This window comes from Ornithodoros turicata, chromosome 1 (assembly GCF_037126465.1).
Source record: "Ornithodoros turicata isolate Travis chromosome 1, ASM3712646v1, whole genome shotgun sequence".
Taxonomy (NCBI): Eukaryota; Metazoa; Arthropoda; class Arachnida; order Ixodida; family Argasidae; genus Ornithodoros; species Ornithodoros turicata.
This window is the reverse complement of record NC_088201.1, coordinates 64991321-65210339: the sequence shown is the minus strand read 5'-3', so window position 1 is coordinate 65210339 and position 219019 is coordinate 64991321. Positions and strand designations below refer to the sequence as shown.

Genomic DNA, 219019 nt, shown 5'->3' with positions numbered 1-219019 from the left:
TGAATGGGGAGTTTCATCGCCAGAGGCGATGCTACCCCCAATGCTGGTGGTGACTTTCATCAAAATAAACACAGAAAAGTTTAACATATAATATAGCAAATAATGACGAACACCCTAACCCCTAACAAGGAGGGCAACACGCTTTAAAATAGCAATCGCACGAGTAGCAGGACGAGCACAGTACCCTACAGAGAATAGTAGTGCCCTTTGTGGGAATGAAGGTGACCAATCTCATGAAGCCATTGCTTCCCGGAAGTGTCACGTTTTCCTTGCGGAATCGCGACAAGCGGAAATCTGTTTTCGGGCCGGCCACTCCACTGAAATACACAGCAGCCAGGGGAGGATCCAGGATTGTTCTAAGGAGGGGGTCCAGCCATGGACAGCATGCTAGAAGCGATCTAGGGTCAATTAAACACTATGTGAAGACAGAAATTGAGGGGGTCAGGACATACGGACCCCCCCCCCCCTCTAGATCCGCCCCTGACAGCAACACTGCATAGCGCGAGCACTCCAAAGAAAATGGCGCCAACGAAAAACAAAAACACAAACAGCAACATACGCTTCGCAATCGTTACCCGGGCGACGGCGTTTAGAGCCAATGATCGTTCAGAAGACGCGGGTGAATGGAGCCGTCGAGGAGACGAGCGAGGAGGTCGCGCTCTTTCGGCAAATGTCTAAAAGTGTCGCTACTTTCCAATATCTAGGGCTTTAGGTCGGTCGCTAAGGCTACCAACGTCCCTCCAGTTGCTCCCTGATTGGTCTCGTCCGCGCCAAGGGGCGCTCACTGATTGGCCTTGGCACTGACGGCACACTGACTGACAGCATAGCCGGGTGCCGGCTGTGCTGTCTGGGGTTTTACCAGGGTTTTCCTCAGGCGCTGTCAGACTATGCCGGCACAGTTCCCTTAGAAGTTGGCCCAGAACGCACATTCTCCAAAGGGCGTTAGTCGTGACGTTGCCCACCTCTGTGAGGCCGACAACGGAGCGCTCTTTCGCCGCCACCACCTGATTGGCCTTGTCCAGGTGACGTTTCCAGAGAGGGAATCACGCAGCACTCTCAATAAACGTCCTCTGCTCTTGCCATGTGTTACATCAAACTGCGCAGGAACAATCACCGATTTGCGTCGGATGTTCGGCGCTGTTATCAGTGATGAACGCGGAGTAAAACGGCACTATAGTTCCGGAATCGACCGGGACGGATGCCCCAAGAACACTCGTCGTCCTCAGGACGTCCTCAAAGTGTCATTACATCCTCATCCGTGGTGGGATGTCCGGAGGTGGTCCACAAACTGTCATTATAGGAGCTTCCAGTGATGGTCATTTGCGTACGTCCTCCGGTCGTGAACCAGTGGACGACCATAGGAGAAGAAAATTATTTTAATACTGCGTTGTGCATTTTAATACCTGCGTACAGTAATCAAGTGCCCGGTTTGTTCCTCATAACAAAATGATAAACACAGATATAGAGATACAAACACAGATTGAAGGATTTGAAAAAAATAAATTAAAAATCTGCCCGTAGACTCGGTTTGGCGTGCAGTACTATATAGTTTGCTAGACCTCTCATTGCGGTCTTGTTGCATGAACGTCCGCGAAGGGTCCCTGGCGGGACGTTACACAGATTATTTATTTCCAAAGAGACAAGAAGCGATAGTGTTTCACTGCCCATGTTTCACTTTCGATGCTTGCCTCAAACCAAAGCAGTATGAAACACGGACGTCATTTAATACTGCAAGGAAAATTAAACTTAGCCACCTCACCCTTAATTTTGACTGGGGTGCGAACAGGACTCCCGAATTTGCAGAAGCTCGGAAGACATGCGGTAACTTCACCAATAATCCTGGTGGTTACCGTGGTACAGGGAGCATTACAATGAAGGCTACTGAGGGATGCTCGCCCGTTTTCTGTGGTGGGTAGTTCTCGTGCACTCTAAGAAAAAAAAAAAAGAGTACTTTTACTCCTTTTGGGGACTAAATGCATTGCCACAAAAAATAGTCCCTTTCGGGAGTAAATGCACGGGAGTAAATGAATGTCACAGGGTGGAGATTGCATTTCACGCGCTGTTGTAAGAGTCCCAGGTACATAATTGGTGTGCATGCATGAAAATACTTTGAAGCAAACCGTCAACTGTGATATATCGTGTGATATAACATGTTGCGCCATACTAGGGCGCAATTTGCGAAGAAAGATGCGCTAACTGTTTCTTACTCCCTGTGGCTGGAAAATTGCTACGTTGTCTGAGTTATACAGCCTTATGTCGTTCAAATTGACCAAGGGCACATATTTACCTAGACTGTTGCATTCAGGAGACCATTCGCGAAGTTTAGTGACAATTTGCAGTCCTGTGGAGTAAATGTCGGGACTAAATGTCGGGGGACTAAAATGGGGAGTAATTGCAGACTAGGGGAGTAGACGCTGTAATTACTCCCCGCTTTACTCCTCTTTTTCTTAGAGTGTGGGCTACCCAAATCCTAGAGCAAGAAGGTTAGCAAACCCCTTCCTCTCCTGTGCCACCATGATCTCTCCCCTCCCTCCCCTGGGCGCACCGGGCCGCCACTTCAGAGCAGGCTGGCCGCACCTTCCCCCTACATCAACCCCCCCCCCCCCCCCGATCGCCAATAACCCTGGCGGTTACCGTGGTACAGGGAGCATCCCAATGAAGACTGCTGAGGGATATGCTCGTATGCTATCTGTGGGACTACCCACATCCCAGAGCAAGAGGGATAGCACACCCCTCCCTCTTTCCACCTACATTACCCCCCCCCTTCCCAAGCTCGCAAGACAAGCAGTACATAGTACACTCTAAATCTTTTCACGCCTTTAAAGGTGTAATAGCGTGCATGGCGCACGCCTTTTTAGGTGTAATTTTGGTAACATCATAATGGAGCACGGTTTCGCACAAATTTTTTTTACTCGAGTGTTGTCTGTCCTCCAAAAATTCGATCTTGCAACATCTCAATATTGTTCAACAGTATTGTAGACACTTGCGCGTGCTCGATTATTGATAGCGATGCATATATGCATTAGCTCGTACCTACGATTTCGAAGACATAATGAAAGCAAGATTTGCACTGACACTTGATCTTTAGTAATGCTTTCCGAATTTTGTTAAATATCATCCTGGAGATGCAATGTTACGCAACCAGATTGAACGTGCATAGCGCACACCTTTAAAGGTGTGAAAAAGCTTACAGTGCATGTTTTGTCTTAGAAAGGAAATGCCACTGCCGCATATGCCTTTCAGAGTGGGCTCCCTTGATTTAGTGGTACGGGGAGGTTTTATATTTCTTTTTGTTTTTAAACCGCGGCACCCATTCTACAGTTGGCAATAAAAACGGAAGAGGGGAAACAGCAAATGAAAAGCTGGCGGAGGTGAAAAAATGTCAGAAAAGAGAAAGGTGATTGCTACTGAAAATGTCTGCTCACTTCTGAAATAATAATAATAATAATTCACTACATGCAGGAGAAAAAGGCCCTATCCAACGGGAGGAAGAGGGGGGTTGGTGATAGTTCATGTCGCTACACTGCAGCACGAAGGGCTTCACCAGCTTCTCATTCGTTGTTTCTTATCTTTATTCGTTCAGCGTATTTCTCATCACGAACCATGAGTGTCACAGCTTAAAAAGCGAAAATAGAGATACATAAAAGGCCCCTAGGCCAGCGAGCCCACTTAGAAAGGCATATGCTGCAGCAGCATTTCCTTTCCACGACAGAACAGATACAACTTATTGCTTGTCTTCCGAACTTCCGCAAATTCGGGAGCCCTCTTCGCATCTCTGTCAAAATCAAGGGTTAGGTATCTAAAGAAACAAGGGAAAGGGTGCAGGCTAGCTGGTATAGATCCATGAAGAAGACCGAGAGACACGGACACAGAAGACGACACACGTAGGTTCTCAGACACAGCAATAAATTTATTGGTTCATCTCAACTTAAAAGCTTAGGTATCTAAGTTTAGCTTGATTTCGCACATAACCGACAATGAAGTGAGAAATTCCTTGGAGTATTAAATCGCTATCAAGGTAATGTCCGTGTTTCTTACTGCTTTGGTTTGAGGCATGCATCGTAAGTGAAGCTTGGGCAGTGAAACAATATTTTTTTTTTCTCTTCGGAAATAAAATGCTCCGTGCAACGCCCCGCCAGGGACCCTTCGCGGACACTCATGCAACAAGACAGCAGTGAAAGGTCTTGCAAACTATATTTTACTGCTCGTCAAACCCAGTACATGGAAGGATGCCTTTAAAATCCGACAATCTGTATTTGCACCCCTATATCTGTTTTTATTTCATACTTTTCTTCGTAATTGTTTTGCAATTTATGCATGAGCACTCCTTCTTTGGTTGCATTTGGTAATGAGAAATAAACAGGGAAATTGATGGCTGTTAGCAGGTATTAAAATGCACAACGCAGTATTAAAATAATTTTATTCTCCTGTGCTTGTCCTCCGGTTGACGACCACAGGATGTACGCAAATGACAATGTCTGGAAGCTCATATGAGGACAGTCTGTAGACCCCTCTATTCATCCCATCACGGACGAGGACGTGATGATACTTTGAGGACATCCTGAGGACCCCGTGTGTTCTTGGGGATAAGACCCTATAATGCTCCTGAGACTATCCCATTTTTGTCCCCAGCTGTTGTCCCTATAGATCACCTCTGGAGCATGTTAACATTTTCCGAACAAATTGAGGATTCTGTGAGGATATCCCTCATGACTTTGATTTTGACTTTTGTGCCTGTGTTTCCGTTGGTTCTATGTTTTTCTTTTTTGTGATGTTTCTCTCCTTTTTCCTAATTTTTCTTCCTTTTTTCTGATTTTCTCTCTCTTTTTTTTATTCAGTGACTTTGTGAGACTCTTCGTATCTCAGTGTTTGCACTCCAAGTGTCTATGTATGTTCATGCTCAGAGTTGTTTACGTGGTATGGAGTAGCCGGCTTCCACGTTGCAAGGCGCCAATTTCTCCATGTTTTTCTTTTTCACTCATTCACTCACTCCCCCAGGATGTAATTTCTGTCCTTGAGTGACATCCTCAGGATGAGCGCGGGATGTTCGCGTGTCCTTGAGTTTTTTTTTTTTTTTTTTTCAGATATTTACCTAAAGGCGTCCGACACACCGCGGTCGGTCGCCTTGCTCCCTCGCCGTAGGAGACGATTCCCGGCATCCAATAAAAGTGCGCGATGATATGCACCGTCACCATCGGCAAAACTCATTTATGAGCAATGCTCATTCATGCTCACCAGGGCCGGCGTCTACGTTTTGGTCCTAGGGGGCACATTCCGAGATTTGCACCCCCCCCCCCCCCCGCTCGTACCACACGACTTCTTTGGCCGTGCGTTCCGTGGGTGATCTCTAAGCACATGACGCCCCGAAACGAAACACGGCACAACGGAATGAATGAAAAGCGTACCATACGGCATCCATGGAACCTTTGATATATTCTATTCTATTGAAAGGACAGGCTTGTACACAATACGTTAATATATGCCTTGCAAAGACCACACTTGTGACCGCGGATAACAATGCCGCAGAGCTTTACAGACGACTGTCATCGGTTTTTGGGACGCCAAACACCGACTCCCAGACATCCGGCCGTCATTTTTGCGCCCCCTCGGCGGACGTTTGGGGGAGGGGGGATTGCCCCCCTGCCCACCCGTAGACGCCGGCCCTGATGCTCACTCATGCGTGGCGAATGTGAGCATGAGTGAGCTAACGGACAGCTGAGCGGAGAGTGAGTGAGCATGACTGATCATATGAATAGCTGAGCAGTGAGTGAGTGAGTATGAGTGAGCAAACGGAGAGCTGTAGTGAGCGGTAAACGAAAGTCTTCGCGGATTACCGCGGGCGCTGCGTAGATCAGCCGAGCAAGTACCACTAAGTGCATGGTCGCTCCCCACAATCATCATTATAGCCCATTAAGTCATTCTCGATATTCTGAACATTTACAACGGCAGAAGAACATGGGCAAAGGACAGTCTCATGGGGGAAGCACCTGCAGATGCTATACGGCAGAAAGTGGCATACCTGACAAAATTCACACTCATGAGCATGCTCACTCATGCTCAATGTGACTAATGAATTGAGCATGAGTGAGCAAACGGTGAACTGAGCAAGAAGTGAGTGAGCATGAACGAGCAAACAAGGAGCTGAGCTGAAGATGAGTGAGCATGAGTGAGCAAACGAGGAGCTGAGCTGGAGATGAGCGAGTAGGAGTGAGCAGGAGTCATAAGTGCCGACCTCTGGCCGTCACAAGGCGCCAAAAGGAGCTGGGAGAGTTCGCCGCCGCTGAGCGTACTCTTGCAAACCAATTTTCTCAGCAAATGCGCGCCCAAGCAAAATATTTTACGTGCCAGCTAAAGCAATCGATAAAAAATACATGTTTGAGGTACCGTCCCTTCACCTCTATACCCGTCAATTCTGAAACCATGGTGGAATTCTATTCTTTGCTGATCAGTGATCACCGGCGACGATACGGAAAATCACACTCGAATTACTGGCGTAGATTTGTGCAATTTGATTATACATGTATACACCGCAAGCGCAGACGCCTGATATTGAGAGTATAGCAGAAGTCCCTCTCTGGAAATGCAGCTGAACCCGTTTATTACGATCTTCGATACAATGATAACTCTGATATTACAATCTAATTGCTGATTCCCGTCAGCTCACCAAATGAAGTACGTGTAAACAAGACATCGATACAACGACCGCCGCGAAAGCGTTTGCTCGCGTATAGCGATCTGAATTCTTCCGGCGGCCGCTAAAACGCGTGAAAATCGAAAAGCAAGATTGCACTTTTTCATTGAAAACAAATTACGGTTGCATTTTCAAGGGCCTTAGCCTCCATGGGCGTTAAAGTAAGAACGCTGTGCTTTTGTCCGCGCAGATGCGGGCCTTGCAGGGCGCGCAACTTCGAAGGGGCGAAAGGGGCTCGCAAGAAGTAGAGGAGGTTGTTCCCTCCCCACATCCTTCACTAGCCCTCAAGTTTTTTTTCTTTTTTTTTTTTCTGGTTTGCCGCGTGCTACGCTATAGCATCTGCGGTTCCGAGACGCGTTTTGACGAGGAAAGACACGTGGCCCGACCCGAAGTTGCATGTGCTTGACGGATTTTGTACTGGTGCAGAACATCGTTGCGAAGTACCGTGGCTGTGTTGACAGACAGTTGCGTGTCGCCACCCAAACACGCGTCTACGAATTACCCGCGGGGGAGGCGCGTTCTCATGGACAATGCAGTTCCGTTAGTGAGAACGGTGATGACTACGGCACTGGATGACGAGCAATGGACAAAGTCGTCGATCTCAAAAGGCGTGGAGCCTCACGTGGTATCGGCGGTTATGTTGACCTTGGAAAAGCTTTCGACACAAAGCTGTGTCAATTTACAGCTAGATAAAATGCTTTTGCGCCCACAACAAATGAGCGCATGTTCAGCGGCGTTCTACTTCGTTGACGCAATCCCGACCGGCAATTTCACGAAAGCTCGTTTTTAACGATAACTCTGATATAATGATCGGATTACGCGTCGCCGTCATAATCATCGTCTCTTGATAACAACGAGCCGCGTGCTCGAGTGGAGAGAATCTCCAATGTCAGCACTAACCTCTATGACCATATTCAACAGGGCGCCTAAGTAAGGGAAGCAGACAAAGTTGAAAACAGTGATAATCGTCTGCCCTCTCATTCGTCCTTCGAACGTATGCCACCATGGCGCTTCTGCCGCTGCCCCAGCTGCAGTGGCAACGAATTTATAAAACTCGTTTATTTTGATATCTAAGCACTTTTCTGGAGATTCTGGAGAAGATTGGCCAAATAGACCATCGAAAGATGCCAAACGTTGTGGTATACAAACATTTCTGGAGGCGACTGTCCCTTTAATTATGCGTACTGCCACTTTTAATGTAAACGCGTCCCAGCTTAGTTATGCGTGCTCCGCATCCTACAGCCAGTGCAGTTATGTCCCACCTACTTGCGCATTTGATCTTGTCCTTCATAATGAACTCAACCTATCATTAGTGGAAGATTTGAAGAGCATTTTTATTGCACCTGTTGGATTTCAAAGTGTGCTAGTTAGCGCGAGTGCTCCACCGGCCCAAGCACTATTTCTCAATAGCCCTGTGTCTAAGTCATGTGGCTGCAGCAGCCCTACACTATATTCCTTAGTAGCCCAGCCTCAGTCACGTGGCTGCAGCAGTGCAACTCGAAGCACTATTCATTTTTAGTCCTGCCTGCATCATGTCGCTGCAGCAGCCCCAGTCAAATCACTATTCCTTAGCAGCGCTGCCTCACTCATGCGGCTAGCAGCCCCACCCGAAGCACTATTCCTTAGCCCCGCTTCAGTCATGGGGCTTCAGCAGCTCGACTCAAAGCACTATTCCTAGCCCTGCGTCAGTCATGTGGCTACAGCAGCCCCATTCAAAGCACTATTACTTAGTAACCCTGAGTCAGGTGGCTGCAGCAGCACTATTCCTTAGTAGCCCGCCTACTTCAGGGCTAAGCAGCGCCACTCGAAGCACTGTTTTTAATTAGTACCCCTGCTTCAGTCATGTGTAGAGATGCGAAGCCCCGGAAAAATCCGGAAATTTTGAGGAAAAAAACAGTTCTTTTCGTTTTTTTTCCTCGTCTCCGGAAAAATAGCTCAAAATTTCCAGGCGACAAAATTCGAAAATGTAAATTTTCGTGCCTTTGATGCGTTCCAACCCGCCAACAGTGCCTTAGGTGCCTCTAATCCGCCAACAACCACCAACTTAGAGCTCCGTCTGGCTGCTCCAAGCGATCGCCATCGCGTGCGTTCACATAATGTCGGAGTTCTGGTCGGAGTAGAGGTACAGTGGGGTACAGGCCCTACAGGTACAGTAGGGCACCGTCGGAGTGGACGGGTTGTTCAAATTACCTATCGCTGAGTAGACAGCAGTATCATGGGATGCTCTGATCTGCATTTATGCCTAGAGGGTGAACACTACTAAAGTTTCTAGCTCATTGTATGCTGTGGCTTGGCCGGCAATGCTTCGACTCAGCAGTAACCGCGTTTGTTTCCATTTTATCCAATTTTTCGAAAAAAAAACGTTTTTTTTTCGCGCGATTCAAAATTTCCGGAAATTTTGCATCTCTAGTCATGTGGCTGCAGCAGTGCAACTCAAAGCACTGTTCCTTCGTAGCCCTGCCTCAGTCATGTCGCTGCAGCAGCCAATTCAAAGCACTATTCCTTAGTAGCCCTGTCAGCCATGTGGCTGCAGCAGGGCATCTCAAAGCAATATTATAGCCCTGCCTCAGTCACGTGGCCGCAGTAGTGTAACTCAAATCCCTATTCCTTGGTAGCCCTGCCTCAGTCATGTGGCTGCAGCAGCGCTACCCAAAGCACTGTTCCCTAGTAGCCCTGCCTCAGTCATGTCGCTGCAACTGCCCCACTCAAAGCACTATCCCTTAGTAGCCTGCCTCAGTCGTGTGGCGCGCAGCAGGGCAACTCAAAGCATTATTCCTTAGTAGCCCTGCCTCAGTTATGTACCTGCGGCAGCCCACTCAAAGCACTACTATTTAGTAGCCTGCCTCAGTCATGTGGCTGCAGCAGAGCAACTCAAAGTAATATTCCTTAGTAACCCTGCATCAGTCATGTCGCTGCAGCAGCTCACTCAAAGTACTATTCCTTAGTAGCCCTGCCTCAGTCATGTGGCTGCAGCAGCCCCACTCAAACTACTATTCCTTAGTAACCCTAAATCAGTCATGTCGCTGCAGCAGTCCACTCAGCACTATTCCTTAGTAGCCCTGTCTCAGTCATGTGGCTGCAGCAGTGAAACTCAAAGCACTATTCCTTAGCAACCCTGCTCAGTCATGTGGCTGCAGCAGGGCAACTGAAAGTACTATTACTCAGTAACCCTGCATCAGTCATGTCGCGGCAGCAGTCCACTCAAAGCACTATTCCTTAGTAGCCCTGTGTAATGAGACTGCAGCATCCACTCTCAAAGTACTATTCCTTAGCAACCCTCCATCAGTCATGTCGCAGCAGCCCGCTCAAAGCACTATTCCCCAGTAGCCGTCTCAGTCATGTCGCTGCAGCAACCCACTCAAAGCACTATTCCTTAGTAACCCTGCATCCGTCAGGTCGCTGCAGCAACCCACTCAAAGCACTATTCCCTAGTAGCCCTGCATCAGTCATGTCGCTGCAACAGCCCACTCAAAGCACTATTCCTTAGTAGCCCTGTCTCAGTCATGTGGCTGCAGTAGCCCCACTCAAACCACTATTCAGTAGTAGCCCTGCCTCAGTCATGTGGCTGCAGCAGACCCACTCCAAGTACTATTCCTTAGTAACCCTGCAGCAGTCATGTTGAGCAGCAGCCCACTCAAAGCACTACTACTCAGTACCCCTGCCACAGTCATGTGGCTGCAGCAGCGCAACTCAAAGCACTACTACTTAGTACCCCTGCCACAGTCATGTGGCTGCAGCAGCGCAACTCAAAGCACTATTCCTTAGTAGCCCTGCCTCAGTCATGTGTCTTCAGCAGGACAACTCAGAGCACTATTCCTTAGTAGCACTGCCTCAGTCATGTGGCTGCAGCAGGGCAACTCAAAGCCCTGCCACAGTCATGTGGTGGCAGCGGTGCAACTCGAAGCACTACAGAGCATTTTCGTATAGGCTGTACATATCTCTATGTTTTTCCAGACATGTTTCCCATAGTTGTTCCAAGGGATGTGGGAATATTTGCAAAATGTAGTGGCATTAGATTTGATGTTTAGGCCTATGAAAGGAAAGAAAAATTTGTCTGCCCTATACATGTTGTCCAAGTTTCAGAAACGTGTGGACTTGCTGCTAATTGACTGTCATTTTGCGCTTATCACAAATTTAAACTAAGTAAGGTCTATTCTACAAGGTCTATAACAACTTGCAAGACAGCTTGACTAGGCTAACCTCTGCCTTATATCCCCTAATCAACAAACAAACGAAGGCTTCTTCATCAGAAAGGAAGGGGCCATAGGACCTGATGGGAAGGTGCATTGTCATTGAGAATTTTCCACTCACTGCTTCATGCAATACTGACATTTTCCAATGAACTATGGCCTACAAGCACCTCAAAACTTGATAGCGAAATTTCTTGGTTATTGTTTGCATGACGGGGCATATTCATAATGTAAAATCCCATCATGACCCAAAAAAGCAGTCACCGCTGTCTTGACCTTTCTGCGGCTGCTTTTTGGATCTGGGAGGCTGGGTTACAGAGATTGGGCCTTAGTTTTGTGGGTCATGCCTGTAAGCAGACTATTCTTGCTTTTCGCGTGATTACGTCCTTATAAATTAAATCTATACCCTATAGCTTGGAATCTACAAATACCAGTAACACTAAAAAATACTAATACTGCTTGTGCTCAGTAAGAATATCTTGTTGATAAAGATACGTTCTGCCCTATATATAAAAATATATGAATGCAAGTAAAAAAATTCTATACTATTCAATGCTTGCTTGCAAATTTGGATAATACTTCTGAGCTGTTGCTGCATACTGCATCAAGGCGCAAGAAAGGAAGTGTATGTGACATGTTTATAAAAAAATACATAAGCACCCAAAAAATGAATTTTATTGTGTTGGCACCAAAACAGTTCGAATTGGCATGCTCTGACTTAGATATACAATCTGAAATTTTCCAGACAAAACATGAATTGTGCAAAAATATATCTGTCTTTCTCTTCATGTTTTGCACTGACCTCGAACGAGACACAGCAAACTTTGCAAACACAGAATTCAAACAATATTCTGTATTTAGTGTAGTGCTCTCACATGAGAGGGCTATTATGTATTAAATAAATGACTGAAAAGTGACTGCATAACACAACAGGCATTGTACAAAGCAGCTATGACTTCATAAAAACAAACCAGACACACCGACAGTTGTATGTCTCACATTCTAACAGTAATTGCAAAAAAAAAAAAAAAAGAATGAGAAATGTTTATCCATACTGCCATACTGAGAGTGCATTATAGAAGGGGTTCTACATTTTCCAATTTAAAATATATTTATAAAAATCAAATTTATCCAAAACAAGCTAGCAAATGAGATTTTTATGTACACTGCGTTATTTGAAAAATTCAGATTTTGCCACTCTGCTGACTATGCTGTTACCATTTTTCGTACTCAGCATTACTCATACTGATGCGTACAGCACATTTCCCCACAGTCACAGCCCAACGTGTGAATGAGAATGAAGCGTTTAAGAAAAACCCCTAGATTTCCGCGGCGGAAAATTAACATTTCCGCGAAGTGAGACTGACAAATCCGCGGGATTCCGTAGAAAAGAGAAAACATGCAAAAAAAAAATGTTGCAGCATTCTCCTAAGATCGCTTCAAGACTCATCCCACGCAGTTTTCCTGCCTTTCATAACTTTCCAGCACGCAAAGAAAATTAGACTCAACTCTGTCGATTTCTTTCTGGGTTCCTGTTGTTAAATTTTCTTTTGTCGCGGCACCTTCAGCGTCTAACTGCCAGCAGTATCAGTCATGTTAGGCATTGCGGTCACGACCGGTTTAACCCGCGAAACTGTTGAAGATTGATTTCAATCATTACATAATGCTATGATATATCGAATATTCCACAAAAAACAAACGATTCTGAGGGAAACAGCAAGCCCTGCGAGACATGGCCAACTCCGCAAAATTCTGTGGTACCGCGGATTTGCGGAAGGCTAGGGACTCGAAGTATGACTAGAGCATGGACGAGCTATGCCCTTTTGTTACTTTCAGGCATCATGGTTCATGAGAATGCCTTGTCAATGCAGTAGAATCAAGAGGCATATCAGACCAGAAATCTGGAAAAATTCATTGCTTAGTAAGGTGCCTGCTAGAACATCTCTCCAATATGTAATTTTATATTTGCTTCTGTTCAGCATGGTGCTGGTGTCAACATGTATACAGAAATGCAAATGGCTGCTGTCACACATAATATAACTAAGGGACACTCTTGCCAAAGTTGATTTCTCCACAGTCCAGTTCCTCGTGTGAACCTGCCCCTAAAACTAGAGTTTCATATTTATATTTATTCTTTGTTTATGTTCATTCTGACACACTAGATCGTTTTCTATGACCTAGGGAAGCATTTTTAGAATCCAAGGTGCTTGAGGCAATAGCTTTTTTTAATTATTAATGAGCCAACATCCTGGTATATATACCCGCTTTATTATTTTATATGTCACCCAATAAAAGTGAAATTAAAAGTACATCCTTAAATATGCATTTTGTTCTGGAGCTCATCACACCAGATGGTGATATAAATGCAAAGCACTGACATTGTTCTACGCGGCCAAGGAAACAGTCTTTGTCACGTTCCTTAGCATTTGGAGAGATTAATTTCCCTGTGGTATGAATCAATGCATGACCGATCGCCTTCTTGATGAAGCTTTTTAAATTTACTTTGCAAGAAGAAGGGAACTGTCACTGATGTGCTACATCCACAGAACACCGCGATGCTTCACCAACCAGTTAAGCAAGCATCAGGGGACATCAACATCATTAACAAGGTCATTAACACATCCCAGTTTGCCATGGCTATGGTTCTACATTTCTGTGCTCCTCCTGAAAATATGAAAAGCACTTGCCCAATTTTTTTTTAACAATGAGTATTTACCTAAAAAATGCTCGTGCAACGTGTTTGCCTTTTTATATAACATGTTCATAGAGTAGTATTTCTCACAAGTATTAGAGCGATTAATCCTGATATTATTAAATTTGAATATTTTCTATCCAGAATATGAAGCTCACACACCAAATGACACCAAGGTTGTTCAAGATTTCTGTGACAGCATAGCCACATAAATGGAGTATGTCAATTCCATAAAACAAAGGCACTTGCATTTAGGCAATTTGTGTCTGGCCAATGCGTAAATGGTCTCACGTATATCTATAAGGTGTTGTTTTTACCATAACAGGTTTTTTTGTTCTAAAAAAAAGAGGCTATGAGAGCAGCACAGACGTCGTGGTCGTTGGCTTTTGAGTTATATACGAGGGTGGTTCCATAAGTCTCCGGCCCGAGGTAGAAAATGCGTGCGAATTTGAAAATGCGATTAAGGACGCGTGGCGCCATCTGTTGGAGGGCCGGAGCACCACCCTCAACCCTCTCCATGCTTTTGTCGGTTGGAGAGCGGCATTTCAAACGGCCAGGGTGCACTCTTGTGTTAAAATGGAAAAAAATCGAGTACCGCGCTGTGATAAAATTCTTGACAAAAGAGGGAGTTTTGCCTAAAGAAATTAAAGCACGACTGGACAACGTGTACAGGGATGTCTCTCCGTCGTACACAACGGTAAAAGACTGGGCTAAGCAGTTTCGACTGGGGCGAGAGTCGTCCCGTGGAAGTGGTGACACAAGAAAATTTGTCTCTTGTCGAGGAGGAAGTACTGAGTGACAGGCATCTGAAGGTGAAGGAAATCTCAGAAAGGCTGGGGCTTTCCAAAACAATCGTTTTTCGCATCATCGGCGAGGGCCTTCACATGAAAAAGGTCAATGCGAGATGGGTGCAAAGACTTCTCTCGTCAGTTCAAAAGCAACAGCGCGTCGTCTGTGCCAAAGAGTTTTTGGAGCTCTGTCAAGAGAACGAAGAAGAAATATTGAAGTCAATTGTCACAGGGGATGAGACTATGGTGCTCTACTATGATCCCCTTTCGAAAAAGGAGTCGATGGAATGGTGCAAACCAGGAGAAGCACCCCCAAGAAAAGCCAAGGTCACACAATCCACAAAGAAGACCATGGCGATCGTCCTCATCGACTTCAAATAGAGGAACACCACAGTGAATGCGACTTATTATGCTTCACTCCTGCACAGACTGCGAGACGCCATCAAGAAAAAGAGGCGCGGCAGGTTGAGTCGAGGTGTCCGGTTGCTCCAGGACAATGCCCCTGTCCACATGGCTTCTGTATGCACTGAAGGAGTGCAGCTTCGAAGAAATTCACCACCCACCGTACAGTCCAGACTTGGCACCAAGTGACTACTTCCTGTTCTCAAACTTGAAGAGGGATCTCAGAGGACGGAGATTTCAAAACGATAGTGAGGTGCAAGAGGCAGTTTTCCAGCATTTTGCGGACAGAACTTAGGACTATTTTTTCAAGGGTATAAGAATGCTGGTTGAAAGGTGTCGAAAGGTGTCAAAAGTGCATCGAAGTTAAGGGTGACTATGTCGAAAAGTGATACAGTTGTTTCGTCTTTATGACTATTAAAAGTTGGTAGGGCCAGAAACTTATGGAACCACCCTCGTACAGCCCGGCGGACATTCTGTCGGAGGGAGTATGCAACTACTAGGTGACTAATTGCCTAAAATTCATTACTTAACTTCTGAATTAGATGTTATCGAGAAATACATGCGAGATAACAGAATTGGAGCCAGTCACTATTTAAAGTAGCACAGAAGTCATTTTTAACACCTTGTTTTCTTTCTACAAAACGGTTAAGTAGACCAGTAAAATGCACCATGAGAAGTAATTCACTCCAGAGAGCCATAATTATCGCAGAAACTGAATTTAAAGTACACTGCAAAAAGCGACCGTGCGCAATGGTGGTGGAGAGCACTGCCACCCTGTGACCTTTCGCTGACGCTACAGGGTCCGGGCTCACTGATTGGTTCAGAGTATCGTCTGCTAGTCAGCTGTTTAGGGCTCTGAGGAAGCACTGCCCACAGGGAAACGCCTGCTCGACAATGAAATCCTCCATGACCATGTTCACCTTTTCAATTCCAACCCCCCCCGCCTCCAAGGGAGCAGGTTTACAGACTACAAAAGGAAGCCCTCACACACAAAAAGAAAAACACAGGAGCTGACCTCGACTGACTGCGCAAAAGTTATTACGTCATAAGTTGTCCCTCTCCTCCTTGTGGCACACCGGGTTACGAGTCGAGAGTGAATGAGCGCGGCTGTGTTTGTGCAAGTTTTTTTTTTTTCTGGTGAAAAAACTGCATGCATTGAAACCTTTTGTGCTGTTCGGCAAATTGGCGCATATAGTTTCATCAGATGTCTTAAATTGAAAATATTTTGGATGGCCCTCTGTACTCCTTTAAATCCATCCTATTTTTTAAAGAACCTGAATCATGCATGTACTATGTTCACATATCCATTACCAAATTTTGCTATGCAAATGAACTGAAATCGACACTTAATCAAATCTTAATGAAATCTGTGCCTTATCTGTGCCAGAAAGTGGTTTAACTGAACAGCAGAACAGCGGATACTCCAATCGGCTTTATTGCTAGATTTAAATAATGATTGGCTTCAATTCTGCTACATCATATTTCCCTAAAAACATCTAACTGGAAAGTTAATCAACGAATTTTACGTAATTAGTCATCTCGTAGTAGTCACATACTCTTTCCGACACAACGTCCGCCTGGCCGCATAACTCACCCGCAAAAACCCCCTTTTGTGATGCTCTCATAGATTTTTTTATAAAAGATATGTAACGTTTAAAAAAGCTGAATATTTAACCACCAATTTCTTCAAAAAAGTATAACCTCCAAGTCTTGTCAAAAACGAGTTAGAGAACACAGCGCCCTAACCATAACACGTCATGAACAAGTTCACCCATACTGCTTGCAATACCCAGAGATATGTGTTCACAAGATACCAAGCTTGCACATAAAACAGGGACACCTAAAACTCCACTGTACGTATGTGGCCAGCTACGATACTAGCGTTACTGTGTACGTCACCCTTCCTCAATATCCTCCTCAGAGCCCTCGTCAGACTCGTCGAGGGGTGCCCGGATAGCCTGGTACCACTTGTTTGTTAGGTCCGTCATCTGAATTTTGGCATCTTTCACCTCCTGTGAACAGAGCAGGATTAAAAGACTTATACTAAACATTGAATCCCAGTCGTAAAAATTTCACATCACCTTTTGTGTAAACCTTCGTGTGAAGAAGGGGATAAGATACTTTACGTCTAGTAGAATGAAACCTTTCAGGTTACTCTTCATGAAGCTCACTTCGTATTCTTCTTCCGTTAGTTCCGAAAGATGTTCGGCATCAATTGTTTGCCCCTAGTTGAGGAATGTACAAAGTCACACCATGATGCGCGCGACACACAAATAAGCGCAGACAGACAGCATGAGAAGAAAATAAATGTACACTACGAAAGCTCATAGGATCAGTGGCTTCTCATAACGAGCCTTGTTCACCAAAGGAACAGACTTTGTACACACAAAGCTGGCTTCAGTTTGTGTCAGAAGTCATGCAGATTACCGATGTCAGGTCCTACTTAAAGCAGAAAAAAAAAACGTTCACAGCTAACAGCTCCTGCATACATCTTGTAAGTACAATGCAAAAATTTCCTGTTTATAGGCGAGCAGCACTAGTAATTGTGCATTAATGCAGTTGAAACAATCAACAATAGATATCAACTCTGTAGAGGTATGCTGAATCAATGAAAGTTGCTCATAAACATAATATAAGCCCATAATATAATTCTTAACATCTGTTAGGTCGTGGTTAAAAGAATGCTCTAGCCTCAACTAGAATATGCAGCACTACACCTTCGTCAGCTCTAGTCTTCTTTCTTTCAGTCACATAATGATTTCCTGTGAAACTAGGACCATTTTTATTTTCGATCGTTTCTACGGGTGTGAAGGGGGGCTTGGAAAATATTAAATGCAGCCTAGTTCAGTATCACGCAGAGCACAGTTTTGCCTTTGGAAGTGCTTCTGCACATTGTTCACACATGAAATGAAGTGGGAAGGAAACTTGCCACATTAACTGAGCAAACAAGAACTGGCCAAATTGCGGCCAAAATAGGGGATTCCTACTTTTCTCGTGCAATGACATGGCATTACACATCACAAGTCTGCCTCACCCCTTGGTGTACATACATGGAGTCTAAGGCTGCTCAAAGTTCCTAGTTGCTAATCAGCAAAGCTTTGATAGAAAATGCTCTTCTCGTGGCTGTACTTTGATCATGTAACAGAGGAGTAAAAATGCACTGCTGTTCTTCATCTGAAAGCCTACATTCACCACCAAGTATTGTTTTCATTTTTCCATTTCAGTATGCCCTGGTATGGTAAGTATTATGTAATCCTGAGGTGTCTTGGTGATGGATTGCAATTTATTAGCAATTTACTCTTGCAACGTTAAGTGTTTTCAAGAAAATAGATCATGAGTACTTTATGTGTGAAAATACCTTGTAATTTTTAATTTTGTTTCAAGGGTAAGATGCTGGCTCCCTTGCTTTTGTTACTGGTGTTCTTTTTCGTTCTGCATGAGACATTTCAAATACTAGCCATTGTCGATTTGTATGTTTTCCATTGATGACTGCCGATAGTTAGCTTGAGCTGTGTATGAAATACTGGATCAATTTCACGCCTATGGCGTTTGATCCTTTTAGCTCGTGCCATTTTACGTATATTAATTACTCTGTTTAAATCTGTATGGCATTAATTCTGTACAAGCTGAGAAAATAAAAAACACTAACACTTAAAAACACTTGAACTTGAGCAACATTACTAGAAAATATCTCTGGTATGCAGAGAGGCATATACCAGTCTATTGCACTAGTATCAAATTGGGACTTTTCTTGATGACTCAGACGTGACCTCTGGGAGGGAGCTGTAGAGCACTGCACGGGCTCGGGCTTACCCTAAAGCCCGAGCTGGGCCCATGGGCTGGGCTGGGTAATGCATTCTTTTTGCGGGCCTGGGCCGGGCTCGGGTTTCACATTATGGGCCCGGGCTGGACCGGGCCCATACATTGCCTGTCCCAGGTCAGGCTCGAACCTGTGTAACCCCACCTCTCGCTGGCCACAGTCAACTTTTACAGTCCGCATCACTGGGCCGGGCCGGATAGAGTAGAAATTGCTCGAGCCCAGAAATGCAGGAATTATTCGGGCTTGGGCCAGGCCAGGTATGGAGTTGTGGCGTGTACCTCGGGAGACAAGCAAGGACAACTAGACTGACTGTCGTTGCCAGAAAGAATGCGAAAGCGCACTGGCACGCAGAAGCGGCCCCGTGAGCTCGCGTCCCATTTATTGCGCTCGTTGTCGATGGGCGATGGGCGATGCTGATAGGCGGCTGATACAGGGCTCCCCCTCCCCGAAGACGGGTTGAAGGAGAATAAGACACAGAGAGGGGAGTAGCCCAGGTAACGGTGCGGCGAGGCTTGGCGCGAGGTGGGTGAGGGACGAAGACAGGGGACTCTGTGGCAGGTGCAGCAGGGGTGTCGACCTCCAGGTATGCCGGTTTTACCCTGGCGAGGGAGACCACCTGAGGCCGGGCTTGAATGTCCAGCGTCATGGTCTTGTCGGTGCGAGACAGGACACGGAAGGGACCGTCGTAATGGGGTGAAAGGGGCTTGCGGGGGGCGTCATGCCGAAGAAAGACGTGTGTGCATGTGTTGAGATCGGGGTGGACGAAGATGACCAGGGAATTGGGGGTCCTGGTGGCGGTCGGCGAAAGGCGTCGGAAGAAGCGACGAAGTAACTCGACGTATTCAGACTGCCGAGTTTCGGCTTGGGAGTCGAGCCAGAAATCGCCGGGGAGGTGCAGTGTCGTTCCAAAGACGAGCTCTGCAGCGGAGCAGGACAGGTCTTGCTGGAGGGCAGAACGAATGCCCAACAGCACAATCGGCAGATGATCTACCCAGGTGACTTGGGCCTCGCGAGCAATAAGCGATGCCTTGAGCTGGCGATGGAAGCGCTCTACAGCACCGTTAGCGGCGGGATGATAGGCAGTCGTTCTGATGTGGTGAACTCCCAGCAGAGTCATGAGAGCCTTGAAGAGAGTGCTTTGGAATTGCCTGCCCTGGTCGGTCGTAATTCGAGTGGGGCATCCGTAGCGGGCGATCCAGGTAGAGACGATCGCCCGAGCTACGGTGTCGGCGGTCATGTCTGGGATGGGCACAGCTTCGGGCCACCGGGTATACCTGTCGACCATGGTAAGAAGGTACCGATAGTCGCGGGAGGGTGGTAGGGGGCCGACGATGTCGACATGGAGATGACGGAAGCGGCCGTCGGGCAGGGGAAATTGGCCGACGGGCGACTTGGTGTGACGGGTTATTTTGGCCCTCTGGCAGGCCAGGCAGGATCGTGCCCAGCGTCTCACGTCGGCGTTTATGCCCGGCCAGACGAAACGGGAACACAACAGACGCTGGGTGGCCCGGATGCCGGGATGAGCAATGCTGTGGAAGCTCTGGAAGGCTGGGAAACGGAGCGAAGGAGGGAGATACGGGCGCGGCGAATCACCGGAAACGTCGCAGGCGATGTCGCAAGGAGCCATGGGGAGAGGAATGTACTTGAGTTGGAGGGACATCTTGCAGGGGCTAGCGGGCGTATAATCACGGGGATCTCGATCATTTGCCTGTGCTTCCGCGATGTCGTCGAGAGTGACGCCGGAGACACGGACGGCCTCGATGCGGGAAAGGGCATCCGCTGCTTGGTTTTCAGCACCGTGCACAAAGCGAATGTCCGTGGTGTACTCAGAGATGTAGCACAGGTGACGAAGGTCGGCAGAGGAGTACGCAGCACGGTTAGACTTGAACGCAAAGGTCAGAGGCTTGTGGTCTGTGAGCACGTGGAAGGTCTGCCCGTCGAGGAAATGGTGAAAGTGTTTAAGCGCGTAATAGATGGCCAGGAGCTCTCGACTGAACGTGCTGTACTTTTCTTCAGAGGGCTTGAGTCTCTGGGAAAAGAAGGCCAGTGGGCATCCTATCCGCAACTCGCGGATAGGATCATTGAGTACTCTTCGCCTTCCATCGCCGCTGTTTCCCACCGCACCCCGCACGCCCCTCCTCCCACTGACAGCTCTACCCGCGCCCTTCAGGAGCAGATTGCGCGGTTGTCTGAAGCTGTGGAAAGTCTCCGCTCTGATCTCACTCACCGCCCTCGGACTTTACGTTCACCGTCCCGCGGCGGCCGCCGTTCTCCTTCCGCCAAGTCTGATGCACAGAGCCAGCCCAACGGCCTCTGCTGGCATCACAGGAAATACGGCGACAAGGCACTGAAGTGCACACGACCTTGTTCCTGGACGGGAAACGTGGAGGCCGGTCGATAGAGGCGGCCTTCGACCACGGCCCCCCAGGAAGCCGCCTGTTCTACGTCATTGACCGACTCGCAGGCCACCGTTTTTTGGTAGACACCGGCGCTGAGGTGAGCATCGTGCCCCCCACGCGGGCTGATCGCGCCCGCGGGCCCTCCTCCTCGACTCTTCAGGCCGTCAACACGTCGCCCATCGCAACCTTTGGCCTGCGATCCCTCACCATTGACATCGGGCTCAGGCGCCTTTTTCGTTGGCTGTTTGTCACAGCCGACGTGCCTACTGCCATTCTGGGAGCCGACTTCCTTCACCACTTCGGTCTCGACATAAGTATCGCCCGCAAGAAGCTTGCTGACTCCACAACCGGCCTCACAATCTCTGGCGTCCCGTCTTCCCAGCATAGTTTGGGCATCAGGACAGTTTTGCCCTCGTCCCCGTATTCCACCATTCTGCTCGACTTCCCTTCCGTCGCGAAGCCCTGCAACTTGGCTGTCACCCCGAAGCATGCTGTCACCCACACCATTGTGACGACGGGTCCCCCTGTCACGGCTCGGCCACGCCGACTCGCCGGCGACCGCCTCAAGATCGCCCGCCAAGAGTTCGACCATATGTTGCAGCTAGGTTTGATTCGACCATCGTCCAGTCCGTGGTCTTCACCGCTCCATATGGTTCCGAAGTCTTCAGGGGATTGGCGCCCCTGCGGCGATTATAGAGCTTTGAACGCCTCTACTGTCCCAGACCAGTATCCCCTTCCACACCTTCACGACTTCGCCCTAGGCCTCGCTGGCGCGACCACCTTCAGCACGATCGACCTCGTAAAGGCCTACCATCAAATCCCTGTGGCACCGGAAGACATCCCAAAAACGGCAATCATAACACCATTTGGCCTTTTCGAGTTCATCCGCATGCCCTTCGGTCTGCGTAACGCGGCGCAGACCTTCCAGAGGTTTATCAACGAGGTTCTGCGCGGGCTCCCTTTCGCCTTCGCATATCTCGACGATATACTGGTCGCCAGCAAGACTCCCGGTGAACATGAAGAACATCTACGCCAGCTGTTCTGCAGGTTGGACGAGCATGGCCTTGTCCTTAACCCCGCAAAATGCGTTTTCGGCCAGTCGTCCGTGCGGTTCCTGGGACACGAGGTAACCCCGGAGGGTATTCGGCCTCTCCCATCCAAAGTGCACGCGATCCAGCAGTTCCCCGCCCCCACTTCCTTTCGGAAACTGCGCGAATTCCTGGGACTCATCAACTTTCATCGCCGCTTCATCCCGCACTGTGCCGACATTCTTCGTCCTCTCACTGATACGCTGCGCAATTCTGGGAGTGCGGCAAAGCCTTTCCACCTCTCTCCCGAGGCTCTGGACGCATTCATACGGGCCAAGACCGCCTTGGCCGATGCCGCCCTACTGGTACACCCTGATCCTTCGGCCGACCTCCGCCTCATGGTCGACGCATCAACCCATGCCGTCGGAGCCGTGCTCCAACAATATTCCCCATCCGGTTGGTGCCCACTGGCCTTCTTTTCCCAGAGACTCAAGCCCTCTGAAGAAAAGTACAGCACGTTCAGTCGAGAGCTCCTGGCCATCTATTACGCGCTTAAACACTTTCACCATTTCCTCGACGGGCAGACCTTCCACGTGCTCACAGACCACAAGCCTCTGACCTTTGCGTTCAAGTCTAACCGTGCTGCGTACTCCTCTGCCGACCTTCGTCACCTGTGCTACATCTCTGAGTACACCACGGACATTCGCTTTGTGCACGGTGCTGAAAACCAAGCAGCGGATGCCCTTTCCCGCATCGAGGCCGTCCGTGTCTCCGGCGTCACTCTCGACGACATCGCGGAAGCACAGGCAAATGATCGAGATCTCCGTGATTATACGTCCGCTAGCCCCTGCAAGATGTCCCTCCAACTCAAGTACATTCCTCTCCCCATGGCTCCTTGCGACATCGCCTGCGACGTTTCCGGTGATTCGCCGCGCCCGTATCTCCCTCCTTCGCTCCGTTTCCCAGCCTTCCAGAGCTTCCACAGCATTGCTCATCCCGGCATCCGGGCCACTCAGCGTCTGTTGTGTTCCCGTTTCGTCTGGCCGGGCATAAACGCCGACGTGAGACGCTGGGCACGATCCTGCATGGCCTGCCAGAGTGCCAAAATAACCCGTCACACCAAGTCGCCCGTCAGCCAATTTCCCCTGCCCGACGGCCGCTTCCGTCATCTCCATGTCGACATCGTCGGCCCCCTACCACCCTCCCGCGACTATCGGTACCTTCTTACCATGGTCGACAGGCATACCCGGTGGCCCGAAGCTGTGCCCATCCCAGACATGACCGCCGACACCGTAGCTCGGGCGATCGTCTCTACCTGGATCGCCCGCTACGGATGCCCCACTCGAATTACGACCGACCAGGGCAGGCAATTCCAAAGCGCCCTCTTCAAGACTCTCATGACCCTGCTGGGAGTTCACCACATCAGAACGACTGCCTATCATCCCGCCGCTAACGGTGCTGTAGAGCGCTTCCATCGCCAGCTCAAGGCATCGCTTATTGCTCGCGAGGCCCAAGTCACCTGGGTAGATCATCTGCCGATTGTGCTGTTGGGCATTCGTTCTGCCCTCAAGCAAGACCTGTCCTGCTCCGCTGCAGAGCTCGTCTTTGGAACGACACTGCACCTCCCCGGCGATTTCTGGCTCGACTCCCAAGCCGAAACTCGGCAGTCTGAATACGTCGAGTTACTTCGTCGCTTCTTCCGACGCCTTTCGCCGACCGCCACCAGGACCCCCAATTCCCCGGTCATCTTCGTCCACCCCGATCTCAACACATGCACACACGTCTTTCTTCGGCATGACGCCCCCCGCAAGCCCCTTTCACCCCATTACGACGGTCCCTTCCGTGTCCTGTCCCGCACCGACAAGACCATGACGCTGGACATTCAAGCCCGGCCTCAGGTGGTCTCCCTCGCCAGGGTAAAACCGGCATACCTGGAGGTCGACACCCCTGCCGCACCTGCCACAGAGTCCTCTGTCTTCGTCCCTCACCCACCTCGCGTCAAGCCTCGCCGCACCGTTACCTGGGCTACTCCCCTCTCTGTCTTATTCTCCTTCAACCCGTCTTCGGGGAGGGGGAGCCCTGTAGCAGCCGCCTATCAGCATCGCCCATCGCCCATCGACAACGAGCGCAATAAATGGGACGCGAGCTCACGGGGCCGCTTCTGCGTGCCAGTGCCCTTTCGCATTCTTTCTGGCAACGACAGTCAGCCTAGTTGTCCTTGCTTGTCTCCCGAGAGAGGTGGAAAGGCTTTGCCGCACTCCCAGAATTGCGCAGCGTATCAGTGAGAGGACGAAGAATGTCGGCACAGTGCGGGATGAAGCGGCGATGAAAGTTGATGAGTCCCAGGAATTCGCGCAGTTTCCGAAAGGAAGTGGGGGCGGGGAACTGCTGGATCGCGTGCACTTTGGATGGGAGAGGCCGAATACCCTCCGGGGTTACCTCGTGTCCCAGGAACCGCACGGACGACTGGCCGAAAACGCATTTTGCGGGGTTAAGGACAAGGCCGTGCTCGTCCAACCTGCGGAACAGCTGGCGTAGATGTTCTTCATGTTCACCGGGAGTCTTGCTGGCGACCAGTATATCATCGAGATATGCGAAAGCGAAAGGGAGCCCGCGCAGAACCTCGTTGATAAACCTCTGGAAGGTCTGCGCCGCGTTACGCAGACCGAAGGGCATGCGGATGAACTCGAAAAGGCCAAATGGTGTTATGATTGCCGTTTTTGGGATGTCTTCCGGTGCCACAGGGATTTGATGGTAGGCCTTTACGAGGTCGATCGTGCTGAAGGTGGTCGCGCCAGCGAGGCCTAGGGCGAAGTCGTGAAGGTGTGGAAGGGGATACTGGTCTGGGACAGTAGAGGCGTTCAAAGCTCTATAATCGCCGCAGGGGCGCCAATCCCCTGAAGACTTCGGAACCATATGGAGCGGTGAAGACCACGGACTGGACGATGGTCGAATCAAACCTAGCTGCAACATATGGTCGAACTCTTGGCGGGCGATCTTGAGGCGGTCGCCGGCGAGTCGGCGTGGCCGAGCCGTGACAGGGGGACCCGTCGTCACGATGGTGTGGGTGACAGCATGCTTCGGGGTGACAGCCAAGTTGCAGGGCTTCGCGACGGAAGGGAAGTCGAGCAGAATGGTGGAATACGGGGACGAGGGCAAAACTGTCCTGATGCCCGAACTATGCTGGGAAGACGGGACGCCAGAGATTGTGAGGCCGGTTGTGGAGTCAGCAAGCTTCTTGCGGGCGATACTTATGTCGAGACCGAAGTGGTGAAGGAAGTCGGCTCCCAGAATGGCAGTAGGCACGTCGGCTGTGACAAACAGCCAACGAAAAAGGCGCCTGAGCCCGATGTCAATGGTGAGGGATCGCAGGCCAAAGGTTGCGATGGGCGACGTGTTGACGGCCTGAAGAGTCGAGGAGGAGGGCCCGCGGGCGCGATCAGCCCGCGTGGGGGGCACGATGCTCACCTCAGCGCCGGTGTCTACCAAAAAACGGTGGCCTGCGAGTCGGTCAATGACGTAGAACAGGCGGCTTCCTGGGGGGCCGTGGTCGAAGGCCGCCTCTATCGACCGGCCTCCGCGTTTCCCGTCCGGGAACAAGGTCGTGTGCACTTCAGTGCCTTGTCGCCGTATTTCCTGTGATACCAGCAGAGGCCGTTGGGCTGGCTCTGTGCATCAGACTGGGCGGAAGGAGAACGGCGGCGGCCGCGGGACGGTGAACGTAAAGTCCGAGGGCGGTGAGTGAGATCAGAGCGGAGACTTTCCACAGCTTCAGACAACCGCGCAATGTGCTCCTGAAGGGCGCGGGTAGAGCTGTCAGTGGGAGGAGGGGCGTGCGGGGTGCGGTGGGAAACAGCGGCGATGGAAGGCGAAGAGTACTCAATGATCCTATCCGCGAGTTGGGCGAAGGCCTTGAGGGAGAGATCTTCGGAGCCGGCCAAGACCATTCGTACTTGCTGCGGAAGCCTCTGGAGGAATAGCTCACGTAATATGGGGTGCTGATCGTCCGTGGCGCCTCCGAGCAGTTGTTGCATACGATGGAGAAGCTGCGATGGCTTGCGATCGCCCAGTTCCTCGCCAGAGAGGAGCTGACGGATCCGTGACTGCTCTGTGCACTCAGCACACGAAAGAATCGCTTCCTTGAGCTGTTGGTACGGATTTTCGGCAGGTGGGGAGGCCAGAAGGTCGTCTACCTGGTCGGCAACGTCGGGAGGTAAGGCCGAAACGACGTTCAGATACATCGTAAGGGGTGATGTGATTCGGCGAAGGGCGAAGCGAGCTTCGATCTGCAAGAACCATGCACGCGGGTTTTTCGTCCAGAACGGCGGCAGGTGGACTTCTGTGCCAACGGCGCCTACTGTGGCCCCTGTCAAAGCAGGCGGTGCAGAAGGAGGCGGCTCCAAAGGAGCGTCTGGAGAAACGTTCATTGTCGGGTCACCAGTTGTGGCGTGTACCTCGGGAGACAAGCAAGGACAACTAGACTGACTGTCGTTGCCAGAAAGAATGCGAAAGCGCACTGGCACGCAGAAGCGGCCCCGTGAGCTCGCGTCCCATTTATTGCGCTCGTTGTCGATGGGCGATGGGCGATGCTGATAGGCGGCTGCTACAGAGTCATCGGGCTGGGCGGGTAAATCGAAGGAAGGTCGGGCTCGGTCCGGGCCTGGGTCTAAGAATGCAGCCCGTGCAGTGCTCTAGGGAGTTGGTTCATTGAGATCTTCCGTATGCGACATCCATGTCAGTAACAGTTCATATGTAACAAATGCCAATTTTTAAGGAATTTGCCTCTCAGTTCAGCTCAATAAAGGAACTAATTTGACGTTCACAACTGATTTAACAAACTCTAAAGCACTTACCATTTCTTTTGTTTTGCTCAAGGTAACTTTACGAGCTGGCCCTCTCTTTCTGCGCGTTGTCATCTTATTGGCTTTCAAGAACTGTAATGCAGGTCATAACAATCAGTAAGGATGTTACAATGTGTACCAAATTCATGAATACTCACCTTAAGCAGAGGCATTGTAGAACCACCAATCACGAGAATTGTGAAAAGAACTATAATGAGGGTTGTGGTGACAACGACATGACGCTTCTCATCATCGACGTCCAGATGCATTGCCAAGGCATAGGCAATTGCTCCTCTGAGCCCTACGTAAAGATTTTGTAAGCGCAAGCAGTGAGCATGCTTTGTGCCTATGCACACAGGAACTTTCATACATTTCTGCCCGCCATTCATGCTGAAGACATCAACTAATAACAATGAGCAACAGTGTAGGAGGAACTTTGTGTGCAGCTGGCAGCATGAGCACTTGGGACTACAGTCGAACCTCGATATAACGAAACGCCACATTATGAAATTTGTGGTACAGCGAAATAATTTTTATTCCCTGTCCTAACTGGCTGCCATAGTTAATCAGACTCGATACAACGAACTATCTGGTACAACGAAAGAAATCGTGTTCCTGCGAGTTTCGTTATATCAAGGTTCGATATAATGAAGGCAGCACTAAAATACAGATTCTTAGCTTGATACAACTCACAGGTAACTACTACTTCTCAATTTAACCCAATGTACTAGGCCAATATAATTTGGCATGCTATTGCTCCAGGACGCATGATGGTCGAAATGGGAATGAACTCCATAAACAAATTTGGATCAATTTAGAAAGTATGAACAGGGCCTTGTGTTTCCGGGTTTTATGTTTTTTGAAAATCGGGGGGGAGGGGAGAGTCCCCACATAAAACAAGGTAAAAATAGGCGATTTGGGGTGGAAAAGCAGATTTTCTGGTGAAAACACAACAATAAATAAAAAGAAAACAAACACTTCTCGCATTTTAGATCAACACGAGCTGCGGAACAGCCATGCTCAATGTGCAGTATGCATCTGCATATATAAGTATGCATATACAAAAACATAATAATGAACAAACCAAGGTCATTATACCGAATTCAGAGCACCTTGAGTCTTGAATTTAGAGTGCCTTAAGGCAATGCAATCCTTGGAAGCCTACATACTAGTATGTTCACAGCTGAACCACAACCATACAGGTACTATGCAGAGCAACAGCCAATTACAAATGCAGATCAAGTTAGGTTGGATGCAATGCAAACTTTCTTTATTGCCATGTGAAGAGAGTCACTTCGTAGAAAAAACGGAAGTTGTCTGCGGAATGCTGGCATTCATTCCATGTCAAGGATTTTACACCTAAAGGAAGACTCCAATCACTGCAACCCTGTGTGCATGAAATAAGGTGGGACAGCTGCCTTGTACTGTTCAGATGTCATACTATGAAGGGATCAGCAAGAAAAGTAAAGTTTCCAAAAAAAGTGTTTGAGCAGTGGTGGCTTCTGATAACTAATCAGGGGAATAAAGTAGTGTGAGGCTTAATGCCAAAAAACATAAGCACCACGAACTCATACTCTACTTTGCAACTTTGTTCGCCCCTCTTCTTGGTATGAATTCCTAAAGAATGAGCCAAATTCTTAATACAGGTGTGATACTGTTTGCCAAGCTGCATTAATTTTTCATTAATGTTTCTTTGCATTTCACCATTCAGGTAATGGAATGTCCAACAATATTACGTGTGTTTTTATACAACACACTGTTTGAATGTAAACTCCTACAGAGTGTTAAGAACAATATGCCAAGTCATGAATACACGTAGACAGCATGAAGATACACAGTTTTACAGACATCTTGATGCCTCAGAGTGGTGGTTATGTCAGGAGCACAGAACCTATAAACATCAGTGACATAACGTAAAATCAGACTTATGTTGAGCATTCAGCCACTGTGCCAAAAGACAAATCTTCAGACAACAACACAAATGTCACGGTACTATGTGATGACCTTACCGCTGTACCACATGATGAACATCATCTTCCTTGTGATTTTGTGCTCCCTGAAGTAATTTAGTAAGAAGGACAGGGGGTATATATTAGCAGCTCGCCCAAGTAAACATAGTACCTGAAATAAAGGAGAAGTATTGATACATATTTTCCCTATTCAGTACGCACAACTTCTGTATTTAAAAGAGTGGTGGCTACCAGAGCCGTTCCTAAGCTGTGCAAAAGGGGCAGCCACCCCAGGTGCCTTCCCCAGAGGGGACGCTACACAGCAGGGGTCCCAAAGCTCATGAGGTTGGGTAAAGAAGCGAGAGGTCTAGACAATTTTCACTGTAGTATTTAGAATATAACTTTTACAATTAGCTTTTCAGCATTTCATTTTTTTTTTTTTTTTTCAGTTAGAAGTTCTCTGCAAAGCTTTGGAGTGCAGAACATTTATGTAACAGAATGAATTACCAGTCTAACATGTGTATGTGCATAGCTAAAGATGGAAAGCACATATGCAAATTCTGCACCAATGCTTTGTTCTGGCTTGCAATCTTTAGACAGTGCTGATAGTTAGGGCCTGACTTTTTGGGGGTTATATTTTGCTTCAATAATTCGGGTATAATCGGGTTGAACTGAACGTGATTCAACTCAATTCTGGTTGAATTGAACTGTATTGGGTGTAAATATTCAGTTTATTCGGCATAAGACACATGACACACCAGTAGAGTATCCATATTCAGTCCATCATCTAAAAGGCAGCAGGGTCTCTGTTTTGACAGTTTGTATGAGCATATTTATGCATTTACAACATAGTTTCCAAAGTCCTGTGTTAGTTGGAATGACTTTGGATATCCTTGGCCCAGCAGTTTTCGGGGAAATATCGGGTTAAACCCTGTTTTTGTTTATTTGAATCTGGAGGGGGGGGGGGGGGGGTAATATCGGGCGTAATCGGGTATAACCCTAAAACGTCAGGCCCTATTTATAGTGGGAAGAAGGGGCGTTTCACAGTCATCCTGACCCCAGGCAGAAGTTGACCTCAGGATGGCTCTGGTGTCTACTCTATTAACACAAAGAAACTTTGAAAGGGGAAATTTGTCAACTCACTATGCTCCAAATGATGAGAGACGGTTTAATGATGAGACGATAGCTGAAGATCGCCAAGCCAAGATAGGCAAACACAGATGTCTCTGTTGGGAGGGAAACACGTGGCAGCAAGAGGCACATGCTAAGGTTTGACAAAAATTAAAAAGCGCACAACTCACCGCAGATAAGAGACAAAGTACGCAGCGTCTGCTGCATAGTAATCTGAGTCACAGACGACAGATTGAAGTGTGTATAATGGGACATGACAACGCCGTTGAACAGAATGGCCATAATCCCTAAAAGTAAACGTAATGTGCAAGGTAATCAGGCAGCCAGGTACAAGTATTTGAGCACAGTCAAACTACTGGGAAATGAACCCCTGTACCGTGAAGTTAGGCGTGTGACATGGAATGTGATACAGACAAAGACCCCACACATTTCGTAACGTGGACCAGCGGCATTTAGCATAATAAACAGCAAATAAATAAAGGATGTACATATTCAGTGTTTAAATAACTGCAATTCAATGATACCTCTATCAATGAGTAATGGAAAAGTAATCTGAACAGTACTTTCTGGAAGTAACATCTACAACTGTTGATCAGAAAATTACCCTAAGCAATAGGGCATTGCTTATCATGATAAGACAACCAACTTGTTATCTCAATAAAGTGCTGGAGGTCAGAAAATAAACGGGTTCGGTCTTAGAGTGCAATTTTCAGATTTGTATCAATGTATAATGTAACAGAATTGTCAACCTTCTGCCAAAAGCAGTACTCTTGCTATAGACGACCTTCTGTTTCCAAGCATGTGAAATCACGAGAAGACCGGTTCGAGGTTATATTTTGCTGTGGTGGCCAAGAAGCGGGAAGAATGCAGCGGCTGATAGGCCAGAAAGGCTGATGTGTGCCCAGCATGCTTACTTGTGCAAGCATGCTTGTGCAGCGGCAAAACGTAATCAGTGACGTAGGGGGCTCAGGTAGTCTATAGCAAAAAAACTATGTGGCTGAAGTAGTAAAAATTATACCCCATATTTTATTAGGATGCAATTACAGTGTGTATTACACTTGCCAGCACATCACATCACACATGATACCACACAATCACAACCACATCGACAATCACATCACACAATTTTCTTGTTTTGCAGAGCTACATAAAATGCCTTACCTGACAAATGAATTCCTTCAGCGAGGCCATAAGGAGCATAGATAAATACAAGCATCATTCCAAACTCTATGGACGGGTTCTTACGGAGATCAACATATTTCAACAAGTGGAACAAGCGTCAAGGAAGACATCCACTGCTTTTTGGCACTGAGCGCACAAAGACAATACATTTACACAAATGTAGACAGAGCTGGCTAACACCTTGCTGAATATAAGCAAGTTAGAAAAGGATATCAGTGCAGCAACTAGAGCGAAGGCAACCCCAATTCCAGCAGATGCAAAGAAAACGAGGAAAAAACGCTGGACTCCATAGACGACTAGCTGCCCTGTTGTTAGGGACGACATCGCTGGACTCGCAGATTCCAGGACAGTCCTAAAAGTGCGTAGGAGAAGCCCAGATCCATTTTGAAAATGGTATAGCAGATGCCGACACATTTGTACAGACATCAATTTACCGTAATTTCACGCGTATTAGCCGCAGAGCAGCTCCTTTCGGACCTGTAGCAACATTTCTGACGCATAAACAACACCCTCAGATGCATCGCGGCTAGTATGCCGGAGACAAATGACACTTCAAAATAAAGGACACGTCCACAGAATTTCAACGGAATGAGGCCTTTAATTGCGTGAACTCTCTCTTGGTATGCATTCATGCTGCCTGAATAGATTCACAAATTCATGCACCACTTTTCTGTCCTCCCTGGTGGAATGAAAAGGTAGCTACCATCAGAGACACATGAACCACAGTGATAAGAGGCCTTGCTTTGTTCGGCTATGGCAGGGGAAATTTGAGGAAAGGACCATTACAATAGACTACAATGTCAGAAAACTTTTTCGACAAGTAATTCGTGGATTATACAAGGGGCCCTGTGTTCTTGGGTTTTACGTTTTTTTGAAAATCTGGGTTTTTTCGGTGTGTTAAAATCGTGCGTTATTTCAGGGGCCGTAAAACAGGGTAAAATCGGGCAATATCGAGGGTGGCAAAGCAGATTTTGGGGTGGAAAAAAAAAAAAAAGAAGGAGTGCCTCTCACGTTTTACATGAACATGAGATGCGGAACATAGCGTCCTCTAGTGTTGGTATGGGTGGCTGAATTTGCACTTTGCCAAGTTGGTGGTTTGCTGTTTTTTTTTTTCCTGACGGGGGTGGGTGGGGGGTGGGGTACCCAAAGTCACGGTGATGCAAATCTGGGAGCAAAAACGGGTTTTACCCTAAAACACAGGGCCCTAAATATACACGTGAGATTACGGTACATTCCGTCAAACAAATAGTTATGCTATGAAGAAGAAAGTTACGTACGTCGCCAGGACGATAGATACAGCATCATTCAAGATGCTCTCGCCGAAGACAAGCATGTTAAGGATTGGATCCACGTCAAGCGCGTGAAAAATAGCCAATGTGGCTACAGGGTCAACGGCCGAAATAAGAGAGCCAAATGCAAAGCTCTCTGAGAAATCTAGACGGTATGCAACATCAGCCTGTGAAAGAGTTGCCAGGTGTGTCACCACATCATGTCATCAGGATTACAAAGAAAGAGAAATGCTAACCAGCCCAAGCAGGTAGACTCCTCCTCCAATAACGAGAGCAGATATTGTTGTGCCAACTATTGAAAAAATTAAGATTGAGCCAATGTTCTGGAAGAAGTTGCCCTGGAAGACAACACAAATTTAGGCTCTTAAAACAGCAGTATGATATTTGGCATACAACTACAATTCCAATGTATGGCCAAATTGATGTAGCAAATGAAATGAATGAATGAATGCTTCAGCTAATCAGTGGGATGAAATATTCTTTAGTTATGAAGACATTCCACTTACCTTATGAAGGTTATAGCCAGATTCATAAATAATGGGAGGTAGCAAGACAAGAAAAAATGTGGTCGGACTAAAAGCTTCTTCTTTCTGGAGAAGAAAGATGTATACCATGAGTACATAACAGGAAGTGCAGGACACTTACAGTATCATGCTCAAGTGTTACCTGTAGATACTTATTATGTCTAGTCTATAAAACCCTATGAAATCCCTGAATATAATAAAACCCATGTCTGAGCACCCAGCTGCAATTTTTTACACTTTCCCACTTCATGACTTCACCAGAAACCCACCTATTTAAGAGATAAGATCACATCCCCCTCTTTTTGCAAGATCCTGTGCAAATATTTTGATGGTGCTTGCTCATGAATCTACACAGCTTCCATTTTTCATGTAGCAATTTGAATTAATAAGCACGCTGTGCTATTGTCAAGTAAGAACGCCTCAGCCGAAATGAATGTGGATATTCTCTCTTCGTTTACTTACCTGCCAGTTTCCAAGATGCTGACTTGAAATTAGTTTCAAAAGCAGCCCAATGAGTGCACCTGAAATACCCATTCACATGCATTATATGAGAGAACACGAAGTAAAAGAGGAGAAGTCCTGAGTACAGTGAAGGTATGATACTATACTCAAAATGAGTTAGATCTACTCACCAATTAAAACCACAACCACACTCTCTGGTAAGAACTCGAAGTTAGCTTGAATGAGGAAGTGAATCATCAAAATACAGACAGCTGAAAAGAAAACATTACTAATGAAGCTTCCGTGTGTAAAGCTTACACACATAAATAATATTGTGCATGTCCATAATTATTCAATACTCGACACCTTGATGCATGGCCCTCAAGCCATGGGCAAGACCAACAGTGTTGTTCCTGAGCAGTCAAATTCATGCTGCTTAAAGGGGGTGCAGTAAAATGGTTTAACATCCGCAGGAGGGAATCAAAAAATGAAAAACCAAACAGAGGTAACAATGCACTCTAGTATCTTATTCCTTACAAGGCAATTTGTCATCTAACTCTATTCTCAATTACCGCAGCTATACAAATTTGCTACTGTGACGACATTTACTTTGGAGTAGAAATATGCTAGCATGCAAGTTTTCTTTCCCTCATTTAATGGGACTTAATTAAATTGTAATATGCTTGTTTGCTGCAAAAGATTGTACACAAAACATACAGACAAAAAGCTGCAAAGGCCAACTTATTTTTTGTGGCACCACTGCAAACATTCTTACAAAACGCTACCTAAAAAAAGTTACACTTATGACACGACAAAAGTACTTATAAGTTACAAGTACAGCTATTCTGCACAAATAGTAACTACATAGTTATCTTTGATGTAACTTACTTACTTTACATTAACTTTCTGGATTAGCAAAAGCATAAACTCAAGTGTAATGACTCTTATTCCAAATTCTACACTAGTGCAGAGTGAACATGTACACGTTCACGTGAGCAGTGCAGGATGTTTGCACAAGTATTGCACAAAGTTCGTGGTGGCAAGTTTGTCCCACTTTATTGCAAAAACATCCCACAATGAACAATCGCTCAACTGGCGCACCGTGCAGAATGCCAGATGTTTCAAACATACCTGTCAAGCTGCCAAAAAAAGAAAAAAAATCAGCTTTTTCTAGTGTTCTCCCTCACAGCGAGTGGACGAAACATAAAATTCTATCATCTACATATACATCTATACCTGCCAAAATTTTTGCTATTACAGGAAAATTATTTAGAGCAATACTACTAGTTCCCCTGATGATCAATAAATAAACAAAATAAAATTAAAAAAATAAATGCTTCGACTGATTTCCTTCCGAAACCTTACAAATTTTTCAGTGGCTGATGCTGCATTGAGACTTACAAGAACAAAACAGTCATTCTCATATCACACGGTTCTTCCTTTTTCCGATATTTAGCCTTAGGGACACCATTTTAAGTGGCACAAACAAGTTACTTGAAAACTACTTGCCTATTACACTCAGAGCAAAAAATATTGTCATGCTGGAATGATGTTCTTCTTCAGCTAAATTTTTGTGTGTCAACAGTGGTTCCGCACCATCAGGATCAGGTGTAGACGAGGACGTCGAAATAGGGGATAATGTATTGTTGGTTTCGGTGCCATTATGAACTACCTCGGATCTGAAAATGTGAGGATGAAATGTTCACAACTGCAAAATATAGTACAGCAGTACAATAATTACATGCAAATTTTCTCACACAATGTGCAGGTTTCATGAGCTGCAAGCTGTTTGAACCACGATCTACGAGATCAGGGATCTCAAATACCACGGGACCAGCGATGACCTATTCTGTGGCCCAAGGGCCCTTGACCACAAACAGAACGAAGCTACCCTTTCAAACAAAATAATAATGAAGAATTAGGAATAAAACCTGATTTTTCAGCCATTCGTTTCACCCTAGCCTGGCGTGGTGCTACCATGATACATATAAGGATGATCATATGCTTGTGAGCACTTCTGGTGGGTCATCAACCGCAACAAATTATGGACACAGCAACCTAGTCTCCGCATGCACTTTGCCAACTACCACTGTAACTTTTGTGATGATTAAGATGGGCTTATCTTAACTCTTATACTAAGTGTAAATTAGTAATTACAGTGAAACCTCCCTATCTTGGACACCCGCGGTGCAGCCGAAGTGCGTCCTACTTCGTGAGGTCTCCGAGCTACAGAATACGAGGGAAACAAAAAATGGAAAAGATCACAGCTGCGTTGCCAGAAATGTCCCCCTTCTTCAATTCATAGTCCATTAGTGGTACCTGGTAGTGGTACCTCTCTACCCACTCTTCACTGATAATTATTACTGATTTTGGTGGACTCAATTCTGTGCAGATTCCACTCAATGGCATTACCTTTGGAGCTTTTCAAGCAGTGTGCTGCTTGCTTGATAATTTAAACCCACTTGGAATTAAGCTCAAGGACTCGTCTCTGAAGCGTCAGCCCACTTTTCATTGTCTTGGTGCAGTGCGCGTTCAAAGGCTCTTGACAAACCGAAGACAAGTGCTCACACAAAGAATATTTATGATGTAGACACCCGTTTTTGGACTCGAAAAACTAAAACAAAGAAATGCTGAGACCAGTATAGTAGTGTAAAAAAAGGGCGAAAGTCAAGGGCACTGGCTCATTTTGGGTGTTTTTGATGCAAAGATGGGCCGAGATTGTGGTAATTTGGCCAGGGTTTTGTCCAACTTAGCAGGGAAAACTCTGTCCTACTTCTGGGATAGGGAGGTGTCCGACAGAGAATTTCGTCCCCATGTAGTTTCAATGGGAGCCTGCCGGTGTAATGAAATCTTGTCCGACATAGGGAGTTGTCCGACATAGGGAGTTGTCCGACATAGGGAGTTGTCCGAGGCAGGGAGGTGTCCGACTTTGGAGGTTTTACTGTAGTTAAATAGTGACACACTAGAAAAGTAGATACAGAACAGTTATGTACAAGGGCTATCATATTTTAATTTTTTAGGAGTCATATTAAAGTAGCAAACCCGAAGTCATCTATTGTCAATAATGTCAGCTAGCTGTTTGTCTCTGATTTTTCCATTTCTTTTTCCAAATTGAAACTGTGAGCAAAGAACTACGTATTTTTCTCGAATCGTTTTTTATATTTGCAGTACCCGATTCGGAAAGGCAGCTTATTTATTTCCCTTGGTGTGTCAAGGGGAGATTTTCAGTAATGTTTTGCACACACCGTCCGGCCCCACAATAACTACACCGCTCCTGTTTTTTGTGTATATTTTTATTGTATGGTATATTAGGGTATTTTTTGGTAATTACCATCATTTCTTTTCTGTGTGGCTATCCATGACGTGGTCTAAGGTCAATGCAGTCCGTGACTCGATTTGAGTTTGAGGCCCCTGCACTAGATTACACCGACCATCAGTGATGGCCACTAACTACTTCTACAGAAGTTTAACTATAACTACTAACTACTTCATGATGGAGTAGTTTAACTAATAGTTCAACTACTTTTCAGGGGAGGTAGTTAAAACTACTTCTGTAACTACTGCAATGTATTTTATCTACATCTATAACTACTTACTAACGTTGTCCATCAACACCAATCTCATTCTTTAGTGTTCTCAGACACCTACATATGAATCACAAGCAGTTATAAAAGTGAAGATTTAGTACACATGCACAGCACAATTGCTCTGCACCTCCGTTCTCATCAAACAAGGTAAAAGTTGGAAGCACAGTCGTGCCGTAAAGCTTGCGGCAAAATCGGAAGTAGTTGGCGCCTGCAGTAACCTAACTACTATAGTTAACTACTCGAAATAGTAGTTTAACTAGTAGTTGCCACTACATTTCTGCAAGTAGTTGATAACTACTTTTTAACTACAATCAGGTAATTTAACTAGTAGTTACTAGTTACTACTTAGCTAGTTTAACTAGTACTACTAGTTACTAGTAACTACATGAAGTTAACTAGTGGCCATCACTGCCGACCATATCATAATTGGCAACTCCTATGCACTAGCCCGTCCGCACGATCCGCTAGGGGCGCTACACATCGGCCTGCAAGATCTCCATCATGACTGGGTAATGGAAATTTGAATTTATGTGCAGAAGCAGACATACGACTGTAGCAGAAGTCAGCAACGGCTCCAATGAAAATGTGCAGAACGATGATGATAATCAATTTACAACTTTAGCAAGAAGGCATTTCCCGTGGGACATGCACCGCTTGTACAAAAATCCTCAGTTAAGCTGAAGTCCAAGGTATTATAGCAATTGAGGGAGCAACAAATGGGATGATGAGCAGCACCACAGCTAGCCTCTGAAAAGTGGTGCTGTGAAGGGATGCTAATGACCATCGCAAATAAAATCGCTATAATCTCGTAGGTCGTGGTTTAAACATAGCTCTGCCAGACCAGCCTCGGTAGACCAGATAGTAGTGTGTTCCTCAAACAATCCCAAGGTTGCTGGTTCAATCCTGGCCGAAGATGCCAGCAACTTGGTGGCATGGAACAAGTTGCTTAGGCACGTCGTCTTGCGTAAGGAACGTTAAATACAGTGTGCCGTGTGCAGAGGTTCCAGCTCACATTAAAGAACCATAAGGTGGGCAAAATTAATCCACAGAGCGACCACTGTGGCGTCGCTCATGATAATGATTTGTGGCTTTCGCTTTTCATCGCGAGACAGCTATGATCATGAGTGACGCCACAGTGGTCTGTGTGTGGATTAATTTTACCCTCCTGAAAGTTCTTTAACGTGCACCAAAATCTGGGCCCACTGCAAACCGTATTTAACGTCCCTCGCGGAAGGCGGCATGCCTAAGCAACTTGTCATATGCCACCAAAATGCTGGCGTTCTTGACAGAGTTCGTAACCATGTAACCCGTTCGTAACCCGTAACCATGGGATCCATGCAATATGAATTTTATGTCATGTGTATGCCACAGCTGCATAGTCCTCTTTTCTTTCTCAGCAAGTTATTAGCTCGCCCTTTTCACTTTGTACACACAAACATACGTATCGCACAGCCTGCGTGTGGTGACACAGATGTGAAGTAACAGCTGGCTTACACGTTGGTTTCCGGAACATGATGAGACTTGAACTTCGCCGTACGAGCACTCGGGGTCGTTTTTACGGTGACGGAAGAACGGACGTTGCCTCCCGAAGCGTAGTAACCCGTGAATAATAAAAACAGCAAGATGATACAGACAGTTCCACCGACAGCGTTTGCCATTTTCGCTGTCTGTTTACTAAATTTATACATTCTATAGCACACTGGTTAATACCAATTGTGCTGCACATACGTATATGTCTTCTGCCTTGCTGTTTTTATGCCTTTTCAACCCATATTTTACACGTTGGCCAAGCGAAAAAGCACAGGACCTGCATTCATCACATGATATCCGCACCTCCGGCGAACATCTTGTTTTGATGTTGTGCGTTGTGTTGTGCTATGGATTGCGTTTGAGTGGATTGACTTCGATTTTGGCCAACGGAATCGTTGCTAGATTATTTCTTCAAAAGCTCCAAGTGTTACCAAGGACAGTCAAACTTTTGTGTCTGTAATAGGCACTTAAAATACTGTTTCGAAAATCACTTGTTCAGTATTCGTGAATTTATGAGGAATTAAATTGCGTTGTAAGAAAAACAACTCTGTTCATATATTTTTTATGTCAGCACGTTTCTCGGCCAATCGCAGAGCTGGATTGGAATGGCTATTGCTTTTGCATTCAACTTGTCGGTTTTTAGACAGTGGTTTTAGAGGCTCTCGCGCCATTCCGAGCTGAAAGTTACCGCGTATTCCGCCATTTGCTGCTGATTGAAAGCGCAATGGCTAACTTAACAGTAAATAAAGACACGTTTTATCGGCGTATGCGACGGCTATACGCAGCTTGGAGGGTATGATAGCGACGTTTCAGAAATTACATTTCTGTAGTTCCAACATTTGTACGATCTGTTCAGCTAGGGCTCAACATTTGTTTCTCCGTGTTGTGATACAAAGACAGTTGTTGTTCACACATTAGTATTGTTCACACTTGTTTTGTACGCGAACTGACGACTTGTAATAATTGTTACAGTGATTAGCCGCATGCGACAGATATAATAATATGAGGTTTGACAGTGTTTATGCTTGAAAACTAGTGATTCGCAGCACGTGTACTAATACTCAAGGGAAGAGATTCCCAACAACGTCTCTTTAGTTCCAGTTCTAAGTCCTTGTTCTCCTCTGTCTTTCCTTAATACATAAGATTGGTGTTGTACCGCATCTGTGCTCGTTTGAGTAGAGGAACACGTACGAGGATGTCTTGATTTCGGATAGCCGTACAAAGCAATCTACGCATTCTACCCGTCTGAGTAAGAGACCAGTTTGAAGCCATAAATGGGTCCTGTTGAATAGTTGTGGAGTACCTGCATTACTCGTTTGGCTATTGTTCGCGAACGTAAAATATCTATGCATGAATTTCTTGACAAATATCGCACAGTCCGCTTTTGTAATCATTGCACCAGTTCATGCTATCTTCCTTGTATTTAGCTTTGCCTCCTGAGTGTACATCATTGGTGTAGCTAGAGTGACCTATTATAAAACAATGGTTGTGTTTACCATGTCAGATGGAAGAGAAATTCAATGCCAGAACGCAGCGCTGGCATTTTGAGTGCCTCTTTCATAAATCTTTTCCCACTCTTCCTCCTTGAGTGTACTCGTATACTTGTTTCTTATTGATTCCACTATAAAAATTTCATCAGTCACATCCGCTTTGTTCACATCAAATGTTCCTTCATTCTGTTGACGCTTTTTATTTTGCAGAGAATGAATGTATGTATGTGCACCATGCATAAACTATTCCCTCTTGGCCATTGACACAATTATGTGTCATAACTAACAAAAGAAACGCGACATTCTGAGTGTATATTACACCCATTGCACCTCTTGGTGCATCAAAAGTTACACCTTGCAGGATGGTGTTTCTGCTCTTATTCTGACCAAGCAATTTTCAGCTTGCATTGCTGTAAAAAGAAAGACAAAACTAGAGCTTGTATCAGTAACGTTATGGTGGTCCTTGACTGTGGCGAGGAGCTGGTAATATTCCATTACGCTCATTGCTTCTGTTTCTCAGCAGAGATACGCACACCTTGGACGAGAGCCGCCAGATGACAGGCGTTAGGACGGAAGGACAGTTTTGTCCTTCTGTCTTAGTCTGTAGTTTGGCAGCTACCATTTGAAGATGAACATTGGTTTAGATAGATGCGCTTGTATGTAGAGTCCCTCGCATTGAGTAGTCTTTGTAACTCCTACAGAAACCAGAAGGCCAATATGCCCCTCTTGCTAAGATGGACGCCCTCATTTCGGCTGTGGGTGTCGATGAGGAGGTTGTTTACAGCAAGTCTACTGCCATCCAGGTGAGTAGAAAACTGAAACATTGGTTCAACTTCAGCGCCGCTGTATAATAATACGCGTTGTGAATGTAATGTGATACAAGGGGCGGTGCTAGACGTGTTATAATGGTTTTGCTACTTCAAAATTATGATGAAAGAAGCTGTACCTTCCACGTGCTTCCTTAGGTTGACGTTTGATGGTCTTGGTGTCGAAATAAAATTCTTCAACGGAGGCCAGAGAGAATTGCCATCTTCTACATGTATTTAATAGAACACCGTCAAGTATGACGTTTCGGCTATGCAGTGCCCTCAGCCACTAGAAGTACACTACTTACTGCTACAAGGAGCATCACCTGACTCTTGGGATACATAGCCAAAAACTGAATTCGTAGCTTTCATCGCGCAACAACAAGGAATCTGAGTCAGACGAGGAAGTGCTGTGCACATGCAATCAGCGTGCACATGACTGGTGTTTCAATAGAGAGGGAGGTCACTCATGTTATTTGTGCATCAAAATTGAACAAAAGGAACTTGGAACTTACCCCGACTTATGAAGTTACTTCAACAATGGAACGAGTTTCCCAAGTTCCCAAGTTACTTGGTCCCAAAAGTAATGGGTTAAGTTAAAATTTATCAAAAAAGAAATATAGTTACAGTAACAAGTTACCTGTAATGAGTTACCCCCAACACTGGTACAGAGTTAATGTGGCACGTGGAATATTTTGGAGTGCCAAGTCAAGGAGTACTTGCAGTGAGTATTGTAGTTGTAAATTAACTTTTGTGATTGTGAGTATGATTATGAAATATTGTATCCCTGCACATATTACTGTCATATGTACATTTCCGTTGGTTCAACTATGACAGGAGCATGAAAATAAGTCAAATTATCCGAAGATGGAATTGAGGAAATGGCTGGAAAATGGTCCAACCTCAGGTCACTTTTGGTTGCCAACGTAGTCAGCTGTCGCCTACTGCCGTTAGCGCGCAAAGCACGCATCCAAACATATGACCTGAAGGGAAGCGACGTGTTTGAATCCCCTCTAGACATTGTCCTTGTATGAAAACTGTCACTGTCGAGCCTCCATGCGACAGTGATCAAGGCAGCCACATCGGGAGTCTGCTTGGCTCTCCACCCCACCCTTGCATGTGCTCAGGTGCACCTGCTTGACTTGCCATGCAAGCCAGAAAGGAAATGGCCACTTTTCTGCTTTCTAAAGCAATCTCAGTTCGTTTCATGTTTGTAGGAGCACCCGGGGAAATGCTTTTGTGCATGGTGAAACATGCAACTGTGCATGTTCAATCGGGTCAAAATATCTAGAGCCTTGTTGTGTTTTGTTTTAGGGTTAAACCCTGTAACCCCGGAAAATGAGCTTTCCAAAGTACTAATTGAGCAGCTTAGCCTCTCATGTTCATCTTAAATGCAAAAAGCACTAAGTCTTTTTGTTGTTTTTTTTCAATCCGAAAGTGTGCTTTTTTCTCCCGCTGTCGTCCGATTTTACCCTGTTTTACGGCTCCCGAAATAAAACCCGATTTTGGCCCCGCAATTTTCAGAAAACTTAAAACGTGAAAGCTCGGGGATCTAATAATATCCAGTGTAGGCTGTTGCTGGGTTTCGAATGAGGAAACTTTTTCTTCATAGAAATTGATGGGTGCCCAGTGGGGTCCTTGAATGTGGTTGAATTAACGAAAGACTACCGTATCTGCATGAGACGGTGTACAATCGTGTATGTTACTGCAGAGCTGCCATCTCTGTCGTTTCATTATAATTGCAGACGTGGCTATTTGGGTACGAGCTGACAGACACCATTATGGTCCTCTGCGAGAGTGGCATCTATTTTCTAGCAAGCAAAAAGAAGGTGGAATTTCTCAAGCAGGTAGAATCCGGTAAAGAGAATGAAGCCCAAGTACCACCCATTACACTACTCATCAGGGATAAGGTAAGCCTTCAGTGTTTAGTAGGTGTTCAGTATACAGCGTGGCCAACTTATGTCATAGCTGAATGTGCACATTCTAAAAGTGTGCAGACCGTGGCTTGTCTTAAAGGGAGACTCCGGGACAATCCGAAACTATTATAATGGCTGTGTAAATAAGTTTGCTACATTCTACCGAAAAGAGAAATAAAGTTGGTTTGGCAGTCGGGGACTCGTTAGTTGCCAGAAGAGCTGGGAAGCTCAAAACGAAACCGAAATTTCTGAAGGTTCCCTCTCCTACCTGCTGTACCCTGCATGACATCAACAGTAGTCTCGTGTGGGCCACCGGCTGTTTTTCGGGCACACGCTTTGTAACTTCTTCGTGCCATATGGATGACCAGTCATCTGCTTCATCGATTTTGTTCTAAAATATTCGTCAGCTGTAAAAGCAAAACCTACAGAAAGCCGTAAGCGAGGAATACCGGTGAGGTGAAGCTCAGTGTTGCTGGACTTCGCCGTCCAGTGGAGGAGCGCCTAAGCACTCAAAGGAAAATATTCCTTTTCTAATTATCTGCACCACTTAGGGACTCACTGGAATATCATACGGTACAGATTGGCGTCACGCTGTTACCTCAACAAGTTTTTGGTGCGGAGTCTCCCTTTAAGTGAGCATGTCCTTCTATAAACCGGTCTGGCTTTTGCTTTATGCAGAGCAGTCTGTTCTACTAGGTTGAACATCTAAAGTGTTGGAAGTTAGCGCATGTGTTGTGTTCCTTCTTAAGTCCTCGTCTTTATAGCGCTCAGAAGCATTATGTTTTTCAGGCTGATAAAGATCAAGCTAATTTTGAAAAGCTCATTGATGCCATCAAGAAAAGCAAAAATGTGAGGCGCCGATCTTCTTTCCCGTTTTTGGCATAAAAAGCCATTTCTCCTTCGGTTCGTCTGTTTACAATAATTCTCTTTCAGGGAAAGACGATCGGAGAATTTAGCAAGGACAAGTTTCCAGGAGAGTTCCTAGACTCTTGGAGATCTGTTCTAGCTGGAGAAAAATTTGACAGTGTAAGTGCACACGGAGGACGTGCTCCAAGTACACTGCTACTGGTCTTGCTTGTTCTAAAGATCTTGTTAATACGGTACTAACGTGATGCGTATTTAGATCGACGTCAGCTCTGTTGTTGCGTACGTGATGGCTCCCAAGGAGGAGAACGAAGTGATCATCACTAAGAAAGCCTGCCAAGTTACAGTTGACGTCTATTCTAAGTACCTGCGAGATCAGATTATGGAAATCATTGATGCTGACAAGGTTAGTTTAACCTTCTTCTTTTGACTGCTTCAAAAAATGTCCGCTTTCTAGTAGAACGTTGCTCATGACGATACTACAGTGCCCTAGAAGAGTATAGTGGAAAGAGCGGAACCGGTTTCAGCCCGATAGCTGAGGAAGGACGAGCGGACGGCCGCTGCTGGATCTCCTGGCGCTGCTGTCGAATTCCCGAGGAGAAACTGTGAAGCGCCTATGTCCGCTGCAGCGTTTTTGCTGTTTTTGCGTGGTTTCCGTGATGCTTTGGTGACTCCGAAAGAAGGCGATGTGTGACGCATCAAAATAGTGAAGCTTCCTGTAAATTGTGCTGGTATTTGAGTGTGCTAGTCCTCGATGGAGAAGAAGAAAAAGAAGTTAGAGACACATTGTTTCGCGCCCCGTTGCAAGACTGGCTACCCGGGTAGCTTTCTGTCGAGCTTAAGGGTCACCATTGCCAGCACGATATCCCTGATGGACTACTTAACAGGGCACGTCGGGTATAAGTTCATCGTGACATCACGAAGTCAAGATCCGCTTGACAACGTTTTTGGCATCGTGAGGCAATCCTCAGGCTGTCACATCCAACACCACAACAGTTTTTGATAACTGTTTCTTGCCTTAGCTTTTATAGTATGGCAAAATCTGTTGCAAATGGAAATGCGGAGCCTGGTGTGTTAGATGCTCTGCTCAGTACAAACGGCATAGAGGAATACAAATGCGCAAAGCAGACTCTGATAGACAAGTTCATTGGAGATGGTGACCTCAGCAGCGCCGAACTTGTAATTGAAAAGTCAACAGACCATGTCGCATATGTATCCTCAAGAAGCGACCAGAGACTAATTTTTTATATAGCTGGCTATGTTGCCAGAAAATTCCTGTCTAAATCAAAGTGTGACATGTGTAGAAAGTTGTTGCTTCGTGACAAGAATGATGTACAGAACCTGCAGGTTCTGTACATCATTCTTGTCACGAAGCAACAGCTGACTCAGCTGAAAGATAAGGGGGCCTGTTGTATCCATCAGGCTTTATGCTTAGGTTCGTGGAAAATTTGGAAAATGTGTTTACCAGCTGCTTCAGTACGCAGGAACTTCACCATGAAAGCATTATGGACGTCATTGCACTTCTTCATAGAACTCGACAGGATGCCATTGGTTGCACTGAACATAGCAAGCAATTGAATGCTGAAGTTATGGTATTTTATGTCACCACAAGGCTTCATTTTTTTGTTAAGTCGCTGAATCGAGCCAAAGCACAGAAACGCGACTGTGCAAAATATCCGAAGCTGCAGTCGCTGCACAAAACTTGTCATTTTTACCTGCCAGTAATTAATTTTGTTCTTTACATTATGTGCATCCAGTGTTGTATTTAATTGCAGTTTCATTGTTTTTCTATATATTCATACTCTGTGGTCGTTATAATCTTGTGTCTTGTACTTTATCAGCCAACTTTACATCGTCATAGCCTGCGATCATTCCATAACTAAAAGCTTAAACCTGTCTCCCTCATTGCGTGTGCTTCCTGTTTTATGTGGCATATGCCGGTAGAACTGTGTCGTGTAGTAAAAGTTTTTGAAAGAAGTAACAAGGAATAATTCACAGAGAGCCACGCACACACAAATAACAATCATAGGAAGTGCGATAACTCAATACGCCGGCGCCAGTTTCTGCTCGGGGTAACTACGCCAGCGCCCCACAGCGGCATCCGCCTCAAGAGCCTCACAGAGGGAGCGTCGCATTTTCCACTACAATCTTCTAGGGCACTGTAACGATACTCTTTACAGAAAGTGAAGCACTCAAAGCTGGCAGAAGGCGTCGACCAGGCTTTTAGTGACAAGAAATACGTCACTGGTGTCGACCCATCTCAGGTTGACTCTTGCTATCCAGCCATCATACAGTCTGGAGGAAACTACAACCTCAAATTTAGTGTTGTAAGGTATGCATGTAACGGTTTGTGTAACCTTCACACTTTATCTTCAATCAACATTCAGTATTCCAACTTGCCATTTTCAAATCTTCGGAGGTGAAATCGGGTGCTACATTTGGGTTTTATCACCTTCTTCTTATTATTATTTTCTTTCTGTCCAGGCAAGCTGCCTGCAGTTGATGTGCATAATAACCTGCATTCCTTACACGTTATAGATGCAAGCACGACATGTTGTAGCATCAAATGTGCTTCACATAGTTTATTGGTGCACTCAAATACCATTTAAATCAGACAAGCATACAAATTGCTAGTAAATAGTGCACGTGATTCATGACTGGAATTCGACGTGAAATCGGGTTTAGCCCAAGTTGGTCCCAGACTGATTCGGGAGGGAATAATTGGGAGGAATCGGGTTTAATCCGAAAAAGTCGGACCCTACATATGATTGAATGTGATTGCATGAAAACCAATACGAAGAAACAAATCAAGTACCAGCAATTCAACACAGTGCAAACTATCCACAGATATTTGTGGTCATCTGCTATGTTCTCGTTCGAAGTTTTGGTTTATGATCTACTATGAAGACACTCTTCAGAAGTACCACACTTTTTGTCCACTTTTGACCCTCCTCTTCCTGGCAACTGCTCTATATTGCAAACTGGATTTCTTTGGTTGCAGTGATAAGAACACCCTTCACTTCGGTGCAATCACATGTGCTCTGGGGGCGCGGTACAAATCGTACTGCTCCAATGTTGTACGAACGCTCTTGGTGAACCCAACCCAGGCACAGCAAGACCTTTACAACTTCCTCGTAGAGCTGGAAGAAGATGTCATCCTTGATAAGCTACGAGATGGCGTAAAGCTCTGTGACGTTTACAGCACTGCAGTTGCTCATGTCTCAAAAGACCACAAAGATCTTGTGGACAAGATGACGAAAAATGTCGGGCAAGTGTATACTTGACAAAATTTTGTTCGTTAAAAAAGTGCTCCTATGCTTCATGAGTGCTACACTTTCATTTTGTAGATTTGCAACAGGCATTGAGTTTAGAGAGAGCTCTCTCGTTATCCAGTCTAAAACAACTGCCATAGCGAGGAAAGGTAAAATAATATTGCCTCGCTAAAGTACTGTAAGCATACCTGGTTCCTGTTTATTAAACAATGTTCTTCATACAGGGATGGTGTTCAATATCAATATTGGCTTCTCGGGGTTGGAATGCAAAGGTGCGACGGACGAGAATGCCAAAACCTACGCGCTCTTCATTGGTGACACGGTCCTTGTTAATGAAGTACGTGTGATGCTTATTATTCATAATGGGTGGTTTTTTACAACTGAGTTTTTGTGATAATTCACCCCTTCAGGGGCAGCCAGCAACGATTTTAACAAATAGCAAGAAGAAGCTGAAAAACATTGCCATCTTCATCAAGGTAAGTCTGACTACATGCGACTGCCAAGTGACTGCAGTGTACACGTGCTTCAACTTTTGCGATGTTCCGTCATGCATGTTGTGTGAGGTTAAAAGATACAATCCAGAGTTAATATACTCGTGAAGGGTACGTAGAATTGGAGATGGCAAGGAAGGTGCTCCTGATTTGTCAACAGTAGGCCTTGCTCTGTTTTAGGATGACGAGGACGATGACGATGAAGAGGATGACAATGAGGATGTCAAGAAGAAGCAAAGCGATGAGATTCTTGGTCGGGGTGGGCGAAGGACAGCCATTTTGGATTCCAAGCTCAGGGTAATTTCAAAGCGTTCATTCTTGTGCAGCAACCTGTAACAGCAAAATGGTGGTGCAGGTATCTTATGCACAGTTTAATCCTACCCACTGCTGTGTTGTGCATAACATTTCAGTTCATTGTCTCTGGCCCAAAGTTGACAGTTATGCATTTTGTGGGAGAACTGTGAGGTTCTATATGTGTGCTTCTTAGTGCCCTGTGTATCTGCAAGAATATCGGGTTAGTTTTATTAAAATTGTCACCATTGTAAAGTGCAGTAATTATAAAAATTGTTATCAGTAGTTTATTTGAGAGCAACATTGGATGTTGTATTCCATCGTCACAATCTCTGTTCACGATTAATCCTTTTGTGTCAAACTGAAGCCTCGTAACATTTCTTCTTTGGGTCAACAGACAGAACAGTCAGCGGAGGAAAAGCGTCAGCAGAACCAGAAGTTGCTGGCTGAGCGGTTGAACCAGGCGGCAAAAGATCGACTGGCTCAGCAGCGTGGCGTTCAGAAAGATGAGAAGTATGTCCTTTATGCTTACGGTGTCTTCACGGTGGTGTCTACAGCTGTCTAATATTTTCAGCTGTGTATTCACAGCAGCGTCTATGCAAGCCTATCGTATCGATTTTATTAGCACTGGATGAGCATGGCTACCTCGAACTAGAATGTGTCAGATATTGAATATTCCAGCAAATGACAAATGTGTTTGATTTGGAAGTTGAATGACACCGAGGTATGTGAAAATATTCTCGGCAGCTACTTCACGTTCTGCGCAACCAGTGTTATGACAATCGCGTTCGAATGCATGCACACGCTCTTGTCACGTTGCAGTGGTGGTGCAGATTTATCACTGTGGTGTCGTTGGTCTTGTGATGGCTTTCGTGCTCTTTCATTAAACAGCTCGAAACAAAACAATGCATATTGTAACAAGTACAAAACATGTACTGTATTTGACCGCATATAATGCGAGGTTTTCTTGTTACCTCGAAAATGAGCCCCTTAAAAATGGGGTGGTATTATATGCGGATTCGCAATATGTACATAGGGAGTGACTTTTTCGGGTTAAATAGCTTTCTCAGGTTCGGGGGGTAAAAATTGGGCGCTATTTTTGAATCTGTAATTCGGGCAGAAATCGGGCAGAAATCAGAAATAATTGTGCCTTCGGGTGTTATCGGGTGTTTTGTTCCTCCTCTTGTATATTAAGTCCTTTCGTAATCTCTTTTTTCGTTTTTTATTGTTGTTGTTTTCTTCTCTCTTTTTTTGCGCACGATCGTGATCTTCCAGCGGTAATTCCTGAAGGCATAGACAGTGTTGACAAAAATTGGTGTATCGCTGGGAACGTAAGTGACCCATTGTTACATGTATTACATGTGGCGACCTTTGTTCGTCTTCAGTGGAAACGTCACATGAGGATTTCATAGTGACTGGAATTCTGGGAGAAATCGGGATTAACCCGAACTGGTCGGAGGTCAGTTCGGTGGGGAATAACCGGGCGGAATCGGATTTAACCCGAAAAAATCGCCCCCTATATATACAGTACCTAGGCGCCACACTCTCGATCAGAGGCCTCAGCATTCCAATCGGCCCTTCCAGCTCCGCAGTGATTCGTCTACAGCGGCACGTCACGTGGCAAAGCAAGTAGTGAGAGAGGCTGAAAGGAAAGTGTGTCGCTCTTTCACATGTGTTAGTGGGCGCTCAGCTGCTTTGGACACGTGCGTTGGCAAGCCCGAAAGTTACTTGAAAATGCCGCCTACACCTCGAAATGCAGAAGGCATGTCGGCATCCTGCAAGTTCGGTGTGAACGAGTCTATTATTTGTCGTTGGCATCAGCAACGGACATCACTGTTTTTTTGTGTGTGTGTGTACACGGAAAGCCTTTCGCGATCCGAAGTCTGGAGTTTATCCAAAGGTCGATCATCGTCAGATATTCAATGACTCAACTCGTCACACATGACGGTTTTGCTCAATAAATCATCTGGAAAGTGTTCGCATCTGATCCACTTCTGCCCAGCATCTGCAGTTTTACTACTCCCCACGGGAATGCAACAATCCTGCATCGCACCATTCGCGGGTTCGCAGTAGGTTTTCTTCCGTCGGACAGTGAAAATGTTGCTTCGCATTATACGTGGGTTTGCATTATGTGCGGTCAAATAAGGTACCTTCTGGCAATGCACAGATGCATTCTTCATTGTGGCATTCAGTACAAAACAATTTTTGTTTGCTTCATTTAATGAGAGCGCTCGAATAATTGCACTCCCATAATTGCACTGTCCGTGGCAGCATCAGTGACAGCATCGGTGTTGGTAGTTGTGTATTTAATTTATTAGGTTTCTCTTTGTACAAGTTGAAATTTGTGCGGTAGTATTTACAAGCTAACAAATGTTCTGACCTAGTTGCTTTTGCACCAGTCAACACCAAAATCATCAACGAGCTAAGAGATGTTTGTAGCTTGATCCTTTCTACGAGGCAGCTGAGTAAACATCATTGGTCCGTAACGCCTGCCCTTTACAGAGTCCGAAAGTCCAATGTCTCGTACAAATCTGTGAACCAAGTTCCCAGGGAACCTGAAGTGAGAGAATTGAAGATTTTCGTTGGTAAGAACAGAAATTGCGGTGCCAGTGTTCATAGCCTAACACGCTTATTGCTTCACTGTATCTTTTCCACCCCACAGACAAGAAATATGAAACAGTAATACTTCCCATCTTTGGTATCCCAGTCCCCTACCACATCTCCACCATCAAGGTAATTGCTTTGCATTCTTTATAACTAGGACCAGCCGTTAACGGGCATTTGGGATTCAAAAATTAAGTGGTACATTCACGTGGACCAGCTCGCGTGGTGTAGTGGTTAGGATGGTCGCCTTCCACGCAGAGACTGGAAGGTGACCCGTGTTTGAATCCCGGCACTGGCTGTGCCGTCCGAGGTTTTCCGGCAGACTTTCCTGACGAATGTGGGCACAGTTCCCCATGAAGCCTGCCCAGGACGCATACTAACCCCCCCTCCCGCTCTCCCAACCCCCGCACCTTCCTGCTGTCATCTCTCCATCTGTCCACGTCTGTATACACTCATAGCCACGGTAGCGGCACTAACACGGAATAAAAATAAAGACATTCACGTGGGAAGACACCACTGCGGACACAGTGAAGGACTTGATTTGGTGTTCGGAGAGTAGACAGTTCTGCTGTACCATATTCTACATTAAGTGAGATGACCATCACTGAGATTGATCTGGTGGCTGCAAAGGTGAACAACTGCACACTCAGTTTCAGAGGCCCCGTATGTGACAGTTTGTCCTATAATTAGTTTGATGCCTTTGAGGTTTGACGCTAATGACACCCATGTCATGAGGCCATGAAGTGCTATCTACAAATTAAACAAAATATCAGGAGAATATGCAGCAAGTAAAACATACACAGGCAACTGAAATGCAAATGTACACAGTCACTGCAAACTATAACAGCTGAAGTTTATTCAGCAGAGGCACGTTTTAAGTGCACCAAGGCTGAGTCAGCGAGAAGACACTTAAGCTACGAATAAGAAGGTTCACAATAAGGACTGATCAGTTCGTCAGTTTGCAGTGACTGTGTATGTTTGCCTCTTACTCAAATTTAAAGTAGTTTTAGATGCACGCTTTACAGAATTTTACCTAAAAAAAATGCTTTCCAGAATTCTGAAGCTCTACAATTAGCCTTGATTATAGCATGTGCTGTATCCGTTAAACTTTCATGTCCTTTCATCTTTTTCTTTTTTTCTTTTTTTTCATGTGTAGAATATATCTCAATCAGTGGAGGGAGACTACACCTACCTTCGTATCAATTTCTTTCATCCCGGATCTGCATTGGGCCGTAACGAAGGAAACATATTTCCCAACCCTGAGGCTACCTTTCTCAAGGAGATGTGAGTAAGATGCTTGATGCGCCACATTCCCGAAATGTTGTTTCGTCCACTTGAGAAGCTGTGCTTCTAAAAGGTTCTAACATGACAATTAGCGTTCTTTCTATCCTGTGTTCCTCAGTACGTACCGCAGCACAAATGTGAAAGAACCCGGTGAGATCTCGGCCCCGTCATCAAACCTGAACACTGCCTTTCGGCTCATCAAGGAAGTGCAAAAGAAATTCAAAACGAGAGAGGCTGAAGAGAGAGAAAAGGAGGTGAGCTTGGGAGCTGGTGGAATAAGGTACATTCAATGCTAATGTATGTTTATCGTCATAGGGTATTGTGAAACAAGATACCTTGGTGTTGAGCTCGAACAAGGGTAACCCCAAGCTGAAGGACCTGTACATTCGCCCAAACATTTATTCCAAGCGAATATCTGGCATCTTGGAGGCACATTTGAATGGTAACTGTCCGTTCACTTGCCTTGTCTTGTTCTTGCAGGTTTTGTTCTGTGCATAGCGGAAGCATTGTTGTGACTGACCACGTTTTCCGTCAGGTTTCCGATTCACATCGGTGCGGGGTGACAAGGTGGATATCTTGTACAACAACATCAAGCACGCATTTTTCCAGCCATGTGACGGTGAAATGATCATTTTACTCCATTTTACGCTACGAGTGAGTAATTCATTTTGTCCATTTTAAACTTTGTATCGGGGACGGGTAACGGTAATGGTAACGGAAACGGTATATTACCGAAATTGGAGATGGTAACGATAACAGAAACGGAAACTCGTACCACGGTCCTCCATTACCGGAAACAGAAACGTAAACGAAAATTGTCATCCGGTATTGAATTCGGGTAATGGCTGTTCCTGTTGTGCGATGACATTTCACTTTAGGCATGCCTAGCGGTCTCGCACCAAATCTTGTAAACAGAAATAGTGTTAAATAAAGGAACCAGGACTAGTGTCTTTTCATTTTATTTTTGTATTTTGATGACTGCATTCCCTGTAATGCTCTAAATATTACATGAGAGCATCGAAAGAAAGCGAAATGTTGGAACTCAAAGGTACATCCCTTGCTTATCTCGTCCCAGTCCTCATAACTCAATGACATCAACATATCACTGTACTCCACCATTGCACCAGGATGACAGCCTACAATTTTTAGTTATTCGTTTTTTACTTTTTTTTAAATTTCACCGTGGCATGGCATGTATTATTTATTACTGAGAGCGTCCGCTTATCAATGCGACATTGGATGAAGGTCACGCCCATCTTGAGTTGCTGGACTCCGAGTGACCCAAGAACTGAAGACATGTTCGTACATTTTTTTAAAGTCTTGCAAGATGTGCGCATCCCGATGACATAAAATTACTTGTGTAGTGTGTACGCGTGACACCGAAGCAGGACTTGAGCAAAACAGGGTGCTGACAGAGCCGGACGGGTCTGTCCTCCGGCGGCTCTGTAACAGCCGTTGCATTATTACCGAAAACAGCAACAGAAACGTAACGGAAACGAAATTGAAAGGCTGGTATCAGAAACGGATAACGGAAACGAAAATATAGCAGTAATGAAAATGGAAACTGTAATGAAAATACGTCCGTTATCCTTCCCTGCTTTGTATGAGTGTTGTGTGAGTTTTGCTAAATGCAGGGTGTGAAGTCGCCAGTGTTCCTAGCTTTTTTCAGTCAGGCTGACATGGCAGTCTGAACTAGAATGCCTTCACTATCTGCTCTGCACCAAAATAGATTTTGTGCATCGCAGTTTGCGTTGCTACGATGAGAGCATGGTTCCCACTGGTCCTTGAAACCCGTTAATGCCCTGGTATTTAAAAAATGCTATTTTCAAGGTCTGGAAAACCCTTGACTTTGCATGTTTTTCTTGTTCTCATGGAGCTTCTAGTGCAGATTACGCTTATCCGGAGTCACAACTATAGTTTTGAAACCACAGTAGTTAGCACTCTTTGCTATAGGAATCAGCAGCAAGAAGTTAACGGCACACTCGGTTATATTAATCAACTTTCCTTTCTGTCGTGTGAACTTTAACATTCAGGAGTTGTCAGTCACATCTGTGAACTGATCACTATTGTGCAGTCCCCGTGTATTCTCTTATGTGATACCCGTAGCTCTTAAATATTTTTGCAAAATATTGAAGCCGTGGTCATAAACATTTACACACCTGACAACATGACGACTGTATCCTTGAAAAAAACCTCGAATTTTTGTTCAAAAATTCAGTAGGAATTGTGCGATAGCAATCTTGGCAGGAATCGAAATTGCCGTAACTGTATCAGTATATTGTTATACCTGAAAACTGGAACGTATTGAAATGCTGTAGCAAAGTGCAGCGACCTCATTTGTTGCCTCTGGAGAAGAGCTTTTGTGTTCCATAGGCATGTCTGTTTCGTCAAGCTGAATTTCTTTGTGCTCACATAAGCCTTTACATGTGATGGGCTGCACAATTTTATTGAGCACATTGGCCGAGAAGTGTTCTCGTTACTCTAAAGTTAACACTGGAACTGCCCAAAATCAAGTAAAGTTCATGTTCAACACTCCCACATGCAGACTTGCAGTGAAGAAACATGTTCATTTTGTGTCGCAGAGTTAACGACTAGCAATTATTTCGTGCTGTAAATATTTTATGCAGTACCGTTAACAATGGTTGTGGCACTCTTATAATGGTCTGTAATTAATTATGTGTGCCTTCCTGTGTGCATGCCTGTGTAAACGGAAACTTCACTGCTACATCATATACCTAATGATATGCCCTTTTGTACGTGCTGTAACCCAGACTGGTGACATCAGAGTGTGAACGTCTTTTACTCTTTCTGGTTTTCTCTGAAACCGGCAGTGAGGGGGGAGCACTGATATCTCAACAACAGCAGTTGAAGATATGCATAGATGCTATTTTCGACATGTCGAGCATTCCCCTTTGCTGTAGGTTGCAGGTTCATAGTGTTGCAAGTAATTGTCTTGCATGTCTGTTCAATGAACTGTGTACTGCACAACCCTTCATCTAGTTTGGCATAGAGAATCTGCCTGCAAGTAGACAATACTATCATTTCATAGCAAAGTGTTAGTTTGTACTACAGGCTTTGCAAGTTGTCAAACAAAAAGAACGGAACATTAGCTGTCACTCCCTTAGAACGTTACCCTAAGCTGGTCTTGTGCTGAAGCTCCATTACATTGTGAACTAGCTATTTCTGTGCTAGTTCATCGGCGGTACATATGCAGTATCAACATTGCACGGTGTTCGAGTGAATGAGTTAAACACACTCGCTCACGCTTGCAAATGGAAGCAAAGGCATGAACATTCTATGGTCATCGCAACTATTTTTATGACCTTTCAGGCACTGACCGCACTGACTTTTATGACCTCTCTTTTGCTTGCAGAATGCAATCATGTTCGGCAAAAAGAAGCACAACGATGTGCAGTTCTACACAGAAGTGGGTGAGATCACCACTGACTTGGGAAAGCACCAGCACATGCACGATAGAGATGACCTCGCTGCTGAGCAGGTGTGTATTCTCGTCATAAAATGCATTGCTTTCAGTGTGTTGTACATGAAGTGTGCCTCAACAATGAGTTGCAGTTATTGCTATTTAAACCTGCCACCCTCTTGCCGTGTTATTCGCCACACAGGCCGAGCGTGAGCTCAGACAGAAGCTGAAAAACGCTTTCAAAACATTCTGCGAGAAAGTGGAAGGAGTGACCAAGGCTGAAATAGAGTTTGACACGCCATTCCGGGATCTTGGCTACCCTGGTGTGCCTTACCGCAGCACAGTGCTTCTGCAGCCAACCTCTGGCTGTCTTGTGAACCTTACAGATTGGGTAAGTTACGGTGATTGAAGTGCAGCCACTAGGACGTTTGGCGTTGATGTGAATTCCTTTTTTGTGCCACATTGAGGATTTCATTGCTGGATTGTAGAGGGTGGCTGACCAAACATGCAGTTACTTTATCGGACACCGTTTCTTAATACCGCTCTTCTTTGTGTGTGTTTTCAGCCACCATTCATCATTACGTTAGAAGAGGTTGAACTGGTTCACTTTGAAAGAGTACAGTTTCACCTCAAAAACTTCGACATGGTGTTTGTGTTCAAGGACTACCACAAAAAGGTGGCCATGGTCAATGCCATTCCCATGAACATGCTGGACCACGTCAAAGAATGGCTCAAGTATGTTAATCTTGACTACGAAGCAACATAATTTGTGACACTGGCTCTAACTTAGTTGCGTCAGTGAAAATCTTTGTAAAGACAAGTAATTCAATAGGAATTAAATACTCAACTGCACAGGTATGGTCATGAAAATAACTCTAATCGAAATCAAATTGAAATCACAGCATTGCACATGTAAGTGCACAGGCTTCTATGGCTGTGCAACACATAAATCATCCATGAAATCTATGCATTTGTTAACTGGAGGCAAGATGGAGGGGGTGGGAAAGCAGCCTATTCCTTTTGTAATACTTAGAGCGAGACTTCTCTGCGCGTTTGATTTGTACTACATTTTGGAGGTGGATACTTAACATTGTTCCTGAGCAGGGATTTACATAGAACTGAAGAGAAACTACAAATTCTTAACCTCTAAAGCTTCAAAAATCTGGTTACGCGTTAAGAACTGAAGCCAACTAATGTGGTGGACAGGGTTCAATAGAATACAACACTACAAATGCTTGTCTGAGCTGTAACTGAAGCTCCAAACCTTTTCATCACCATCTGCTCATCGTTTTTAAGGTACAAATGGAACAGTCAGCTGCTTGGTATCCGTGTAGAGCCCAAATCCTCATATTTGTATTTTGCGTATGTCTGTTTTTAAATTTAATTTAATCTGCTGTGTGTGCGCGCTGTGAAAAAATAAAAGTCAGCATTAGTGTTGTTTGTTGTGGTGTGTTTTTTCGTTCTGTCCATTTGACTTGCAAATGGTCTGATAGACTTCATACGATACAGCTTTGCCTTTGCTCTGCTTTGCTCCAGTTCATTTGCACAACTGTAAGTCAGAATGTAAAGCATATGTGTGCTATGTGCTCTTTTTCTTCCTCAGTTCATGTGATATCCGTTACACGGAAGGAATCCAGAGCTTGAACTGGACCAAGATTATGAAGACCATCACCGATGACCCAGAGGGCTTTTTCGAGAACGGTGGATGGGCCTTCTTGGACCCCGATGAAGATGGGGATGCAGCCGACGAAGAGGAGGAAGATGAAGAAGATGAGGTGTATAACCCAAGTGGTGAAGATTCAGAAGTAGAGTCTGAGTCAGAAGACTCTGAAGACTACTCTGGCTCTGAGGTCACTGAAGATGAGTCTGGCTCTGCAGGTAGACAGAATAAACGAGCTTGTGTTTGTGGTCCCATTTCAATGACAGTGTAGTTTACAACAGAAATATTCTGATTTGCTGAATTGCCATGTTTTTAGTTGATGATGACCTTGGCAGCAGTGAAGAAAGCGGCAAGGACTGGTCTGAGCTTGAGGAAGAGGCTCGAGAAGGTAGGACCATGAGATGTTGTTGTTCCCTTTGTCTGTTAGGATAATGTAATGTGAAATTAATATGCTTTTACTAGTACTTCAGTGTTCAAATATATTTTCCAAAAGTGTCTGTGTAACGGTATTTATAATCCTGCTTGTATTGTATGTGCTTGACCAGTATCGATGTATGTTGTCTGTGTACCTACTTCTTCCTCTATCCACATTAGCAGTGCTTGTTTCTGGTGATGCATAATGGTGACACCTTTTAGGAATAACAAGTAGTTGAATAGACAAACTTTCAGGCTCACATTGCAAAGATACGTGGATAGAGGTGTGTGCGGATGCATCCACACAGTACCCACGCTTGAAAGATTTGCGACCACAACCGCACTACTACAGCACCCGTGCGAATGTTCAGCACATCCGCGTTCATTTCATTTGTAGGGAAGAAATCTATATGACAAAAATGTTATGGGAAAGACACTTTTACTTCTGTCCATACAATCTGTTTAGGAACATTACATCATTCACAGTTGTCCAGTAATTGTAGTGAACTGCGCAACAACGCAACGAATGACACACTAAGGACACGCCATTTTGAATTCGTTCAGTGCTCTCTCAGTTGTGGCTCCACCACGGGGACGTCTGCAGAGACAGTAATGCATATTTGGGGATAAAATGCAGATATCCATGCGCCCTGCAGAGGCATCCGGTGTTATTTGTGCAGATTTCAGAACGTTCTGTTCTCATTCGCAAGCCAGATGTAACTGCACCTGCACACACCTCTATACGTGGAGGCATTTATCCCTATGACCTTTTTCGGTTTGCGATTTTCTGATGGTGACTGCTGAAGTTTTGGAGCGAGAGCGTGCCACTTAAAGCCATACAATCTCTTACAATCTCCTTACAGCTGATCGTAACCGCAATGAGTTTGAGGATGAGTACACAAAGCGCAAAGGGGCAGGTGGTGGAGCAGGAGGAGTAGGAGGGAGCCGAGACAGAGACAGAGACCGCAAGGGCCGTGATCGCAAAGAGCAGCACAAGCGCAAGGCAAGCACACCGAGTCCTGTCAAGAATGGCACAGCAAAACGTGCCAAACAGGACCGCAAGGATGACCGCCACAGTAGCAAGAAGTCCAAGAAGTGAACAAACCGATCACTTCGTCAGATGTGAGTTGTGTACTTTTCTTGGGGTAAAACTTTTTTTTTTTTTTTTAAGCTGTCACATGACTTCTTTGTTTCACTAGAACCCAAATGTCCAGGAAAATGTCAGTAAAAAAATGTAACACATTTTAATGGGCCTATACTCAACGCAGTTATTTTTATTTGTTTTCACTTTGTATTCTCTTCATTTATTTATCTTTTGCATTTTATGCACTAGCACGCAAATCACATACTTGACCACAATGTATTTTATTTAGCGTGTCTTCATTCTTGCAGTTATGAAGGGAAAAACTTGCACTTCCATTTCGTCATTATCGTCAGCGTCATGATCTGTGATCATTATGTCGATCCCAGCGAGGCAGCTTGATGAGCGAACATGCACACGACTGTCTTTCCTTTCAACAAAGTATCAATCCTAGGAATGGCTTGTTGGCCAACACATCAGAATGTTCCATTGGCTAGATGGTGGAAAGCACCAAGGAGGCCGTGTGGAAGCAGAAAGTGCTTGTTCAGCCGCATCTTTTCTTTTTTGTTCGGGGGTTTGTTGCAGTTAAAGCAGGATAAAACACAATCCCACAAGCAGGGACAGCGGGACCACGACCTTAAGAGCAGGACCTGTCCTGCCTGGTCACATAAGCCTTGGACCACTACACACGTGCTTCAGAGTGTCCTCGGCAGATCCCTTGGTGAAGTAGTCCGAAATATCAGTCTCTGAAGCGCACTGAAGTTTTGGAGTTCTGCAGTGCTGGCTCTTGGGAGACCTAGGTCCTAAAAACTAAGCAAGCTTGTTTTTGGAAGTGTTAACGCATTGGTTCTGTTGGGCGTTCCATAAAGCGGCTAGTTTTGTTAGAAAAATTGGAAAGCCTGATTTTTTGGAGTCTGAAATATCTGTTGGTGATTGTACTGCAGGAATATTTTGGAATGGCATTGATACCACATTGTACTTTGTTCTCTTCAGGTGGCCACACAGCTCTTGGCCACGTTCATGATAGCACCAGAAGACCCCTCATCCAGATATCTCATCATCATCATCAAATGCTTCAGGGTGCTAAGGAATGGGGGCGAGACTTATGCCGTCAAATTCTTCTGCACACTTCACCCTTCATGATCAGCAAAGTAGAAGCGCAGCATCACGATTGGAGTCTCAATAGCACTGCTTTGATGTTCTATCAAAAATGCGATTGTTGTTCTGATGGTTAGTTTTCTGCTCTTGCCATAAGCAGCTCTGTAGTTCCTTCAAAAAGGGAATTTTTACACTATGAGGAAAAAAAATGAGGTTGTGCACCCATTTTAAAAGACAAGATGTCATCTCATTTCGGTGTGGAACTCCCATGCGTTGGAGCTGCAGTTGTTGCTCCGTTGGGAAACACATAAAAGAAGGTATCAATAGAGGCAAGAAATAGTCTACCCTCATTCACTGCGGGCCACTGTACATAGATTTCTCTTTCCTCATATTCATGTTTCAGAAATGTACCAGTACACTTGATGTGTTAACATGTTTTATAACATTTTGTGGCACAATCACCTGTGTTGTATGAAATGTTCAACTTACAACTGTAGCACATGTAAAATTCTTCACCATTGAGACGTGTGATGAACCTGCTGTAAGCCACCAGGAAGTAAAGGTTGAGGTATAGCTGGCTCATTTGAAGCCTTTCCACCTGTTCACGACTGCCATTTGTTGGGTCACGTTTTGTACCCCATTACTTCCCTAAATTGTCCTTGCAAATAAATGCTTTTATAACATATGTACGTCTGTTGTAGCTGCTTTGCTGTTTAGTCAAAACATTATGCACTAAAAGTGGAAATGCAAATAAAAACTTCAAGGTGGTGCAAGATGCATTACGGTAGCTTCGACCAGGTAATTAAAAGCGCCGCCGATGACAAAAACGTTCAGGGAAGTTTCCTGCTTCACTTGTTGTGTTTGCTTCTCTTCAGACTTGTACGTAACTTAAAGGGAGTCTTCGCAATGATTCGAAAAAATGAGGTGAGCATCGTATGGAACACGAACAACCGCCTCGATACCAAATACAACATTTGCATTCATTTTGAGCCAGTAATTAATTCCGAAATGATGACAACAGCAACCTGAAGAGCAGAAAACACAGCTCCATACTACGGCAGTTGGTCTGGAGGAGGATACCGTGACGTCACTCAGCGTCGTCTGCTTCGAAACCTGCATTCTCTCTTGCATTTTGAAGGAAACAAAAAAGGACGCCCCATGTAGTTGCCATTTCCGTCTTGTAGCGAATCTCTTGCCACAACCACTCGTGCAACATATTGAGCCGACCATTATGGCGTCGATTGCGACAGAGTAGAAGCGAGTATGCTTTCGAAAAAGGCTGTATCCTTCCAAAACACTAGCAGGCCAAATGAAGCTGTGCCGGGAAAAGATGTCGGATGATGACAGCAGGTATAGCTTTCACTGCCCTCTAGCTTCGCAGAGGCAAAGTGTTTGCTTCGTAATAAATTTGTTCGAATAAAATCTACGCAGTTTTGGAATGCGGTATTTCGTACACATGTTCCAAACATCCCAAAGGTTACGGATATACCACAACCTTTGTGGCGATTTTGTTGCGGAGTCCCACTTTAAATACTCTAATAATTTGGCATTTTACAAATATATTTTTAAATTCTGTGTTAGTGCAACTACTGCGAAGCAACTGTGGCTATGAGCAGCGTACAGACGTGAACAGATGGAGAGAGGACAGCAGGAAGGAGTCGGCGGGGGGTGGGAGGTCAGTAGTCATTCTTGGGCCGACACAAATACTTCTAGAAGTCAGTTTTAGTATTTTAACTTTAATACTCTTTGGCAGAGACTTTTACTCATTTTCAGAAACTGTTTTGGTTGGGCACTTTGCTGCTTTCATGTGCGTACATTTCATCTTGGATGTTCTGGTGTACCCCAGTGGTTCTGCGGCTTACACCTACGGATCATTTGTAGATCAGGTGCGACAGCTGATTAAATTTTTTTAAGCAGAAATGTAGCAGGTTAAATGAAATCCACTTTCGGAATGCGGCACCAGAACAGCAATACCAAGTTTGAGACAGAAATCGAACAAACATTTGCATGCTGACATGCCATATCTGTGTACATCCACTCACTGGCCTGTAATGGGTGCCTCATCATGCCATACATGCGGAGGAGGATTTCCCCTTTGTTTCCCTCTCCCAAATGCACTACTAAAGGTACAATTTGGGGGGGGGGGGGGGGGGTTGAACCCCCTGAATTTCTTGGACTATTTGCAGGGTTCATCTTGCACCATAGAAACATAAGGATGTACAAAGAAGTAGCAGATAGAATACTGGATTATGAATTTTGTACATACTGGATGCACATTACACAGCAAATACAGATACACACTGTGTGCAATGCAGTGCAAGCCACTCACTGCACAACCACAACTGAGGAAAATGCACATCCGGAACTGTTCTGTATGCCACAAACATACATACTGTAAGCATGCAGTACAGACCATCTTTATTGAATAAAGGAATACCAAACACACAAAAGAAAAAAAGCATGGTAAAAGTGTATTTCAATGTATAATACAAGGCAGTCAAGTGTACGTCTACACGGTATAGCGGCTTCAAAGGGTCTTTGCAACAAAGGTGGTATCTGCATTTTTCTCCACCCACGGGTGCTTTAAGGCTTGATCAAGGGACATCCTCTCTTGAGGAACAAGCTTGAGAAACTGGAAAGATAAGGAATCAATTAGACAGCCAGCATCACAGAAATCAGCACACCATGTACACGCGTTGTTTTTCTCTTCGCTACATCTTTAATAGTAAATATTTTAAATTGTCATTCCAAAATAAATTTTGTCAATTCTAAACTACTCAGTTTATGCTAAGGACACCTGAGAGGAATCCATGAATGACTGCATTATTTTGCCAGCCAATGTTAATGCACTGAAGACTGCTATATTGTGGCACATAGGGTCTGCGCCGAGACTTTGCAAAAACTCACTGATTTGAAATCTTACCCACATGGAACGTTGTTCTGCGTGGTCAGTTTGGAACTTTATGCGAACCAATTCGTACAATGGAGGCGACCATCAACACTGGGATCGTATCGCAACTATTGAAGTTTGTGTGGTAAAAAGACTTCCGCAGAACGTTATGGCAGGCAGACTGGAGGAGAACAGTTTTTGAGTCTGAACTTTGATCGTTAGTGACCAGTCATTTTGTATAGAATGGATTCCGAAACAAGCGCCTACACTCTCTGGTAGCATAGGATCACAAGTTCCAACGTCCACGAAAAGAATCACAAACAATGTCATTCGTGCGACTAACTTTATGACTGTGTCGAATCGCGATTTACACGACACTGCAGAGGAACTAGGAAATACCGTACCGGTCAAGCAAGAAGATTTCGAGCTCACTCGCAAGCGCCAAGTCACAGTCTGCGGATCAATTTAACGACGAATGACAGACACCTCAGCGAAGCAGGATAATTTTTGGAACCTCCCATCACAAGATGACATTACAGCATTCACTGAGGTTCTCGAAAATTCCTCTAGTATCAGCAACAAAAAATTTGGGACACTAAAGGATGTTCTTTGGGCCCACATTGATGTGTTTCAAACGCCAAGTGATTGATGGGGTTTCTACTCTCAAACGGAGCACAGGATTGAACTTGCGGTTGATAACCCTGTCCGAATGCAACCATACACAACTCTGAATGCCAACCAAGAGTTCATCCGAAACGAAATCGCTGACTGGCTCAAACGAGGCATCATCAGGCAGTCTCGTTCACTGTACGCATCGCCAGTAATTGTTGTTGACCAGCCAAATCATGAAACCACCCCTTAAAGTTTATGCATAGATTACAGGCTCCTCAGCTTGCAAACGAAACCTTAAGATGTGTACCTAAAACCTAACCTAACGAAGAGCCTATCCAATGCAGAAGAGGAACAGTATCCTTCTGAAAATTTCGGGATTGACATACTTTACCAAGCTGGACATCAAGAAAGCATACTGGGCATTCCAGTTTGAGAGGAGAACATATCGAAAGCTCCATTTTGTCACCGAAGACTGACATTATGAGCCTGTCTGCATGCTTTTTGTCTACCGCGCCAGCGATTATGCAAGCAATGATGAACCAGGCCTACGAGAACTCATCGACGTGGGTTACGTCGTTGCTTACATCAACAATGTGTGCATTTTCAACGATGACGTCGACGAGCATCTCGCACCCATTTCTTGATCACACCCTTCAAATCATCACTCAAATGGGGCTGCGTGCCAATGTGCATAAATGCGACTTCGTGAGGTCAAGCATATTATTTCGAAGGCACCGCCATGGATCCACAATGAGTATCAGCTGTCACACATTATGACAAGACTACTTTGAAGAAAGACATTTGCTCGTTCCTTGGGTTTGCATTTCACTACCGCAAAGATTTCGCCAAAATTGTCCGACCTTTGATGCAGCTTACAAAAAAAAAGATGCATTACTGAATTGGACGGATGAATGTCAGATGGCTACGGACACCATAAAACAGAGATTGACAACTCTGCCTATACTTGCAACTTTTGGCCCAGCGCTCCCAACTCAGGTCCATGTTGATGCTTCGTACGACGGTTTTCTACCGTGCTGTTCTCACCCAAACACATGGAAAGCACATTCGCGTGGTGGAATACGATAGCCACCAAATGCCGGAAACCGACAGATACAAGCATTCGACAGAGCTGGAAGCCATCGCAGCACACTGGGCAATCACTGAAAGATTTCACAGTTACCTCTACAGCATGGAACGCTCCAAACTATACACTGACAACTGGGCACTAGCTCATATCATGACAAAGAAAAACCCTAACCGATGGCTTGCACGCATTGTACTAGCCTTAATGGCCAACAACTCCGTCATATGCCACACACCTGGGAAGTCGCTGGCTCACTTTCAGAATGACGCATTGGATCAATGCACTGTATATAATCGCTGCAGAAGATTCTCCGCTTTGAGAAATTCAACGCCAGATCCCGAAACTCTCACTCATTGTTTATAACCTAGAAGACGCAGACGTACTACCACAAGCAACAAAAGATGACATCATGCAGACATTTCGCGTGGTAAACGGGACACTTATGTTCGTGAGCCAAAACGGGGACAACGAGACACTTCGTATCGAACTTCCCAAAAATCTCAGAGCAACAATTCCGACATCACACCGCGATAACGTGGGACACGCTGATGTGACAAGAACACTGTCAAAACTCGAACGAAAATACCACTGGACAAATACGGCCAAGGACATTGCTACATATGTAAAGTCCTGTAACGTATGTCAGCGCTTCAATCACCCTACGGGTAACACAACCTGGATTATGAAGCCCACGTTTCTCTAAACAGATGTCCAACGTCCAAAGTGGCAGCCACGATGGCTCAATGACGACAATTACGAGGTCGCAATTGATTGAAGGCCGGTAGTGCCAGGCATCGTTCCATCTCTCAAATGGCAACCGAGGCGCACCGGCAGACGCCTGAGGGAGAGAGGACGACGAGACACGAATGAAAGTGGACACGTGGTCGCACGGCGCATTTCATTTTATCCTGTATCTATGTAACCTGCCAAATAAATTGTTATTCAGTTACGAATTTACCGGTGACTACGGTGCTCACAACTGACATTGGGCATTTAGAATTCAAAAGTAGATAACTTATTGCATTCGTTAGTAAATGGGCAGGTTGGTACATGATCCTTCGATGCAGCGAAACAGGAACGAGGACAAACACGTACCGCGTCTCTCGTGTCTGTCCTTATTCCTGTTTCGCTGCATCGAAGAAAGAAATTATTGGAACACCCATTAAGAAGGCTCATTAGCAAATCATAAAAATGCACAGTCCAAAGTATACCCACACAACATGGAGCGTCTGATATAAAGATTTTTACCAAAGCCCCTTTTAGATACACTGTAATATCAGTACAAATACTGACAAAGAAAAAAATGGCAATCTACTTGGTGGGAAAGCAAGCTCAGAACATACACACCAGCCACTTATGCTTACAAGTGGAATCCTTACCCTTCCAATGAAGTCTATGGCTTCAGGAGATAAATGACGAGGGTAGTGCATCTCAATGTGGCGAATGCGTCTGTAAGTCTCATCCGAGGTGCTGGACTCGAAGGGAGGTCTTCCCACTAGGAACTCGTAAGTGAGAACCCCCATAGACCACAGGTCAACATGCTCGTCGTACACCCTTCCATCTAGCATTTCTGGGGGAATGTAGTCCATGGTGCCACACATGGTGTTCCTCCTAAAAATCAGAAAAAAGCGTCATAGTTGCAAGGCCCACAATATAACTGGCGAGCCCCAGGTGTCAGTCTCTGCACTACGGTTTCTGCTACGAAAGGCAAGAAAACCTACTTCACGAGAGACTGGGTCACCACAAGACAGAAGGGAACAAGCTAGAACAGCTGTGTGTCCCTGCCATCGCGCGTGGGCCTTATTTTTCCATGGGAGTAACCCTGCAGCCTAGGACACGAGGCTTCAGGTGACTAATCACCATGGGAATGGACAAGTAAACACAAGTGCATACCTGGAGGATGGTGCATGAACGGACCAGCCAAAATCTGCTATTTTCAACTCCCCGTGATAGCCCAGCAAGAGATTTTCTGGCTTGATGTCCCTGTGGATAACCTTCCTGCTGTGGCAGTATTTAAGTGCGTTGCACATCTGATAGATGTACTGCATGAAAAATCAAGAGGAAGAAAAATGAATTAGAAAGTTCTACATGGATGTAACAAAACTAAAAGCAGGCGAACAGCAAAATGTCATAGGCAAAAGCAATCAAATCCACATTAAAATGCACTCATGAATGATGACACTGTCACAATACCAATCTCAATCAGCAGAAATAATTATATCCAGGCAGACAGAGAAGCTGAATCTCATGTTGTTATAATTGAATTAATTTTCTTGTGTCTGTACAACAACAACAACAAAAACAAAAGGGTGTGAAAATTGACAAGTGAGGAATGTGAAAGCACTGCAGCAATAATCAGCTTTGCTCTCATACCGTGGCTGTTCTCTTTTCATCAAACACCTTGCACCTCCTGAGCTCTTTGTAGAGCTCCCCCTTCGGAGCATATTCAAGGATCAGGTATACTCTGGTTTCATCGTGAAAGTAGCCATACAGCCGCAAGATGTGAGGATGCCTGTGGGCGGGTGATGGCATAAAATGCAGCATATCTGCACGAGGATGGTACAGTCTACAATGCCGAGAAAATAAGTAAATACCTGAGATGTGACTGGATTTCAATCTCCCGCCTAAGCTGATGTTCAACACCATACTTTTGCAACTGAGACTTGAACATTACCTGCGGGAAGAAATGGACGAAAATAAACAGAAGGTCACAGAAACCACGCTCAGTCCAAGCGCGGGAATAGCATGGCAGAGCTGTGCTTGTTACGTCACGAATACAGACCTGAAATTTAGGCCCTAAAAACGATGAAAGTAGGCAATAAAATACAAAAATTGGCACGTTAGTCTGGTACGCTCTTCGGCATTGTTGGTGTTTCAGAATGCTCCATCAAGGACAACTCGCTCGTTTAAAGGCTACGATACCATACAAGCTGCGACGTCTTGTACACGAGTGCTGAGGCGGCCTGGAACCATGCTATATTGAATAATACCTTTAGTTCTCCTACCTCGAAGATCTTGAAAGCCCCAGAGAAGCCAAATCTTTTAATCAAATGTACATGAACCCCTTCTAGCAAACCAAGGTACTGAAGGAAACCAAACGCAAAAGAGGAACAAAAGGTGCAAACACGCAGAAACGAAGAGCAAAATGCAGCACACAGCATGAGCCCGAAAGTTGCACTCGCACTTACGCCTCTAAAAAAAGGTTGTTATGGCATCTAGAAATGTTAAAGACTACAATTCAATAGAGTCGATAACAAGGCAGGCAACCCCAAAAATGTCGCATTTAGGCGTTTATAGGCGCAGTATGGGGCGGTCTTTTGATGAGTATACAGGGAGTCCCAGAAAATGTGTAATTATATTAAAAAACTACACCATCTAGAATCATGTGGTGAACAGCATTTGTTCTTACTACGTCTTTGACCCCTTCCTGATGTGAAGGTCATCTAACTTAGTTTTTTATTTTCTATTTTATTTTGTCAATTATTACGAACTGAACTCAAAAATTTGCCAAGTAAAGGTCATATTTTTTACCTCAGAGTTTTTACATTTTTTACCCCAGAAGAATTTACTCAAGTTCATGAAAACTGACATGGATATTGAGGAGCTACCCTTCTGGAAAAAATAAACTTTTTGCGCGTCCTCGCCCCCAACCTGGCGAAAGAAGGTTGCTAAACCCAGCCCACACAGGGATAGCAGAAAGGGGTAAGACAGGCATGGCTTATCACATCGGGTTTCGGCTGGGATCATGCCTTCCCTCTCCCAATTTCAATAACTGTCACTTTCTCTACACTCTCTCTGTTGTCTGGGTTTAGCCCTCCTTCTGTCGGACTGACATGATGTTCAACTAATTTTTTCTGATGGGATAGCTCCTCAACATCACTTTCAATTATCACGAACCTGAGTAAATTCACCATGCGCTTCACATTGGTGGAGTAAAAAAAAGGGACCTGTACTTGACAAATTTGAGTTCAGTTCGTAAAAATTGACGTAACGAAACCGACACATTAGACATAGATGACATTTACATCAGGAGGGGCAAAAACCTAGTAAGAACAAATGCCATTCACCGTGTGATTCTAGGTGGCGTAGTTTTTATTATAATTCAATTACCCATTTTCTGGAATACCCCGTATATGGACTGCAGAGACAGTAGTCTTCACAAGGACCAAATTTTCATGAATTTTGTAATAGAATAGGTTACTGAAGTACGTGTAACTGTAACAGAAAAGCACTGGCAGAGTGCGTTTTATAGTTGCACACTCACTATTTTAAACATGCCTTTGCAACATTTTCAATCGCTAAACATCGATTCCAGACTCATTCCAACATCATTTTGTCATCCCACACTCCTTCTCAACTTCTGAACGCAAGCTTAAAAGGGACAGTCGCGTCCGTTCCAGTTGATTTCAAAACTATAGCATCATGTTATTGCTTGTGGACCACTGACAAGAGTATCGAAAATCCCACGCGAAACAGTGGCATAGTTTGACTGTTTGCCAGAATTCCCTGTCTGTAAAAATGAGAGAACGTCACTCCCTAAGAACCAATGGGGGCGCGACCTCGAGAAAAGAAACGGCGTGACTGTGCGGGTGACTGGACTGCGCCTTTATCCTCTGAGCTCCACCCTCTCACTCCTCTAGTTAGGGAGTGACGTCGCGCCACCACAGCCTCTGCAGCTGCGGAAGCAGTGCTGACCTTTAAAATTCGTTTAACATACAAGCACTTTTCGGATGAAAAAATTTGCTAAGTAGGTTATTGGCCGATGAACACAGTGGTATCGGTTTTATAATTGGTTTTCCGGATGCGACCGTTGAACTAGAGTTCACCAAGGAAGGGTTTGGCTTCACGAGGCACAGATGATTCTCTGTCCTAGAAAGCCTCAGACATCCGGCCTTCAGTCTCAAAGTTTTATGATCCATGACATGTTACAAGCACTCTGGAACTCTAGATAAAACGGCCTTTCACTGTCTTATCTAAAGACTCATCTGTGACGAGAGGAAAACGCACATTGTTTCCCATTGTTTTCTTCATTCATTCGGTTCATGCTTCATTCGGTTTCTTTCGGTTTCATCTACACATCTTACATGACACCAGGGGAGTGAAGAATCCCAGTTCAGTAACATCCACCATCTCTCAATCATTCTAGATACGTACTGATCTAAAGTAGTAATAAAGGGAATTAGCTATGAATCAGCTAATATACTTAGCCACGGAATCATCTCTGCTCTGTAAGACAGCCCCTGTGAGGAACATGGAATGGAATTAGACCTTTTTCACAACTGCTTATGCACATGCACTGCGGCGCCAATGACCTTGGGTGCGCCGGACAAGGTTATCTCCATGCTAAATTAGATGGCGCTAGATGAGGACGACAGGAGTGGGGACACTGCACGATCGCGTCGGACACACTCAAAGACTGGTTTTGGTCCTTTATGCTAACCACGTGGGTCTGTTTTGGCGCGCACGCGGAGGGTGGTTCGCTGGAGAGCGGCTAGGATACGACGCGAATGAGAAATAGTTCCATTGTGACGGCAATACATTGCTCCGACAAAGTGATTCTTCAGCGAGGTTCAACAGAGCATGTCCTGCAGTTCCACGAGCTGAAGTGCGTTATATCATTGTGTGGTACTAGGGTAGTGGTAGGGTCCTCGAAGTGGTTTGAATCATGGGTTGGAGCGCGTTGCATTAACATAAAGTAACACACATCCTCTACCTTCAGTGCAATGATGAACTTGCTCTGCTTCTCTCGAGCAAGATACACGTTGCCAAACTTTCCCTTTCCAAGTGGCCTGCCAATGTCAAAATCTTTCAGTGTCCATTCCAAGCATGTCCTGCAAATAAAAAGGAGATAAGCACCTTCGCAGCTTAATATAAAAGCATCAACGCTAACCTCCGCTTTGGGGGCTTCGGAACCACTTGAGAGCTTTGCTCATCATCATTTGTAGGCGTATTAGCGGAGCTTGGCTATTCAAAAGACAAAAGCAGCAAAAAATGTAGAGAGGATTTCGTCAACTACAAATAGCACACCAATAACTTAAGCAATGAACTGCAAACAGGTGACCAAACTAGTGTAGCCGCATTCTAGATACTAACCACGTTCTCTTTGTCTGCCATGTTTATATAACCTGCAAAAAAAGAAAATTGGATTGGCTTTGGTCATTGGTGTTATGGAATCACATAACTTCAAATTATCCTCCCCTGGCATCTCACTGGATAACATGAACCCACCATTCAGACAGACGCAAGTTGATGCAGTGAACCAACCCGCATCATCATTGCACGAGAAACAAAATAACACACAGTCGCTTCAGCGATGCTGCAACACTCAGACTGTTCAGCTTCCCCCCCACACCGAAAAAAAATGAAACCAAGTGCCAAGGGCACTTACCAAGTTACTTGTACAGCTTGAAGCAGAGTTAACGTGAAGGCGCCTCCGACCCGCAGAACGGGAAGAGAGCCACCCTAGCGGCGCTCAAGGGAAATAAAGGGAAAGGGTGTTTCGCGTGTCCCACTTGTGCTGCGCGGGTGTCCTCCTTGCCAGCAGCTGTTGACTCGGCATTACCCTCACCTGTGGTTATTATTATGTGGTGATTATGTAAGGGTGTATGCTGGCGTGCTGCCTTCACAATCATCATTGAGATAACTGCATGCATCCGTGCGATATCGGCCAGCATACACCTTTCCATAATCACCACACACTCAAACAAACGTCGCTGATGATAACCACAGCTGAGGGTAATGCCAAGTCAACAGCTCCTGGCAAGGAGGACACCCCCGCAGCACAAGTGGGACAGTCGAAACACTCTTTCCCTTTATTCCTCCTAAGTGCCGCTAGGATGGCTCTCTGCCCGCTCCGCAGGTCGGAGGCGCGTTCAAGTTAACTCTGCTTCAAGCTGTACACTCTAGCATATTCTGTCAAAAATTTTCCATTCCCAACTAGGAGACTAGGGGTTGATAATAGCAAATTTTGAGCTTTACCAGTTCAGGATTCCTCTGGGAGACTTGGCAAGAGCAAGAACAGACCTGCACACGGATCTGCAAGCATAGTGTTGATCATGTAGGCTGATGAGATACAAAAGGACACTCCAGGCTCAAAATGCCCATCGGCATACTTGGAGTAACGGCAAACCTCCGACCAGAAATTGAAGGATTCAATCCCCCACAATGCCTTTCATCACTGTTGCTCTTTAATTAGGACTGCACACTGCTAGCTCGTCACGGAAAAAGTCAGAGTCTGGGCACCACAGAGGCACAAACACATACACAAGACTAAGTTTCGAGTCTTGTGCACATTTGTGTCTCTGCCTTGCAAAGGGCCGGACTTTGTCAAAGATGGGCTGCATTTATGCCATCTTATCAGTTACTTTTCTAGTGTTTCGCAGCTAAGCAGACCACAAAAAAAAATTGAGATTTGAAAAGATTTCAAACTGCTTCACAAGCCTTCTCATACGAACAGTTCAAAGGAACTCCCCCATTCTGGTAAAAATCTAAAAAGAAAAAGATATGACTGATGAGCATCCAAAATAGGTGTATCCATATTTTGCACAAATCGGGAGGCAGAACGATATTCTGACTTGCGGTTGGATCTCAGAAGCGTTATGCGGTGAAGTTGTCTTTTAACAGTGTACCAACTACGCCATAAAAATGGAACTTCACCGCATAACATGCTCAAGGCAATTCAAACGATATCGGTCAGTCTCCTGATTTACCTGACAAGGGGTGCGGAAGACTGCAATATTTTGAGCTTATGTAAAGCGTTGCAGAGAAGGCGTACGCCTCCCGCTTTCAAAGATTACAAGACAGAGCATTCCGAGTGATGGTCGCACATGATGTGAAAAGCCTGAGTCTGGTCAGCAACTAGAGGGACAGGACAAACATCTCATGTGTTTGTCCTGCCCTACTAGTTGTTGTCCGGACTCAGGCTTTTCACATCGTGGAGTTTGTCCACCAGATGGCCTGCATCTATGCCATACTCTCAGTCGCACGTTATGCAGTGAAGTTCTGTGTTTAGAGCGTAGCAATAGTAACAGAAGGGTAGGACGAGAAACAAGTGCACTCTAGCATTTGAGGAAATACGTTGGCAATGAGTCACACCGTTAGACGTTGTTGCAAACTCTGCCACTGCCTGTGATTTAGTTCATGTACGTAAAAGCATGGATATGGTACTGGCAGAGGTGATGTTTCATCACAAGTTTCATCGCAAGTTTAAAGGCCGTTTCCGACATATAGAGATTTGCTATATAGCGCTAAAAAATAGCGTTAGATTTTCCTCCTCGCAATGCTGCAAACCGCTAAAAAATAACGCTTGACGGAGTTGAGCTTAAGCATGTACTCGCTCCAACAACAATGCAGATGTCAGATGCGAAGTTAGCAGCCCCATTATGAGGATTCCAAGAATGTTCATTTATGCTTCTGCTAGTTTCGCAGTCGTTAAAATCACTGAAAACGTGTCCCATAAAAAACGTCGTTTCTTAGTGTACGAAAAGTGACCTGTGTCTTCTTCCATAGGAGACGTGTCCATGAAGTGTTAAATATCCATGAGATCCATGACAACAGACACAGTGAATGTTCTTAGACTCTTCGAAATGCGGAGTAATTAAGTGAGCTTCCAACATCTCATTCTCAAATCAGGCATAATCTGCAATAAAGTGATTTGAACGACGTCCTATTTGGCGCGCAGGCGGTGAACGAGGGCTACTACGCAACCCAGACTACCGGTATTTTCAAACGTACAACGAATTTGGCGTATCGGACAATGAAGGTACCTGCTAACTGCGTAAGAAATGTTCATCTTTATTGTTCACGGAATGTTCATCTCTATCGCTATAATTCCGTGTTAGTGCCGTGAAGAAACTCCAGGCGATCAGGTCCAGACTGTAGTGGTTACTGTGTACGCCTACACGTATCAGATTCCACTGCAGTTCGCACAACCTTCATATTCGGAACACTTGAGAAATTTAACATAAACACAATTTAACAGGTTCATATGAACACATAATAAACAAAGGACTTGGTTGGTTTCGTTGAACCAGCCACGTCCTTTGTTAAACACGGCTGATGAAAAAAAATCGAGATGCTGTATTAGCGCTTTTGCAAATGCATTCCACACCTTCGATAACATTCCAAAACAAGCACAACTCACCGAAAACTTGACCACGAGCACGGGATACCGGGCACAAATCTACACTGGCTCACAGGACATTCGTCGAAGTACTGAACCGTTGAATTCAAATTTTCGTATGAGCACGATAGCAATAGGCATGGCTGGCATGGCTATGAGCCGCATAGGTTGCGCCCTCTACGCCAAGTAGAAAATGGCATTTATTTGATCGTGATTGATGGCATTGATCTAGACATTTTCTAAATCTTCGCCTGTGGTGTTTCATCACCTGCCTTGATTCAAAAAGGATTAGGCGAGACTGAACCTGTACCTGACAAAATGCGATCAACGTACGATCGCCTCCGTCCTTGCTTCGACAAGGCAAGCAAAGACACAATCAACAAAACGACGCCTACTAACATGGGAAAAGGCCACACAGTTGTACGTCAGGGGTCACAGGAACTAAAAAAGAAGGCACTAATGCTCGTCATGCAGCGAACCTCCCCGCAGAGAAACCGAAACCGCGGCGTAAAGCAGAGGGACAGTGGCAAATCCCACAGCCAAACGCCAAGACAAGCCAAGTGGTGGAACGTGGAACTCGACATGTGCTCATGGAGAATCCGCGAAGCTGGCCGCCTTGTCGTTTCATGTCAAACGGGCTACACCGGGTACACTTTCTCACGATTTCGGCTGTGGTTTCCCCTAGGATACCTACGGCTCAATGCACAGCTTTTCGTTATTCCGCACCGCGCGATAAATGCATGGTTTCGCTGTAATTCGCCTCTCCCGCGCGATGCCCAATCGTGTCGTTCCTTTTAAAATCCCGGCCTACCGAAACGGTTTTCGCGTGCCGTCGCGTGACGTTTGGCATCGGTTCAGTTCAGCATCGGGCCCTGATTCAAAAGGGGATTAGGTGAACCCTGAACCTGCGGCTGAAGGGAGGGATCCTGCTCGGCTGAATGGCTGGCTTTCAGACTTGTACAGCAACTTGAGTACCGTATCTCAGATTAAACATGAATGCGCGGTGAGAGAGCTCGATGATGAGATACTACGGTGCGGGTATACCCGCGGAAATTTGTTCTTCGCGGGTACACATTTCTGTGTCATTCAGGTTGCGGGTAAGGGGTGCGTAGACCCGCACTACCTCTGCGGATTACGCGGGTACAGTGAACCCTCGTTATTATGACCATGGTCGTTCCCGAAAATTTTGGTCATAATAATGTGGAATTGTCATATTAACGAGGGGGATTTGCAGAGGTTTCACTAAATTGTTCCCAAGCAGTATGGTCGTAAAGCGCGTATGTCAGATTATCGGGGGTCATATTAACACTGTATACGCAAAACCAACCCGTCGGCTTTTGGTGTACGACCCGATCCCTTGCGAATATTTGGCCCAAAATACTTTCCAAGACGTTCCATATCCAGATCTTTCGTGGAGCGTACGATGATGACAGCTTTGTCATTTACTGGAACCGCGTTCTACGCGAGAGAGGGAGGGCCAGGTTGTTAATTGTTGTCACTCTTTGAATATGTTTGCCAAATAGGGCTAAATTTGTTATCTTTCGACACCACGACTGATACGCTTCGCGTTAGTAAGCTGGCAACCATGTAAGCAGTCGCCACCGTTGGAAACGTGGCTCGCTAACGGACACACCCCCAGCATGAATAAATCTGTGGTATAACTGAAGCATGCGTATGCATTGGACTGCGGGTACATTGGCGGGTACGCCTCGGTATATGCGGATGCGGGTTGCACCAATGACATATTGCTGCGGGTGCGGAGTCGTGCTCCCGCGGGTGCGGTTGCGGGTAGGAATTTGCATGCCCGCACTCATTGCTTTTACGAGTATAACTTTGTATTGCAGGGGCGTAGCCAGGGGGGGGGGGGGCGTTGACAGTCCTCTCCCCACGAAACCTTACCTTTGGTAGTACATTTGGGAGAGGGAAACGAGGTTGAACTCCTCCCCCGCATGTAAAGTTCCCATACAAGCAAACAGTGGCCAATGGAGGTTGGCAGGGGTCTGGTAGGCCTTTGGCCAACAGGTTATTTTGCCAACAAAGTAAAATTTGAGGTTGGCCAAAGTTTGGCACACCAAAGTTTGGGAAATGATTGGGTGCCATGTATGGTACAAACACGTTGGCCTGATTTCGGCCAATGTATTGAGTAATTCAAGTTGTTTTCGGACAAAGCGCGATGTGAAGTTTTCAAAGGTGCATAACGCATCGTGAGGAATGCACTTGCTGTGGTTTGCAAACAGCGTCGACATTCAATGAAAAATATAAAATTAAATGAAGTTCAGAAATACAGAGCAATGTCCCACACTGGCCTGGCGCATTGTTGGCAAGCATATGGTAAATACAGTAAATATGTGTGGCAGCAGGTTGCTTGGCCAACAAAGCAACTTTTTCGATATGTCAGCCTTCTGTCAGACAATGAAAGGCAATAGCTTGGCAACCATGTATGGCACGCATACCTTGGCTATACCTTGGTCAAACTCGTAACAGTCCCTAAAATATATCAAATATATCTGGTGGAGATAAAGCACCTGGTCAGAAGTTATTAAGATTCAGTTGAGAGCATTAGGTGTTTTCAACGTTCGCGTGCTGCTGTCTGTGCAAAGTATTTACGAGTAACACTTTTCGAGCGACAGAGTAAACAATGAAAAAATGACTAGGAAGCAAACGAGCGGCATCAGAGTAAACCAGCTAGTTTTACAGCTCCGCACAGGTCATCATATTGGAGACGACAGTCTGAATTACAAACACAGTATTTCACATGAAAGCATGCAAGAAAGTTGTTCGCTATACTTGACTCTTTGCAGATGCACGGCTCCACTATACACTTGATGAACGTGCCCCACACAGTGTCTATTTCAGTATATGTTCCATCCAGTTCGCTAATTGTGACCACGTGAGATACTGAGACGCTTACCCCTCACCCCCAGTGCCGATGTGAGGTAGGTGGGGCAAGGTATATCTAAATGGTAGCGAAAACAAGCCAAAATACCAAATCAGACCCATTGACAAAGCTACCAGCATGAGGCGCGAGCGATCCTGGGTGTTGGTAGTAGTAGAAGGTACAATGGTAAACACAAAAACTTCACAACATGGGCGTGGCTTGTTCGCGTACTAATAGGTTATTCATAATTTCATGGCGTGATTCTGCAGTCTTCACTACCTGTTTAGATATACATTTGGTGGGGTATACGGGTATACGGCACTCACGCTGGCCACAGAGCTAAAGACGGGTGCCAGTGGCGCGTATCACTTGTATCAGAGTGCTTGTATCAGCCATTCACATCCCACGTCAAGAAAAGTAAATGGCGCACAAATAACAGCAAAAAACAAAACAAAAAGAAACCCGTATTTTGCATGTGAATCCAAACCTGGGGAACATATTTGGGCAGTTGTTGGCCAATCAAATACATGCAATTACATTACATACAATTACATTACATACATTACATACAATTACATTACATACAATTACATTACATACATTACATACAATTACAATTACATACCAATTTCTTAGGCAAATTGAAGCTTTGTATGTATTTGTCTTTTCTATGTTGTTCCAGCCTCAGAACATCAGTTCTGAGTTCAGTCACATCAGTTCAGTCACATACCAAGTGTTGACCCTTTTGGCACAAGGAACAAATCCCATTACCAAACTCTCTGGCCTATCAGTTACGCCACATAATCCTCACAGCACGAAATGATTTATGGATGCGTCAGACGATTTTGAAATGATGAATGGGGTGTTTCGTTGCCAGGGGCGATACACTACTCCATTCTTCATTGCCCATACTACTAGGGGCGGATCTAGGATTTTCCCGAGGGGGGGGGGGGGGGTCCGCTATATGGACAAGTGCCACGTGCATGCTGGGATTGGTCCACTGAACCCTATGTTCAAGTCTGGAATTGAGGGGGGTCCGGACCCCTGGACCCCCACTCCCACCCCTAGATCCGCGCCTGCATACTACCAACCCTCCCGAACCGCACTCTTATGCCCCCCCCCCCCCCGTCTATGTCAAAGAGTAAAGCGCATAGAACGCGGTACCAGTAAATGACAAAGCTGTCATCATCTCTCGTACCACAGAAGGTCTGGATATGGAACGTCTTGGAAAACTGCTTTGGGCCAAATGTTCGCAATGGATCGGGTCGTGCATCAAAAGCCGACGGGCAGGTGGTCACGGCGGCAACTTCTCATTTCAGTGGAGAAGGATGCCGCGTGAAATTCAATTTGACTTTTTGTTTTCTGGCCTGGCGAGGACTGCTTTTGGCAAGGGTAGCAGCGTGCAACATGCAGTCTGCATTCACTTCTCTTCTCTTTATATGATTGATTTCGAATCCACACCACACACGTGTGTCTTTGAGTGCAATACGCTTTACGTCTGGCAACGTGTTCTAGTCACGCATGCGCAGTGCTACTAAGGTTCTAATTCTAATTTGCCAGTTTGTTGCAGTTTTGGAGTTTTTGCAATGGGAATGTAGCGATGAGTGAATGCAGGCTTTCCTTTTGTTATACGATGGCATTGTCTTTGACACCAGCTCAGGAACAATCGCTTCATGTGCTGTGAAGATAATTTCAAGAAACGATTCCGGCTAGGCATGAAGAAAATGGTTCTCTGCCGTAAAAGCTCCTCTGGAAGCAGAGGACTGGGCCGGGCCAGTGCAAATGGCGACTTGGTAAGGAACGAAACGGACGATGAAAAAGATGACTGCAGCCACCTGTCTTGTTTTGAAACGCCTTCAAAAAGCGAAGCTAAGCCCAGCATTTTTAAAGCCCTTCGATGTCACTTTCGCAGATGCAAGCGCAAAGCGTTGCTAACTGGAGATGACAGAAAAAGTAGTGGTCATGATTGCGCGAACTTGGATGCAAGCCATACAAGTGAAGTAGCACCTGAAACTAGAACGAGCACAGTTCTTACTCCAGACCAAGAACACGATAACATCCAACGCAGAGCATCAGTTGAAACCTCCAGCCCACCATGTGCCACTTCGTCCAGCGATGCAAACGACAATTATGTTTCGGGAAAGGTCGAGTGCCACCGGCCGGCTCCTGCAGTTGGCGCATCCTGTAGTACTCGTAGTCATCGAGCTAATCACAATCAGCCAAACGCTGCTGTTGACCTGGTCAACATGCCACGAAATCTAACTGTAGACTTTCGCATAAACAGCCTTACTCAGGAACTTTTCAAGTTGTCCAAGTTTGGCTGGTACTGGGGCCCCATCACGCGCAGTGAGGCTGAAGAGAAGTTAGCAGACCAACCGGACGGTGCATTCCTCGTCCGAGACAGCTCCGACGATCGTTACCTTCTCAGCCTGAGCTTCAAGTCGTATGGAAAAACCTTACATACTCGCATTGAGCATTGTAGTGGCCTGTTTAGTTTCTACGCGCAATCAGAACCGGGAGGCCGAGCCTCCATTGTGGACTTAATTGAGGAGTCTATGAATTACTCCCAGTCTGGAGTGTTCTGTTACTCCAGGGGTCGTAACCCAGGAGTGCCGTCATTTCCAGTGCGCCTCATAAAGCCAGTGTCTAGGCTAACACACGTAAGGTCACTGCAGTACTTATGCAGGTTTATAATTCGACAATACACAAGGTTTGACCACATTCAGCGATTACCACTTCCATCCAGGATCAAGGGGTACATTGAGGAAGGACACTACTAAGAGTAGGCCGCTAGCAGTTCTCTGATCCATTGTCCACTTACTTTTGCAATGCTGGTGACAGGCTTTGTCACTTTACCCCTCGTATATGTGCCTAAGGAATTCCTTCTGGCATACCTACAAGCTCTCTTATCCAGAGAGCGAGTGACCAGTCCTATACTGTTCAAGTACTCCAGGCATCTTGAGATTGGGGTATGGCAAGCCCAAATGCAGAAGTTCGAAATGGTAAACTGTGTGAACATTCTTGGGATGAGCAGAGAAGGAGCTGGGGTGATGAACTTGATGAGCGAAACATCTCCTGGAGTTTGAGGAGTAAGCACAGCGACAGAGACTAGGGGAACACGAAAAAAACAGGGAAGGAACAGACGAGACTTGCATGTTTTTCCGTGTTACCCTAGTGCGTGTCCCTGCGCTTACTCCTCAAACGCAAGGTGGTGTTTCCCTCATCGCATCCGCACCAGCTAGCTTACCTCCTATTTCTCTGTCCCTCGTAATGAACTTGTAGGTAACATTTCGTTGAGCGTGAGGAGAAGCCACAAAGGGACAAACTCGAACCAGCAAAATGAAACATTTATTCCATAAGGAGCACTCCTGGTATGGGAAAGGAGATCTTTGGTTGACCTCCTTTCCCATACCTGGAGTGCTTCTTGTGGAATAAATGTTTCATTTTGCTGGTTCAAGTTTGTCCCTTTGTGTCTTCTCCTTGTGCTCAAGGAAACGTTACCTACAAATTTTTGGGATGGGTTGTACCGCCTTATTACTATAAAACGGGCCGAATTAATTTTATCTGCAGTATGTGCGTCTAATGAAAACAAAAGCTCTCTTCAATAAGAACGGTGAACGACAAATGTGTAATAACGGATGCCACATGTCGCAATATCCAGTGGAGGATATCTGCCGTAAGTGTTTTCTAACAGTGGGGGGAGAATACAGAGACCAACTAAACCTGTGTACCTCATTGTTTGTTCTTGGGTAAGGAACAGAAGTTTGGGGCAGCATTGTTGAAGGATGTTACTGGTTCTCTGTTGGCTGTGCTTGTGCACCTACTTGTAGAGTTCAAAATAATTTGATCCTGTTTCCTTTTGCCAGTAGTACAAGTAATGACTATACACTGCTGGCGTTTGTTCTTGTCACTCAAGCCATGTCTATGCACCGCATACAGGTGAATTTGTGCGACATGCTTTGTTGTTTACTGTTTCTGATGCTATACTCGTCCATGGAATTGCCAACATGTACAACTTGCCCTAGTTTTTCTGCTTTGGCACAATCACGTGGTGACACATTGTGATGGATATTGCTTCATTACTTGCAGCGTGTGTGAAGGGGACAGAGAGCTGCTCCCAGAGCTCAGAAATATTGGGGCGCATGTTTTCTTTAGTGCTGTTGTAGAAACAAATACTAGATGCATGTGTTATTGTGCATCTACTAATTCCGGTAAATTTCGTTACAAAGCAATCTAGTTGTTACAAAAGTACCCGATTGCTGCACTTTTTTAAAAGCTGCGCACGTTTAGCAGATTTACGCACGTATTGCAGTGGTGAAACCACATGGAGACAAAAAAACAAAAACAAAATAACTTCACTGTGGAAGTCGACATCACCAAAACATGGCATTTAGATGAAGAGCTGCTCTGCTTGTAGCCATGTTAAAGGATGAGTGTTGCTTACTTCCGGTATTGTAGAACTGAGAAGAGTACCAACTATATTGTCTAAAACACAAAAACTGCGCCAACATGTTCGTCACGGTGGGACTTGCAATATTCAAAGAATTTATTATTGCCACGAAGGTGAAATAATATGTTTGTCAAAATGTGACAAAGTAAAACGCCACATTTTTATGTAGGAGCTGGCAATACACTTAAGAGGCGAGTCAGAGGTGCAAAGAGGAAATCTTGCTCCGATAACTGTATTTTAAGTGCAAGTACCTTTGGTTGCAATTAACTAAAGCTGAAGCATATTTTATTGGGTTACGTCATTGTTTGTATTTATTCTTGACGACATTGACAGGTTTTTATTCTTTGCCTGTGTTTCTCAGCAGATTGTGCGTGTTTAGAATGCTATTTTAATGCTTTCAGTGGTGAAACAGTGTGGTGTGATGTTGACAATAACTTTTTTCTTCTTCTTTTAGATGTCATGTTCTGGTATCTAGTTTGGCCCAGTCATGTGCAATGTGTTGAACAATCGTTAAAAATTGGGCTGTTTTGTTCCACATTAAAATCGCTAAGAACCACTGTGCAGGGCAACTCTTAAAAGGATGACACAAGATGCAGCACTGAACTGACAAACCAGGGTCAGTTGCGTCTTGTGTCACCCTTTTAAGTGTTGCCCTGCACACAGGTTTTTAGCGATTTTAGTCCAATATGTGTAGAACGTGTTTGAAACTAGACACAGGTGTAAAGTATTACCACACCTACCTGTTCTAGTTAATAACCGAAAATTTCCTCTGAAGGTTGGGGCCAAGGTTGAGCAATGTATAAACTTCAAATGCAAGATGTGTTGCAAAGCAATCGTGTTACTCCAGCCATTGCACTGCTGAGTGCTTGTGCAGCAATAGGTCCAATATTGGAAGCTGCAAAACGCAACATAGCTGCTCACAAGTTTGTGCCACATTTTTTCTGTTTTGCACACGCTTCCCCACCTCGGAAAGCTGCTATGTGGAACCCCCCCACCATCAACATCCGTATCAAGCTTTCAACTAATGTGATATGTACAGTGCGGTATCAGCACATGAATTCATGTACTGCATCTTAGAACGTAAACTTGTACGGACTTCCTTGTGCTCAGGAAGCTGTCATCCTTCGCACACCACGTGGTGGGGTACACGCTTCTACTAGTACGTCTCTTTCTCCCTTGTGGTGTTACCATGGTTCCCACTGGTCCTCGAAACCCTTGAATACCCTGAAATTTGAAAATGCTGTTTTCAAGGTCAGGGAAAACCCTGGAATTTTCCACAGTCCTTGAAAACCCTTGGTTTTGCATTCCTTTTTTTTCCATTCTCGTGGAGCTGCAGTGCAATTTCCGCCTACCCGGACCAAAACCGGTCCGGAGTGGGACCGACGAGCTCGAGCCGTTTATGCGGCCTCCCCATTGGTCCCCACTTTTGTTGTCCCCATACTGCGCCATCTAATGAAGACTGAGATAATCCTCTCCGGCGCCTCAAGGTCATGCGCATAAGCCGTTGTGAAAAAGGTCCACTAGCCACGGAAACCAGAAGTGCGGGAAACGACCTTCCTTTCTGTTCAGTGGTCTTTAACGTTCAGAAGTCCGTAAGCACATTTGTGAACAGATTACTTTTGCACAGTCCCCATGTATTCAGTTGTGTGGTACCTGCAGCTTAGAAATGTTTTTGCGAAATATTGAAGTCCTGGCCATAGGCTACGTTTTACATCCCGGCGAAATGACGGCTGAACCTTAAAGTGGCTATGAACTCTACCAAGCTAGCCCGCTGACTGTGTCGGCTCCAAACGGCGATTTTAACTTGTTGGCTATGACACCTTTTGTATAGATGAATCCGATAGGTATGTACCACATATAGCACACTCCTAGCCAACCATAATCCCGAATGACAATGTTCTCGCCCGATTTATTGATAATGGGAGGTGGAGCCTGTTATGTAGCCATTATGTACTGCATAATTGATACAAAATAGGCTCCGTCTCCCGTTTTCAACAAATCGGGGACGAGAACGTTTTCATTCAGGATGATGGTTGGCTAGGAGCGTGCTATGTGGTGAAGTTCATTTTTAAGAGAGTAGAGGAGAACGTTGTGTACCTCCGCGTTGGCGTCTGATTGGGTGCTACAATTCTTCAAATGACGTAACAATGGATAGAGGTATCTGGACGGCAGTGCGTCTACTCGCCCATAGCCAAAAAAAAAAAGTGTGTTTTTGTATTAATGCTGCACACGTTACGAAGGAAAAGTATTGGACAATAAATTGCAAATGAATTACGAAGCGCAGAACAATATTACACCTTCTTGCTAACTAAACGTCTTGCTGGTGAGCCTTCGTGTTTGTGTTTGTTTACGTGTCTCATCACTCAGGCTTGCCTATCATGGAATTTATCCACCAGCTAGCCTGCATTTACGCCATTCTGTCAATATTACACCCGTATCTAAATACCTGCAGATAGGAGTTCTTGCCACCTTTAAAGGGTCCTTCAAAGACACTCGAATTTTTGTTGAACAATTTGTTGAAAAATTAGGTGGGAACCATGGTTATGTCTCTGTGCCATATATGCACTCCATACCCAACCATAGCGTGAGCCCTTTTCCCAATTAGTAGTTACGGACCATCCCTTTACGACAAGAGACAGAGTGTTGTTCAGCGTCAACAGACAGAAAGCAATGTACAACTTCTCAATCAACATGTGGCATAGTGAGAATGCTGTCAACTGTCCCTTAAAACATGCAGAGAGTGGGAGCCGCATAGTCGCTCAATTAGTGGGGTTGTGACACTTCGATAGCTATGGCTCAGTACATCATGCATGCATGGAGCCTTGCGCTTTCGGGTTAAGCCCATTTTTTGGCGAAATGAGAGGCAGGATAAGCGGGTAGCATTGGAAGCACAACATACGTTCATGAAAGGTGTCTGGTACTGAAGCCACTTGACTATTTTTATGCCGTGGGCCCTGTCGAAGCGTTTGTGGATGTGGATGTTTGTGTGTTTGTGGATGTTCGAAAGCATGTTAGTGGTATTCATGCTCGAGAGTTGTTAGTGCCAATCTGATCTTATTTTAAGTGCAGTGTGACCACCGTACTGCCACTCGGTGCAATGATTTTTTTCGCATTTATCCTTTCTTTTCCTCCTTTTGTTGTTTTTAGGCTTTTTTTTGTGTGTGTGTATATATAAACACTGCAGTGTCTTCAGCAGTGCGCAGTTATGTTCTGTGAACTAATAGCAACACTTGTGATACCTGTGTAACAACGTTTTGAACTTACCAGTGGAAGATTGCTATTGGATAAAGGAGCGGCAATTAAGGACGCGGCATTCACTGACTGGCTAAATGTGCCACACATTTGGAGAGCCGACCAACTGAAACGTGCGAGGTAGTGATCTTGTACTTCGCATGGGATCACTTTGGGTATCTACCCTTTGAGTTTAGTGATGTCACTGGTCAGGATTTCGCATGATGTCAATGAATGATTCTATGGTTTGAGGTGCTCTTCTATGCTTTATGCTACATAGACATAAGTGGCTTTTCCCTCTTTAGCTGGACTTTGTTTTTGGTTACAAGTGTACAGACTGTATAAGGTTTTTAATGGTCAGAGAAGAATGAGGAGTTGTCCTGATCACACAAAGCAATAATTTGCAGCCAGATGTTTGTAAAAGAATGGCAATTTTAGAAGAGCGAATAAATCGAATGCTTGTTACCAAAATTATTCACCATGTGCCTAAAAGGTTTTCAATAAACCACATTTTGAATAAGTAATGAAGTATTAATTTATAATTGTTATTGAAGAAAGACCGGCTGGTGCAGTAATGGTAAAGAGAAATGCTGGGCATTAAATTTCTTCACTGTGTTTGGCTTTTGGTTCTGGTACCTGTGGGTTCTTCAATTTTCCAGTACAAGTGTTTGTGTCATTAATCTAAGAAAGTGAACTAAGAAATCTTTTGGTACCTTCCGTACGAGAATATTTCCTAGTTGCTGTATTGGCAGTTTTGGAAGTTGAACATAAGAGACTCGTGTTATATTTAATATGAGTTTAGAGGGAGCAATATTAATAATATTAGTCATCATGTGGGGCAAGGTTTTCCTTAATAATATTAAGGAAAACCTTGTCCCACACTGTGAATATCACACATTGCAGGTATCACACAGTTCTACCGTGTGACAACAGTACCACAGTACACAAACTGCAGCTGTAAGCATTCATGTTCCTGAAGATAACTCTGCTTGCGTAAACACTCCAAACATATTTTATCCACTGACCTGAGGAAGCAGTACACAGTGTTATGAAAAGTGCCACTAGAAACCAATTTATTATAGTCCGTCTAGCTACCTGTAATTTGATACAAATATATATAATACATGCTCTAACAGCTTGCAAACTTGACAGGAAACTGAAGCAGACGTGGTTAGCGAGTATTCATCCCCATCATGTTCTTCAGCTACAAATAAGAGAGAGAGAGAAAAAAAGAAAACATTATACTGGAGGTATGGCCAGGTCAACTGGTGTAGGAGGTCTCTCTTGGAAGCTGTGCAAATGATTACAAGGGACAGCAAATCACAGCACTGCTCCAAAGCTCGTCCCCGCTGACACCAGCTGACATGTCCGTAAACACTATACAGTATACAAAAACAAAATAATCGAGCTAACATCACACATGCTCTCTCTTTCAATATTGCATGCATGTGACTTACTGTGGCAAATCCAGACTCTACTACATCCTTTGCAGTGCTGGCAGCCTGGGAGAGCTAAAGAAGGGAGAAACAAGTCTAGTAATATATCAGGGATTCTCAACCTTTGTGGGCTCAGAAAACCCGCATCCATCTGCTGGCATAATGTGGAATAGAGCACTGTACAAGCCACATTCTTAGGTGTGACCCGAGCCTGGCCTAACTTTGATTTACCAGCCCGATGACTCCATACCAGGCCCAAGCCCAAAGAATTTCGAAGTTCCCTGGCTCGAGCTCGAGAATTTTCTAGGCTACCCAGCCCGTCAACTACAGATTAATGGGCCATAAAAGTTGACTGTGGTTAACTAACAGTGTCGTAGTGCAAACCTAAGCTTGATCTAGGCCCGTTGTTGTATTAGCTTGGGGACCCTAGCCCAACCCTGGCCCGCCCAACGAAGACTTTATCCGGCCCGGACTGCATGCCAGGCTTGGGCTTTTGGGTAGGCCCGATCCAGTGCAAAGCTCTAGTATGGAACACTCCACAAGATGCCTGCAACATTCTACAAACAAAAACGTTCTACAAATTATGCGATGAAACAAAAAACAAACTTTGGTCACTGTGCACAACTCAGTCGAATGAGGGGTGCTGCAGAATAGATGGCTTCAGAAAATCCCAGAGAGCTTAGCGCCGCTTTGAACTATGGGAACTTGCTTATCAGAAAGGAGGAGAAGGTCGGTTTCTCCTCTCTCGGCCGATTGTCCACGAGGTGTCAAGGTCAGCAAAAACTAAACGTGAAGGACTGTTCTCCCTTCCTCATGACAGTAATCTCCCAGGATGCAACGCATGCGCAAGGAGCACTGGGATTTCCTGAAATCGGCTATTGTGCATGCGTAGAATACCAGAAGTGTAGTATGTTGTGTTTTTAAAGCCCCAAGATTCTTGGGATCCATATTACCACTTCAGGAGCACACTTAAAGTAGCACAGAAGTCATTTTTAACACCCAGTTTTCTTCCCATAAAACTGTTAAGTAGGCCAGTAAGATGCACCATGCGAAGTAATTTACACCACAGAGTCATAATTATCGCACAAATTGGATTTAACATACACTGCAAAAAGCGACCGTGCGCAACGGTGGTGAAGAGCAGTACCAGCCTGTGATATGCCTGGAACCTCGCGCTGCCGCTATAAGCAGAACGCTCGCTGACTGGCCTAGAGAAATGCTGTCTGCTACTCGGCTGTTCGGGGTTCTGATAAATCCTTTCTCCTTGCTCGGTAATGCTTTGGCCACTCCTTCTATCCCCAATTCTCCGGGAGAACTGGCAAAACTGGTTTACGGCGGCAAAGGGACAAGGCGCTGACCCCCACTGACCGGCGAACCAGAACAAGTTCTCCTTATACCGTCATCGGTGACGTGGCATCATACCTCCTCATCCTCGTTATAGCTGGAGTGGCGAGTTAAGGGTGAACGCGCGGAGCCATGTTTATGTGAGTTTTTTTCTGGGAAACAAATTGCACACATCAAAACCTTTCGCGCTATTCGGTATAATGACACACACACTTTCATCAGATGTCTTAATCTGAATTTTTTTTGGATGGCCCTCTGTACTCCTTTAAAGGCACCATGAAAAGATTTCTTTGCTTCTTGTATTTTTTTGCCCATGCTGTAGAGCAAAAGCAATTGTGCAACACTCAAAATACTGTACGTATGACACAATAACGACAAAAAAATGTGTGCTTGCTTGCTTCTCCCTCCTTCGTGTTACCGACTCTGTGACGTTATTATCCACAGTCAGTCATAACCATGCATTCTCTGAAGAGTGGTCACGCCGAGCGCTTGATAGAACACGATGAGGTGATCAAAGCGTTTCCACCTTATCCTTTCTACTGTTTTCTAACTTCTTGCGTTGCATAAATAATGACGACATAGAAAATATCTTTAGTACGGTAAGTGTATAGACACAGCTTTCATTTAACATGACGTTTTGTGATGTTTCCTGCTCTAGCTGAGCTTTGGCAGACAGTACTAAACGTGGGACAGCGAGTGACCACCATGATATTCTTACTGCAATATATTAACAACAGTGCTCAATAAGGCCGCAACAGCATTGTGAGGGGAAAAAATGCAATCACCTGCGTAGTGCAACTGTCAAATGCTGCAAATTCTTTCATCCTCCTGTCCAAAAACTCCAATGTCTGGCTGTACTCTGGCGTACTATCTTGGACAAAAACCAATTCTGTACTCTTGTAGAGGGCTGCAAGGGCCAACCTCTTCGTGTACCAACTCATCTGCAATGTCATACAACATAATCGTCACTTCTGCGCACTGTACAGGTCCCAACAAAAGTTTACGGAACACCGGAATGGTGTATATCGTCATCGGAGTGATAGCGTTGCAGCAAACGGGAGCAGATAGACTTACACACAGGTGACTGGGTATCCCATGCCCCTCTCAGTAAGTGTGTAAACTCCCGTTCGCTGCTAGGGTGTCGCTGTGATCAAGAAATATGTCGCGCTGGTGCTCCGTAAACTTTTGCCGGGATCTGTACGTGGTGGTATAGAAAAACTTCATAATGGGGGTGAGCACGGCATGCCCCACTCTGTTATCTTGGCATGCGAGCCTATAATATTGAATCACAAAGTACGATCTCATTACTTCAGACGTACAGTCAACCCTAGATTTATACCCCTGTCACACGGGCAGTCTTGAATGATCCTTGAAACGGGAGCATTAGGTCCAATGCTCTTTGCGAAGGTGACACGCTTGGCAGGGCTACATGCATGTTCAATGGCCATTGGTTTTAATGATCATTCAAGACTGCCCGTGTGACGGGAGTAGTAGTACGAATTTCCCTCGCTTTATGAATGGTATTTCGTGGGACAAGACACCTACGCTTGTTTTACCCCTCGGTTTATGAACCCTCGATATCCGAACAGCGAACACACTTTTTTGGGATGTACCTCGAAAAACCCACTCTTTTTTTATCTTGATTTATGAACATGGAAAGTAGTCGCCCAGGTCACCAACACATAAAAGTAGAGCATCATGCGCCCCACTGTCAAAGAGCAAACAAAGAAAAGGTGTGAAAGATGACGGTTGACGGAAAGCCAGCGAGTGCCAGTGGCGGGACTCAAACCCAGATTGCCGTTCAGGTGTGCTACCAATTACACTACGCCGACATTGCACTCTCGTCCGCATACCAAGAGCTCGTTCATGAAGATACGACCAGACGTTCACTCTTGTCCGTTGTCTTCCATGCATGCTCACATTGAAGTACTGATGAACAAACCGAGGCAAGGTCAACAAACAAGGCGAGGTATTTCAGATCACCGCTTGGGTATTGGTGAGGCTTAAATGCTGTGTCTGTCTTAATAGTTCGTTCGGCCTGCACAAGTTACGTTACTAAGAAACGGTTATTCACGTCTTCACCGCATAGGACGATTCATCTTTCCAGGCCCCGACGGGCAAGCAGCTGCCACTTCAGAGTGAACTCTGAAATGAACACGTATTGAGGGTGCAATACAGGCGTTCGAGGACAGGAGTGATGAGCAAAGCGACATGGTGCTGTCTCTCCTGAGCAACATGGGAGATATTTTGGTGCAGAGTGCTACTACGAAGTAATTTCAAAAATAAATGTAACCCAATGTCACGATGAATTTCCTATCGTTTTAGCACTTTCACGCTCTTCCGCTCATTCCAAACCACGATTTATTAGAGATCTTTTTCTTTAGAAACAGTAACCATTCATAAATCGAGGGCTGACTGTACATAAGAGTATTTTGCACAAGAGCCACTTACATCCACAGAATGGTCACCTGCGTAGTGCCAGATGATGTTCAGAACATCTCCAAGATTGGCAAATGCTCTCGGCACATTTGTAGGTAATGCCATTTTACCCATTGCCTAGAGGGGATGAGCAAGGATTACCATTTCTGTCTCTTTGGGTATTGTAATTTTCGTTCACGCTCTAGCCTTCACTCTCTCGCATACTGACTGCAACTTGGACAGCAGTTGCGCTTGTCTTACTTGTGGCCATGTATCTTTGTGCGGTGCTATCATGAGTATCCTCTGCAAGACTGCATCCTTGATGAAAGTAGAATTTGTGCCCTTTCCTCCCCTATGGAAACACAGCATGATTTGTTTGAATTTTTGTGACATCTGCTGGCTACCAGTGCACACCTCTGCTGCTGTCTCTGTGGTACCAAGGCCAGGTAACGTTCGAGTTCTTCGTTGCATGACAGATAGTAGAAAGTGATAAGATCAACTCCACCTGATGGGAATAGTCCATGCGAGACACTGGACAATCCCAAGGAGTCTGCACCTGTACAAATGAAATATCATAGCACCAACAGCACGTCAACAAGCTCAAGGTTGAAAACTGTTTACCAATAACGAGAGGATAGAGAGGTAGCAAGCGAGCTGGTGGTATAGATCCATAACTTAAAAACCCGAGACTAGGGGACAAAGAAACGACAACACAGACAAGGTGTCAAACACAGCTGAAAGTTTACTCAACAGCACCTGAGACTTTGTCTGTGTTGTCGTTTTTTTGTCCCCTAGTGTCGGGTTTTTAAGTTATGGATCTGTTTACCAAGATGTGAACTTTGGTGTGTACAGTCCAACATTACATAGGGCAGACAAACCGCATTGTTTCTCGAGGATCTTATTGGAAATGCAATGCAAGCTGTAGATGAACATCAATTATTACAGTCATGTCCTGCTTAACCGTAGCACAGTTAACCGTGAAACTCGTTATCCACTCCGTGGAACTGGAAATGGACTTGCATTTGTTTTCAGTTATCCAGAATTCCCTGTCTGTATCCGAATATGAAGTAAGCCTACTGGCAACAGTTTTCCAGAGCCAGTGTCATTCTAATGTGCTTATCCGGAAATGTGCCAGAGGACCCCTGCCCTTGGCATTTGGTGGCATTTGCATTGTCCCGAGGTAACGTCACCTATTGTTGAAGCCTTCCGTTTGCCATTTGACTCCTCTTTGCCTTGAGCTCAGTCATTACAAACCTGTGCAGACAGACAGTGTCGATGTTTCCCCAGGAGCAAAAGAGGTCTTCCATATCTTACTCGGCACAAAAACTAGAAATGCGAACGTCGGCTATCCATCAGAAAGCATTTCCAGCCTGCAGGTCTAGGCCAAAGAAGTGCTGATTTGATGGTGATAAGTCCACCATTTATTATGTTCTGTGGGAAAAATGGCTTTCCAGTGACCCTTCGTGATCACAAGTGAAATATGCACGAATATCTATGCCTTTAGGACTCTGAGAAGTGCTTTTTGCTTGGTTTGGCGACATGCTTATCGAAAATGCCAAGGCTTATAGAATCTTGTTAAATTCGCTCATTAAATTCACTTGTCCTGCCAGATGATAGAAGGTGGGAATGGAGGCATCTGAATAAGTGGGACATATCTGTACTTTCTTGTTCAATCAATTGAGATCATTGGTAAATAGCAAAAGCTTGTGTGTGAAGAACTCAATCATGCACAAACCCGCCCCCCCTTCAAATCAGGTAAAACATGAGAATGACAGACAAACCACGTCTCATGCCAGAATGCTACCCCCAGCATCACAGGTGTCTGATATTACATTAGTAATTGCTTCGTATGTTGTACAGCACATGTAGAGAGTTGAGCAAGCATTCAATCCTGCAATGCTAAGAGACGAGAGTAAAAAGGAGAGCCGCTTCTCGAGAGAGGCGGTTCCGCGTCTTGGCACGGCTCGGCACAGGGGAGAGGGCAAAGTTTGGAAAAACCATGTGACGAAGTGTTTGTCCACTCACAAAGCAGCAATACAGCCTTGTGAGCGGAATAAGCCTACGAATAAGGGGATATTCGAAAACCAGCATGGTTCCCTGCATGTGTCCACAGAAGAAACCATGTGCACCTCATAACCTTGAGCTGTTTACTGTTACCCCCTTATTTGAGAGAGGGACCAATGAGGTGGCCCCACTGACAGTAGGGAAGAGTGGGAAACTGGGGAGCTGCACAGACAGCCGACCTACTTGCATAGTGTATTGCATATTTGAATAACAATATACTACAAACATAGAAGGGTAGAAAATGCAGTGAACAGGTAAGGAAATGTTAAGGGAAGTGCGCCAGAACGAGAGCTGTCAGGGACTGTTCTTCTTCTGGGCACTGTCCTCGTCATTGGCATGGTATTTAAGGATTCTTGGGTATTATAGGTACCTACTTGCATTGTACCTACAATACCCATAAGCCCTTAACACGTCATCCTCTAATCCTTCTAGATACCATGCCAATGAAGAGGACGGTGCTCAGAAGAAGAACAGTCTCCGTCTGGAATACCAGCGGCTCTCGTCTTGAGGTCCTCCCATTAATTCTACAAACAGTGCACTGAACGCATGCAGTACAGATGGCTTCTCGACCCCTTTGACTGGATTGTACTAGTATAGACCTATTTTCATTGCACTTGATTTCTTAGTTTTGTAGCAGCTCACACTATACAGCAATTTACAAATTTTGCTTTCTTTAGGTGCATTTTCTCGAAAAATTCGCCGCACTGACTTTTCTCTGTAGGCTATCCAAGTTACGGCATTGTAAGCGTGATCAGCAGAAGTCGTTACCCACCTCACAGGCACAAGAAAAGAGCTGTACCTTGTGTGGATTGTCCCCGGCTGGTAATTAGTGTTACAAGCAGGAGACAGTATCACCCCTTCTTCAACGATTATTGGAGAAGGTATGACATCGCATACATACCCTTACCACGGTGTTATACTTGCTACTATTCATTGTCTAGTCAACACTATACATGAAGAGAACAGTACCGGCTGCAATAGCTTGTCGCGTCCACCCATGCTCTGGTACAAAGTTGAGGGCTGCTCTCAGGACGCTGCTTTTGACGTCCGTAATTTCCTGTTCTTGTGACTGATCATCTTTTGACTGTGTGCTCTGTGCTTCATGGCTCTCGTAATCAACTGCCGGCCTTGAAGAGTAGCTTACAATGCGTGTTACAACACCTTGATGTGGCACACCTGGTAAGAGAGAGGCAGTGTTCTACTTAACGTGTCTTTTCAGAGATCATATGAGCCCGCTTGCACGAAACTGTTTGAGGGAAACACTCAACGAGTTTTTCACTCAATGCACATCGGGTGCACTAATGCTTGAGTGAAAAACTTGTTGAGTATTTCCCTCAAACGGTTTCGTGCAGGCGGGCCATGATCTCAAAACCAGTCAATTTCCAACTCTCAACACATGACTGGGACAAGGATTTGATGTGGACAATGGTCTTTTACCTTTATATCAGATTATCTGAAAGAAATGTTGCCTTGCCCAACGCGCCGACCACATTGTAACTAATACAGCTTAGGTGGCCTTACCCACATAGCATATATTTTGTATGTAATTTAAATTACACAGTCCAAAGCATCCTGATTGTACGTGTTGAGGAAGAACAATGAATAGAACAGTCCCTTTTGTGCGTCACATCATGTTGTGACTGCATGCTTACTGCAATGTTGCTCAGAAAGACAGCCCGTCATCCCTCGTTAGAGTGGCATAGCTAACGCACCTCAAGGGAAATGGACTGATCACTCCAAGCGGACGTTGTTATTTCATGGTATTATAAGGATTCTCTGTACCATCACTTAAAGGTATTTTGTGCAAAGTACAATGCAGAGACCCTTTGAGCAACATATTTTAATCCAGACTTTCGCACAAATTTTAAACCACAGAAGTGAGTAGTTCTAGGTAATTTACAAATTTTTCAGAGCTACAAAGCTCACTCTTTTATATACTACGAAAGCACAAGAACAATGCTAACATGCTATCAAAATTTATTCGCCTTCAGGGCAGACATCTAATTTAATTCGACAGGTACTGATAATAATAACGTAGTATCTGGCAGAAACTTTTTCAATTTAATTAGTAATGCACTTCGGTTAGCACCATAGGGGTTATTACTGATTAACTCCTATGATACTAACCAAAGTTTTGTAATGAGTTGCAAAATCGGTGACGACTTCTTGTGTTCCAGAATAGACTTATCTGGACTGATACAAACAGATATACCATACAGGTATACTCAGCACAACCTTTATTTTTTGCAACATCTTCACGTACATCTGATGATGGCGCGGCTCAATCCGAAACTTTCTGTGTTGTCAATGCATGTCTTGGCACATGTTTGGTATGGTAGCAGACCTACCATACTTTTTTAAAACTAACAAGCCAACCAAATGAAAGGTAGTATTCTTGCAGACACTTCTTGAAGCCCAGTAAATAATACAGTGATGCATAACACAAAACACAGCAATACCTGCAAAAGTATGTGGAGTTACAAGCAAGACTATGAACCAGAAACTAGCTTCAAACTGTCCTGGGCTAGAACAAGCACACTTTCCATGAGGTCAAACCTAGCCAATGCAGACTTCATCACTTCTATTTCCTGTTCTGGAGGCAGGTTAGGGAGTGCACCAAGTCCCATTCCCAACAGCATGCTATCCGAATCATCCTTTAGTTCACCTGCTACCTTGTCTTCAACTTGTTTCAAATTTAATGTGTAATGGGCTCGTGAAAGGTCTAAACCCTTTTTCAGCTGTTCACCGTACACTTCTGCCATCCGCAGGACACTGTTGACTACATCGTGGCTAGATGGTTTCAACGACGTCAACGCAATATAGCGTAGCAAGTTCAAGACAGCAAGGATGCAATCACTGTAATTGAGCAGATCAGTCTCTTCACGCTCGGGTAACACACAAACAATTCGCAAAAAATTGACAATATTGCAACCACCAAATGGGTTCTCAGACTCCTTTGGAGGACGGTTCCATTGATGTAAATCAGATCGGTAACGATCAACAAGGAAGCCGCGTACGCCGGCATGTTCTTCTCTCTTCAACAGGCAACAGTAGACAGAGTATCTTGCATGGGCATCAAATAGTTTCAGATAGCTACAGAACACCCTGACAGATCTCTCACGGACGTCTTTCCAGGGGCACGTGACCATTACTTTGAGAAGCTGGCGGAACAGTGTTGTCAGCGCAGAATTGTCCAAGTCCAAGCTACTATACTGGCCGCGTGACTGTCTCGCAACAATCGCATCACAAAGAGCGATTCCTTTGTAATTAACGACGTACACTGCGTGGGACAAAAGAAAGATCACATTTCCAAGGTTCTTCTCAAAGATGTACCTCTGGGAGTACACACACGGTACGCTTTCCGGTGCCAGGAATTCGGCGTACAGAAGATACGCCAGTGTTGCGGGACATATTTGTGCAATGTGCAAGACCCGCTCGTCCTCACTATCCTCGTCTTCGTCAAAATGATCACCCGAACTTTTATCGCAAGTGGCTGGCACGTTCTTACAGTCTTTATGGGCGTCTGAGAAAGAGAGAGCTGCTAAGTCAGATGACAGGTGGGCAACGGCATGAACTAAACTCTCGGCACAAGCGTGGCTGTTGCTCTCTGGCTTTTCGGGCGGACTGTAAGTGTGTAGTACACCGCAGCGGCCCAGTAGGCTAAGCAAGTGGTTCTGTAACTGTTTTCTCTGTTCCAATATGTCCAGCTGCACATCTCTGGCAGAGCCCCGTGCAAGACTAACCTCCTGGATAAAAGGCTCCAGGAAAGAGTGCACAGCTTTGAGAGAGCCCACGATCATTTGTACAGCTGGGTCTGCATCCAGAAGCACCCTCTGGGTGTCATCTTCCAGGGGTTGGTTTTGAGGGTCTGGAAGTGACGTGAGGTATTTTTCTATGGAAGGCAGAGCCCACTGCAGGAAATGTCGTTTTTTAGTTGGCATGCTTAGAAGTATACTCTGCACTCCTTCCAGAGCAGTGGCGAGTACAGAGATTGATTTAACCTCCGATAAATGCTCAACAAGAGAGAGTAGAACTTCTTTCGGCTTTCCTCTGTTGATGATCTCCTTGAAAAGACACTGACCATCATCCGTGTTCACGCTGCGTTCACAGTCTTTATCCTCTTCTAGTGCTAGCAATGCTGGCAGAACTAGGTCCCAAGCACAGTCGTAGATGAGCGCTCGATGCTGATCGTCGCATATTACTGACCTCGCACTTGCAAAATCCCTTGATGCTAGATGATCTGTGATGCTCCGAACGGCGGAGTCATACTGCGACGTCATTTTCGAATGTCAGTACGCTGTAAAAGAGACATTCACAAGTGCTTCACTCTTCCTACAAGATATTGGCATAGTGTTTGAAAGGAATGAGTTCCCGATTGGCCCTTGATGGCTCATTTCCTTGAACCACGTTCCTGTCACAGCATACAAAATCTGATTTGATTCAGCGAGAATTCATTGCTGGTGTGTACTATATTTTCCCACAAACACATTACTCACCTGTTAGAAGCTTTTTACTATAAACGGTTAAGTTTCTGGAGATCGCCGCCGAGAACATGAAACTGCTGGTAGACGCCATAACAGCACAGCAGAAAGATACGAACACTTGAAACTGAATCAGTGATACTTTTATCAAAGAAAAACAAATAATAAACCATACAATTAATTATGCAACTGTCACAACTAATAGTTTTAATACGTAGCACATATTGCTCCGCTATCCGTTCCCTCTGGTTCCCTCTCCCCCCCATCAGTGAGAATGGCAGCAATGGCAGCTCGGTAGCGATGAGGGGTGGAAGAATTTTACCGATTAGTTGTCGGATTTTAGTGGCATGGTTCTGTTTTTGAGCGTGCATTTCAACAGCATACGGACATACTTTCACGAAGTGCAGCTGTGAGCGGAATTATGTCGACCAAGAACGTGATAACGAAGGAGCTCAGTGGTCAGTACACACCAAATATCAGTGCATGATATCAATTCCTGATCTATCAGCATGCAGCGTTTTAGCTCAACTTTTCCGCTTCATATTTCTGTGCGTGTTATGCTCACATTGATTTTGTTTACAACCACAGCATATAACATTTTCCGTGTCTGTGTGCATATCCGGCATGCGAAGCGGATTGCAAGAACGAAAAAAAAAAAAAAAAAGTAGGGAAAAAAATCCGGGCTCGTAGGATTTTTTTCCCTTTGCTCACTCGTTAACGTCCGAACTTTCTATATAATTTCAGAATGTGTGCATCATAGTTCACGTTCATGGGGTGTGAATGCTCACACTGGTAAAAGTGAAGCGGCTGAAAAGGAGTAGGGCTCGTCTTCGTCTAATTTTTTGTCCGCTTGCAGACTAAACTGCAGTTGTACAGCCAACAGGCTCCTCGATCTTTACTACGCATATCAGATGGACATGTGAGGACACGTAGTACGCTCAGTGGAGTTTTAGCGCAAGCACGGTATGGCAAAACCGTCTCGTATAATGTCCCCGCATTTAGGTTTCTCCAGCGTATTTTTGCTTCACGACGATCGTTCGCCGATCGAGCCGTGTCTCAACACAAAGGTACTGTAAAATTGATCTGCACCTAATCTATGATACCAGTGCATCGAAATATATATGCCGCATTAGGCCCGAGAAGGCGGTTCAAGGGGTGATCGGGCCCTGTGATGAGGTTGTTACCTTTGGAGCGCCGAAATTCTTCCTTGTCGTTTTTATTGTTCAAGGAGTCAGTGTCCTTTCTCCATTCTTCTGTCGCCTCTGTGATGTGTCACGTAATATTTCATTGGACCAGTGGATCTGTAAACACAAGTGGGCGGTGCTCTGAGCACGAGGAACGACCCGGGACGTTTCTCGTGCAACTCGTTTGACCTGTCAGGCCACCGGCCGAATACCGAGGGTGACTCTGCAGAGTTCTCCCAACAAAGCACGTAATTTGCATATTGAAGGTGGGGGCACTGGTACGGGAAGGTGGGATATACATTTTCGGTGTTAAAAACCTTAGAAACTCCTCCGGGTCAACTAGGGAAACCTAATCTTGGAGATTGCGCTGTGTAGAAGACTGCTGCGGTACGCCGTGTGGTGATGTACACTGAAGAGTTTCTTTCGAATATCGATACGAAGGCTACGAATGTGCGTTTAACCTATATTATTATTCTCTAACTGGAGTTTCCTTGAAATGTAACTGTCGGGAGTCGGGGGGGGGGGGGGGGGGGTCGAAGGCTTTACACACCGCACTCGAACTCATACCTTAGGTAATGCATTTGCGATCATGAAATCCGATGTGCAATCCTCCTGCCAAACGTGTGAACTTTGGCAGTACAACATTACAACGGCACGAATTAGTTGTTCCTCGTAAAATATTTTGCCAATATTCATCGCTATGCTGAGAACACGTTTGTTTGTTGGATTATGGGTTTGAGGAGAGGTTAGCCGAGATAGAATGGCATGCTACTGTTCAGAGGATAACACAGTGACGGTCTTTGCTTCATTAACGAGCTTTCATCGGGAAGTAGCTTATCGACGGGCTTCGAAACAAAAGGAGTTTTAGTACATCGGGAGATATTCACGATAACAGTTCTGAAGACATGATAAGCCAATCACCCTCTTTATTTGGAGCGAGTGACAGCGCGTTGCTAAGCTTGCATTTGATAACATCTTTTATCGTATCGTTTTTGTAGAATTCCTCCAACGCACTAAAACTCCAGCGTACGTAGAAATGCAGGTGTGCACTGTAGCCTATTCAAGAAACTTCCGTAGACTGAGCCCTCATATCACCAGCTTACTGATTTAGGAAGCGTTCTTTCGGCTTTCTCGGCGTTTATACATCATGCCTGTAAGAGTAATATACATTCTGAGGTGGTTTCGATTTGTCTTTCGCGTGCCAGTGTTCTGTTGAGGCACGAGAGTGAGGGAGGAGGTTTCTGAACGTATGTCTGACCCGATTGGAAACCCTCCTCATGAAGCCTTGCCGTATCAGTCCACTCCTGTGCCGCATTGTTCTGGACCCTCATTGGCTTCGGAAACCGTTATCGTATCGTATATGCCTTGCTTCCAGCGTGTCATATCCACTGGACGGCTCCACAGTGATTTCATACCTTGTTGCAACCTCAAGCTCGGGGTATGAAACCGTCGGAACTTCCTGCGGTCCACTGTGCTTCGCTCGTTCTAGCAGTTTTTAAAGAAGGTTTTTTTTTTTTTCGCGCCAGACCAGCTTACTTCCCATATGTATGTATCCCGTAATACAGTAGGTACGCTAAAAAGAAAAATAGCAGGGTGAATTTGTGAGCGCTCGGGCACCTGTCCATGTACAGGTACTTGGACAGGTCAATGGACCGCTTTCCTTTGGCATTATAATACACACGCTGATCATCTCAAGATGGAAGTTGGCGTGGAGCCCTCTGAGAATCTCAACTAAGCTACTGTGTAAAGTAAATGGATTCTCCAACATCTTGAGCTGGCGTAATGTGTTACGCCGACTTGGCGAGGGCGGTAACCCTTTCCTAACCACCCGTATCCTCATCAGTCATATGTGAATGACAGCCGTACCTTCCTGGGAGCGACATGCGATAATGACAGTTGGAACTCATATCCGTCGCCATTCATTTTTCACTCGTGCGGTAACGAAAAGAAACGTACAGCCGAGTTCTATACATGGCGACTTGCACTACTGGCAAAACGCCCGGTAAACGTGCGCATGCTTCTATTGCTACTTCTATTTCTATTGCATGCTTCTATTGGGACTTTGTGAAACCCACCGACGACTAGGACGAGTGTACACAGGGCCGGCAAGAGAAATTTTGGGACCCCGGGGGTGGGTCCTGTCCGGGCCGCTCCTCACGTCTCAAGTAACGTAGTCGAGTAGAAGTAACCAGTACTACTTGTTTATATGATTACGTGTGTCTGACTCAGACACACGTCTGAGTGAGTCTGAACTTTGGTCGGTCGGTCGGGCCCCTTTCCCGGCTGACTCCCCTCTCTCGCCGGCGCTGAGGTGCCCTAAGCGACGTACTAGTAGTCTTCAACTGCCATTGTTCAATTCAGTTCAAGTACACATGCGAGTTCCGTTTTCGTACTCCTTTGAGGTTCCGTGCACGTATCTCCTACAGTCACTAAATAAGCTGAAAATTTCACGTGCGTGACTTGTTTTCGTGCTTGCACGGAGTGACGACATCCCATGATTATGATTCATTTCCCCTCGTCGGACCTACCGTGGAAGATCGAATTCCGTTCCAAACGAGAGCCTACACGCTCGTGCCCAAACTAAAAGAACGGTACCTCCGTTGCGACATCCTCTTTATTTCTAGTGTTTGCTTATGCAAGTAACACCTGTGAAGCGTGAGCTTGACGTGAACACGTGTCACGTAACGCATTTGTAAAAACATTTAGATTGAGAGAATAAATATTTGTCTTAGAGAACACAACTATATAGTAAGTGCCCGTGTGTCATGCTGCGCAGCACGCTAACGTGGAAGTTACTGGGTGTCCTCGTCTGTATAGGAACTGTAAATCTGGTGACTGAGCGAAATTTTTGACCTTGTCTCTCTTACTTAGAAACACTGCTGACGTTTAAACGGCCCCTTGTGATCCATGAAGAAGACCGAGAGACACGGACACAGAAGACGACACACGTAGGAGAACCTACGTGTGTCGTCTTCTGTGTCCGTGTCTCTCGGTCTTCTTCATGGATCTATACCAGCTAGCCTGCACCCTTTCCCTTGTTTCTTTAGGGCCCCTTGTGAGCTCGTGTAAAAGTGACAGTCTGTTGACGGATAGTCTGCATGCAGGGCGGCAACATTTCTTTCACTTTGCAGGAACAAAAGTGGTTCATTTACGAATCATACGCCACTTTTCCTTCGCGCACCTCTTATAGTTGCAGTCTTTCATCGCATAACCCGTCTTTCATCGCATAACCCGTCTTTCAGGATGCGGCTCTATCTCGAGATTTGTTTACAACTTAGCCGCGACTATGAACGGCGGCGCGCGCTTCGGTGGGGAGGACGTCATCGGAGAGAGGCGGATGCCCATTTTTGGCCGTCGAAGAGCTTATCAAACGCTTGGTAGTCACCCCACCGGAATCGCACAATGCACCAGTTCTTTTGTGTCTCTGACAATCTCGCACGCCCAGATGCCTATGCTGCACGTACTGCCTCGCATAACGTGGTCTACCTATCACGGGGGTACCTTTTATGCTGCCCACTGCGAGAAATATGCGATTAAAGCAGTTGCGTACGCTCTAAGAAGGATGGGCATCACGTTCACACGATCGACGTTCCCCAGAATACTCCAGCGGAAGATGCACAAAACTTCTTAACTTTCTGCTGCCACGTGAGCGCGAGTGCTCAACGTCATTTCTTCTCGCGCTCTTCTAACAGTGGGGAATATCCTGCGGCGCAGCCACGGGGTATTCCCTAGCAGACGACAGGTCCGATGATGTCGTCTGCTATGTGCATCACTACGGCGGCCCAATGCACGCATAAATCTAATATGTGCTAGCTAAGACAAAACAGGCGTTGAACGCAGCCTCTGGTTTTTTAAAAATATATCTTTATATATTTTAAAGGTGTAATCTGAAATGCGCAGCGTGATGTTTCCTAACCTGCCTCGCTACTTTGTAATGTCTCACTTCCCGTTGACGGCCTTGATATGTGCGGAAAATTAATAAATAAAACGACACAAATCGACTGAGTAATACGGTTGTGATCGCTCTCCCGGTGCATTACCTTGAACGTGGCAATAGGGAGGCAACGCAGTACGAACGTATTGACATCAGCGAGTCATCCAAAGCTTGGAGGGAAAAAACAAAACAAAATAAAACGCAAGAACCCAACGAGCTTCGAAACTCGATACTGTCTACGACCGCGTGAAAGGTACGCGTAAAGGCCGACGGGATGTATTTTCTACAAATAAACAGTGAAGTCGACGAAGCGCGTGCCCCTGGCGTTACCGGGTGATGCGCCCGCTTATGTCCCTCTCTCCTCTGTTGCTTTTGGCGATATCATATGATCACGGGATGCGATTCTGTCCAGTTTATTTTTTTACCGTAAAATAAACGTCTATATATTTCAGCTCCTTTGAGAGCCAAGGGCAACACGAGAAATCACAACGGCTTGTGGGGGGACGTAGGGGGACCTGAAATCGTTCAACGAACGTAAGGTTACAACTTCAATTATTTGAATACATGATACCCAGAGCTTTGGGAGAAACCCCACACAAAACGTTGAGAACGTCGACTTTTCGTGTGTCTGTCTTTCCCTCTGGCTGTATTCCATATGTGTGTTTAATAACCAGTGTCTGAGCTGTCACCCGTGTACGCCTCTTTTTCTGCAGTCGCTTAAAAAAAAAAGCTCCTATAGATATCGGAAGATGCGGCTAATTCCCCGAGGAGGGTGACTAGGCCTCTCAGTCGTGCCGACGAAAGGCCTTCATACGGCTGTTTACAGCAGACACAGGCGCACATTTCATGACATGATTGGTTCAAGTGGTTCGACCCTTTGAATGCACCATGTTTTCGAAGGCTTGGTAGAGGAATAGGACTGGCATCGAGGAATCCCCCATGCGATGCACCAATTGCTTCTGGACGTCTACAGTGGCTTCCGACATCGGAAGCCTTCCCAGATAGCACACCCACGCCTTCAGTACGATCCTGACCACATCGTTCGGAACGCTTGTTGAAATGGCGGACAAGATCGGCCGTATTTTCCTCCCACCGAACATTGCTGTACCCAGAAGGCACCGTCGTCCAAAATAGCATGTTTGCGGGCAAGAGTGGCCGAAGTGCGAACACCCACGTCAGGCGTTTGTTCGTATCGTAGCTGATCTCTACTGCATATCCAGGATCCAAGACAGATCCAGGACATTTGCTCACCTTCCGAAATCTCAAGGCGGACAAATGCTCACAAAGTTTTTTACGTGCCTGTTGTTTTCGCAAAGTTACTATGGGTCCTGTTTCGTGGGACAGTATAATAGAAAAATTGTCGCAGGAGAGCCTTACTTGTTGTGGCTTGGGGAGGGGGGGTGGCTGACTGGTGGGCAACGTCAAATTTCGGCGTCATTGCGCCGGAGAGTGTTCCGTAAACTTTTGTCCAGCACTGTACACGTGCACAAGAATATAATCATTTTATCGGACTCACGTGGTAGTGGGTAATGTCGGTAAAGGCGGATCACGAGTGTAATCATCGGGGGTATTTATTGGTCGTTCATTTACTTTCACAAATATATTTAATAGTTGCGAAGCAGACTGATTTAACTAGTGAAAATTTCGCGTGCCTGACAAGTGCAAAAGCGAATAAAAATAATGCGTATCAATGATGCTTTTACGAAATGCTGTGAGGTTAATATCGGGCTTAGTGCTAAGTAAACCAATCCAGCCACAGATTTCAACCCTGACTTCGCGAAATGCAGTGGGCGCGCATAGGGCTGTTCGGCTGGGCCAGAGGGCGCTCCTGTTTACGGCAGTCAGCGCCACTTGTGGCGGTTGTGCTAACTTTTCCAAAGTAGCGTGTTCTCTCATCACGCACATGGTATGTGCTATGTCAGGATGACCAAGTTGTGTTGCGCTTTTGAATAAGGCGAAAGGGACCGAGGATTGTTTCCCCGTCAAATCGGAAGAAGGGAAACCGTCAACAGCGTCGCGTTTTCGGCGCATGGCAGAATATTCTCGGACAGGCTCGAAATACGGGTAAAGTGTGATTCCCAGATGCCGTAGATGTACTAGCTCTGAGCAAAACCTGACTGAAGAATAAATCCTGAATGCATGCAGTTGGATATCTCTGGTTTCAAATGTTTTACTCAGGTTTACAAACAGGGTGAGAGCCGGTGGAGTAATGATTTATGAAATGAATGGAGCTAGCACTACGAATGTTTGTCAGCAGCCAGTAGTCTATTCTTTTTATGAGCATTACATTCTTTCTTTTCCCTCTTTATTTACTCCAAACCAAGCTACCACTTGTCATATATCCGTGACTGTTTCGGAAGAGAGGAATATGGGAGTCAGATCAAAGCAGTCACCAGAACAAGAATTTAGATGTCTTTGCGGCTGAGATTATTGCCTTTGACACACTGGGGTGTTAATGGGAACTAACTTAATGAGAGGAATGTCCCGAGTACAATACAACTTTCATAATCCAAGGCCCAATTGCAATGACTCCTGGTGGATCCTGCGTGTCTGATCATTTTGGGATTCACATGCACTCGTGACATCTCAAACATCTCCTATGCTTGCCAAACACTCGGTATCTAGGAATTTGTTCCAACTATATATGTAGAATGTGTAACTAAGAATTTCAAAAATAAATGCATAATCCACATTAGTCGTGATTTTCACATAGTACTACGCAGCCCCAGACATAGCTCTACGTCTGTGACAGAATGGCGTAGTCGCAGGCGAGCCGGTGGACGAAATTAATTATGAAGAAAGCGTGGGGCACGAAGCCGATACAACGGCCGAACAGCTCAAGTTTATAAGCTTGCAGAATCGCACAGCTATCAGTTTGAGTTTGAATGTAAAAAAAATAAAAGAAAAAAACGGTATGATACAGGTACGCTCCGATGTCCTTTGTGCACTTCGTGCGTATATAAAAGCATATAACATTATATATGAAAGATGAAAGTCATTGAAAAGGTTAGCCAGCTGTAGGACTCGAACCCACATCTTCTGGATTATCTGGTAATCATCTGGTAATCCAGAAGATGTGGGTTCGAGTCCTACAGCTGGCTAACCTTTTCAGTGACTTTCATCTTTCATCGTTTATTTCTTAGGCAATTTGAGGCTTTGTATGTATTTGTCCTTTCTATGTTGTTCCAGCCTCAGAACATCAGTTCTCTCATGTTCAACATTATATGTATAACAGTAACGTGGTCCAGGCTTTTATTTTTCTCGTTCCCCGGGCTGTACATTCTCTGATATTGCGCGGAAACAGGTGGAAGATAAAAAACGACATAAAAACGACATCACTTGCTGCACTAGTTCGCTAGCGATATCGTTCGCTGGATGCTAGTATTTTTCTACTGTTGGTCAGACACTAGTTTTGTGTTTATAAGTTTCAGCTTGGCTGTCAAAGAAATATAAAAAAAAGGAGACACGAGTTTTACAGTTGTCCCCTGCATCTTTTCAGCGTTGATGTTTATGGACAATAAAAGCTGTCGCCCTCTCATTCATTGTTTCATTGGCTTTTCAACTCCGCTTCTGCTCAAGATACGGTTCATCGACATAGAAAGTATGACAGAACAACTGTAAAACCTGTCTGACCAACAGTAGGAAGACACTAGCTTGATTTGGGAATTGTAACACTAGGTTGAATTGGGAACTACATCGAACGCCCCCCCCCCCCCCCCCCCCAACAACAACACCTCCCCCCCACCCCCGTACAGCGAGCGTGAGGTAGGAGCCATATGCTAGTGAGCTCAGTGCAAAGCGTTTATGGGTGTTTTACGTTATTGGTACGAATACAGAGGGTAATGTGCCCCTTTGCTTACTCTTCTTCTGCTTGCTTCTGTAATCCGTCCTGTTATAAAAGAACGCGGGTATCTTTTTTCCGACATATCTGCAAAAAATCGCGTTATCTGTACTCCACAAGAAAAAAGAGAGAGGAACAGAAAGAACAGTTTTAATGCGCTCAATACAACTGGTGCAGCGAATGTGATGGCTTTTATGTTCCTCATTGAATGTGATGCATCTTTTATTGTTCATTAACATCAATCAGGGCGAACAAACAGATCAAACAAACAAATAAATCAGGAGGGCGAATGATAGCACTTGGTCCGCTAGGATACGTTTCATCGGCTCTCCAGAACGGCGGCTGAATTTTTTTGGCGTACAGAACCCCGCGGGACCATTATTTCCGCCCACGCAACCAGGGACCTTTTTTTTCGCGACCCGAGAATGCCCCAACGGGTACAAGGTTCTGCAGTTTCCCGCCAAATCCACACGAAGTGGACAGGAGAAGATGGGTGTCGGTCGTCAAACGTACGTGTCACAAAATAAGCTACTCAGTGGATTCTTTGTCTTTTTTAGGCCAGTGATCCTAATTGGTTGCCGTAATCAGACCATATATCGTTCGTGATGTGTGTTCTCAATTCAGGCACGAGAAACAATATTTATATTCCCGCTCGGAACTGGGGCTGTGAATGACCGTGGTATTCAAACACATGTCCGAGTTCCACAAAAGTTTGTGTTTTTTCTCCTGTAGGAAGGGATTATACAAATAGGTTAACACAAATTTTAACACTTAAATTAACGGTTAACACAAAAATGAATTTCCAACTATCTTGGACCTTGTGGCTTTGTCCGCTCAGGTAATGAGACTTCTGCATCCCTTTGCTGTAAAAAGTTTAAAAGAAAACACGCAAGTGCGGTGCGCGCGAAGAAAAGCTCAAATAATTGTAATGACGCTGACATGCCTGCTTCTGCATATAGTCTTACGCCTTATTGAACTCTGAGGACAGAAATTAGTCGTTCGCAGTCTAAAACGATTGAAATAGGCAAAGTTACACTACCAATTCACACATTTTTTATTTTCATGACGCCCGCCACATACACTTTTGACTGGTTTCGATATCGGACGACTCACACAAAAAGTTCGCTTTCCCACCGCTACGTGGCCACGCAAAGCGCCACCTTGAGTCTGTGCACGAGGCGTATCACATTCTTCGCTGACGACTCTACTCTGAAACTTTTCCTCCCCGTACCACCAGGGGAGAAAGGCAGCGCTAGTGTCGCGCTGCCAAACTCCAGGCGGTCGTTTCGTGAACATTTGGAGCCGAAAATTAGTTTCTCTTTCCCTTTCTTTCTTTTCCTTTCTTTCTTTCTTTTTCTTTATCTTGTAATAGTACTCTTCAACAGTTAGTATATGGTGAGACGCTGGGAAGGTTATCCTTATATTCAGTGGGATGACTCCATAGCGTAATCCTGCAAGGAATGGAAATTCCCTAGGTAGCTGAACCTCGGAAAAGTCTCTTTGTACTTCATATCACAGGGAGCGGCCCTGCTTTGTGTATGTAAGGTGGTGTTCTTCCTTCTAGTATTCCCTGTACAGCTAACGAGCACAAGCAGGACACAAGCAAGGCTTGTGTCCACCCTTCCCTCTTATTCCCTCGTTTCTTGGAAAATCAGTACCACACAAATGCCGACTAAAAATTTTGGGTCTCAGTGCCTCCAAACAAGCGAGAAAAAACAAGAAAAGCGAGCTGTGGCCACGGCTATAAAGGGCCAAAACGACTGACAGCATCTAAGATTTTCATATACGGCGTTATGGAAGTCATTACCTCCACCAAGGCAAGACCGAAGCTGATTTTTAGCAGCTGTCGGACGATGCAGTTTCTAAAAGGTTCGAAAAATAAAATTGTGATATGAAAAACACAACAACAATATACAAAATACAATATGAAAAATACAACTGTTTCACACAGTGTAAATGACGAAAATAAATTATGAAACTGACAGGGTGGTCTCGGTGAAATAGAATGGAGTGAGCAATTGTCCCGTCTCAGCTCTGCATTGGTGAGCAGTTGTCCGCTCCTCATTCTGAAGAACAGGCAGAACTGACGAAGGTAGCAGAAAATGCGGACCATCTGATGCTTTTTCAATCCGGGGTGCACGAAATGGCTGAGTACTGCATTTCGGGCATATTCTATACGCAACGCAAATGAGGGAACAAGAGACGTTCGCACCGCAGCTTTTCGAGGAAATCACTGTTCCTAGGGGGACAAAAGTCAAGCAGTCAGTCCTTTATTGCTCGAACCACGGAGAATGGTACAAGTTCGCGCTCCACAGTGAACCAGCTACAAGTTCTCGGAAATCGTTGTTTCATATATCGAGGTATTTCAAAAGTTTTCAATGAATGGACAGCCTTATAATGAAAATAGGGCTTTATGTAACTTGGTAAAAAAAAAAAAAAAAAACGTTTAGTTTCGAAAGTACACGAGCCATATCGTATTGCTGGGCGTAAACGCAAAAAGCTAGACCCTTGACTTGCACTCCATTTTTCTATCTCGATCTTCTCTATCTGTCGTCCATCGTACCTTCAGCACAATGCGTTGTAGCCTAGATGCATACTGGGAATTTCGGGTCGCAAAACTCACGATCGCAATCATCTGATAAGGTATGAGCTCAGCCACGTGCTACGAACTGACGTAAAGGTAGGCATGGCGTATCGCTGAGTTCCATCATACCGCGCATATTAGCGCACTCAACGGATAACGTCACACCTGTGACCAGAGATCGGAAAATTAACACATGCTCTGGTCGCAAATGTGATGTTATCCGGGGAGTGCGCTAATATGCGACATGATCGAGCTCAGCGATACGCCATGTCGACCTTCACGTGAGTTCGTAGCCTGCAGCTGAGCTCACGCCTTATCAGATGATTGTGAGTTCCGTGGCCCCAAATGCCGAGCTATGCTTACCCCAGCAGCACAATGTACTGAAAGTCGAGTGCAATAGGGGTGGACGGTATGTGTCTTGTCGATGTTCCTTAGTTTCACGAGTCTGTTCAAGGCCTTCCACCTACCCGTCCACCCCTATTGCACCCGACTTTCAGTACATTTTGCTGCTTGGGTAGGTGTAGTTCTATGCTGAACAATCAGTGACACTCCAGAGCAGCAGATTTAACACGTTTGCTATCACTGTCCTTATCTGCTGTGTACAGGTGTGGTTTCGCAGCGACTATCCCGATCGCTTTCGCATTGCTGCAAACGGGGCGTCCGATGGAATTCCTGAAGGACAATTCTTTATCTGTGTTTCCCCAGTGCCTGGTTCACGCTGCAAATTCTCTCCGTTGTGGGTAAGGTACAGCTCGAAGCAGAGTTAACTGGAACGCCGCTTTGACCGGCAGAGCAGAGCCAACGGCTCTGCGGCGGAGCAAGAGGGAGCCACCCTGGCGGCCTTTAGCAGAAATAAAGGGAGAGGGCTTTTCGACATTTCCATTCCAGTTGGAGGGGAGTTCGCTGTGGTGTGCCGAACAGTGCACAATCAAGCTGGTGTTATCAACGCTGCGCCTGTTTGTGTTTTGGGCGATTGTGTCTGAGATAACGTGGAGAATCGATGTCATGGCACGCGCCTGGAAACAGGTTGGCGCATGGGCACGCGTCATCCGAAACGCTCATTGTGTGATCGAATGAAATCAATAACAACTTCTCTCTTTCGGAAAATTTACTGTGCTCAGAATAGAGGATGCGAAGAGGCTTGTAATAATTAACGATGGTAATCGCGAAACCATCGTAATGAGTTTTTAAATAATAAAACAATGCTTTCATGGTGTAGCATATCACGTTTCTTGGGAGTTTCTCGGAAGAACAGTCAATTAGTACACACACAATTTTTTTGTGTGCATGCTGGCACACAGTGCAGGGAGTCACCGTGAAGGTTTTCTATTATTGGTGTAGTGAATGATGATCAGAGCCAGACAAATTCACCATGACCTTTGTCCTCACTTCAATTTTCGTCAGCAGAGGTTCGCCCCTACCTCGACTGCACGTTCCCCAAATTTGCCTCTTCCACCTTTCGTAAATCGCATTTTGATTTTTTTTTTTTCACCCACATCAATCCTTTTTCTGAAAATTTTCCTCATCTGGATCTCTTCACCTTAATTTTAATTTTGGAAGTTCAGGAGAGGTGAGAGACGACTGGTTCGCACGTGCTAACCTGCCGCGCGCCATCGGGATATCATCGATTCATCGCAATCCCTCAGACACGGTCGCCCAAAACAAACGAGCGAAGCGTTGATAACGCCAACCCGATTGCGCACTCTTCGGCACGCCACAACGAACACCCCTCCGACTAGAATGGAAGTGTCAATACCTCCTCGCCCTTTATTTCTACTAGACGCCGCCAGGGTGGCTCCCCCGTTGCTCCGCTGGTCGACGCGGCGTTCCAGTTAACTCTGCTTCGAGCTGTACATATGGGTTCCGGAAAAAATAGTCCCTGGTTGCATGGACGAAAATTATGGTCCCGCGATGGATCGACCTTTTTTTTTTCCACTGGAGTACAGACGGATCCAGGACAATTGCTCACCACAGAACCACTGAAGCCGGACAATTGCTCACCGCCTCTTTCACCGCACTTATATGTAATGTTATTTCGCGTTCTTATGTGATGTGATTTTATTTCTCGTTTATGGCGCTCATACACTTGACTTTTTTTTTATGTTAACTGAACTTTGGTGTACCTCCGACCGAAATCCCCGTTGCAAAATAAACTACTGTAAATAAATGTTATCTGACTATAAAATGCACAGTCGCGCGCGGGAAACTGCCAACAGCGAACTTAGACTAACCTAATAATAAACTAACCAACATGCTATTCAGTCGTGTCCGCCTTGCTAAGCCTAACAGCGCTAAAATGTGGCGTTCGTTCGCTAAACCGACTTGGACAGACAGAGAAAATTCGTGAATTTTACTGCTTAAATAGTGATGTGTTTTTAAATCTCCCGCGGCTTGTGTCTTGGTGACGCTGGCATGGGTGTACCGAGAGAGGGGCACGGTCTCTTGTGAAAGCTGTGCACTATTACTTTTTTTCTCATATGTCATAATAATGTGAACCTGTAAACACCTGCACAGTCCGCAGCGTCCGTCCCCAAGGAAGGAGGTGAGGTGGTTGCACGCTTTGCCCCACTGGAAGCACTTTGCTGTCCCCCCTTGGAAAAAAATCCTATATGAGCGCCCCATGGATGCAGGTTCTGACAAAGACGCTTCATGCGTGCCTGCAAGTGGACGACTTCTCGCCTCACCCTCTTCACTGGTGGATTTCCTAGATCTATTTGAAGCAACTTAGACAACTAAAAAAGAATTTCAGCTATAGCATAAAAAAGCAAGCGCCATAAACGCGAGATAAAATCACAATATAAGTGTGGTGAAAGAGGCGGTGAGTAATATTGTCCGGCCTCAACGGTTCTGTGGTGAGCAATTGTCCGGCCTCAGCAGTTTTTTGGTGAGCAATTGTCCGGTGAGCAACTGTCCGATGAGCAATTGTCCAGTGAGCAATTGTCTGCGCCCCAGTACAGACAACGTGACAAGATTAGGAAGCGGTGCTCTAAGGTTCTGCTACCTTCTGTGTATTTCTGTGTGTGACTGCTCGCTCGCTGTACGTGGGGGTAGTCGGGTGTAGTTCGCAACTCAACCTGGATGCTAATATTTTCCTATTGTTGTTCAGGCACAGGTTTTACGGTTGTCTTCTCGCAGTTTTATGTAAATGAACCGTATCTTCAGCCGCAGCTGAGTTGTACAGTGTCACGACTCTGTGTCGCTACCGTCGGCCCCGGGTTACTTGCTCATTGGCACCGTCATCGTCGGTCACGGGCGAACGTCATCCGGCTCGTGCACGAAAGCCAACAAAACTGAGGAGCACCAGAGCTTGCGGTTTTTCTTTTCTGTTTTGGACCCTCTTCCTGTCTGCCGGAGTTCAGCCTTTCATTACAATCCAGTTCTGGACCTCACTGACTCGTCAATTTGGGAGAAAGAATGCATCAACAGGCAATAAAACAGTGAATGAGAGGGCGTACAGCTTTTATTGTCCATAAACATCGACACAGAAAAGGTGCGGGGGACAACAACTCGGCCATGTCTGAACAACAGCAGAAAAATACCAGCATCCAGATATGGTGTAGCGAATGATGTCGCTTTTATGTTACTCATTGAATGCCGTGCAGATTTCATTCTCCATTAACACGGGGGAAAAAAAAAAAAAAGAAAGAAAAGACATGTCTCTCAGTTTCGACAAATCATCGGGAGGGCGAATAACAACACTCGGTTGGCTGCAATGTGTTACGTCAGTTATCCGCAACCACGCCCAGGTATTTTTGGCGCGCAGGAGGTTGCGGGACCATTTTTTCCTACATCCGGTACAGATCGAGTGCGGATGCTGTTGTCGTACGATACGCTCTCCGGACACGTGCGTTCTTAGTACGGAAGATGTCTTGTGTTTGATCAATCATGCCTCCACTCTTTCTACGTCAATCTATCTATCTATTTCCAATCTCCTGTGCGCGTTCGCTTATTGGTCAGCTGCGTAGCCGAAGGTCATCCGTACCGCATGGAGTTCGGTCGAGCTCAACTCTTGCGGTATGTGTGCTCTTTGGTTCGGTTTGGTTAATATGTTGCCATGACAACCGTGTCGTTCCGCATCCGTAACGCGGGGAAATGCAACACTGTGAACTAGACATTATACCCATGTCACACGGCCACTCCTCAATGATAATTTGAAACCAATGGCCATTGAACTATACATTGAGCATTCGCGTAGCGCCACCAAGCGTCCGGGAGCATTGGATCCAATGCTCTGAGAAATTGACACGTTACACGCTAGGTGGCGCTACGCGAATGTTCAATGTATAGTTCAATGGCCATTGGTCTCGATCATCATTGAGGACTACCCATCTGAAAAGAGGTAGTATAAGTCACCCTTTCGGGTACATAGTCGGTTTGGCCTCTGTTGTCGCAAACACGGGGCTCTTTGTTGTCCTTCCTGCGACATAGGTGAAAGACAGATAGCCAAACGAGGCGAGCTCCATCTAGGGACAAACACAACACACGGAGCCTCCTGCAATTTATGCTCTCCCTGTCCTCCTCAACAGGGCTGGCAGTGCGTAGCGCCCTCTCATTGGTCACAGCAGATGACTCGTCCAATCATCACGGAAGATCGTTTGAAAAGACCAATCCGAGGCCCTAGAATGCTTTTCTTTTGCTCATTTTTCGCGAACGACGCAACGAACGAATCCCCTTCCTTTTGTGTTGGTGTCGAGGTAACATGGCCTCTCATTCCGCGAGGAGAAATTTTTGTACTTTAGTGCCCTTTCAATCCGTTCAGGAATCGAGGTCCAAAACCTTAGGGGTAGCTCGGGTGCCTCAGTACTAGCTCCCTCTGCATAGGGTGAAGACAACCGCGTTGTCTGCTACGAATTTCCGCCATCTTTACGCCCACGCGCAGCTCGCGATGCGCTCACAAAAGTGTGTCTATACGCTTAGCTACACACTACATTTTGAAGTTGAGTGAATACATAGAGGAGGGACCAGCGGCATGGCCGAGTGGGCTAAGGCGTCCCGCTCGTTGGTGGTAACCAAGGTCGTGCTGAAGACTGGGAGGTGGTGGGTTCGAATCCTACCACCGGCTGTGCTGTCTGAGGTTTTCCCTGGGTTTTCCGAAGACTTTCCAGACGAATGTCGGCACAGTTCCCCTTGAAGTCGGCCCAGGACGCATACTAATCCCCCTGTCCCCCACTCCTTCCTGCTGTCCTCTCTCCGTCTGTCCTCATCTGTACGCTGCTCATAGCCACAGTTGCTTCGCGGCGCTAACACGCAATCAAAAAAAAAAAAGCATAGAGGAGGCTTGAAAAAGTGGGTGAAATCGGTACATAGCATTCGTGCATGGTAAGCGTGGGCGTAAACATGGCGGCTTTGCGGTATTCGCTTCTACAAAGGGTGCCACCACCCTGACCCTACACAGAGGGAGCTAGTACTCTGGCACTCTACTTAGGGGTATTTCAGCTTCGTTTTCCCGGTATGCGCCCGCTGTTCATGAAACGAGAGGGAAATGTGAGGGCGATTGCCCCTTCCACGCGAGGTACCGTTGATAAAACGAGGAAATTCGCGGAGGGTTCATAAGTCGAGGTTCATGTAAGTTTCGTCGTGATGATGTGTGTATCGATAGCGTATGGCTTTCATTTGCCGCTCCTAATTCATTGTGGCGTGGCTCCCTTGACACCTCCTCCATGTGTCGGCAACCTTGACAAGCTGTTATGCAAATTAAGCGGAATACGTGCGCCTATTTTCGCCGTGCGACATCCGGCAGGTCCACACAATGTCTGGCTGAATCATGGTGGGTTACTCCTCCTCCTTCGAGACAAACCGGCTTCGCGGCTGACGAGAGGAAGGATGGAAACGGTTCGACGATTGTAATGAATCATTTTAATCGTTGCACGTTTCTACTTGGCGTTCAGTTTCAACTCGATAGTATTAACACGCCTCACTTGACTGCGAGGTGTGCCAACGCCTCCTAGACTAAAGAAGATTCATCCTCTCCCTCCTCCGTTCCGTAGACGTATCGAGACGCACAGCATTGTCTATGGGTTGTCAGATGGCAAAAGCTACACGTAGCCAAAATGTAGCCAACCCCTGGCTGTAACCGATCACTGTCATCAAAATAAACTTGTTGTGTCACTGCTCGCATGAAAGTACTGTTACTCAATGAACGAATAAATTTTGTTTTACCGTAATACACACCATGATGAATGCGGGAAAATGTTACGCACGCTACGACTGTGAAACAGAGGGACGAGACACTTCGTGGGTCACCGTCTTTATCAGCCTTCGCTCGTCAAGCGCTCCGTACCTTCCTCTGCAGTGTGTCACTGGTGAACAAAGTTGAGAAAAAGATGAAGGAACGGTTGAAAACTAATTGTGCGGCATGTAGGACCCGGAGGGGTAGCTACGAATAGCCAACTGCGATATTAGAGAGTTTCAGGGCATCGTACGCTATCGCCCTTGCGTGCTGGTGGTTCTGCGCACTGCGCAAAGCTCGCTGTTTTGCGCGTGCGCGGAACCACCAACGCTATCCCTTAAGCTGGATTCACACATGCGTTTTTTGAACGCGTTTCGCGTTCGCGGCGCCGCGAAACGCGAGCCGCGGAGCGTTTCCAGCCGCTTTTCGAGAACCGCTCCGTGCTGCAGCTTCGGAGGGCAGAAACGCGAACGCTTTTCATCCAGCCAATCGGAGCGCTCGGAGGAGTCAGGTGGCTTCCTTTTGGCGCCGGCGGGCCTCCCGATACCGCGCTGGGATCTTTTGTCATTTGTGCATGTGTATGTGTTTGGTGCTACCGCGTCAGTAAATTGCTTGCCAGCAATAGCTGTTTGGTGTCTGAGCTGTCAACGATGAGCTCAGAATTTGCGCAAACAACGGAATCGACGAAAATAAATACGACTTGTGTGTGACCGTGTTTTGGTCGTCGGTAGGTAAACATGTGTCTCGCTTTTTCTGCCGTTCTTTCTCTGCTATTGTGTCGCGTTTGTCGTTCCAACGATTGATGATTCCAGCAGAAATGCTTCACGATAATTATAAAATGGAGAACATGCTTCACAATGTAAATTTCGAGGAAGAGAGCTGGAAGTGTCGGTACAATCTTGACGTAGCAACAAGAACGAAGCGCGTTTTCGGGATGGCGGCTCGGCTATGTGCGACAGGCCCCTCTCGGCGGCGCCGCGAACGCTGAGGCGGCGCCGCTTTTTGAAACGCATGTGTGAATGAGGCTTTACTGCGCAAAAGCGATGGCGTACGATGCACTAAACTGATGTTATTGCGCCAAAAAACATCAAACGATGCACTAAAACTCACTAATTATTGGCGATACGAAACCGAAAGTAGCCAAAAGTTGCTACTTGTAGCCAAATCTGGCCACCCTGGGTGTCGTCTGCTTCAACCAATCGCCGCAGACGATTGCGGCTGAGGAGATTGCGGTATAAGAGAGAGGGTTTTAACAAACCGTTGATAACGTGCTCTTCCAATAACCGTATCCACCGCAGCCAATCGGCGGATAAGATTCTGAGTCACACAACGCTGCGCTTGTTTCGCGTGGACACGACACTATGGTGAGCTATAACGACACCGTCACGTTGACGTTATGAACGGTCTGCCTATTGCCGTAGCTGTCTACAACGGCGTATTCCGTCACGTCGTCCGTTTGTTGCTGCACGGGGTACATCCCTCAATCGGGAATTATGAACATCAATTAGAGCGTGTGACTCCTTCTTTCATCGAAACTTAAATTCCACATCAAAGGTCAATAACGACAGCATCCAAAAGGTCGTCGTAGATCAGCTGAAGGCAGTTTCCCTGGAGACAAGCGACTGCTATTCTTCTGCAGATCGCAGCAGAACAGTCTTCAATGGACATATTAGCAATCGTCGATAAAGCGGGACAGAGGCGGGATTTGAACCCACGCTCGGTCGAGTGCATTAACCAATTACGCTACGCTGGCATCAGCTTTCACACGACTTACCAAAGGACTTCATTGAACTAACGGCTCTGCAACGGGCCACTCTCATCACATTCTCTCCATTTCTTCTCATACACACACCCTAGGCCCATGGGCGTACCGAGAGGGGGGCAAAGGGGGCCGTGCCCCCCCCCCTGGACCTCCAAGGTCGCATGTGAATATAGTGCGCTCTTTAGTCATAGGTCGTAATTACTATTCTTAGATGTCATAATAGGAATCTCTGAACACCTGCACAGTCCTCAACGTCCGCCTCCAGAAAAAGAAGTGGGGAGGGGTTGCACGCTCCCCCCCCCCCCCTGGAAAAAATCCTGGGAAGCCCGGCGCTCTTGGTTCGAATTCGAATCCAAATAGTATATGCCTTGTGCGAATGAAGCCCTTTTGGGCAAAGTTTGACCAGACCAAGCCGTGAGCAAGTGAACTGTTTCAGTTTCAATGTGTTATACCCATAGCTAGAGCGCGGATTTTCATGCTAATGCATGTTTTTTTTTCTCTCTCTCTCTCTCGAGATGGGTCCGTATCTGGAGGATGAAAAAAACACTTGGTCTTGGTTTGGGCCATATCGCATGAAAGTACACGAAAAGTGCATATTTTGCCATATTTGCAGGTGCGAGAGCTTACTTCTCCTTTTTTAGGGTTGGTTTTGCTGGTTCCGGGACGGCGTTGGGTCGTCTTTCGCGAAAATTCTGGTAGGAATAGAATATTTTTCATGTTTCGGTGAGGTGCGGTGTTCAGTCCGTACCCTGTCTGCTCCATACTCTACTGCGTGCGTGACCTATGGGCCGTATTTTAATCGGCATGATGCAGTACCGAACATGCCGAAACATGGCGAAACAAGCATGAGCACGGGCAACACGAAAAACACGAACATGCGTGTATGTTCATGTTTTTACATGTTGCCCATGCTCAGGGTTGTTTCATCCACCAGCTATAGACTGCGTTTACGCTGTTTTATCAATCATGAACGCAAAGCCTTCAGCTCCGTGATTTATGTAACTGTGGCGCAACAATTCTTTGTTGTGCTGCAGAACGAAGGCGGCTTTATTTTACCGTGTTATCCCTAATAAAATACTCACTTGAAGAAACAAACAACAAAAAAGGCATTCGGCGCATTGCTTTTGTACCAAGAACAATGAAAAACATTGCATATATTGAAGATTTTTACGGCATCTTTCGAAGATTTTCAGTGCATATAGTTGCATGCATATTTACCCATGCTCTCCTCATAGCTATCACCGGATCCATATTCAGGTTACACAAATTGCGTGTTTTTTTTTCTCGTGATAACGCTAACGTCAGATATCTTGAGCAAACAAGGGGTTTGCAAGGCGGTGAGTCATGGACGTTTACCTTCGCTCAATGTAAACCGTTGCCTTATGCAGGAAGCGGAATGGCAGTATATTTGACCTCTGAATCGGAGGATATGACAGCTACATGACTCATTAACGTGCCTTTCCGTGTTGTTTTGTACCTCAGGCTGTGCAGATTCACGCATGTGGTCGTTGAGATACCGCGGATGGGGCATTTCTGGGAAGTGTGGACCTGCTACGCCTTATGGCATTTAGCATTCCTCGGAACATCACGCATCAACCACCGTGTTAGATACCTTTAATGTCGGGACCTAAATTTCGCGGCCATTAAATTTCGCGAATTCTGGATGCTAAAATTCATGATTCAATTGGTTTCCATCGCGAGAAACCCAAGATTGCACGTAGCACAAATGATAAAAGCGACATTGCGCGTGCTTGTGCTGCAGAGCAGTTTAAATGCTTTCCGGTAACCTGTACAACAAACTGGGAAGAAGTTTGTGATTCCGGCATTGCTTTCGAAATGTGAAATCTTGCGAGGCACTATTGTGTGCCTTCAAAATTAGCGATCAATAAGGGTTTTACAGTATTTTCACTGAACGGTGTCTTGCCACTGAGCAATTTAATTTACAAAAATGTCCCAAAAAATCGGCCATGAGCGGTGCGGCGTCCCTTCGCAGGCCCACCCCGATCTCCTGGTGTGGCGTAGTATCAGCGTAGCAGAGCACCCGTGGCTCCTTATTAGCCACTAAAAAAGTTCGTCGGCGAGGAACAAAGCGTGTGCGGCCAACGCCGCCGATCGCAGAGTGAGGTAATCTAGGGCAGTAGTTCCTTCCTTCCTTGTTATGGGTTTAGAGTGGTCAGCCCAAAGTGTGATCCGCGGACCTCCGGAGGCCCCGGGGGTCCCCGAGAGTGTCCGTGGGGGTCTGCGACAATCGAAGACAGCCTGAAGACCGTCTTGGCGAGCGCTGGTCACGTCACCTCTGAGGGGGACGCGCGAATCTAGATCGAAATATCGACTGTGCTATCGAGTCGAAATATACTACATTCTCTTTTCCAGCATAGCGGTGTCTTGTTTGTTTGTTTGTTTTGCCTTTGCTTTCTTCACGTCCCTTATTTATGCCAACATGAATCGCGGAATTTTAGCGGATGGATTCTAGGTGGTTTTAGGGGTCCGACACAACGAGAAATTTGGGAAACGCTGGTCTAGTGTGCCTGATCCCTCTGGGTAGGGTGAAATATATAATAGTGAAGGCAACCGCGTCGTCTGGTATACGATATCCGCCATCTTGAAGGCCGCTCGCGCGCTGACGAAGCATGGTGACAGAGGGCGTAAAGATGGCGGCTTGGCGCCGTTCGCTTTTGCAAAGGGTGACATCACCCTACACACGCAGAGAGAGAGAGCTAGTATTCAGGCAACCTAACGTAGTCATGAACAGTCCGCCAATCACTTCCGAGCAATCTAGTTCTACAGCTCCTGAAGGAGTTGAGAGGTTCCTAGAGGGTGTGCACTGTGTAGATCAAAGACCTCTTGCGCTCGCTACGGCTGGGTAGTACGTACGATCAGCGTTCTTGTGCAAGGACGCATGTCATTTGTCGCATAATGCGCCGCAGCCAAAAAAAAGAAAAAAAAAAGAAAAAAAGAAAAAGAAAACAACACGAAAAATCTGTGGAGTAGACCAGGATGGATCTGTGGATGTATAACTGAATGTCTGTCCGTTGTAGCACCGACTGTGGTAAATTTCCTAATACGGTAGGAGATTCAATAATTGTCGAACAGAAAGGGGACACGAAGATAGAAAAGTAAATTAGCATAATAGCGACGACCTTGCCTGAGAGGAAGGCGTGAGCCTGTACGAGTGCCCACGGCCTTCGACTTTTCTGGCACAACCGAAAAAAGGCATTTCGTTCATTGTTCTGCGTGGAGCGCACAGACAATGGGGTCGTGTCGTTTACTTTTTTGTATTTCTATTTAATTTAGTTGTTTCAACGCTGTGCGATTTTTAAAAATACGTTTTATTGAGCTCGGTTCTTCGCGCGCTAATGGATTGCCGTGAACAGAGGCAATAAGGGATCGATGGTCCCTCTCAGTTGTTGAACTTTGTTTCATGCTTTTGTATATTGGCACTTCGAAAAACTGCTCGATTGGGAAGGCTACTTTTGTGACGTGGTAGCCAGGATCTTTCTCTCGTCTCCGCGTCGTTTTTTTGTTTCATGAGTGTGTTCGCCGTTTTACCAATCCCAGTTAAGCTGCCGTGGCTGCTATTTTATTAATAAATGAACAACAAAGCAGAAAAATAAAATAACGGGATTGGAATTATCACTTTCCGAGCACTTATTATCTCATTAGCTGAAACTAATTGTTTAGAATGGTACGGAGAGGAACAGTGTCACATCTGTGAAATCGTCGCAATTTTTCTGAACACAATTCAGAGTGACTGTACGGCTACGTGCCACGTCGAATGTTAATTTTGTTTTAACTGCAGCGAAAGCACATTGTTGCCCTTTTGAAACAAGTGAGGGCCGTTGCTGTGCCTCTTCCCGCAGTATCTTGGAAGCCATCATCGAATATTTGGGAGGTTAAACGTAAGTGCACAGACGTGTGTCTGGAATGCAGTGTTGACGACGCGGACGTGGTTGTTTGAGGGCCGTGACGTTCGTTTCCACGCTACGCTGACACTGGCGGGGATGTGGAGGAGGAGAAGGCCGTCACTCGCGTTGGTGGCCGCACTAGAGCCGCCTTTTGTTGATCTGTCTGGAATACCGCCATGCGTTTGCGATGCGTTCCCTGGAAGTGGAGCTCGGACTCCCTCGTATCCGATTCCTCTCTGGGTTCCACGGCGGACTTGAACGGTAACTGTCGTCTGCTACGATATTGCTGCTGCCCGGGTTTGTAGCTGCGAGTGAGCTGGTGTTTTGGACAACTGGAACAAGGGGGGGGGGGGGTCGCAGATAGCTCGGTGCTGGGTTCAGTCTGTGGTTTCTGTTTATTTATCTTTTTCTTCGTGTGAACTCTTCGAAACAACTGTGGGTGCGCTGACGCGGACACACATACTCCTGGGGGAGAGGGCAGAAGGAAAGAGAGATGAGACCGTGCGAATCCTTGCTGACTTTAGAGGCAACTGTGCGGCGACCAGTGCCGGATTTACAGTAGTGGGGGCCCCGGGGCACTGTGCTGTGGGGGCTCCCTCGTGTATTCTATCTCTATCCAATGTGTTATTCGGGGTCGATATGCGTGGACGGAGGACAGATTTTTACAAAGTTTCCGTTTCAGGGATGCGTTTCAGGCATGCAAAACAGATTTCCCTTGGACAAGACATTTACTGGTGGGGGCCCCTTTGTGGTGGGGGCCCCGGGGCAAGTGCCCCGTCTGCCCTCCCCTAAATCCGGCACTGGCGGCGACATCCATTTAGGACGTCTGCCTGGAAACGCAAGACATACCTCTCGACAGCATAGCCCGTGGTGTGATCGATCCCCGTGTTAGCGGTGCGGTCGCAATTCCGGCGGGTGGTTGTTACCAGCTTTTCCAGTCATGTGCTACTGGTGCCTTATAGTTCGAAACGAATAATACCCTTAATAATTTCGAGTAATCGCCGAAGTTGACCATACCTCTGAAGCACTGGCATAGCCAGGACTTTATTATTATTATTGTTATTATTTCATTTTATTTTTAGAACGGCTGAGACCTCCATGGAGAGAGTTGTTGCATGAAAGCTTTTTCTCAAAACACCGACACACAATCTGGAAAGTATCGGTAACATAGCCAAGTGGAAGAGTAGTGTCGTACTCCAGCTGTGTTGTCCGAGGTTCTCCCTGAGTTTCCTGGCTTTCCAGACAGGTGTCAGCACAGTTCCCCCCCGAAGTGGTCTCACCCACCCTACTCACCCACCGGTGCATACTAACCCCTCTGTCTCTCTCTTGATCAGTCTCCGTCTATAACACTGAAAGAAAAAAAGAAACTAAAAAAAACTAACTGCTAAGAAACATTGAAACCGCCTGTCTAGGGTATCTTAACCTTTAATATTTTTCAGTGTTACTCAGAGCTAATATTTACGACTTGCTTCCAATTACACTGTCTGCGATGCAGAGTAGCACAAGTAGCAGGACTTGAATACATGTTGTCTCCGCAAAAAGGCTCACCCATCACTCTAAATGATGTTGTGTTGCTGCGATAGTTTGTAAAGTGCTCGTGCGCATCATTAAAAATGGTCTTATTTTTCATTGATAAGTTTCTTTTTTTGCGGCAATAACAGTACCAGGGATGTTTTGCAGCATTGACTGTGATCATGGCGAGTGTAACAAGAACGAAATGACGTCACAACATCACGGGGTACAGTGGATGTCACCAATCTTATCACATCAATCACACACACACACACAACATTTCCCCACACCAGCGGCATGGCCCAGCTGGTGAAGGTGTCCGGTTCGGTGGTGGTAGTCAAAGTCATGCTAAAGACTGGGAACTGGTGGGTTCGAATCCTACCACTGGCTGTGCTGTCTGAGGTTTTCCCTGGGTTTTCCGAAGACTTTCCAGACGAATGTCGGCACAGTTCCCCCTGAAGTCGGCCCAGGACGCATACTAACCACTCTGTTCCCCACTCGTTCCTGCTGTCCTCTCTCCATCTGTCCACATCTAGACGCCACTCATAGCCACAGTTGCCTCGTGGCGCTAAAACAGAATTAAAAAAAAAAACATTTCCCCACCGTTGCCCGGCGGTAGTCAGTCGTAGCACAGGGAGAGGGAAATAAACCGTGCCTGTGCGTTTGTTGCCATCGTACCAGTGCATTGTGCCAGACTCCTCACACGCAATCTATGTAGGGTTGCCACCTGTCCGAATTTCACCCAAACAGTTAGGGCTTGCGTTCGGTGTTCGGGTGAAGGTGTAATCCGGACGATGTTCGGAAATTGGTGAAGTCTGTGTAAAAACTGTACAACTTGAGTTTTTTGTTTGTGTCATCATCGCCAAAGATTGAGCAGTAGCTACAATGAGCAGTCAAAGCTACGTTGAGCGACATGGAGATACTTTAGACAACCTCTCATCTATTCTTAGAACCCTCCGTACCCAACACTCAGCTTTCAAGTCTCAAGAATTTGATATGGTCCCTCGCAATCCACTTCATCCAATCCAAGACATGTCAAAAAGTGGAGGGAGGCATGGCAGAGCCCAACACTAACAGCTCCCCATAGAACCCATAGTTTGAGATAGTTCATACAGCACTGGGCACAATGCAAATCTAATTTCCTGGACCAATAAAAATGTGGCGTTATGCATTTTATGATGCATATATATCATATATTATATATATAATCATATATTCATTCATATAATCATTATGTGTTATGATTATGCAAAGGCAAACCGCTGCCTCCTGGAGGCAGCAACATCAAATGAAAAATATAAATTTAAGCATTTGGAAAAAGGTTCCAGGTCAGCCGAATAGAATGCTATGTTCTACTGTTGTGCCTTAAAAGAGCTTGCAAAATCCAGTGCAATAAAGCTTCCTCTTTAAAGAAATTGTTGCTTTTTCAATGCTTTCAAATGAGGTACCTACTGTACATAGAGAAAAATACTTTCACTATTTAGTTGGGGATGATCATACGAGTTGTGCGGATCATTTTTCACCAGCAGCGACAATTGCCTCTACCCCCCCCTTGTGTTCGATATTTGCTGACAGAAAAGGTGGCAACCCTATCTCTGTGTGTGTGTGTGTGTGGTGAACACAACCATAAAAACATTGCGCCCCATTGCAGCCGTTGGAAATTCTACAGCACATTGGGGTCGAAAAGGCATGTTTTTTGTTTAAATTTTGTGTATTACATAATCACCTATAATTTGCAAAATCATGAGCAGCTAGCTTTCTTTCTGTTATACATGTTCCTTTATGTTCACCCCCGAAACAATAAACAAACAGTGAAAAGACAAATTAAGTTTGTTGTTTTTGCACAACAACAACAACTTTATTTGACTGATGCTGATTGGAGAGTTCCATCGCCAGGGGCGATACTCTAACCCATTGCTGGTGGTGATGTGGGAAATGGGATAATGAGTCACCTCACAGTGAGGACAGACTGTGAGGACCAGCATGGTGTTTTTGCACATATTGCTATGCCAGATGTTTTTGGATTGTCCACACAATTCCATCATGCATATTTTATGCAATGAAGCTATTTTGAACCTGTTAATCTTTTTACGAACCGGTTTGAACAGATACATATGTTACTCTGGAGCTGAATTTGGAAATGAACCTTTGTGTCTGAACCTGAACTGAAGCAATAAAGTTTCAGATTTGATACTCTGACTGGTGGGAGGTCTCCACCTCTTTATAGGAGAGGCCTCCTCACTATTGTTTCCTGTGGAAGAAAAGTAAAATAAGATGTAAGGTAGAACTTTCTTTTTCATATTCGACATGAAGACTTCTGCAATAAAATCTCGTGAAACACCATTGTCGTGACCAGCGCGTGGTTGCGTTAACTAGTAATTGATGTCACTTATCTCCGACCAGACAACGCCGTTGGCTCGACTGATTTTTGACGTGACATAATATTGTGTTTGCAAATGACACTTAGGGAAATACAGTAATGTGTCCTACTACTGATAACACCTTCGCTGTAGTTTTCTTCACCTTGAAGTACATTTATGCATTTTTATCACTTTCATGCGCATGTATATTCATTATTCAACGTGTGTATTTTCGGTTTTTCATTATCTGAATTTCTTTGTTTACAATTGCAGACGGCATCCGGCATGTTCTGGACCGCAATGTGAAGGTGTCTTTCAAGTGCATGGTGCGTTTGGAAGTGAAGCCTGAAAAGACTGAAAACAGAGTGCTTGTAAGTAACTTTTTTTGTAGACATACCTAGATAGTTGCTTCAAAGGTTGCACACTTTTCAGGCATTTCTTTACAATTAGATTTGGGGAGCATGCCTTCATATGCTGAGTGGTAACAGCTATTTATGTTTATAAGTGAAAAATTTTTATTTTTGGAAATATTGAAGGGGCAGTAGTGTCAGATAAAATTGCATAGATATAGGCAAGCTGGTGCAGGAACTTCATATAGTGAAGGAGCCTGAGCGTCGGCGAAAAACAAGAGAAGGGACACGAACACAACAACAGTATTCGTGTCCCCTCTGTGTTTTTTGCCCACAAACAGGCTTCTTCACTATGTGGAGGGCAGTAGTGTCTAATACTAAACACAATTTAGAAAATTGCTTGAACACATGTAGTAAGCAAATGAGAGCTATTGCTATGAAATAAACACGAAGAAAACTAGCATATCAGACATAGAGATGTGGAAAAATGAAGTCACAAGTTTGTAGTGCTGGGGGTTAGCTAACCTTTTTGGTGCCAAGAAGGTGTCAACCTTCTAGGAGTCAGGCAACCTTACCTTCTGATAATACACTGGCCTTGATTTGAAGACCTCACAAAACTGAATTTTCCTTCCATGAACCTAGTGCCACATTTCAATACTCGGAATGTCTTTGCGCATTGAGAAAAATCCTGTCGTCGTCGTTGGTCCTAAGTTTGTGCTGGGTGGCCAGGCAGTCATCTCGTTCGTTACACTGGTATAGAGTAGACTGGCGGTCGGAGGGTTTTGGGGCAATCTGAGTGTTTGAGCTTGAGCTGCTATAGCTGGAATCGGGAGTTTTCACAAAATAAAAATGTGGGACGATTCACAAGCTCTACGAGACCGAAGGAGACGACTGGTAGGAGTCACGGCATATCATGCTGTTGTGATAAAAACATGCGAGAGCAGTGTAAGGTATGCTCGATGAAGTGACAGAGAAGGAATCGGCAGGATGACGAGGACAGAAGTTGTCCCGACATCTTCAGTCCTTGTCTCTCCATTGCTTTTCCACAAAGGCATACTGCCCAGCAAAACTGCCAGAGATAACAGAATTTGGACTTTCATCATTTATACAGAAGTGGCAACTTGACAGGGCAGAAATGACACCAACATATGCGTGTACGTGACTGTTTACACTTTCCTTTTTGCACTTGTCTGTAGAAGAGATAAATGTGTGATATTGGTACAGTGTTGATTGGGAAGGCATAAACTAGTAAGCCTCATGCGTAGTATAATAAAAATTGACGGTTGTATTGGGAATTTTGCAATGCACTGCAAAAGTAGTAGTTGTGAAAGTGGCTGAATACATACGAATTCCAGTTGGAGATGTCTTATGGAGATGTCAGTACCAGACCGTTGCTGTAACGTTATTGTGGACACACGTATTGCACGTGCCATTTTGGTGTCAGCCCCGATGATGGAGGCGCAAGACACCGGTTCATTCCTATTAAAGAACGCACTCTTTGAAGAGTGTGCTGCGTTCACCCTGAGTGATAACGTTGACTCATGGTATTATTCAAGCATGCACGTACTTGTAAGCAGTTGCTTGCCCTTGAGTTCACTCTATAGATATGGGTTTGACATGAAGAACTGTTTTGAAACACGCCCGTTTGCCAGAGTCTCGTGTACACGTCTGTAGCTTTACTCAGTGTTCTGCATTACTATGCATTGCTATACAAAGTCTGTATGTGACTATTATGCTGGCAATTTTTTGTGCCGAGAAGTAGTTATAAGGCATGATGTTTGCTGCGGCTGATTCAGTGTGTGTCTGTTAAGCAATCACTAAGAACATTTATCGCTTGACGGCATTACACAAGGTCACTGAGGGCTGCTTGTTATCTGCTACACAGACGGAGAATTTTCCTGTAGCTTGCTTCATGATACAAACTGAGTGACACTTTTGCGCACTGAATGACTGGAACAACAAATGTTGTAGGCTTTACCATGTTATACAATGGCCCCATACACAGGGTGTCCCACAGCACACAAAACAAAATTGTAAAAATATGCAAATACACATTACACTCCATACACACCAAAGAGTAATTAGTGCACTTGAAATTGTCATTGTGGGCCACGCATGATGAAAGCCTTGACATTTTAATTATCCGCCTAAATAAAATAGCACTTTACACTAGCTTTCCTGTTTATTCACTATTGACATAGTCCCAATAAACGACTTCAGAAAATCCCAGTGAGTGTAGCACCGCTTTGAACTATGGGAACTTGCTTATCAGAAAGGAGGAGGAGGTCCCCAAACTGTTTCGGTTTCTCCTCTCTGTCGATTGTCCACGAGGTGTCAAGGTCAGCGAAAACGAAATGTGAAGGACTGTTCTCCATTCATCATGACAGTAATCTCCCAGGATGCAATGTGTGCGCAAGGAACACTTGGATTTCCTGAAATCGTCTATTACGGAGTTGTGAAGCTCCACTGTTCAAAATTACCAACTTGACCCATGCCAAAGAGCATGGACGTTTCTGTGACCAGCAAGGTACACTTCTGTTCCAGTGCAACCTTTTAGAAACTAGCTTTTCTTTGCACAGCATTGGCCCACTGTGTTACACACTGCACTATTCAAAATCTGTCAGTTTGATTTCATTACTAGCTAGGAACAATTCAACTACTACATTCACTACTACACTCATTAGTATCTAGCCAAGTCTTTGCCTCTAGAATGCTTGCGGAATATTGTGATGGATTGGAATGATGTCTCAAAGAGGAATGCAAACAAAATTTTTGCAAGTTTGGCATATATGAATGATGGGGGAGGTCAGAGATCGGATACGTCCGGTAACATTACTTTTGCACTTAGTAGCCGAATGAGACACTGTAACACATTTCCCCTTTGGTCCTAAGGGGTAGCTTTCCGCTTACCTTCATATGTGGCGATCATTTATACAGAAATTGTTGATGCCACTCGATGGAGTGATGCTTACACTTACGGTAAAGTATATGCTCTGGAGCACGTACATCCCAGGGTTGGGAAGTGCCTTTCCCGGCACAGGATCAACAAACACAGCGACACAGATTCGTCTAACGTCCTGGCCATTTGCCAGCTGCCAGCCAAGGTTGCAAGGGTGCCAAGCACTAGCCAAGACTGACACTGTCAATAAACAATGTTCTCTGCTGGGGGTGTAACAGTTGAGCAAGCAGCCACATGTCTGGGACTAAGCTTGGCGCATATACAATCAGACGTAGCGTTCTGTAAGTTTGAACAGTGTAGAGGGGGAGGATTTCTCGATAACTGTTCGAAATGCACAATACATGGGACGTGGCTTTGATGTAGAGTGTTGCTTGCTGCTGCACAAAGTGGCCTTTGATTCCATGGTGTTGAAACATTTAGACAATTTATTTGAATTTCTGAAATGATTTACCTAGGAAGACTATGTTCATTCTCGTTTGATTTGATTGACATTGACTCTCACTGAAAATCTGGATAATGCTGGTGCAGTGTATCTACAACACTTGAAGTATGAAAGATGATACATAGTTTCTGCAGAGCTATTAAAATGGCTAAGCATGTAACCTTCTGCAGTTCCATTAGGAAATAAGGAACAATGCTAAATCTGACAAACAAGTTTAAATATCTCCCGTCAGATTGAGGTTTGTAGTGGCGCTACAGAGTGTAGGTGCATGATGCGATGAGAGAAAGAATGCCCTTCCTCATCGTCTTCTCGTCTCAGCTGAAAGAGCTTGTGATTTGATGAACATGTTGGAACAAATTGATGAAATGTGTGCATGTAGGTTGCTTTTTCAATATGAATAGCAATAGAGCTATAGCATTCACGTTAAAGAGGCTTTGACAGCTCACCAAGTGTAATACTGAAAAGGTTTGTAAACGGGCTGGAAGTTCAGGGTTTTAACCACCATGATGTGACAACGCAGAAACTAAGACACAGTGAACAGAAATAGATAGGGACTACTCAGGGTCCCTGTCTATTTCTGTTCACTGTGTCTTAGTTTCTGCGTTGTCACATTATGGTGGTTAGTTACGAACTACCCCGCTTAGCTGTTTCGGTACCAGGTTTTTACACACAGTTGTGAGGAAAATTGGATATGCAACTACCGAAACGTGACGTGACAGCAGAGTGTGGCTTTACGAGAAATCACATTTGTGAGAATGAGAGCAATTAATCACGCATTGGTGAACTACTTTAAGCACTATTGTTATGTCCCTGCTTAGTTAGAGGCATGTTGACAAGAGGCCCTCTGAGGATGATGTAAATGTAACGTCTCTGACCAGCAATTGGATGATGTCGATTTGGGTCCCATTGCTGGTGACTGCAATTATTTAATCCGCAGTATGCAACTGGATGTTGTGAGGCTTAAAAGGACTGTTGCATCCGTCTCGATCGATTCCGAAACTATAGCTCCGCTTTGCTCCTGGTTCATCACCGACAATAACGGCGAAAATGGCATTGCAAAATGCATGGCAGGAGCAGAGCAGGGCAGTGCCTCTGCTGCCGCGCGCCACTGCGCCTGGCAGCCAGTTCTACCGGCACCATCGTAGCGTGAGGCCACACACATTTGCCCACAGGGACATTCCATCATCGCTAGTCAGGACTCATGTAGAGGAACACCACCTCCTCTACATTTGGTGACCTGAACAACGAACACCATGTTCGGTGTAATTTGGCCATTCATCATCCTAAATTTCTCGGCAATCCAGCAGCGAACCACCTTCTGGCAGGCAAGTCTCACTGGGACGCCAGTTCCATCGGGGACCCGCAGGGAGATCACAGCAAGTTCACTCTCCGGCCTCCACCTGCTTCATGATGGTCCTCCCCGGCACTTCTCTGGTGACAACCAACATTCACGCTCTCGTACCGGTCGCGGTACTGTCTCCCACTCTGCAACAATCAACGCTTGGTAGCAATCACTCAACAAGCACTCAGCGCACACATCAAGGGCTCAGCACACTCAACAAGGGCTCAGCACACTCAACAGGGGCTCAGCGCACTCAACAGGGGCTCAGCGCACTCAACAGGGGCTCAGCGCACTCAACAGGGGCTCAGCACACTCAACAGGGGCTCAGCGCACTCAGCAGACACTCAGCAGACACTCAGCAGACACTCAACGCACTCAGCAGACACTCAACGCACTCAGCAGACACTCAACGCACTCAGCAGACACTCAACGCACTCAGCAGACACTCAACGCACTCAGCAGACACTCAACGCACTCAGCAGACACTCAACGCACTCAGCAGACACTCAACGCACTCAGCAGACACTCAACACAATCAGCAACCACTCAACACAATCAGCAACCACTCAACACAATCAGCAACCACTCAACACAATCAGCAACCACTCAACACAATCAGCAACCACTCAACACAATCAGCAACCACTCAAGCATTCAAGCAGTCAAGCACTCAGCATTCCCATCTCATCACTGGAACCCGCCTGCATCGCAGCGCTCTTGTTCCCGCCATCCTGCTGCTGCTGCTGCATCAACAGCCACAAGCACAAGCTGTGTGTCCAGTCGTCCACCATCCACGAGTCGTCCTCATTCTCCTCTTTATGGTATCGACGTGGACCTCAACCGCATGCACCGCTCCACGTCTGAGTGGGGGAGTGATGTGGCGGCCCATGGACGACGACGACGTGTCTCTGCTGCCACGCGCCACTGTGCCTGGCAGCCAGTTCTACTGGCACCGTCCTAGCGTGAGGCCACGCACATCTGCCCACTGGGACATTCCATCATCGCTGGTCAAGACTCATGTAGAGGAACACCACCTCCTCTACAAGAGTATGCCGGAATTCCCTCTCTGAAATCGGAGAAAACGTCACACGGACAAGTGACAAGTTCAATCAAAGGGCGCCCTTTGGCGACAAGGTGGCGGGCAGGCAGGGGTCTGCAAGTCGCGAGAAGTACGTGATCGGTTTATGGGACGTCAGTTCTGTGTTAGCGTGGGACGTGTTTGTACAGCCAGGAACGTAACGTGTTCAACACGACATGTAACACATGTCACACTGGTAAACGAAAGTGGACATATTTGCTGAGGACTTTTGACTTGCAAAGCAAATGCAAAGCAACAAGCTCAGAGACAATCGCCTGTGCTGTGCTCGATTGACCTACGTCATCGTGATGATACGACTGCTGGGGCTTCCTCAGCTGCAGCGGCAGCACAAATCCGTAAAAATGATTTATTTAATATGTGAGCTGTGTTTGGAGGAGAAACTATGCCAAGTAGACTGTGAAGTGGTGACTGACATTACCGTATTGGTCTCATATACATCGGATGCGGTAGTCCCTCTAAGCATTGCATTCACCATTCTGTGTGTTCAGCGACTGCTATGTTACTTCAGAAGGATGCCCCCTGCGTTCACCGTGGAAGTTAATAAGGGAGAACAGTGAATAACCTCAAATTTAGGAAACGTCATCAGGGATCACTGTAGGCAGAATTCACATTCAGTTGTACATCTCATTCGGAATGAGCATAAATTAGTGTAAATGCCTGCTTTGTGACCCTAAATTTATTAATACAGATATTCTACTTAAGCAATTATTGCAGTTAAGAACCTTTTTACGATCATAAACATTTGCTGTGTCTCCATGTCTGCATTTAGCTTCAGAACCAAATGTTTTGCTGAAATGTACAGTATCAAAAATGTTCACTTTTAATATTTTCAGGCATTTTCATCATGTAGGTTCTTCATTCTCACTGCCAAAGTTCCAACTAAGGTAGGTATCTTTCTCTATTTCTAAATCTTTGCAGTAATTGATTGAAGCAGTACTTTGATGTCTTCCTTCGACTGAAAGTGCCAGAGCAGTTTATTATTAGTGTCTCATGTTTCGTAATGTTATAGCAGTTGCAGGCTAAAGGTGAGGTGGACCTTCGAGGCACAACTTCAGAACTCAACTTTAAAAACAAATTTCCCCCCTCTCCTGTGTTTGGAGAGGGAGGGAGGGAGCGTACAGTGTTCGTGGTTGATATTGGGGGGCATATAGAGCATGCCATAACCTTCAAGACCACTGCATCACCATCCGTCAAGGTGTGACAGATGCATTATGTAAAACTGCCTACCAAAAAGTGATTGTTATGAACTACCAAAGCAACGAACACAACAAAGAACAGAGAGCAGACAAGGCAGTGGCGTTATGCGTGTACTGCTTGCGACACACTTGTCTGAGATCTTCATTCAAAAAGGTACAGCAGCCTGTATTGTCTTGGCCGCCCCTGAAGGAGCTGCACCATTATTGTGGTTGAGGGTGGGCAGTATGCTGTACGAGTCTATCAGTCGGAAGAAACAATCTTGCAGTACCTGTCGATTTTAGACAGGATGAACTCCAAGGCTGTCGATTTCAGACAAGTGTGTCGCGATCAGTACATAAGTGTCAGCACGTCCTGAAAGAACCTGTAGCGCTCAAAACCTGGACGGAGATACTACATGCAGAAACATAGTTTTATTTGGACTGCAATTGCCTTAGTCTTGTCAAGGCACAACAGATATTTCATCATAGCGATAAATGACGGGAGAAAGTTTCCTTGGACCGCATCAAGCCTTCCTTTATAGAGGGTGACCCCCCACGTACATCAGTGCCTCGTTCTTCAGACAATCGACCCCAGTAGAGTGCACTGGACAGCATAAACGTTTACCTTCTTGTTGGTTGCCTTAAAATTTTATTATCCTTGTGCTAAATGTGTTTACTTTTACTTTGGTGGGGTGGTAGTGTAGCCACCAGCATAAGAATGTTTGTGGCTATGCACGAACAACTCAGTGCGCTACTTTGTGATGGTGCGAGCTCGGCCATCGTGCTGTGTTCATTCCTGTTGGTGCCATCGCCAAGTGCACTCTAAATAAAACAACTTTTCTGCAAGTAGTATCACTGTCCAGCCTTTGAGCACTACAAACCAAACATTTGACAATAGCTAGGCAGCTGCATATCTTCATGATATATATATTTTTTTTTACCTGTCTATCATGCTTGTGAAACATATCTGTAAGTTGGACATGATTCAGTGTTGCTGAAAGCACCTGACACAGGAATTTTTCACCGTACTTTTATCTGCATTTCGAAGTGCGACAAAATTTGGCGTATAGTAGCAGTGCACTGTATCATCAGAGCAACAAACGATGCTCTAAGATTGTAGGAATGTTAATTCCACTGATGCACCCAGCTGATTGCAAACATAGTACGGATGGGTTCAAATAGCCTAGCTCACATAGCTCCAATGAAACCAAACGTAGGAAAATCAAGTCCTTGTCTGAACCCAATAATGAAAGCAAATGTATGTGGGACTTTAGCTGTTTTGTACTATATAGTGATGTTCCTTGGGTAGCGAATTTCCAGATAAGCGAATCAGGACTAAATTTCCGAATCAGCAATCCGTTCTTGATTACACTGACCAGATAACGAGTCTTTCAGCCAACTTATTCGTCAGACTGGTTTCAGTTAAAGTTCAGTTTTTCAGTTGCAGATAAGTAAGACAAGACTGTATAACACCGGTTACGCAGTTTTGTGGTGATATATTCATGTGTTTGATTCATAAACTTATTTTCTATCTCATTTATAGATGTAGCACTAAGAAGTACGTACACTACTTACGTTTACGGTCTGACATTTTTGGGTTAAATGCCTTTTCGGGATTCGTGGGTGGAAGGGAAATTGGGTTCTATTTTTAATTCCCTAATTCGTGGTGAAATCGAGTGCAATTGACACATTTTGATGTTTTTTTTTTCCTGTCCAGCAACGGCCTGCAATTAAATGTCAAACATGCGTTCCTCACGAATTGTAGTCACAAGCATCACATGTTGTAACATCAGATGTGCTTTGCATAGTTGATTTGTGCACTCAAATAATATTTACATCAGACGTGCGTGCAGATTGCTACTAAACAGTGTACTGTCGTGGCCACTGTTAACCAGTCTCCCGTTTCCATGGCCTCGCTCCGATAGGCGCTTGACTACCGGAGAACAGCGGAAATAGTAATGAACAGGTTGACTACCACTTTGGGGGCGGTCGGTTGCAGGTGTGGTATCGTTTATTGACAACACCTATAAGACCAACGGCCCAAGCGCAATGAAAGAAGCCCCAGGAAATGATTCACGCAAGTCTCAGATAAGCAATCTTCTTTCATTGCGCTTTAGCCACTCTTTTGTTGTTTTTTTTCGACGTGTTCACAACAAGTTATACTGTGTCAGCACCTGGCCATCCTCAAAATAACAATCGACCGGTCTAAGGCTGTTTTCACTTTCCCCCCCGATAGTGGAGCGCTTATCGGAGCGAGGCCACGAAAATGGGAGATTGGTTAACAGTGGCCACGACAGTACATGATACAGCAGGGATACGTGATTGGAATTCAGGGAGAATTGGAGTTTAACCCGAATTTGTTCTAAACTGAGTCGAGGGGGAATAATCGGGATGAATCAGGTTTATCCCGGGACAGTCAGACCCTACTTACACTTCTGCCCACAAACCCTAAAGTGCTTGAAACTCTATTCATTTTTCAGATTGAACATTCCTTTCACTACCTAGAAGTTCAGAGCATAGAAAGTAAAAAGCCGAATCAAGTAAGATGAGTCACTTAAGGTTGCACAAGGAATCGTTATCAAACCTGCAACCTCCTTTTCCCCTCTCTTTCCCAGTTATGTCTGTCCATAGAGAACAAGTTGTACACATTCTACTCTGTGGATCCCGAATCCAGCGATGTGGATCACATCATCATTCAGCTAGGAACTGCCATCAAAACCATTTTTCCCCAAGTGCCTTTAGAGTAAGCACGTGGATATTTGACCATAGTTTCCCCGCAGCATATGCGTACACATGCACAGATTACATATTTTGGATGCTCTACCACTGCAGCCTGATAATCCGCAAAGTGGAAGCTGTACCTGCTTCACGCCTGCAGCCCATGATAGAGTTCAACCAGTCAGCAGAGGCATCCGACCCCGGTCCCTGCGGAAACTTTTCTACGCAGTACGCCTGCATGTGTGATTTCCACGGCCTCCCCTACAGGGACGACGTAGCCTGGGTGAGTGTGTTCTTTATTCCTCTTTCTATCGCTTTGCCATTCTTGTTCTTAACCCCGTTTTTTTTCATGCGTGATCTTACTTTTCATGTACCTTTTTAGGACGTGGACACTATTTATCTCTCGCATGATACAAAGGAACTTTCTTTGTTGGATTTCGACCATTTAGAAGCAAGGTGAGGTTTTTCTCTTTGTTCTCATGTATGTCTCTCATGTGTAAGACCCAGCTGTCGGGCTGGAGGTGTGCTGGGTGCTAAGCTAGCCGACCAAACTACATATGTAGAATCACCCTGCACGAAGCCTTCCTTACATTTTGTTTGAGCAGTCCAGTAGTACATTGTTCTTATGGGTTGGGTAGGGAGAGCATGAGACCATGCTTTTGCCATCGTGATATGTGACAGGGTTGTGAGAGTCTGTCCCACAAGAGGAACAGATTGATCAGGATCACGCATCAACGTTGTGGCATAGCTTGAGTCATGCAGGATGCCGTTTTTCTTGTAAGGCCAATATATGTGTAATACTTGCGTTAATCACATCTTGTGGTTTACAACTTTGCCCATATACTCAAGTATTACTCACTGAATATATTTACTGAATTCTACCACAAATAATTTCTTCCAGGGACCTTGTGCCAATTATTTCAGCACTTTGTTACAATGCATGGTTTACAAAGTTCCGGGCAAGCAATATAAAATTGGTAAGCCTTATGTTTGGGGAATACTGCACTGTAATCGTGGATAATATAAAAAAAGCCACAATGCCCATTTATCGCTCACTTTGTTGTTGTTGTGTAGGCAATTAATACTATGAAATGGAATAACACAGCCTGTCATTTTATATCCAGGCATCAGATGCACTTGAGCAGGTTCTGCAAGTGATGAAACGATCTGTATCCTTAGAAGAACTGTACCTGGACAATACTGGTATAAAATGGTGGGTGTCTGTCGTGACAGCCATAGTGCATGTCTATAAACTCATTGTCATTGTATACATCTAAAACATGACTAAATGTCTATTTTGTCGTTTTGTTCACTGTTTCGTCGCTTCTAGAGGTACACAGATATCCAGAGTTTTCAAATGCATGCACGAATATGGCGATGAATCTGATAATATAATTAGGATTAAAAATGGAAACCTGTAGTCACTTGAAAGTTTGTCTACTGGTGCAAGTATTTCGTGTTAGTAAGGGCGATGTAACTTGGGACCAAATTGATTATATGATCTCATGTCCTTATTGCTATTTATGCCCCTCATCAGGTAATTCTTATCTGTTCTGTCCTGTGCTCATGGTTGTCTATGATGTATTCTCAAGAGAAAGATATATATCTTGAAAGATCTCTAATTTCACGTGACACATGTTCGTGTCTCGCAGAAATGGATATTAATTTTCCAAGAAAGTTATTTACTCTTTGTAAGGTGCCAGAACAGAACTTATATGCATGTGTATTTTACAAAATTGTACCATTTGGGAGTGTTAAATTCCCTTCTGGAATTCACTTCTTGAGTGCCTCTGCAGTTATATGATCTGTTTTTTAACATTTCGGCTACTACTGGCATTTAGTGCTGCGACGTCACCTCAGTTGGCCGATGCATGGTTTGATCGATGTACGCGTGTATCGTCTGTTTTCTAGCATTTTGTCTATTACTGTAATTTAGTTTTGTGACATCACATCAGTTGCTTGACACAGCAGCTACCTCCACGAGAAGGAAAATTGAGATTTTTGCTCTTCATTTTTTTTTAACTGCATAAATGTTGACAGCACACGTAATAGCATAAAGTAAATCAATGAACCTGCTCTGAGAATCTGATTGGTGCTTCCCATTTGTTTCAAATGCATTCATGGCTGCCCCTATTCAAAAGGACTTGTTTATTTTAATTATGAAGATATTTTGAAAGTGACCATATGCATTGCTCCATTACAAAGCATTCAACGAGTCCATAACCGTATCCCTTGCTCCGTTGTAGGGATTTCGCTCACAAGCTGTCTATGACTCTTATCGCCAACCCAAACTCTCCACTCAACTCCCTCGACCTGTCGAACAACCTGATCGAAGACAAAGGTGAGAAGATCTTTGCCATTTGCTTTAGATGTTTGTTGCTTTGCTTTAGTTAGTTTGTTATATGCTTTAGAAAGACTGCATTACTGACTTTGGGGGGCATCAGAAACATTTGTGTTATCGTAGTAGACTGCGTTAAGGGACAAATCTGTCTTTTGTTCATGTACAGTTGTACTTCATGTAATAAAATCTTGTTATTGAAGGAATATGTACCTTAAGTGCAGCGGAAAATGTTCTATACAGTCAAACTCCTTTGCAAAGAGACTCGGGGGGGACAGCAAAAAAAAATTCGGAGTAAAAGTATTTTTCATAGAAAAGGATGTCCATTATTGGACCTATAGGGCTCCAGAGGGACCACAAAAAAATTTGCTGTAGTGGTATTTTCGTTAAAAAGGAGTTTGACTGTATTAAAAACTTGGCAGGGTACCATTGTACAATTACAGAGCATGGTACAGCATGCGCCAAAAGTTCACGGAACACGCGAGCGGCATTCTTCTCCGCGCCGTGCCACCCTAGCAGCGGCCGGAAGTTGGCGGGAGCGGACAGGTCCATTCATTTTGAGACGTCAATATCGTACGCTTTTATTTGCCAGCGCCCGTCATCCCCAGACGAAATAAAAGGAAGATGAGAACGAAAAAGAGAAACTGCAGAGGCCAACTGTTGTCGCTCTGTGCGGTTCCTGTTATCTTCCAGCTGCGAACTGCGATAGGAATTTGCCTGGTGAAACTCTCCACGGGCATGCCCTTGTGGGGTAATCGCTGCAAACGCCACGGTGGCTCGCTGCCTGTGTTATGACCTGCGCCCCCCTCAAAATGAATGGACCTGTCCGCTCCCGCCAACTTCCGGCCGCTGCTAGGGTGGCGCGGCGCGGAGAAAAACGCTGCTCGCGTGTTCCGTGAACTTTTGGCGCAAGCTGTACACGTAGCATACTGACTACCTCAAATATATTTTCGTAATATACTTGGTAAATGCTGTACTACAGACACTATCACGATAGTGAATTCTGTGCATAAGCTTGGCCTGATAAAACCAATCTACATCTGTAAAGTGCCAAATTTAAAGTAACCAAGCATATCCTTACCATACAACCTAATAGTGTGCCTGCTTCCCATTGACCCATATGCAGTGGCGTATCTAGAGCTACCTGCGCCCATGGCAACATGGTTAACATGATGTCCTTGGGGATGCGTTTTCGTGTTGTCCGCACTAGGTTTCACACTATAACCTCTCTAATGGTGGGTGCTTTAGATCATTTATGAATGTGCCAGGTTGAGTACCAGACCTGGCACATTCACATCCGACCACATAATAGCGGCCCTGTTCACCTGGCGCCCATGGCACCTGTCCACACCTGCCACACCCTAGATACGCCACTGCCCATATGTGATACAAGTTGTATACCACAGCTTTTGTAATGCAGATTTGTTTTATGTGAGACAGACTTTGTGAGTGTCAACGTTAACCGAGGGGGCAACCTTGTGTTCCCGACTTGTAATCCCTCAACATGCCTCTTTGGATGCCGGATCCTCAGGCGTGAAGCCAATATTTCGAACATAAGACTGTTCTGGGCCCGCTTGCACGCAACTCTTTGAATGCAACATTCAACGAGTGTTCCACTCAAGTTTCGTGCAAGTGGGCCGTGCTGGACCTAGAAGAACAGTCTCATCTTCGAAATATTGTTGCCATACCCGAGGCTTCCGCATTCATTTAGATGTTCTACCTTTTGACATACTCTGTAAGTGCTTTGTTTCACTGTCAGTTTAATTTGGGAATTTGGATGGAACTGTGTTTGAGGAATATATTTTGCACAACCTTAATTTCGCGATGCCTGTTCACTGCGTTCGCAAGATTGATAGCTGTTCTTCGTTCAGAGCACTTGAGGTCAAATTCTTTGTTAGGACAGCAGAAGACAAACAGGTGCAGATACTATTCAGCATAAGTTGTCAGGCACACATAAGTTGTGAGTCGCACTAAATTGCTGTCAATGAGCACGTTTCACTTTGTGAAATTAACGTTTTGCAAAATTACATGCTTGTGCATTTTTGTTGTCATCACCAATATTTTGCAGTAGTACCTTAATTAGGGAAAAAAATAATAATAATAGAAGTGCGAAATTTGCAAAAATTAAGTCCTTGCAAGATTTGCTGATTTTACTGTATGTGCCTCTCTGGTTTTGCATGTGAATTGCACTTGTATTTATTAATTATGCTTGCGGTATATTAACAGACATGGGGAACTTTTAAGGTCTACCAAATGCTGTACGCTGTAATAATGCAGTTAGGAAACTTTCAGAGTGTTATTACAGATACTTGGAACCATTTATTTGCATTAAAAATTGTGGTACTTGTTCAACTGAGCAATCCTTCAGCACACAACTAAGTTACACAGCTGATGCAAGTGCAATTGTTGCACTTTCTGCACTGGGCATGGAGAAAGACAAATTTAGGACCTTCTTGTGTATTCTCCTGCAGAACATGTGGTCCCATTATATTCGCTTAGGACCTCGCAGGGTGGAACTGGACTCTGTTGATCTGCTGTGGTTCTCCTCTATTGTGCAGAGTGACCCGGACATTGATCATTGTGCAAGTGGGAGTGCTCACATGTCACTAACATGAGGTTTAACTATGACGTTATGTGTACTATATGTGACACTGCCACTTCAACAGTTTTTTAATGTCTTTGTTAACACTGCAAAGCAGCTGTTCCTGTGAGCAGTGTGCAGATATGGTCTGGTGGATACTTTGGATAGCATGAAAGAATGGGGTGTAGAGGGCTGCATGTAAACCCTAGGCCAACTGGGGGCTAGACGCTATGTAAGTGTTTGATTGGTAATTCCACTGGAAATCCCAGCGAAGGAATCGAAGCACAGCTATGCATGGGATTTGATTCCAAGTCTGCTCCTGTCCTATTGTGAAGAGGAATGCTTCTGTTTGCAAGACAGCACTGGTACCCTAAATACACACAGATATAAATGCTTCAGACCGACAATAGATGATATGCGTTGTTGCGGAAAGTTAAGTTCATGGCAGGGAAGGTAAAGGTTTATATGCCACATGGGTTTCACTGCTCAGCCATATAAACTGCTTTTGTTTCCTTAATTTTTTCACATATACTGAGTTTCGCTCACATGGGCCAAAGGGTACACCCTACAGTTCAGCGAGCCTGGTTTTAGACAATAATGTTCTAGAGAATGGGGGCACGTTTTAGAGAACACTGTTCACGCAAATGAAGTTTTGGTTTTGGTTCCAACGTACGGGATGCCTTTTTTTTTATTCGTTATAATTTTTATAAAAAAAGCTATGAGATCAGCAGGGATGCCATTTTTGCAATTGAGGTACACGTCAAGGCAGACATCCTCTTGAAGACGGTATGTAAGTACTAATTCACTACTTACCTAAAGAGTTTGCTAATGAACTCTTTAATTAACGGACTTAAGGTAAAAGCTGTTTGTGTATACCATTTCACTCTGCAAACAAATGCTGCAACTCCTTCGAAACAATACCCAGAATGCCGATTGTGTAAAGACTGCCCCCCTTCCTCACGAAGAAAAGAAAAGAAAAAGATCAGGTGGTAGAACAACAGTTCTGAACGGGGGTAGTTGGTACGTACTGAGATTAAACATCGTAACAACAGCGCATCATCGAAGCGGGAAAACAATATATTGGGCAAATGGGAAGATGCACAAACATCAGGCTACATGAGCACTCAGCAGCCTTAAAACGTACCCCATCTGGATATTTAGCGATTCACTGTAGAACATGTGGGTGTAATCCCATCTTTGAGAATACAACAGTTTTACACAAAGCAAACACACAAACAAGAAGAGAAATTTTAGAAGCCTACTGTATACAAAGAGCTGCAGATAACTGTATCAGCACGCAGTCTATATTGTTGCTGCCAGAAGAGATTGAGTATTTGTCATCGCTTCCTTAGCCTTGTTATATACAGAACGAAGTGGAGAGAAGGAATTTGTATTACCTTTATAAACATGTACCATGTGAAATTAGAACTTCTCAAGTTGCGAGTGCAGCGAATCATATGTCTCCATTTTCCCTTCGTCCTTGTCTCGTGCGCTGTTAGAATGTTTAATCTTGGTGGTAGAACGTAACACATGTCAAACCGAATCGTTCAGGGGACACGGAAAACTGGGGGACAGGTGCGCTCCTAGTTATATTGCGCACAGTCCCCTTTGGAAATCCAAATTCCTTGTACAATCTATGAACGCCAAAGCGAAAACCAACTTTTTCCTTTTACCATACCATATGACTTTTAGGAATCTCGATAAGCAGGTATACGTTCTTGCGTATTACACCAGGGGAAAGAAATGAAAACGAAGCTGAAGCCTTCACGAAGTCTTAGCCGCTTTGCTAAAAGTGTCCTTCTCTAACTACACTTTCGCTAAAACGTGTCGCCAGTTTCCCTAAAACGTTATTCTCTAAAACATGGCTCTCTGGGAAGAAGCCTCTAAAATGAGGTTTGCTAAAATGAGGCTTGTTAAACGGATGGGCTCCGTTCTAATAGCTGGGCTCCGTTCTGATAGCTGGGCTCCGTTCTGATAGCTGGGCCATTCCAGCCGAAACCAGCCAGAGGTGTAGCTCGACCCTCCTAGATGTCACTGAAGAAAATTCCCTTAGGGCTGTGTATGTAGGATATAAACTTCTTTTTTCTCAAGATTTTGTTTTCTGGAGCATTGGAGGTGCCTCGAACTTGGCCCAAACATGAAAAAGTGTTGTCTGTTTCGTGCGTGCGTCCTTCTGACACACACAGACAGCATTTCTGCTCTTTCTTTGTCTGGTGTTAGAGGGTAAGGGTTCATCCTGCTTCCTGAGGAACATATGGAACTAGAACAAATCCGGTGACATCGTTAGAGCTCAAGAACGGAGTGCGTTATGATAAATTTTTGACAAGTTCGCATTCTCTCAGGAGCCCGAGATTATTTATGCTCATAAACTACTGTATGGAGATTCGCTTCACGTAAAAATTAGACGATTACCTGTGTTCATTGCTTAACTAAGCAATCCAGAATACAGACCATTCGTAAAAAATGACACTTTTGAGACAGTATTTTCACATACCTGAGGTCATCTAGGAAGTGAAAGAAATTGTGCCATTTGTAGGACAGATCCTCCCCTATAACATATTAAAAATCTACAGGTGTTTTTTTCCTTAAACAAGAAAATTTTTTTTTTGTCACCATACTTTGCTGTAGGTAATTCGTTAGTTGAGGTCGTCCAGGATGTAAATAAGTGATGCCTTTGTGACCCTCTCCTGTGAAAAGGGAATCTCTCCTTTGCCATTTTGAAAATATACAGGTGTATTTGTTCTTACACGAGAAAAAGGATTCGTCAGCACACTTGCATCCCGTCTGTAAGGTACTATTCTCACCCTTTGGACGAATTTCGCCTTCTGATGTTCTGCCAAGTTCTATCAGCTTGACACTCACAGTCGCTACTTCATAACAGATTTGTCGTCATTCATGATTGTTTTCACATACCTGAAGTCATCTGGCGGGTGAAAAAATTACACAATTTCAAGAACAGACCATCTCCTATAACAATATTAAAAATCTGCTGGCGTATTTATTATTAAACAGGGAAAAAACTTCGTCGGCGCATTTGCATCTGCTCTGTGAGGTACCATTATCATTTTTCTTCCACTGTGAATCTTACTGCACCAGCTCGCCATAGCTATTGGCTCACAGCATGCCAGAACGCGACATAACAGTCTTTGGAAACCATTCCTTATGATCTTGAGCGTACTCTCCCACAACGGAAAGTAAAAAAAAGTGGCTGGTTTCGGCTGGAATGACCCAGCTGTGTGTGGATTGTGTGACGTGCACAATGATGCATAACTGAAGCAACCTTTTGTGTATACTAACTGTGACCCACTGTCAGTCATTTGCATTTTTGTCTTGTTGGTATAAATTAAGTGGCAGTTATGCAGTTATCCTAACCAAACATGACAAATGTTTGTTTAACAATGTCTGTCTGTAATAGAACTAAGAAACAAAGGAGCACTAACATAACATGTTATCTGTTGGGGCATTCTATTTCGTGCTGTCTACGTCTACTGTTCATTTACCTGGTCTTCATGATGTCTTACTTTTATTCCCTACGTAGGGCTGAGTAGCCTCTGTGGGATCATTGCCAAAATTTCTCAAGGTCTGGACTTCGATTAATCCTTTTTGAATGTGCACGTTGATGTGGGACGCATTGAAGCATGCCCGCTGTGGGAAATTGCTGACGCTTTTGTCTGTAAGCTAACAGTGACACATGCTGTTTCATGTGCATGCATATCTAGTGCAGTCAGTTTTTATAAACTGGATTGTTTCGGCGCTTGTTGTGCACTGTTGTGACCTTTTTTTCAAATGTGATGTTATGGGCTTCTCTCTGTAACTGTTCTTTGTTCTTGTTATTTTTCCCCCTTAGATTTTGTTTCTGACATCTCTCGCATTGCCCTTGTGCAGTATTGTTTGCGCTGCACCTCTGTGGTTGTGAAATAGCAGGAATGTTGCCTATTTGTTTTGATTTCAACTTTGCCCTGTTTTAGTATGCTCATAGAACCTACGTGCTTTGGTGCGTCAAAACCCCACGTACCGGTTGAAAGAAACGAGGTTTCAAACCATCTTCTGTGTCCCGTGATTTGTGCTGCCATCAAGGACTGGAGTGAGAACTTCAATGTTAGCCACACTTAACTGCAACACTTCACATGTGTTGCTCCCTGCCAGGTTTTAGTTGACTCAGCGAATATCCACGGTTTTGAGTTATGAGCAGATTACTTTAGTGATGCCCTCATGGATAGGACACAATAGTGTTATTTCAATTGCATTCCTCATCTGTGAGAAGCACCTGGATATCACTTATTGAGGTTTGCCAACCACAACAACCACATCTATTGCCAACCACAGGCACATAGATGTGTTATCACGTATATAAGTGGTACCACAAATTCAAACGAGAAGTGGTTTATAACTAGAGCCTGAAGTCTTCATGAAATATTCTTTTCTGAATTCCGGGGGTAAAAATTGGCTAAATAAACACGGGCACTAAATTCATGCAAATTCGGGTGAAAAAAACTTCCAGTATGCTAAATTCGGGGAGAAATTGGGCTCAGTTACTCAAGCTAACTGTAGTGGTTTGGTACAAACTGTGATTGAACTGCATTTGCTGCCAAACAAGTAAATTAGTGCATTCCTACAGACATCCCAGTTAAGGCAATTTGCCGGGTAAAAATCGGGTTTCACCCTAAAGAGGCAACCTTCAATTCAGCGTGCAAATTCGGGGAAGAATCGGGTAAAACCCTAAAACTTCAGGCTGTATTTATAACTGCTCCAAGCCTTAGGAGGATTAGAGCCCTGTGCTTTGGGGTTAAAACCCAGTAAAACGTGTTATTACCCCCACCCCGTGTTATGTTGCTGAAAGATGAGAATAGGTGCCAGGTTTTACTTTGGAAATTTTGCTCAGAGAAAGAGTGCTGCTTTGCAGATATTATCAAAATTTTCAGGCTCTATGTATATCTTGCGTATTGAGGGTTGACAGTGTATTGCCTCCAAAACATTTTTTGATGATCATGATATTTTTTTCTAATTGCTAGGTTTTGGAAAACCAGATCTTTTTGTCCTTCATTATGACATAAATACAGGAAAAACTGTAATGTGCAGCTAATGTTACATTTTATTTGCATGCAGGTGCATACACTGTAGCCTTTTTTTGTTCTTTCTTCCGTTAACATTCGTCTGGCACCTCTTGTTCTGCCTGGCAATGTGGTCGATGCGCAAAAGCATTCTCTTGCATATAGCACAGAACCATATGTGTGTCTTCAATATCCACTGCAAAAACAAATGAAAACAAGTAGATGTTATTGAACATGTCTCGTTCATCAATACCCCAAGGATGGCAGCACAAACCAACAGCTATTTCACACTTGGTGTTCTCATAATAGTTACCACGTAGTTCTTTTCTTGCTGCTTTGCTAACTGCAAAAACTTGCTTTTCATTAGGAATGGGTCAGCTGTGTGTGCCACTTGGTAAACTTCACAAAGGCCTGACCCACTTGAACTTGGCACGTACAGGGATAACGTCTAAGGGCGTCAGTGCACTTGCCCATGCTCTATCCATTAATCGTGTCATGCCATCCAGCCTTGCCTACCTCAACCTCAGTGATAATGTCTTCAAGGATGACATTAATGTGAGCACTACTTCCTTCACATCATTCATCTTAGTTACCTGTTTAGTGTCATTCTCTCAGCCCAGATACATGGGAACTTTTAGGTTGAGGGTTCACATCCATCTGGTGTCAACTAAGTCTTCTTTTTTTATGCTGTTTGCTTTTACCATCTCTGTGAAACGTGAAATGAAATTTTTGTCATTTGCTCCGCAATACTAACTTTTTCCTGATGGATGCCATAGATTTCAAACTTACCTGTGTTGCCTTTCATGTGTGCCACCCTGCATGTTTTGAAATGAGTCTGGTCTCTCTTGTCCTACAGAACCTGTACAACTACCTTGCTCAGCCGAACTCCCTCGTGCACCTTGATCTTTCGGGGACGGAATGTGCGCTGGAAACCGTAAGTTACTTTTACCAAACGGCTTAACCGGGGTCACTTTTAAAACTGTTTTCATTACCAGTCCAAAATATAGTCATACATACTTCAGAACCTATTATAGACAATTATGGAATTGCTAGGTGTTTGGCGCTTTGTTGCGTGGCTGCACGCAGAAGCTGGAATATCTAAACCTGTCGCGCAATGTGTACAACGCCAAGAAGAGCAAGGATGTCCTGGTTCCACCTTCCTTCAAGACATTCTTTTCGAGCACTGTGGCACTTAAACATCTCAACATGTCGAACGTGCGCATGCCTACGGAAGCTCTCAAGTGAGTTTTATGTTTTTCGCACCCAATGTATAATTAGCAGCGTGTAAATGTAAACTCCTGTTTCATAACGTTCTGCACGGAACCGTGCCTGGAACTGCCCAATCACACATATCTCACCTTTTTCACTTTCAGGGCGATGCTGTTAGGTCTGGCATGCAATGAAATCCTTGCAGAGGTTTCCTTGGACCTTAGTTGCAATGACTTACGAACGCAAGGTTCTCTGGTGCTGGAGTCCTGCCTTCCTGGCATTCGTTGCCTTCACAGCCTTGATATCAGCGAGAACAGTAAGGACGACTCGATTGTTTGCATCTCTCTCGCTTATGCGCCCTCTATTCCAAGTGTCCTTTTTGGATGTTCAAGTTCTCGAATCTCCTGCATTTTTCTGCTTAGATTTTGATCAAGACTTGGCAAACATCATTGCTGCTGTAGGGAGGAATCCATCCATCAGGCACCTTTCAATAGGTCGAAATTTTGCGAACATGAAGCCTAAGTAAGTGTTTGAGACATTTAGTGAGGATGTAGCACTTTTTGTGTGTAGGAATTCTGTCCTTGCAGACCCTTGTAGCGTGTTTGTATTAATTTCAGGCACATCACGAGGGTAATGGATGCAATCGTACAAGTCATCCAAGAGAAAGACTCCACATTAGAATTTCTCTCGGTTGCCGACTCAAAGTTGCGAGGAGAACTGTGTCTTGTGATCAATGCTTTGGGTAGCAATCAGTGCCTCACTGCCATTGATATCACGTGAGTAATATACATTGCTGTTTTTTGTATTGCTTCTCTACTTGCGTAGGGAACACTTGGGGGGGGGGGGGGGGTAAGAGAAGGTAGAAGATGAGGGTAAGAACATCATCTTTTTGTAGCAAGAGCAACTCCTCTGTGAGCAACTCCTCTGTGAGCAACTCCTCTGTGAGCAACTCCTCTGTGAGCAACTCCTCTGTGAGCAACTCCTCTGACAGTGTTTTTGTCAGTACTGTTGAAAGTGGATGGTGTTGTACTTGCAAAGTTTGCGAAAGGGCTCTTTTTGTCCTTTTTCGTCTTCTTTTAGGTGGCATATTTTGATGCACAGTTCTGTTTTCCCCACAGGGGCAATTACATGGGCCTGAACGGAGCAAAAACATTGGCCAAGGCGCTGCAGATAAATTCGAAACTCAGGCGAATCCTGTGGGACAGGAATTCTACACCACCTCAAGGATTTCAGGACATTGCCTATGCATTAGAAAAGTGAGTGAATTTTGCTCTCTTATTATGTTTTAACCTGATCTTTTATTCATCATGCATATTTATTAGCGTAAGTTGTTAGGTTGTCCACTGTAGCCTTACGTCAACTTTTGTGTCTGTCGACCACAATCTGTAATAGCGCATATTTAAGATCTCCTTCTTACACCGCTGGTCTAGTGTCTTAGAAGCAGAGTACCACAGCAGCTGGGAGTCTACTAACTCCTTCTTCATTACCCCTTTAATTTTATTTGGCATTACTATACTAAGCATAACTTCAATGTCGTCGACAGCATCGTCACTCTAAAAAAAAAGCTACATCCAAAAATTGTACTTCAGGCATAAGATTTAGCTTGGACATTTGAGTCGCATTGGAACACTATCACTTCAGTGTCAGAAAGCATGTTTTGGCATTTGTGTTCCTCTGTGTTCCAAAATGTTGATACATTTTGGTGTAGTTCTTTCCTACCATAGCATTCTGCATGGAAATATGTTAAGTAGGATAAAAATAACAAGGTGACAATCTCTTTGCAAAGGAACTTCACACTAAAGTTCATGCCCTGCCCTATCGTGGACATCACAGCAGCCATGAAAATTGCGCCTGAACGTACAGAGGCTGCATGGAAGAAGGTAACAGATGAACACTATTTATCTTAGAAATGCTGATTACAGTATAAAGGGTAGGTTTATTTATTTATTTATTTATTCGAAACTCCCTACAGCTGCACCGAAAAAGTGTCCATTTTCTCTTATTGCCATTTGTTGATTATTTGAGCATTCTTTTTATTGTTTAGTCAGACGGCAGTGTCAGGACTTCTAGTTTGAAGAGTTATTAGTTGCTTTCTCATGCCTTACGTTCATTTTATTTGTCACCCTGAATGTAAGACCTGGTCACTGATGGTTTATGTCCATGTAACTTATTTCAGTTTTCGCTTTGGGTAAGTGGTTATGCTTTGTTTTTAGGGTCAGTTTGACATAGAATTCATTAGTAGATATGCATGTGTAGGCTTTTCAGTTAGTTGACTTTGTGGTCATGGCTAAATGGTGTTTTGTCCTTTGGGTCTATGGATGTCACTGAAATTTATTGCTTTGCATATTTTGCTCAGTTGGGCAGCAAAAATTTGTTTGGTGCTTGGCTTGGCAAAGAGCTAGAGTATCTTTTTCTGGGATCCGTTACAACTCCCCTAATTACACAAAGCAAGAACTGGACTGGTTGGTATATAGTCGCCATCCGATTTTTCTGACTCGGCGGGGATCGCGCAAAAGTCCGAATAATCGAGCAGCCCGAAAAAACGTATTTCGCTTCAAAAGTCAAATTTATTAAGCACTAGTAGGTCGGAAAAAGTTGTCTACGCTTTCTTGGCGGACAGTCTTCCATCTCCGCCTGATAACATCGGCTTTTATTTCCCGAAGCGATATTTCGTCACTGTATACGGACGAAAACACCGAAATTCGTCTTCATTAGTTTCCCCGAGTTCGACGGCTGCGCTGGGAAACAAGTCGTCGATATGCCGAGCACGTGGAGGGAACATATATCTGGACAACTTCTGGCAGCATTAAAGGACGAACAGCCGAGAGACACGGTACACGTAGACAAACACGAAGTTCTCAATCGGTCTTTGTCGATCTCGCAACACGCGTCACCATTCTGCAAGTCGGCTTCACCTAACGCCTGCGTGCTTTAGGTGAAGCTCGCTTTACGGCAATATCGCGTGACTCACGGGTGGACAGCACGTGCTGGGCCTTCGCGAATTTCGGCAGCGTTTACCACAACGAAGACTCAAAAGCGCTACGACAGGCCTCCTTTCAGTAATGGAAAATGAACAGTCACTACCTATTTTCTTGCTTAAATTTTTATAGTTGGCTAATTCTTTTCATACGAATTTCGGAGGATACGAGGGTGATTTCATTCAGATTAAGGCAGCCTTTGTATCTCGATTTCTTTTAAATTTTTTTTTGTGTGATAGGCCTGTCTGTGCCACGAATATTACCATTGGTCCCACATTTCGCAGGTAAGTGGATACCTAGATATAAATTTCTGCAGGTAACAGGGCGAAATCTGTGGGCTCGCTTACTCGCGTTTTTCGTCCACTTTTGAGCGCCGTATCTCCGCACTCGTAACTCATAACCACAAAATATATTTGCTCATGGTCCACCCATATTCTGGACTTTGGCTCTGCGGGGTAATTTCAGTTTCTGCCGAGAGGCAGAAAAAAGAGATTTTCTGTAAAGGCTGGAAAATCGTTCGGACTCCAGTTTTAACTATGTTTATGTTTTTATCGCTCTAAAGTGGACGAAAAACGCGAGTAAGGGAGCCCTCCTATTTTGCCCCGTTACCTGCAGAAATTTATATCTATCCACTTACTCGGAAAATGTGGGACCAATGATAATATTCATGGCACAGACAGGACTATCACATAAAAAATTTCCAAAGAAATCTGAGATACAAAGGTTACGACTCTGCCTGAATCTAAATGAAATCGCCTACGAATATTTTCCGACGTCCCGGGAGATTCATACGATCGAGATTCTACTGACGACTACGATTCGACGTTACGACAGTTCCTGCACCTGAGATGAAGTGAACGGACCACACGAGTTTCCAATAGGAAGCGAAACTTGTGGGGCATGATTCCTATTGGTGCGGTGGTTGCCCGTTTCCCAATGTGGAAAGGGGGACATGGTCCCCTTTTGACCTGTTTTACTCCTTATTCGAGATCCAGTTAAAGTGGGGCACAAGGAACAAATGAGTAATGCGCAGTTCCTTGACCTTCGCATTGTGCCATGCGCATGTTGTGAGCTGGGGACCATTTGGGACGCTCACTGACTGGGCAGGAAATTTTGGGCGTCATTATACATTATAACACTATGGGACCCGTGGCCGTTTCGCGAACGCGTCCGGATAATCGTGCGTGTCCGAAAAATTGGTCGGCGACATATCTTACGGAGCAAGGTGACTACAACAACCGAAAACAAAACACACGCCAGACACGCTGTGGCATGTCTTTTGACATCATTTGTCATCGCCACCTTGCTATGTATGTTAGTGTTAATTGTCTACTGCGTTTGATTTTTTAAGACCTGTGCTTAATTGGTCTATGCTTTTCTTACCCATGTGTTCACAGATATCAGAGCTGCTAAACAGGAACGTTTCTCCAAAGAAGTACAGTAACGGACAAGCATTCAGGTTGCAGCAGGGATTCCTTCTAAGCTCAACACAGCAGGTGACTTCTGGTGCTGTCCTTACAACGGCATATTTTGTAGTTGTCTTTAGTGTGTGTACAACTGACAACATATTTTTCACACTTCACAAGATTGACCCAAATTAAAGTTACTGACCGGCCATTTTTCTGCAAAAAAAAAGTAAAAGAAACAAAAAACAAAAAAACTTGGAAGCTTTAGAGTATTTGGACATCACTATTGGCACCAACCCTGGATCTTCCAGGAAAAATGAGATATATATGAGTCCTATGTGTACAGCTAAGTAAAATGCTCTTTTACTACAGATGGTGGATCGGTGGATGCTTCACCTCCAAGACGTGATCAAATCTGCACGAGCATCTTCTCAGGAGGACATAACGTGCACAGAAGATGTCCAAAAAGCTGAGGGATATCTGAAGGACGCCACCAGTGCAAAACAGGTAAGGTTGCAACCATTAATATGTTTATGTAATGGAATTTCAGTGTGTTGCATCAAGGGGGATGCTAGTCTTGAAATGGCAGAAAAATCGCCAAAAGGTCCATGGTTTTTATTCTGAAGTTTGCCGTACAAACTAGGTGTACACAAAATATCTTGCTTGCATTTGAGTTCCCAGTGTTAAATCACGCAATGTATCCGCACCTGGTAGATGCCTGTGAGGCTTCTGTCTTTGCTTTGAGTCCCGCTCACATCACAACGGAATAATGCATTGCTGTCATCTTGGTTTCACTTGAGATCCCATTTCAACCACTTTCGTTTCCTGTGGCGTTTCTACGTAATACTACCTTCGTGTGTCCTGCATTGTATAGACATCGTGGTAGCCGATGTGTTGCAACCCAAAAGTCATCAGAGTGTTACAATTGGCTAATTGCTATCATGTGATGTCTACATGCGAGTTTCAGTATGGCACTGCACATCCACAGTTGCCTTATTACTAGAGCTGTGCGAATAGCAAAATTTTGCATTACGAATAGTTCACGAATATTTCACTTACACTGCAAATCGAATTCGAATAATCAGAAAAGGCCCAATTCGAATAATTTTGAATACTCATGGTGAAATATTTTGTGGTGTTGTGCTCATTAGGTGATGTTCTGCTCCAAACATGCGAGCCGTTTCAACCAGCATAACATATCGTGAGAGAAGGGTCCCTCTGTGGGGTGAACTATATTGAGAGTTAGTCAACATGTTCCATGCAGCCTTCTTTGTGTGCATCTCCTCATTTTTATGTTTACATTGTGAATTTCCTGTACTTTTTTTTAGAAACTGCACATATTTCCATCTGTTACTGAACATAACTCTGAAGGTTGGGAGTACATTTACTGGAACCTGCAATGCCCAGAGTACAGTGTTGACTTGACTTGTTGAGCTCATAAAATTTGTAGACTGTAGTAACAGAATATTGTAAACAATGTAAAGTGGGCTTCACCTAACGCTCAAGTGCATTGACGTGAAGACGACTTGCAGAATAGAGCCTCACACCAAAAGAACAATGGCGGTAACGTGAAGTGGGCTTCACCTAAATCTTGTATGGTATGAGGCGAAGCCCACTTGCAGAATGGCGATAGCGATACCTCGCTTAAGTACTATTCGAAAATTTCGAACACTGAAAATAGGTTGCGAATATCATTCGAATAGCATCAGCTCTACTTATTACACATAGATAAAAACTTCAATGTGAATGCCAGCATTCCCCCTTAATGTAATGGTTTTGCCTGTCATTGAATCTCTATCACAATTTGGTAGGGATGTTATTTATTATTGTTATTTGTTTTTCTTGGCAGTTTTGTGTTGTGCATTATCCATTGGTGAAATAATTTATGTGTCTGATTACAGCTGCTTACTCGCCTCCATGAGGTTGTATTGCAGCAGGAAGAAGCTGGGAACCCAATTGAGATTAAATTACAGAGCTGTGTCGATGAAATGGAAAGAACTGTGAATGCTTACCTCAAGGTTGGTTTATGATTCTGGTGGCTCATTGCATGTTGCATATCTTTATTTGTGTCTTATCGTTGGTAGGTCATTAATGCTTCGCTTATTTGCTCAATAGGGCACTGCAGCCAACATGCTCAAATGTGTTGAAGACCAGTGTCCTACTATCATGTCAGATGAGGTATGCATTTTGCTTATATGCTGGTTGATTCCAAACATAATTAATGAGCTTGTTTCATTGCATTGTTCTCCAAACAGAAAGTCCGTAAAGATGTTGAAGACATCTGTTGCGAACGGGGTTGCTTCCCACAGGAACTTCTGCAGCGATCGTTACTTGATCAAGCAGGCACGGACATTCTTAACAGGGTTAGGTAGGCAGTGTATATAACTTTATGTGCTTACATTCTCATGAAGTGGATAGCATCTGACCTCCTTCTGTTTTGTGTGTTCTTCCCTTGGCCAGCGAGATCAACTTGACAATTGCTGCTCATGTTTCGGATCGGATTGTTGATGAAGTCATTGAATCTTTGCCCCGTAGCCACAGAGACCTTGTAAGTATTGGTAGTTTTGTGAGCTACTACTGTTTATTTCAGTTATTACAAGTACCATGGTGTAAGTTCTCGACAGCTTGGTGGGAACCGTGAGTCATGCTCTCTGCTATTCAGCTTACGTTACTTCTATCAGCACTCCGGGGAGTACAAAAAAGAAAGACAACAAATTTATTCATAAGGCTAGTGCAAATATTGGGGGTGGCTGAAACATATTTTCTCACAATGGTAAGTGTTCAGGTGTCATGGTTCACTAGAAGAACCAATTTGTAGCGGAGTTGTAAAACTTGCATCATCATCATAATTATAATAATAACTACATGATAGATGAAGTTAGAGACAATAGGAGAGTATTTGGCTCTGGCATGATCTGTGGAGTACAGAGAGCAATTTACTTTTGCAACAGTTCTTGTTCAAAGAAACAAAAACTTTATTTTGACAATGATTACGGTGTTTCATCATTAGAGGCAATCATCTAACGCATTGTTCGCGGTAATTTGTAATTTTGCAGTTTGTAATAGCTCTTTCTAAGCTATTACCATTGTAATAGGAGCGTATTTTGTAGTATAGTTCGGTAAATCCAACATGCACTTTCTGTTTATGGCAGACAAAAAAAAAAAAAGTTACATTGATTATACACATTTCTGAGTTCAGTGCAGGAGATTATGAAATTTTAATTGAAATAAATTTAAAGTAACTTGCAGTACGTGGCAAATACGTTGTTGATCGCCTGTTTTTCCATAGCGTGCTTTTCTATTAAAATTTTCTGACATGGTTACTGAAACACCCTGTAGATGGTCTCTACTGTCCCAATGTGCTATTATAATAGATCACATCTGTCAGGTCAGCGAATGCTATGCTTTGAGGAGTTGTTCTCACCGGAGATTACTGTGATATTTCACTGAGTGCTCGATTGATGTACCTGTTACAGGTTGACAAACTAAACAAACAACGAAGCTCTACACCAGATGTCTTACGCAGTGGTCTGCGACCAGAGAGTCATGGAATGGACTCCCATATGGACAGGGACAGCATTAGTGAGAGTTCGGACTCTCCGTTGGTAAGTTGCCTTCGTGTCATGTTACCTTGATCCACTTCTGATATCTTGTAGAAGCATGACATGTATGCGGTCGTTAGAAAAGTCACTAAGATCTTTTAGTTGAGTTGATTAAAGGAAAGTATTAGACCTGATATTTTACCAGTGGTGGTGAAAGAAGAAAAAGTAGTTTAAGAAACAGAAAAGTAAAAATATCTGGTGTTAAATATTTGTTGTACAATAGACTTGCTTGTAGTATAGGTCTGTATTATGGACTTGCTCCTACGTACGTAGATTATAGCACTGCTAAACCTTGAAGAGTTTACTTGGGTACTCATTCTTCATGTTGAAGCTTTTCTGTTTGCAGCCGTATGCTGATGCAGTGTGATTGACCTCACGAATTTCACGTGCATGTATGCTTGCTTTTTCACTCTGCTTCTTCACTCTTGCATTTAGCTTGTTTGGCTTGTCTTCATTTTCCCATTAATTTGTACCACTGTTTCATAACACTCATCGGATAATAATTCCTTTTCATGTAAGCTCTGTTCCAAATTCATAAAATGGATTGCCATGTAGTATCGACTAAACGCATGAGTGAAAAACAAACAAAAAATGTAAACGAACAAAACAGAAGGTGAAGAAAATGGCAAGTTGGCACCTTACTGTCCTGAGTGCCATGACCTGGTGTCTTTAAAGGTGGACGGAGGGGGCCCTCTGAAGCCCTGTCGGCCTGGTGGTGGAGCCTCTTGACCACAGGTGCCTTCTCTCCCCCTGACTTCCATTATCCCCTGTTAATGCTTAAAGGCAGACTGCATTCAAATGCAGTTTTTGATTTTGCTGTATTAGTTTTGACCTGGACTTTACTCACATTTCAAAAGTATTTGCACAAAACTGTTTGTGCAAATGTGCCATTTTCTCTATGGCACTTAAAATTTGGCGACACCACGTTGTGGTTTCATTCCTTTGTGTTACGGTGCCGAGTTTTGCTGTAGCTATACACATTCTTATTGGAGATCAATATTGGTTTGAAAATAAAATGCAGTGTGGAGTCTGCCTTTAACCATGCCTCCATCATGGTCTGTATATCTCTCCCTGTCATGTCTGTATTGGCCCCCTTTCTTTATCTTTTTGTATTAAAGCGTGAGGCCGGATTAGGAACTGCCACAAACTATGTGCGCTTTTCACATTTTTCAAAAGTTGCATCACTGTGGCTGGGTGAGCTTGCTGCCGCTTCACGCTTTCTGTCTGCGATAAATCTACACAGTGTAGTGGGATCCCTTCACTTCTCATAGGTCAGGAATGTGGTAGTTCTGTGCACTACACTTTGTTAGTGGTGTGAACATCCATTAAATCGAAATGCTTGCCTTGAAAGAAAAAACACCAAAAGCACTACAAGGGATTGTTTTACGACAACTGCTTTTGTTTTTGTACTTGCTTTGTATGTGTTCGTTTTTGTTGTTAATCATCTTAATCACAAAGTTTTGTTTTGATGTTTGATATAGCTTATGTGTTTTGTGTTAATTGCAATTTATGTGGCCTGTTAGTATGCTTAGTTTTTCCTGTGTCGTCTTGTCTCTGCATTACTGTATGTGAGAACACCAACGGGGTGCAAGAAAATGTGGTTTGTTGTGCCTGCAGATTATCTGTAGGGTTCCTGGTTTTCGGAGTTTATCATTTTTGAGACCTCCGGAAATGTGGCAAAAATGAACCCAAAAACGAATTACAGTGACACAACATTGAATGGGCTGGTAACATTATGAAATAACAGGATAACTTCTGTTTGTCAGCTACACCTGCCACATTTCTGGAGGTCTCAAAAAATATAAACTCCGAAAACCAGGAACCCTAATTATCTGACAACGCTTTGATGCGCGCACACACCTCAGAAAGCTATGGTTGGGACACAGTTTACAATGTTGTATGACTTCTTTATATTGAACATGAGTAGCACTCACCATGTTAAAAATATAAATGCTTAGAAGACAGCATGGGATAGGCAATGGTTGCAGGGTTACTAAGGTAGGAATATGTGTCCTTCATAATATAACCCATGATTTTCTACATGCCAAGCATAAAAGCTACCACGTCCCTGCAGTAATGCAAAGTGGCATTCTAAGAAAATTAGTACGCTCGAATTTTTTGTGTCCACTTTCAAGACCTTTACTTTTCTACAGAAATTTTAAACTTTCCCAGGTAATACTTACAGATTATGCCATGCCCTGCATTTTGCTGAGTATCAAGCCCATTATTAGTACACAATCCTAACCAAAAGACTCAGAACAAGAAAAAAGACAAATCATCTAGTATCTGTTGAATTAGTGAGGGAATAAAGAATTATGGATGGTGTGAAGGCAAAGTTTTTTCCCCCCTCATTCCACTGTATTTTCCGATAGCCTCATTTTGACGGGGGGGAAAAAAATCCTGCTAAATCCCCGTGTAATTCAGGACTCACGGTGTTGCTGCCACTCGGTTTCCTGTGAGGTAGCTCACCCACTTGCTGTGTTATAGATGCTGTACTTATTAGTTGTAAAGGTCATGCAACTAGAGAGGCACATCAGTTATCTGCGGAGAAATATGGATGTGTTTGGAAACGTGTGCAGACACTTCATGTAGAGGGCTTCATGTTTTCAGATTTTAGTTTTGGTTTGACTTGGTGGAGCTTTCTTTTCTTTTGGTTTATGCCTTCGTTTAGTTTTTTCTCTCTTTAGGTGTGTATATTGGTACTTTCTGTTTTGCATGCCGGTATCAAGTGTGTTTACTGTTAAGTGTGCTAGTGAGAACAGTAGGTCTGGAGGATCCTAAACCCTGTAGCTTTCTTCACACTGTGTGCACCCATAAATCAGGGACCCTCTCAGAAATATAAGCCAACTGTTAATTGTATAGTTTCCCGATTCCCATTCCCTTATGTACTCCTAATAGTATTTTACTGACTTTGCATTGACACAAGCTGACCTCTGCTTGTTTTCTATTAAAGCACATGACTTTTGTGACCTGAAAAAAGTTTTGGTGCTGCTCTTTTTTTTAAGCACCTCAGCAAGTTAAATCAGTGTAGCTTTTTGTAATCCATTTGAACAAAACTGTCTGAGCCCCTGGTGAAGCGTAGTGTACGAACAAAAGAAAAAAAAAAAGACAGTAACTTGAGAATAGTTGAAACACTGCTGATGTGTTGGCAGTAGTTCTGAGGTAGGAAGATGTGGTGGGAGAGACAAAAGCTATGCGGCAAGCCGTTAGTTCTTGGCCAGCGAATTGCAAGGGGAAATGTGGGAACTGCAGATTATGCAAATTTTCCCCTTGTTGGCATTTTTTTTTTTCTGTCGCAGAATAGAAGTGCGGAAATTGTGCAAGCCGATATGGCACATCCCTTGTCACAGTCGGGCCTCGAGCCTCTAAATTTAATGATCATTAGTTGCCTATGTTCACAAATGGATTTTTAGAAAAATTCTATTTCTCTGATGCTTAGGTCTCATTGCAAGTGATAAAATGGGAGGTACTCAATGTTTTTTTCTTTACAAATTTTTGGTTTACATTACAAAGTTCCTGGTCCTTCCACCCCTAGAACTGAGCAAGCACAAAGTTAATACCTATGGACGTGAAAAATCTAGGAGAGTACTTTGTGAGATTGCGGACTCGAAATTGTCCTTTTCCATTGTAGTCTTGTCTGAGTATTAGTTTAGTGCTATGTATGCTTGTGTATAATACTCTAGAGTGGCTACTAAAGCAATGATCCTCTCTGTTCTTTCTACCAACTGCAGCAGTTGGCGTGGTTGAATTTAGTAAGTATTAGGTGTACATGACTTGTTGTGCATGATGCTGCTGCTCTGTGTTTTATAGTGGACTGTGGCATGACAGTACAAGCTGAAATAGAGCTATGCTGTTTTGCAATATGTTCTGAATTGACCTGTGAGAATTTCATGTACTTGCCGTTGCTAAATTGTACCGAACTTTGATACCGAAATGAAAACTACTGTGAAAATATGAGTACTAGTACTACACGGTGCTTACATTATACATGTTTACATCTTTAGCATATCTCGAGATGTAGGTTCTGTGACTTACGCTGATGCCACTAGCCTCAGCTGTCTCGTGACGTAAAGCCATAAATTATCATTATCAAGGATTACATGCACAGTTAATTATAGATCGAGATAAATATCATGGACAAACTTAAACCATTAGCCATTTGGTTACAAGAGACAGTGATACTTAATGTATTACATGCTATGTCCAGAGCATGCTCCAACACTGTAGAACTGATCATAAACTCACTCTTGCAGACAGATAATCTCAAAACCCATTTATTGGTAACCTCGATCTTCTGAGTTTTATTTCCTTTCTTTCCTTTGTCATGAAAATTTACTCCCAGATGATGCAGTATAAATAACTACAACATGCGCTGAGCATTGCTGCCTGTATAGTATTACATTTTTTAGTGTAATACACAATATTGTAATTTGTGCTGTCAACTAGTATTTTATTTTATGCTCTTTAGCTTAAATACAAGTTGCTGCTTTGATACATTATCTGCTGCATGTGGGCCAGGCTACTGTCATGCTGTTTCCATAGCTTTTTGCCCATACCCCCAGACCACATTGGTAGAGAAATATGCAATTGAAGATGAGTGGTAAAGATGAACAGCATAACTGTCCATGACCAAATTATATTTTTAACTGAGTGTATGTATGTTCGAAAAAGAAAGGAAAGAGTGCTACTGGAATTGAATACAATGTGCAAAACTACAAAGCTGAAATGTTTCCTCAGGCCACCCCAAAGCTGCAAGTGAAAAGAAAGAGTATGCACTCCAGGAAGTTAAGACCTCAGTCTGTCGTAGGTACGTGGTTTTGTAGTTGTCTACTCATAGAGCATGTGCCATCAAAGTGCTTAATCTGTTTAAGCGATGTGTTTACGAACTCCAAATATTTGCACACAGACAGTGTAGAAGGAATTGCGGCTGACTGCATACCAGATCTACTACCTAAAGATTCTGAAGGTTAGTTACACGTGACATTGCCATAAAGAAACCCCCAAACTGCTATGAAGGGGTGTACTACTACTAGAAAGAGGAACTAATATTGTAGAGGGGCTCCTTTTTTTCTTTTTTTAGCGGATAGCCTTCCTAATCTGTCTCCGACGTCGGAAAAGCTTGAGCACCTTGGAAAGGCTCGGCCACGACGACCCAAGACACATGCGCCAACACGACCGTGTCTACCGACAGGCGAAAGCAGAGATGATTTGCACACCCTGGTTGAGGGCCTCGATTCATTCTTCAAGGGTCATCCTTCATCCTCTACCCCTACCCTTTCTCCTGACTCGGAGGAGATGAGGCAAGTGACTGGGCAACCATTTGCATTTATGCATACTTAGAGCCTTATGTTGTATGGTGAAGCTTGGTAAAACCTGTTTTTACCCCCCAATTTGCAACATCATTACTTGGGGTAAAACCCGAAAAACAAACTTGCCAAGGGGCAAATTCAGCCAACGATATGGGTACTTGAGAACGCTAACCTCGTCTTCAGCACAGCTGCTCAGTCTCCTGCGTTCATCTAAAGTGCGAGAAGCACTTTTTCTTATTTTCTGCTCAATATCGCCTTATTTCACCCTATTTTACAGCTCCTGAAATAAAACCTGCTTTTTGCCTCTCCTTTCCCCTCCTCTCCCCTACTCTCCTCCCCTCCCACCCCACGCAATTTTCAAAAAGCATAAAACCCGAAAACACAAGGCTCTGTGTGTACCACTTAATTAATCTAAATAGTTTTCAAGTCCAAAGGTGAAATTGCACATAAAGTATGAAGTCCAAGCTGTGTCAGACTCAGGACGAAAAAAACTGTCAGATTTGGGTGTAGTGAACGCTGCTAAACTAGGAAAGGAAACTAAGGTTGTTTTCTGGGCTGTACTACCAAGACACAGGGCCTAAGACAAATGGTTGTTCCAGGGCCTGTCTGCCAACCAACAATATTCAAGGGTTGTAGCGTTTCAATGGTGCCTTCTGCAAAAAATTGTTTTTATTACTTCATTTACAGAATTTTGGCTCAATATCCTCCAAAATTGTTTATGCTTTGGAAGTTACTCAAATTTTCAATTTGCAGTTATGTGCCATATAAGCTTTCTTACATCTGGCTTCACTGAGTCATATAGTATGGCATGCTGATCGCACCCAAGTTTTAATTAGACAAAACTAACAACTCCCTGCAATTAAAGGGATAGTGGCACTTGTGCGTATCTTGTGACCCACTGTACTGTATTTCTTTGCATCCCTCACCATGCTGTATTGTTTGAGGGAGTCTAGTTTCAGATTTGTAGAGCTTAGACTTTGTTGAGCATACGCAGGAAGCATGCTGTAGAATAAGGAGTTTTGCAGCAGCTCTCCTTCGCTGTGTTCCAGCATGCCTGGTAATGCTGGACAGTATAAGATGGATGGTCTTGCAGCATTTGTAAGCATGTAGTCTCTAACTGCGAGAACTAAGGCTGTTGCCTTGTTATACACATCCCTTGTGCGAGACCTGATGGTCACCATACTACGTACTACATTGCTGAAAATACATTGTTGCCACATTCTCAGTAAAAAAAATAAAAAATAAAAAACGAAAACGTTTCCTTGGAATTCTTGGAACATAGGAATGCCATCACTTAAGGTCCCTGGATTACTCACGTCCCAATAAGGTTCTGGTTAAAGTCTCTGGGGATTCTAACTGGTCCACCCTTCTGAACCAAGTGCACATGCCCGTCTCCATCCGCTGCCTGGGTGCTGCCCTGGAATAAACTCTGATGCTCCTGTGTTAGGGAAACTTTTGTTCACGACTGTATCATATCTTTATGCAACCTATTGAGCTGTACTTTAAAATGTGCACGTTATGTACAACAGCAAACACATTAACAGCAGTTAATAACATGCACTCTGCTTTTGTCTTTCTCTAGGCTAAGAAGCGACAGCAGCACTTCAGCAAGCAGCTCTATTTTGATAACAGATACTAAATCTCCAGATAAGGCGTTGGCTCAGGAAAAATCTAAGGACAAGACTTTGACTGAGAAGTCTGAGAATAAAGAGCCAGAAAAGAAAGGGTGAGAAAACATTTGCAAGCATTTCATGTGAAAAGCAGAATCGATAATGATCTTTGTTTCGTTGCTTCTGTTGTAAGTTGCACTAGCATAGCTAAGATCCTTAAAGGAGTACAGAGGGCCATCCAAAAAAATTTTAGATTAAGACGTCTGATGAAAGTGCGTGCGTCATTTTACTGAATAGCAAGAAAGGTTTTGATGTGTGCAATTTGTTTCCCAGAAAAAAAGTTGCATAAACATGGCTCCGCGCGTTCATCCTTAACTCGCCACTCCATGTATAACGAGGATGAGAATGTATGATGCCATGTCACTGTTCCTGGGAACTGTTCCTAGGAAAATCGTGCGTAAAATGAGGGATTCACAAGTCGGGGTATGCACTGGAACAACATGAAATGTCTTGTGACATGGGATAGCATTGACAGCACATACTACTTAGTTAACGGTTTAAGTTGATCATGCCATCTGCGTCCCATGGCATTCTTCAAGTGCAGCCACAGAGCTTTGGCTACTTTCCCCTTGTATTTAATGTGTAGTTAGTTAGGTAATCATGCATCCTTGACTTTTGTGTGAATCTTGCTTAGAAGTGATAAGTCATCTAACGCTTGTCTCGTCATTCTTACTTCGAAGCACTCTACTGCACTCTGGATATGGTTTGACTCGCGTGCGTCTGTAAGGTGACAACTACTCAGGGATCGGGACAGTTATTTTTTTCGGTGCGGTTCAAATTCAGGCTCAGGCATATTGGTTCGATTTGGCTTTAGCTCTGCAGCTGCGCAAAATATCGATTTGAACTGGTTTGAACCGGTTCAAATCGGTTCAAGAAAGTAGAATTTTGAGCAGATTGCCACGCACATCCTTACGATTCTCAAATAACACAAAAGTACTTTTGTTGTACGAACACAATAGCTGCAAGGAGAAAATACCTTGCGCACTTGGGTTGCAGTTTTGCTTTCTTCGGTTTCATATTTGTTTGGCAACGCGGCTCAATCCGCCGTGTAAATCGTACTTCCGATCTCCTACAACGCACATTATGTCTGAACCGTTTCGCGAACTGGTGACCACTTAAATTTATTTCGGTCCAGTTCCGGCTCAGTTCCGGTTCAGTTCAGCGCGAGAAAAATAGTCTTATAGTTCGGTTTAGTTCCGATTCAGCGGAAAATACGGGTTTTAGCGGATTTCGGTTCGGGTTCAGTTTTGGTTCCGATCCCTGCAACTGCTAGCACAGTTATGCAGCAAAATGATGGATGGTATGCTTTGACTGTGGGACACTGGATGATGTTAGTGACTTGAATGTCTATAGTTATGGTTCTGCGTTTTCGGCATTTATTCCTGGGGTGACTTGACGGTGTGTTTTTCGGCATTTTTGTGTTTTGTGAAATTCGAATATTTTTGGCATTTTAAAACGTTTGTGTCAGAAATAGATACCGAAAAATTGGCAGCTACAATCACTAGGGAAAATGACTATATATAGAGAGCAGCTTAGTAGGAGGACATTGAGAATGCAAAGAATTTCCTTTCCTTTCCTTTGTTGGAGGGTTCCACGTGTAATTGAACCCTCTTGACCCACTGATCAAAGCATTACAGCTGAAGGTTTTTCCCTGAACTAGAGGCTAGTAGCTCTGCAGGGCGGTACTGGCGTGTTCCACCTGGAAATGAGGTGAAGGAAAAATGAAAATGTGATGCCCCGGAGGAAGAAAAGTGCAATCGGGTACCGGCATTTTCACTCATGTAGCACCATATGCAATAATTCTGAGTTTTTCGGAATACATGTATAACGAATTTCGAAAAAAAAATATTAGGCGGGTGTTTTTCTGCATTTTTCGGCCAATGCGCCAACGCGTAACCTTAACTATAATGCACTGTTTCTAATTCAAGGTCAGAGAAGCATGGGGTCTTGTTGATTCGTCGCTGATTCGTCATGGATTCGATGTTGTTGATTTGTCCCTAAATGATGTGTTCACTGTTCCGAAATCAAGGTTCATAAATTGAGGAAGAAATATAAGGGAAGGTTTTTGTTCCAGGACTAACCATTCGCAAAGCGAGGGAATTCGTAGATCGAGGTTTCATAAATAGAGGGTTGACATGTTTAATGTGTTAATATGTTTAGTTACTATTTTATAATGACTACTATGCTATACAAAATGTAAAGTGTCTGCCAAAGTCTATGTGATGGGGGCAAACTTTAGAAGGGGGCAAACTTTAGAAGGGGATCAATAGGCTAAAGCATTACGCAGAACATCAGCTGTGAGAATGGCCAGGTTTAAGTCAACCAACGTCTGATGCTCATTTCACACCCTCTTACTCCCCGCTCTTACGCGCTGCCCCATTTTCATGCCTGGGTAATCGATTCTTGCAGCCTTTTCCAACCAACAAAAATTGCTGGGAGCATGGACTTAGTGTTGGCTTGTGATTGCGAGCCACTAGCTGTCTATTCTGTCGCAACTCATGCCCAATCCTCTTGATAGTTTGACCCAACACTGACCTATGATTTTAACTTAACAGATTTTGCCATTCTTTTTATTGCCTATTTTGGCATTTAGTTAGCCCATATTATACTGCATTTACTATTAGGTTAGCATTTTTTACTTATATCCTAGTTCAGGCTCACTCATACTATGCCGGGAGTCATCTTGTAGGTAATCACGTTCATCTATATCGGCAGCCCCTATAGTGTATGCATGCAATATGTAACGTACAGTATACGGGGTAGCTCCCAAGCCATCCCCATTCTGCTTGCAAAGATAAAAATTCTAGACTTGTTTTACCTCATGTGAGCTTTACATTACAGTTTTGTTTGCAGTTTTTGTTTTGATGCAGGAGCCAAACTAAAAAAAGAATATAGACCGCTATCCCGTGCCTTTGATCATACTATTCAAGTAGCACAATGCTGTTGTTTGCTCATTTTTCTTTGTGTCCATACCATGACTCCTAGATGAGCACTGACCTGATGGCTAACCAGCACCTGGCTGATTATAATTGTAGCATAATCCGTGAGTTTGCTGCAGCTTTGCACCACAGTACCCCACAACACTACCTCACAAACATCAAATTCATGCACACAAGGTTTGAGATACTAATTTGACCAGGGATTTCTATTCACCCACCAGTTTCAGGGTACAAACTGCTGCTTTTTCGAGCATGTGCACTCGCACCTTCAATTTTGACCCATGAGATGCTGTCCTTGCGCCCAGTACAGTGCAGTCTCATTAATGTTAATTTGAACTCTAACGGGACTAAATATCTGTTCGAATACAGCAGAGTTCGAACTAAGTGGAGCTGCTCTGAGTGAGGGCTTGATCCGCAGGCAGCGCATACTAGCTGCATCGGAGATGCGTCATGGCTCGGTAGGCCTTGCCGGAAATATGAGAGGCTCCTTCACTTCAAAATATTTTGTTGAAAGTAGAGAGGAACTCAGTGTTTAGTCGAAGAGACCGTTTATTGCGGTGATAATGAATAGGATAGAAGAACTGAAATATGGATAGAAGTCTGTCGCGTGCAGATGATGTCACGCAGCTGACGTCCGAGCCCTGCTCCCTCTTCATAGTTTTCCAACAAACTGGTGGGGCGCAATGAATGCAAAGCGTTGTTCCAGCTTGTGAAGGTGCCGCACTGGTTGTCGTAGAATGCCTCCATCTGGTAGCTTTATGTTGCAGGCTTGTACTAGGCCCATCTCTGCCAGGAGAAAGTGTCACAACACGAGCAAGGGGCCCTTGATTTATCAAATGGTCCCAAGAGCACCAGACTACTAGTGTCGGATGCAGTGCACCGTAGACGATGACCTGAAGGCTCTTCCACAACGTATTCACGCTGCCTCTTCCTTTCTGTGGTCCTTGTCCACCAATCGTGGCGTTTCTTGCGAACAATCTCTTTGGTCTCGAAGATGCTTTCTCCTGATGATTGGTCTCTGCTGAGAGCACGGTCACTCCTGCCAACGCCGGCACGTCCACCTCCCTTCTGCGTCGATAAAGCCGACCAAGGTTTTAGACGCGGCCTAAATGATGGCCTCCTTGAGGAGCCCGCCGTCCTATCTTGTAGACGTGGTTCGTTATACCTTTAGCTCTCTATGTTGTCATGTTCGTTCCTTGATCGTCTGCAACAATGCCTGAAGTAGTTTCCGGAGTACATTCTTGGTGGTCTCCGTTCCACTCGCTGGTCCTTGATGTCGTCATACTCTTCGTACTCATACGCCGTGCGAAGGTCATCTTGAAGGGTGCTCCCTGGTAGACCTCTAAGGCGACGGCAGAACCCTTAGTGAAAAAATCTCTGTATGGGTCCTTGCTGCTGCGGTAAGAGACGTCTGATGTCGGGAAGGTCTTCCGTCTCCTGTGGTGGTGGCCCTCTGCAGGTATTCGAGCGATGTGGTGTGGGGAACCAGCGTCCATGAAAATGACGCCAGCCTGCAGCATACGGATTTCCTGGAAGTTCTTCTCTATCGGGCACAGTCACGTTGGCCGTTTTGTGGCCTTGCTCTCAAATAACGACGTCGAGCTCTACCACCTCTCTCACTTACGCTGCGCATTACTCTTTGTGGGTTGTTGCCAGTGATGGACGTCTGCTGAATGAAGACGTCCCCATGGGTGTCGTTCCGGTTGGTGAATCCGTAGCCGTTCTTCACGTTGAACCATTTGACAGTTCCGTGCACTCGGTCGGCGAGCACAGGCTTTTTGACCGAGTCGCCCATGTTATGTGTCTTAGGTGCGCCAGGCTTATCCCTTTGCTGCTGGCCCCTCTGTACAGCAGCATGTACTGGGAGGGTCTCAGAAAAAAGCTGATCTAATTTGAGGCCCCCTATCTCCACCGTCTCATTAGATGTCACAAAAGGAAGTTGTCCAGGTCCTTCAGACGCTCCAGGTTCTTCACCTGTCAGTACATTCGTTGACGTAGGAGCCTTGCAGCATAATGTTGTAAGGTGCTTTCCTTCACATGCTTCGCAATTTTGTCTGAACGTGGATCGGCACATTTTGTCTACATGATATTTCTTTCTGCAACAAAAACAGGAACCAGACTTCTTCAATTTTAGAATCTAGTAGCACACTTTAAAGGGCCCCCGCACTCCCTTTCTGTGACTTTGTTATTGCTATTGCGGGTGCTGTGAACCATGTAAAATTTGCTGGCTACCATTTACGACCACATGTTGGTATTGTGCATTTTAAAGGGGTGATGTGCTGTGCTTTAGGGTTGTATATTTCATTCACTACAATCGCAGCGAAGCGCAATTAAATCCGTTAGTTGTCACTCTTTAAAGACCTACAATGAGGGTAGTAGCTGTTGGCAGGGACGAGCCATGGAGCGAAAGTGATAACAGCTTGACTGTCTGGAAGCGAAAGCTCAAGTGACCAGAAGAACTGGTGCGCGAGAGATGTGCGCGCCAAATGGTAGTTGTCATCGTTTTCCAACAGTAGCACATTTTAAAGGGCACCTGCACTCTCTTTCCGTGACTGTTATTGCTATTGCGGGTGCTGTGAACCATGTAGAATTCGCTGCCTAACATTTAGCACTTTGGTACTGATGGCCCACATGTTAGTATTGTGCATTTTAAAGAGGTGATATGCCGTGCTTTAGGTTTTATATTTCACTCACTAATATAAGCAACTAAAGGACCAATCCCTCGCATCACTAGTTCGAAAACCATAATGATAACAAAATAGTGTTCCGAAATTCACTGGGATTGTAGCATGGGTAGCCACGCAGCACCGGGCCCCTTTAATATATATGAATGCCCTCATATTGCTGGTGCCAATGTCAATGATAAGAAAAAACGTTTTAAACTTCACAGGGATTGCAGCAGTGGAGGCCGCAAAATTCGCAAAAAAGTAGCTCCAGACCCCCTTAATATGGACTAGTGCCCTTGTGTCGCTGGTGCCGAAGTCATGATAACAACAACAAAAAAAGTTTGGAAGTTCGCAGGGATTGCAGCAGTGGAGGCTGCAAAATTTGCAGAAAGTAGCACAATCACTTCACCTTCAAAGCCCATCACAGATCTCAGTTTGTTTCGCGATGTAAGCCCCCAATTATTATTATTATTAAAGCCCATCACACTGATTTCAACCTCAAAACGCATCACAGAAATTACAACTTCAAAGCTCATCATATTACATCATAGCCCTTCATTCAACCTCAGCATCACATCACCTCATAACCCTTCATTCAATCTCACGTCATTGCCCATGATGTGATGGTGAATGAGGTCGGTGAAGGCCATCATGAATGAATTCACCAACCTATGCTCATACCACACCCAACTTAGTGTGGTATGAGTTGTCTGGGATGAGTTATCTTGGTATGAGCTGGGTGGTCACCTTAAAACAGAGGCTTTCTTGCTTTGCCAACCGCAAGCGGCCTTGTTCCGCGTGTTTGTGCACGTCATTACGGTGATTTGTTCTTTGTTCCTCTTTTGGTACAAGTATCGCATTTGTCAGCAATGGCTTTATAAATAATAAGTACACTTAATGAGTAAACGTGTCCTTGACACTGCGGCACCGAACCGATTGGTGCACGGACAAGCGCATCCGGCAGGCCGGTGCGTAGTTGGGCGCGGCCAGGCAATCTCGTTCAAATGAACTGTTGCACCCATTCACATGTTCGAATCACTGGGCGTTTTCCCCCATTGAAATACACGACTTTCACGGGACCCAAGCAAAAGTTGTAGACCTCTCCCTGTTTACAAACAAATGACGTCAAACGGTACAACAGCGCCGCCACCTTGGTAGACTAGAACTGCTATATCAAAACATCAATAAGTCACAAGAAAGCCACGTTTAAATGTGGCTTCTCGTATCGTAAGATTTTTATGTAATTCCTTACATATTATTAGTTGTATGGCCTTGTTCTGCTCAATCTTCTGGAGCCTGAAGGGCACGAGTTTCTCTCGGACTGCACGTGGTGTCTCTATATAAAGCAAGCGAGTCGTAATATAAAAAAAAACACATTCCGCACAGGATTATGACATTGACTTTCAGACAAAGCAACTCTTCGGGTGAAGCCTTTTTTCTTTCCGCGGCGGACTGGGAATGGGAATGAAGACACGAAAGCGACTAAAAACGTGACCTCATTTGTGCGTACCACTAATACAAAGAAGCCACCTGTGACCTTCGGGAAGGAATACAGCTTTGTGAGACGGCGGTGTTCTCTATCCGCTCTATCAATTTCGATATATCTGCCAACGTCATCATTACGTCATGGTGACGTTTCTTCGGTAGAGGTCTATTGTCCGGAAGTTCGAATTGAGATATTTTTAATTAATGGGATTTCACTGTACTAGTACCAGTTCATCATTCTATACTAAGGGAATTGTTTACAAACTTCATGCTTGCAAACTTGAATGATTTCAATACATGCACCCAGATCATGATTACATCATGGATGATATTGTTCCTTCAAACCATAATCTTGTGCTCATATGCAGTGTCTCCACACTCGTGCACTCAATTTCGTCATTATATTTCTACTGTGAAGATGTGTGAGCGTAGTCAGTCATTTTCCAGAAGTGTGGTAGTAATAGGTGACTTCATCATTTTTAATACCACATGTCTCGTAAAAAAATAGAGCTGCTCAAAACGATTTTCTTTTTCTTCTCCAGATTTATGAAAGGCATTAGTAGCCTGTTCAGTAGAGTGTCATCTTCAGAGGCAACAGTCACGCAGAAGACTCGCCAGGAATCAAAAGAGACAACCATCACAACATCGGTCACTCGGACAAGGCAGGAGTGTGAAACGTTTTCTGAGAAGAAAGTAAATGGTGGTAGGTCAATATGCTGTAGTCTTGTTCTAGTGTTGTGTGGCATCCTGTACTGTTTCTCTTATGTAAGCCGAACATGAACCCTCATGTCATGTATCTATAACATCCAGAAGAAGTCACCGAAACTAAAGCTGTTGATGCCACTGCTTCAAGACTTTCTGCTGTGGAAAAATTTGGTTTGGGCCATGGCTCTGGACTTTTGGCAGAAATGAAGGCTCTTCAAGGCAAGAGGACCGCTGCAGGTGCAGGTGCACAAACAAAGGCTGTAAGTTCACCTTAGATTTAGTACCATATCACTGGTGCTCAGATGGGTTCCACATGCATTTTCAGACATAATTAGCTGCATGTATTCACTTTGAAGACTGATCTCGAAAACCTTTTTCCCAGGCCTCAGAAGAGAAATCTGGAAACATGGCAGAATCTCCCAAAGATCTGTCCCCTGCCGCCTTTCCGTCTATTCGGTTGAAGTCTACGGGGCTGGCAGATTCACTGCGGTCACCTACAGACTCGTTTCCAAAAGAGAAGGGTCCTGGAAGCCCAACCATTCTAGATGACCAGAGTCCCTCTTCACAGTCAGGCAGCACACCAGGGCACTCTCCTAAAGCGTTTGCAGCCCTCAAAGGGAAACCTCCGCCTCCAGTTGCTCCAAAGCCAAGGCCTAAATCCATGGTAGGAGGTGTGGAGTCCAGGCTATCCGGTAAGTTTGCAAGCACATGTCAGTCACTTAGGCAAACATCCACCACCCAAAAAGAAAAGGTAAGAGAGAGCCTTGGATAAGTTTGTTTCATTCTTAATACTTAATTACTAGAACCTGGGAACTCTGGAACTACATAGTAATGGTAAAGAGTAAGGTTTGTCCTCTTCCTTTTCTTGTTAGTTCCCCCTTGCATCTCTTCATCATCTTTACCTCACCCCCTGACAAGCAAGGAGAGTGTCTCTCGATGCCACTGAAGCCTAATAATACAGCTGAACAATACAGGATAACGGGATTGTTCAGCTTAGGCTTTCGACCCATGTAATAAGCTGCGTCTTAAAACGATGCCTTTACAATTTCCCAGAGAATTTTTGATGACATTGACACTCCACACTCCTAGAAGCCGCAGCACTATGCAGGCAGGGTTGCCAGATTTGGCAGCTTTGCATCAAATTGACTACTTTCTGGCTGATGTGCCCCTGAAATTTGGGCGATGGCGACTTGGCTATTTTCTGGCTATGTTGCGGACACCTCTTGGCACTGCATTTGAGACTTCTGTCTACGTAAATCTAAATGGTTTTCATCGTGGCGCCCTGTCAAATGCTGCAGTATAATCCATTCACTTTTCTCCCTCCCTTGATGTTCGCCGTTCTCTCCGTTCCGTTGATTGATTGATTCTCTTTGTGTGGGTAAAATTGATGCAGCAACACAGCACTGTGGTAATGGAACACGGAATGTAAAAACATGAATTAACATTATGCGAATTACCTTGAGCTTTCTGTTTGGTTGTACAGTGGCCACTACGCTCCATACATTCGACTCCGGACAAGTAATTCTATCTGAAAATGTTGTCTGCCTCAGGAACTTGACCTGAAGGTTTAACTATTAATTCAACACTGTGTATCGCTTATGCTCTGGTCCGAATTACAGCTCAGCGTTCATGGTGCAAGTACCTCAGAAGAGTTTAGCACATTCCGTGTGATGTCTGCATACCAGTGTTTACAGAATTGGCTACTTTTGGCTAGTTTCTTAGTGCATGCTGGCGACTTTTCAGGGTTTTGACCTAGCAGCCCTGTGCGCAAGTTGTCTTTGGTAGTACTAACAGCATGCAAAGATGTTCCTATGATGTACATTATCTCTCGTGGGGAGATGGCAAGAGCTCCTCTCATACAAGTATTCACCTGCATTTCGGTCGTACAAGAATGTCATGAATGCGTGAAACGTACCTCAGTCATGAAATGCGTCAATTATTGACGTGTGTCTCTCATACGGGTTTGTGCTGTCTTCATGTTGACTCTATCTCTAACCTTAGTTCACATAATTGTCATGGTCTCGAAGCAATCTGACGTAATCACACGAATAAGTATTTATTTCTATATGACAGGGGAATTTGGATACTATAAGTTGGTCTTGTCCTTAAAAATGTTCCTGATTGATGTTGCCAGTTGCAACAGTACAGTAAAACTTTTGTCATATGTGTTTTCCAGGTGACTTTTCTCCTGATGAGTTGTCACGAACCAGAGCCAAAACACCCGATGAAATGGATACTGCAGACACCATCAACAGGAATGGTAAGCTTGCATAAACTTGAGGTTTTAGCACTTTTGAAGGATTCAGCATTTTTATCACAGTTGTGATATTTACTCGCACAGTTAGCATGCTCGCATTATTAGAGCACCCCCAACTTGGCACCCAAAATGTTGGTGCCCTTCCACCTCCCACATATTTAATTATGCATGGTTCTGGTAACATCGACTCAGATGCTTAGCACTATGATGTTATGTGAGTGTGCTTTCAGGGTTGAGATCGAATTTTCCCCTCCTGAAATAACATACACACTCTGTGGTGCTGTGTTTTTGTGTAAAAGAAGCACATTAATTATGCAAGTTAGTAAAGTATTGCTTTTATAACGGTAAGGCATGATATCTCAAATAGAGAAATCAGACAATGGGTAATTGCTAATATTACACATTGTCTGATACTGATTATTTCCTTCCCACGTACGGTTTGAAAAGGCTTTGCACACACCTTTTATAGTCCATTCATGAGAGACAACAAGAAGGGGTGGGCAATGTACCTCAGAATTGTATTGAAGTAAAGTACGAAGTACCTGGCATTATTGGTACTTGCAGTGCAGTACAGAGTACCATATTGCAAAGTATTGTAGTGTTGTAATTGCAGTGATGGGAAGCACTTCAAGTACTCAAGTAGTACTTCAAGTACATTTCAAATTGTCTACTGTGTACTTGTACTGTGTATTTGAAAAGCGCCATTGTTTCTAGTACTTTCCCATGGTTCCCACTGATCCTTGAAACCCTTGAATACCCTGGAATTTGAAAATGCCATTTTCAAAGTCTGGAAAATCCTGGAATTTTTTGCAGTCCTTGAAATCTGTTCATTTTGTATCTTTGTCTGGTTCTCATGGAGCTGCTCATGCAAATTCCGCTCATCCGGAGGCAAAACTATAGTTTCGAAACCACAGGAGTTAGCACTCCTCGGAATAGGAATCTGCAGCAAGAAATTAAACGGGGCTTTCTGTTATATTAATCAATGTTCCTTTCCATCCTATAATCTTTAACATTTAGGAGCCATCAGTCACACTTGTGAACAGATCGCTATTGTACAGTCCTCGTGTATTCTCTCATGTGATACCCGTAGCTTATAAATATTTTTGTGAAGTATTGAAGCCCTGGCCATAAACCATGTTTTACATCCTAGACGAAATGATGGCGGAGCCTTAAATGGTCCTTGAAAGACCCTTTAATTTTTGTTCCAAAATTCAGTGGGAGCCATGCTTTCCCATGAACTACTCAAGCACCCGACTGGGACAAAAATAATAAAGTAACAAAAATAATTTTTGTGCCATGAAGAATGCATTTTTTAAGAAGAAATTTCATTGTTGAGAGCCACAAAATGTTGACAAGAAGCTAGTACTTTTACAGGTAAAGGGGCAATAATCAGGTATAAGAGGTGCACATTTTTTAAATGCACTGTGATACGTTGCCGATGGTGAACGTTTTCAAAAAATTGTTGTCTCAAAAAAGTAAATAATGGCTCCAAACTGACTGAATATTCACTGGACTCTTTCGCCCTCATGCCCCGCCCTGCGAGGTCCCGGCTCCAACAGCGACACGTCATTTTGACGTCGCGCATCATCAGCCATTAAGGATGTGGGGCACTTATACGTTAATTGTTTGTAGTATTGAGAAGTGAGGTCGATTATAAACATATTCCCACTTGTCCAATCCAAGATAGCCAATTCAAACTGTACCAAGAGCCCTCAATATTCTATTTCACGTGTGCACTACGTTTTCAGTGCTGTATTGCGCCGCGAGGTCACAGCGATGTTCCTGCAACTGGTTCCCTCGCGAGCTGCAGCTTGCCTCAGTAGTGTCCGTCATTGGCTAGGAGACCAAAATCTCCCCCGCCTCCAGCACCTAGAATTCGGTGTTGCTATACGTTGGAATATCGTGACGTGACCCGGTTCCAAGGATAAGGAGAGACTCACGCGGATTATGCTCTTTGAATGGCATTGTTTCGAATTAAAAACGCTCTATAGCAGAAAAATAATTTCATATTTGGATATCGTGAGCTACATTCTTTCATTGGGCATAATAACTGCAGAATGTTTGCCTACCTGTTTAGTGCCTCTTTAAAGGTTTGGAATGCAAAGACATGCATACATTATGACACTGCGACTGGCGGCACGATGAGTTGGTCTTGTCGTTTCAAGACCATGATTTCAAGCATGATTCTGGTGCTTTTTTTTATATTTCCTCCACTGGCAATTAATAATCATTCCATACCGCAATGTGTGATTGGCTTTCAACTAATATTACATGAAGTAAAGTACTAACAGACTGAAAGGCACACATGCTTTCATTTTTACATTTTACCATTTTTAATTGGTCACACGAATTACTCTGCTGCAGATTACAGTCATATATAAAAAAAACAAGGTTTGCATTGTGCTTCATCCTTTTTATTTTCATAGATTCTTTTTTGAAACGTGATATTTCATAAAGCAGCAAAGAATGCTCAGAAATATATAATCTCTCTTAACTTGTGCCTGCTTTTTTCTGAAATTTCCTTGCACGTTATACCCGAAGATTAACACCCAAACACTGCACTAGGCAGGGGGATTACTGATCTTAGATCAGCCAGGGTATATATTCATTCATTTCATTTATTCAGAACCCAAAGGCCCTAAAAGGGCATATATAATACTATTTTTCATAATCACAGTACAGCTGATTGCCTTCGTGCATGTAACTGCAAATTATGCTATCTGATTCAGTTCGTATTCATGGGTAAGCGCTTAACCAGTAGGGCTTTGTAGCACTTGCCAAAAATGCTTGCTAAAATTTGGCTAAAAAGCAGGACATAACTACCAAACAGTGAAAGGCAAAGTGAGACAAATGAAATTGGCACTGTACTTGATGAGTACTGTAAAGTACTTTGCATAGTACTTTGTACTTTTGCAATGGGGTACTTTGTACTGTACTTAAAGTACTAATGATGCCAGATACTTGGTAAGTACAATTTCGAGGTACTTTGCCCATCACTGTTTGGTCGTGACATGGAGTGCGGAAGAAAGTGCTTTCTTAGTGCCAGTACATTGCTTGCTCATGAATATGAAATGAAACAAGTAAGCAATAATTTGCATTGAAACTTTCACAAGCAATCAGCTGTGCTAGTGCATGTTTCAACACAAGTTATTCCTCTCGTTTAATTTTATATTCATGAGCAAGTAGTGAACTGACCATGCCTCATAACAAATGCTAGAAGAAGAAAATGCAGAGTTGACAGGCTTGAAATGTTGATAAGCCAGAAGTACTACTGCTTAGCACTAGAGAACTAATTCTCTGGGTATAATATGAACCAAGAAGACACGCTTTAAACAAACGAAGAAAGAAACCAGCAGATCGTGATTGTACATTTCCCAGCACTTCACACTGCCTTGTGACATATCACGGGCTTTTTAGAAAAAATACAGAAAGAAATAAAAAAACACGAAGAGGGAGTGCAATGCAAAACTTTCTGTACTTTTGTGTCTTTGTTGTTTGCAACAAAATGCTCTCTGTTAGCAAAAAAGAAGGTAAAACGAAAAAATATGCAACAAATGCATGTGTACCTTGTACTCTCTCCCTTTTTTCATTCATCATACCTCTTAAAAAGTAATCATGCATTCCAAAATAGTACGGTCACTGCACTGATAATTGAAAGGAACAACAGACATAATGTGTATGTATACTTTGATGTTCCTGACTTTGAACTGGTACAGCATATAAAAGCAGTAGTAGTTCTGGATTATCAGAACAACATTTTCTTCGTTATCTTTTCCCTTTATCTTTGCACGTCTTATTGTGCTTCCTCTAACTCGAGGAAATGTTGCCTTTTTGAAGTATACACCAGCTTGCCTTATCCTAATTTATCTACAAATACAGGGTGTCCCAGAAAACGTGTCATCGAATTATAATTTTAAAAAGTACGCCACCTAGGATCATGCGGTCAATGGCATTTGTTCTTACTACGTTTTTGCCACCTCCTGATGTGAATGTTATGTAACGCAAGTTTTATTAGGTATGTAAATTTTTGGGAACCAAAGGCCACTACAGGCCAAGTAAAGGTCGCTTTTTTACCCCACCAATGTGAGGATCATGCTGAATTTATTAATTCATGATAATTGACAGGGATATTGAGGAGCTATCCCGTCGGAAAAAATAACCGAACAGCATGCTTTACGGAGCATCCAGAGCATAGTGCGCAACAAATTTTTTGGCGCAATCGTTGTCTGTCTGATGAGAGGAGGTTGCTATGCTCAGCCCGCACAAAAATAGTAGAAAGAGATTACACAGGCATGGCTTATTGCATCCGGCTTCCGCTGGGACCACGCCTTCCCTCTCCCAGTTTCAAGAACTCTCACTTTTTCAACTACCCTCTGTGGGCTGGGTTTGCAACCTCCTTTCGTGGAACTGGCAACGATTGTGCTAAAAAACGAGCGCTATGCTCTTGCTGCTCTGGACTGAAAAGCATGATGCTCAGGACTTTTTTTCCTTTGGGGTAGCTCCTAAATATATCCCTGTCAAGTATCATGAATTTGAGTAAATTCGGCGCTCTTCACATTGGTGGAGTAAAAAAGTCACCTGTGACAAAAAGTGACAAATTTACATAATAAAACTTACGTTACATGACATTCACATCAGGAGGTGGCAAAAACATAGTATAACAGGTTGGATACAGTGTAACGCCTCGCTCTGTTTTGATTGCACCACATAGAGAGCATATCAAGAAGCACATCCCACACTAGAGAATCTTTTGAATTCTCGTCGGTGTCTATGTCGTCGCTAACGTCTACAGCGAAAGCATCATTCCTGTCTGAATCTCCACTGAGGTCTTCCTGCCGCGTGTCAACAGCATCACTGGGGAAGGAGAAACAGGAGGACGATGATACAAAGGCTGACTCTGGAAATTCAAGTGATGATATTGTGGATGTCTGAAGGCATATGGCAAGTATGATGAAAGTTAGTGTGCACAAAAACACATGTTGCCACACCAAGACTTTCTGTGAGCGTGCTTGTGAGTTGAACTGCACTTGGAATAGGTATTGACTTTTAAATGTACAGTCTAGAGTACATGAGGGTGTACATAAGAGATATTTGTTTATTATGTGTATTCATTGGAATAATGGTGATAGCTCCAGACATTGTCGGAGATCTTGGACGGTGACATTTTCAGTGCTAGCAACGAGTTTTCAGTAGCCACACATGACCCACGTGTCAACTTTGTAGTTTCTAACTGTAGTCTCCACATTGTAATCAACACGGTGAAGGAGCTTCACACAGATGCAGGAAAGTAACGTAATTCTCTCATTGTATAATCGACATAATATGTGTGGGTATGCGTCGCTTATAACATGGAGAAAAGCCACTCCTAACGAACAAATGAGATGTGAGTAGGAATTGCAGTAATCATATCCACGAGCACTTGAGAGTCTACTGAAGGACTAGTAATAAAGTGCGGCTAATCGTTTAATCACTCTGGAAAGTAACTGTTTACACTTAGCACTGTCTGTCAGTCTAAAGTGTGTTACACTTTCCTAAGCCTTTATATGTGCATGTAGCGGCATGTATTACATATTGCAATGGTCACAGTTATATTCTTGTCTCTGGGCAGCAGTCACTCGAATCACCCACAGCACTAGAAAGCGATCTCTGCACTGGAAGGTAACCCATAAGAAATGCCGTGGTTACTGGATCTTGCGCTTTGCAAGTTGTGAACTTCTATGATCATCCAGTACCGTGTAAAATCTCAATAGTAGTATGCAAGCTGATATGAACAAATGAGAGAAACGTAGTCACTCCAGCTTACAAGTGTATGGACACAGACAGTTCTTGATCAAGTTTTTTTTAAATGACTGTGTGCGAACATTGACAACGAAAATCGAGTCGCAGTATTGGTACGTGGTGGCATTCATGATGTTATAACCTGCGGTAAACAGGAGGCGGGAGAATATGTTTATTATTTACAAAAAGGGAGGGAAAGGTTAGCCTGCGCTATAGTGACTTGCTATTCCCAACAAAGAAAGAAAGAACAAAGAAGAAAGAGAAGATAAACAAAAGGGACAAGTAAAGTATGGTGAAGAAAGCACTTGCAACACCTAGTACTGCAAGCAGTACCACAATGCCTTCGAATTTGAATGTTGCATGGAACCTCATGTGTATTGGGGAAACAGCATGGCAGTACAACTGAAGCCCCAGTATATTTAGGTATGGCCATATATATACCAAACTGGGGAAGCTATTTGGAAACTCTTTCTTGCATAATACTATAGCAGTACTATGCATGCGTTTAGATTATCAACAGGGCCCCGTGACTTTAAACACTGAAAACTTGTAAAAAGGCAAACATATGCGGGAGAATATGTGATTATGTATTAAAAATATCTGCTATTAAGAATGCAAACTCTGCTGCTGCACCGTAAGCTCTACTACTATATTTTTGCAGCTGTTATGTTTTACTTGAATGAGTAAGGGGTGAGCAGTTCATGTCCAAAAAAATTGATCAAGTGGTGTTTGAGGCAATTTGTAAGCTGAGCCATGCTTAAAGTAAAACTGGTATTTCCAGCAATCCTTGATCTTCGCAAAATTGATTTTATTGAATACCTTATCTCTATATTGTCAAGTCAATCCACTTAAGAAATGTGAAATAACTCTGAAAAGAAAGGAGACTTTCCCCAGCAGCTCACACGAAACACATTTTGTGAGAAAAACATGCACGTGAGAAACGTTGCATTGTTGGTGTGACACTTAAAAGCTGAACGAATTCCACTGTAATGAAAATCTCACTCTCAAGTCACATGTCAAAGATGAGATGCATTTCTCAGTCTTTTCATTGCCTTTTATGAGTGATTGGCCCTGTATTGTTTGTAGCTGCCGGTCACATTTATATTTTAGAAGGTTACGCAAACTGCCCCATAATAGTGTGTACCACAGCGAAATAGAACCACACTATTTTCTTCCCACACCCTACTTCATCAGTCATTGATTCCTCTGGGACAAAACACCTTCAACCTTGAACAGAAAGTCTGTAATCTACCAAAACTAATCCAAGTTACCGGAACTGTTTTCTTTCTGAGGCACACATCAGTTGACATTCAGCCCGTAGTTTAGGTACCAAATTTCTCCAACACGTTGCATGTTATTGCAACACTAGATAGTGCAACCAAAAATGTTGTTCTGGTCAGCCATAAAAGCTTTCCAACAGAAGTAAAATGCTGTCGCTCTCTGTTTTGCAAGTTAAACATATCTGGCTTAAGTATGCAGTAGTTTATGTCAAATATTTTTACATTGTCCCATGCAGCAGCATCTTACTTACACACATCTTATTCATTTGTTAATCATATATGGTTTTATTACACACAGCCACAAGCTTTATGTGTATTGTGCAGGTTGAGGTGCGTGTGCAGCATTAAAGAATTGTGCATTTGCATTAAGTCCCATGCCCTAGTTAGATGACTAAAACATCCTATAGTGGAGAGCTGGTGAACCTCGGTACGTATCTGCAGACATTTTGGTGGTTAAGTTACTGGACGCTCCAAGTTCTTCACACATATAGTACTTGGAGAAAAAGATGGATTGTGTCATTTGCTATCATTGATGGATTATGAATGACTAATCAACATCATTAGATGGAGTAGGGGAGAGTAAATTCTGTTTCAGCACTGAGAAAGGTGTTAACACATGAACAAATAAAGAAGAGAAAATATTTGACTGCAATAGCTGTTCTGCATGGCATTTTGGCACATAAGCACATGGCTTTTTATGTGTGCTATGAGCCATATGTAAATTGATGCATGCATTTTTGCTGGTACATGCTGTAATTTTGTGGTCTTCAATCATGCTTCATGTAATGTCACTAATAGCTATCGCTTCTGATTCTGGAAGTGAAATCACATACCTTAGAAAGTCATCCTCACTAATACACACAACATTCAGTGTCACAGCTTATTTTAAGTGTTTGAAAATACGCTAAGGCTATGAACTGTTGACGGTCACACGCAAAAGTTTCGCTGTACAGCAAATCTGCAAACAGTTCCTGGCCATGTTACTCGAAAATCATGCTACAAATGCAATACAATTTGCGTGTGTGCTTGAACGTGCAATGTATAATATGCCATTTTGGTGCAATGTCATGATCTCTGGCATAAAAGGTTTGACTGTTGATTGCTTCGCATATGCAGTGGTGTAACACACACCTCTATTTATTATTGCGGCTGCGACATTCTTTTTGTCTCCCTATTTGTTCGTTTCATGTGTTCTTGAGCAGAGCAGAGTACATGCAGACGTGCAAGTAATTATTTAGCACCTTTAAACTAACACTGAAAACCAAATGTAAAAAAAAAAGAAAGCAAAAGTAGTATGGTCGTGATAGCCACTACAGCATGTGTAGCTCTAACATCTCTCTTGTCTTTTCCATATTGTACGCATAAAATTGAAGTAGAATACCACATACACCTTTGCTTTGCTAGCACACACTTAACATTTGTGAGAATAGCTGCTCTTCGGTTATTTATACAAAATGTGCATCTTGCATTATGACCAATTTAGTTGTATACTTGTTAGAGCACTGTACATATGTACTACAGGAACAATGCTGTATGGAAGGAATCGCTGTTGCAAGTTGCTCAAATCTTGCACTGATGCTTGTGATGGGTCTTTAGATGTTTTGTGCTGTGACATATACACGGCACTGAGGCACTGCAGGACCTTTGAGGTAGAGAAATGGACTCCAGTGAAGATGCCGGACAAAACTGCTGCTCAAGTTTTTACACCATGATACCAGGAACTGCCCTTTAGAAAATGTCTCATGCACATGACAAAAACTGTTTTATTTGTTGTACTTTTCGTGCAAAAATTTGTTCTGGCTATCTGTTGCATATAAGAGTCGCGTTTATGGAGTTGTGGGGCTTAGTTGATGAGGCTAGTGTGGTGCACTAATAACTGGCTGTCAGAGAGTGCAGTACCTGTAAGGAAGGGGGACTTGTATTAATTTGAAGCAACAGGCTTATGTGGCACCTTTATAAAAATCTCTCTAAAATGTGTCATTTTTGGTGGTGTTTGTTTCATAGCAGCACAATATACAGAATCGAGTGCATAGGGATGGATTCCACACATTTTTTTTGTCCACCCAGTGCTGTGAATTGAAGCATTGCTCTAATAAGGTGAGTGCCAACCACCCCTATGCACTTTAACTTTTGTTGCATCGAGCTTCCTTGGTCTGTTTCCTGTTGCTTTTCACATTTTAATGACCGAATTTTAGTGAACCATACATTCCCTGTTGTTTTGTGATAATGCTTTGTGCGCTATAATTCAGTTGTAGAATACATATATGTGTAGGACGTTTCTTTTAAACCTGGGAATGCATCGCAAAAAATGTTTCTGTAACATTTTGCATACCTGCAAGTGCATGAGTGCCAAGAGCCCATTACCATTCTTATCTGGTAAAGGCACAAAAAGAAAAAAAAAGGTGCAATTCCATGTTCCCGTTTGTTACGAGCTGTCGGTGTTACGAGTCAGTTTGTTTACAATATTATATACAAATCTTCAGAGGACTTTCTGAGAGTTGTGATTTGTCTCTTGTGTAAAGAAAGTAGGAGCTGTGATACATGAAGTTTTGTAACACGTGTACTTCATGTAGAGGGTAACAATAATGGTGCAAGTCTCCTCCTTGCTGCAATTGAACAAGGCATATTAGTGACTGGCTTTGGTTATGAGAATTTCTACAAATAAACTTTGTATAGTGTGTGACGATTTCTGATGTGCGGGGCTCCTTGCACACGACAGATATTTGCTCTACATACGAGCTAAGCAGGTACATCTGGTACCGTTTCTCAGTGGACCATTTCCATATTCGCGTGCCTCCCCCCGGCGGCGAAATGTCGAATGTCATCCCCCCCGTAATCATGACGACACTCATACGGACTGGCACGTCGCGTGACAAAAGTAGCAAGAGGACTACAAGGAGAATGCGGAAAAAGTGAATGCGCACATCTTGCTCATATTCAGAGTACAAAGCGTCGCTAAGTCTCAGTGTCAAACGCCCACGCAACTTACGATTATTTCCCCCCAGTTAACATGGCGGTCGCCTGGTGGCTGCGCATGTGCATACGCTTTGTCGGAAAGGGCTATTTGAATTTTGTAAGCATACCACATATCCTGGCTGCTAGAGTCACTAAATAGGGAGCAGAGTAGCGACACTGAGCCACGCCGGCGAGCAAGACCGCCATCTTGGGTCCGGCGCGGCTACGTCGCCTAGCAATGGGACTCCAATCTTCCCCTTCTCCGCCGGAGAACTGGATCACAGGGGGGGGGGGGGGGGGGGCTGTGTTCCCTATGTAAAAACCCTATCTCCTGGATGATGCTGTGCCGTAAAGCACGAAATTTCCTTAAGACCGCCCCCCCCCCCCCCCCCACGACAGATCCTTCAATCCGCCCCTGCACAGGGGTGGCACTCAATGTATTGCGCCGTAGACGAAAGCGGTGCTGGGCGAACGCAATGCATCCTGGACAGGTCCTGGTCGCACGTCAGCAAACGTCGAGGCACACGTGACCTTAAAGGGACTATGAAATTTCCCGAACCCCCATACTTTTTTTCGATGGAAACTGTTCTTCCCGCAGAGAAACTAATATGCCACAAATTTTTCCGGACGAAATCGCTCCACTCTGCGAGGAGCGCGCGCTGGAAATGTCTCTACCGCGTTCCTCCTCTCCCGCGCATATTTCCCTGCCGATGGTGTAACTGTACGGACCACCGTGGTACGGACCGCTCTTCGGTTCCCCGTTACGTCACCGGTGTTGCACAATGGCAAGTAATGCCGCGAGCTCGCGCTGTGGCTGCCGCCACTGCCGAAATCTGCCGATCGCGCGAAAGCTGCTGTCATGGAGATTTCCACTCCCGATGAACGCATACGCGGAATCCTACGGCGCATGCTCCTGGCGGGATTCCTCGGCTCGGCAACACGTCACGATTTCGTGTTGCTGAGCCGGCCGTGGTCGCGTCAAGTTGCCCGTTGTGTCTCCGCTCGGCAGCTCGTCACGGCGCGGCGCCAGCTGTCCTCCCTTCGCCGCTCCGTTTAAATTCGCTCCCGAGAAATCCGCTCGCGCGACGAAAGTAAAATTTCGGTTCTAGACTCAGAAAAATGTCTTCTTTCGAACGAAACGAAGAAAAAAATCGTTTCATAGTCCCTTTAAAGATGGCGGCAAAACCGTTTGTAAACAATGCAGTTGCTGTTTCTGCGCGACGTTTTGGATATCTTTCGATGACTGTAATTATTTTTATCCGATAATCTCGCAGTAAAACCCACAATTTTGCACATATGGCCTCGTGCTGTTTACGACTTCAAAGATGTGGTGACGACCGCGCGTTAAAGGAGCATTAAAGTGGTATCTAACATGGCCAAAAACTGCTGTCATCTTGTAAAGCAGTGTATGAAAAGCATTCCCACAAAATATTTCTGTCCAAAGTTGTTTCACCACGGTGCAATTAATTTGGAAAATCGCTGCCGCGGTGACAGGCCGGAGAGCTCCAACTGCAGACCACACACACTCTACTGTGACGTTGGTGGTAGAGAGCCCCTCATTCGTTCGCAGGAAAAACCGTCTGCTACGAACATTGCGAGCTGTTTCTTGTGGACTTCTATTCTTTATATGATTTATATCACGTTTTCTAAAAAAAACAAAGCATATATGCAGCCTGAGAAAGTAAGATTACAATCACAAGAGTAATATATCCGTGGCTTCTGTGCAATCTCAAAATTCACAGTAGCAGAAAGCAAAGGATGGCGGCGGTATTGTGGCGCCACCTGTTAGCCACTGAACCAACTGCGCGGTGAAAACTGTCGGACAGGCTGCACACTGGCGAGAAGCACGGGATTTTCGCTGTACAAGCGCAGTTAATTTCGGGCTGCACCACTCGTTTTCCCGTGGTATCTGCGGTAAAAAAAATCGTGGTTGTGTCGTGGACAGCCTTCAAACTCTCCATTTCGGACATCACGTAGCCGGAGTACGTATGGCGTCTCCGAAGCGTTAGCAGACGCTCCGGCCTGCGCGATGTTGCTCACCTCGATCATGTGATCCCAGGTTCAATGAGGAGCGTCCTCACCACTTGCGTCACATGTGACGCGTGCAGGGATCGGAACCGGTATTTTTTTCGGTCCGGTTCGGGTTCGGGTTCAGGCATATTGGTTCGGTTCGGGTTTAGCTCCGCTGAACCGAAATTATCAGCTTGAACCGGTTCAGGTATATCGGTTCGGTTCGGGTTCGGCTCAGGGAGAACCCCCCACCCCCACCCCACCCCCGCACATACACAGACAAAAAAAAAAAATCTGTCAGCGGTCGGGGCATTTACAGGGATTGGAACAGTTACTTTTTTCGGCCTCGGTTTAACCGGTCCACGGGCAGTAATTTTGCTACATGCAAGCAAGCTTACGCTCACCGTACACGATTGTAAGAGAAAGGCGTGAGATAACCGTACAGGAGAGCAAAAAAAAAAAGGTCGGTCAGTAGTACAATTAATTCACCTCTGAACCGATTCCCGAACCGGTAACCGTATCAATTTTTTTCGGTTCAGTTCCGGTTCGGCTCAGGACAAGCAAAAAAAATCGTTCGGGTTCGGTTCGGTTCGGGTTCGTCAGAAAATAACGGTTTTTTCCGGTTTTCGGTTCGGGTTCAGTTTCGGTTCCGATCCCCACGCGTGTGGTGGGGCTCATCACGTGCCTATCGTGAAGGCGAATGAGGGTGTTTCGCGCACGGGACGTTCGGGGAGCTATTTCAGGCGTCCCAATTTCGCTTACGGTTGTACTAATTGTGGGAAAACTGTTTTCGGCCGCCTAACATTCTATACTGACCAAAACCAGAAACAAAGTTGTGGGCCTCTAGACTGCTCCTGCAACACCCTCCGCGTTTCGTCAATTCCGCTCAATAGATGGAGCACAGGACGATCTAATTCAGTGCTGTGTATGCCAAAGGTAGTCTGGCCAATAGGAGGAGCCTAAAAAGAGGCTCGACCTGTCAGTCAAACTTAGGCGCATTTCATTGGTTACCGTTTTCCATGGGAGCTGCCATGACACCAAATTTTCTCCAAAATGGAGGATGGTGCTTGGAACGGCGAAGCGGAGATTTCGTGACAAAAAATTTTCACAGACTACTTTAATTTCATACTGTGAGTACATATCCTCATGTACGCATGTGCAAAATCAGCTTCAACTTTCGCTCCGCCATCATTATTAGCGAGTTTTAGTATACCGTTGATAAGGTTATCGTGTCCATCGGAACCAATCGTAGTCGCGCGTGACTCAGAATCTTATCCACTGATTGAATCCGGTTGATACGTTGACGCAAGCCACGTTAACAACGGTCTGCTAAAACACTCTATTTACGTGAAAATGGGATGTTTCGTCACTAACCTTAGGCCTAGTTAAGATCGTGATACCAAGGAAATAGCAAGGACGACGACCCTTATACGTAGGATTTTGCATTATATAATTGCATTTTATTTATACATACACCTTTGCTCCTTTTTGATTCGATGTACTTACATTACGTGATATAAAACTTCATACCGGCTGTCGTCTGCTACGAAGTAGCGGTTGTACAGCCATCCTGGTCAATCACTTCTGCCAGCAACCATTTTTATAATTCTGAGCCTTCCCAGCTTGCCTCTCTCCGTGCAGATGGCGTTGATAAAAGTGGGCGCAAAATCCGTCGTTTTGGTCTCTCACCAGTGATATCCGTTTCAATCCAAATCCATCAATTTTCTCCAAAATGGTAGCGCCCAGTAAATAAGGGTGAGGTATAAGTACTGGATGGATGTAACAATAGACAACTGTATTTCGACCTGTGATTATACCTCAAAAAGTGGGTGGAGCCTCAGGTATTGGCAGGTCCCATTAATGGCCAGACTCCCTTTGGCATGCACGGCACTGATCTAATTCAGTGCCGTGTATTCGTTCGTTCGTTCGTTCGTTCGTTTGTTTGTTTGTTTTCGGGACTTCCTTTCGTGTTGAGCCCACTGCGCAGCAAGATGGACGCGAAAGTTTTGGACGACGTGATATTTTTGCGCACGAGCGGATACTTTTGAAACTTAAAGGCATGTATTTCCGCAACCTAGAGAGGCATCTACTTGCGGTGTATAAGATTCGTGACGAACTTTGCATTAAAGTCTTTAGTGTTTGTGTTTGGTGTGGCTGTCCTTTTGCATCCATTATGTAACTAGAATATCTGACATGAAAAAGCCAAAAACCAGACAGTACGAGTTCCGGATGAGAGACAGAAACCAGTACCGAAATTACCTCGGAAACGGAACCCCCCCCCCCCCCCCCATATTATTATGTTCTCCTCGGATTTGCGCGATTTGCGTGGGTCGGTCCGTGGCGGGTAGGGGGGGCTCGAGCCCCCCCTAGCCCCCCCGTGGCTACGCCACTGCGTGTGAACGCTGCGTTATTTCATTGAAACTCACGCATCCCTCATACAGCACGTCGTAATCCACAAGGACAGTTCAGGACAACGTAACGTTTGAGTGTTGTCTATAACAGGATGCGACTGCCGCACACAAATGGGATTGGGCAATAAGCTGACCAACTACAGCGTTGTGCAGGATGCGCATATTTCAGTTAAGCGGCATACCGACTAAGAAGAGCTCAAATATGTGTAGACAAAAAAAACAAAAAAAAAAACGAACAGCTGATTATGAGAATCGGAGTGTGACACCTGTGGCTGAACTGAGTTTGTTCGCACAAGGGTTCTGATGGAAGTCTAAGAGGTGAATACAAGAGATAAGCTTCCGCAATAAACAGTACCCAATGGACACCAGGAGCACCACGGACACACAAACATACACGAATCAAGCTTCCTGTGATAATGATAAGTGAGCTAGGGTACAGTATCCCTCTGTGTGACGCAGTCCACGCTCCACGGGAATGTGCTCATGTAAGTCATGACACCGCGCAGGCGGAGCAGAGGCTTCGGCCACTGGGTCCGATAACTTGGATTAGATGATGAAGGCCACATTGGGGTCAACTGCAAGCACAGCAATGCAGAGCTGTGTGACGAAAAGGGAATTGTAGTGCATATACCATGCACAGCAGTATGAATACACAGTCTGACGAAATGGTTGCTTTACGAAGACCTCTCCTGCGTGTTGTATTTTTCTTGTAGTCAGCGTCCCTGATCGGCATACTGCGTGGTATGCGTGGGTCAAGAAGCTCTGGATGGAGCTAATCATTATAGAACCGCTCAAAGTACACCCAGCCCCAGTGGATAGCACATTGGATACAGCTAGATGAGAGAGGCGGTACCCGAGACGGGGAGGGAGAGAGACGACACAACAAGAATTCTCGAACACAGCAAAAATTTTTATTTACCAGAGCTCTATATATTCAAAAACCTCCGGAGAGGAGGAAGAGGAAGGAGGGAAGGCTTGCTTACGCAGTTGCCACGTGTACTAATCTCACAGGTCTCCCTGAGCAACCTACGCCAAGTGTAGGTTGCTCAGGGAGACCCGTGAGATTAGTACACGTGGCAACTGCGTAAGCAAGCCTTCCCTCCTTCCTCTTCCTCCTCTCCGGAGGTTTTTGAATATATAGAGCTCTGGTAAATAAAAATTTTTGCTGTGTTCGAGAATTCTTGTTGTGTCGTCTCTCTCCCTCCCCGTCTCGGGTACCGCCTCTCTCATCATGCACCAGCTTGTCAGCGCCCTGTCACTTCTTTGGATACAGCTACTCCGTTCACGTCCATACGATCTGACATGCTATCTGGTTGGCCCTCAGTAGTTGTAACGGCCTTCAGCAAGCACATTTTACATTGCAGCGTAATTTTGCTCCGCAATCCATTTCTGTTCTTTGACGTTATCTGCATGGCAGCAAGTGTGCAGTTGAATGGACTGTGGATTCTCAGAGCTTGAAATTAGTTGAACAAGTGCATATTGTCCACAATGCTTCGCCCTTCAACAACACAGGGTCTGTTTCCGGACGTTTCTGCAGACACGTCTTGCGTACTGTCGCTTCTGCTAGCTCTCGATGAAAGATTAAAGGGACGGTCTCGTACAGCCGGGGCGATTCCGAAACTTAGCCAAAACTAGCTTCACGAGTACTGTACACATTCAACCGTCAAAGTTTCATTCGGAATAACCAAGTGGTTTTCGAGGAATTTGTCGAAACGTGCCGTAATAGCAGACGACGAAACGTGCGCTTCTCTCATGCATACGTCACGTATGACGTCGGCCTGCGGGTACGTCGACCTTGGGTTGAGTCATCCCCTTTGCTCTCGAAATGGGGACACTCAGGCATTTACCTCCGCGAGCGGAGAATGTAGTCCGAGCATTGACTGTGGGGTCTCCAATAATGTGGCGCATAATCGGATACGTGGAAGCTAAGTCACGTGTTTTCTTTCCGAGAGTATTTAATGTGTTTTTTAAATAAACACGCACTCCTTCCCCATGTACGTCGTCAGCGACACTTCATTTCGAAGCATGATCAGTGTGCAACGGGGAGTGTAATGGAAGCGCGCGTAATATATTTTTGGTCGGAGCTGTAATGCGACCGCGCGCACCGATGGCCGGCGACTTCAGATTTGTGATTGTGGGTTGGGTTGTCCTGCGACTTGTCTCTGAGGATTAACATAGTTGTTCTAAACCACCATGCTTGCCACTTCTTAGAATGTGCATTTTCACCTGAGAACTGAAAGAAAATGTACGAGAGTTGCTGCGGTTCCCAGTAACTTCTGCAAGTCGTCTGCTCACGCCGATGTACTAGCGCGCGCAAAAGCAGACGATTTCTGTATCCTATCACGGACTTTCCCGCAGGGCTGCGTGGCTGTTCTTATTATTGTCAACACAGATCGCGGCATGCTCTGCAGTCTTTATCAATTTAATTCGGTTATTTAATAACTGTGGCGTGTTTTGTCGGGTAAATTCGCAGTATTCCATTTTCAACAAAGGGCAATCGAATGGTACACTTTATGAGAGGGGCAGGGGGTACGAGACCGTCCGTCCCTTTTTAAAGATTACCCAGATGCCTTCTCTTGTAGAATTTCAGGGCTTGTTCTTTGCGTCTCTTCCGTTTTCCGCAGACAGGTTTCCTGCTATGCGAAAAACCGTGACTGGCAGGCACAGCACAACCACGGAACGAAGTATTCCGAGATAACGAGCGACAGCTGCGCGTCCACACTCCATTTATTATCACATGCGAAAAGACAGATTGTGACAATTCATCCGGTTTTTCCCACTTGTGCAGATTTCTGTGGCATGCAGATAGATGGCACCACCGCGCACAGCCTCTCAGCGTCACTCAGCGCGTCAGCATTCGCTAACCACTGCTCACAAGAATCCGTGTAGCAACTTTATGCTTCGACATAAACAAATTCTTTCGGGACATATTGATTTTAGACATATTTTTCTAGTACTTAATGGGATTAAAATTCTCACCTTAGGTCTATTTATTTTGTGACCAGCCAACAAATTTGAAGGAAGCGCGAAACACAATTTCTGACGTCTGCGAAAAAATTAAAAAAAAATGAATGAATGAATAAAAGATGAATTTCTGGCACCATTAAGTACTAGAACCCATTGAGATCTTCAATTCAAGACTTATTTTATGCAAATTGAGCAATTCCTAGCGGAGTTATGCGGTTTGAAAAATGCATAAGGAATGCCACTGGGCCAGGAGGGTGCTCGCATCGCATGGTTTACGCGGGCAAAATATGTTCATTTCTTGGCTTTATGACGACGGTGATATGTCGGTAAGCGGCAAAACGAGATGTAAACAAAGTCACATGACCTCAAAATGACGTTTTCTATGACGTGCGACCAGGACAAGATGGCAGTTTTGCCAAAGGCACCCGTAGTTACAAAGGGTAGTTACAACAATGGCGGGTTTGTGTCACCCCTGTGTTTTGGATAGAGGGGACTCAACATGGACGACGCGTTCTTTGAAGGAGAAACCAGGTGGCACGATCGGCCCAATCGCGGACACCGGACGGCGCGGAAAAGGAATGCGATACTCTGTATCCCTATTTAGTGACTCTACTGGCCGCTACCCTCCGTTTCTAGCCTCCTTCCTTGTGGAGAACGGTGATTGGTTCCGATGTTGAGGCTTTTCGCAGTTTTCGAATGCGCTCGCAACTTCCACGGTTTTCACAAGTTTCTTTGTGAATGTCCAATTCTGCGGGGTGGGGGATGTTTGGGGGGGTGGAGGTGCGTTCAGTCTGCCCATGTGAATATCCAACACGGCACGTTTCGTCCTCGATCAAATAACACAGGACCTCGTAAAGGGTTTACAGGTAAGAAAGGGAAGAGCACCAAACACGTGGGTGGGGGATCTGGAATTAATCACGGCCGAAAAGTGACTATTAAGCGCCAGCCATGTTTTCAACTAGATGTCTCCGATTTGACTGCACCAGTTCAAGCTGTGCAGCAGCAGTTATTTTTTCTAGTGCCCCGCGCGCGTTCTTTACTTTCGTATTCACACGTAGTCAGCCCCGCCGAGAAACAGCGTGACCGCTTGAGCGCAGTGACGTAACAATTAAGTCCACCAATCACAGCCGTGCGTTCGGCGGTCGTAGCTATGGAGACGAACCACCATAATCCAGACGGACAGCCACTGGTAGCCACAAAAAGCCCGTGTTTGAAATAGTCTGCCCGCTTTTCTTGGGCAACCTTCTGTACCTAGGTGGCGTTAGCCTTACCTTTTTTGTCGTGTTAGAGCCGCGAAGCAGCTGTGGTTATGAGTGGCGTACAGACGTGGGGAGATGGAGAGAGGGTAGTACACGCCGAAAGCTCAGCCAGGCGCCCACAGCTCCCCATAGAGCCCATAGTTTGAGATAATTCAGGCAACACTGGACATACGACCAATGAAAATGCGTCGTGATGCCTAGCAGCCAACCAATCAGCAACCTCTCAGTTTGGCTCGGCTTTCGGCCGGCCCTGGCTGCCACTGACTTCTACTGGTTTTCATACATGGCGCCCGTTATTCCAAAATAACTAAGACATTTTTGATAGGCGAAATACATATTTATTGATGCAACATATAAACCCAAATGCTTGACTCATATATTCACCGTGCGTACAGGACGTTTCGTTCCTTGAATAGACAGCAACCAAACAAAGTTCGAACATGCAAAGCACACATACAGTCTACTTCTGGAGGCGAGCGAAGTCCACGAGTGCGTGTGTTTCACAGATGAGCATCTTCTTCTCATTCTGGCGATGCACCGTAGGTCACACAGTCACGGGAAATACTTTTGTCGTTACGAACACTCTCTTCTTAGTCACTGTATTTGAAAATGCGACAGCGCTCGAAAGTGTTCCTCAGCAGGCGTCAGCTCACCAAGCATTCCAGTTCCGACCCGGCAAGAATGTCCGTAGGTTGACACTTTATCGGAGATCAGTACATGGCCAGAGTCACTATAGCTCACGAACAAACCCGCGCGTACACTTCCTCTTCGGTCGTTGTGGTCAACCGACATCGGCGAGCCGCGGAGACGCAGCGACCTTGCTTGGAGCTGCCCGCCTGGCCGACTGCCCGCGAAAAGTGAGCTGTCAGATATTTCGAAACTTTATCAACCAATCCCGGAGCGCGCATCCTCCTTTGGCCAATGGGCATCCGTCATGATGCCTGACGATGTAATACCACGTGACTGTGACGTGATTTTATTTTTCTACTGCCGCAAATGCGGGGAGCTGTGGAGGCCTGGCTCAGCGCGCCGCATTCAACGTTCCTTGCGAACGTCTGAGCAACTTCAACCAACTTGCTGGCGTCCTCGGCCGGGATTGAACCCGGAACCTCGAGATCAGTAGGTGGGCACGCTCCTAACTGATCCACCGAGGCCGGTATCAACTACGACTAGGATTGCTACCTGTCCGGATTTCACCCGAACAGTTCGGAAATTCTTGGCTTGCGTTCGGTGTCCGGGTTAAGGTGTAACCCGGACATCAAATGTTCGGAAATTGGCGAATTCAGAGTAAAAAACTGGCGACTTTCGTTTTCCGTTTGTGTCATTCTCACCAAAGATTCAGCGATAGCTAAAATGATCAATCAAAGCTACGTTGAGCAGCATGAAGACAACCTCTCATTAGAACACCAGCTCCCGTGGCATAGTGATTAGAATGATCGCTCTCCACGCCGAGACTGGGAGGTGACACGGGTTCGAATCCTGTCACCGGCTGTGCTGTCTGAGGTTTTCCCTGGGGTTTCGGCAGACTCTCCGGACGAATGTCGGCACAGTTCCCCCTGAAATCGGCCCAGGACGCACACACCTTCCTGCTGTCATCTCTCCATCTGTCCACGTCTGTACACCGCTTATAGCCACAGTTGCTTCGCGGCGCTAACACGGAACTTAAAAAAAATATTAGAACACTCCGTGCCCAGCATTCAAGTCTCAGGAATTTGATACAGTCCCCTACAGTCCACTTCGTCCAAGCCAAGATGGTATGCAGACCTTTCGGTACAGGACCTTTTGGTACAGTCGGACGTTTGGACGTCGGTACAAGTCCGTGTACCGAAAGGTCCGTGTGCCGAGATGTCCGTACCGGAATGTCTTGTACCGAGCCATCCAAGACTGGGCAAAAAATGAAGTGAGGCGTGACAGGCCCAATAGTAACAGCTCACCATAGCTTGAGATAGTTCATACAGCACTGGGCACAATGGAAATTAAATTGACAGGACCAACAAAAATGCGATGTTCTGCATTCCAGCCGACCAATCGGGGGCCTTTCTGCTTGTCTCGCCTCTCGGCGTGTCCTGGCTACCATCGATTTCTACTGGTTTTCCGCCTGACGCCCAGTTGTGCCATTTATTTTTCGTGTTTTTTTTTATTTAACTCTAGTGTGAAATAAATAAAGCAACTCTTGGTTAAAACTTTTGTATTGTATAGGTATTTAGATTTGGTCAGCTTTTGGTCACTATTGTGTTGGAGAGCTTCACGCGAGTTGAAGGGATTGTATTTTATCACCAGCAGCGACCGATCACCTCTTCTTCCCCCTCCCCCCGCCCCATCGGCGTTCGGTATTTGACGACGGAAAAGGTGGCAACCCTAACTACTAGGGAAATAATTTTTCCCCCGTCAGTTCTCTGGCCTGTAGGACAATGCATGCATGATGCACAATCACACCTATGGCAAATGCAACGCTTAACTTATCATCATCATCAGAAGAAGACAACAGTGCAAGAAGGACAGGAGCGTGTTGGTTAGCACTGAACATGGTTAAGAACGCACAGAAACAGGGACCTTCATGAAGAGCGCTGTCCGTGTCCGTCCCTGTTTCTGTGCGTTCTTAACCATATTCACCAGAAGAAGAGCGTTTGCGTGGGGGCCATCACGTCACACCACATTCTCATCTAGTCGCGAAGTGTCATTCGCACAATAAACGTTCGTTTGAAAGGGTGTCTCTAATTCTCCACTATATATAGTCCCGACAGAATGGTGCCGTCATTCTACAAGGCTACAGAGATTACAAGGTTCAAGTACTGGGATCCATCGACCAGCTTCATGTCATCATGCCTAGCAATTCGGGACAAAACGTAAAGCAGGCTTCACCTGATAATCCCCCATACAGGCCATGTATTAGGAAAAGAAAAGCGCGTGCAGTACGTTAGATTGGTACCGCTTTGCATTAGTTCGCTAGTGGGACGTTGCCTGTTTCATAGCGGAACATATGATCCACTCTTCGTTGGCGAATATTGTGTCTGCGAGGCTCCATTTCGGTTCCAAATTCCCAACCCGTAAAGGAGGCTTCACGCGATACACTGAAGCAGTGGTTGAAGCCCTCCACCTGGTGAGATACGCAAATGCACCATGTATTTTGCAATAAACACGTGAGTTGACTGCTCCGTACGACTTGTCAAACACTGTTCAAGTAGACAAGTTCGCCGATTTGTTGAGCGTGCAAAAAAATCTTGCTGTCGCGAGACTCTTCCTTCGATGCACGCAGGTTGTGAGAAAATTGGCCAGTGACGCTTAGGCAAGGAATATCGTAATAAACAAGCGGTGGTAAACAGGCACAGATTTCGATATGAGTTCATTTTTTCGCCTCCTAAGAGGTCGGGACGAAATGTAAAGCACATCTCACCAACCTACCGCCGTGGGATGCGTGCATTGAAAATCGAAGAGCGCGCGTAGCACATTTTGCTGACACTATACTCTTCATTGGAAATGTTCTGCCCCTACTGAACTATGTTTTTCTTCCATTTCCATTTTCTCCTCGTAGATGAGCCATCGCAACGGCTCGTTGTCTGGGTTCCACGGGACTCCTTCGGGCGCGACGCGCGTGACCTTTTGCCTATAACACGCGGGTATAACTCTCAGTCCGTGTAATAATAGTTGTAATAGTTGTTGTATTTAGTTGCAAAATTTGTGACATTAAATACAATTTCTCGAGCAACTGATTTCACTAAGCTTTCACCTTATACCCTGGCAACAGTGACATCACAGCATGACTTCCCGACGCCGTCCGCTGGTTTTTCGCCCCATGGAGGTGGTGCCGGCGAACAACTGGCGGCGGAATGCGCGTGGCAGTCTGCCGCGCGAACTTCGTTGCAAAAATTCGCTCCATGGAGGTTGCCCTTAAAGCATCGCTTTTTACCTCTCTCCTTTTAACCATATGTGGAGGTTTAGCTGGCTGATATATCTCTGTATTCGCTACATACGGAGTATTGTGATGATGTCAGTATAGGAAAGCAGTGCTTTGTGTTTCTTATGGTAATGCTTTTAAAAACAGATTTGTAGTTGAATTCTGTGAGGTTCGTTTCAAGAGTTTCAGCTACACTTGGGTGCCTCAATGTGGGGGTTCCTCTGCACACTTCCGCATGAACTTCGCGTGCTCCAAATACCGGGAGGACTTCAGGGGGAACTGTGCCGACATTCGTCTGGAAAGTCTTCGGAAAACCCAGGGAAAACCTCAGACAGGACAGCCGGCGGTAGGATTCGAACCCAGCACCTCCCAGTCTACAGCACGACCTTGGTTACCACCAACGAGCGGACGCCTTAGCCCACTCGGCCATGCCGCTGGTGTTTTACGTTTTGCCCCGAATGGCTGGGCATTATACTCCCAAGGATATATGGATCATGTCGGTCATGGAGAAGTTGGAAGAAAACAGAAGATTTTAACGCTCACAAGCAACCATACTAAGCAATTAAATTGTTGAGAAGTCGGGAGCGGACGCTGTGAGTGACCAAGACTTCTTTGTGCTACAAGAGAAGCTGCAAGATCTCTTTCATGATCTAAAGGCTGTTAATAATGAGCCAAATGACGAGTTTACCGATGAAGACAACGTAGGAGAGCTGACAGGGACAACGGAATACCGCCATCAGACTTCAGAGACTTTCGACTAGCCTCAATGATGCTGTGACCAGGATCCTACAAGGCTACAAGGGCAAAGGATACATGAGCTCAACAGTCTCGACAACACTTATCTAGGCGTCACGGCCTCTTGAAATATACCGTATTTTCCGGTGTATAACGCGCACCCGTAAAAACGGGCCGAATTTGAAAAATGTTCGATGTATACCGCGCACCGGTGCATACGCCTACTGCAATTGTGCTACAAGCTTTTGTACTGCCACCAGTATACACAATAAACCAAAGCGGTGCATCATATATGCATATTCGATATTTGAAACACATTTAGTCATCCGTTAAACTCCGATGCAACAGCGTCGCTGTCATAGTATACTTCAGTGTCCTCTCTGCTTTCCGTTTCGCGTCCCTTCTTAGTTACGCCATTCTTCTGAAATGAATTAAAGATTATTGACCGTTTATGAAGTCCAGTGTCCCTTCGCCGGTTTTGTCAACGGACCCTAAGAGTTATGAGAGAAAGCTACAGCACACCCTGGAAGTGGTTAGAATTTGTACGTCACTGACCTGAAGAGGAACTTCGCAGGAAAATATTTCCGTGTATAACGCGCACCGTTAGATAACGCGCAGGACCTCTTCAGAGCACTTTTTTTCTTTTCATAACGCGCGTGTTATACACCGGAAAATACGGTACCTTGTGACAATGGTAGCCGCAAAAGGCAACGACCGCTGGAGTACGGAAGAGCAGATGAAGTTCCTCAGTACGTTCTGTTTAGTCCCATTGAGTTTTTAGTGAGGCTATATAGCGCGCCGTGGACCTGCTCCGGTCACCTGCTGTGCTGTCTGGGTGTTTTTCCTGGGCTTTCCTCGCACGCTGCAAGGAAAATGTCGGCACAGTACCGTGTGAAGTCGGCCCAAGACGAGAGATACCTCCGAGCAACATGCCTCCACACAGACAGGAAGACCACTCAGCAATAACAACGCGCGGTGGTTCGGTGTCAGCGAAGTATGTCTTTTTCATTTCCGTTTTTCAAGTTCCTAGTATATCAGCTGGCGACGAGGATGTGACTTTGCCCGTTTTCACCACGGAACCAGTGGCTGTGGAAGTGGACATTCGCACACTTTGTTGTCCGGGTGTATTTGATCCTTTCAAGGAAGAATGGGACATGTACCAAGATTTGAAGCGACTCTTCGGGTGCCCAGAATCACCGAACCGGCAGTAGCTTGTTGACATGGGCGCCGCCAGGATTTTTTTCAGGGGGAGGGGGGGGGGGGGCAAAATGTTTGAGGGGGTGCGTCAACTGCGCCCGCAACTACATTGTCTTGGCTCAGAAACCCTATGTTTCTGGAAGCCAGCAGGGGTAACCGCACCTGTGATGTTATCCGGTGAGTGCGCTAAAATGCGGCATGATCGAGCTCACCGATACGCCATGTCGGCCTCCACGTGAGTTCCTATCAGGGCCCGAACTCACGCCTTATCAGATGATTGTGATCGTGAGTTTTGTGATAGTCCGAAACGCTGAGCTATGCCTGCAGGACGTTGCGAATCTCATATCCTCACGCGCGCTCCATACGAGAGGTTCGGAGTACTCTACAGCCGATCTTCCCTTTTTGTCAGTCCTCCCGGTCTTCATCTCTGACTCCTGGATGCATCTGTCCGCCCATACCGCCGGGTGTGTGAGGTTCGGACGTAATGCTTCACGCAGCAGTCCATCCGTATTGGGACCCCTCACCTGCTCTCAGGAGCTGCTCCACGAAGAAGCCATCTGAATTCCATTTGTTCAGCTCGACGCTTTCCCACAGGAAGTTAACGCTTTACTTGACTGTTCCCAGCCTCTTCGGCCATTAAAGCCTTCCAGCCCTTCTTGGATGCTTCCGACATCTACACGTTCGCGGACATTTACAGCAGATCCAGGAGTCGTACCTACTCATTCACCCAACCCTCCTTCTCGCTAAACACCGATTCACAACCCTTTTGATACTCGGTCTGCACACACCTGATGCATGCAGCCATACAAGATAGTTGAGAACCAGCAGAAATATCAGAAATATTTGGAGCTGCGTCATCGACAAGCTACGAAACGCGTCCTATCTGGTCTTGTCTAGCTTGTCGCAATAGACAACATCTACCCCCGGAACAAATCATGTCCACACAACATTTCACCATAGCGGGCTTCGATTTCGCTGGGTCTCTGTTCGTGACAAGGACGCAGTCGCTCCTCAAACCTACATTCTATTTCTCACACTCGCCGTCACCAGGGCCATCCCCTTGGAACTCATCTCTTCTGTGGCTGCCGCCGACTTCCTCTTGGCTTTCAAACGTTTTATTAGTTTTATTACGACGTGGGGTGCAATCATTGATCTACTCCGACTAATGCTTGCGCTTTCCACAAATGCGCCCGTCTGCTGTCCCGCAGTGTCACGCAGTGTTTCTTGCCTACCTTGTTAATCAACTCGCCACCATGTCCTAGCAGTGCCGGCAACGCAAGTGAGCGTTGAAAGGGCATTTTCCAGTCTAAAGTTCGTCCTATCCCCACAAAGAGGGAACCTGTCTGAAGACACTCTTGGGGACATAACGATGGTCCGTTGTAACCTGCCGTATACGGAGAACGATGTATGTGCTTCTCCTTGGCGCGGCCTGTTCTGACGCCTATTATGATATTTCTGTACGTTACAGAAGTATGTTTTCTTGCATAGATATGGTGCGTTGCACTCTTCGATGTCTACGCTTCTCTTCAAACTAAAGGGGAAACAGTTCAAGACGTTTTCGCTAATATATACTTGCAGTGTAGTCCTCCTAGGCTAAAATTTCCTGCAACAGATATAGTATGTGTTCATTTTTAGCCGTTTGCACTTTGTAGCTCATTTTGCGACATCCATGTAGCCTGCAGAGAAAACCGAAAAAATACCGGTTCAACTGTTTGGTTACCGGTAACCGCAAATACAAAACGACGAACCCCGTAACCGAAACCGCTTTCAGAGTTCTGACACTGAACCGTAACCGTAACCGATATTCGTTTCGGTTTCAGTCCCTGGTTGCGAGTACCGTAAATGACGACGACGTACCATTTTTGGTCTCGTTCTTCTTCGTTTCTGGGTTAAAGACGTTTGTACGACGATATTAAATAAAGTAATAATGTAAAGTAGATAATGTAAGCAAAATAATGTAAAGACGAGATACAATTAAACTCTTGAACAAGAGCCTCGGCCAGAGCTCTGCACGGGCCGACTTTTCCGGGCCCGACCCGGTCCGGGGGCATCGAAAAATGGCTCGGTCCGGCCCGGGCTCGGGCCTTCCTGTTTTTATGCGGCCCGGCCCGGTGACTCAGCGAATAGAGCCCCGTCTAGCATCGCCAGCTTAACTTACGCCTTTTAAGCGCTAATCAAACAAATTTCAATTGATCAGAAGAGAACGCAAGGTTAGAGACATACCAGTCCATAGGCTAGAGCGCGAGACATATACAGCGCGAGACCAAAGTCCAGAATGCACGCGGGCAAGCTCATTATCGCTACACTACACGTTTTTGTGGAGGTAGAGGATGTTGCCGATAAACTCCCTCTTCCATTCGCTACCCCTCTCACTAAGCTTCGCGAACGTGATAACGAAAGATGTGAGGAGTCATGAATGTGAAGTGGGAAGGTTTTAGAGGGTCGAGCCATACGCATAATGCAGTATACTTCGTTTGTTTCTGCAAATATATGCACAGGAATGACGCAAGCACGTGATCGTATGAACTAATAGTCCTGCCGGCCGGCTCACGGAAACATGTTTGCCGACCCGTGCCCGGCCCGGCCCGTGGTGCTGACGTACTTTGTCGGCCCGGGCTTAGGCCGGCTCGGAGCACACAGCAAATAAGATGCACGGCCCAGGCCGTGCATGGGCCGTGCAGGGCTCTAGCAACGCCCATTCCGATTTTCTATGCGTCTATTACCTCCTTTGATGTAAGATGCAATTGAAAATTCTGGCATCCGAGGCTCATGCGCACCGTTGGTGTTGGATGTGTTAATAGCTTACAACGTTGTCTACGAAGCAGGCCACAGGCTGGTTCTCCAATGGGTTCCGGCCCATTGCGGTGTCGAAGGGAACGAACAGGCCGACAGAGCCGCAGAAGCAGCTCTCTCGTCTCGGAGACGGACGCGTATTGCGCTGCTGAGAGGAGATCGTCGTTCCGTCCTTCGGCGCCTTGTGACTCCTCTGGCTTCCCGCCAAAGGACCGCTGACATTCTTCCCCCGGCCATGTTGAGCAGAGTTGATCCAGCTCTCGCTTTCCGCATGCCTCGACATACCTGTCGTCAAGATGCCGCATTAGTTCATCGAATGCGCCTCGATGTGGCTTTTACAGCGCAGTGGCGTTACCGTTTGAGGCAAGTTGACCCTCCCCAATGCAGTCACTGCGGTGCTGTAGAAGATCTAGAGCACACTCTTCTCCATTGCCCACACTTCAACCTTCCCGAGCCGTACTCTCCGGATCCCTTAACGAGCTGGACTCTCGCCCCCTCTCCCTCACAAAATTGCTTGGTCCCTGGCCACATCCAGCCCACCAACGCTCTGCCCTCAAAGCTCTCTTCACCTTTCTGGATACCATAGGACTTCGATCCATATTGTGAAGGGGCTCATTATTTCATTCCCCGCATCACCACCAGCAATGGGGTAGAGTATCGCCCCTGGCGATGAAACTCCCCAGTCATCGTCTCGAAATAAAGTTGTTGTTGTTGATGTAAGACTTGAAACGCAAGTGACACCTTGATGCGTGTAACCATTCCTCCGGCATGACTTGGGACGAAGTGTCACAACCCCTTTAATCTCCGTTGAAATTTGATTAGGGAAAACTAAGTTTGGGGGGTGAAACCCATTCGGTTGATAAGATATAGTCGGCACACCCTCAAAGCGCAGCCTTCGTTTTCCGGTGCACGCAGTCCGGCGCTATTCCTCGTGCACTACGCAGGATTTCTGAGCAGATAAGAGTGGGCCGGGCGTATTGCGATAAAATTTTATTGCTTGTCTGGTTCAAGGAGCCATTTGCGTGATCCAAAGCCAGTTGCTGTGGGTGCTTGTAATACGTACACCCCACTTGTTGAAAAGGATGGCGTACCAGTGTAAGTACTATTGTTCCTTGAACCCTAACACCTGGTTTCGAATACAAATCGCTTTCGTCTATAGCTTTCGTCTCTTCTATTTTTGTGTTGGCACTCGTTGCTTCCTCAGTATGCGCGCAATCGAGATTATCGTGAATATTATTTTCGGGTTATTCAAGGAACGTCTACGCCTTGTTGTTCCGTGGCCGTGCTCAGTAGCCTGCTCAAGGGTGTGGTACTGGTACAGGAACTGTTTTCAGCCAGGAGGCGTAGTAAAGGGATTTTCGGAGATAACCGAGCTGTGAAGATGTCGTTATGTATTTCCACCCCTCTTACTTTCTTCGCTGTCGCAAGCAAATAGTGGTGTACAGTTGGAGGTGGGAAGCAGGCTTGTACAAGATGACTCACAAAACTGAGTATTTAAGTTACGTACCGGGCAAATAACGTAACTGAGTAGGGTACTAAATACGGGCCCAGGAAAGAAAAAAAAAGTTCCCGGAAGAAATGTCCTATGGAAAAAATGTCCCCCGAGGAACTCTTTTGGTACGCGTGGACTTGTTGACATCGAACGTCGACTTTTTTACTATAGGACAGTGTGAATATTCAAAATTTTATAATACCGAAGCGAGTAATCGCATATATTTATTCGATTTCCGAATCAAATACGGAATTCAATGTTCGAATTGATGTTTCTTCCAAACCGAACGTATTCGAAAAGTCCTGAAGCTGCACACGTAAAGGCCGGCACAGGGAGGGCATATACAACAAAGTGAGCGCTACTTCATAATCTGATCCCTATGCGTATCTGACGCATACATGCTGTGTATCTGGCAAAATGGCGTATAGATGTAGGCTAGCTAATGAATGAGTTATCCTTGCGCTAGTAAAGTCAAACCAAATCAAAGCTGGTGGATGAACAGCATAATGTAAAATCCTGAGTCTTGGCACACAGAGGGACGATCCTCGTGTCGTCTCTGTGTGCCCAGACTCAGGCTTTTACATTATGATGCTGTGTATGTTTATATCCCAACATATGTTGTATATGTATCCGGTACAGTTATTCGACGAGTCGTTTAATTTATTCGTATTCAATTCGGTTTAAAAATGACTATTACACATAGGCTTTCCTTGCTAGGGGGGTCACTGCGGCTGACCTGGGTCATTTTGGGTACACTTACTTCGTTGTTTCTTGCAATAAAGCGGCCTGTACAGTCAAGGGGCTCCCGAGGCGCAGCCGTGACTCCGATAGACACATTTAAATACATTTTTGTGCTTCATTGCTTTTTTCTTCCGCATTTTATTTTCCTTTTTACCTATCACCCTGCACATCGACCCGAACGCTCTTAAAAAAAGATGGTGGTGGTGATGGCGATGGGACTGCTTGTCGTAGTCGGCCACGCTCAGGCGGGAACCGTCACTGCTATCGCGCGCGCGCGGGGGGGGGGGGGGGTATGGTGCGTCGTGGGGCGACTTTACAGGGAACTGTGCCGACATTTGTCTTCAAAGGTCTGAGGAAAACACCTGGCAGTACAAGCCGGCGCCCGGATTCGAACCCGGCTTCCCTCCCAGCGTCGGCCTTCAAAAAAGAACCACATCACATAGCACGGTCCTAGCTTTACCGAAAGACATCGTTCTCTCCTGATTTGCCGAAGCTGGGCTACGTACGCCTTTTCGTGACACTTTACACTTGTGTTAATTGTCACAGAAAGAGCTTTTTTTCGTATTAGCGCCATGTAGCAACTGTAGCTATAACCGGCGTACAGACGTGGACTGCAGGAAGGCGGGTGACGGGGGGGTTAGTACGCGTCCTGGGCAGTCTTCTGGGGCAACTGTGCCAACATTCGTCTGGAAAGTCTGCCGGAAAACCCAGGGAAAACCTCAGACAGCACAGCCTTTTCTTGGATGCGAACCCGCGTCACCTCCCAGTCTCGGCGTGGAAGGCTATCATCCTAACCGCTACTCCACGCGAGCTGGTACAGAGAAAGGTACGTCCCGCTCTTCCCTGAAACCAGAAAGGGTAGCTGTATCATCAGGCTTAAAATCTACAGTCGCAAAATCCCCGCGTTCTGATTGCACGGCAGTCAGTGTGGTGTCACATAGGACATACTTCTTCAGGAAACAAAATAAGGATATCCCAGCCACGTGTGCATGTGCCCTCTCTCGCTACGGCTTTTGGAACGGGTTTTCTATACTGGCTGATTGGGGTCTCAATGGTTTACCTGCGTACCCTTCTGGACAACACATCGCCTCATGCATGCTTCCAAACCCGAGGCCCTGCACGCTACCCCTATCCAAGAGGGACGTGGGTGTCCCGAATAACTCAGACGCTGAAGCATATGCACAGCACAAAGCTCATTGCTGAGACAAAAGAGAATCTTTCCCTCGACCTCCGTGTCACGCAGAGAGAAGTATCTTCAAAGTAACTCTGAAGATGAGTAGACGTTATTGAAAAAAGTATTTAAGTTGGAGAACTAAATGGGCTGACCTTTGAAAGTATTTGAAAGATACCAAGTTACTCAATACTCAAGTTACTGTACAAAACTCGTTAAGACATGTACAAGATACTCCAAAAATATTTATAATAAGATATTAAATACCAACGGTAGAATGTAATTAAGATGGGGTAAATACATCAAAATCAGAGTATATAGTTGAGATTGAGTAGCAAATACCTTCAAACAGTATTTTAAAATATACAATTAAGACACTGTATCATACCCGTACTCGTGAATGCCATCTCACGGTCTAAACCAGGGAAAGGTAACGGAATCTTTTTCGTTTCCGTTACTGGCCCTTATTTGTTTCTGTTTCAGTTTCGGTTACCACCATTGTTGCTTTCGTTTCCGTTACGTTCCGCTTCGGTTTTCGGTACCGCCCCACCTCCAGCTTTTTATTTTCCTTCTTTCTTTTCTGACCGTGACAAAACTTAATCCCTCGCCGTTCTGAAGTCTATTTTGAGGACTTCAGAGATACATGCATACAAGAGACAACGTTTGTTCAAAATACACATATAGGTACGTGATTTCTGTGAACAGCTAATATGAACATGGTTTCCAGGAATGTTACTCACGCTTGCAACTTCCAGGTCACCATAAGCGTATAAGCTTCTTCTATTTACTGTATACTACTTACTTATATGCTCCAGTTTGATAGTTCATTTTAATTTTAGCACTTCAGTTAATTTTAGTTTGCTTCATTGAGGTTTATTTCACAAATTTATCTACTTGACATGGCGAAGAATTCGGGTCCTGCGGTACCCGAATTATTACCGTAAATTATTGTCGTTTCCGTTTCTGTTTCAGGTATTCTAACTGTGCGATATCAGTTTCCGATTCTGTTACCGTTACCGGCTAGATTTCCGGTATAATAACGTTTCTGTTATCGTTTCTGTTACCTTTCCCTGGTCTAAACATTTGGTCGTAGCAGCAATTTCAAAATGCTCATTCGAAAACTTCCCTCTCTTTCAGATGGCAACTTACAGCACATAGGGACGGAGGATAAAATAGGAGGAATGCACGCGCTTGTCTGCTTGCTTGTCTGCTGCTAACTTGCTCTTCAAACTCGGAGATGTTGCCATCTGATCGTACACACCAGCTTGCTTGCCTCCTGTTCCTATGTTCCCCCCTCTCTTTCTCTCGAAGACGTTGCTCACAATTCTGAACAGCTCTACAGGTGCGCTGGAAGGCACCGCGTTATATTCTAAAAAGGGCAAGACAGTCGGCAGTGGTCACTGGCTAACCCTGCAAGTCCCGGCTGTATGACATGAGTCGCCATACACCGCGCCCCCAATAGACCATAAAGAGGTACAGTGCAGCAGGACAAAAGTTTACGGAACCCGCTCCCCGCGCATGCCTTCCTCAGAGTGACACTTGCTGCGAATAGTACCGTACGGACTTGCAGACACGGGACTGGGTTACCTAGGCACATGTATGTTAGTCCGTACGGTCCCATTCGCTGCTAGCGTGTCACTCTGAGGAAGGAACGCGCCGGAGCGTGTTCCGTAACTTTTGTCCAGCACTGTACCATAATCTGCCAAGTAGAGGTGCCCCAGAGCAAAAGCGAGCTTGAGGGCCAGAACTCGGTGCCAATTAACAGATAGGGCCACTGAATGCCTTCCAAGCTATTCAATGACTGTGACTCAGGCACGGGTAACAAAACCCCGAGTAACCCTGGAATAGTACACCTGCCACAAGTACTGCATAACCAGCGTTACCAAGTCTGGTCCGGAGTCTGGTTGTCCCTCCAAGTGGACCCTGAGTTATCCTGGAATAGTACATGCCACAAGACCACTAAATGGAGGCGTAGGGAAAGGTCAGTGTCGGGGTGAAAACGAAATAACTGTGGAAATTCGCTCCTAGAATGAAAAGACGAGGCAAAGAAAGGTTGGCAGGAGGATCCAAAGAAGTACAGCAACAACAACTTTATGATGAGGAATGGGGAGTTTCATCTCCAGGGGCGATACTCCACTCAAACCTCTACCCGAGAAACGTCATCATGACGTTGGTAGACAGACTGAAACCGAAACAAATCTGAAGGGGAGGGCTGGGTTCCACGAATGGACACTTGTTCGCTGCCTCCTATTGAAAGAAAAGTAGGACCGGAGGTCGCGTCCCTTTCAGGGATTATCGTAATCCCCTCAAGACCGTGGCTTTCAGGCGCGACCTTGTTCGCCTCTAGCTTCGAGCGTAGAGTTCAACTCTACCAAATTGGTGGCGCTGTCGTACACTATGACGTCATTTGTTTACAAACAGGGAGAAGTCTAATAGACTTCTCCTTGTTTGTAGCAAATACCAATTGTAGCAAATACCACAAAATGGCATTTTAAATTGAATACAAATACATCCGAGGAAAAATTACTGAGTAAGACACCAAAACACCGAGAGTGGTATTTATAACACTGTATTTTAAATACATTACTCTAAATACGTGCCAGTCTGACTCTGGTGGGAAGGCCGCTCCTGTTCACGGATCTCTGAGGCTTTTGGGGAAAAGTAGACCAGCTCGCGTGGCATAGTGGTTGGAATTACTCATTTCCACGCCGCGACTGGGAGGTGACACTGGTTCGAATCCCAGCACCGGCTATGCTGTCTCAGGTTTCCCCGGATTTTACGGCAGACTTTCCAGACGGATGTCGGCAAGGTTCTCCCTGAAGTCGGCCCAGGACGCATAGTAACCCCCCTGTCCCCCATTCCTTACTGCTGTCCTCTCTCCATCTGTCAACGTCTGTACGCCGCTCATAGCCACAGTTGCTTCACTGCGCTAACACGAAAATAAATAAAAATTAAATTTAAAAAAGTAGAAGAGGGCCCAGCCCCGAATATATGCAGCTATAAATTGCCATATCAGGGCAGAATTTAGAAAACCTATCTGGTTTGGGTGTGCGAACAAGCGGTGCAGTGCAGTGCGGTGCGGTGCGGTGCGGTGCGGTGCACAAGGGTTCGTCACTGCGCTGGCCCAGAACACTATATCAACTATATACAGTTTTTTTTTGTTAAAAATTGTTTTTTTTTGTGGAAATTTTGTTATCCGTTACATATTTTTCTTAAAGCTGTGAGAGCAGCACTGATGCCATTTTTGCGGGCGGGTTGCGCGGCCAGGCGGCCGTCCTGTGGCTAAGATCATTTAACTACTGGGGGCTTAATCGCTTCATCGTCGTTACGGTCGTTACAAGATAACGAGTGGCGGGAAATTCAAAAAGGTGGGCACGTGACACATTGCGCGTGACGTGTACCACGGCCTTCACGTATCGCGCGAAGAGCGCCGTGCACGTGTTTTATCACGTGCCCACCTTTTTAGATTTCCCGCCCGCCTTTTTGAATTTCCCGCCACTCGTTAGCTTGTAACGACCGTAACAACGATGAAGCGATTAAGCCCCCTGGACGGCTAATTAACTAAAATTCATTTATTAACTTGTTATTTAGATGTTTTCGCGAAGATGCGAGACAGCAGAATAGACCTCTCCCTGTTTGTAAACAAATGACGTCATAGTGTTCGACAGCGCCACCAATTTGGTAGAGTTGAACTACGCTGTAAGCTAGGGGCGAACAAGGTCGTGCCCGAAAGCCGCGGTCTTGAGGGGGTTACGATGGTCCCTGAAAGGGACGCGACCTTCGGTCCTACTTTTCTTTCAATAGGAGGCAGCGAACAAGTGCCCATTTGTGGAACCCAGCCCCTCCCCTTCCGATTTGTTTCGGTTTCAGTCTGTCTACCAACGTCATGATGACGTTTCTGGGGTAGATCTCTATTGGAGGCGAATATTATTTGAATCCACACTGTTTCTCAAAAATCCTAAAACGAGCACGTGCTTTGAGATATCAGTCGCCAAACTTTGGTATGCAAATGAGGCGAAAGCAGAACTACGCACCTCTCGAGCGCTTCGCCTTTTCCCTCGTTTTGCGCTCGAGAAGTGTGTAGTTCTGGATTCGCCTCATTTGCGTACCAAGGTTTGGCGATTTAGAAGGGGCGTTCAAGTGAAACAGGGACTTTTGTGACTTTGAGACTTCGACTTTGAGAACCTGACAGTAATAAACACTGTTGATGGTCACATCACAGGCCTAAAAATCCACATGAATGTGGTCACTTTCGTCTGGAACGATAGCACTGGGCTCCGAGCCACCTAGACCAGGATCGTCTTGCACTGATGTACGACCTTCTTAAAACCCTTTGCAAAATACGTATGCTGGTTAGGATGTTTAATATAACCAAGTAAACTTGTGTAGTACAAGTTCAATACAGTTCAAATATAACGTATGCTTTACTGTGGTTATGTTTTACTTACTAAGTCGCATCGTCGTACCGTGCTTGAAATCGTAGGTGGATTTCGCTTGATTTTACGTCTTCATTCGGAAGAAATTTCAGTGCAACGCGCTGTTCCACGTACCTTGTCGCATGGTTGTCGGCCATCTTGTTTAACACGTGACTGGCGTTGCCCGGCGACATTGACACACCATGTCGTAACTACGCATATCTAGAGCTCAAACCATGTTTTGCGCAGTGGCGACTGCGTACACGGGGACCTGGGACCATGGGACTCTGGGGCCCAAAAAGTTCTTGGGTAACCTATGAACTGCATAACGTCCCAGTTCCGCCTCGTATGACGAATAAAATTTGCGTTCAACCGTAATCCTTTCTTGCAGCTACAGGATATCGGCGCCTATGCGAATGGGTGCATACATCTGGTGGACACGTGCCCGAAACTGCTGTACCAGGCGGGGTGGACTCTGGCGAGCCGATATACATCGGACGAGCAGAGCACGATGGAGCCGTTATCCCGGGCAAAATAGTACCGTCGCATAACGTATGCTACGTTGCGCAGGATGGTCAGGAGCATGCTCACCATACTTACCAGGTAGGTACGGACAGTCCCTCCTGAACGTACACGAGGAAACAGTTTGCGAATTGTTTATTACGCACTTTCAAAGTACCGGCCTCGGTGGATCAGCTGGTAACTAATGGTACTTTCTGATCTCAAAGTTGTGGTTTCGAACCCGGCCGTGGACGCCAGCATCTTGGTGGTATAGTACAAGTTGCTTAGGCACGCCGTCCCGGGGTATGATGTCCTGGGGTCAACGATTTTCGGAAGAGAATCTAACGGTGAATTCCACTAATCGATCTGGGGAGCGGTCTCTTTTCTGTCTTTTGTTGTCGTCTTGTCTTTTGCTGCTGCTGCTGCTTTTTTTTTTTTTTTGTCGATCCGGAGGGGATTCGTTTGTTTCCATGGGTCGTTCCAGATCAACCACTGTCGTCGGTACGCGCTGAGCGCTCTTTCTTTCTTTCTTTCTTTCTTTCTCCATCGAGAAACCTCGGATTCGATGGGAACTCGAACAGAGCAGCATACCATCACTTCCGCATTTTACGGGGCAAATAAGCAACAGTCAGCGTTTTGCAGACCTGAGTTTGTCGGATGCACGCAACGACTTCCGCCAAGCTCTTAGCTAGAGGGCGAATGTTTCTCGCGGGTGGATTCGGATTGGATCCCTCCCTGCCAGATTTTCTTGCTCTGCAGCGGGTACAAGTGCTCTCACCACACGGACGAATGGAATTCGCCATGAGGGTAAACAAGGCCAACTTGATGCCTCCTCCTTCATTCTTCGCTATACGTAATACACCGAATCCACGCGTTACCGAATCCCCGGAGACGATCTATAGCACGGAAAGCGACTATGATTGGCTGCCTGGTTGGCTGATGGCACGTAGTTTCCACGGCTATAGCCGCTAGAAGCATTGTTGTGATTGGAGGGAATATTAGAGAGTTTCATGGCGAATTCCAGTGGTCGATCTGGAGCGAGCATCCGAATCCCGCTACAGAGTAACAAAATGCCGTGTCAAACTGCCGTTACTTGCGTGTTACTTAAATGCGTGTTACTTAAATGCGTGTTACTTGCCGTGTCAAACTAGGGAATCAACGTCTGACTGTTGTGAGTGTGTATGTTGCACCAAGTGTTCATATCCCGGAGCGTCAAATGCAAGCCTTTTTCATGTCCCTGCCTTCACCTTTCATCGTTTGCGGAGACTTCAATTCCCATAATGTGTTGTGGGGAAGTATCCATTCAGATTCAAGAGGTCGGTGCATTGAGAGTTGTCTCGAGGAAGCCGGGGCAATAAGTCTAAACTACGGGTCCCCTACCTTTTTCCGTGGGCCATCATATCAAAGCTGTCTTGATGTCACCTTCTGTTCCGGAAGTCAAGCGCATTACGTGCACTGGATGACGAACGCTGATGCCATGGGCAGCGACCACTTGCCAGTTTTGATATCTCATTCGCTCACAGTTAGACGACACCGTAGGGTGCGAGTAGTGGACTGGAATATGTTCAGTGCGCAAGCAGAGATTACTGTTGGATGTACCACCGACGTGGAAAGCTTTCAGGCACAGATGTCGGCAACTCTTCACCACTCATCGAAACTTATCTCTGCTCCGAAACTTCACTCGTCGGTTGATGCGGAGTATGAGCGTCTTCGTGCTCTCCGTCGACGTGCAGAGAGGCGGTTCCGCAGATCTGGAAACCTTCAAGACTACCGTGAGGCCTGCAGGATGAAAACTGTCATTTGTCGTCACTTAGCCATGTTATCACGCAGAACTTGGAAGTCTTTTTGCGAATCCCTTGATCCGCACGCAACCACGGGGCGTGTCTGGCATCTGGTAAAGTCCTTAGGATCGCCTGTGTCTCAGTCTTTCCCGTTTCGGGCGTTGTCCTTACATCAGGGCATCTCGGAAATCGCTGCCGGCGAAGAATTCTGCCAGATGCTGCTCAAGCCGTCAGCAGCTGCTTCCTCTCGCCAGTACTAGCTCGCAACCGAGGCAGCTCTCCAGGCCGTAGACCTTACGAGAAGTGCAGCTTATCCCATCCTGGACACTGATTTCAACGCTCAGGAGTTACAAACAGCGATCCGGTCGTCTCGCCAGGGGACAGCGCCAGGGCAGGACGGAATAACATACCATGCGGTGGCACGTCTTGACCAAGTAGCCTTTTGTGTCCTTTTGCAGATAATTAACAACCTCTGGAGCTGGCTTTGCGCCTGAGTCTTGGAAGATGTCTCAAGCTGTGCCTGTTCAGAAGCCTGGGAAGCCTCCGCATGCGGTTGACTCTTTTCATCCCATAAGTCCCACCAGCTGCCTGTGCAAAATTATGGAGCGCCTTGTATTTAATCGAATTGAGTGGTTCTTGGAGTTTCGCAACTGCCTTCCCCGGGCTATGGCTGGTTTTAGCAGAGCACGATGGACTGTGTTGACCTCGTCTCATCAGTTGAGGAAGAGCGTGAGCAAGGAAGGATTACTGCGGCCGTGCTTCTTGATATCAAGAGGGCATACGACTCTGCTAGCCACGCTCATGTCTTGCATGGGTTGTTCTCGCTGGGAATAATGGGCAGAGCGCTACGATGGATTGCCAGCTACCTTAGTGAACGAGCGGTCTTCTTGCGTACCAGCGAAGGAGACACACAGAAGTTCAGAGTGGTTTCTGGCGTTCCTCAGGGGGTGTGCTTAGCCCCGCACTTTTCAACGCCTTGTTGGCTGCCCTCCCATCTCTTTTACCGCGGGGAGTACACATTAGCATCTATGCGGATGCTATATGTCTATGGTCATCCGGTAAGCAGTGGCCAGCGCTGTGCTCGCGTCTGCAGAATGCTCTCGACATAGTTGCTGACTTTCTGACTCAGAGGGGAATGGAAAAGACTGTGTGGTTACCTTTCACAAGAAGACGTCTTCAGGACTTTCATCTTCAAGTCAACGGGCAACGCCTGCGAAGAGTCACTCATCATCGCTTTTTAGGGATCGTCGTTGACAGATCGCTGTCCTGGTCTGCAGAAGTACGGCACATCAAGGAGAAGACTGACTCTACTGTTAATGTAATGCGATACATCAGCGGCACCCGGTGGGGAGCGTCGTCCAAAGCTATGCTGACTCTACATCGCTCCCTGATTCGCCGACTATTGGCGTATCATGTCCCGATTTTACATGGCTTGTGTAGCACTACAGAGTCTGTCCTCGAGAGTGTACTGGCCAAAAGCGTCTAGGTATGCTTAGGTGTCCACGCATCCACATCAAACAAGCTGGCGATTGCTGGGGCCAGGGAACCATCGCTGGCAGCCCTTCGGATGCAAGAGTCGCTTCGGAATTTCGCCCGTTGGTCTACGCGGCATAATCGCCACTACCTAGTTCAGGCCATGCATCAGAGGTCGTGCTCCTCCTACTCACAAGCTCTCCAACCGTACCGTGGTACTATACCCCGACATAGGAAGGGAGGCGGCTCAAGTCACCGCTTCCTCTCTGGAGTATGGCGATCCCGAGGGTGAGGCTGACTGTTCCGAATCTCTCTGTGAAGAAATATGTACCTATCTGGGTCCAGCGGCAGCTGACTGCCGACTTAATACATAACATCCAAGACCGAGTGGTAGTATACACAGATGGCTCCACTACAACGACTGGATCGACGAGTGCCTTCGTCATACCTGCCTGTGATGTTGAAAGTGGAGTGCGTTTGTCCCATGCGACATCGTCGACAGCAGCTGAACTGTACGCTCTGCTCATGGCTATGGAATATATAGCGTCGGCTCATTCACGGACCAAGTGGGTTATTATCTCGGATTCCCAGGCTGCTCTGCAGTCCCTTGTTTCTGCAGGAACTACCAGTGCTGGCAACCCTGTAGTTGCTGATGTTGTAAAACTACACGCAGAAGCGGTGGCTGCTGGACACGACATGTTCTTTCAATGGATTCCAGGACACTGCGGCATACCTGGGCATGATGCGGCTGATGCTGCGGCACGCAGAGCACATCAGAAGCGTGCGTCACGACTCATATATTTCACCAAGTCCGACGCTAGGGCCATGTTGACTGCTTTGTGTCGCCAACTGGCTGAGGCACAGTGGCTCTCTGGCGGGGCTCGCGTCTCGCTGCTACACCGCGTTGACCCGGAGCTTGCCTCTACTTTCCCGACATCGTTTCCTAGGCCGTTTGCGTCACTTTACCGCCGGCTCCGCCTCAACGTGCCCTACAGCCGACGTCTTCTTCACAAGCTTGGAAAGGCGGATTCACCCAACTGTGGCACCTGTGGGACTGTTGAGGACACTGAACATATCTTATTATCCTGTCCACGGTATCAGCAGCACAGACAATCTCTACAAGCTTCCTTAGCTCGGCTGGATGGCAGACCATTTGATGTCGTTAAGGTTCTGGGCCCTTGGACACCCGACCATCAGTTTCACGCCATGCAGGCGTTTGTGCGATTTTGCGCAGACTCCAAGTTGGTGGACACAGTGTGTGTGGACAGTCTGTGTGAGTGACTGACTGAGAGTCTTTGTCACTCATTAGTTTTATTGTAGATAGCCATTTGTGTTTTCCTAAGTGATCTGGAGTAGCCGGCTCTCGTAATGAGTGCCTATTTCTCCGTTTTTTTTTTCTTTTCTTATCAACTCAACTCAACTCAGTAACAAAATCCTGCGCGGAGGAGGGACCCAAACTTACCAGGGAAAAACAATCCCGCTCCGGCCAAGAACCGCGTGCGGAGGCGTTGAGCGCATCCGGCAAACTCGACGCGTCCAACGTTCGCTGTTGTTCGAGCTCGGCGCATTGCAAGACACGGCAGTGACGACAGTGCTCTTTTGGAGCTCCGACTGAATCCGAGGTTTCCCGGCAAAGCTAAAAGGAGTGGCGGAGCAAGCTGATCTGAAACGAACCAGCGAAAGACGCGTTCTCGCGTTCTTGCAGTAAAGTACAATTCTTTTTTCCGTCGGGGAGGAAAAAGAAGAAAAAAAAAAAAAGAACGCGCAGGCCGCTCCAAATCGGCCAGTGGAATTTGCCAATCGGAAGATACACCGAATAGCGGTTCCGACAACACTATAAGCCAATATCGCGGAGGCTTTGAAGTGGTGTAGTTGGTATTTCATGATCGGGAACACAGCCCAGCAGCAAGGCGAATACACACATAAGGAACACAACGGTACAACTGCGTACTCTGAACTAACACGTTTTAATATCAACATGTTTAAATAGCGTGAATTTGTCGTGTGACGAATTCAATCTCTCCCTATTATTTTTTTTTTTGTCAACATCAACATCAACGTTTAAATAGACAAAAAAGTAAGTTTTTTTTTTTTTTTTAAGAAAGGCATGTAGACAGGAAAAGGTTGCCTTGCATTGCTGAAGGCTGACGTCAGCTTACTTTTTTGTCTACTTATACGTGTTGTCATTAAAACATGTTAGTTTTGCAAGAGAGAACTGATGTTCTGAGGCTGGAACAACATAGAAGGGACAATCACATACAAGGCCTTCAGTGACTTCCATCTTTCATCATGTTAGTTTTTTTTTTCAACTAACTGTGGCTAAGCGGTCTGGGGTAGCCTGTCTGACTTCGTCGTGACTTACGTCCCCATCCCCCCCGCCTCTATCACATCAACATCACATCACATCACATGTTAGTTGGGTGTACGCAGTTGTGCCGTTGTGTTCCTTGTGTGTATTCGTCTTGCTGCTGCGCTGTGTTCCTGATCGCCAATCGCGCTATTCATTTGACATGGCTGAAATCACGTTGCTGAACCTTTATTTTACAACCATTTATCGTGTGGCTTGGAGTGATTCGAATGTACTAAAGCTCTAAAGAATACCTTACGTCGGCGAACAGACCATCTTTAGTCCACATGGCGTTCGCCAAGCGCTCCCACACCGTGGAAGCCGCTGTTTAGAGGCAGATGGCGATTACAAAGCGCACGAAGGAAGCTATTTTTATATCCGGGTGACGTAAGATATGCGTGCGAACTTTGATGCCTGTACTGGTTATGGCAAGTCAGATCACACAACTAAGCGACCGCTATTTCTATGTTTTGTTGCCGAACATCGAACACATTGCTCCGATTGTAAGGTAGCCTTCAATTGCACACCTACGTTGAGGGTCTCCATCACTCATGCCAGTACTTTCCTGCATTAGGTCCTGGTATCGTTGGACGACAGCCAGTTCGACTGGATCCCAGGGGCCGACGGCAAACTTCCATCAGGCGCAGTTCAGGGCGGTGTCAACGGAGACGGAGAACCGCTCTACATTGGCAGAACTGAGCACAACGAAACGCTCACCATTGGCAAAGTTCAATGTTCGCACGGCGTGCTTTACATTCCTTATGGAGGAGCGGAGATACCATTCAGCGAGTACGAGGTCCTTGTTTGCCGCGCTGTTAACTTTTAAGCGTAAATGTAAAACGCAAGAAACCGAACGAACGTTAGCACTCTTGGTAGTTGATGTAGGCAAGCAGACACAGGGTCGGGGTCTCGTGGAAAGTCATTGGTTCCACTACTGGGCACCATGACATGAAATGACATGCATGATTGTTGTTGTTTGACATGAAACATGGCATAAAATGACGTTATTCCAGCCAGAGTGCAATGAGTTACGTGAATAATTACTTCGGGAAAGTGTAATGGCTTTTTATGTATTACGAACGACATTACAAATCCGTCATAATCTGGATGAACAAAGTAAGAGAAGGCAAGCTAGCTGGTGTGTAGATAAAACGGACAAAATTTCATTGAGCCTGAAGAACAATCCCCGCAATCCCCGAATTGTTCCGAGCCATTCCTTCTCAGCTTCTTTTACGGCAGGAACTTTATACGTAGATGGGCTATAGCGGATGCGAAATACAACATTTCCTTGAGCCTGAGAAACAACAAAGGACACGGACAAAACTGAACTAGACGCAGACTCACAAACCAGCAATGAATACGGTTCAATGCTGGTTTGAGAGTCTGTTTATAGCTTGTTTTGTACATGTCCTTTGTTGTTTCTCAGGCTGAAGGAAATGTTGTATTTTTCATCCGCTATAGCCCATCTACGTATAAAGTTCCTGTTGCCGTAAAAGAAGCTGAGAAGGAATGGCACCTCCCTTGCTTCACCTAATGCAATGTTACTCAAACTTTTCCAGTACGTGACCCCTTTTAGTAATACCACACCTACCATGATCCCCACCTTAATAATCCTTCTGAAAAGTTACTTTTTTCAATGATGCAGATACATTTACATTTTAAAAGACATTAACCACAGCAGAGAGAGCTACCAAAAATGCTTAATGTTTTGTAGCAAGGTTTGATTTAATCCTGTATTTTAATGAGAAGGATGTATTTGCTTTCTTGATACAAGCAAATCAATACGTGGGTCTATGTGGCTAAAGGCACATCACATGTCTGCTTCAGCATCCAACCTGTTTCTGGAGTTTGATTTGATTACCAGGAGAGTCGAGAAACCACTTTCACAGACGTAAGCTGATGAGAAAGGAAGGATAATTTTCAGGGCCAATTTGCTGGTCTTGGGGCAAGTGGAAAGCATTTTGGTTCAGCAGTTTGAGTTGCTGAACTGTTGTTATTCCTGGAACTCCTCTTTGGCTGCGGTCTTGTTGATGAGTTCCAAGAACTCCTCTTGTATATCATCAGGAAGGTCGTAAACAGTGCATCGGCCTCCATGTGCAAGGTGATTCACGAACCATGTCATTTGGGGTTTATAGGAAAACGGTGGAACGGAAAAATATGCAGTCAACGGCTTCCGGGAGGCAATTAAATTTGCCATCTTCAAAAAATACTTTTATCGAACTTCATTTGCAATAAATGGAAATTTCTGAATTGAACTATGAAATGTGCATAGTCAACATAACGTTTTTTTTTATAGAATCAGGAAGTCCGTGGCGAACTTAGTCGAATACACCGGAAGCCGAAATCTGTAATGCTACAGCAAGTGCAAAAAAAAAAAAAGTGAAAATCGGCTTTTTCTGACGCACGTATTTCAACGGCGCACGAAATCGGCCCCCAAAGATGCGATGAGAGGAGGACATGCCCCTGCCCAGATAATAGACAGAACACACACACAAAAAAAAAGAAGAGGAAAGGGAAAGGAAGACACATCGCGATAATAATCTGAGGCTACATGGATTGTCATTGGTACAGGGCAGGGGCATGTCCTCCTCTCATCGCTTCTTTACGGCCGATTTCGTGCGCCGTTAAAATACGCGCGTCAGAAAAAGCCGATTTTAACTTTTTTTTTTTTTTTGCGCTCGTTGTAGATTACAGATTTCGGCTTCCGGCGTATGCGACTAAGTTTGCCACGGGCTTCCTGATTCTGTGAAAAAAAAAAAGCCGTATGTTGACTAGGCAAATTTCAGAGTTCAATTCAGAAATTTCAATTTATTGCAATTGAAATTCGACAAAAGTATTTTTTGAAGATGGCAAACTTAATTGCCGCACGGGAGCCGTTTCTTATAAACCCCAAATGACATGGTTCGTGAATCACCCTGTATACAGGGTGTTTGCTCTAACGAAATTATATTTAAAGCGAGCGATAAAAGAAAAGCAAGTGGTACTTTTCTGCTACTTGAGTAAGAAACAGGTACTGCTTCACTAGTAGCACCTGTTTCTTAGTCAAGTAGCTGAAAAGTAGCGCTGGTTTCTGTTTTATCGCTCGCTTTAAATTAAATTTCAGGACACGTTAGAGGAAACACCCTCTATACAGGGTGTCCCAGAAAACGTGTCATTGAATTATAATAAAAAAACTACACCACCTAGAGTCATGCGGTCAATGGCATTTGTTCTTACTGGGTTTTTGCCACCTCCTCGTGTGAATGTCGTGTAACGTAAATTTAATTATGTAAATTTTTGCGAGCTTAAGTCGTAAATTTGCCTAGTAAAGGTAACTTTTTTACCCCACCAATGTGAAGAGCGTGTCTAATTTAGTCAAATAAATGATAATTGACTGGGATATCCAGAAGCTATCCCATCGGAAAAAATAGCCGAACATCATGCTCTACGGAGGTCGCACAGAATAGCGCACGATGAATTTTTCAGCGCAATCTTTGTCAGTCCGACGAAAGGAGGTTGGAAACTTAGCCCTCCCCGACATCGCAGAAAGAGATAAAACAGGCACGGCTTATCACGTCCGACTTTCGCTGGGATAATGCTTTCCCTCTCCCAATTTTAGGAAATGTTACTTTTTCTACTATCACTCTGTGGGCTGGCTTCGGAACCTCCTTTCGTCGCACTGCGAGCGATTGCGCTCAAAAAGTCATCGCGCGCTATGGTCCGGTGCTCCGAAAAGCATAATATTCGGCTATTTTTTCCGATGGGATAGCTCGTGAGTATCACTGTGAATTATCACGAATCTGAGTGAATTCGGCACGCTTTTCATATTGGTGGGGTAAAAAAGTGACCTTTACTTCGCTAATTTCTGAGTTCAGTTCGCAAATATTTACATAATTAAACTTGGAGTACATGACATTCACATTAGGAGGTGGCAAAAACCTAATAAGAACAAATGCTGTTGACCGCATGGTTCTAGGTGGCGTAGTTTTTTTATTATAATTCAATGACACGTTTTCTGGGACACCCTGTATATATATGCTTTTTTTTAAATTCCATGTTAGCGCCGCGAAGCAACTGTGGCTATGAGCGGCGTACAGACGTGGACAGAGGACAGCAGGAAGGAGTGGGGGAGAGGGGTCAGTATGCGTCCTGGGCCGACTTCAGGGGGAACTGTGCCGACATTCGTCTGGAAAGTCTTCGGAAAACCCAGGGCAAACCTCAGACAGCACAGTCAGTGACAGGATTCGAACCCGTGTCACCTCCCAGTCTCGGTGTGGAAAGCGATCATCTTAACCACTATGCCACGGGAGCTGGTATATACAGGGTGTCCACGCTAAGTATGAACATATTTTGAAAAAAAAAATATATAACACTTTTCCCAAGATGAAATGAATTGCAATATAGCATATGCTGAAGGGCACTTCCTAGGAGGGCATTGGCAAAGTCCAAAGGCAATGTCTCAATTAATTTTCGTTAATTAACTTTTTAATGATAAAAGCTGCAAAGTTGTCCCAATGAGAACATCTGTTCCTTTCGGTCACCTGATATCGTAGCCGTTTTCAGAACAAAAATCCGTTCGATAGATCGCCCGCAAAAAATTCGTGAAGGAACGCCATTTTTTTCTTTAGTTTGTTCATTGCGCTTCTTAGAAGACGCGTATTTCCTTCATCCCCAACGGGAGAGGGGGAAGGAGCACAGTGCCGCCTCATGCGTCGAAGATGAGCTTTAACTTGCGGAAACAAAACAAAAACAAATGTATCGGGTTACTCTATCGAAAGTGGCCTTATCTTGGGTTGCATTTTCTGTTTCCTTTTAGTCTTTTTCCAGGACGCGAGAGGCGATAGTGTGCTCTTTCTCCCTCTCACATTGGGGGTGAAAGAAAGACGCGTCTTCTAAGAAGCGCAATGAACAAAATAAAGAAAAAAATGGTGTTCCTTCACGAATTTTTTGCGGGCGATCTATCGATTGATTTTTGTTCTGAAAACGGCTACGATATCAGGTGACCGAAAGGAACAGATGTTCTCATTGGGACAACTTTGTAGCTTTTCTAATTAAAAAGTTAATTAATGAAAGTTAATTAAGACATTGCCTTTGGACTTTGCTAATGCCCTGCTAGAGGTGCCCTTCAGCATATGCTATATTGCAATTGATTTCATCTTGGAAAAAGTGTTATATATCTTTTTAAAAAATCTGTTCACACTTAGCGTGGACACCCTGTATATGCTTATACGACTCTTAAAGGAGTACAGAGGGCCGTCCAAAAAGTTTTCAGGTTAAGACGTCTGATGAAAGTGTGTGTGTCACACACACACACACACACACACACACACACACACACACACACACACACACACACACACACACACACACACACACACACACACACACACACACACACACACACACACACACACACACACACACACACACACACACACACACACACACACACACACACACACACACACACACACACACACACACACACACACACACACACACACACACACACACACACACACACACACACACACACACACACACACACACACACACACACACACACACACACACACACACACACACACACACACACACACACACACACACACACACACACACACACACACACACACACACACACACACACACACACACACACACACACACACACACACACACACACACACACACACACACACACACACACACACACACACACACACACACACACACACACACACACACACACACACACACACACACACACACACACACACACACACACACACACACACACACACACACACACACACACACACACACACACACACACACACACACACACACACACACACCGCTTCTCTTAGTATGGTTTTGTCCAGCACCGTACTAAAAGTGCTGACGTCATCCCTGACGTCAGCACTATGAATAATAAATAGTGCATAATTAGCCATGGCACGTTTACATTCGTGCACTTTGTTTGCGTTGTATACCTTTCCCTCACCCAAGCAACAACACCAGACGAGAATACAGAAAAATAAATCACATCAGGTTTAATTAAACATATCAATTCGAAATACATAGAGTTATCACAGATTTATACAATTCCAGACTGAAGGGCATCGTGATGACTACACAGAAATTAGGAAGATTCACTTAAGTTCCATTTCTCTCCTAGAGCTACACGTACACCTAGTGATTAGACGTTTGCATTTATTCAGTGAGTGGCAATTATAGGTAAATTGCAACGAAACATGGCATCGTTGGTGCACAGCTGATTCCTGCTAACACTCACGCTATCATGGCCGCTCGTCCCATGACGAAATTTTTTTTCGCAGGGCCAGCAACAGGGGATGCATTGTATTTATCTGTTGGCACACGGGGTTCTTGGTCTACAGCTCCGAGATGTGAACGTCGTTTCCAAAAAGTGCACCAACTCAGTATTACAATGCACGGACACAACGCACGGATACAAAGATCCACGGATAAACATGCCCACTGAGACACATGCGCAAAAGGAGCAGGACACGGAAATGTACTCGGGTGGTAGATGATTTCGTATATGTGCACGGGCAGGGCAACAGAAAGTTTTTTCTACATTGAAATTATGAATAACCTATTAGTACACAGACAAGCCACGCCCGTGTTGTAAAGTTTTTGTGTTTACGACCGTACCTCTACTGTCAACACCCAGGATCGCTCGCGCCTCTTGCTGGTGGCTTTGCCGATGGGTCTGATTTGGTATTTTCGCTTGTTTACGCTACCAGTTTAGATATACCTTGCAACTAATGCAAGATGCGGCGGAAGAAAAACGATAACCCGCCCCTTCCCCTTTCCTTCTCACTCTTATTTCAGATACGCTGCCGTTATCAGCAGACGCTTGGAAAAGGAAGGAAAAGTGCAAAGGCAGGTGCATGGCCTCCTCGCATCGCTTCTTTCGGAGACAGCGCGGCCGGCAATATGCGCGCCTCGAAACGATGGTTTCCGCTTTTTTGCTTTCCGGCTATTACCATTGTAGTAGTGAACGTATATTGCAATAGAATGGGGTAAATCTGACATGCGCTTCCTGTTTCTGTAAAAAAAAAAAAAAAAGGAAAAAGAAAAGGAAAGAAACGTGAGGTTGACTTGGTAAATTTCCCAGTTCAATTGGGAAAGGGGTTTCAATTGGGTGAAGCACCCTGTATATACTCAAAAACGTATACCCTCCCCCTTGGAAGCTCGGCACCCCCCACCCCTCAGAGGCCGATTTTTGGGGAAATCACTGCACAAAGCACCTTCCATGTGACGCGGACGGCGATAGCGCTGTGGTATAGCTAGGATTCCGGGTGTTCGGGCTTATTCTAAAAAAAAAAAAAAAAAAAAAATCTGAAATCAAACATACGCCGACAAAATTCAAAGCAATTCGGATTTATCGGAAAAACTCCGCTTTTGAGTGTTCCAGTAACCGAGAGCGGAGTAGGAAAAGCCATGCCCTGATGACTGGATGATGGGAACCCATCTATGAAACAGATACTACTACTACTACGTTCGGCATCGGCCCACAATCTACTTGGCTATTTGTTTCGTCCGAAAAGTGCCTAGATATTAAATAAACAGATTTTAAAGATCAGCGTTGCGTCCGCAGCTGCGGAGGCTCTGGTGCCAACGAGATCAGCGTGACGTCACTCCCTAACGGGAGGAGTGAGAGGGCCTCGCTCAAAGAGGAAAGGCGCCGTCTAGACGCCCGCACGGCCGCGGCATCCCTTTTCTCAAGGCCGTGCTCTGATTGGCGATGTAGGGTACGACGTTTCCGCCTTTTTCCAGAGAGGGAATTCCGGAATACCCTCAACATCCGGCGTCTACTTGGAATGTATTCTGTCGAATAGCAGTCAATCTACGCCACTATTTCTGCGTGGGATTTTCGATACAGTGCTGGTCAATGAGGAATAGAATGACACCGTAGTTTCGAAATTGACTGCAACGGATGCCACAGTCCCTTTAACAGTGCCCGAAGCATACATGCAGTGCGAGTAAAATCTGCGCTTGTCTAAAGGCAGCTTGACATTGGAATCGCTGAATAGGGCACCCTATTTGGTGATCCTACTCGACATAAGGGCATTTTGAGGTCACTTCGGCCATTTCCCAGATCTATACTTGGGAAAACATCCAGCGCCTAGGGTTTTCCTTTCTTTGTGCTGCACCCTGCTCCACAAAGTGGACAAGGGAGCACAGACGACGTACAAATTATCTCTTTAAAAGCACAGCTACTGGTTGCAACGCACAGTAAAATGGGACGCAAACAAGAGCTGCCTTCGATGCTGGACGTTTTCGCGAGGTAGCTTCTTATTCTTTTTGTGAATATGGTGTTTCACACTTTATCGCCGAATTTCGGATAACAGGGAGTTCTAGTACAAGGAGTGTTCAAGTCAAACTGGGACTTTTCATTTTTTTGCAAAAGTAAAATGAACTTACAGGCGAGAAATTAGTTTTATTTTTCAACGTAATCTCCAGCTGTACTAATGCACTTGTCCCAGCGTTTCACGAGGGCTTGGATGCCAGCAGCGTAGATATCCTTACCGGCGCGTAGCAGCCATGCATGATCGGACCGCATTCTTGACCTAGTCGTCGCAGCTGAAGTGGCGGCCTCCAGGGAACGCCTTCAGTGGCCCGAAGAGATGGAAATCGCTGGGGGCGAGGTCTGGACTGTAAGGGGGATGTGGCAGCAGCTCCCAGCCAAGTTCCTGTAAGGTGCGTGTCGTGAGATGCGCGGTATGCGGGCGTGCATTGTCCTGTAGGAGGAGGACTCCTTTGGTGATGAGGGCCGCCCGCTTTTGCTTCAGCGCCTTATGCACATCCCTGAGAACCTGGCAGTAATATGCACTATTGATGGTGGTACCACTGGGCAGAAAATCAACATGAACAACGCCAGCCTTTGTCCCAGAAAACCGTGGCCATGACCTTACCCGCAGACGGGGTGCTTCGGAACTTCTTGGGAGCTGGCGAGCCCGGATGCTTCCACTGTTTTGATGCGCGTTTATTCTCAGATGTGAAATGGTGCACCCGCGTTTCATCGCACGTGATGATCCGATCAAGGAACGGCTGTCCTTCAGTGTCGGACCTTAGCTCTTGGGAGATTTCCA

General features: G+C 45.1%; 7 protein-coding genes and 1 long non-coding RNA gene across 14 annotated transcripts; 4 read left to right on the top strand and 4 right to left on the bottom strand.

The window, feature by feature from the left end:
* Positions 1-16302: 16302 nt before the first annotated feature.
* Positions 16303-38822, bottom strand: LOC135378334 (sodium/hydrogen exchanger 8-like). The gene is made up of 16 exons (XM_064611348.1): positions 38449-38822; positions 34877-35046; positions 33559-33639; positions 33389-33447; positions 32909-32992; positions 32639-32740; positions 32391-32569; positions 31327-31465; positions 31093-31198; positions 30102-30218; positions 29944-30026; positions 28861-28972; positions 27010-27152; positions 26864-26944; positions 16845-16988; positions 16303-16775 (listed from the first exon to the last, which is right to left on the bottom strand). Exons 1-16 carry the CDS (start codon positions 38640-38642, stop codon positions 16659-16661), a joined length of 1911 nt encoding a protein of 636 aa, XP_064467418.1. The 5' UTR covers positions 38643-38822; the 3' UTR covers positions 16303-16658.
* A 295-nt stretch (positions 38823-39117) lies between these two features.
* LOC135378339 (FACT complex subunit SPT16-like) lies at positions 39118-59861 on the top strand. The gene is made up of 26 exons (XM_064611354.1): positions 39118-39277; positions 40676-40777; positions 42526-42690; positions 43486-43545; positions 43630-43722; positions 43820-43966; positions 45741-45892; positions 46562-46828; positions 46908-46981; positions 47057-47169; positions 47243-47308; positions 47504-47620; positions 48012-48127; positions 50117-50199; positions 50277-50347; positions 51375-51502; positions 51621-51756; positions 51818-51944; positions 52038-52156; positions 54876-55001; positions 55126-55314; positions 55489-55658; positions 56527-56801; positions 56900-56971; positions 57861-58119; positions 59072-59861. Exons 1-25 carry the CDS (start codon positions 39209-39211, stop codon positions 58094-58096), a joined length of 3273 nt encoding a protein of 1090 aa, XP_064467424.1. The 5' UTR covers positions 39118-39208; the 3' UTR covers positions 58097-58119; positions 59072-59861.
* A 1765-nt stretch (positions 59862-61626) lies between these two features.
* On the bottom strand, positions 61627-73040 carry LOC135378336 (aurora kinase C-like). 2 transcript variants are annotated; one of them, XM_064611350.1, is made up of 10 exons: positions 72905-73040; positions 70741-70797; positions 69856-69887; positions 69653-69726; positions 69476-69593; positions 66357-66436; positions 66136-66274; positions 65656-65804; positions 65142-65373; positions 61627-61808 (listed from the first exon to the last, which is right to left on the bottom strand). In XM_064611350.1, the coding sequence occupies exons 3-10, from the start codon at positions 69874-69876 to the stop codon at positions 61704-61706; spliced, it is 918 nt and encodes a 305-aa protein (XP_064467420.1). In that variant the 5' UTR covers positions 69877-69887; positions 70741-70797; positions 72905-73040; the 3' UTR covers positions 61627-61703. The 2 variants fall into 2 exon arrangements, with proteins under 2 accessions (XP_064467420.1, XP_064467421.1); XM_064611351.1 differs by lacking the exon at positions 70741-70797.
* Positions 73041-77270: 4230 nt separating this feature from the next.
* LOC135378335 (suppressor of cytokine signaling 5-like) lies at positions 77271-83515 on the top strand. The gene has a single exon (XM_064611349.1). The coding sequence runs from the start codon at positions 77435-77437 to the stop codon at positions 78539-78541; it is 1107 nt and encodes a 368-aa protein (XP_064467419.1). The 5' UTR covers positions 77271-77434; the 3' UTR covers positions 78542-83515.
* Positions 83516-84498: 983 nt separating this feature from the next.
* Positions 84499-95376, bottom strand: LOC135378333 (ubiquinone biosynthesis protein COQ9, mitochondrial-like). 3 transcript variants are annotated; one of them, XM_064611346.1, is made up of 9 exons: positions 95201-95279; positions 94786-95001; positions 91674-91880; positions 89055-89196; positions 88902-88992; positions 88674-88778; positions 87008-87163; positions 84900-84953; positions 84499-84646 (listed from the first exon to the last, which is right to left on the bottom strand). In XM_064611346.1, exons 2-9 carry the CDS (start codon positions 94982-94984, stop codon positions 84614-84616), a joined length of 987 nt encoding a protein of 328 aa, XP_064467416.1. In that variant the 5' UTR covers positions 94985-95001; positions 95201-95279; the 3' UTR covers positions 84499-84613. The 3 variants fall into 3 exon arrangements, with proteins under 3 accessions (XP_064467416.1, XP_064467417.1, XP_064467415.1); XM_064611347.1 differs by lacking the exon at positions 94786-95001 and having other exon boundaries at positions 95201-95376; XM_064611345.1 differs by lacking the exons at positions 84499-84646; positions 84900-84953; positions 87008-87163; ... (2 more) ...; positions 89055-89196; positions 91674-91880 and having other exon boundaries at positions 92925-95001.
* Positions 95377-95461: 85 nt separating this feature from the next.
* Positions 95462-178461, top strand: LOC135378331 (F-actin-uncapping protein LRRC16A-like). 4 transcript variants are annotated; one of them, XM_064611341.1, is made up of 36 exons: positions 95462-95643; positions 122710-122807; positions 129462-129512; positions 132284-132343; positions 132419-132546; positions 132636-132804; positions 132904-132977; positions 133423-133498; positions 133646-133734; positions 134768-134862; positions 140979-141020; positions 142859-143046; positions 143348-143425; positions 143545-143732; positions 143865-144016; positions 144123-144222; positions 144318-144476; positions 144819-144956; positions 145487-145580; positions 148076-148174; positions 148457-148591; positions 149986-150102; positions 150200-150262; positions 150340-150452; positions 150545-150632; positions 151561-151689; positions 155418-155438; positions 156424-156493; positions 156593-156652; positions 156767-156986; positions 158578-158721; positions 166298-166458; positions 166569-166720; positions 166843-167152; positions 168637-168720; positions 173429-178461. In XM_064611341.1, exons 1-36 carry the CDS (start codon positions 95607-95609, stop codon positions 173647-173649), a joined length of 4203 nt encoding a protein of 1400 aa, XP_064467411.1. In that variant the 5' UTR covers positions 95462-95606; the 3' UTR covers positions 173650-178461. The 4 variants fall into 4 exon arrangements, with proteins under 4 accessions (XP_064467411.1, XP_064467410.1, XP_064467414.1 ...); XM_064611340.1 differs by having other exon boundaries at positions 166566-166720; XM_064611344.1 differs by lacking the exon at positions 140979-141020 and having other exon boundaries at positions 166566-166720.
* LOC135378332 (uncharacterized) lies at positions 122585-125872 on the bottom strand. The gene is made up of 3 exons (XR_010418331.1): positions 125697-125872; positions 124133-124265; positions 122585-122790 (listed from the first exon to the last, which is right to left on the bottom strand). It is a non-coding gene; the product is annotated as an uncharacterized LOC135378332 (long non-coding RNA).
* An 18435-nt stretch (positions 178462-196896) lies between the features above and the next one.
* LOC135399836 (uncharacterized) lies at positions 196897-210936 on the top strand. The gene is made up of 3 exons (XM_064631577.1): positions 196897-197092; positions 204208-204419; positions 210493-210936. The coding sequence occupies exons 1-3, from the start codon at positions 197080-197082 to the stop codon at positions 210742-210744; spliced, it is 477 nt and encodes a 158-aa protein (XP_064487647.1). The 5' UTR covers positions 196897-197079; the 3' UTR covers positions 210745-210936.
* The last annotated feature ends 8083 nt before the right edge of the window (positions 210937-219019 follow it).

What these genes read in the sequence shown, in the direction of transcription:
- LOC135378334 (XM_064611348.1), bottom strand. Translation starts at nt 38,642, where the DNA reads ATGTATAAATTTAGTAAACAGACAGCGAAAATGGCAAACGCTGTCGGT. An exon ending in CATGTTCCGGAAACCAACGT is followed by an intron (nt 35,047 to 38,448) that starts GTAAGCCAGCTG and finishes TCACATTTTCAG; the next exon opens with ATCCGAGGTAGTTCATAATG. An exon ending in TTTTGCTCTGAGTGTAATAG is followed by an intron (nt 33,640 to 34,876) that starts GCAAGTAGTTTT and finishes TTTTCTTTTCAG; the next exon opens with CTGTCTGTATTTTGATGATT.
- LOC135378339 (XM_064611354.1), top strand. Translation starts at nt 39,209, where the DNA reads ATGGCTAACTTAACAGTAAATAAAGACACGTTTTATCGGCGTATGCGA. An exon ending in CCATCAAGAAAAGCAAAAAT is followed by an intron (nt 43,546 to 43,629) that starts GTGAGGCGCCGA and finishes ATTCTCTTTCAG; the next exon opens with GGAAAGACGATCGGAGAATT. An exon ending in TTTTGGATTCCAAGCTCAGG is followed by an intron (nt 47,621 to 48,011) that starts GTAATTTCAAAG and finishes TTGGGTCAACAG; the next exon opens with ACAGAACAGTCAGCGGAGGA.
- LOC135378336 (XM_064611350.1), bottom strand. Translation starts at nt 69,876, where the DNA reads ATGGCAGACAAAGAGAACGTG. An exon ending in TGGCAGACAAAGAGAACGTG is followed by an intron (nt 69,727 to 69,855) that starts GTTAGTATCTAG and finishes TCTTTTGAATAG; the next exon opens with CCAAGCTCCGCTAATACGCC. An exon ending in CCATAGACTTCATTGGAAGG is followed by an intron (nt 61,809 to 65,141) that starts GTAAGGATTCCA and finishes TTATCTTTCCAG; the next exon opens with TTTCTCAAGCTTGTTCCTCA.
- LOC135378335 (XM_064611349.1), top strand. Translation starts at nt 77,435, where the DNA reads ATGTGCTGTGAAGATAATTTCAAGAAACGATTCCGGCTAGGCATGAAG.
- LOC135378333 (XM_064611345.1), bottom strand. Translation starts at nt 94,984, where the DNA reads ATGACGTCGCAGTATGACTCCGCCGTTCGGAGCATCACAGATCATCTA.
- LOC135378331 (XM_064611340.1), top strand. Translation starts at nt 95,607, where the DNA reads ATGTCGACCAAGAACGTGATAACGAAGGAGCTCAGTG. An exon ending in CTCACTGCCATTGATATCAC is followed by an intron (nt 144,477 to 144,818) that starts GTGAGTAATATA and finishes TTTTCCCCACAG; the next exon opens with GGGCAATTACATGGGCCTGA. An exon ending in CAGGTGCACAAACAAAGGCT is followed by an intron (nt 166,721 to 166,842) that starts GTAAGTTCACCT and finishes CCTTTTTCCCAG; the next exon opens with GCCTCAGAAGAGAAATCTGG.
- LOC135399836 (XM_064631577.1), top strand. An exon ending in ATGCTCACCATACTTACCAG is followed by an intron (nt 204,420 to 210,492) that starts GTAGGTACGGAC and finishes TTCCTGCATTAG; the next exon opens with GTCCTGGTATCGTTGGACGA.